Source organism: Diuraphis noxia, unplaced genomic scaffold (assembly GCF_037042655.1).
Source record: "Diuraphis noxia isolate RWA-SAM2 unplaced genomic scaffold, SU_Dnox_SAM2 contig0004, whole genome shotgun sequence".
Lineage (NCBI taxonomy): Eukaryota > Metazoa > Arthropoda > Insecta > Hemiptera > Aphididae > Diuraphis > Diuraphis noxia.
Genome location: NW_028301714.1, coordinates 53,600,369 through 53,888,726, shown reverse-complemented (window position 1 = coordinate 53,888,726; position 288,358 = coordinate 53,600,369). Strand labels below are relative to the sequence as shown.

The window sequence follows — 288,358 nt, the reverse complement described above, 5'->3', positions numbered from 1 at the left end:
GTATCACATTTAGATATGAGAATTTTATAAAAATATTTAATATCATGATATATTTTATAATATGTTTATATTGTACAGACAACTGCATATTACGCGCAGTCAATATCACAGCCACCGAACTATAGTGCCTGGGGACTTACTTATAAAATAATATTATGTCAACTTTCGTGTCATCGTCATTCACAGTTACAACATTTTACGCGCAAACATAAATTATTCATAAATAAAAATAATATTCCATACCTCGGTCGAAACCAATATTATATTATAATTATAATTATTATTTATTATGTGTGCTCGAGGGACGTGTTTCCGATCGATTCTTCGGAGTGATTTACATCATCCGGCACGAGCGTGTGCAATCAGTGATTACATGCAATTTATCGAGTTTAAAATAAGTAATAACGATCGAGATACTTATACGTCAGCATGGAACCGATGAATCAATATTAAACCCATAAGCCATAATAATGCGCGTATTTAGCACACTGCGAAACAGTTTTTTTTTGTTTTTCACTACAACACCCTAATATAATACAGTTGCAACTAGCCCGCTTCCAGTTTCGTATGCATATACCTACCTTTTAAACAGTAATTACGACCGATTTATTATTTATTATCTTTTGGTATTAAATCAGTAATAGGTATAAAGTGTGATTTTATTGTTCAAGATCCATACTCATCATCCGATATTTGAGATTATCAAGAAAATTTGATGTGTTTGGTTAGTTTGAAGTGATTGTGTTTAGAAATATTTATTTAAAAAAAATCGTAAGTGATAACTTGGTTAGTTGGTTTCATAAATAGTTTTTAAAATCACTGTGCTTTTGAATATGAGTTAAAATTATAATTAATTATAAATTTAAGTAGATTATACTCTCAGCTTAAACGGCAGTTGGGAACAATTTTTCGATCTCTTTTCTAGTTGAAACTAACATTTTTGAAATTTTTTTGCAAAAATGTAGCTTAGCATCGGTAAGCTATCTAGATTAGTTTTGAAATCCACTCGGAAACCTTTCCATCACAAAATTCAAAAACAAATAAAATATGTATGAAAAAGGCTAGCTGGTGTCAAGATAGTCTAAGTATCTATACTACAAAACAACACAAATGATGAACGGAAATTTGAAGTACAATAAATTTACGAGTGGGGGTGATAGGTCAGGCACCTGTGACCTGTCATTCAAGCAAAATTTGATAGCAAATTTAAATGGTAAACCGAAGTGCAGAATTACAATAGAATGCTACATGTCTAATATATGAATCAGACATGAGTGGTTATTATACTATTCTCTAATTCCTACCACATTTATACTTTAATTTAAATATTTAGGTAACCGCCAATTCGGGAATAGATATGCATCATATAAACGTCTTTTTCATTCACATAGACTTATAATGTAGGTACATAATATGAGTTATTATTAAATACAATTTAACACATTAAATTAGCTCTAATGGTAACTAACGTTGCATATTATACATAAACTGTAATTTTGTTGTTTTTAATGTTAGTGTATTTTTTTTTTGTGTTATTAATTATTATTTTATTCCCGCCTAATATAATCAGCTCTGAATACAGTTTAGATGTTTAACAAAATAAAAACGTGTCGACCGAGATAATTATGAATGTTACTTTTAAAATAATCGTCTTGTATAACGATGCAAAAATAGTAGGAAAGTGATTATTACATTATATAGTCTTGGCCGCGATTATCCCGCAAACAATCATCGTATATGTATTTGCTTGAAAAACCAACCGGCAAACTAAACCGTCCGAAACTCTGAAATATAAATTTATAAGTTATAACTTATAACATTAAAGTAAGACTGCACATGTGTGTAATGTGTACATTATATATCAATAGAAACGAATGTAAAAATGTGCAACGAATATAATGATGGAAGATACTCGAACTATTATTTACTCCGACTAATAATTGTATTATACCACGGTAATGTACTCGTGAAATAAGTCCAACGGACATCTGATTTAATATAATATATTTTATTACCGACAGAACATACACCAAATAAATTCTATAAAAGCAATGATAATGACACTGTAGGGCACTAGCATGGAGTATTTAATAATTAAGTATACAGAGATATCTCCATATTTGTGATTTATAGCCATTAATTTAGACATTAAAATTAAAATATCTTCTCGCGTTGATTATTCCATGTTGTAAACTTATATACCTGCGTATCGAGTATGTGAAAGACACTTAAACACTTTGAATTTTTCAACGGTTCCGAGTCGACAGATGGTATTCTATCAAGTTCACAATAATAGGTAGGTATATATACATGTTTTATACTCACATGGTCACATTTATTGTTATACGGGTGCATATATTATTACAATGATGTTATGCATTTTCGGTTATCTTCATTAACAGTTTCCTCCGCCACAGTAGCGGTTACTCGTGTATGTATATATATTATAGGTGTGTATACGTACGGTATGTATGTACTATGTTAGTGAATGTACCTAATCCGTTGCGTATTGTAGAAGCTGCATGGTCTGTGGGTTAATAACTAAATATTTGAAGTGTCAAATTAACATAATGATAATGATATAATACATTACTGCCGTTTGAGACTGACTGAGTACGAAAAGTGTGAATATATAAAACATAAATCTGCCGCCGCGCGTTGCCCCCCCAAGTAGTTGAACGGTAGCGCGCATTAGTCTCGATAATCGAATCAAAACTTAAACAACGAATAACCTAACGCATTTGGCGTCGGGTAGGTCTGCGTGCGTTTCATATATTTTTACCATCAATATTCAGTGAACTTAATCCTAATCCGGATTACCGTCGTATCAATATAATATAGGTACATGAACAAAACTATAATATATGTGGAATAATCCAGCCGATTTTATCGAGTGTTTATATTATTTTTTACTGTTGCGTGTTATTTAGGAGCCTACAGAAGCTATATCGCGCAGTAGGTACACATAGTTTTTACCTTCTGCAGCTGATTGGTAGAAAAAAAAATTAAATCTGTCAAATATTAAAATCTGTTCGAAACGAAACATCCCAATAGAAAATACCAAAAAAGTTAACTTTTTTTTATGTAGTAGGTATACTCTAAAAACTCTTGTGAAGGATAATGTAATGAGGGAGGAAATAAAAAAGTTCTTTAAGTGTGCTGGAATATCTTAGGTATATTATAGTTGTTGGAAAGAGCGAACAGTGCCGTGATTACTCTACTTGGCGAATTTTATTTTTGTTTTATTTTATTGGTATATTTTTATATATAATATATAAATGTAATAATATAACATTCTTACTTGTAAATCAAAATAACACTATATAATAATATATATATATATATATGAGTGTATAATATAAATGTTAATGTAGCTATAGTAAACACTAATAAATATCATTAAGCCTCAATCCAGTTAATCCAGTAGGTATGTAATGTATATGCATTATACACATTTAGGCTTAATTTTAATAAAACTTTAAATAACATATGAGAAAAAAAATCAATTTCAATTTAACTCAAATGTGCCTCCTACTTAACTGCCCCTTTGGTAAGCACCCATGTCGCCAACCTCTAGTTATACGGCACTGAGACCGAATATAATTGAGCCAATCATATCAACTTACTACATATTGGTGTTGATATCTGTATCAACAAGATTGCATTGAAAAGTTGAATTTAATGATACTTAATGCTTATATCGGCTATAACTACGAGGCGAGAACACGTATAAGTATTTACATAGAATCTGTTACTTCGTTATGCCATATACCGTAATACCATGTATGGTATTATTGTTTAAACTAAGTTTTCGACAAATTAAAAGGGTAGGTATGCTACGATATAGGAATGTATATGAAACCTGCAAATCAAAACTTCAACGATTCATGTATTTATAATTATTTTCATTATCCATCTTACAAGTTACAATATAATATTATTATTATTATAACGACAGTTGCAGATGTTTCGAATAAGGTGCTATAACCACATAAGCATAACAAGTTTCAAAAAAAAAAAAAAAAAAACAATAATAGTATATAACGACTGTGTGCGGTGGGAGGCAATTCGAATAAATATAGATAATATCGATTGTGTATATTATTTTATAGGTTGATACATTACCACTTAACCTATCATTGGCTCGTACATTTGACTGATGATATCTATCAATTTGTATTTTTTCATTATTATATATTCTATGTCTTAATGGTCGCACTACACGAAGGTCGTTGATCTTTAGGTGGACTGCTATGTCATAATATATTGTTGTTATTATATAGCATATTGGATCAATAGGTAATCATAATTTCCCTCACAGAAATATACATTATTCATATTGTCGTTTAATTAATCGGTCGACTGGTGTGTTTAACCTTGGACAATGATCCAATTTAAAATAATATATTATATTATATGAAATATAAGATATGTATTACGTATATTATAGTATCTATCTTATTGTACCCTATATTTAATAGTTCTAGATTAAGGAGTTAGAACTTAGGAAAAACTGTTATGTTCCTACAAGATAAATACTAAATTAAATCTATTTAATCTGCTAAATGTTCTGTAACTGTAAAAATATTTTAAATATACAGTTATTTCTTAAATTCAAGTTTTATTTTAATCTCTAAAAATTGTAAGATACGCTAAAAGGTATTTATTATGCTCTAACTGTTATCCGTCCAAAAAACATTTATAATACAACCATTTTTAAATTATTAACACGAAACATATATTTTTTTATGTTTTCCAGTTTAGTTCGATATTACGTCTAATATTTGAAACAATGCCGGTCTATTATGTCGAATAACTATATTACTATATGTCTATATACAAACTACGAAATAATAAAGAAAATACATTATAATGTATTTTATTATTATTATTAATATTATTGAGTATAGGAAAACCATTTGTGGCTAAAAACCAAAATTAACAAACCTAATATTTTTTAATTCTTAAATATAGGAAACGATTTAACTCATTTACTTCATTCAATTGACAGTTCTAATATTCCTAAGTACTAAATATTTGTTTTTTATGATGGTGAAATCTTCACCTTTTTTATTTTTGTTTTTTAAGTTAAAATATGATGTTTGTGTGAGATTTTTTATACATCCTTTATTATATATTATTAAACAATTACAAGGTAAAAGTTCTTGTTTTTGTTTCTTTGTGTGTATTGTGTATTGCAGCGTGTAGTGCATTTATAATTATAAATAATATAATATTATGTATAATATGCATCGAGAATGTTGAAAAAAATATCATACGCGTTTATCTGTTGCTTAAAACACTTCAATGTCTCACTCACCGGTTATTAATGAGCTTCGGCGCTATGCATATATTTCATTATATATATTATGCACGTACGTGTATATTATACTTCACATATATGTGTTTATATATACATGTATATTGATCGTAAAAGGAAATTGTAAATATGTGTAATTACATCAGAACATAGCGATATCTAATCGGCGACAGAGAACGGATCGGTTAATCTTGATTAAATAAAAATATATATGTTGGTATATACTATATGTGCATATTATTATAGGTACGTCGTATCTTAATATTAGTATAAATTAAACGAAAACAAACTGGCGACACTCAGCAATATTACTCCTTTTAAAATTCTATAATATAAGAACGTTAGTCTGCAAAATATGTTATCATAATATTATATGCTTTCGAGGTCAATCGTAGATGTCAATATATAATATCCAACATTCATATAATATAATATTATTATTATTAATAACTACTAACCAGCTATACTTACGAGAACGTAATATGTTCATACTATGGAAAAGTGAATTTTCATCGCGAATTCGCGATATAGTAAATGAAATTTTTTTCATCGCCGGCCACCAAAAATTAATAACTTATTAATTATATAAGTAATAATATATAATGTATAAATGTAAAGTAGGGTAGTTAAAACGTTTTTAAATATGACAATATAAAATAAAAAGTTTTAAAAAATAGTTTAAATAAGAATATTTTGATAAAAAACTTTTGACGATAAATTTAAGTCCCGTCAACTCTGATAAATAAGAAAAATTAAGATACTATTCGTGCTTTTCATGCAATTTCATGGTACAATTAATGGTGGGAGGGGGATACTTTAATTAATTCTAATTTCTTCTATACATAGTATAATACGTTTAGTACTTGTCGTTTGACATATTCGCTGGAGGTATTATTGCATTTGTAACTTTAGGATAGGTAATGTGTTGCATTATTTAATTTCTACCGTCGATAAATATATATATATATATATCATAGTTGTTTAATCTCTGTTTGTTTGGTTTAACCTTCTTCAGTGATTTCCATTTGATAACACCATACATTTAAATACATTTTATACGTAACACATTATAATGTAATAATATAATATGTGTGTGCGTGTATTTAATAATAAGTTATAATTAATCATTGCATATTTTAACTGGCGTAGAAATATACATATTATGCTGTTGATGCGAGGTAAAATATGTTAATTCTCACATGTATATTCAAATGATTTGTAAATTAATTGCTTTATATATATCTAAAGATAGACTTCCAATGATGACCCGGCCATTTTTCCACATATATATACAAAATGGTTCATGACGTATGATATCGCCCCATCATTATTAATTTATCGTGAATAAATTCAATTTCTGATTTTAGAAACTTAAAAGTATAGGTACTTGACTATAATAAGAATTAAATTTAAATGATCTGATTAATAATCTTTTGCGATTACTTAATATATTGTTCGTTATACCTATAGATCCTATGGGCTTGATGTTTACAACAGATCAAGTAATGTGTTAAGCTAATATTTTTAATAGAAATAAATATATAATATATTTTTTTAATATTGTGACACAATATAGAAATTAATGCGTTTGTTTTCTTGTTGCAAGACCAGCTGCTGTATTGCTTAGTGGGTACTTACTACTTACTAGTTACTATTTATAAAATATGAATCACGCGTTACTGATCATTTGATTTAAAAATTTTGTTTTAGTATTTTATCAATATTTACCTCATCATGATTACGAGATATTATGTTATATTTAAAAGTATATGATAAATCCGACTTGGCATGGTCAGTGACGTAACTTTATTTTAATATTATAATCCTAGTATCCAACTATAAATATTATTATTTTTTTTTTACATTTCACGTTCCTGATATATAGGTTATATACGTGCATCGTGAACTTACTCGTATAATATACGTATAAATGTATTACCCATACGTACAGACCGTACGGTTTCATTAAAATAATCGTTTCCATTTGATTATAAATTATAATCAATAAATTATGTAGCCGCAAGTACAATATAAATGCATACAGCTTTAAAAAAAAAAAAATGGTTATTTTTGACGATTTCCAATTTCCAATTTCCGTATTATGAAATCCTTAACCATCATTATAATTTACTGTTTGAATAGTCAGACCAACATTTTCGATGAATATATTATACAAGTACCGACGTAATTTAAAAAAAAAACAGGACCGTTATACGTAATTTTAACTACGCTGATCCATTTTGATTGATTGTACCAATTGTAAATATTATACCGTATAACGTATAGGTACCACTTAATATCACACCATTTATAATATATTTGAACTTTTTGTAACTACAAGTGTCTATAAGTGGTTTTTAAATTTTCTGATGTCTACAGTTGGACAATACAAGTCATATGATATTTTATTTAGCATGTTTAATTACATATTATATTATAAATTTATGATACAGTTGAACATTGGAAACGTTCGTACACACATCTATCGTACAAATGTCGTTTGGTATGGAAAACCGTTTTTAAATGTATTTTTGTCATTCACGCAATCTTCGACTTGTATTGTATTATTTAGACTTGCGAAAATAAATGTTATCACCTAAGTATAACCGAATAAAGAATTTGCAAGATCTAAATTTTGTAAGCTCCTAATATAAGCTCTGTTGCTGGTTAAAACCCAATACCATCGTATGAACTTACTATATTCATTCTATATCGTAGTACCATTTACCTGACTACCGCAAGAGATTTTTTAGTACATTTTATCAATATTAAATTATCGCAACTTTTAAGCGCGAAGTGGTAGGAGCATAGAGTGTTTTTATTTTTTTTAAACCTATCGATTAGTAGTTTCATAAATAATATCGTCATAAATCATTCCGTGGAAAACAGAACAAAAAAATTACTTGTGTGCTGGCCACTCCATATAATATTTTCATCATTACGGGACTGCGGAAATCGAACGAAACATTAATTGCAACGATTAGTCATCTATCTATGCGGGTGTGGTGTATTATTATTTGTTATGAAACTCTGTGTGGGTTTTAGTGGATCAACGATAGATCGTGGTGAATAAGAACCAGAAATCATAGAGAGAGAGGAACTTATAATATATTACATATATATATATATATATATGTATATAAGTAATAATTGAGTGATGGGACTACGTGACCGGTTTTTTGGCGCCAAACACAGCTGAATTGGCGGGAACGCGTGTCACCATCACCATCGCTACCACGTGTACGTGTAGAGTCGCAGACTTATAGTTGAACAGTTAGTGGTTTCACAACACACTCTTTAGACACGATACACATTTATGTATATATTTTAATAGTTCAAATCGTGTACTGTGTATGTTTAGATTTTCTTGAGAAATGTTTGTCGATAGATTTGTTCGGGAATTTGAACATGAAATTTGAAACTTTAAGTTGGGACTTTTTGGGTAAAACATAATTTTATTTTCGCAGTCACGTTGTAACTGATATCCTAAGATTTTTTCTGACATTTCCACTTGCTATGAAATTGTAATAATGATAACCTACTTTCAAACTTCTCAAAACGTCTTTGTCCCGTTGGCCATTCAATATCGGATATTGCACATTGCGGCAGGTGTGTATGAGTCGTCATCATATCACACATTGGTATAAGAAATATTAAGTGAAATATGACTGACTTAACCTAAATTGTATGTAACAGTGTATTGAATTCGTAATCCAAAATAATATATAAATCCTTCTTAAGCACCGATGGTAATAAATATTGTGTATGTGTGATGTGCGTATACAATATCACATTGATGTCTATACGCGTATAACGTAAAAACTTAAGTCGTAAACACACAAATATTGTCAACAATGTGTTTGTTGAAAAATCAATCTTTCAGATAATGGCGTTACCTATAGACATGTAGGTAATTGAAAACATATATCATAATGTATTTCTATCTACGTATCATAGAAACATCTGTCAGTCTCTGCAATATCTAAAATATCGTAATACTGACCTCGTTTATTTCATATTTTATCGTTATTATTGACGAATAATGTTTAAAAGTATGGCACATTATATCACCTATACCTATACGATCGAAGGTATTTAAATACTTTCATAGTTTAACATAATGTTTAAAACAGTTCAAAATTTCTAGGAAATTTGTTATATTTATACCACAATTCTGTCCCTATATAGATACGTATATAATATATTAATATCAACGATCAATATCAGTGGTGATGCAAAATAAAATCATACAATACATAAATATCACAAATAACTATCATATATTCAACATTTTAATTATACGAGTAGATATAGAAAATTCGTATAAACAAGTCTATTGTAGCAGATTGTTCGAAATAAGAGCTGTAAAAAGTGCTGGATATTAAACTTAACACGAGGTAACGAATTTTCTAAACCAATAATAAAAAATGAAAAATAGCTATATAATTATGACGGTTTAGTGTTTGACCGCCAAATCAGTCGTACTTGAAAAAAAAGTTATCATTATTTAATTAATTGTGTAAATATATCTACTAAAATGTTTACAATATTGTTACAACAAAAACATTACCAATAATACATAGGGAAAAAATATCTTCTATATTATAGTTGTCTGATTGGTCTTATCGAGAAAAGAATCAATTGTATTATTTTGTCGAAAAAAACACTAATATCGCGTCGCCGCGGGAATTTGTCATACCGATATATAATATTATAGTACGCGTAATCAACGTTTATAAAATAAAAAAAACATAAAATATTAAATAGGTATTGCACGTTCAATTGTCGATTCGGTAGCTATATTATATACTTTGATAACTGGACGTATACGAGTATTTACAATATACATAGATAATATTATTATTGCTAATCGCGATGATTTACTGCACCATGAATATATACAATATTATGCATTCATATGTTTTTCGCGTACGGTGTAGCCATTTTATATGTGTTTAATCGTGATAATCAGGAATTCATATTGCATAGGTATGCAAATTGCATCGCTGCACTTGAGATTAGGGTCATCGTCACTATGGCACCGTGTAATCCGCATAAAAAAACCAGTTGAACGTATTTTAACTCAACAACGTGCATATACCTCGTGCACCACGGCGTCGTCGTAGGTATAATATGAAATATTTAATATAAACTGAACCTATATAATACTTTATAGTGTGTATATATATATATATATATATTTACCCTTTTTATAGGTTTATACTCTTATTCGTACGTGTTGTATACGTATGCATAATAATAATACGATCATTATCGTCTACAAGCGTTCTAAAAGTTTGCAGATTTAAACCGTTCGTTTTTTGTATGTTTAAATATTATTTGTAAATTTCTCAATTCACGATTCTGGGATTTCACGACAACGATGCTCAGCAGAGGTGTGCACAACAATAAATTTAGACGACCCTGCAACAGAGTATTATTATTATATATACAGTGGAATAATTATTATTGTCAGTTCTCTACGAATAATAATTGAATAATAATATATTATAATACAGACACATAGGGACAACCGAAATCTATATAATTTACTGACGGAGCAGCGGACATACATAATGCGACATTTTGTTTTTTTCATTACGACGAAAAAACCATTTTAACTGTTGATCCAATACCTATAGCGAATACGAAAATAAAACACGTCTGTGGCCAAAACCACGTTGGTGGTATTATATATAAGTATAGGTACATGTATAATATATTATTATACATTATTATATACATATATATATATATTATAGCACGGTTGTAATAATAATAATATCTATATAATATAATGATATTGTAAAAAAAAAAAACTATGTAAAAAAATAATGATTATCATTTATCAATGTTTATAGGTTTGATGATTCATATACACCGTGGCGGCGGCGGATGCGTTTTCTAGTCGACGTTGTTGTTATAATGTTATAGTACATTATATACTGCAGTATATACCTACTCGCGCCTCGACGACGACCACGACGCCGGAGGAATAAATGTATTTTTTATTCAAATGGCTGTTAAAAATTAATTAAGTCCGAGCGGATTTATAACGATTCGGTATTAAATAAGAATTAAATACGTCCAGTCCAATGTCATTGGCGCACATAATGTGTGTGCTGCAGTACGGTTTTTGTATATATTTAGATATAGATATAGATACGTTCATATACTCTATAATATAATATATATCTGGTACGGTTAATAGGTATAAAACTACACGCAGGTACCTCCTATATATTATATCGTTATTAACCTCGACGCTCCTCTCGATATAAATTGGTCAATATAATATGTTCGCGGTATTATAGCCCCCCCCCCCCGTACGCGGTCAAATGATGCACATATACACTCTATTCGTATAATATATAGTTATAGTATATACGTATTACGTATATGTATATTATTATTATCATTGTGCATATACATACCTATATTATAAATGAATATACTCATATATAGTGGCGTAGAGTTATTGTTGCAATTGTTTACGGTCAATTACAACTCCATTATAATATGCTCGTTTCAGCCACGCGTGTGGTTCGACGATAATATTAAAATATAATTTCTGCTGTCGTTAAAAAACGGTGACTGCCAATATGATATAAAATATACTTATAATATGTCACGGGCGCGCATCTTGTATGCTATTATTATAACGTTAACGTACGTGTACACCGATAAAACTTCACGAAAAAAGGTACACTCGCCATCGCTGTGTCCTTCATTGTTAATATATTATATAATATAATAATATATAAATTTTATGGTAGGATACCTGCATGCGTTGATTTTTTTTTTCAAGCATGAAGTATACATTTTATGTAGATCAGTTTTGTTTTGAAAAAAAAATTTTTAATTTATATTTAGATTAGGCTATTGCGGTTTTTATAACATAAATACACTATACATAGGTGGATATTCCGGCTTCACCCGTCTGCAATTTTTTTTTTTAGCATATCATATATATATATAGTATATTTACGTTTTATAGGTGTATCTCGGTTTGAGTGCAGTATACCTCGGTTCATGGACAAATCGGCGTCTGCAGTGTGTACATAACTTTGTGAAATAATTCGACCTAGATTGACAGCTGCAAGTTGTGGGTTGGATTTAGCACTTGTTAAATTGTTTAACATTATATTGGCTTAAACTATATACTATTAAGTACTGCCTAAACTTTTCTGATATATCTAAAAACAATCTCTGAGATTTTTCGTCAAATTCAATTAATTAGTTTTTAAATGTATAAGCTATATAATACACACATACATTTGGTTTTGAGATATAACTATTTTTTTTTTTTTTTGATTTAATGCCATAAGAGTGACAATTTGATGCATGTTTGTACACCTGATTTACCGGAGCATCCAATACCAGGGCAACAGTTAATTACCAAAAACAATTTCAATTTTCACCAAGAATCTCAAGATACCTGTTTTACCACCTCTTTAAAAAGTAAATACCTATCAGAAATACCTTTCTTAATGCACATGTACATCATTAGAGAAACCGCACTATTCCAAGTTTCAAGTTAATACGTTTTGTAGTTTTTGAGATGTAGCGATGAATAAGTGTTTGATTGAGCGAGTGTGAGTGTGAGTGAGTGAAATTTGGCTTATAAATAATACCTATACAGATAATATCAAATTATATTTTTCACTTCATATTCTGATGTAGACTGACATTTTTCTGCAATTTCCTTTGTTTGTGTTAATATTATAAAGTAAGTATCGAACCAAAATGTAAATAATTTATAATCATTTAATGTTTAGATAATAATATATTATAGTGGTGTGACACGACACGAAATAACTAATATTAATACCATGTTTTATCATTTAAAATTCAAATTTAAAAAAAAAAAAATCTTTACAAAACTGTACTGTTATAAGTATATTGTACATAACATAACTTCAAACAACGAAATCATCAATGATAATGTCTCACATTAAAATAATATCACTGCGTGACCCCGTATGGGCTGTATGTAGGTATACATATTATCATATTATATTTATCGGGGTCATCGTGATCTCGGCCGTATCTCTCTTTTTTTTTTTTATACATGTCGTATACTTAGCAAATCATTTTTTTTTTTTTTTTAATTTCGCGATAATGTCTAATTGACATTAATCAGCAACTCTTTTCACAGACGTTCCACAGCGGCGTCGGCAACTCAATCACTATACAATATTTCAATACATAATATATTATAACATATTAATATTATAACACTTCTCCCACGTAAGTTATTTGAGGTCGCCACTGCTGTATTTAAACCGTGATAATAATACCATGATAATAATAATATCCGTGGCGCCTGCAGTGCAGTAGGATAATGTGTTAGTATATGATTGCCGGGGCACGAGGTCGTTGGTATGAAATTCCAACGTGTTTCCCGTGCAAATACTGTGTATAAATGTATAATATGGTATAATATTATGCATTTATCCTATCAATTACCGATACTTAAATCAGATGTTTCCTCGTTCGCGGCCTTTGCAAAAACAACCGCGGCCTATGCAGAGACAGATAAAAATATTCTATTCTATTGTTCGAGGTGCAGCTGTATTACGGGTTAGTCGCGATGACCGTCGATGCTTTTGTTCAAATATTATTTGCTCGTAAATTAACAATCTTGGCTTCCTAGTAATTCCACGAGCGTGCGTCAGAAATTAAATAATATTTGCACACGTGATTAGTGTAAAACTGCAGTAAAAGAATTAATAATAATAAAGTCTCGTGCAGGGTCGTTTTACAAAGTATAAAGCCCGCGTATAACTTTTTCGGGTTAATAAAAATAATTTTAACTCTTTCAGGAGTATTTTTATAACCCCACTCGTAAGAAAAAATGTTTTCATTGTACCCTGGATATATAAGTATAGAAATATTGATTTAGGATATAAGATTTGTATGGTTACAAATTCTTTATAAAACAATTATTACTATATAATATATTTGACTGTATTCGTTTTATTTTAAATCATTTTTGACGAAAATTTCGAATTCTGCGAGTTACAAGGATGACGACGAGACGATAGGCGCAATATGCATGGGGCTATTCGGGGCTACAGAATCCACTGAATCTTTCGTCGACCTCTCATGGTGCAGTTTACTTCCTTTTAAAATATTTTACCCAAAGTTATAGTTTTCAATGTTTATATTATAATTAATCTAGGCTTCATATATCAGCAGTGCAATGTTTATTTACAATTATTAATGTATTAACATAATACATATACCTTTTTTTATCACAAAACTATTTATAGATCAAACATTTTAACTTATCTTTTGTGTATTGTCAAATATAAATTGCTTTTTCTGGAAAATGTCCTCTTTCCCTTTAATTAAGGAATTTTCGGAAAAGATTTTTCTAGTCCTCTATAGCTCCCACAGATAAGTATATCAAACTTCGACCATGATATGAGGCTCACTTATATCGTATTATAACCGTTAGGCTTCGTATTATTTCACGCTATCATCAAATCTATTTATCTATATAATCCATTATGCATCGATAATAAGTAGATTTTCCGTTGACACAAATGTGCGGCTGTGGATTTTAGTTACATATAAGTTATAATGTTATACTAAAATATATTAGGTATGTCACATACATATATACGATTCTGTACGTTTTCTCTGCGCGTAATAAACGTTTCACAATATTATGTGAACATGTCGGTATATACATCATCGTCGAATAATCGATGGACTAGCATCAGCAGCGATCGAACACACACACACACACACACACACACACACACACTCTCACACACATGGGGTTTACCGGTGTCCCCTCGATCTGCGTCGTATATGTCTCGTAAATAATGTTTCCATCGCCCGTTTGTGATAATAAAACGATATTTATGCAAAATTACACGTATACGACTGGCGTGCGCGCCACGTGATGAAGTGCCCGGACTGAGCCGGTTGGAACAATATGGTCGGGAAAATATGAGTATCAGATAGTTACCAGCTATATTATATTATTATATATACAACATAGGTATAGCTCGACGACCACTACGACTGCGCTCAGCTGGAAGTAAGTACAAACACACACACACGTATATAATATATATATTATAACAACACTTTTTACGCACACCATCGCCGTCGTCGCCGCACACCGATACAATAATGGAACAATGGCGATGGAATTTGCATTTTATTATTCAAGCACGCGCGCGCTAGCCTCCCGCAGAAGGATATAGACGCGGACCGTAAAATTGTGTTGAAAAATCCAGATGGTCGTTCTTGAGCGCCGGAGATTTTTTCTATGCATTTGCGATGTATATAATATATATATAAACGCATACGTGTGTGTACACAAATATAATATATATAGGTATCGTCGACGGAGAAAACGGTGTCCGGCTGTCAAACGTTTCGAAAATTATTGGAACAACGTTTTTTTTTTCTGTTTTGTTTTCGTATTTTATTTTATTCGTTTCGTTTTATACACACACACACACACACACACACACACACACACACACACACACACACACACACTAAAACAGTGCATATACCTATAATAAAATAACACACTAGAGGTAAATATGTTGCCTAAAGCAACACGGTCGTATTGCTTAAGTGTCAGTCGGTGGGGCCGGCCGCGAGCATATTATATAAATGCCGACTCGAAAATATAATATAATACTCGATCCCCCCCGAAAAAACTTGTTTTTATGCGTCCTCGTCGTTGACTTCTAGCCAGGGCCCCGACGAAAATACCGGCTCGGTTCATATACGTATATCGGGACGGGGGAAATATGTGCCGGAGAAGCCTCGGGCAAAATTAAATACGGTCCGGCTATATTATTGTAAACGCGCACGCGTACGTCAATGTAATATATACATACATTATACAATATATATGTATATGTATTATATGATATTCAGTGAAATACGGCAGAAAACAGACAGTGTTTCACATTCGGACTTGTATATTACGGCCGAACCTCTCCTCGTGTTATTATACATATCTACCGTACGTCTTATATATGCAATACTTATATTATAATAGTGTTATTGTGTGGAATTAATTTTTTAAAGTTATAGTATACCTACATACGAAAATCGATTCGTAAGCATTAGCGATAAATGTGTTTTTAAACGCACCAGAAAAACATCATCACAATGTAAACATTAATCTCTTCTATATGTATCCTCGGCGGCACGGCCCTCCGGCCATATATACTTACACACACACACATTCCACCGCTATGTCAATTCATGGCATTTCTGTAATTGCCTATAGGTATAAATGCATGTATATTTATAACATTATCGTGTTGTCTTGACCAACGAAACGTATCTATTAAAATCGTTTGTCTTCAATTCACGATACACATAATATACATGTGTATTGTGTATGCTAATATGCTATATTTTTTTTTGTTACTCTTGCATATTTTATTATAATAACTCTAATATATTATATGAATGTGATTTGACAAAATCCGACATCATGAAATAATGATGCTTAATGTAAGAAAATGTAGATCGACAACTGACAAACAATTCGTTTCATGCAAAATATGATATACACAACCATCAGAGATTTGCGAGTTGTGTGTTTCGCAAATGCATACCTAATCAACTACATAATACGTATATTATAACATCATAAACATATAACTATAAAACATGACTGTTATGGTAGAAATAGTCTTTCTGTTCGTCGTATAAATATGTGACATTGTCATTAGTTAGGTTCGCTCATTCGCTTATAAGTTATAATAAGTTATTATATAACATAACATTAATGTGGCATATATGATATATTAAAAGCTTAAGAAAAACATCGATTTATATTTTATAATACGTTTGATTTTAGGTTTATTATATGGGATGAAAACCATAAGCTGTAATAACATACAATTTAAAGGATTTTAAACACAAACAGATAAAAATGGATGTAAAAATATTATTTTTACGTGATAAATTCAATAAATTCAATAAATTATATTATTATATTTGCTTGCGTTTGTTATTTATGCTTGATTAATTCAATTTTTATTTTATTTTTGTAGTCACCATAAACATATACATATAATAGGTACAAAACAGTTGATGGTTGAATACCTAATAGGCCACTGCCGTAAATTCGCCGACATCAGAGCTAAGCTCAATATAAAAGACAACCAGGAAGAAGCCCTAAATCCACAGCCAATCGACGTAGAAAAATTAATTAATTATTTAACACTAACTAAACTATACCAACTAATTTAATCTAGATATATTTCAATCTATTTTTTTATACTATTATTATTGTTATGTATATATTATTTTTAATGCTTCATACTTGTGTAAAAAAATATTAATGTTTATAGCCAATAACCTTTGTTGTTGAGGCTCAATAAAAAATTTAAAAAAAAACAGTTGATATGATGTCTATGACATGTATTCATGTGTTTTGCAAATAAGATTTGAAAACTTGCGAAATCGTTTGCTGTATATATTTACGTCGTCCAACAGGGTAAATACGCCATAGTCAACAGTTTTTTGAAGAATCGGTTGCATTTATATATACAATAGTATATACTCACGCGTGTGTGTGTGTGTGTGTGTATGTGTGAGTACAGATTGGAAGAAAGATGTACTAGATTTTGCTGTGGTAGGTTTTAAGTTTTGTCGATTAGGCAGCAGTTTTTTTTTCCACAAGTATTGCGACATTATTATGCGCTGGAAAATATGTCGTACAGAAATCTGTCGGATACCTCACCGCCGATAAGTGTTATTCAATTCGGGACTTCTTGTCCGCTCCCACGAAATACACATGTCGCGCGCGGTCCTCTTCGGCCACCAGTCCGTCGCAGTCGTTCTACGGGACCGTACCAATGTGTATAGGCACGTACCGAGCTCGACGTGTCTCCCGCCGCCGCCGCCCGCACGGTAATAGTATTATACATACGTCTCATTTGAATTCCGGGTCCATTAATAAACGTCGACACCTAACCCGCCCCGGGGTAGGTATCGTAGCGGCGCGCGCGCGAGAGCACGCGATAAGAATCGAAATCTTTTACATTATAATAATATTATATTCTATTAATACGGGTAAATTAAAAAGTCTCCGTGAGTCAGCTCATAAACCAGTTCCGAGAGACTTTCGGCGGCCAACGTCAGGCATTCCTATAAAATAATGTGTGTATATACTATATTATATAGACACATATATTACGGGAACGGACGGACTGGTCAGAATGAGATAGTATGGTACACCTGTAGGAAAAAGAGAGGTGACTGAGAACGGAGAAAAAGACGACGCAGATAATACTGTATAATATTATACACGTGTACGTAAACGGGACGGGGCGAGACGTTTGTAGGTATACGTAATTAAAACGGCAATAAAACGTTTTCAAGTACACACGCGAGTGTACCTATAGATCCGACGCCTAATTTATCGATTGAGGTAAGATCTATACACATATAGCTACATAATATAACACTGCGCGCTTTACCCCTTTACCAACCCCCTCTCCAGCATCCACCACTTCGTCAACCGCCGATGCATTTATCGCCTTGAGCTCTGGCCCTCCGCCAACCTCGGACGCATAATCACACAATATTATGTGACTTCTGTGCGCGCCACGGGATTTGTGGCCGTAACCGCGTGTGGTTACGACCGTGCGAACGGTAATAATAAAACGGTGTCTACATTATTATTGTACCATCACTACCATCGTCATCGGCAGGTATGTACGCGGATGCGCACCTATATATATATTGTTGTGTAAGCTTCGCGCCGTTATCGTGATTCCGTTCGAGTTCGTATTATATTTTATTCGTTTGTTTTCTCGTAATTCGAAAAATCCAATTCCACCGCCGCGCCGCTAACGAACACGACTTTCGCGATCCGTGCAACGGGTAATAAACGATTATAGAAATATAAGTGTGCGCGTAGAAGCAGCGCATAACGTGCACAGGATTTACGCGGGAACCGGTGAAACCTATTCAATGCAGATTATTATAAAATGCATTTATCGATGATCGCGTACTCCGTAGTTGAACAATCTATTGTTATTAATCATTATTTTTCTGGGCACAATTATGTAGTTTTGGTAATAACTAATAATAACGCATAAATGTCTATAGCCAACATTATAATGTCCTATATAGCGTTAAGCAATATGCAGTCAATATCATCAATATAGCCATTAACCGCAGAAAATTTAGTCAATTATGTTATATAACTCCAATTATGTATTGACAACATATCTAATTTAGGCATATCCTTTAATGCTTATGTATATATTATATAAATGTCACTCCGTTATAGTCAGAGCCTCAGAGCACACCAACTTCGATTGTATCATTTATCGTTCCTGCAGTCAAGACTTATTATATATATATATATATATATATATATATTATATATATATAAAGTACAGGTGTGTCATGTTAGCTCATATTACATAGTTATTTGAATCGAGAACTATGCAGTACCTAAATAAGATTTTTTTCTAAAAATACAAAAATAACGGTTACGTTTATACTCCCCATATACCCGATTAATTCCAAATTCGTCTTCCGGTGGCAGCGGAATTATTATATATCCATCACTATCACGTATAAACAAATCAAAATAAAAATCTAACAAAATAGTTATCGACTCGGAAATAATTACACAAGTAGTATAGTATACAAACAAAATGATACCAAGAACTCTAATCTACCGTACCTACTTACGTATACGGTGTACTGGTTGATCAGAAATTCATAAATGCCTGTTACGAAGACTACAAGGATTTCATGAGAACGCTGTATCGATCAATAATCAATATATTGCGTTACCGTCACCGCATCACTGATGTAAATAATTATAAGTTATACCTAAGTAATAATGTCTCTAGCCAATAAAATTGTAGAGACAAACGTTAATATTGACAGTTTATCGTCAATGCCGATATACACATTATAACGGCATTATAGTGTCAATGTCATAACTCGCGCAGGGTTTACTGCAGGTAGCGTATAGTCACTAGTCAATAGTCATATACATAAATACACAAGCACATACGACCACACACGTAAATTATTATTCACTCATAAGTTATAAAAAATAATTTGTTTGGACCCGATCATGAAAACACTATTAAAATCATAAAGTTTCTTAAAATAACCAAATTGTATAACCTTATCTGACATTTGTATTTATTTTGTACTTTGTATTTTTTTTTTCTTTTCATCTTTCTCTCACTTCCAATGCTGTACTTCTATATTTTAACATTATACCTTTATAAATAATCTACTTTGTACTTAATATTCATAATGTTATCTAGCACCTAATTTAATGTTTACATTATACAATATGCCAATAACCTTAGCTGTTGCGGCTTTTATAAAAAAAAAAAAAATAATTTGTCTAATTTCGAAAATAATATGGTCATTGTTTGTCAAAATAATAATAATCGAATATTTAGAGGAATTCACAGAGTATAGTCAACTCCAAGAGCACATTTAAGGTCAATGTAGTAAAAATCAAATGTATCATATTATTATTGTCATTACAATTTCAACTTTTACTAATGTAATTAAATATTTGAATATGACAATATCCCACAAATTAATTTAATTAATTTTAATTTTTTACAACTAAACGTGTTATGACATTTTTAACTACATTATTTTTTTACAAGCACTTCAAAAACTTTTCATTTTTTTTAAACACTCGATAAATATTAACCTATAGTGTCTATAAGGTTATATGTTATAAATAAGCTTTGAAATCTAGTTTAATTCCCCTCGCTGAAAATAACCTTATGGGCGCCCTTGACCATATAGATATATATTATAATGCACATGTGTATTCTATTTATATTACACAGCTATTGCAAGGAACTAGGAATCTTTATTGAATCCTGCATAGAAAGGAGTCTTTGTATGATTCTTTTCATTACGATTTCGGTATAATGCTTAAAAACAATAATGTCGGTTTCATTTATTATCGATTTCAACCACTATAACTTCATAAGAAATAATGTCCATTGTTCAATATATAATTTTAATATTTTAATTTATAGGTGCATGACTCGATAACTAAACAAAACGATCAATCGTGAAAAATTCCCTACAGAGTAAGTATACTAAGTACTATCAAAATAGCTGTCTGTTTCTAAGATGTGTCTGAATAAGGGTTTTGATTCTAATACATTCTATAAGGTTCTAGATCTATATTATATATAGTTGTTTTTATAATATTGTGGTTCCAATTGCAGTCTCTGCAGGTTATGATTCACTGCACCTTGATTGCTGTATATCACTATTTACTATGATATATAATATGACGGGTGTAATGCTCTGGATTTTGAACTCAGATTCGTGTACCACTACGACGGTTATTTGGCCACCGACTACGAAATGGACTCATATACATAATGGAGTGGTTACCGGCAAACCAAATACATCGGTAGGCACTGCCATTCGAACGTCGCGTGACAATATACTATTAAAACGTAAAATATTATCGTATTATAATATGTGTGTACAATACGAACAATTTCAAATTCTTTTTGTCGTATGGCTAATAAATCGTCGGTGAATTTTGATTCGTTGACTGCTGTGACGTGCGCGCATTCGAATCTAACGCACAAGACACGGTATACAGTCGTGTATTCGCCATAGTATTATTGACACGATCATAATATTATCATACAGTAGGTTACGGTATACCTACGTCAACAAAATACAATATATCATATACCTTGCGTTTTGTTCTTTCGAAATGACTTATGCACGTAATATGAATACACCTAGTGCTTGATTTGGAAAAAAAAATAGAAGGGGGACTCAGCGGATGTTTGAGGAACAAGTGTTCCACACTAAATTAACCGTTACATTACCGTGAAGGCCAAAACCCCTCACACGTCCCTTCAACCTATAACCCCAAAAAAATAAAAATAAAGTTATTATACAAAAATATTATAAAAGAAAAAAAAAACACTTGTTCGTTAATTTTTTTTTTAAGACATTAAATGTTAAATGATTAATTAATAATTCTACAAAAAAAAACTTAAACTACATATTAAAGAAGGTCCATAAATGTTCATAATATGATTTATCTTCATTTTTAAAAAATCGTTTTGAACAGTTTACTTCATCTGAATTTCTTTTGACACTTTTAATCCAGCTCTCAACGTAATGATTTGGTTTGTACAACTGAATGGGGAGTTGGATGCAGTTAAGGAAAACCAATGAAGATATATGCCCTGTAGTGAAAGCATTTTTTTTTTTTATGTTACTATATTTTACAATTATATAAGAGTTTCATTTCTAATGAAGCAGCACACTTATTAAGTTCGCGCATGTTTTTGGGTAATTGATGATACAATACATATATTTTTTCTATGAATGTCTGGAAATACGATTATAGTACAATTTATAAAGATTTAATTCATAAAATGCATCTATGGCATAATCAAAGATATTATATTTAGAAGAGATATTAAATTTATAGAAGAGGAAAGCTAAAAAAAAATTAAAAAAGAATGGGGCCTCCGCCCCCAACGTCCCCACCACCAAATCAAGCACTGGATACACCACGTGACGATATGTATACATTTATTATCATAATATTATTATACGTACACAGTAAACTATTCAGTTACCAACCTGCTGTCAAACGACAACATTTTAATCGTACAACATGCGTTTTGCTGGTGCAAAATAATGATACACGATTTATGTATGCTATATATTATTATATTATAATAATAATATGTGAAAACCATAGTTTATGAAAAAAAAAATTAAATTGTTTGGTTTGGCCAATCTTAAGTCTCATACAGTTTTTCTGCACCATTAATATTATACTATAATCTGTATAAATTTGTAACCACTCATTTTAGAATTTTTACCATACAATTTCACGGGGAAAATCAATCGTCCTCTACGGAAAACGTTTCCCCGGCACCCGTAATCGCACCAAATTAATTTTTTGACTTTTTTCCTGCGCCATTAATTGCACCATGATTTGTAAAATTAATGGTGCAAAAAAAAACAAGAATATTGTGGTGTCAGGGAAACCTACTTTTTTGAGCATGTTTTTTTACTCAATATTTTTATGGAAGTTCCTAACGTTGATATTTTAGAACATACATATAAGTCAAAACTGTTGTAAATTCTAACAAATGTACGACGAGCTTGTTTGAAATAAAAATAATGTCATATAGGTACATTTATATATTATCACATCATTATGCTTAAGCGTATAACACTATTACGGTAATAATTATGCCATATCGATAGTTAATGCATACACATTACTAAGTTTCAATCAGTTTTAATAGAATTTTGTCCTTCGGTAATTTTTATTTTTATATAATATCATTCTTGATATTTCTTGCTCTCAGTTTACGTGACAGTTGTCGTTTTTCACGCGCTCAAATTGATTAAAAATTCAAAATGCCCCGCTGTTCAAACACTCGTTGACAGCGACGTGTAGAAAATAATAAAAAATAATGATCATAATAATAATAATAACAACACTAATAGTTCTAATTTGGTTTGCTGGTCGTGTCACGGCGAACAAGAATAACTGTTGTGGTCGTATAGTGTCTGAAATCATTGTCGCGACTACCGAAGATCATCTCCGCTGAAGTGTCTAGGTATATCTGGTATATACCAGCACGTATGGTGTCCATTGATGAGTATAGTCCGTGCCACCCACGGAGGAGAACACACACATACACGCACAATATTATAAATTTATTTAGCCACAGCCGCCAATCGAGTGTTTAACGAGCCGAGCACGTGCGCTCTTCCACGCTGTTTACGTCGCACTCTCCTACCGGTCATGAAAACCGACACGGTTGCAGCACGCGCCCATATACTCGATCAAGCACACACACACACGATCATATAATATACGATATTACGTCCGCGACACGTGTGCGTTTGTGCTATAATAAATATTATATTATATACCTATCGACAGAAAACGATAACAATTACTATATTATACCTATATAATACGTCCGTCAAGGGCCGATCAATTAACTCACCGCAGCGTATAATAGATCGGAAGTCGTGTGTATAATATAGAGACGAGTCGAATATAGACTTCGAAGAAAATAGAAATCGATCTTGGCAATTACGAATTCGTACCTTTTCGACATGTCGTGGTTACGGTGATAACTCGGTTACTGAATGTAGGAGTCTGTTCAAATGCCACTCAGACAATAATTATATAATTGCAGAAGACCGGCAACCGTCGCTACGTTTTCCAGATATACCTGTTGCACGTCTGCACGTGTTCCTATATAATATAATCATAATTTCCATCTCCAAAACACATAAATCCTTTCATAATACCTACAACTGTACAGTGGAAGGTTTTGAAAACTTCTAACTTCCTATCCAAACGGTATTCAAGAGATTTTCGACAACTGCAATCTGCAGGATGATGAATTCCAATCGGAGTTGCTGCAGGGTTTAAGTGCGTATATACACAGAGAACATTTAATGAGCCTCTATGGAGTATAGGTACAACCCATTATTCGAAAACGTAGTGCGGTCAGTTATTAAAAAAAAAAAAAAAAAAAAAAATGGAAAACCTATATAACTTGTCATCTATTCAATTCGTCAATAATAACGAGTTTACAAATAATTCATAGTTAAAAACCCATCAATGCAGAAAACGTTTAAAAATTACACAGGAGTCCAATCAGGTTAAAATAATGCCACCGTCATCTGTGTATGGCGGCACGTGGTAAATAAACATAATAATATGTTTTCTAATCTCTACTCCTGTGGCCTAAATTAAAGGCCACGTTTAAGGGTCAACCAATTAAACCAAATTAGGGTCGTTTTCCCAAATAGGATTGGACATATAATTTAAGTTTTCGTTTGACAAACTATCGTTTAAAATATATAGGAATAACGCATGCATCACCCACTATAAGCTAAATAAAATTAAGCGCATGTACCTACTAAAAAGTAAATATAGCTGGATACTGCGAGTTAAATTCTGTAGGTAGTAGTTTTTTTCGATCTATATCACGATACATTATTTAGTTAATTGCACAATAACGTTTCGATGACTGTTATATTTTTTTTTATATAGAACACCCTGTACATTGTTTTCATGATTATGCACACCGTATAAGCCTCAATAGGATTTACAGTTAATTATAATATTAATCTTCATATTGTCTTATAATACTATGTATTTTAACTATACGTTTTTATGGAGGAAAAATGTACATTAATATTCAACCTTCGTAATGATGATGCATTTAATGTCTCATCGGTCGTCGTGAGGTAAGGCCCTAAGCCCCTTAATCAATACAAGTACATTAAGTATTAATAATCGATCAACTGTTCAAAAAAGGAACTGGATTTTACTAATTACCACAGCAATCGCTCAGAGAACAAGTTTGGTAATTAAATACCTAAGTTCAGATTATCTAACTTAAAATTAAAATTGGTAGTAAATAATAAAAATTTTAAAATATTTAAAAATAGAAAAATGTAATTATTTCATTAGGCATTAAAATAAATTCTTATTATACTTACTGTTTAATTATATAAATAAAAATAATAATAATATACTATATATTATGTATACCAATATACCATTACACAAGTATTTTTATTTTTTTTTATTGTTACAGCATCAACAACAAGGTTATTAGCTTACAGTAATAATATTTTAAGTTATATTTGTCTGTATATTGTTATACAAGTTGGATAAGGAGCTGAGTGAGTTGAAATAAATGTCGATTCTTGTATTGTCTATCTATAAAGCTGTTTGAACTCCCTTAAGAAGGGCAACGTATTCGGCAGTGTATATGTGTACCCTAGTATTACTAACTAACTATCAACACAATTATATTATACTTAGATACCTATCTAATAATTTTAAATATCATATTCAGTTGTTGAATTAATGTAGAATACAGTTATATGGTTCACTACTAAAATACATTACTTCGCTCCACTCAGAATCTAAAATATATTAATTAATAATTTTTTATGTTTAATTAATTATTAAATATTTCTTATTATACTTAGAAATTGTATACATATTTTAACAAAGTATTCAATCTTACAGATAACATCCAGTCATAAAAATGTATAGCATATTATAGTAATTTATATAAGTTTAAGTATGAAATATAATAACAGGCTTAAAATTTTAATATGTTTCATAATAATACATTAAAAGAAAAAAAATATGAATGATTAATCATAATAATTCAACTATTGTAATTTTGAAATTATCGGTTGTTAAGTCTTGAATGTATATAATATATTATGAATGATCATAATATAAATTTGAATGTAACAAATAATATATTAATATGTTTAATAAAAATAATTTAAAAATAATTTTCATCAAAAGATTTCTAGATCTAATATTTTGGGTGGTCCTATCACTCTTATGTCACGCGATGACTAAAACAATGCCATATGGTCAAATAATAAATCTCGGTTTATAATTTACAATTTAAACGTAGTAGAAGAAAACTGGAGAGTGAAGACAAATTAACATCATATAATATAGGTAACTATACTTACAAACAATATTTACAAATACAATAATTATCGACGCTATAAAATATATATATATATATATATTTATAAATAATTATCATTTGCCGTAACATATTATAATTTTGTATACGTACAAAAAATATTGATTATAAAGTTGAACAATATTATACCATAAATTTATGAAAATTTATGATAGAAATAACATAAAATATTATATTATTTAAATTTAATGTCTTTGAAAGGTTGAAACATTCCAATTAATGAGGGTTAAAATACATATTTTTCATTAAAATAACTTCACTTAACAATATATTTTGTAATCATAATATAGATACCAATGTACTTAACATTTAAAGTTAAATTTAAAAATCTAATTGTATACAGAATGCAAAATGCTTGATAAAGTCAAAAAAGTTAATTTAGCAAATTTTTTTGTGTGGTTATAGATTTCTCAAAATCATTATTTTAAATATTAATTAATTTTCAATAGTACTAAGAATTTCCATATACTTTTTAAATTTGAATAGTTAAATAAAAATATGCTTATTAACAATATTATGGTATAGCTGGTACCTAATTGTTTTGAAACATTACTATAGATACCATTTAGTCCAATATAAATTATCAATCTCAATAACCATCTACCAATTGAGAAAAAAAATTATTATCTTCTAGCAGATAGATTCCAAGTAACCAAGTAGTTAATATAAACTGTGCAATGCAAATCGAAATCTAGAATTAAATAATAGCAAACCAAACGATACTTAAAACAAAAAAAAAAAAAAAAACAGGAAAAAAATTCTCAGCGGGCGAAAATTCCTCATAATATAAATCATGATTTCATGAATCATATACGAAAAACAATTAACATACTGTAATCTTGTTACTTTTTATTGTATTGTGCACTATGCATTGTACGCATAATATAATTGTATATATAATATATAGGTATTAAGCATTTGCATTGTGCAGCTATTATAACTAGCTATGAGTATATATATACATACCTGGTGAAGAAACGCTTACTTTAATTACGATTTAAAGACGTCGAGTCTGGTACGACTGCGATTCGACTTACGATAGTAATATTTTACGAGTACTTATTATTACCCGTAATCTACTACTATCGTATACCGTTGATAAAAATCGTGTCATTAATTTTGTCGGTCCTGCGGAGTGCGGAGCAAATATATATATATAATAATAATAATATATATAAACAGCTCCACAACGAGTCCGAAACAAAACATTATATACAGCATACACACATACACACATACACACACACGCACACGATAAACTATCAGATGAAGTAAATCGATTAAGGTTGAGCAACGTCCACCGATATTGAGAATAGTGAAAGAAAAATTGAAAAAAATTATTATTGTTTGTTCTAGACATATTATTGGTCATTAGATTTTCAATTTATTTTATCACTAAGACCTTGTAATATTGTTTTATTAAAAAAAAAATACATGTAATGTATAACCGTGTAGTACAATACATTTTTCAACTATTATATTGTTTTAACAGCGGTGGTCAACATTATTATATTTATTTTAAACTCACCAATTTTCTCGTACTTATCTACAGTAACCTATACTGTATTGTGGTTTACCCGCTATAACGTATAATATAAAGGTATAGTTAATTCATAAAATAACTACCAAATTTATGTGTAATGTGACAATTGGTAAAGTAAAAGTAAGTTATAGAGTATATTAGTACAGCTATTACCACTTAAAATATACCTATTGTATCTAGTCAGTTTATTTATTCATTATTTGAATAATACTTTTTAATATTGGTGTATTAAAAAAAAAAAATAGCCTAAGTATTAATCTTGAGAATGTATATCTATAGTGCTTTTCCAGCAACATTATAATAGGTAGGTAGTACAAATATTTAATATGTAATATGGCTTATTTTCAGGATGAAAGGCGTCTAATTATTTACTACATGATTGCATTTTTTTTTTTTTTTAAATTTTTTATATTCTACTAATAGAACGTTGCAATTGATTTAGTTATTTCTTTACTTGCAGACCGTTCTCAAATTCACAACTTTCAAAAATTATACCAGAAATATATGCGAATGGACACCTGCAACTTTTGACTCATAATCTATTGCGTAGAACGCACATATGGACAATAGGATAAATCAAAATCCTTTACTCAACGTAATCATTTTATCCGATTTATAACGTTTACGTCGAGCCCATTATATACCCGAGTGCTATCAAATCATACTGATCAATTATCATATTTTATTAATATATAAGTAATATTATTATAAATTAAAGTTTATAATGATATTCTGTTAGCAATGCTAACTTAGCATTTATAATGCGCACTACAACATAATATAATAATATATACTCATCTGTATAAAACGATTGCACCGTTAAACGTTAGCACGTGCAAAACAATAAAAGCGTACTACGTATATATTATTATATGCGTCAAAATGTCGAATGATTAAGTATTGGAAATCCATGGGTCGGACCGCATATTATATGCGAATCGACCCCGACGATCGAATATCCATCTTCCGATCGTATCTTCGCGGATATAGATGATCTCGGGACGTGTAATAAATCGCGTGTTAAACGGCAGCGTCCGATGACTACTATATATATTATTATATAATATAATATATTTTAATGTGCGATAGTGCGATACCACCCCGGAGGTGATGCTCTCCCCCCACCATCCAACCACACCTCACAGCCTCCGACCCGTATATGAACCGCCTCTGGGCGACGACGAGGAGCAGGTCACCGTCGTTGGGTGCAAATTCTTGAGCACGCGCCGTTTTCACTGGCATAGTCTCGCATATTACACGTAGAATATTATATTATTACAAATATATATATATATATATATATATATATATAGTCGTGACGAAGAAAGGATTTGCCGCGACGGCGGCGTGGGTGGCGCCCTCTTGCCGGCAATTTGTTCTGTGTAATATTGTATATTATTGTACACTTGGCGTACAGATAAACGTCGCGGATAAAACGGCTCATGAGGGGAGGGTGGTGGCGGGGCAACCGCTTACGGGGTTCGTGTCTGGGGGGGTCACGGAATCAATGGACACATCAATAATATTATTGTTTTCTCTTCCATTGTCTCTTTACACCGCGCCACAGCGTAAGAACGCGTGTATTGTAATACGTAATTATATATAAATATATAAGCTCAATATTAGCTATGTATATATAGGACATAAAGGTATATTATGTGTGTAAACCTTATATCAGTGTGGAGGCACGGATTACTCCGGCGGCATGACCCCCCGCAACGACTCGTTCACCGCGCGCCGTCATTTTCGCACGATTTTACCGTCTTCGCATCATCCTTTTCGTACACATATTACGTATAATAATATATATCTATGAATAGATTTATATATATATTTACATATATGATCTATCGACGTGGAATCGACACTACTCCGGGTGAATAAGGGGTGAAGGGTTATTGTAAGTTCAAACGGACCCTGGCCGCGCGAAACTCGATCCGACCGCAGTTTTTTGGTGTGGTACCTATTCAGAATATTATTGATAATATTACTAAGTTTTTTTGCATGGAAAATAATTGTCATGTTTGTGTTTGAAATTATTATAACTATAACATTATTTTTAAATAAATAATGATTTTATAAACATGCTCTCACCTTTATTTTCCCTTTAATAGTACATATTTTATTATTCTGCTTTTTAAAATTTTAAACTATTTAATATTATCTATAAAGATCATATTTTCGAATTCATATATTTTTTTTGTATCACATAAGAGTATCCTAGCTGTGGCGATATAAACTTCTATTTTTCAAATGAAAACCATCCTTTTTTACTCAAAAAGATTTAGCAGATTATTTTCTTGAAAATTTAGATGTACCTATCTTAAACAAAAATCTATTGAGAGTTTTCTGAGTTATCGAAAAATTTATAGTATAAGGATAATATTCTATAAAAAGCTAGTTGCACAAAAATGTAAGCTGTACCTATGTAATATTAGATTCAGTATATATTATACTTAAAACTTAAACAACTATTTTTACAAATTATTTATATTGATAGATTAATAGTAATATTAGTATACTTATTACTAAAATTTTTATATCGTTTAAGCTCACATATTTACTTAATCCATTACCATAGAGTATATACATACTATATATAGAATCTGCACAAAGTAATATAACTGAAAAATTACTCGTTCGAATTTTGATTTAGATAAATAAAAATTCTCAAAAACGATAAAGGGTGGTTTCTATTTGAAAAACAGAGTGGTAGAAAATATGATCTTCTGTAAATGTATTTAAGAATTCCAAAAATCAGAATTCGAATTTATGCATAATTTAAACAAATATAACTATAGATGAAACATATGCATTGGCGAAACTAGGGGTGACTTGGTCACTACAGTAGGCTAATATTCACATTTGAATATCTTAGCCCCCTTCCCAATAATATCCATTATTGAATTTAAATAATACACGAAAATTATATTTTGCCACTTGTAAAAGAAGAAATTAATATTTTAAAAACTAAAAGTTTTCAACTGAAATAGATAAGTAATAACGATAGTCTTTGATAAAATATATTGACGAAAAAATATCTTGGTATTTTTAGATTGGGACTGTGGAGTTCATAGTTTTATTTGGGGAGCTGTAGCTCCCGTAGAATTTTGATCCTAGTTACGCCACTGAACATATGTTTAAAAAATCACATTGTATATACTGTATATATTTTATATAGAAAATAATAGTTTTCATTATAAATTAATTGTTGTCAAGACAAGCGTTAATATAATCATTTTTATTTTACATATCTCGTGAGCCAAAAATATTTTATAATCATTAAAAAATAATTTTTAGTATCTATATACCTTCATTCAAAATTAATTTATATTTAATTATTTCAACTATTTACAATTCATTGTATTGATTGCAAATGGTATTGTAATTTATACAGAAATTCATCGTTTATTTTATTTTTTTTCCTATTTCAACATACCTATAACTCGCCTAAAATTGTATTTGTATAAGAAGGGTATTAGTAAAAAAAAATGTCATGTGAACATTTTTAATGTGTCTCTATGACTGTTATAATTTATAAGTTACATATTATATTGTATAACTATATTGGTTAGTATCAACAATTGTCTAATATCTTACCCTTGATCCGTCAAGTCAAAATCTACTCAAATTTCAACAACTAGACGTCACGTGTTCGGTGTTCATACATTTTAAATGTTCTATAATTGCCATTAATCAATCTCATTATTGTTATTATTACTGTCATTATTTTTGGTTTGAAACACAGACCAGTTGTATTGTAAGTCGTAACGAATCCTGAACATGATATAAATGTACAATCGATAGAATTAGAGGCGCACAGAAGACAGAACATACTTTAGTACTTTACAAAACACGAACACATATATGATATATAATATATTATATGGTTCAATATGTATAATAGAATATTATGTTTCCGATTCGACTAACCTTCACTCAATTAATGATAATAAAAAAAAAAATAACAATAATCATAATTCGCAATGATATTAATTCGATACTATTATATCTATACCTACGTTATTCTATATGATTTCCAAAGATTCAAAACAACGATACGTGTAATAGGTATATAGCCTATTATGGCCTGTAAATCTGATCGTTTAAAACAAGTACATAATATATTATTATTGTTCTATTCACTCTGCTATACCAATGATAAGTAGGTATGAGTGATGATCTTAAACAATAATCATTTCAAGTTTTTATATTCGAGTTACCACTGTACTATAATTATTAAAATGTACGAGTTGATAAAAGTCGATGTTTCTAACTTTCTTATCAAAGTTGGGCTTAATGATTGTGCAGTGTAATCTTCGATTTAGCCGTACACTTCGTTTTAAAAATTGTTTACAAAAATTAATGTTATGTATAAGTAGGTACTAGGTATATACTATATATTACATCACCCGTGTCCGTTTTCTATCGATTGGTGAGTATCAAAATATTATATTATGATGATACCCACGCGCAACGTCTTGAACACGTTTTCTACCCTAAAAAGTGTTTACACTGAAATTAACACGACGTAAGATTAATAGCTTTTTCCAGAAATCGACCAAAACGTTAATGGCTAAATGGCTTAATGTTATAATACATCATATAACATAAAAGTATCAAATTTTTATTTTTATTTCAGAAGTAAGCAGTGACGTACGCTGAAAAAAGTTTTGGAGGTTGTTTTTGAAAATCAATTATTGAAATAAGTAGAACATTTTTCTTTTGCAGCTTTAGCCGGTTTTTTCACAACCATAATGTAATATTATACCTATACCCGTCTATTAAAGTATAATACTATAATATGACAATAAATATTAAAATAGAATAAGTAAATAACCATACAAAAACCAAATATTTCGGGGGGTGTTTGAACACCCAAAACAACCCCCTGTGTACGTGATTGGAAACAATTAACAAATAATAAAAATAAATTATAATCATAATCATAACACTGACAAAAACCTAGATACAAATTTAGTATAGGTATGTTATTATCCATAATTTATATATTAACTGATATTCTTAACCATATACAAGGTTCATACAAGAAACAACCAAAAAATATTATTTGTTCGTCATTAACTCCTGATTAGTGATTCGTCGATCGTGATGGTTAGATTATCCATTTCATCGAGCCGGACTATAAAATCGTTCACGATTGTGTAAAAGACCAAAGCGGACCAGATTTTACTATAGGGACTTAACTTTATTTGAATGCTTCACAACCGACCTATTTATCTTAATCGACTGAACTTATACATAAATAATATTGCAGCCATCCGTCAGCCTTTCACGTTATTTAATGTGACACGGATGGTGGTAGAGCTGAATGATTTTTAAAATCGTATATTTGTATTGTTTCATAATACAATCAGGTATTTTTATTTCTATGCAGTTTTTAAACACTATATATGATTACATTGATTCTTTAACAGTATTATAATTTAGATCTATAAAGATTCCTCTTGAATTCACAAGGTTTACTAGATCAAGGACCACTTAACTCTATATTTTAGCAATCGATCAATAAACGTCGTGCAGCGCCTATAAATGTCGATGACTATCTATTTTCTGACCGATTATGCGCTGCACCGCCTAGTCCCGATAATTGTAAAGCAAATAAATCAAAACAAGACGTCTCTTCGTACATCATAACGTATTAAGAAAAGTTGTGTAATCTAAAATGTTTTGATATTCGATTCACACAAAAGCATATTTCGATTTCTATTTAATGCTAATAATTTTTACACTTTCCTCACACCTATAATTTTTTTAAATCCTGAAGTGATAAAATGTTATTGTTTCGCCAATATCTTATCTAAAATACCTATACTATTTCGTTGGATCTTGGATACTAAATCAGTGACTTCTAAAACAATTATTATCCAAATTGTCCCTCGCTTATTGTTGTGGGCCCTATAAAATATTAAATTAAATAAGTATTACTATTAAAATTTTAAAATTTTAAAAATCACAAATTCATTTCAACGGACCTTAATAGCCGGGTCTCTGTACCCAGGTTCAATAGTCCGCTCCTATATTTGGCCTAAATATTTTATACCTTTTTATAACTGTGTGTCTGTGTATGATACTATATGGTATTCATGATGACAATTTATATATTAAAACGGAATGTGGAGATTCGCAGTGATCATAAACGAAACCAGTTCTAAACAGCCAACGGAGGAGAACAATTGATTTGTCTAAAATGTGCAGAATTTAAATCAAAAATATTCATTACAAGACGGTAACGTAAAGGCTTCTATTGATTTTTTTTCAACCGCAAATAAAAACGATGAATCATAAATATGTTTTTGCGTGTCCTTGTAGTATGATAATATAATATTCGTGGTTTTATTTTGAAATTAAAATTTTGTTATTAGGTATTTTTGGTGTTATTTGAAGTAATAATTAATAATTACAAGTAATTTTATTTTTAAAGACGAGGTCTACTACCTTATATAGTGCCTACATGTACAATTTTAAGATTAAATAAATACACATATCATTAAAAAAAATAATATCTTAACGAGGTTTCTATTTTAACGTATAATTATATCATGCGTTGATTGCTAAAACAATTCAAAAAAGTTGTATCCACCCCTAAAACGTGTCTATGTAATATTGTCTATGACCTATATGTAGCATTTTTTAACGTGAGGTTATTGAGTTATGCTGCATACGAAATGCGTCTCACGACAACAATTCATTCCGAATCATGTCTCACGACAACAATTCTTTCCGAATCATGTTGTGGATATTTTGGGGGTAATACTAGTTGCATCCCTGTTGTTTTTTTAGCACCATATACTAGCTGCGTTCCGAATTTTTTTGAGTGCATACCAATTGCGTCTCATATATTATAGAAATTTAACAATATTTCCCATCTTGATATTATACGGACTTTATTATCGAATAATATTTACTACTACAGGTGGGTTAAAAATATTGTTTTTACTTTTTATATTACACTAGTATTAGATTTGTAATTGTAACTTTATATAAAAAAATATTCCAGTTGTTGTCTATTGCCTATTGGTAAACAGTATATTATTTGAGTATGTATTTTGTAATTCTAACTCTAGTAAAATTGTTACAGCATCGTAAAACATTTGAAAAATAACTTTTTTATGAATTCGAATCAACTAATTTGTTTCGATAGAAAATGTGCTATCATTTGTTTTAAACATTTCTATTTATTAATAATCGAGATTGTTCGTTTATTTAAGAGAATTTTACGTTCTTTTATACGTGTGGAATAGATCATAGAGAACAGTCAAAACTGCATATCGACATTAATTTTGTATGCAGTCTACAGAACATAGCTCACAAGAAAATTATAACGTAATCTTTTTATTAAATCGAAAATTTTAAGGTATTAAAATAATTAATAACCAATCATTTCGCTTTTAAACATTTTAAATATCACAGGTATAATGACGGGGACGCAATTCAAACGTTCTCAAGAAAACCCTGTGACGCAATTAGCTTTATACCTTTTTTTATAAGCAGAGCCGAACTTAGGGGGGGGGGGGGCTAGGGGGGCTGCAGCCCCGGGCCCCGATATTATTTGGGGCCCCGAGCCTCTGTTGATATTTAATTATTAAAGTGGCATTTTGAAATAATTGTATTATGGTATTATTGGTTACGTAGTTTCGTTAGTCACGTAGGTATCGTAATGGAATTTATAATAAATTATTTTCTAATTGATAACATAAGCTAATAAGTTTTAAGATAAAGTTGGTCAAAAGCACTTTATTACATTTCTTTATTTATATTCATATTTTTAATTTCATCGTTTCATTTTTATTAAAATTTATTAAGTAATTAAGGTACGTTTTCCTTACAGCGTCCGGACCTTGCGGTTAGTCGACACTAGACGCGGCATTCAAACGCTGCGTTAAAACGGTTTTACAAACAGCGTCTAAACGTCGCGACCATTCCAAATTTTTTACAAATATTCAATCGAAAATAACCAAAACCAAATTTATTGTCAACTTTTTTTCTAAATTGTTAAAAAACTTTTACAAATCAAAATCAGGAATTAAGAAGCGTCACCAATCAGTCGATCTTTATTGGACTGTTGGTCGATCGCAATAAAAGTGTAGTATACACGATACATTATATTATATGAACTTTATGTTCTAGTATAAAAAAATGCAAATAAATAAATATATGTCGAACTTCAGTTTTAAAATTAGGAATATATTATTATTATGGTATAATTGATTTATAATCTTAAATAAATTGAATATAACAAATCTATATAGCATAAAGACTACATTTATAATTTAAGTTGATTATTTAAAATTTAGATAATAATTAATTTTGGGGCCCCATTAAAAAATTTGACCCGGGCCCCAAAATTCCTAAATTGGGCTCTGTTTATAAGGGGCGAAATTTTTAATCAGCATTATTGGTTATAATGAGAAACTGTAATAATTGCACTTATTATCAAATTTAAATCCTTAATATACCATCAAACGTGACATTTCTCACTACAATATTATACAATAGGGTAATATAAAATTTTTTATTTCAAATTGCAATATTGCATACACGTCACCTTGACAAAAACATAATATATAAAATCGCGAGACTACTGCGTAAATATTATGTATAGGTACCTATGATATTGTTGTTTGTATAATCATCACCATCAGATTATTTAAGTGTCCAGCCAAGGTTTCCCCGTATTGATCTTATAGTAACCGACAACTAATTACTGTTTTGTTCATTGCTGCTGGTACAGGTGAATATATTATACAAGTACACAAAATATTTTTTTCGCATTCACATTACTCAATTAAAAATTCTGGGACAAAAATGAATGATTTTTAATGTATAAAAAAAAATACTTTCAAAAAAACTGTAAAAAAAAGTGCTGAGGCTAAATCAAAGCACACCTCTCGGTCCTCCCGCCAGTTGCATCAATAATGTTTATTCACTATCGGAGGCCAAAAAGTGGGCGTTCTACATATACTGTATTATGATGTATACACAATAATAATGTTATTAATGTTTTACTATTATGATAGATACTGCCAAGTTGATTTTCAACCGATGAAAACGTCCACTATATAGTGTTGGATAAAATATTGCGTGTGTTATCCTCAGGACACAATGAAAAAATAAAACAACAAATAAATCATAGCCACTTAGGTACATGTCCTGAACTTCCGGTGTATATATTATTATACATGCATAATACTATATAGTTATGTGTCGTCGTGTTCTATATAATATTATCTTGGTGTAAATTTAATCAGTTCATCTCAAAGAATTAATTACTCGAGAAGTTTGATTTTGAAGTGAAACAATATATTATAAAATCATAATAATATACATATTAAAATATAATCAAGCCGACAGATTTATATTTAACGAGTTTTTTGAAAAACTCATCTCGTGCATCATGAATAGTATAAGATATAACCACCAAACGTATATATTTTGGTAAACTCACCTCGGTGCGATGTTCAGCTAAGCGAACAATTCGCTTTAAACGCGTTGTCCTTGCCGGAAACAATAAATTTAAGATCTCTTCTGGGCATTTGTGTATATATATAATGTATTATGATACAACGTTTATGTATAATGACTAATAATATTATCATACGTTTATCACTATGAAATTGTAACAAAAACACCATAATCGGGCTACTTCGTGTTATTATTCCATATAATTGTAATAATGTGAGGTTATATGATTATGTACCTATCATATTATTTCAGTTATATTTAATGTATACACGATGTAGCGGCTGTAAAGACTGAGGGGTGCGTTTTCTGAACTACTACATGGTCATTCCTTGGATCGAGCTGTCCGTGACAAGTCCCAGTCGTGTTCTCTTATTAACTATATATAATATTATTAAGATATATTTTGTATCTATGTACCTATGCTATATCGCAACGTGATGGTCATGGGTTGCCGCTGATAAGCGTTCCCAAACTCGCGGGTGTGCGTGTTGTCGAAAACATCACTTGGTATTATTTTTTATTTTTTATTTTTATTACATCATCATTTCATCAATCACAAAGTTATTAGCTTGCAATTAAGATTTAAATTAAAATTATAATGTAAATATTAATAAGGTGTAAAATTATAATTATAAAGTGCATAGGATGATTTTTACAGTGATGGTCTAAGATTATATTAATAATTGTATAATTCAATCATTTTTAAAAAGTTAATTTTTTTCGGAGATTTCATATTCTTTTCTGAATTCTATGTATATTTGACAATGTATGAGAATATGTCTGTCTGTGACGATTGAGTTGGAAGAAGAGCATGTCGGAAGTTCGGTCTTTCTCATCAGATGTCCATGGGTAACTCTTGTGTGACCAATTCTTAATCTATTGAGTATGACCTCTTCTTTACATTTTAAATGATTGAGTTTGGACCAGGGTTGAACTGAGTATTTAATTTCCCTTAATTTGTTCATAGTTATTATATACGCGGCTATAATATGTACACGGGTGATATCTTAAAAATAAAACAATCACTTTGTGTATATAATAAACCCCATAATATACCGTGGCATGAGGATAATAACTTTAATGATAATAATTATGGTTGGTCCGCGCTCAAACCTCTACATCATCTCGGCGGAGATCAAGAGGTGTAAGGATTCCGATTTCGTCTCCTGTTGAATCACTCCCGTCACGTCTGTCCGTTAAAAGAGCATCACACGTTTATACAATTTATTAAGAAATGTTTGTCCTCCGCCCCGGCATAATCAGCATATATGTGGCTTGTGTTTGATAAAATATATGAATGCACAATTTACCGCGGCACATACGTATATCCCCCAAAAAAACAAATGTATTATTTTACGCGAGAACGGCAATATCGATTATAATAAATTGTTTTGTTAAATTGTTATTGCTTTTTGTATTTCTTCCAGTAATTTTTACTTACATCAAATATAGGTAAAACTCACAAGCCCATCTATAAAATTATCTATAATAATAAATAATAACGCACACAAAAATGTTGTCGCCGAGGTTTTAATCATAATATATATTAGGGCTATAATCATAAGCATTCATAACTAATAATATCCTTTTTTTTTTAAAGTGGATTTCATAATATTCAAAACAATTTACATGGATCAATGAACCATTTTTACATGTCAAAAGAATAAATAAATATCACGTAGTTTTTGCTTAAACAATTAAATAAAAATATAGCTATAATAATAAATTATATAAAATAATTCCAAAATAATTAAAAACAATCAAATGTCTATCGTGAATTAGTGAATATTTTTTTTCCTATTTCGTATTTATCCGTTTATCGGAGTAATTTATTAAACTATTTAAACGTATTGTAAGGTATTAGAAATTTAAAACAATTTCCCATAGAAACCAAGAAAATATTTTAATAATGTTCAACCCACTTACCATAAAAATATTCATTAATAAATGACACTATGTAGAATATTAAAGTAATTTTAGTTGCATAGTTATTAGTTAGTAATTTCATATTACCGTAAAATGTGGTTTTATTTAAAGGATCACCTTTACATTACCAATGGTGCTCAATGTTCATTATAAAGTTATTCTGAACTCAACATTATTAAATCCTATATTGATTAAAGGATCTAAAAATTCCAATATATTTTAAAATAAAATTCCTAAATCAAAATTTACACATAAATACATAATAGTGACATGAATAAATAATTATGTAAATATTAGAATTAAATCTACTTTTCTTGTCATAAAATTACATCACAATACTTCGTACATAATTCATAAATAAGTATTTAATTTCACGTATACTGTTTTGCTTTACATAGCGTTATACAAAGCCAACGTACACAATGTGAAAGATTTTATGTAAGCTGTTCAAATAGTTAGTATAAATTTAATGGTATCGAAAACTATGTTCGTGCTAATAGAATATGTCATGTGTATATGTAACTAAAGTTTAATAATAATGTTTTAATTAAAAATTAAACTTTAATCATTTTGGTGGATGTACAGTGTACACAAATATTAATTTGGTAGGTATTCAATATAAAATATTATATTTTATACACCATGTACAATGCAGATGTTTGATGTATGACGAAACCCAAAAGTTGCTATTAAATGAGTTGAGGAAATTAAAATACTTTCTGTTTAATATTAGTTTTTGGAAACTTTGAGGTGACCACAAGTTTAAATATTTACAACATTTTCGAAAAATTGCTCTACCCTTTTCATAACTATTTAGGAATCTATGCATATGTCTCCTCCACAAATTAAAAATACTAATATGAATATAGTTGTTATTCACAATAGTATTTACATTACTCATATTACTAACAATCCTAGATATTTATTAAAAATTATCACTTGTATTTATATTCAACTAAAAATATATTATTACGTAAACCATTATTCAAATATATTATCGTATAAATGTGTCAATTGTGTAAAATATTTGATATAAGTGCACACCTACTTTACAATACCACTTTTTTAAAAACTGGTCAAAATCCCATTGTTATTTTCCATAAGATATGTCAATTTAAACCCACAAGAAAATTTTTAGGTGGACATTAAATTTGTAAATTATATGTAATTATTGCTTTTTTCCTATATTTCATAGAATAAAAAATAGTTTACTGCTGTCTGTGGATACATTTTATTTTCAAAACTGTAAATGTGTTAAATATTTATATGGATACTGAAATTCGATTTGTTGTAAAAAAAATGTATTGATTCTAAATAATAAATGTACGATTTGTTAAACTAATTTTATTTATTTATATTAACTCACTTACTAATATTTTATGAGCATTTATATAATAATATACTATATAGTGTTTCAATTAATATACCAACACATAAAATAATGTGAAATGTATACATACCTAAAGTATGTAAGTTTTGTAAGTAGACATTTAAGGTAGTTTGTAAAATTAACATTTTATATGTGATTTTGAAAATTGAATTTCGTAACATAAGTTTACTATGCTATGCTGTGTACCATGATTTCCAAAAGGGTATTGTTCTTAGGTCACTTTATACTGAAACTTGTAAATCTTAAAATTGTGTACCTACAACAAATATGAAATGATTACAAGAGTTTCAAAGTTTGTTTACGCATCAGTTGTATTTATGTACTATAATATCATAAACTACTTCAAGGCGCGCAGTGACGTAATATCACTTTCCAAATCATAAAAAAATATTGCTATACCAACCGCGATGTCCGGTACTAAAGTGAAGTCTCGACAGCCCTATAATAATATACGCAAGTGTACATATTGAATAATTTTATCATATGTCTATTTATATTTTTAACATTGTTTTCGTTTGTTACTTTATAATATTGTATAACGCATCGTATTATTTCGTAGTATATAATATAGGCGCCTAATAAGAAATGAGTACATAATATTATAGTTAACGAGTACGCTTGATCCCCCTCATATTACGCATAATTATATTCGATGCCAAACGGCATCATAAGACAATATCCAAATACCAAAAATATTTTCACTAGGGCTTGGCCGAGTGTACAAATAATATATATATATATATATATGTTTTATATATTATATAAAAGATTATATGCACATGTATTTTAACGACAAAGAAGACGACCATAATATATTATAATAATATGACGCGCATGTGTGTGTGTGTGTATGTGTGCGTGTGTGTGTTTTGATATAGTATAGGTACCTATATATAATATAATATGTAGTGTCGTGCAGACGGAATGTGACGGCCGTTCTCGGCGGGAAACGGCCCCGGGGGCAAAATTATAATATATATATGTGTGTGTGTGTGTATTATAATTTTACGTCAAAAACGGTTTCGGGAGTGATATAATGAAAAAATGGCGAATAACATATTATACGGGCGTAGCCACATAGGTAAACGTCAACGACAGCGATAGACCATATATTGGCGCCATGTGCATGTTGCATGTATATTGCAGAAATGCCGTACGCGCGTTTGTAGTTTGTACCTACGTCTATTAATAGATACATAAACAACGTAAAATCTACATTCGCAGACATAAGACAAAAGCCAGACATTATAATGGTATATAATATTCATAATGGTATTTCAGATAGCAATAATTTGTAGACTTTTATTGTTATACCACGGACACGACACAATACCTACATCTACAACTGCACTCTAACAACATTATTGGGTACCTACATAATTAAATTCAAAAGTTTCTGCAGGACACAGTTCAGGTTTGTTGTTTGAAGTAAATTGTTTTATTATTAGATTATTCCATAGACTTTAAAATATCATCAAACACAAGATAGGTAGTTTTCAGTTAACCATAAACTTGATGCATAATGTTTTTTTTTCAATGATACCTAATCGATTTCAGAACAATTTAAATCATATTTTAAATATTTTTCTCGATTATTCACAATATTATTGGTATTATATAAATAGTTTTTCAATTTCCAAACAAACTCAAACCGAATCCAGTGAGAATATGAGATAATAGCAATATAATATATAAAGGCATACTATTTACCTCTATAATATTAATGCAAAATGAAATTTTCGGAATATCTTATAAATATAATAGTCTAGCTAAATTCAATAAATTTTCTTATATACATTCAAACAAAATAAGTCAAAATATTATTTATTAAGCATTGGGGCAAAGAAGATTGATATGAGCATAAAATATTCGAAATATGACGTAGGTTAGGTCTACTCATAAATTCTATCAGGCTGTGGATTTATTGAGAAATATTGTTGTAGACGAGGGAGGTTGAAAATCGTATGTACCAGATATAATTTAATACCCATTATATGTAATAAATTCAATGATTTAGTGCAGCCGTGCAGTGGTCGGAATTTAGTTTCTAAGGGGGTCTGGATGATTTGAAAATTATGTTTTGTTTTTAAGTTATTCTGCTGGTTTACACAGAAATAAAAACAGCATTAAAGGAAAATGTTTTTCAAGGTCTATTTATTTCAATCTTAGCCTAATTGCCAATCCTTTATCTATAGTGTATTCAAGTTTGATAAGTAGCATTGTTGACTGAAATTAGTTAATTTATAATAATATAATGTAGTAGTGTGTATATACAAATTTCTTTTCATTTTGTGTACTCGTGTTATATGTATACAGTTATTAATTAACCCAATATATATGTAGTTGTTGTTTGAATTAAGTACTGTATAGGTAATGCCGTATTGGACAGTTGTGCCTACTTTCAAATGCATATATTAGGTACACAATATATCTATATACTGAAAGTTTCTAAAATGTCAGTTGCTTACCACATTTATGCACTATACCGCACATATACTGTATGCAGCTTTTAAGATGACTGAATTCCCTTGGTAAAACTTGACTTAAATCGGTCACCGCAATATCAGTGCCGGCCAGCAGCAGCGCCACATCCTTAGGCGCATGCGATGACGACGGACCGGTCGACGGCGACGGCGGGGCGCACCTTGTACGAGTTTGCCCGCGCCCAGTGACGTCACATGCGCGTTCGTATCGTTATAATATTATTACTATTACTATTACTATTATTATTATTTTTATCGTACGCCGTCGCCGCGCGAGACGGGTCGGGACATCCGGTGTGCACGCAGGTGTCAGCCAGTCGGACTTTACCAGGCGCTTCCGGTCGGGTCCGGAGCGCCGGACACCGGTCATCGGGCGACCAAAGATGGCACACGGCCGGCAGTTTTCGAACCGGACCGATGCGCCAACCGGGGACCGACTTACGAGCAGTCAAGGGTGCACATTCGCGACCGGATGACGCGGTGTAGCATGCGAGAGGGGAAAAGAAATTACGTCGCTCTCGGGGTCGTCGTCGTCGGTCGTGTACTGCACATCGTAACATCGTATTCTAATAATATGATATGAAAATATTATGTTGGTATTATAAATATTTGGTAGTTTAATATAAAATATAAAGTACTGTTGTAATGAGTGTACTTTCCCTCGAAATAATACGATCCACCGATTAAGTTTTTTGTTGTTCAATCAAATTATCGATCGCGGACAAATGAACAAAATAATACTTTTGATATGTATAGGTATTTCTTTATGAGAAAACAAAATAATAAATATATTATTTAATAGGTCAACGAATGAACTACGGTGACTGCGATGAGGAGTAATCAACAGAAAATTATGTGACATCTGTCGAGATATAATAAAATTAACAATCGTCTTGTCATGATTTATTTTGTCCATGATTTCAAAATAGGATTCAATACATTGATATAATCTAAAACTATTCTTCATAAAAATGTGCACCTATATTATTTAAAATAACTTCGGTAAAAATTGTTATTCCTTGGTAGACCGCAATAACGTAATATGTTTACTGTACCAAATATAGCATAGGTTAGGTTAGGTACTCAGTTATACGCTCGTGCAATCGGGGCCAAGCGTATTATAATATTCATAAAACATTTTCGTGATTTTTTTATGAATGGTGGCCGTGCTTTTACGATCGACGGGCGCGAACGCACGTGACTACATAATATAATACTACCTATATATTATACATTATAATAGCTAGGTAGGTTGTAGGTATATTATACGTGCGAGGTAGGACGATTTTTTTCCTCACCCGATCGCAACACTCGATATCATATATATATATATATTATATAGTATAATATAATACTATACACGCTGCACGTTCTGACCGCACAGACGATTCGCGTTTTTCCGGTTATCTGGCGGAAATGACCGTTTTAATATTAAGTACATACAAGAGTAGCTGTAAGAAAGATGAACTGCGCAACATCCCAAATGTATGTATAGTATAACATTTTTGCAAAAATTGCGGTGAAAACTTCCATTGATAAGTTTTGAATCATATTATAAATATGAATACATATCATACAAGTAAATGCATTTATACTTGGTATATACTTACGTCAAACAGTTTAAAAAAAACTGTTTTAAATAAATATTTTTTACTTAAATAATCATATATTAGATTTTCTTATTTGCTTAGTTCATTATGAATTTATAAATAACTAAGTGAAACAAATTCTGCATTTATTTATTCTTGATTAAAATCGTTTTTGCAGTCTATATAAATTTGTCGCTAACACACATCTATGTGTTATAAATATTGTAATTTTGTAAATACCTACTAATTATTTATACACGTAGTGTAGATACTATATGTATCAATATGCATATATATATATATAAGTACATTATATTAGACGATATTATTATAATCAACAGGTGGTAATGGCGCACCGGAAGACAAGATTTGAATGTACGCATAATATAATAATATAATATACGTTTGGACGATCGGACGAATTCGGTTCTCGTTCGGACCGGTCGTTAAATCTATTTAATACCTATCGTATTTATATATCACGTATTATAATATTATTATTAACGTATAAACGCATGTTGCGCCCTCGTCTGTACAAGCAATGTTCACTTTATTTTATTTTTTTTATAATATGTTAAAGTGCCATAACCAAACATATTAAGTACGCGCGGAGACACACACGATCGCGTTTAATATACTCCCGCAGTATATTATAACATTACTATCGTTTTATACGTGTTCAACGAATCCTATATACGACGACCACCAACGACGGGTCCGAGATGCGTCGTTAGTGAAAATCTTCCCGATTTATACACAATGCATATAGGACATATAGGTACTCGCGTCCCGGAACGATCGTAATGACTGATTGTAAAATCTTTCACACGCGCCCTGTATTATAATATTGCGTATCAACAATATTGGGTTGAATATAATATGCCTATTGGATATGTTACCTATATCTTTTTATTTGGAATCACCGTTACCAAAGACTCTATAGGGCGATATTACTGCTCTTTATATAAATTATTATTAACCTTTGTCAAATGCGTATACAGGACTTGGTTTTTTCATACTAATTTTTAAACCATTATAATAATTGTTACTTATATACAAATGAAAGGCGTTTCATCGAAAAATCCAAAATACGTAATTAACATTTTTTGTAGGTAGCATATGATTTATATATTAATATATATTATAGCAATGCTGTAATTTCTATGTTTGTTAAGATAGGTTTATAGTTATTAAAAATACAATAAGTTTTATGTCATGATAAAATAGAAACATGTAATTGATTAGAAATTGGAAATTATCGCAAAAATGATGGAGTTCACAACAGAAACATTTGCGTTATTCGCAATGGAAAGTAAAATTTTATTAAAGTATTGATAAATGCTCTTGCTAAACGGCAGTATTGAAACAAAGCTTAAAGCATCTCAAATATACTCACATAGCTACAAAAATACGCTTTGGACGTCGAAGTTATAAACTAATTTGTTTGCATGGAGTATGGAGACATAAAAGTAATCTGAGGGCGTGGAGGGTGTGCAGTTGTACCCCATAATTATTGCCAAAAAAAAAATCACTATAGTACTGTTTTTTTTTCTTTGTATAAATTACTATTGTCTATTTAGTATTTACAATGTTTTATTAAGCTACAACATCTTAACTCTACTTCTAGTGATAATAATTGACGATAAATCGATAACTCTAGCGGTTATCTTCCGTTTTTTAGGTAGTGATTATTACTACATTGATGGCTATGGGTTAATAGGTAAATATAAAAATATCGATTCCTACTTTGAAAATTAAACTTAAATACTTCAAATGAAGTTTCCGGAGTTTTTCAATCCTCCTCGCAAATCATAGTGATTTTATTCTTTATAATAATATTAAACTCTTGTAAAAAAAATGAATAAGAATGAGCAAAAGGGGAGAGCGGGGGAAATCTTCTCTTTCCTCCATAAATTTGAAAACTAATTATATGATTTTGCATACTTACTCTAAAGACACAACTTTTGGCTACACCGGTGTCCGTAGGACTAGATCAGTCTTCCCAATCTCTGTCACCATCTGTGAACACGACTACGACTCAGGCCTCATAGGGTGTCGACATCCTAATTTTTGCTCAACATTTGTCCATCCCCTGCTGAATGCCACGGAGATGGTTCGCGATTGTATTTTTATAATATTATGATTTAACGGTACTTATTTGGGTTTTTAAAATTGATAGTCGTTCAACGTAATGTTTACAGGTGTAGGTGTGTGAGGGCACGTATTATAATTACAGTCTACACATATGATGGCTGTTTGAATATTTTGAACATTTAATGACGGGCTGTATACGCATGACGCGAACATATTTTAAATAAATACTCAGGAATTGACTTTCACGGATTTGTTGGACATTTTTCCTGAATGTGTGTAATGTTCTTTAAGAAGCCAAGTCTCGATAATCCTGTGCATTGGCCTTCGGCCAATATACCTGCACCGGAAGTTGTTAATTACCATTCATTATAATATTTTGATAGTAAGGATTGCAAAACATAACATAATAATATGAAAATCTAAACGGCATGATACCAAATGATTAGTGTTTATAATAATAATATTTACCTACATAGATATAGGCGCGGGAATATTTTATATAGGTACAAGGTACGTCTTCTTTGGCGTAAGAGATAGGTACGTTTGTTTCGAAACCATAGTTTAAGATTACAATCAACAAACTTTGAAATACATAATATTATATATTATTGTTTCTATATTATTACAACACAACTAGCAAAATTAGATTTAATTTGACTTTCATTTTCATAATTAAATTATGCATTTTGTATTGTTTAAAAAAACTTCAACGCTTTTAAATTTTAAGTTATCGTTTATTACTAGCATAGTATTTAATAATAATAGACTCGAGCATTTATAATATTTGATAATCGTTTCGGATTATTATGCTACCGTAAACGTATTATAATTTATAGGTAGTATGAGTTTCTTATTTATGGTGCACGATTTATAGATGAATATCGAATTTTATCTTTTATATATGTATAATATTATAATTATTACGAGGGGTACTGTTCAATATTTCTACATTAAATTTTAAACATTCATAATCAGATAAGACTATTTAAACACCCTAAAGTCACGATTTAATGGTGAATGATTGTTGTAACAATAATTATACGTACAAAAAAAAGCTAATGATTTCGAAATTAATTTTGTATCAAGATTTTTATCCACCAAATACGTCTTTTAAGATCATTTTAATAATGAGATGGAAGAGGTAAATTATTGATCGATTGCGTAGCGCTGTCGCACCATCAACAGTATAATCCATTTATCCACAAACAGCAGTGACCTATATATAAGTAATGTTCTCGACGGCGTGACACCGACGTACATTAATATTATATGTTATGCATCATCTGGATTCGAGATTTCGAATGCCGTTACATTATGCGTTGCGCTCATATTATTATTGTGATGAAAATATTAGTTTGCGTAAATAATAATTGTGATGATAATCATAATAAAGAGATAGAAAAAAGTGCATAGGATATATTGTGGGCTTAATCAGTTGTTACTGAATGAAAAATTATGGAGATTATATTATTAATGATTACATATATACATAAATAACATAATATATGTTGTGGAAGTCTGCAGGTTCATGGAAAGCGGCAACAAGTGTTGTAATAGCCACGATATAATAATATGTATATGCGTGTGTGTGAGCTCGATAGTTCACATATTATATTATGTACAAAACAAACCGTAATGAGCTATCGTTCCGTATATATCTCCTCCTAAGTCAGTATAGCCCACACGTATTACGCACGGGGGATGGATTGGTCGTTTAACAATCCTCTATTGCTCAAGACGTATTAACCTAACCTTTGCAATCGACACGTTATGTCGTCTGTCTGCTTGTATGGAAAATAATCTCACGTGGCCATGTGTGATATTATACGTTTCTATTTGTACTATGGATGTATGAATTGAATTGGAAAAAAAACTATACGCAAAAATGTACTAAAAATGTGATTGTGTAAAAAGTAGAAACATTCGAAGAGATAGGTACTATTTTACTCTCATGTAGAAATGGTCAATGGACCATGTAGAGAATATATTATTTTAGTATTATTATTTATCATGATATACTGATATTGTAAATCAGCAACGGATCATTATCCATGACCCATGTATAATATATTAGTATATATAATTAAATTATTTTGGTTATACTTCAAAATTTCTTTACTAAAAGCGCATAATATACTAATAACTAACCAGTAAAACCATATAATATTTTTAATAAGATAGCTGATATTACGATGTTATCAGTAATTGGAAATTTCCCCTTGAAACGTCCATATTATTCTTATATAGGTACTATGGAGGACAATATGTCCCCGAGGTTTTATTATTTTTAAGTGATGACGTAATGTAGATTCTGAAGCATTACCATATCAAATTAAGGTAAATCTTCGAATAGGCATATCATATTATATTACCTTTAGGTATATATTATTTTTGAAATTTCTTAATTTCAATTGTTCTACCTATATGATTAATCATTTTTTTTAAAATTAATATTGTTTAATTAATATTGTAAAAATACTTTCGAAGTATGAATTGATATGATGGAGTAAACAGAAACATTATTACTACTAAAAGGTTAGCCAAATTGTATTGTTTTATTTAATAAACCTTATCTTTTTGGTATTCATTTCTTAAATATCATTTTAAGATGACCATCAGGTTTTGTTTATTTTTAAACATACTAAATTATTATCTGTTTCTGTTAATTATATGACACTTTATTTTTTGGCTCATATTCTAAAATTGTAATTATTATGTCTTTCTAAAAATTATTTAAAATGACAGAAAATCAAAATATTTACTACGTGTGTGTGAAATTTCTATGAATAAAATTATTACATTCTAAAAAAGTGATTTATATGCGTCATACACTTTACACTTCACATACTATATGTATTTTCAACACCATATATTTAGCTCCCGATTTGCATCACTGTTTTAATGAATGTTTTTTAAATAACATGCAATTGTGAATATTTGTATAAAAATAATACAAGTGCATACATTTATAAATATAAATATACATTATATATGTATATTGTATATACTGTACATGATATATCATGTATATACATATACCTATAAGTATATGAAAGATAAATTGAATATTATGCAACACGTGTTTGCAGTTTCGTTACTATTATAATATACTTTGCATTAAGTTTATAAAACCGTATAAGACAGATTATATAAAAAAACTTGACATTTTAAAAGCATTAGTTTTATATTAGTCTGATTTTATTCATAAAATTTATATTAAAACTGAACCGACTTATTTTTCGTTATTATTTTATTAATAAATTTATTAAAGGAACATTTAAACTATTATCGCAAATATACCTAAAAACAACTTCTTTAATATGCTCTGAGTAACCCGTAACCCGTAAACAATTCAAAATTATGATATAATAATATTATACATACTATGACTTTTTCAATAGGCAACTTTATTAAATGCGTAGGTTGTAAAATAAAATATTATCACACATATAATCAAAACAGTTTATCAGATTTTCAGATAGTCTACCTAAAAAAAAACAAGTTCGTTCAGTAGTAATTCAAAAATTGAATAACTAAAATTCTAACAGAATTTCTTAACGATTTTAAAAACAATTATACGCCTCTATTTTAGACGATTAGACGAAACGAAGAATAATTTTTAAAAATATAGCCATATAGGTAGAGTTCAATTAATTGATTTATACAGGATGATTTTTTGAGCATGCTCGCCCCATTTTTATGCTTAAATTTTGCATATATTCAAATTCTGATTTTTGGAATATTTAAGTGTAGTTAAAGGCGATATTTTTGAGTACTTAGATTTTTCACAACTTTTAAGGAGTATCCCGTAGCGATACCAACTTTGGTTTTTCAAATGACAACCTATATGTTTTAAAGCAAAATGTGATTCAGATAATTTTTCTGAAAATTTTGACATATTGCAATCAAAATTCGAACGAAAATTTCCAGAGTTATTCTACTTGAAATACTAAGGAATAAGGATAAAAGTCTAATACTTAAATGCCTACGTTGTAAATGGATACGATAATTATAATTCGGTATACAATATAAAAATAAAATATTTGTTAAATAATCACTACTTATTACTAAATGGCCAAATATTGCATCTGACAATTTTCAAAACAAAAGAAAATATGAATAAAATAATATCCTTTTTATTTTATCCATTTTACCTATACCTTATAGGCAACGTTAATATTTGTATAGCATAGGTATACCTACTTATAATAAAATACCGATCAATAGTGTACAATAGCACAAATGCGAAATATGTACGTGTATCGTAGAGCTTAATAAAACCCTGCAAGACACACTCATTTAGCCATGAAGGGTTAAAAGCGAGTATGCCCTTATGATACATTATTATTTATATTATATACATTTACATCCGTCAATTCCTGAATGTACCTACAAAATTGCAGGCGTAAACATTGCCAGCTATCTCAAAATTCCATATTAATATAATAATAACACACTATGAAATGTACAATACCACTTATAATAATAATAATAATAGGTACATTAATACTTTTGACCTCCAATATAATAGGACTGCAGTGAACTGTTTACGAACATTTGGGTGTGCGAGAGAGAAAATCGTAGTCCATGTGGTGTTAATTTCCTACAATTTATACCGTATAATATTATAGTATTACCTATTTTATACCTGAATGCACGTTTATAATATACCCATAATACCTCCTCATATGTTATACCACCGCCGGACCACTTGCAGGTCAGATAAAAGCGCCGAGATAAGCAGCTAAAATAATATATAATATCGTTGCGACGAAGGAAGTCTTGTACCTATATAAATCGATGATCTTCCGCAGCGTGCGAGAGAGGCGTGCTAGAGTCGAAAATATCGTAATAATATAATATTATAATATATTTTTATTATTATTACGACAACAAAACAACACAACCAGTTTTCGTGGCGCGACCATATGGCCCGGGTTGACACACACATACACACACACACACATACTGAACCAGCGTGCATAATAAATACATCAATGGCGCCAGGCGAACGGTCGCGCGGTCGGCCGGTTCATTCATAAAAAGAAATGGGAAAAAACACATCATATTATTAAAACGACCGCGAGCGCGTGTATACAACGATGACTACGAAAATCCTCGGCTTCCCCCCCCCACCCCTTCCACCATGAAATTGTCTTGAGAAAAAAAAGCACCGGCTTTCACTCCTACGCGTGCTGGTTCCGTCGTCGTAGTGCGGACTTATCTTTGTGTTCTCTGTATATATATGACCTACACGCATGCTTTGTAAATGGCTTGCGATATTATAACACTATTATATAGGTATAGGTACGTCGCATATTATATCGCACACTATATATTTTATCATATTATACACACGCTCGGAGCGGCGGCGGCGTCATCGTGGTCGCAGTCGTCGTCGTCGTCGTCGTCGTCGTGGCCGGAAGGAAGGAAACCATTGAGCAAAATCAGCCTGGGAGTGTCTCGCGCGCGCGACCTGTGTCCCCCAGGCGACGCGCGTCCTCGGAGACCTATCTCCGGCCCACACGTCCTGCGGTGTAGTATCACATAATAATATATACTTATATGTTGTACTTAAACACGACACTATACGATAGGTATATAACTATTATAATAATATTATGTTGTGTCAAAAACAATATTATATTCTACGTATTACAGGGCACGCCTACGAATTAACCCATTTCACGAATATTATTATGTTTTCGTTTGCGACTTCTAAATGTCGGCTGCTGCTATATAAGTACGACATTATTATTATACGCATTATTTGCGGCCACCGGATCCGCGATGTGGACACACAACGCGCGCAAACAGCTGGCAGGATATGACGTAATGCGCGGCGCGGGTGACTATATATACATATATAATTGACTATAGTATTAAAATATCATCATCGTCGTCGTCGTCGTCATCATCATCGTCATCATTAACTCGTACATTATAATATGTACAATAAAATACATGGCTGAACTATCTATAAAATATATCACAGTGACACTGACTTCTGGCGGGTGAAACATTATTTTTTATTAGCGCAGCAGTAATTCCGGTAAAAAACTGATGTAATACAGCTGAAAAAAAAATAACAAGTAAGAACATTATTACAAAACCCTTATACGTTATAGTTACACAAGGGCTACGAGAAGAGATGATTAATGGTAACACGTTCGGACGTTAAGGGTGTTTATTGTTTAGAATAAAGTGGTTAAAAATAAATATTGCAAGGAAGAGAAAAGAAGTAAGAAACGTAATATGATAACAGTACTACACATGAATGAAGTAATAACTAATTTGGCACGCAAAGGTATTTTAGACTGATTTTACAAGTACATATGTCACAGGGAAGAATATTATTACGATCTGTTTGGATTATGGCTGGAATGGCTGGAATGGCTCCTATGTTCATATATTTCGTCGTCATATATGCTACAGTATAGATAGTATCTATTCCTATAAAAGTGGCTAATACAATACTTGGATAATATTATAGTACTTGGGTGAATGGGTACATAAGGTACCCGTTGGAATCCGTTGGTTCCATACGTTCTAGTATTCTATACCAATAGTAAGAGTTATCGTATGCCATCCAAAATATTATGTAGATACAAAGAAAATTAATTAGGAAGAACTTAAATTAAATCTAAACATAATATCTTGTCAATCATATAGTCAATATAACTGACAGTTATCAAAAAACAATGTATTATTGTCAAATTGACACAATAAAATCTTATTGGTTCCATATTAACAAGAAAATTGTCAAATCGACAATGATCATTGATTGATTTAACATTATCGAAAAGTGCAACAATTTACAATCGCACTGTCAAATTGGTTAAAGAATCTTGTTAAATCTATATTAATAAGATTATTGTCAACTCACATATTTTTTTTATCAATATATGATTGTGGTTTCTTTTTTGTGTAGAAATCATTTAGTACCGGGGCGGCATGGCGAGCATAAGGAGGTATTGTTGCAGTGCCATAAACAACTAGGTGAATTGTACATCATATTTCGCACATGTCAGTATAAAATACATATATTTAGTTCCTACTTATGCTAGAATCCTATTTTTTGCGTTCTTATCGTCGTCTTCGTCATCCGTAATAATGCACATTACACAAAATCATTATTTCATCACGACAGTTTGATGATGGGATAAAATATTTGTGCTCCACCTACTGCAACGAATCACACGATTCTCCACTGCCAATGTTCAACATTCTTATAAGGATCAGTTAAAAATAAATTCATCACAATCATCATTTATAAAAAATAATACTATTGATTATAAATAACTGTTATACTTACTGTATTATATAAGGTGGTTTTGCTTTTAGTTTTTAAAGAAGTTAAGAGTTTTAATTATAGTTATCTTAGTTTAAAATGTATACAACTGTTGTTTATAACAGATAATTTAATTCATACCAATTTATAAAGAATTATTTAAAATTAATAATCGGTGTCAATAATGCGTCAACCTGCCAGCCTCCTGATTGGTGAATTGTAATGAATTCGAAAGTATTTTCAGCCTATAGCCTATTTCTAAAGAGTATCTATGGACACCGGTACTCAAACGAAAATTAAAAAAATTTGAAATTACCTATATGTTAAAATGTTTTGTAATAATTTTATTTCCCCTAATCTATTAATATTTTACTCATTATTAAAAAATGACTTTTTAAATTCAAACTAATTAACATTATTTAATAATATTTAATAATTATAAATATAATACCATATCATCTAGATTTAATACGTTTAAATTAACGTCTTAAGTTATGCTACTGCTAAGTGTTAACTATATACTATAACATAACTATAATACCATAATACATTATATTTATACACTCATCATATAGGCCAGGGGTGGTGAACCTACTGCATGCGTGCCAAAAGTGGCAAGTTTCTAAAATTTCAATGTCACACAAAAAATTAAAATTGTGAAAGATTTTGCCTCTAAAAATTTTAAAGAAACAAACTATGAACATTTTAAAAATTATAATATTTCTATGTAAAATGTATTATGTTCTATTATTTAGTGTTAACAATCTTCAGGCACGTGAAAAACTGTCAAACTTTTGATTGCGACAATTTGGCACTTTAGACCTAAAAAAGGTTGGCCACCCCTGATATATAGGTGTCATAGCGTGAGGTAACAATTACAGCTATTAGTTTATCTAGTGCCTGCCCCCAAACTTTATTAGACAACAAATAAATTTAACTAAAGATAATATTCCAGATGCTGACTACCTCATAATTTTATTCCAAATAACACCCCTTAATATACCTATATAGCAATAATTGCTATTGAATAATATCAGTTAAGAAAACCATCGTTTTTTGTAAGCAAATATCTATGCATTTCTTATCCATTATTTTAGACTATAAGCTCAAGTTACCTTCTGATCATGGTTGAAGACATAGCCAGTGCCGTGTTTAAGTGCAAAATGTCACCTAGGAGGTACACATATTTTACCGCCTCATAACTCTCACCTCCTAACCAAAAAATGTAAAAAAAATTAGTATATACAAACGCCGCCTATTAAATATTTTCAAATTTTACCGCCGGGGACAAATACCCTCCTTGCCCCTCGTTAAACACGCCTCTGGACATATTACATCCCCTTCACACTTCAAACATCATTATTTAACTAACGATAAGCATTTATTTTAGTTAGAGATTTCTACTCTTATTTTTATATCGATTTCAGGTTAAACTATTAAAACTGAAAACAATTAGTATTAATAACAGTGTCAGCGTTGAACTCCTTACTTATATAAAAACTAAAATAAAGAATAGTTGAAGAAGAAAAAGTAATATATTCCAATATTATTTATTCCACCAGTGAGAGAAGAGACAAGACAGGATAGGAGGCGCCTGTTCGTGGACGATTCTCGGGCAGACGCGATGCACCTGTGCACCGGCCGAGATCGTTGGCCTAGAGAGTCACGTGGGCGATTTCCAATACGCGTGCTAATAGTACCTACATATAATAATATGTTATATTATGTAGGTGATATCGCATTAAAGAAACGACCGCCATCGATGTCGTGTATATCACTATATCATTAGGTTCATTCGGAGACTACGACCTATACGTATAGTAGTAAAAGTAATAGACCAATCGCCGGCCGAATGTGCACGTGTATTAAAAATTATGAATGAACTAAAAGCGAAACGTTGGATTTTTTCTCTTTTTAAAACCGGTTAGTATATTTGGATTAGCCGTCATAAGCATAACTTCATATATATTAATACATTTTCAGGTATAGCATATTATAGTATCAAAAGGCTTATATTATATTGTACATAGTTTTACACAAATATCATATTATATATGATTTTAAATGTACTAGTGATAACGGTGATGCTGCGATTTCCAAACGTATCTGTTCTCTCCCTGATGTTCGACTTGTGTGAATGGTGGTAGGTAGAAGGTATAAATCTACGTATAGTTATTAAATTCAACAGTCATCTATTATATTATAATGATAACGTTAATACTCGTATTTGTATCGTGTTGAAATGTAAACACGTGGCCGATAGGTTTTCCTGATAAATGACGAATTTTCACTCACAGTCCTTATGCTGTTTTCAATGAATGGATTGCAAAATAATTTTTAAAACAAAATGTGCGTAACGATAAAATCGAAAATCTCTTTAGATATTTACAACCAATCTTACGCGAAATGTCTTTATGTGTGTACCTGCTGCACGTGAAGTTAACGCGGTTAATATATTGTAATATTGCATTGCTGTGTCTTCAAGCCGTCCCGACCGCACCCGGTCCACTATAATATAGTATTCTGACGCAAAATACGTAGGAAGACTGTTGAAACGTCCATAAAATGCGTCTACGCGCCATATGCTTATAATAGTCCGATGTATATATACACAACGATAATTTACAACCGACTTTCAATACCGGCGGGTACTTCCTACTATATAAATCGAACGGTTGTTTTAAGAGAGAAAACGCTCTCCGACAAGACGTTATATTACAATAAACGAGTCATTAGCGTCAATTCACACTTGCCTAATAGTATAAATTTGTATACCTATATATAGTATTTATTTTGTTTCATTTGAATCAGTTATTGGTTTTTAACGAACACTGTCATACAGCACGCACCATGGTCCGTGTTGTATTCTATATATACCATATACAATATACATGTCTATCGCTCAATTGGATATATGGACGATGGTGATGTATTATTATTTCTGTAATAATAATATTATGTCGAATGAACCGAAAAATGTTCGGACTACATCATATGGCGCCTAATGGGTGTGCGTGCGTACGTGTAGGATTGTCCCGTTGACCATTGTCTTGGCTGGTGGTAACGCGCATTTAATATATAGGTACTTTCATAATACACACCCCGTACAGCTCATAATAATAATAATATTGTTATTATCTAGATGAACGTAATTGTCCATTGTGCTATCGTTCGTGGTGTACCTACAACTCACAAGATCCGAAGACCGTCGGTTATTCGTTTTGGATCGAAAACCTGCCGAGGTCCAAAACTTTATTCGAAATAAATATATTCCTATATATATATATATATATATACATATAATAATCCGATATATTATAATAAATTGCCGTTCGTCCGGGCTGCAGTGCAGTGTACTATACGCGACCAGATGTGTGCGACTATTATAATATTGAAATATACCTATATTTATACATATTATATGATGTATGTATGTATATATGCACATAGGTTTTATACATACTTTGTATACCTATATATATATATTATGTATATATTACATTTTATATTATAATACGGTCGGAAAGGCGAGGCTGCTGCGTTCCATTATTAATTTTAACGAAATGCTAAGCGACCGGGATATATTATGTATACAATATTTTATTCCGAAGCCTCTGGCAGCCAACCGTGTTCGCGGAGAAAACGCGGCATTAACAATTTTCCGCCGCGGTGGAAATTATCATTATTTTATTATTTTAGTTTTTAATTTTATTTTATCGTTATCGGCGTGGTGAATCGACGCGCACACGTACACATATTATGTATATACCTACCTAATATATGTGTACGGTCTGAATAATAATTAATTTAACACACACCCGCGTATTATATACCTATATGCACGACGCCGGATCGGGTTACAGTGCGCGGTATCTGGAGGGCACACGATCAATTTGCAGGATCCGATCGGGGAGATGATCGGTAGATATACATCCGGAGAAATGCACCGTCACTAAATATACAGTGTGCGGTCGGCGGATATTATATGCATAAACGTTGGTGCAAGAACGTTCAAACGTCGCGAGCAATAATAATAATAAAAAAAAATTGCTTATATATTATAAACGTGTACAATATAATATATATTGTAATATGCATGCGTATATATATGAATATACGGGACCTATATATCCTACCGATAGTCTTGCGTCGTTTTCGATACATCAAAGATAGATTGTTGTTGGATTTTACCATCATATATTATAAAGTAGTAATAATAATCATAATTATTACTATAATAATATTTCGATATGAGCCGAGATTAGAAAATAATATGATATGGTTTTGAGCTTAACAGCATATGTGTTTTAAAATAATAATATAATTCAGATCTTAGATACTTGATATGCTGTAGGTAAGGCGTATTTAGGTACGACGAACTATGGTGTTCGGTGTAGTATAAGTACCGACCGTGTTGGCTCCGTATGAACAACTTATGTGTTTACGCCTTACACATAATATACCTGACGCGTTTAAATAACTTTTTTATGTTAAATCAATCATTATTATAATATTAAAAATTTTAAACGAATATTTAAGTCACGGTTGTATGCAAATTTGTTCGTATAGTGTAATGTGGTCCATTGAAGATCAGGTTTCAACTGCTGTGTATATTTTATCTACACAATTTTATTGGTTTCAATAATTTTCCAATGACAGTTAATATAAATAGGAATCTATTTAACTATATTTTTTTTCCATTAAAAATCAGGTTTGAACTGCTGTGTATTTTATCTACAAACTTTTATTGGTTTCAATAATTTTCCAATGACAGTATGAATAGGAGTCTATTTAATTATAAAGTATAAACTACATAATATAAATTTCAGTCACAACTCTGATCCGTTCAATTAACTCAAATAATTGTAAGTAAAATCCCATTTTTCATAATTCAATATTGTAAATTGTCTATAACTTAAATCATTATAAAAATTATTTGGAATTTATATAGCTGACGTACTACACAAAAAATAACCGAATTCCTACTTCTTACTCTAGGTGGAAATCTCTCCGTTACTTACTTGGTAAACATTCTAAGCATAAAAACAAAGATATACCTACTCCTTTTAAAAATTCCATTGCTGCCTATCTGGTCATAAGGAATCCAACTATGGGGCGGGGGGCAGACAAAAAAACCAAACATATACAAAATTCAATCTTTCTAATCCATCACAACAATTTGTACAAGTAAAAAATGCTTCATTTTATACCTCAACTCCCACCCTCCAATGAGATGTCCTATAGTGGAAGTGACAAATAACGTCAATGGGTTGTATTTTGTGTATCTGTAAATATACAATATGGTGATTTACATCATCACAACATTTATCGCGTGTCATAATATTATAATTAGGAAATTGTGCCAAAAGATATTTGAAATTTTTTATTACTCATTCTAATCATTTTCTTAATCTGCACCTAATATACATATAACATTCCGCTTATTAAAACCATTTAATGTAGATCGGTGTCCGAAAAAACCCCATAGACGAGCCATGATAGACGTTATATTTTTTGTAGGTACATATAAGATATAAGTATATTATCATTTCATTAAATCCGCAAGATTGAACCCATCTCACATCGGCCACGATAGTAATAATAATAATATCCACCTAATAATGATAAACTCTCCGTCTCTGCGATTCGTGTTTCTCCCCATTACACTATATTATTATATACAGTACACGGCGGCAGCGACGTCAGCCATGGCCAGTATTATAGGTACATACTATTTCCTGTTGTCGCGTCCGGTCCGGAACCAGTTGGACCGCTTGTCCCGGTTCATTCATCGGTTGTCCCCACCGCCGTCGCGCCTCATTCAAGAGATTAAAACAAAATATTATTATGAGTGCACCGCCGAGTCGGGCACGCACATGCTGATTTTTTTTTGGTTAACGTTAATAAGCGCTTTGCCCGCGAATTTTATTTTTATTCCTCAGTATTTTTCCATTCCCCAAGGTCAACAGTTTACGCGCAAATGATGATTCACGCGCTGCTTTCAGCCGTGGACGAAGATCTAAGTTTGTAATAATCTATCATCATCATGAGTAGTCAAGTCTTCGGGGTCGCAGGTCGGGCGACTATTCTTATCCGGCTGTGACACGCGAGTACAAGACATTTCTTCTCAGAGTGTTAAAATATTATTTTTATAAATTATATTGATTATGTACTACGATTTCATAAGTTGTTGTAAACAGCCAACAGGTCACAATTTTTTCAAGTGTAGGCAATTTTGTCGAATATCGAATAGAAAAATCTTGGTATACTATAACTTTGATCTTATGCTAGCATCATATCTTAGCTTTTATTTGACAAAAAAATAGTAAATAATAAAAGTCTGTAAAAATAAATCATTTTATTTACGTTAAAAATTAACATATTGTAATTAACATTTAGTATTTAAAACAATTATAACGCTGTCATGAAGCCATTTGTAGATATGGATTAAGTTATTATGTATCGAGTTCACACATTTGATAATTAAATATAACATTCACAATAGATTTTGTTTTTTGTTTTATTAAATAAACTAATCTATTAAATATATTTATATTTTGTATAATATTTATTTTTTGTTCATAATCGGTGACTAATTTATAATTATATAGTTTTATTTTATAGATTTATTGATTAAATTAATCCAAATAAACTTACAACATTTACCTTTTTTGCCTTCAATTTTCATTTTTCAATTAATTCATGATTCTTCAAAAGTTTTTCTATAGTGGAAATTAATAAAACCACATTCATTTTTTATGAAGAATAGATATTCTTATTATGGTGACATTGGATGTTCGGACTCTTTCATGACTTTTGTCATTAATCGATGTTTGTCATTATATGTTGTGATTCAAAAAACATTAATCATAGATAGAAAAACACTTACTAAATTACTTAAGTTATCAGTTTTTACACATAGTGATTTTTTTTTAAATTTTTAGACATTTTAACTACCTATTTACCGGAAACATATCATATCTAATCGTAATAATATAAAAATAAAAGTTAATAGTTTAATACTATTATCATACCTATTTACATTCTAATTACTATAAAGTAAAGAAAATTAATTTTAAATACTGTTCGATTAAGAATATTTTAAAGTTAGATTTTCGAACAGTAAATCAAAGATATTTGATAGTTTGGTTCAACATTTTTTCATACCTATTTTGAATTTCGAACCGAACCGAAAATCCAGGGTTTGGGCCAGTTCGGTTCAAGATTCGAACAGTCTGACTCAAAAGTAGTTAAATATTTTTATTTTTGTAAAAACTAACGAAATGATATTTCGCGGTAAAATCTATTAAACTATTTTATATCTTTTAATTTAAAATCAAGTTTGATTTTTAGTGGATTTCTACCAAACAAAATAAATTGTCAATATTACTGTTTTGGTTGCGAGATGTTTTTCTACCACGTTTTTAATCCTATAAGCTGCAATAACAATGAATATTTAAATTAATATTGCATTATTGTTTTGAATAATTGATCGTTCATCAATAATTTATTTAAATTGATCTCGTGTGACTTAACCGTACTCAGTAGGTATACCTAACAATCTACTTATAATGTAAAATATGTAAATAAAATATGATTTGAATACAAATACTACAAATAGTGCAGTTTTTGCCTAAATAAACATAAGCAGTAATACTAACGCTAAAAACTAGATAATAAGTATTATTTATCAATGATACACATATACAATGTAAAAATGAAAAATTTGCAAGACAATAGCTTATTATATAATTGTATTTATTAAAAAGTATTAGATAGTAAGCTGTGTTGTTCGTAAATCTTTTTATAAATAATAATGTGCTTTAAAATAATATATCACAAACATTATGTACTTTCTATTGTATTGCATACAATAAAAGCTACCCATAGTAAATCAAAAATAAATGTCGAAAACAATTAATACGTACATGTACATTGTACACGTGTCACTTAGTAAAAATTAATATAGTTGTAATTTAACAATAATATAATACATTAAGTATGTTAAATTATAGATAATATGTTATGTAGAATGAACGCACACACAAAAAAAAAAAATTATAACATTTATTCACTCGATATTGATTGGATATCTATTATAAATACAGCCATTATATAGGTAAGCATTCCGTTGAGAAGTGACTTGACGCGATTATGATTGAACCATTAGGAGGTAGGTATACATCAAAATCGTGCAACTAAATTACATAACATAAACGTTATTTTGTTTCAGAATCTTGCCAGAGGGGAAAAAGAAATAAGCGTTTACTGATGAATAGAATAAAGGCAAAAGCTATAGCACTCAACTGCAGTTTTGAGAAATCATTAACTACACATAATATTTTGTAATTCGTTTCGCACTTAATTTTTCGTGAACGAGACATGAAAATTAAATGCTGCCAGTTATTGTCCTTGCTCTCGTCCTAATTTTACGCCTTCAATTTACAAACTTGTAAACACACCAATAATAATAATAATGATATAATATTATACTATGGAATCAATCTCGAATTAATAAATTATTCACATTTTACACAACAAAAAATAGTTTTAAATAGGTACAGATTAGTTTTACTTGTTCCTAATATTATTAATACCACACGATCATTTGAAACTATTTTTTTGTTGATACGGTTATAATTTTATGTACTGTATAATCCAGAATTAATTAAACCACTTGTAGTATTACCAGAGTATGCTTTGAAAATAATTCAGCATGACAAATCAGAAATGATATATTGTCGTTAAAACGCATACATATATATATATTATACACATAAGAATAATTATAAATAAACGGATCCATAAAATAATTTTAGTTATTTTATAAAAGAAACAATAATAATAAAATAAAATTGGAGAATAATAATTTATTGCACATATTAAACATTTTAAAATTAATCTAAAATCATTTATCAGGAATAAATGATATTGATCGCGAAATAAAAAAAAATCCTGAAATTATATTTAAAGGACCATTACACATTATCTCTTTTTTGATTCATTATAAATGGTTAGTGGTCTCCTCTGCTGTCGGTTTAAACGGAAAATAATGGTTAGTGATTGCTTATGCTAAGAACCTGCCTATCCATAGCATTAGCTATTTTATAAGTTTAGTAAATTTATTTCTTGAATATGGTTAAGTTCATATTTTGATTCTGATTTAACTGGTTTGAGAAAATTTTAAATGTCATAATCTTCTTAATATAATATATTATGTCATCATCTTGTAAGTCGTCTATGGGGAATTTTTTTTTTTAATTAATAAATTCAAGTTATTATGACCTAATCAAAAACTCTATAAATTTGGTTGTTATTGAGTCAAATTGAAATTGTATACTATTTTTAATTATATATCTGATGTTTATTGCTTACGTCAGTGAATCCCAATCCATTGGCCGGAGCCCACTTGTAGGCCACGTGCAATGTGGTACTGGGCTGCGGACGCTATCGAGAGTCTATGCCAAGAGTCAGAAAATTTTAATTCTAATTAACATCACGATTTTTATAGGATTTTGTACACGTATATATTTCTTTTATTGTCTTATGTGTGTGTATTTATATTTTATACCTGTATATTAAGTAAGTGGACCTTAATGTTTTTTTTAAATTTACATTATTGGTGGTCTGCACAATTAAAAAGGTTAGGAATTACTGGTTTATTTAATAGCATACTGATTGGTAGCTGACGATTACAAATATATATTTAAGTTCGAGCTTTTTGTTAATTTAGGTACTTAAAGTCAACATGAAATTCACGTCATACAGCTAGATTCGACAACGCCCAAAGGCCGAGAACTCGAGCGATACAATAATCAAAAAATCTCGACATACTGACATTGACATCAGACAAATCGAGAATTCAAGAGTTATTATGATAAAATCACTTAAATTATAATATGTACCTATTTAAGTAAAATATAATTTATTATATTATATACCTACTTCACTTGTTTGGCTGTACAATACAACTCAATGTGTCTTGAAATTGTTCTAAACACAATGCGTCTTAACGATTCAAGTTAGAAGATGAATAATATTTTAAAGATTGTATGATTTAATGAATCATGATGTTAACTTCAGCTGCATGGACCATTAGTAATGTACAATTTTAACTAAACTATTTTTTTCCCTTTTAAATAATTAGGTTTATGATAGACGATGAGTATTTTGCATTATTCGAGCTCCTCTGTGACTTTTCGTTGGTAAGTGTTTGACTGTTTAACTCTGCAGTCTTCACAAATAGATGGACATTAGATAACCATGTGTTTTTTCTGATGTGTCTGATTCTTATAGTCTACCATTAAAGCTTTTTAATTCAAGGTCGGTTGTATTACAACTTTATTGGACACTATTTTTAACAACAATTTATTGTTATCATTCGATTTTCTACATATTATGTATTGATTATAATTAATACACATTTGTCTCAAAATTAAAATTAATTTTCACGATCTGTTACTAGAGATACTAGATACCTATGTCCTATACATTATAAAATTGTATGTATTTGCACCGTACAGTAACAGGATCTTCGTGTTTATCAAAATATTTCTAGATTTATAACGTCAGGATTAATACATTACATAGCATATACACACAATAAGCACACATCTATATCGCAAGACGTATACTCTGTGTGCAAGAAACGATTAATTTGTACGTACTTTTACAGGTTGTGTGAATCGGTCGAAATCATTAAAAAAAAAAACCCATTGGTGTTTAGATAACCCGTTTTAGTCACGTAAACGGCTTCTCGTGTTGATTGGAATAGAAAACCGTTTTAATATTAATATTATTATTATTTGTCCCTCCCTGTTGTACACCTCTTGCGCGTGTTACGTGTTGTTTTAATTGCATTCCCGGGGGTCGCCTCGTGATAAAGCTATTAAACCGTTTCGGTGGCATCCAGCGCGGGAGCTTCCGTAATGTTTTTATTTTTCTTCTCCTTGCCGATATGATTCTTTATTATTTTCATTAATATCGAATATAAAATAAAAAAATGTTTAATTACCACACACTATAATGATAGACTAGCGCATATTATACTCTCATCGCGAGTTCACAGTGAATACGCACGCTGTATAACACCATATACACGATAAAAATAATAATATTATATAATACGCACATATTAGTATATACGCGAGTGTATAGAGATAATATACGTCAGTATAATATTACGATATTTAATTATTAATTATTTAATAACCGATAATCGATGGATGGAAATTAAGCCAGCCACGCGGCGGCGTGACCAACAAATGGGATACGGACCGAGGCGTGCAATACAATATTATTATTATTATTATTATATTATATTAAAATTAAAATTATTATACACATGCCGGTTGGTAGATTGACCCCGCCGAAGACCGACACTGAAATTGCGAGTCATCAACCGCGGCTGCGGAGAGATTTTAAACACATTAGAAAAACTCCCGGTCGACGTTTGTTATATATTATAGACAGGTACGTCGTACGTGTGTACGTATACTGTTATTAGGAGGCATACGGCCTATATTATTATTAACACGTTATGATTTCGGTTATTTATCATTTAATTTAAACAACGCATTACGATAACCACGCGTCATGGTAGGTACGCAAGGCGTAATAGCTGCTGGGGATATGCCCGCTGCACTACCTACTGCAGTTATTAAAAATGTAAGTGAATTGGATCCAGATCATAAGATCTGTGGTAATAGCGCATAATGTGTGTGGTGCATATTATAGGAAAAAAAGTTTCACTGATCACTATTATATTACATTATTATTTATTATTTATTATTTAGTGATAATATGCACGTACGCATTATATTTTTTATTTAGGTAGCGGCTATTATTTAAGGGGCAAGGACGCAATCTCTATTACTTGGATGAGTGTTGGAAAATTGCCATGTAACAAAAGGAATAACTTCTCATACAATTGACAATATCGTTTTTGTCACATCTGCATACCGGTTAGAAAATTTGCTTTTTCCGCACAAACGATCAATGCATTTGTGCACCCAGTGGTTGGAAAAGTGGAAATCCTCCACCCCTTAACGGCGGGAAAAGTTGTTGTCCAAATAAAATCAATGTTCGATAATGTATCATTACGTTTTGTGTGTAGTACTGTTATGTCAAATACATTAGCTGGTACGTGGGTGGATTGCACATGTGCTATTCTCTGAAACAATTCGGCGAATCTAGATATCGAGAACGTCAAAAACAGTTCAATATAGTTTACCGTATTATAAGTCTTAAAGCCTTAAGAAATATTAATTAACTTTAAGTAAGTCGCCGTATATTTTCTTCCGATATTCTCTTGACAATTTGACATACTATATATTAAATGGTAAATATGTAATATATAGTGTACAAAATACGCAATACATCTACAACAGATGTCAGATATATACATTATATTTTACAGTAAATACACCTTCCAATCTCCTTAATGAGTGTTGTCTACAAGAAACTTCAGCATCGGCAACTGATATGGTCATTAGCCCTTTATAGGGGGTATTACAATTGGTTGAGAAACATGTGGATGTGAAACGGATATTGTCACTAAAAACGAACCCGGGCGGTCACCCATCTGGAACCTAGTGACATCCGACATACTTGACTACCGCACACATAACAGTGACTTTTAAGTAATTTAAAGATATTTTATTATACTTTTCAGATAATATTGTGTATGTTCCGGTAAATGATGTTAGGTATATCGGAAATTAACGTTATTCGCCGGTTATTTACGTTATTTACCTACGAATTTGGGAATTATCGTTATTTTCTAGTGAATAACGTTAATAACCATATGATTTGGGAAATGTTGATTTGATTATAAAATAATGGCCAACGAGCAATGATAAAGTGATTGCTAAACTAATTGTGGTACTAATTGGGTATAGATCAATAATACTTTACCTGCCACAAATAAAGTGGACACTGAACCTATATACAGTACTATAAATATTATAACATCGATGGAGCCTTGGAGGTTACATTTTAAAATATCATACCTATCGAAAATTTATATAGATTATTACCTTAGTATGTGTACAACTTTCATCGTATTTACCATTTATTTAAAATGGCTATCGATTCACAGACTGCAGTTCACACAATTTTCAACGAAAAAATGAAAAATATTCTTATGAACAAACAAGATGACAATAACCCATTTTTGTCTTATAAACACTACAATGATAATATTGAACAAGTTAAAAAATCAAAACGTGTTTAAAAACTGTCGGTGAAGCTAAAGCAATGAAAAACTATCGTGTAGTACGTAAGTACGATATTTTAAAAATAAATGGAAAAGAACGCCTTATTAGACTAGTTGATGAAAAAAATTTTGTATTGTATCACGTTAAATTAACGAATTGTTTGATATTCTTCACGGAACACATTCTGCTATCGGCCACGGAGGACGAAATCGTATGATGGCAGAACTGGAAAATAAATACGAGTATTGCAATATAACAAACGAAACAGTAATTGTTTATTTAAAATTATGTGTTCAGTGCCAGAAAAAAAGTATCGCACCCAATGAGAAGATTAGTATTCAAACCAATTTTAGAGTCAACTTTCAACTCACGGGCACAAGTTGACCTTATAGACATGCAATCTCAACATTATGATTTATGATAACTATCGTTTCATAATGAATTACCGAGATCATCTGACTAAATACGTAATATTAAAACCCTTAAAATCAAAACTCGCTAAAGAAATCGTTTATTATCTTATCGATATTTTTACGTTATTTGTGGCACCTGCAATATTGCAATCCGATAATGGAAGAGAATTCGTTAAATCGGTGATTAATGAACTTCATATAATAAAGTCAAAATCGTTCACGGAAAGCCTAGACATAGTCAAAGTCAAGGGTCTGTTGAACGAGTCAATAGAGACGTTGCTAACTGCTAACTAAATGCTAGCTGCTTGGATGGCTGCTTTAATGTTTATTGTTTACATATTTGGCATAAATAGAACGCTATATGAGGCGATGTTTGGCTGCACGGCTAGAATTGGTTTAATGTCATTTAATCTTCCAAATGATGAAATAAAAGAGGTCCTTACGGAAGAAGATTTAGAACAAATTACCAATGAACCAATCACCAAAAAAGACGAAATTGGAAATGAAATTATAGAAATCGCAGGAAAAATTCAGAACTTGGTACTTAAATATTTTTTAATTATTTAACAATAAATTTCCGAATTATAAATATAACACAAATAAAACTAAAATAAAAATATTTAAAAATTATTTTTATAACGTTAAATTATTTTAAATATTTTTTTAGATGATCGTCAATAAAATATTTGTATTGCTCGTAAAAATTAAAAAAAATTAGAAAAACAAGGAGAGAAAATGATGAAACTTTCCTTAGAAAGTTTCTCAGCTTGAAATAGTCACAAGCACAACTTTACGCAGTACGTGTACTATACTGGACGTTGATAGAGCTCGTGGTTCTCCACGATATATACTGGCAGTTGTCACCCAAGTTGAACATGACTTATACAAACTCTGTATTCTAAAAGTTAATTCTTAATGAAAAAAATATATTATTAAAATTAAAAATGTTTTAATTATTTTATAAGTATGGAACATGGTTTTCTTAAATACTATTACACATGCCAAGAAATAGCGGCTTGCGAAGAAAATCTATTAGACATGGACAATGTGATAAAATTAGCAGGTGGTATACAGTTGAAACTGAGGGAAGCAGCTAGTAATAGTTCGGTTGCGGGCCCTCAAGGGTACCAGTGTTGCCATTGTAAGACTGGTTGTAATAATAAGCGTTGTGTCTACCATGGGGCTGAAAAATTATGTAAAATAGTAAATGTCATGGGAATACAACTTGTAAAAACCAAATAAAAAATAATAATGCATTTTTTCTATTTTTAAAAATACCTAGGTCCTACATCATTTTTCAAATTGTAGTAGGTATTTGAGTTTTACGTGCATAACTGGTCTATAACAACAATTACCAGTGTATTTTTGGTAAATAACGTTAATAACCGACGAATAACGTTAATTTCCATCTAACATCATTTACTGTAACATATATAATATATTGTATACCTTTTTTTTCGTGGTATCAAGGACCGGAGTGGAGACTTCTGTTAGCATTACTTCCGCTAGCCGCTAGGTAGTATATACCTAGAAATTATAGATTCAATTCGCAAAATTCCTAAATACTTTTTTTCCATATTATTAATATACTATCAAAAGAAAAATCTAATATCTAATTTTTTACCCAGTTATGTATAAAACCCCTTGGTATTTATACTTTATAAATTATATTAGTACTAAATATAGGTAGGTAGTACTGTTGATAAGTTTTCAACTCATAGTATAAGAGACAGGAGGATAAAAGTTGAAGTTAAGTAAATACAATATTGTGTCACTTACTGTATTTTTTTTTCTAAATTGGTTCTGTTTATTAGCTGTTTTTTAGAAAATTAATGTACTTACCTTGTGTTTTCTTATTTTGATGATAAATTAGGATTTACGGTTTTATTCATTGAGAAATTCAATTAAAAATAAATTTATCTTTCTATAGATAGAAAATACTATATTTTATGCTTTGGTTTGTAGTAAGAAAAAAAACAACAAATTCTGTTTACAGTTCTTATAATTAAAATTGTTAGTTTTGATTAATAGAATTAACTAATAGTTCCTGTACTTATGACTTCGAAAAAAAGAAAAAGAAATCAAAATGATTAAAGACGTTAACATAAAGAAATTATTTTAATCAAATCAAAAAGAACCAAGAATATCTGATCCTGTTTCTAAAATATTTAAATCAGGATTCCGATGAATTTTTGGTTTCAGTCCTTGATTCATATATAGGTACCTACGTGCATTTAAACAATAAACTTATTTAACATGACCAATAATTATTTGTAATTTTGCTGTAGAAGTGTTACGAGAGATATGGATTAATTCAAATCTGGTAGTTGTTCTTAAATAATTGAAAAAAAAAACTACAATTATTTCATATTGTAATAATAATAAATAATTAGGCAAAAATGTTAACAAATTATATATTTGTACTTGACTTCTACGGTAAAAAATGCATAATTTTGGGTCGCTTCCTAAGTGTTAAAATTAAAACATGCTTAAACATTAACATACCGACCCACGTTGTTGGTAACCCTCGTGATTATTAGCGGTTTCAATGACCCCAAAGTCAAAATATATGTGAGGGGTCAGTACGATATAATGTTGGCAGGTATCAAATTATTAGTAATAAGTTATTACTAATAACTAATAAATAATAACTTTGTTATTGACTCGCTTGTGTCGTTTCATTCGCACGATTCAGATGCATAAAATAAATAATCATATATGATATATACGTTTTAATTTTAAAAGAATATACCTACCGGCTGTGATAACTAATAAGTGCATAATTAAAATATACATTTATTTATTGAAATTGATTGAATGTTACATATCTAAAATATATTAAGATTTATAATACGTTAATCGAAATTTTAATTGAAATTCAAATCCAATTACTATTAAAACATACTTCTGTTCGATATCGTAATAAATTGTATACCAGACTACATTTTTATTTTACGTTGATATTTTAATAATGATCAATAAATAAAATGTATTTCGTAACACTGAATTTTTAATGGTTTGGTTCGTATTTGATCGAGTAAATCGTATAATAGTGATTCTAGAATGAAAACAAATTTAATATATTCATTTTATTTTATTATTTTTCAAAGTTTTGCATACCATAGCTACTATACTATTAAAAGACGCGCAATAGTATTTATCAATTGAATTCGAAATATATTTTTCATTTATGTATATATTATATCATTCTATCTATAATTTACAAATTAATGTGAACATACTTATAAGTTACGTGTAAATAAATATTACAACTGATAAGTAATAAGTAATAAAAATAATAATTTTATATTGGTTACCTACCTATATAAACAAAATGAAAAAACTTTCGAACTATATCAGTAGCGATTTATGCACAACAATTTGACGATCTTTGATGAAATTTGTAGTGTAAAAATTATGTCGACATTATTTGAATGTTTAATGTTATTAGAATTTGTTTAAAATATAACACGAGCATAAGTAGATAGTAGGTATATAGTAAGTACTTACACGCTATACATTATTGAATTACCTATTTATAATTTTAACTGGTGAAGTTGGCATAAAAGTATAAAAATTATTTTTCGGTATTATGGCTTATGAGTTATTATATATTATTATATATATATTATTATTATATTATATTATTTCTTTTATGCAAAAAAAAGTGTTAACTCATTAACTGGAGTCAAACAATTATTATTTAATACTCTGAGGGAAGATTTTTAAAAGTGACTTCTATTAAACGCACCCTTTACCTACTTATACAATCTAAATATTGTTCCATCATGAGGTATTGTTCGAATATTCCGATTAAGGCTCTAACTCTATTATGATCCACAGAAACGCTATGGTATTATTTTATATTTATACATGTTTAATCTTAAATTGTAAAACAATTTAAACAATTTAATAACAGAAATATTTTAAAGGGTCTTTGCAATATACGCAACTTGTACATGCACTTTTTCAAAATTAAAATAGTTTGATTTCAAAAAATTTCGAGTTAGTTTATTTATAAATTCAATTTTTCTTTTAATAATTCCATTTATCTTCCAAAATTATTATCGACATGTGCATTGTCATTTACACAATAATATAAAAGAAAAACATAATATAACCGTTATAATATACTTAAGTTAATACTAATAAGTAATAATTAATAAACTAATAACTGTCAACTGACAGATATCGATGACTGTAATATTAACAATAATTTATTCTTTTTTTTCGTACAGAAAAATATTGTTTAAATCCATTTAAATCAGACAGTTTTTCTACGATTATTTAGGTAATTTATCATGGTGTACTAATTAAACCCATTTTTAAAAATTATTTTGTGAGAAGTTCTTTAAGCTTAAAACTGCATCATCTTTAAATGCATCCTGTAATATAATAGCAATTTTTTGTATATTGTACACATTTGAATATCTTAATATATATATTAATAATTTAGCGTTGTGAATTTATATTTCATAAAAGTATTTTTTTTTCAGATTTAATAGCGTTACCGAACGATGATGTGGTTTAATGTTAAGTGTACGACATTGTATTTGAGGAAGAGAGGGAGATAAGTATTGATTTCTATATTCTATGTATTGGTATTTAATATTATAAGTTTACACGCCCAAATATCAAAATAAAGATAATCTCACTTTATAATCATTGTATTTTAAAATGCATGATATTCAAATTAGATGCGTATTACTTAACTATCGGTTATACGATCCGTCGTATTGTCATTATATCCAAACTAAGGCCAGTTCAAACATAGTCAACAAAAAAACCACTCATTCACGTTACTGAATCTGTGCTGGTATATCGTATTATTTACCTACATTTAATTTCTAATTATCAATATATTTGACTTTTGACTAGTTATAAGCATAATATCTCTCGACTGATAGATTGAATAGAAAAGAAACCCACTTTGCTCGATGACACTTAAACACGACATGACCTCACATTGTGATTACAAAATAAATTATTTTTCATGGGGATTACCTTCGGGAGAGATGTTCATTTACGATACTTTGAATTGATATTCTAACCATCAATTGTGAAAATCTAATATTATAATTACTTATTACATTTTCTATTAAACCTGCTAACTTGGTCAGTATGTAATGCCTAAGATTCTAAATTTATGCAGTGTGTATACCTAATGGCTAATATACGTGGAATATTTTAACTGTATGGTCTTTATAATGATATAAGCATAACGCGTGTCCTGATTTAGATGACTAGGAACTGTTAAAAATGAAATTTCACAGTTAGTAAAGTACCTTGTCAGTGTCAAGGAGTAAAGTTTAATACATTTTTAATATGTCAATTTATTTTTATTATCAAAAAAGTGTATAATGTTATAATAATATAACATAGGTAGTATACAAAATAATATGTAAAATCAATTTAATGAAAAAAACATTTTCAAGAAACTTTAAAATATTGAGACTTGAGGAGCGTGTTATACTTATCCGAATATGATAAAAAAAAAAATCATCTGTTCTGAAATAAAAGGTAAGTAGTAGGTACATTCTTCCACATATTATCCTCTCATACTTGTAAACTTCTAATCCATCCTACGTTTCTATAATTCTCTAATTTTACCTATATATCTGTTGAATGTTTTATATAATATAATATAATATTATAAAATATCGTTGCTTATGCATCGTAGTACTACAGGTTAAATTTCAATTTTGTTTACTTTAGGGGCTTGTTTATCACACCTCTGATGACTTTAATAATTGTTTGCATCTCATAATATTATTACACCATATTTTATTGACGAATTGTCATTTAATCAGGTTGATTTCGCTAGTATACCGCGCTGGAATGATCGCACACATACATATTTAAAAAAATAAATGTTATAAATTAGGTATATTTTAAAAATATCCATATCTTTGGCATCTTTTACTTCAAATTGTAGGTTCCAACCTGCCTCTCTCCCATCCACCGAATTACTCGTATGCGACACACTAATTTGAAGACTAATAATAGAGCTGCAGTTGTAGGTAGATAGGTAGATACGGTGACATCGTATTTAATTTGTACGTATTATTAAAACTATTTGTCAGTACTTTTGCTTTAACTTTTAATGTTATACTCATAAGATACGAATTTGTATAAAAGTATATTCGTTTGAGTGATTCGCACAATAAGTAGCTACGTTAAATTATACTATCAACACATTTTATATATAATATATATTTAAATCATTTAATGTATTATGTATATTGTATACTTAAAAAATAAAACGAATTTTGCTTTGATATCAAAGCAAGTATTAGTAATAGTAATAATATAAACGATCAATGATATTATATATTATAATATGTTATTATCGTGTTGTGACAATTTGACCTTTAAACTATCGTTGTAGTATCATGTAAAATACATCGTGTTGACTACAAACCTGCAAGCTTTTATATTGCAAATATATTGCACATAAAATAATAATACGACAGTCAATATATAAGTACCTAATTTAGCAAGTACTGAAATACTGCATGGTTACATTATTATATAGGAAACAAAAACGAAAAATTATGTATTAACAAATTCCCACTCGTAAATACGAAACATGTAAACCACGGGGTAGGTACTATATTAAATATAATACACTGTTGTCACTATTACATCTTAATTACAACTATTTAATATTATTTATCTGGTATATTATGTGTAATGTTTATGTCTACAATGTAGATGACTGTTTTCAGTTTGTTTTAAGTATTAACCGTCCTCTAGGTTTCCATACATTATTATAATAATATTATATTACTATATAGGTACTAGGTACATAAAAATGTTATTTATGTACTGTTTGTAAGTCTTGTGTAAGTTTTAGTTGAGTGGAGTAAAAAATCACATAACATAATATTAAAGCAATATGCTTATTATCTATTGGGTCTACCTATTAACCAGTAATATTTCAAAAAAATATTTTGAACTTCAGAATATAAGATTAAGATATTATCAGAGGTGGTCAAATGGAGGGGGTGAGTAGATCCCTTTTTTCAATATTTACAATAATTTATACATAGATATAAAATAGTAAACTTAAATTATATGTTTAAAGATCAAAAATACCTATAACATATGTTAATAAATCAGCCACGCCCCATCATACAAATAGTCATACACCATGAAAAAATCATTTGACCGCTAATGGATGTGTTGCTATTATTCAAAAAGAGTAATAATGTACCAAATAATGCAGCAAGATTATTTAAAAAAAAGTTGTAATGTAATACAATCATCGAATACTAAAATAGTTCAAACTAGATTTTTATGTTGTTTCCAGAACAATAATTAGTGTAGGTACTAGGTACCATGTATATTTGCAAAATAAATTCAGTTTTTATTTTTTGACATACTATATTAAAAATTTGTTATAGAAATCTGCTTGACCTATTATGGACATTTAAATAATATCAACGAGTGTAGTGATTGTACGTAAGCATAATAGATAAGGCTGTATTGAATTTTTTTAAAACTACATTATAACATAAATAATTATCAGTTTGATCTATAATCTTAGATTCATAGGTTAGGCGAAAATTTACAGTTTGATCAAGTTTAACTTAAGAAATTGAATATTTCAAAAACTATAAATAATTATAAAACTGACTTACTTATGTAATTTTAAGTCCTTAAAAATTATCATATTTCATTATAAAATTATATTTTTATGAATTTTTATCATTACCATTTATAAGTTTCTTTCTTTTTTGAATGAGAGCATACAGTTTGTTTTTATACTCTTAGAAAAATATTTTTGAAGTATTTTAATGTCTTGAAAATTTAATTTGAAGGTCAAAAGGGTGGTAAATCAAATATAAATATTTAAAGTTCTGATGTGCGGAGTTAGTACAGCGGTACAGGAATTTTCCGCAAAATATTCATCCACTCCTTCATTCATATTTTAAACTTTAAATACTTATAAGTTATAACTAATTTACTACTCATAAGAAATTCAATTATAATTTTCAACATAACATTGAAATACTTCGAAAAATATTAAATTATACAGATTATGAAATTAAAAATGTAGGTTGTCAATTGTAATTACTCAATAGTCATTCTTAAAAGTCAAAAAGTTAAAAAATAATAATAATTATAAAAAAAAGTAAAAACTCTAATATACTGTTTTTTTTTTTTTTTAAATCTTGTTTTTAATGAATTCAGAAAAGATAACAATATTTTCAAGTATGTTCTAAGTTTTTGAACTAATGATCTTTGTTAAAAATAACACCATGTATAGACATTTTAAATCATATAGGACTTTGCATGCTCGTGGGTATTGCGCTCTTATTCAATTGTTTTCAGCCATGTACATTAATAATTATAGCATAATATATTATCTAGCTAAAAAAAATCATATTCACAGATTAAAAAATTAAAAATACGACATGCTATCGTATGTATACATTTATTAATATAGGGGTATTAACTATTGGGTAATATCTCAAACAACAATGCCTGACCCCCGGAGGCCTATTCCCAGAGAAATAGAAAACACATGTTCGATTGAAAGTCTATGGAACTACACGTTACTCGGGTATTATTTTTGACTTTTACAAACATATTAATTCTCAAACCGTTTTCGTCTAACTATTCGACTTCACATACCTACATAATATATCATAATATATCATAATATTTCATAATATTTAAACGCGTTATTTTATTATAACAACATAATATTGTTATTTATTGATTATTATATTTTCGTGCTCTGCGACAATTCGTTATTATGGCGGTCGTTATGTGAATCTGCGTCGTATTATATTTTAATAACGTACTTTCAATAGTATACCTACAACCACAGTTGCTTAAAACCCATAACAGTAATCGTGTTATGGCGCATAATATGCTAAAATACTTAGAAATTCAAACGGAAATCGATTACATTTCGTGACGACATCCGCTCCTCTTTTGCCGCGTTCGTCTCGTACAAGTCACGCGCCGGTCTGCCAGCGAATAAAACTTTTAATATTATTACCTTACCATCAACGTTGTTATACAAACCAGCGATCGATCGATCAATCGTCGGACCAAATAGTGCGGAGCGCGTGACGCGAGTTTCCGGTGGAAATTTCAATTTGTCGGACGGCCTCCTCGCGATGGCACCCGATAAACGACCGGCGGTCATATCGCTCGTCCGCTGTGCCTATTATATATCCGTTTGAATATATACATATATGTATATGTATGTATATAGCGTCGGTTGTTAAATAATATAATAATAATAATGGGTTGTGTCACGGACCGCGGCGGCACTGCAGTTGTTGTTCTCCTCTGCAGTCCTCGGTCGTCTGTTTTACCACGGTCGCCTTCACCACTACGACCGTGGTATATGTACCGCCGCGGTTCGCCGTCGTCGTATATACCTAGTATTACATATATATATGCATATTACTATACACAGATCGAGATCTAAAGATACGCTGCAGTCCTGCCGGGAACGACCGACGTCTCCGAGGTCAAAAGGTGCGCGCAGTCTCCGAGAAGAAGAATATAACACTGCCATCGCCACTCCTCCTCTCCCGCCGTGCTCACCATCACCACCGCACAAGTTATATTATATTATTATGTATTATAATATTATATGGGTACCGTTCGCACGCCACCGCATTAGTTATGCGCCTCCCCAGCATCCGTCCTCCCCTGCAGCAGTCTCCCGGTGGACCACGGGGGCCTCAGGACGCGCACATATGTTCCCCGTGTACCTGCATTGGGTATAATATATAGAAACAACAATAACATGGCATATATATACCACGTTAGAGAGACGCTCGTTTTCGTATCTATATAGCAGCTGGTGCGATGACGTGACGCGGGAAATGCATTCGCGCAACAATTAATGCGATATAAAATATATTGTTTATATTATAGATACATATTAATATATTATTACACGTATGTATAATAGAATAATTATCGTGAATATGCCCACACGCGTGCAACAGGTGTACGGCCTGTACGGGAGAAAACCGACGAAAACATAGTGATATTATGGTGGGACCTCGTTGTCAAGGCCGCACACCTCCTTATAATAATATTTCCAAAGATTGATATAGATAGTTACGCGTATTTTGATGCAGCAATATTCTGCTATTATACTTAATAAATATTATTTCAACGTGTTGTCGTGACCTGATTTATGAATTAATATTTTCAAGGGAGGGAGTTAATACTATTATGTGATCGAAGAACACGGAAAAACTGAAACATATGATTTATTGAAATGCTAATTAGAAATTTGTATACTTAACATAAGATCTAAATCATCTAATTAGAAAGGGACGCTGTGATTATTACAGAAATGTAAAATCTGGTGGAGTTGGATAAAAGTACTGTATTTAGTATTTACTACCAAAAACTAAACGGACTCTGGTTGTTTTCCATCACTTCGATGTATAAGTTACTACCTAATCTATAACAGTGGTTCCCAAAGTGTGTTCCTCAAAATCTAAGGGTTTCGTACTTTCGTGTAACAATCTCAAAGATTCCGTAAGATTTATGAGAGTATTTTTTATTTAAATAAATACAATTTCGAAATGAAAATTTTTTTTTTAAAACCATTGTGATAAATAAATTAATAATCATGAACAATTCATTTAAATGTGTTTAAACTATTGGTTTTTCAATAAATAATTGAAGAATTGTGTTTGTGTTGGAATTAGAAACATTTAGGTTTTAATACAAAAACTATTAAGAACAAGAAAAGAGATGATGTGTGGCAAATAAAACTAGTACCTACTTATTGGCATCCTAAACCTAAAAATGACCTTTGACAATGAAACCACGGAGTACTCCATTCACCCTTGCTTATTTTGCCCACTAAAGAACTTCCACAGTATTACACTGCACCCGCTACAGCTGTCAACTGCTTTTCAATATTAGCGCATCATCCCAAATTATCACGTCAAATTCAGTGGCGTGTCCAGAACTTTTTTTGTGGATGGGCCACAAAAATTAAGTTCAGAATGGTTTTACCCCCTCCTCATACTTTCATTGAGCATCGGACTTACACTAGTCTAGTACTTATATAAAAATGTGGGTGGGCACTGGGCACATGCCCACTGGGTCCACCCCCTAAACACGGCACTGGTCATATTACAAATGGAAATAAAAAAACGCACAACATACAACCTTAAAAGGACTAGAAAATTTGAGTTCAAGGGAAATGATTTTTCAAGTTCAAAGAGCTTTAGTGCATTTTTTCAATTTGAGCATAAAAGCTTAAAAACCGATCAAACGTGAATTTTATAATTTATATTCATAACTCATAAGTTTCCATTTTGAATTCATCATTTGTTGCACGTTGGATTGTTGCAGTTGTCCGGCAATATTGTTAAAATAATGAGCAATAGCAGATTAGCAGCTCTGTTGTGTTGATTAGTTGAAGTATTCTGATGAGGCTGACATTGCTGACGCATAACGTATAAGTGCATAACGCACCGATATTTTGGCATCCCGTGTTTCACTCTTCAGTATAATTAGACCCAAACCAGATTTTTTTTTTGACATGCATTTTGTCGATAAATTTTCATTAGTTATACCTACAATTGTTACCTCTATTACCAACACGGTTATATTAATATTATACATAACGAATCGGAATACGTAGATTTGAGTTTGTAGAGTGGCAGAGTGCAGACGGCTCCCCGCGAGGTTTGTATGAAATACGATATGCGATCGAGTGGTGGCGCGAATAAGATAAAATATACCAATCACTCATGCACATATCAATAGGAAATTTAACAAGTTTTATAATATAGTGATAGTATTATGGTCATAATGGGATTTGAATTCGTACAATCGTGGACATTATATTTATTTAATCATTATAAATTTTAAATGTATACGCAGTGACACAACCAATTGGAGGGGGGTTATACCCTGCAGTAAAATTACTAGAAATACGCGGGTATACACGCGTATACCCACGTATACCTTTAAAAATGTATTATTGAATTACCAATTGTCTTATAGTTGTAATCGTTAGAAAAAATGTATAAGATCAATTTTTTACCGCATACATGGCAAACAGAACGAAATTATGTGATAAAAAGTAAGTTCTAACTCCAATACTCCATCTTATCCTATGGCATGGCGTAAATATGTCTGATAACCTTTTTTGGGGAGGGGGGGTAGATAAATCAATTTAAATATAAATACGCGGTGGTATACCCCCCGACCCACCATAAGTTAATTTTATGTTTGGTGAGAAATTTTTTTTTTTGAGGGAGAGAGGATTAAGCTCTCCACCCCTCTCCCCTCAATATACGTCTATATGCTGAGCCCTAGAAAAAAATTACGAATACATCACTGGTTGTGACCCCTCCCAACATGTTTTTAAAAGTCAAATATTTCAAAGTGAAGACCTTATTTTTGTTAGTTTTTTTTATACGTATAACTTCTCCCGAATATAAATCCTAGTTGATTTATTTTTTATAGCTACTTTATCTAAGTAAATTTTATAATATTTTTATTAAAATTAGACTGTTATAAGTGATAATTGATTAGGCGTTAAAAGAGTTATATATACCTAGTACCGTACAAGCACAGTATAGTCGTATATATAATATTATATAGTCAACTGAACAGGTCATTAATTATTTTGGACTATGTAGACATATTATAAAGTTAAGTATTGTTTGTCAAGTGCTAAGTAGAGCGCTGGGCCATGTACAGTCGAGATGCAAGCTTTGAGTACCCGGATGATGGAAGAGTTTTGATATGAAGCTGTATAGGTTGATAAGATTGTTGGGATTATGTCGCATTTCGTTGTAGAGCCTGGCAAGTCTAGATATAATAATAATGAGGCAATGAATAGAATAAATAGATTTCATCTATTCAGTGACTATAATTCGTATGGTTTTCTGTAAGGTCTACGTGTAATAAATTGTTGATGGCATCATGACATGACAAGAAGTTTTAGCAACCATGAGTATATAAATGGTTCGTATTTACTAATAAGACAGAAAATGGCAAATACCGTACGGCTAGATTGCCAGATTGATTGTGGGTATACTTGTATGATATATTTTATATAATATTAAACCAGTGCAGAGTTATAACGTGAAAACAATAATTCATGCAATATCTATATTCAATGCCAGTTTGTATTATTAATTTATCTATATTTAATATAATGTATAATAAACATTTAGCGAGGTGTACAATTTATCAGCAGCAGACGTCTCCAGAAAAGTAATAATATCATAAAAATAATAGTAGAATATTACATTAAAGTGGTGAGCATTGGTGTGTTAATACTTTTTAAGGTTCTATTCCATCACACTTTTCAATTTTCAGCAACTTACGTAAAGTTAACTCAGAGATGAATGAAAATTCGGAACGAATAAAATCTTTTTATATCGCCTTACCTGTGTAAACGCGTAGTGTATATTTCTATAATAATAGTGAAAATATAGGTGTATATTTTATGCAATGATAACTGACCAAATTATTATAAATAGTAATATCATACTATAAAACGAATATATATTTACAAGTATTACGCTGCACGAATTATACTACGGTCAAAAATAAGCTTATTAGGTAGAAATGTGGAATCCCGCGTGCAATTGATCTCTAACGTCTAATTTGGCCCGTCAAACCACATTATAATATATTATAATACATTAATACCTATGCAAATTGACTTGCACATGGACATAACAATGTGTTCGGGTGCTCATATAATATATCATTTAATTATATATATTATAATATGTGATGCACGCAACACATATTATTATGTATATTATATTATCTACCGTGTACGCTCCGAAAGTCTGAATTTTCTATAGAAACCATCTACCATCATTGCTGACAAATTACCGGCATTAACACACAGTTATATTTATAGTTTATATATACCTAAGTACCCAAGACTACTGTGCAACATTTTCGGTACTATATCATTATGCTTCTGATCTATTATAATATAAATGAATATACTATAAGAATGTTTTCAGTATTTCTTTTTGATTTCATGAGCCAATATATACAGAGTGATTCACTAAAAGTGCATAACTATTTTTTCTATAAAACATTTACCAAAAATATATTCAAATTATTCAATTTACAATCTATGCAATGGTATAATAAGTAAGTGTGATGACAAAATAACATTAACTACAGAAAAGGAAGGCTCCCAGCAGTGCCTCCTAACAAGAAATTAGGGTTTTAATATTTTAGTATTTTCTTTTAGTTAATATAATATTTAAGAATATATTTGCAATTAATTAGATTTTCTATACCATTAAGAAGTGTCCTGTATCGAGGACATTTATGACATGTATTAATTTATTCAATGGAGAGTCGATTTTATTTCACGAAAATTTTTAATTGATGACTTTTTTGAAAATATTAAGGTATCTAAATTCTTAATCGCAATTTAAGTGGGCATAATTGGTGAATCACACTGTTTAAGTATACCTAATACCTATGTTATATTATTCCTTTTTTTTTCATTTTACTTGCCATGTCTTGACATTTCCTTTTTTTTTTTTATTATTAGAATTCTTGTTTCGATTATTCATTTATATGGTTTCCAGAAGTAATTATTCGTCTTGACAACACTGTAATTATAAAATACAAGACGCGTATTATTATATATTATTACACGTACGAACCTGTTCTTGGTTTTATTAATGTGGAGGGAAAAAACCACACAATAACAACATAATATGTATATTGTATACAGTATACCAGTGTACCTATACTTTATACCTATACAAGCTATAGTACCTATGGGCTATGGATCACACATCTGATAAAAATATAGAACGACGACCATGGATGTTGGATTCAGAAATGTACTTAACTTCTTTTCTGTGACTTTTAACTTGATAGTTATTTAATAAATTGTGGACGGTTTTGAATTTAACCAAAAACCTAATTAAAATTAGATTGGTAATCACTGTAGGCCTGATCATATATTTAGTGGGAGAGAGGGGACTAGACCATTTGACCACAGGCTCCATTTCAGGAAAATTTCTAGTGGACCCCCACTAGATGGACTTTTTTTTTAATTAGATAATAATGCCATAAGCATTAGGATTACTTCGATTACATTGTTACCCATTAGCCTACCTCTAAACTTTTCTGAAATCTCTAAAAATCTATTAATATCATACCTAATCATATGCTGTTTACATTTATTATCATAGCTAAAATAAATAACAATACCTATTTGAGAAATATAAACTTATTTTTCTAAAATCTGGGATATATAGACTTAATTAAACATAATAGTGTTGAATTATGTGTTCTATCTACTTATATATATATATATATATATATATATATATATATATATATATATATATAGTATACCTTACCTATATTATGAAATAATTTCAACATTAAAAATAGTTAAATTAGTTTTATGATAGTTTCTTGTTATGCTATAATGTTTTTTTTAGTATAAAATTATAACCATTATTAGAACAGCGACGTTACCGTAACTCCAATATAGTCCAATGCAACACATATGGGGATAAACCTCACGAAATGTCCTAAGAGAATCAATTAAATATAAAATTGTATAGCGAATAGTATCCTATTAGTTTAAAAGATGTATAATTGTGTTTTAGTATCTTATTACTGTTCCCTATCACAAACTCACTTTTTAGGAAGATTTATCAAAATATTTGATAGTTTATATTTTTAAAATACATATTCAATTTATATAATTTATACCAATTAATATTGTGATTTAAGATGATCAAATAAACAAAAAAAATATAAAGTATCATTTTACCCTGGTTTAGACTAATGTCCAAAGTTCTAGAAAAAAGGCAATATCATGAGTTTGAATAGAAGTTTGGTCAAATTTGCTAAAAATTTTTAAATATCTGCGACTATATTTTATTATATCATGACGTCATTATGATTCAGAGGCCACATTAAATTCATTTTCTTCTGTTACCAACAAATTTAGGGACAACTCTAGTCTCTGTCCTCTGTCACTGTAACATAATAGACAAATGGGGGATGTTGTGTTTTGTCTATAATATGATAATATGTAAAGGGAAACATATAATATTACGACTGATTTAAGAATTTACAAATACATTTTGGTTATCTGACTTATGTAATTAATACGTTGTATAACAACGTGTATTTGTATATTAATAAATAATAATTAATAATTATAGTCATTACTCATTTTCGATTTGATCATAAACGCTTTTCGTAATTTATAATGTATAATTAAAGTATTTACTTAGTTCGCAACAATAATGCCACGTTACATAACCAATTACAGGCACTAAATATTTAATGAAACAAAAGTGAACTATATTAATGGTCCCTTAAACATGATAAGTATAGGTCTATTAAATTACTGTAATCAATTTTATATGCAGCTAGGAATAAAGTTAGTGAAGTAAATTTTTTAAGTTAACCTTTAATAAATCTTTAAAGTCCTTGTAATCATTATAATAAATAATCTCGCTGTTAAAAGATAGAATAGGCATTAGGCAGTAAATACCTACTAATGATTTTAGATACCTATTGGTATGGCGGGGAGTCTGATATAATTATTAATAGGTATCTAATTGATATTATACAGTCTGCGCAGATATTGTATGCCATAAAATTGCAGCAGGTTAATAGTGGCATACACAGTAAAATAGAAAAAAACAAAACAAAAACTCGACTCTTCCATCACAGGTGGATTATCGAAATTGTTTTTAAAAACATAAACACTTTTTTATTGTCTTTTTACGGTGACTGGGTGAGTATATTTTGGACAACGACAATAAGCCAATAACACTTTATATTAAAAGGTGTTAGTAAATAATAAGGACACTATGTCCTTATTGATTTGTTTATTTGTTGTAATAATTAATAATTACGGGCTATGATGCCACGTAGATTTTAGCAACGCCGATATATTGCTCCGATTACGCGACCGGAACGCATCGGCCCGAAAACATTGTGGTACCGATAACAGCGATAACACATAAACGTTATCAAAGCATCTAAAACTATTATCAGTTGTAAATTAAAAAGTTATTGCTTGCAGTAAATTAATAATAATATGCTAAATAGTAAATAGTTATGCAGACATACAGTTTCTTAATTGTTATTTAATGTCTCTAACGCAATTGTCGGTCGGCGTACAATACGCACTATACGGTTTAAGTTATCGGAAGAGTTTAAAACTTAGATTATAATTCTATATAGATTTATAGATATGTCTGATCGTGTAATGAAATAGAAAACGTACTCACATTGAACTTTGGAGAGATTTACAACTTGTGATAATGGAAGTCGACGACGAACACGTTTACGAATTCTCGACGGTAAAAGGTCAGTGGTCATTAAACGAATCGCCCACCGTCACGGTACATCTAAAAATGTCATTTTGTGACGAGGCGGCTGACGATCAGGAACGGATGGCGTTACAGGTAACTGCGATCGTGGACACTGTCGGTGATTGTGTAGCGTACGAGGGATTTGTTACCGGTGACAAGGCTGCTGACCAGACCCAACGTTCGAGAGTCCGTAATGACGACGATAAGTCGTCAGCCGTTCGCGTCTGGTTAAGGGACGCACGAGCGGCTCTAGTTGGCATTAGCGACAAGCCGATGACAGAGGAATACGAATACCATTTGCGACGGGAAGATAATGACCGACTGCTGACATTGGCATGGAAAATCAAACTCAAACCATTCGGCTTGTCGACACTTGGTTTGGTTCAGTTGACGAAGGTGAATTCGAGCTCAACTGCTACAGTGTCATTGGCGTGCACTTCGTTCATCACACCACTGATTAGCATGCTGGCTGCCGAGAGGAAGCATCAACAACTGTTAGATCACGTGGCCGCGGACCGTGAACAACACCAGTTAGAAGACAATCGACGGCTACTGAACCAAATGCAATTGATGGCTGACAGCCGACAGATAGAGGACCAACAGCTAATGGCACGATTCATAGAGGTGTTGAATGCTAAGAAGCGGCGGATATCCGAATTGCAACAAAAGTTGGCTGAGTTGAAGCTAGAACAGAACATGCAGCAGCCGGTGGCCATTGCTGTTGAACAAGAAAAAGTGATAGTTCGACAACGGCGGGGACGTGGAACCTGTCGTGGTCGACCCGGGCCGATAAAAAAAATCAGACGATCCACAACTCATGGTGAGAATATGAAAAAATCGCATTCCTCTCCATTCCAAGACAACTATACTGCTCTACCATGCGTCAGTAGTGTTAATTCTCCTGGGTTGGAGAAAGAGGACAAATTAATTTGTGACAATATTTCTAATAATGTAGTAGTAGATCCTGAGAAGTCCCCAATGTCCACTTCAATACCAGTTTCTCCTACAATACCAGTTTCCCCTATCTTGCCAGTATTTAGTACAAATGAGGATGTACCAGTCGATCCCAGGTACTTTGCTGACACTCAAATAGATTCACCTAATAGTTCACCAACGTGGTTGCAACAGCCATTGCATGTTTCACCATCTCCTCTGTTGCAGTCTACAATAAACCAACACGGTGAACACCAACTACCAATAAAAAAATCTGTGCTCGATGACTTATGGTCTGGAATTGTATAACTAGTAGTTCTAACAAATTGCATTACAATCTACCTTTTTTTTTTTTATTTACAAGTGTTTTTTAGTTTTAAGACATTTTCATGTTTGTGTCATTGTTATTGCATAATGCATACTACAGTTACCTATTCCTTAGGTATAAGTTTATATATTATTATATAAAAACTGTATAAGTAATTTATGTTTGAATATCAATACTTTTAAACAGAATAGTATTATTTGTGAGAAGGTTACCATAAACTGTGTATTCATTTTTATGATTTATTTAACAAACTATGTTTTGTTTAAAATATATTTTTGTACTAGTATTGGTAAATGTATTAATCATCAATTGCTGTGAACAAATTTTAATGTAAATTAAACTCTTCAGTTTGATATTATTTTTAAATTTTAATATGATAAATTAATTATTTATGAATATTTTATAAATGTTAAAGTTACAAAATAAACTTATTTTATTTTCTAATGTAAACAATAATAGGTAATTAAAGTAAATGCATATATATATATATATTATAATTACAATGTTATTAAATATATTGATATAAAATTATATTATGTTACTGTTCAGATATTTACACACAACTAGGAAAATACATAAATTAATAGATTTCTTACAAGCCAATTAGTACGACAGAGTTAAAAAAATTATTCAATAGCATTCTTGACATTAAGAAGGCTTTCTCACAAACTTATACCATAATTCAGTGTGAAACACTAGGATTTAATTAATAATACATTTATATAAACAAATCATAAAATAATTCTAATTAAAATGTATATAAGTAACCTGAAATATTATTTTTAACATTTAAAATATTCAAATCAATGTATATAGTATACATATAATGCAAAAAAATCTATATTCCAGATAAATATAGTAATTTTTGATTTTGTAAGTAATGACAAAGATTTATTTTGTATACAATTTTAGACCGTTATTTTAATTACTTTTGAATGAAAGAGTTCAAAAACAGTACATATTTTAAATAATTGAATTTTTCAAAAAATGACTGTAAAGTTGCCTACATAAACCCCTTTAAAATCTTACTAGTCCTATAGTTTGTATTCTGTAATACTCAATAATTAATAATTTATTACATGTCAGACATGTTCATATCGACAACTAGCGTTCTGGGGAGACAACTCTCGAACTATTTATTTGTGACAAATATAATAATTATAATAAGCAGTATTTTGGCGCTATCCTCATGCTAATCTTTATTCTCTTCTTATTTCAAAACTTCAAGTACTCAATATTACATGGATAGAAGTAATATTTACGTAATATATTGTGTATAATAAATACCTACTGAAAAATTACCAAAAATAATATATTATGTAGGTACTTTTTAAAGTTTCTTACATGCCTACATATTATATTATTTTAATTAAACGATATTTGTTCTTGTTGGTATTTGTATAAATGACTGATGACTATCAAAGCTAATTATTTATATGGTAAACAAATTTTTTAAATATTAAAACATCCACCAAATAGGCTTTCCTAACTGCTGGTTGTCTGTAGACTAATACAGTCCAGAAAGCCCTTAGCCAAGTTAGGTAAGTATCTTTAGATTATTCAACACCCACCATACTTCATGGAAGCTTGCAAATAACTTTAAATAAACTTTAGTATACTGAATAGAGTATATTCTTTCATTAGAATGTGTAGTATAGTGACAGACAGACAGTTGAAATTTGAAATAAATAATTGAAATCGTCAAAATTGTCTTTCACCTCTGACGCATGAATTGTGTGCTAATTGTTTATATATAATTATTAATTTTATTTCTATTCCAAGTTGAATAGAATTTGTAAATTAGTAATTACACAAAATGGTATTTAGGTACCTACTTTCATCAATAAATTACAGACTGTCATTGTCCATTGACTATTACAAGAAGAGTGTCCTCGTACTCAACTTATCGGGGTTGGTAAATTGAGTCCCAAATGACCCTAACTCGGTAAATTGAGTCCCGGGGAAAAATAGGTAGTAGGTAAGTTGAGTCCCAGATAAAATAAGGTAGTAGGTCATTTGAGTCCCAGGGAAAAACGATTTATATGCATTTAAAATTTAAAAATGTGCACTATACAATTTTTATTTGTGATTTGTGGACATTCATTGACAGCATGTATATGATTTTGAAAATAGCAACATGCACTTTTATTGCATAAAAAATAATTATATAATTAATAAAAATGCATGTTGCTATATTCAAAATCATATACATGCTGTCAATGAATGTCCACAAATCACAAATAAAAATTGTATAGTGCACATTTTTAAATTTTAAATGCATATATATCGTTTTTCCCTGGAACTCAAATTGCCTACTGCCTTATTTTTTCCGGGACTCAACTTACCTACTACCTATTTTTCCCCGGGACTCAATTTACCGCTTTCAAAATGTACCAAACTTATCTCGTACTCAATTTACCTACCCCCATTTATCCACCAACACCTTCTCAAGTTAGGAAAACCCATGATCAGAGGTATAAGTTGTACCTCTGACCATGGGTTTTCCTAACTGAGAAGGTGTTGGCGGATAAACGTACCTACTAAATAATATATATATATGTATTATAATTAATGATATACATGTATAACTTATACCTAAGTAATATCAATATGTGAAAACATTTTAAAAACCAAAACGTCCACGCATGCCGTTATTGCATCGAAACAATAAAAAAATTATAAATAAATGTACGTAAATATTATTATCATATCGCAGTTGTCACAGTCGATGGTTGTCAGAGGTTTTCGAAATATTCATGTTTGTCGTCGGCGGGTACCAATTCAAAAACGCTGTCGTCGTAGCCCTGTATCCCGTGGCTTCGGAGAGTGCTTTTGAAATTTTTACACAGTTCGTTGTATTTCTGCGTTATAGCCGCCAGGTCGTTCCATATCTGTTCGATCAGTCGGTTTTTCTTATCCAGCAAAGCCTGAAAAGTGATAACACATTATTTTTTATGACTATAAGTTCAAACAACTCGTATAATAACATTGAATGAGAAAATTTAAAAAAACGTAGGTATATATACTACTGACGTTTTTCTTTTTCTTAATTATGGTTCAGAAATTTAAAAGAGATAATTAAAAAAAACGGCTTAATTATTGGAAGGTATTATCATTTATTTTATAGTCTACTATTTATATTTTAGTATATGTATTTTCATTAAAATTTTGGACACCCCATGAAGAATCACCCAAAATACACCATTAAATATGATAGTTTGTAGATTAAAATTAACAAATATTGTAAAAAAATGTTTCAGTATACGTCATGACAACGCGTGTGCAGTGCAGGTGAATAGAAATATATTATTTTTTTTTTTTAAACCCAGAAAATTTTCATCATAGGTACATATAGGTAATATCTGAACTATGGCATGCTTAAAGTTCTCTCTTATTACTCCCCACCCTGCATACTGCGTTATTTTAAACAATAATTTAAAGAGCAGTTTACCTCTGTTTTTGCATTCATTGCCATCGCAATTGAAGTGTCCGCCGACGTGGCTCCAGTTAGACGGGCTATCTGTGCCTCTTTTTCCTCGACAGTTTCTTCCGATCGCTTCAATCGACGTTCGACTGCCAACAACTTTTTGCCGTGCTCCATCTGCAGATGCATCAATTTTTCAGAATACTCATCTTTCGCATTATCTAAATCGGTTTGCATCTAAACGTAGTCGAATATTTCATAATTATACATTCAAGTCATAAATAGCCTTTTGGTGCCTCAAAATCTGAAAATTACCCACTTTTTCCGAAATCATTTTCAGCTCATCGTAATTCACTTGGAGGTCCTTGTACTTATCGATCGAATGTTTCAACCGCTTAGTAAGAACCTGTGTAAATAATATAACACGAACGAAAAATAATCTGTTGTTTTCCAACTGAAATGATGTTTTTCTAAAATCTAAAATATATAGTTTATATAGGTATTTGTTTATTGTTTAGGTATATCTTTAGTCGGAGATATAGCAATAGATACTGCAGGTTGCTTACAAATTTATCATTACACTAATGTAAAGTTTTTGACACAAAAATAACTTGTCGTACATTCGTACATATACATAAACTTATATATTTTTAGTTATTAAAAAAAAGGTTTAGTACTATAGACATACTCATTACATATTAGGTAATAATCATACGGTAAAGATAAAATTAAAATATAGTATTATTAGTACTTTTGTTGGTTTTTAGGATTAAGAATATTTACTGTTATCAATGATTGAATTAAAATCATGTTTTTCTATATATATATATATACACACTGCGATTGTATGCATTAAACATGGCAAAAGCTGTACACTTAAAATCTAATATCAACATTCAACATGAGTAATTTTATAGTAATTAGCAAGAAATAAAATCAAAATCTCGACATATACTTACCAAATATACCTACACATAAAAAAATGTATTTGATTTGATTTTATGGAACTATAGAACAGCTATGATTAGTCTCAATTCATAAACTCTGGACAATTAGGTGAAATAATCAATTTTCATAACTAATTTTAAATTAAAATAACCAATATTATAATTCTTATCTTGTCAGTTGAATTCCATAAAAAAATATAGGTAATTTTTTATAAAAATCAAGAAAAAGTAATTGATATTATGATTTAGAGTTAGTTAAAAATGTTGTAATTTCTTATTTGTATATTAAATATGTTTTATATTCGGCTTTTTATGCTTGATTATAGTTATTTATTTTTAATTTTTAATATTCTGCATCAGGATTCTTTACATTAAGATAACCTGTCCTATTTTTTAATATAGTTACTACACAAATAGTAGAATGTATATAGTCGTAAATGGTATTGGCATCATTTCAGACGAGGGGCTTTATGTAAATAAATAAAAAAAATGGGATTAGTTCTTTTTTCAAATTTCCTTCACAATTTATTTTATAGAAAACCCCAAATATTGTATAATATTATAATTGTGATTAGTGATAATATTTTACAATCACTGCATATTATATACACAATTAATAAATAAGTAATATTATAAATAGTATAAATACTACAATATATTTTGAAAAATGTGTAAACTTATCACAATATACACAATATTTAGATAATATTAAGGCAGTATAGGCACCATAAACGGCATAAACAGTATAAGCTTACCGTTAATCGTTGTTTGTCCTTTAAGTAATTACACATTTTTTGCGTCAATTCCTCAACGGTAGTTTGAGCTTCTTTCAACGGTCCTTTTAACGATTCATTTTCTTTCGTTACTTCTTTCAGGTCCATTTCCGCTCTCTGCTGGTCTTCTTTTAATTCTAATAATTTTTCCTACAAGTCCACAGTCATCAATATATTTTGTCAGCTATTCAATAGAATATAACTTATAATAAGATATATTATATAAGTGCATGAAACTATTGAACCTTCAAACTGCCAATTAACGTCAAATTGTTGACAGTTATGTCATTGTAATGTTCTTTCAAGTTGTTGAACGCGTTGTTGTGGTCTTCTATGATTTCTGCTATGCGCTTGTTCTTCCTCGCCTCAGTCTCAGCCACTTCCACTTTGTTCTTCAAGTCCATACGATTCCTTAAGCCTTCCATACGTTTCTGGTACTTGCCTTCGATAACTTGACAGTCAGAAATAAATCTATCTTTTAGTTCTCGCATAACTCTGGCATGCTCCTACATATATAAAACGGAAACAAACTTAATTTTTTATGTCAATTGACGCAGTTTAAATAGATTATAAATTATTATTAGTTACCAATCGAATATTGTTAATTTCCTCTATGTGTCGTAAATTAATCTCGACGATTTCTTGTTTGAGTGCGTCGTTTTCTTTAATTAATTCTTCTTCTTCGTTTATATGTTCGTCATTAGCAATTTTCAACGAAACCATATTTTCAGCCTATTCATCTATACACTTATAGCACCTATATAAACGCGAAATAACATAAGACAAAAACAACCTACTTGTACTTCTGATAGATGCACATGCTGCTCATACATCAAAAGTTTTAACTTTTGTTTGTAAATTTTGATTTCTTCCTGGTGCTTTTCCTCTATATCTTCAATTTCTCTGTCTTTGTTCCTATTATAAACAATGTATATACATTCAACTTCAGTATCTTTTCCAGCGGGAAAAGAAAACTATTTGGTATATCTAGAACGTAAAAATTGAAAATTCCTAGTAGCTTTAAAAAAAAGGCGGGAAAAGGTTGCCGGAAAGTAAAATTAATTTTTACGAGCGTTTGAAGTTAGACATTGGATAAATTCCATCCGTAAGTTATTCTCATACAACGATTTTTTTTTTTTTAATCGTTATTTAAGAAAAAATATTATTCTAAGTAGGTACTTGACATTTTCAAAATATTTTGATTATTATAATATTCAATATTTAATAAAAGGTTGTTCATAAATAGTTATATAAATAGCATTTGAGAAATATTAAAGATCTATATTATATACAGGATTTTTTTTTTTCATATGTATTTTAAGTTCAAATTTTGACAACATTAATCAAAATTTCAAAAATGTTCAAATTATTTTGTAGTTTAAAAACAATAAAATGTTTAATTTTCATAATTAAAAATTGAAAATTAAAAAAACGGAATCTCACAAACAGTGTAATCTGTAATTAGATAATCTAAAAAATATAAAAGCACAGTTATTTTTCATAGTCATTTTAAGTTCAAATTTGGAAAAAATTACATAATATTAAAACCAATAAAAAGAATTTTAATTATTTTATTGTAATTTAAAAATATTATTCATGGTACTTTGAGGGTTATTCAAAGTAAATTGTTGTTTTTTATACACACAATGACTATTTCAAAATGGCAAAAATTAAATTACAACCTATTGTAGTAGGTACAATGCAGTATCTGCAGGCTTCTAGTAACTGACCTATAATAACTGCAAGGTATTTATAATTTTGGAATTATTCACTTGCCTCAATGACGCTCTGTTTTCCTCCAACTCATGTCTCGTGATTTCCCAAAACGTTAACACTTTATCTCTTTCAAGTTGAAAAAAGTTCCTTTCTTCTCTCTCGCGTTCCAACTCTTTTTTCATTCTAGCTGCGAATCCTTCTAGCTGTTCTCTGGACATTTCAGCCATGGAAACACCATCCACAATCCCGGCACTTGTACGGCCGCCTTTGCTTCCTTTTGATTTCTTTTTTGGTGCCTTAAAATTATAAATTATAGATAAACACGGTTAAATAATAATAAACACGTGTTCTCAAAAAGTCATGTACTTACCATTTTTTTTTTTTTTAAATTGTAGTTTAAATAACACGTATTAATTTATAGCAAACGAATTAGGGTCTATCCATGAACGGAATCCTTATACGAATCCTTTATAAATTTAAATGTTGTTTATACATGGACCCCGTTCAAGAATAGGCCCCTTGGCCATTATAAGACTATAATATGTTTTATCATTAGATGTCCGTATACCATGTTACTACGACAACAAAACAGTTAATACGTCACAAGTTTCTTCAAATGCTCACAACATTATTGTAATCATTTAACAATCACAATAATATAATATATATAGGTACCTAGGTATAAATAAATCACAGTTTCTAAAATAAAACAGTTTATTTGTTTAGTCATTCTTGTTATGAGTAAATAAAATTAAGAAAATTAAACTACTAACTGTAGAAAAAAAAATACTAAAATCAACAAACATTTTAAAAAACATCAAAAATAACATCAACTTAATTTAAAACAACAATTAACACTAAAAAGTTATACGGCGTGTTCATGCGAGTATCAAATAAGCGTTTTGTATATTTGTGCAGTTATATTAAAGTATTGACGTTGATTAAGTTTTATGAAGCTCGTAAACAGATAGGTAACCGGATAGAAATTTTTCTATTCTCATTCTTTGAACAAAATCCAACAGTAACATCTAGAAATTAAAATACATCAAATAATAAATGCATGTTCCATAATCCAGATTGAACTTTGATATTTAATTTAATTTACCTTTTTTTCTTCCGTGTTCACATTTAGACACTCGGCGAGTACGACGTATGTAAAAGAGTTCAAAGAATTAGGAGCCACTTTTTTTAAAAGCGAAATCCTTTGAAGTCCCAGGTCGTATGGAATGTGAAGATATATATGCCTTGCGCCTGTCCAATCCTTCCAGGATTCAATCATTACCTAAACATAAAATACAAGCATTATTAATTAATAATTTATGTAATATTTGATTAATACGAATTTCTATATTATATCTGTGTATGATAGTGTGATATATATTATTATAAAATAGAAATTAGTTCATTGTTGTGCAAACTAATAAAAGTACCTTCAATAAATACCTAACTCAATAATCAACAGTATAAAAATGTATTATAGTTACTAGTAGTATGTATTTGTATGTTCACAGCCAGCTTTTACGCGGTAAAAAAAATTGTTCAAGCCGAAATGTTCCACTCCTAGAACACCGATTTACCGCGTAACACAATACGGTGATTACACAAAATTGTCTGTCTATTTGCCCCTTGCACAAAAATATTCACCGCATCAACTATTTTTGATTAGATTTTCAGTTTTTTTTTTAATTTTTATGAAAAAAGTTTATTAAATAATTTGTGTTCTTTACTTGAAATATTATTTTTATAAAAATTAGTGATATTTGATTGAAAAATTAAAAAAAACTGAAAATCTAATAAAAAAATAGTTGATACGGTAAATATTTTTGTGCATGCCGCAAATAGATGGACAATTTTATGTAATCACCGTATTGTGTTATGCGGTAAGTCGGTGTTCTCGGAGCCGAACATTTCCACATGAACAATTTTTTTTACCGCGTAAAAGCTGGCTGTGAACATACAAATACATATACTACTGTTGCAACCTATTTCTGAATAATCATTGTATACCTATAACACAAAATATTATAAAAATGTTTTCACTTTTAGTTTTCTACCAATTAAATTTATGTTAAAACTGTAATTAATTTTAAGCAGGCCGATTATTTTCTTTCATGAAGGATTGATGAAAGCCATTAAATAATGTTTCATGTAATTATGAGCGCTGTACATTATAATGCCTAATAATTCTTAACATATCTTAGTCTTAAAAACTATTTGTTTCTTATTAGTTAAGACTGGTGATATTAAATTTTTTATAAAAATGCACAATGCTACAATAACAACTTGATTGTATATTCAACAAAAAGTGTTAATGAAAAATTAAATTTTGTCTCATGACCACTAAATAAGTGAAAAAAATTCAAAGATGTAAACAGCACTCCTTTCGTTAAATAAAATAATAATGAATCACATTTTTATATCTAAACGTTACAACAAAACTGCATAAGGTATATGGTATATCACTGTTATGTTATTGCAAAATGCCCATGATATTTAAGGACCATGCGCCTATTAAAATAAAAAAATAATAATACTGTTTTAATGACCACCATAATGGATATTGGATGACTGAAATAATCCACACGTCTTTTGTATATAATTTGGCATTGATTTTTAAACAAATCATCCAAGTAATGTAGGTGCTAATGTATATTTAAACCATGATGGATTTACGCAATAAAAAAGTGTTCCGATAGTCATTGTCCAGTTTTTATACACATTTCATTATTAACTATCTACCTACAAGTTACAACATACAGTTAAATACAATATGTGCATTTCAATGCTAACCTCCACTAAACTAGTGTCGAGAAGTTTGAATCCGGATACTATGTAAGAGATGCTGGTTGAAGTCGTTACGAACGGCCCGTTTCCATCTTCACACTCAATACTTTTGATTTCTCGATAAACACCTGTAATATGCATATAATTATAATTTATAAAATATTTTTTCTATTAATTATTAAGTATTTCTATCCTATGCAATTATTGTAATTCACTGAAACGCGCGTCCACCGAAAGACTGCCGCAGTGAGGTTTAAACTTAATACACTTAGTGTGAAAATCGTCGATGAAAAAACAACTCTTCTAAGATAAGATTATGGTGGCGGGTACCCAGTGTATGTAATAAAAATAAATATATGCAGGCTGTATAATTGACTTGCCTCTAGAGTTTATATTTACATTTTTTTTTTTATCTCGTACAAGCGACACATAGAATAAAAATGACAAGACCGTGAGAATGTGTGAATACTGAATACGTTCTTCTGCTCCGCGAAGATTTAAAGATATATGTTTGTTGAGATAAAATAAACTATACAACAATACGTTCTTTGAAATCAACTGGACACATACAAATATTATATGTAAACATTTATTGTGATTGACTATAAAAACGACTCATAAGTCCAAAAAGTACCTAACCTTCATCTAAACACGATAAAACCTATAATATATGTAGTTAGTATAAAATAATATAATTATATGTTACATTGCTACGCTGCACGTATAAACGGGGTTTAAATATAAATTTGGTAATTTTTGATTAAATTTCTTGTAGAAAAACTGTTATTTGTAGTTTTATTTACAAAATTATTTGATTTATTTTTTAAAAAATGTTATCTTAAATTATTAGTAAAAATGTTAAATGAGAAATCAATTTGAGATGTTTTTTGGTTTTATGAAAACTATTAATTTTGACTTATTCTTTTTACCCAATCATTAAAGTAAACAGTAAGCACACTGATTTTTGGGATTTTATGTAGTTAATTTAATTTTCTATTATATTATATAGTACCTAGGTATAAACTTATTTCTATTAATTATATACATATACTCGTATATTTATAATATAATATAGTTAACATAATTAATATATATATATTTTTTATCTTAGAATTTATTAGCGTTTAATTTTTATATTCACAACTCCTCTCACCTTGATGTAATTTAAAATGCTCATTTACTTCGTTTTGATCTTGTAGCACCGACATTAACGAATTTCGATCCTCAGTAAAATGAATGATTGGATAGACAACTGAAAATAAAACGAAATGCTTGAAAAACATGTGGGTCAAAATATTAAAAAAAAAAAATTAGTATTACATACTATAATTACATATTAATATAACATTATAATACTGCAATATACATAGTATACTAACCATTTTTTTCCTTGCATTTCAACGCAGTCCCTTTTGTCAAATTGTCTTTTAATACTTCGGAAACGTCTTGTAGACGTTTTTCTGTAACTTGGGAACCATCTCTAACCGTTGCCGTTATGAAGGAAAACAGAATCAATGGCCTTCGGCAGTTTTCATTTCTTGATTCTGTATTATATAATTATATACAAGTAAATAATATAATATTACTGTAAATGCAAATTTTTTCATACTACGTGAAAGCGATAATTGTAAATCACTAATGGATATATTTTTGATTAAAAATAGATAATCTTTAAATTTAGTTTAAAATAAAATATCTCAGTAATAATCATTCAAAGAAAACAATTTAAAATAACGCCAAGTGCCGCCGAATAGAAAAGAGTATTATCAAAATTATTTAAAATGTTGAACCAACTGTTTTATTTTAACATTAATAGTGATCCTAAATAATATAACTGTCCCCCATAACTTAAACATATTGATAAGGTTAGTAAATTCAGTTGTTTTATTCAACATTTTAGTTGATATAAATTGAAAACGAAAGCGATACGTTGTATACGTTATACGTATATACGAGTAGTACAAACTACTAACTACAAATATTATATGAATTATGAATATACACTTAATTTTTATTTATTACACATAAAGAATTGATTTTTTAACATAGGATCCTCTAACTTAATCTTGAGGAATTATTTGAAATTCTAATCTTCTTTTATGTTAGATAAGATAAACAGGAAAAGCATCCATTTATTTAAAAAAAGAATTATTTACAAAGCAGCTTTTGTATCTAAAAGATCTTCCACTCTCTATCAGTTATTAATTGAATAGTTCAAATTAAAAGCTTAAAATATCCGCCCGTATATATTATAAATGCAGGTATACCCTATTTTAATTTTATGTTCCACTATATTTATACGTCATTCTCGATTTTCATTTATGATTATATTATTATATTATAACAGTTATTTATTGAAAAATATACCAGTAGGTATCAGTATAGTACTAATATAAAATATGTATGATTTATAATATTAATTTAATTTTATGTAAAACTTATAGTTATTATGGTTGTATATGTATACTGTATAGTATGTCATCTTTACCAACAGCTAGCATTATATTTTGAGTTACAAACTGAATAAAATAGTTTTTTATACGTTTCACTAATAACTTTTTTACATGTAGTTCGTAAAACTGTACAGTGTATAGGATAAACTAATTGAACTAATAAATATAATTCATGTATTGATTGGGAAATGGTCCTGTTTGTTAGTTATAACAATATTTTAATAGTGCGTGGTTAGAAACAATTTATTATACCAATAAAATTAATTAATTTTGTGTAACTCCTTTTAATTTTTATTAATCTGATAAATTGATAGTGACCCAATTAGTATTTAGTATTTACTATATATTTAATATTTATCGAGTCAATAAACATTGTGCAACAAATTTGAAGTATATTGACATATTCTAATTATTTACTTTATATTTATAATTTTTCATTCCATCATATGAACGACATTCGATGATAATTTTGGTAACTAAGTGGTTATACGTATTGCGTATTCCATCTATGTATAAAAATGCCATCTGGATTATCTCGGAGTAAATGCCTACCATTTATTTTTTGTTAAGCTATAATATATAAGAAAAATAACTTATTACTATAATAAATATTAATAATAACAAATAGGTATATATATTGTTATATCAATTAAATTAAATTCTGTAATATCTGTACTCAAAACAAAAATTTATTTGGAACAATAATTGCATTTATTTACTCGTACAAAAGAAAAAAAGAGTGGGTTGACTGAATCATTGTGGGAAATAAAAATTCTTAATAATTTGAGCGAAATTTTAATATAAGGATTGTAAACATTTACTTCTTGTTACGGTTAATAAAATATGTGATGATGATAACAAGTAAGAAAATAATTATTTTCATTATATTATAAATTTATAATGTATATAAAAAAAAATTCAAAAAAAATTTGTAGATAATCATTAATTTTGAAATTTGAAGCTATAAATACCTTTATACTTTACATTTTAAATAGTTCATTTTTAAACTCTAAATCATTTCATAAAAAAACTACTGATACTTTATAATTGTCAATTGTATACACTTAAAATCATTTTATGTTTATTTTAATATGTTGAGTAATTATTATGGGTTTTAATACTTGACATTCAAACACAATATCTACGGTTACTATAGATGCTCTTAACATTTGCAATATGGATATTATATTCGTATAAGCAATTTTGAAAATATTATCTAATTTATTATGTTTACGTAAAAGTTACAACTATACATACGTAGATATGATATAGTAAATAACTTAATAAGTAGTAACTAGTAAGTACTTACAAAATATTACAGTACACCGAGTCTGAAGTCTGAACTATTTTTAAATGCGTTGGTTTATATTTCTTTCAGTTTTTCGTATAATATCTACATTATGATAATATTAGTATCTAAGATTTCGTTTTTTGGGTAATTATTTGGGTGTTTAACTTTTATTTTGTACTTGTAATAGCACCTAGCGTGCTGAAACATTTTAGTAACAATAAGCGAAAAAAAACTTTTATTTTGATTCATTAAAATATAATTTAAATTTAAAAGTTGATCTAGTCAGAAACAAAAATCACAAACGTAAGGAAACTTGATAAAAATGTCCACGAAATATATTTTCGAGGTAAAATATTGTCCAAAATATGTTTTTTGTACAAAGTTAATAAAAATCCAAAATTGGAAAAATATACATATGAAATAGATTATTAACTAAAAATGTATCTACAACAATGGCTCATATTTTAAAAATAAACAATTATTATCTGTTTGTTAATATAGTTTAAAGTAGTTTTTAACATTTTAACTAAAAACTTTATTATGATTTATGACATTTAAAATACATTTAAAATACTGGTTTTCAAAAATTAAAAAATTCTATAATTAAATGATATTACTTCCTTGAAATTTATTAAGGTCAATGATGGACATTTAAAAAAAATGCCCATACTCCTTCATTATTTTTATACATTACACATAACTTTTCTTACAAGTCAACATACGTATTTAATTTTTTGCTGTATGTTGTCCAATTTCTCTTTGACCTAATTCGACTAATTAATATAAATTAACAAACTACCCAATTTTCTCTTTCATTTTGTATTTTGATACTTTTATTTTATTTATTTTGTTGTTTTTTTCGGCACTTTTTACATAGGATAATTTTTGTATGTTAATTTTGCAAAATCCATGGTACAGACTTTCGCATAATATATAATCCAGCCATAATCGCTTACAAAACTATGTACATACTTACCATACTATCAAATATAACTTGAGTTTAACTAATGTTGGTATCTCGATAATGCCACATCCATATGTTAAAATTTATTGCTTATAAAATATAATGTAGGTACGCTTGCAATTTTCATAAATATATTCAAATTCTTTCCTTACGCACCACGCTCGGTTTCTTCGTAAGTATGATAATAGCATAATTGTGTTACCTATTATAAATTTATATTATAATGTAACTAAATTGGAATTATAAGTATACATATATAGGTGTTATTTTATAACAGCAAACATCGCGCGCAAATACTAGAAAGTTTTATACGCCTCTACATGTAACAAGCCGAAGCCAGATTATTTGAATTCCGATTATATTATACGCGCATTCACCAGTAAAACAAATTCCGCCGATTGTTTTCTACTCCGTTTCACTTAAAAAAAAAAAAATAAATATAACATTAATGATAATTAGGGTTGGTGTTCGCCCGGCCACAGTAAGTTGCGTGTCGGTCGGCAGATCACGAACGGCCCGTAAACACGACGCACGGCCCGGTTTTATAATAGTTAGGTATACCGTTTACGTGTCCAGCGATGGGGTCTTTATTGCCGGCGAATTTCAGCAGTGTCTATGGTATATTATTTATTATACACACATTACATATTGACTTGAAACTATACGCGTATTGCCACAAAACTGATGGCCTTCGACTTGACCTCAGCTGTGGATATTGAATACGTTTTATTGGTGTAAACGCACCTAAAATATAATAGCCGTAATGTTTTCCTGCTACCACCGTCGTCATAATATTATACGTTGTCAGCTACCCCGAGTTCTTAATAATCACCTTCTGTACGACATACAATATATTAATTACACATTATACCTTTATATAATATTAATTATATAAACTCAAACGCTATGAAATTGCGACCAAATTAACTCTTTACCGGTTATTAGTATATAATATATTGAAAAACTATACACATCCACGACTGCTGCACGCCATACATCATATTTTGTATTCTGTGTATCATTATAACATGATGTTGATAGTCGAAAATAATAAAAATGATAAAAATTTTAATGCGAAATAATATAAATATTGAATATATATCATTATATTAAATTATTATTCGCGAGTTTATGTTAGTAGGTATAATAAATCACTGCGTGGTATAATAATAATTATACACCTACGACGTGGTTTTAAATTAGATTACTAACATATTATATTGTATGTATATATGATATAAGGCATAAGCTATATAGATAGTTACATTGGTAACACATATACATGTAGACGTATAGTTATTAGACATAGGTCATTATTGTACAACACTACAACGATTGCGGATAATAGCTATGATGTGGTGGTTGTTAAAATATATCAAAGTGCTAACATTAACGAGAGACGTATGACTAGAAGTTTGAACTTATAAACTTGAATAATTTTAAATATGACATTTTATTATACACACATTATTGTTAACGATATACTGCAGCTATATACATCATATAAGCCAATACAAATAGATATAAAAATAAATTAAATTTATGTTTGACTGCTCAGAATAATTGATATAATAAGTTATAACATCGTATAAGATATCATTTTGAAACGCTTATTATATTAATAAATAACAAATACAGTTGAAATACCTTGACTTTTATTAAAATGAAATATTGGTTAATATTCTCAGAAAAACTCCCATGATTTACGTATATTGTATATATATATATTTGTCTACTAACTGTAAATATAGGTAGTTTTAATGAAAAACCGGATACATTGATAAATGATCAATTTTTTAAAACACTATAATTTTATATTAAATATTAATATATGAGGCGTTGCGTTTTCGCAAAATCAGATACAGTCGAATAATAATGGTAATAAAATTATGTAAGAACTAGAATAATTAACGTGCTCAATACCTATATCGTAAAAAATACAAGGCATTTTCAAATATAATGTACATACATAAATCTTATTTTAATTGTAATGTGTAATGTACTTATGTGTATAACATTACATTATAATTTACTTTACTTTACTATACCCTTCTATAACAATAATAATGTTATGTAATAAGTACAAAAATATTAAATTAAGTTTTATAATTAAATACTCAAATACTCTTTAAATTTTGGTTACGACAAAAAAATGGTCAGGGCTCCCTCAAATTTCAATTTAACCGATTTTATACTGTATTAAATTGAAAATATTAAATTTGATAAATACAATATATTGGATAAAGTACCTAGGTATATTATAAAACATGTTAGTATTCTAGTATATATATCAATATAGAGATAATTGATCTATTCAGTTATTTACATAATATAGATACTAGATAAATAGGAACCTAATATAGTGCTTATGTTAATATTTCTCATAGTTGTTACGCTATTTTAGAATTATACTTAATGTTTGTTATATATATTGTATAATAAAAACCAAGTATTTCAGTATCTACATGTAATTTATATGAATTATTTGAAGCATACATTTTTGATTTTTGTATTTGTTGAATAACGAGCATAGGATTTTATTATATTATAGTATATAAATACATATGTAGTACTGTAGTAAACACTTGAAGTACAATATACAAAACTGTAAAACTCATCGATACGTTTTAAATAGTATCGAGGATGAGGATGACATTGTTTATTGTGTTCGAGCAATCATGCGTGTTTCATAATCCTCCATATAAAAAGAGTTAAATTAAATCGTTTATTCTATTGATGGTTTTAAAATGATTGTTTTTATTTTCGAGGACTGACACACGTTATTTTTTTTTTTAGTTTCTAAGCAATAAAAATAAGCTTCAGGTGTATTGTGAATTTGTCATAGTCAAATTATATTTATGTATAGGTAGATAATAAGTATTATCATTAACTATATTACTATACTCACGGGAGATTATGTTTAGTTTGAAAGTAGAATGAGATCCGTCCTCCATTTATCATATTACACACCACGCGTTTCCGCCGGTTGCACCGCAGTCTCAATACCTTGTGTCTATTCAGTAATATCGTACAATATGATGGTCTCTTTTATAGCAGACATCAAACGCCGTTAAAAAACAAATTTTTCAAAGTAAAAAAAAAAAAAAAACGATTTCTCGTAGCGCGATAGGATAATATTATTATTGTGAACGCTTAAGCTGAGGTGTTAGACCGTCGTCGGCCCCAATAGAAAACATTCATGACGGGATAACAATATATTATTAGCACGTATAGCAATGTATTATTATTACTGTCGGACAATATTTACACGGTGTGGCTCTTCGCCGGCGATCGAACGGCGAAGGAATGATTTTTGTCGGATACTCGCGGGCCGAGAGCCGCCGCGTGGTACCCGCCCACATTTATCAGGTGCGCCGCTCAACGAACGACTGTTGTTGTTATTATTATTATTATTATCATTATTGTGGTGGTAATCCGTTTGTGGCCGAAAATCCGCACAGACCAAAATTATTATCGATGGCATTCGGCACGAACGACGAACCGCAGTCGCACTCGCACAATCTATCGATCGATCGTTTGTGTTATTTATTATACGCGTCATATGGTACCTCCATCGGGTCCACAAATCTGAAGATTATCTCTGACATATTATACATACACTACTGCTATGATAATATTGTTATAGTAGTATGGATACGCGTAGTGTTTAACATTTATGTATTATATTGTTTTTTTTCTAATCTGATTAGTGATTTCGGACGAACCCTAAGCGTCTATACATTTTAAATGTAAAATATAGATATTCCATAAGACTATACCTGATATAGATACGCGATAGGTCTCGTAGTTTTGGAACCATTATAATCAATTTTTATACAGGTTTAAATCCGATACACTGCACCTTTATCAGTGGCGGCTTTAGAGGCAGAGCTGAAGCTTATTAACTTTTTTATGTTTTTAATTTACTTAGACATCAGATGTCGCAAGTAGAATATAAGCGTATCGATTGTAGACTATATTATATACTGAAAAAAAAATAATAGGTTAATTTGTTTTTACCCCCAATGTTACTATACTTTTTGTTGTCAACACAGCATCCACCGTAAACAAATTCTTGACCCACCACCGATATTATTATTACAATAAAATATTATATGTTATATGTGATATAACATGATAAATAATAATATATTATTTTATAGTAAGCATAAAATAAAGCTATAAATTGGTTACCCTATATACTTTATAGTTTAGTATTATAATTCATAATATTATGGACTATAGTACGATGGTACTTTAATATGCGTATTTACTATTTATGATATATCACACATAAGTACCTATATAGGTACTTGTTTAAAATGTAATGCAAATAATAAGTGTACCTACCTATTGGCTATTATACTTATGTTATTGCCACTAAATAAATTATTATGAAACCGTTCATGTTTAGATCTGCAAATTTAATCATAAATCACCGATGTAGCTAGATGGGAACCTAAACGATATTCCAGCCACAAAATCATACGATAGGTACACTAGCTATTTGAGTATGGTATACATAATGTCATATATTTGTTCAAATATGAATATTTTATCACATGTTTATAACTATTTTTGTGACGAATGACGTTCGTGCGGTATACATGAGTTGAAGAAATAAAATATAATAAAATCTCACGTGAACACATTATAATAATGAACTAGTCGGGATACGATATGTACGAATGTGTACGAATGATGATGCACATTTCATTATTGTATTATTCGAAGTAAAGGTACGTTTAAGCGATTTATAAAACAAATTGTATCTAACTATATAATATTTGTATTGCTTCTTTTCAGCGTACGCCTACGGTAGACGCGTGCGGTAGTACATTTCCTTGCGAGTCTGTATTGTGCAGAGTTAACAAAGAGAGTGTCTACGCTTGTCGCTTCACTGTTTACTATTTAATTTAAATTTGTATATATAGCTAGGATATATGTATAGTCGCATAGGTACCAAATATATATCGAGGTACGCACAACGCTACAACCTATGACAATGGAGAATTATAATTTATAACTAAGCAAAACGCACGGATAGGACAAATAGACGTAAGTTCTAACAATAATAAATAATAATAGTGTTTCGAATTTTATCTCCAACCAAATATAACATGCGGATACCCAGCTTATGAAATAGGTAGGTATGTAATAATATCTTTATTTTTATTATATGTATTTTTAGTAGATTTGATTTTAAATCCTATGTACACTGTATGTACTATATAAGACTATTTATGTGCCTATAAAATGTCGTGGCCGTTTCTCGTCGGTAAAGCAAACCTGCATATTAGTGCAATAATAAAATATCTACGCGATTATTATTACTTATTACAATACTCAGATGTCAAAAGATTTCCTTGAGAACATTATAACATTTATTATTTATAACACATTATTACGAATACTGTTAAAGTTTAATATAAATACAAATGATACAATAATATTATATATGAACATGTTACTACTGAATCGCAAATACTAATAGAGTAATAGAACTATTATTATATTAGGTAGGTATATAGTATAATATGTTTTAATACTTAGTTATTAGTTACCTACCCACTCGATCACTTGGTGAAGGTACACAGTACGCGTCCGATAATCGTGATCCGATCTTAAATATTAGAAGCATAAAATCCTTTGTAGATACGTTTGCCGGCAGCAGATAACTAGTTTTTTTTTTTTTTTAAATGTATAAAGCGGGAAAACAACTCAACTTTGTTATATATAACTATATACATAAGTACAATCGCACACCCTCGACCAATGTACCCACGTTGCAGAAGCTAGTCATTCAGTGTGAAATTAGGTATATTATATGTATATTGTATACCTATATATTTTATAATATAAGTTATTATTATAGTGTGTTAGGTTGATACCGGAAAGCCTGAATTACGTACTATAAAAATAAAAATTATATTAGGTATATGGAATTCCAAATAAACTTCATATTAATATGATATTTTAACTGAATTACCGAAAAAGTATTTTTATAATGAATATAAATGACTTAATTGATTTGTACTTCAACAACTATTTTATGTTTACTAAAACCTGATATAATACTATAATATCACTGATCAAATTACAGACTTCAACAGTGCAATATTTTGCAACTATAATATGTAGAGATTTCAAATTGATTCTTTGAAAAATACTTTATTATTATTATTATGAATACGTCTATACAATCTACAGTATGTATAATAGATAGTTAAAAAACCAAAAAATGTTTCGGAAGATTTTCATGACATTATGATAATATGCGCATGCAGCAATTATATAGAATACCTATGTAAAAATTTTAAAAATTAATATTACACTAGACCTTCAAAAGTCCCATAATATATCGTACATTTGTACGTACCTATGTGACTACCATTTCAAATTTAAGGTTTTAGACTTTTTACTTTTTAGACATCCTGTATTCCTATATCCTATGTAATGTAATATTATGACGTAAGTATATAATTATAAAATATAATGTTATTATATATTTGTAACTACTGACTTGTAGTGTAGTATCGTGATTTTTTTAAAATTATCCACAAATCAGACCTAGTTAATATTATGCTCAGGATATTATTATTCTATTGATGATTGATACATAGCCAGAAGGTAAGTATGAATCACTTTTATGTTTTCGTACCATTTAATTTTATGTTGTTACAACAATAACCAAACATGTATATTACTTAACCTAGAATTTAGAAAACTATCTCGATATAATATTATAGCGTTGAAATCATTTTAAAAAAAAATACCGATATTGCAGGATATACACGCTGCGTTATGTTGGACCTGGTTAGATAATACTAAGTGAGATATAGGCCCTATATTATAGGGGTTATGAGTATTGAGTATGAAATATTTCAAACTTGTAACTTACACTCTACTTGAAATATTGAAAAATACCTATTAATATTTTAAAGTTTATATTTTTTGTATGATTCATAAAATCATCACTTCTTGATAGTCAGACTGATTTCATATCAGATTATAGTGATTATCAATATTTAATTCCCAATCAGGATATAAAGGAGATTATATGTGTTTGAAAATTTTATGAAATTTATAAATGTGAAAAAATTTCAGTATTCTAGGTATACATTTTTTTTTTTTTTTTCTGAAGTATTAATTTTACATATAATTATTGTTATTCCTAGATGGCTAAATGGTACCATCATTTGACGAAACGAACCATTTCCATGGAAAAAACCAAGTTTTGATATAAATAGTCGAAAACAAGGCCTAATATAATAATTTGTTGACCTAAACAACCTGACAATAAAAATATAATCAAAATAATTCCCAATTAGATTAATATCAATATTTCCCTATATACCGTCATGGTACATACATAAAGTCTTTAAGTAGCTTAATTTTTTTTTTCTGTTAATCTGTTTAAAACATCATAAATGTATATTATAAATAAGCATTTAATGCAAATATCAATTTGAAAAATGAAGTACCTATACGTCTTTGGGTAATTGGGTAAGCCAATGTTGCTGTTTATTCACATATATCGTTCGATAATTACATTTTAGGAACTTTTTTCTCTACTTCTGAATAGCTAAAATTCGGGGCGGGGAGGAGCTGCGTTTTCGTTAGCATTTCTTTTTTCACGCACCATCGTTTATTACAAATTACAACAATAAAACTGTGTTAACAACCACAAATGGGTTGTAACTATAGTAGATACGTAGTCTCGCCTTGCCAACCCTTAAAATAACTTTTAAAAACCTAAACATGCGGATTTTATCCGGTCTAAATACCATTCTCAGAAGAAATTTCTGTTAAAGGATTGAATCCCACACGCATATTATATCCTCATGCAAAAATGTAGTATTGTAGTGTTATTATTACTAAACATATAAAAATTAAAAAATGTATATCAAGTATGATTTATGGCAGTATGTTACCATTGTACCTAATCCTGCAACTATTTACAACTCACGTTTTAAAAACTAAAAATACGTACATAAGTCATGTATTTACCGGATTTGAATTAATTTTGGCAAGATCACCGGTTATTATGTATATTATTTCAATTCAAAATTTAAAAATCAAATGTACCACGCATGATCGATTGCAGTTGTGATAAAATAATTTATTATACATATATAATATATAGTCTATAAGCAAAATGTGTACACATTATAAATAATTATTATAATTATTAACATCGTCGGATCTCGCAACAATATATTATTTTAATATGCAATGCATATCGAGCGATGTATATGAGCGAATCTGGATATCAGAAGTGCGTATATTATATTATTATTGCGATCTAAGTTTATATATATAGCGGCGACAATAATATTTAGTGTATTATATTATTATATAATGCGTGAGCGTTGCTATGCGTGAATATTAAGATCTGGTAGGATTGGCCGCCCAATAGGGCGAGTCGCGATGTGTAAATTATAATTGATAATGATTTCCGATTAGATTCGCATTGAAATACGTTCCAGCTAGGGATTAGAAAAACTGTACTTTACATATTATACATAATTTTTTTTTTTTACAACAATAATTATTATAATATAAGGCGTAATATAATGTACGTAATAACACGAGAGTACTATTGTTTCTTGTCGTGTGTACAAGAGCGCATACAAACGTTTATAGAAAACACGATTCTGTGTTCACACTGTACAAACAGACACGCTGACACATACGTTAAGTAAATTCCATATAGGTGGGCTCAGCCACTTGTAAAATATATCGACCGACTCGTAAAATCGTAACACATATATTATTATAATATGCGGTTGGACTCGGTGTATTGAAATCCCATATAATATAACATACGGTTATGGTTACGCCGGTGTGCCTATAACTACGTTGTTGTGAAACCGCGACGTATCCCCTTGTTGTGTGAAACATATATTATATTGTGAAGTCTCAGTGCCGATATTTTACGATAACGATCATTCAAATAATTGTTGAGATAGACGAGTGCTCCCCGATTTATATCGATCACCGCTATGAGTTGTACATAATTTGCAGTTCAAGGTGACCAAAGACACGAAGTCGATTTAATAATGTTCAATTTATGAGTTCTCAATAATACATGTACATTTATTATAATTAAATTAGTCGATACAATATAATATTATAGTTGTTTTTATTCTTATGCATTATATACTTTACATTTCGGTTAGACTAAAATAAGTAAATTTATATTATATTATTTAAATTAAACTCTACTTTAGTCTTTAAGGCATTATTACAAAATATTATACCTACCTGTATGTGTAATTTTCGGAATTGATAAATTGGGTGTCAATGACTATAACTCGGTAAATTGAGTCCCAGAAAAGACAGGGTAGTAGGTAAGTTGGGTCTCAGAAAAATAAGATTTTAGGTTGTGCCGGGGCGGCTACTAATTAAAAAAAAAATTCTTATATTATATTATTATATATTATAAAACATTTAAAAATATTACAAATACAAATTAATAAAAAAAAATTAAAATTAATTTAATTATTATTATCATAAAGGGGAGCAAATTACCAAAGACACCAGTAATGTTATAATCCGATTTGTGTTTATTAAATTAATCTAAATTAAGTTTTTAACGAGTACCAACATTATAAATATATAAAGTATAATAGTATAAAGTTAACGAATATAATATGTTGTATATAAAATATTATAATAATGACATTTATTTTATTTTTTTATTAATTTGTATTCGTAATATTTTTAATTAATATAAATTAAGCGTATAATAGTATTGGGCGGAAGCAATGTTGTGGGTAAGCAATGCTGACAGAAGTTCCTTCTTTGGTTCTCGATAACACGAAAAAAAATAGCATATAATAGTATAATCTTATGAAATTTAGTTTTTAGATTTTTAATTATTAGATGGGATTTACAATCCTTTTCTTTCGCGGGACCCAACTTACCCACTTTCTATTTTTTCCCAGGACTGGCAGGACTCAATTTACTGCCTAAAAAATTCACCAAACTTATCTCGGACCCATTTTACCTAGCCCCGTAATTTTAATGCGTGTAGATAGGTACCACCTATACCTACGGTATACACGCGAATGTTGTGTGGCGATTGGTGAGCATGTTATTTCATGGATTACACTTTCTGGGCCGGTGCAATATAGCTCAATAGATATGTATGAAAATACGCCACAATTGTCTACACTGGAATCTGAACACGAAATCGTCCCGGGGGCTTAAAAAAAAAACCCGTTAAATTTACGACGCTATAAAAAACAAAAACGTTTGTAGTTTCCGGCTACAGTATAAAAGGAATCGTGTAGTACGTGATGAAAAAAAAACCCCGAACTTATAAACATAGTGCTTGGTACCCCATAGTTAGGTTATACCCATATAAATGAAGTTTGTACTTATTACATAGTTTGGTATATGTATAATTATATTATGTACATTGTTATACTACATCAGGTGACATATTGAATACAAATCACCCGGCGGCTGGTTTTCGGTACAAATCCAATCGGGATGTGTGTCGGTGTGTAATTTTCCACTTTACATACATACATTCTGTACCCACTGCTATAATATTTCCCTGACAAACGTTTCGGACTTAACGCGTCCAAAATTAAACGAACAGACCGCGGCGGCGCATACAGATGACGGATGATCATCGGCTAGAATACAAAATGCATTGAGCTGTAGTATAAGCTTATACAAGTACCTATATATATCGATATTCGTATGTGCGATACGTATGTGTAAAGACGTTAACATTTATTGTTTTAGCGTATCGCCTTAGCCCAGACACCATAACAGAAACGGATCAGGAATAATATGTGAGTATATATGTACCTATATAACAAGTATTCCGTCGTTTCCTTAATATATTCTTCACCCTTTTTTTTTTTTTATCACAAATCCTTTGTCCATTGTTTTATTTTCTCGTCGTACATCACTTGTAATATTCACGTGTATCACCTGTATCGGCTGTATCCTATTTTACGGTCGACCAATAACACAACATATTATTTCATTCGGAATCCAACTGACAGCGCTCGTCGATAATCCCTCGATAATACACATCAATAAGTATGTAAATATATAATATTATGATATAATGTCATCGACGCGATAATGCACTCGGGTATGTTTTATCATCACTGTGCTCACGTTTTACAATATGCAACATGCTACATGCATACGATAAATACCGCAAAAGCACGCTTTTCAGACAAACCCGTGCAGATGAGTGTGCAGTACCTAGACTTAATTTATGTTTTTTGAAAACAATAACATTTTGAAATGCGTTTTTATCAAATGTTGCGTGGTTAGACATAAATTTAACATACCATTTGTATATGAGTACTTAATATGTTTACTTGTTTATAGTAAATTTTCGACATAGTTATTGTATTTACTATTTGCCATTTATTAAATCGGAGAAAATAAACATTTATTTTTCGTGTTAATTATAATATTATAATAAAGAATCCAACCATATGTAATTTTCAAAAGTATATGGGAATATACATTGACTTGCAAACATGGTTTGTATTAGATGGCGTGAGACCACATTTCTGCGATACATGTATATAGGTTTACTTTGAAAATATTACCTTCACGAGTATCTAGATTTCGACCATCTGCACACGAATAATATTGTAACTTTATGAATAGATAATCACACACTATTATTGTGTATGTGAGCTGTTTATAGTGCATCAGACTTTTACAGACGTTTTGCAAGTGTGGATAAATGTTAAAATAAGTATCTAGTAAATTCGTCATCATCATTGTTATTATATCGAAAGCATATATTATATAAACATTTTACGTAAATATTACAATATATAGGTAAAGGTAATACCATTAAAATATTCATACTTCATAGTACATAGATGACACATAGTACCTACTATTACTTAAGTAATACCTAAGTGTTCGCGGTACCTATTCATGCTATTGAAGTGCCGACATTTCTTCGAATGTAATTTATTTTAATTCATTCGGCGGTGTTTGTTGAATCGTGCCGTGTCCAATGTCGTCAATACATAATAATATTTTACACAACAACAAATAGGTACACCGACTTGCAGTGGCATTTCAGTGTGGCGTGCATGCTTTGGAACCGTAAATATATTTTCATATTATATAATAATGTGTAATTTAATTTTAATACCTACACTTAATAACAATTGTCAATTAACAATATTATTATTTATTACAATAAACGCTGAGGTTTGATTTTCTCGGGTTGTTAGTTGTTACTTGTTACTTGTTACAGACTATGTTCAGGATAATGTAGAAAATATGGATCAGAAAAGAAGACTTCACACCATTATATTACATATGAATATTGCTCCTTACCTTTTCTCAGGCAATTCTGATCAGGGGAATATAATATTAAATAAAAATATAAAATATTATAAAAGTGAGTGAACTAGCCGAAGAATCGAGGCTTTTGAATTATGTCCAAAATGAATATAACATAATATGTAATATATATATAAATATATTATATATATTTAAACGTGTATATACTATATATTATGTATTCATGTATAAATGTGTAGTATTGATAATGAGACCAAATAATTGTGTCCGTCTCGATTTATGACACACAGCAGTTATCTACAGACATCGATCAAGGAGACTCGGGCCAGACTCCATGTAGTAGTTACGACGTTACGAGACAAGCTTAGCTTGAAAGAACTTACTTATGAATGTTACTCTTTATCTATTAATATAATTATTATAATATATCTGTCAACTAACAATTTATTGAAGTTACGTATTTACGAATTTATACGATCGTAGTAGGTATCTATATATTTGCCTTACTACTGTCGTACTACTTCGGTTATTTTATATTTATGAGTTCAACGACTCTCCCTTGACATCACTTATTTACCAAGACACAATACATTACATTAATAAGCCTGGAAAGGAGTTGGTTTAATTTACGCTCAATACGCCATCACTAACAAAATTGAAGATTGGGTATTTATACTAACAATTTTAAAATTATTATTATTATATTATTGTTTTAATTTATACTACACGATGATCAATTCTCATGAAGAGTGAATTATCTGATATTAATAGTGAATGATATTGAAGGGTACAAAATATCCAAGGAATTAAAAAATTAATAACTGAATAATATATTACTATATAAAACATCCAAAAATATTATCAACATGTTAGGTATTTCATAGCGCATTGCTATATTATATCAGTCTTAACTTTTTTTTTAAATATTATATTTTTATTTTTACTTTATCTATCCTTTCATTCGGAGCTTTATCCTCGGACTTGTTGCCCTCGACTTTTTACCATAATGTTTAAAGACGTATTGTAATAATTGCTACTTTGGACTACAATAAAGATTAGAAATCGTTTGAAATTGATGTCTGGCATCACGTGTAGTGCATTTAGCGACGCGTTTTGTTGTAATATCGATCACTCACGCCAGCATATGGATAAATCGTTTGAAAAGTATATATAGAAACACAGTGAGCCACACCTCGCAATAGACGGTGGGTCACATCTCGATCGTCTTTCATTATATCACATGATGATCCTTTCAGCGGGTAGAAATGACTATTCGAACATTTCGCTCTAGTCATATTATAGACATCAAAACATTCAGAACTGTGTATGCAATGTCGGTCACCTAATACTCTTGGGATTGAATTATGCAACATTTTTATTACAACATTAACTTTCGACTGTATCAACTATTAAATATAAATATATTATACTGTAATTCATTATTGAACTTCTTTTCCTAATCACTATAACATATTGTATACATTAATATTATAATTTATATAAAAATAACGCCAAGGAATGAATATTCCAGAGTATACTTATTACTTATATTATAATTTATAATAATATTGTCTCTGAATAGTTTGCAGATACTAGACAACCTTATGGTGTGTTGGTGTGTAATTGTTATTTGGTGTAAGTTTGGTGAAGTGCACATTAGAGTAATTTTTCGCTTCTCACAAGAAAATCAAAGCAGTGACTACCACGTTTTACTCAAACTATAGTTGGATTGGCCGATTACTTAGGTAATTTTATACGATCATAATAAATTATTACAGTGTGTTTGTTCGGTACGCGTACGACATCCAATAAGGATAGGAAAATAAAAAAAAAGCAATTAAAAATATATTATCAAAATAATATTTGATCACCTTCCCGTTGTCGTAATATGAATTCTGGTTAAGCTATTATAGTGACGACGTAGTGTGCCTGTCATATTATATTATATACGTACTGTTGCTCGTGATTTATGTGATTTTTCTTGTCAATGTTTTTTGGATTTCGAAAAAACGCTGCCGCTGATGTTCTCTCGTCTGTAAATTATATCAGTTAGTGATTAGGCGAATATAATATGTATAGGTATAACTCACAGCCCACAGGGTTACATCGCTCTAGGGTTCGTTTGTAATTTGTTGGTTTTAATTAAACGTAAATCAAACACACGAGATCTCTAGTCACTGTACAGTGTACAGCATATACACATTAATAGGTATATTGTATGAATACGTAGTTTGTTTTAATTATAAAAATCGACTGTACTATACTGCAGTAATAGATACCTATACAGCACGTATACGTGTGCCAGGTAAAATATTCCATATAAACACAATATTTATATATGATTGAGAGAGAGAGAGAGTGAGAGAGAGAGAGGCAAGGGAAATAGTTGAATTTATTGAGAAAAAAAAAGTATGGTATAGGTACGAACAATTTCCAACAAGTCGCCGATGTGCGCAGAGGTATATGTTAAGTGCTAGACAAACTATTACATATACGACTTATATATTTATAATTATGTTCGTCTGCTAGTGAAATTCTGACATACCTACGCCTCGTGAGTATATAATATATTATATTTTATTATTATATACACATCTTCGGGACAATTAATTTCGATCAATACCTTCAATACCCTAATCGGATTTTGTAATCAATTTGCGACCACAGTGTTTTTTTTTTCCAGGACGTCACTTTCTTTTAGTACCATCTTTATACGCTTTACGACATTCATAATATAGGAATAGGAGGTATAGTACACGTTCGTTTGTTTATTAATACCTAATTATAATCATGTGTGCAACGAAGATGATTGTGCGCTCATTATTGCTATTGCCTATTGGCTATTATTATTATTATTATTATTTGTTCGCTCGCCCTGTTGAATTCATTAAAATATTTTTAAATACTTATATTATACGACTGGATTCAGATTTTGGATTCCCGGAGAAAAACTATTTTTGAGGCTCCTATCATTAAAAGAATAAAAAATATCCAATACTTCTATATTATATAAATATATATTTTAAGGAAAATAAATTGAGCGTTATCGACCTAAAACGTGTTTATTTCGAGTTTAAAATTGGTACGCCGCTGTTTATACAATAAAAATTTCATTATAATATATTTTCATTAAACCTTCATTATTTTACGATGTAAAATAAATTCACTTTTTGTTCGCTGGATTCCTCAATGTCTTTATATCTATTGTAGCGGCTCACAAACTCTGGAACTTTGGTATGCGTACCACTAATAGTGGACAGTGGTACGCCAATGACTACATAATAGTGGTACGTGGAAGGCCACATATAGTAGTAGATAACGAAAAAAAATATATTAGATTCTGAGCTTAGCGATCTCATTGAAAATTTGTTATTTAAGTAAATCATGGTACACCAAATGGAGAATTAAACTGAATCAGACCAAGTCAATTCATACCACCTTCACCTTGAAACGTGGAATCTGTCCTCCAGTTTCATTGGATAATATTAATATACTTATACCTGCATCCGATACAGTTAAATACTTAGGCCTTATCTTAGACAAAAGACTGACCTGGAATCCACACATCAGATCCAAAAGATTAATTTTAAACTCTCGTTCTCGTATGCTCAAAACTATGCTTTCAAAAAATAAATACACAAGCTTAAAAAATAAACTGCTAATTTACAAAACATTTTTAAAACCAATCTGGACTTACGGTCTACAACTCTGGGACGCGGCACGCGGCCAAGAAATCGAATCTAAACAAAATACAATCTTATCAGAATATCACTCTACGTCAACTCACTAACGCTCCGCCATACATTTCAAATATAATACTCCACAACGATCTAAATATTAAATCAATAGAAGAGGAATCTGTATTATTTTACAAGCGATTCTTCTCACATCTGGCAAACCATAATAACCCACTAATCAATAACTTAAATAAATTAACACTTCCTGATAATCCTCGCCAGTGGCGTATTTTGGGGGGGTGTCCTCCACGTCTTGACACCCCCGACATTTAAAAAAAAGTCCTAATATATTGCACATTAGTGTTGTCACTTATTTTATAGTATACTATTTTTATCAAATGTAAAACTTCTTGTCAATTCCTAACATATTAATTTGTTAAAAAATTAATTCAACGTCTTTTTACATTAGTAAATAGAACTAAAAATTTTGTTTGTGAGGTTCAATAAATGTTGACACCCCCCGAGAAATCACCCAAAATACGCCACTGCTCCTCGCCGTCGACTGAAAAGGAGATGGTGCAGAGATCTCTTACAATAATCACTCCAAATTTTTTTTGTATTATATCGTAGCATCCGGATGCCCTTCAAACATCTGTTGCTCTGAACAAATTCCCTTAAATCCCTCCATCGGCTCCATCAATTCCGGCTCTGAACGTTTACATTTAACACAATTTCCGGAACCTAAACTTATATCATTATATCAATATAGCTTTCTCTACGGAGAGTATATAGTCTCCGGCAGTCCGGCTGCCTGAGAATATCGTAAACTGTATTGTTATTATGTGAACTTTCAAAACTTTGTACATATCACATATGTAATAAAATTATTGGAATGTATTAATTGATGACGTAGCTATCGAAGGACCTAAATGTGCAAACAGTCTCGACAGTGTATTCGAAATCAACAGACAAGAAAATTTGTGTCGTCTATAGATGTCATATCTTCCCAAGGCCGTATTGGGCATATTCGGTCCACCGTGTTTTCTGTACTTTATCAGCCCATTTACAAACTTATAGTAACAACAACCTACAACAATTTGACATAATCTGTACAAATCCAACATTTAGTCGGCGTTTCTTCAATTTTTTTTATAAGTCTTAACATTCTTAACATATTTTTGGTTGTAGACCCTCCTCGTGACTTATAATACGACCCAAAACTGTCGCAGTCCACCGAGTTTTGCTTGGTAACACGCCGGGCCAATTCTAAATGTCTGGAGAATAATTTTACGAGTCTAAAGTCCACAATGTGATGTCATGACTAAAAAGTGGGTTAGAAGAATTCAAGACAATTGCAGAACGTGTACTTGGATCAGTATAATATTTCGTTAAATAATGTGAGAATTATATTGAAACCATAGAACTAAAGATGTTAACACGTTGATTTTTTACTATGCACGTGATATTACGAAAATAACATGGTGTACATACTAATACAAACTATAATAATATTATAATAGTATATTAAAAATCGTCGAAATTGGATCTCAGATAGCTGAAATTCGTTAACTATGCTACACGCACGTGCTGCAGATTGTTGTTGTAGTATTACTCAGTACTCCATATAGTAATAACTAATATTATATAATATATATACCTATATACTTTTATGATATATATTTTATATTATATTTATACTATTATGTATTTGTATGATATTGTATACGATTGCGAACCTGTTTTTTCAAACTGTTTTCGCTCGATAAAATATTGTTTCAGCACCTATAGTATAATAATAATATATAGTAAGACAATTAGACAAGTACGTCATTATATTAATATTATTTTTTTACCCACAATAATCCGCATTCCAGATTACCTATTCCTCGTGAGTGCAATGATAACACATAGACGATAATAAATTGTAGGAATTAGGTATATCATTAAAATAAAAACCACGAAAAATCTGACCACTAAATTATTTATGTTATAGGCACTTTACGATTAAACAAAATTCGACCGAATGTGATATCGAAGGGTGAAAACTCATGGTTTTAGATTTTATCTAAGTCATAAAAATATTTTTTTTTTTGAATCTTTTAGAGAACTATATTGTACTCGCAAATTAAATTTGGTTTCTTTTAAGGATATTAAACTTAAAATTACTATTATATAGAACCATAGTTATAACAATGATTATAAAACTCATTGTTTTATGGTTACCTATTAATTTTAAGATAAAATTTAAAGGAGTCTTATAAAATAAATTATTTTAAAGTAATTATGAACAAAATTGAATCTTCATTGAATTCTAATAAACAAATTTTAGTTTAAGAAAGTATAATAATTGTAGTAATATCACTGTTAACTACATAAGATGTAGAATTTGTGATAGTACTCTAAACATGCAGTGAAAAAAATAAATATTAGTGTGTGATACAACAAAATAAGATAGTTTTTTAATAATTTCAACGTTAAAGTATTGTGTAAGTGATTATTAAAATTAATTTATATTTATACTCTAACTACTTAAATTTATTATTCTTTTAGCCTTAAGTTTAGATGACCAATTGTCAGGAAAACTTTATAAATAATAAAAAAAAAAAAACTTAAATTTATTGTGCCACTGTGATATAGACAGCTTATTCCAAATAAAGAAAAATAAAACAAAAAATTTTAAAAAGAAATATATATTATACTATTATAGTTAAAAACTTACTAATAATCATGGATTAGGTTTTAGTGACAAGTTGACAAAATAAAATTATTATATATTATATTAAAAATGTCATAAATTAGGTACCCTTATTTTAAATAATTAAAGATGATTTCTTCATAATTCTTCATAATTTTATTGTATTAAATAAATAATCATAATAATTAAATCTAAAGCCTAATGATTTATTTAATACTATATTGCCAATTACTATACTAATATCAAACACATAGGAAATCAATAGTATTAATAAGTCCAGTTTTTAGGTCATCATTGTTATTTAATTATTTTCAATACTTAATACAAAAAACAAATGTAGTATATAATTTACATCACAACTTCCTAAAATAAAAATATATAATATTATGTAAAAAAATATAAACATTTTTAATGGTAATAACAATTTAATGGAATTTGAATGATATTGGTATAAGTAGTGTTCTTTATATTTCTATTATATAATTTAATTGAACTTCACTTAATTCAATATCTTCAATAAATTAACTAATAACAAAAATAATACTTTGTGTATGCTAAAATAATTATTTAAAAAATACTATAAATTTTAATTTAGTTTAAAATTAATAAAAATCATTTAATTTGAACAATAAAGAATTTAAGTGTAGAAAAGTTTCAAAACATATTATAAAATAGTGAATATTCTTAAATAAAACTTTTATAGAATCAATTACTACTTTTCAATACTTCAAGTACATTTGAGATAATAATATATTTATTTATTTCACTCTTGTTGTAAATAATGTTTAGACTTTAAAAAAATAACTAATATCATAAACTAAAACTTTTTTACTTGTTTATGGATTCATATTCTACTGATGTTCAATCCATAACTATTTGGGTCTTTTATTTTTATATTTCCAATTAAAGGTTCTAGGTATGAACTTATATCCTAACTTAATGTTTAAAAAAATTGGTTTTATTTAAGGTCTTATCCAAGAATGCAACATTTTATAGATAGCAATGGCATATGTTTATAACATAATAGGTAAAGGTTATGAGTAATGGAAGTTTACATTATATTCCTTTAATATTTTTATCTTTGCTGATTCTATTATACTAACTTTTAAATATGAGTGACTACAATATTATGCTAAGCTACTATAATATTTTTATACAGGTTTCCCTATAAAATTTGTCTGTAATTATTGATTTAACTATTTTCTTCTTAATTATAACATTTTAAACTCTTTAGTTAGTCAATCAGACTAGAGATTTATCAGCTACTGATGAAACCTGACTGTTCGGATATTTAAGCACATTCTCCAAACCATGAAATAAACCGCGCACTGATGTGGTTTGGTAATGACATTTTTATCGGTTGTTGACAAAACAATAGGTTGATTGAGCATTAAATAATTTATAGACAATGCTAATAAACAGTTAAAATGTCAATAAATACCTATTATGGTACAAATTTAAAAGTAATCCTTCAGACATTATAAAATATAAGTTATTTTTTGTTCCATTATTTGGTAGAGAGCAGTTTAGCACCCACAACATTATTAACATAAATTATAAATTATTATGTATATAATATAATAATATATTATAGAGGCTATTGAATATCAAAAAGTTGAAGTTGGTATTTTTATCACTATTTAGTATTTAGTTAAGTGTCCTCTAAATATTTATAAGTAGTCATCATTTAAAACTATTTTTATTCTAGAAGTTAATGGAAATACTGATTGCGAACATAGACTTGAACCACTATAATCATCAGTGTTTAAAGAAAATACCATGGCACCTCCTAAACCTAAAGATGCAGCGAATTCTGCTTTGTACGCCAAACTATTTTCATCATCAAAAGATATCCAGTCATTTTTATGATATGAATATGGCGTGTAGGTGTCTTGGTTAAAAATAGTAGAAGCATCTTGGCGTGATTTAAACTCACACGTTTCTGAAAAAGTTACAAAACCATCCTTGCCAATACCAGGACCAGAAGAAGGTGAACCAAAACCATTATTGGCTTCATTTATTAATCTAAAAAAGAAAAATGATATTAAAATAGTTACAGTTTATTAAAATCATAAAAACTTACTTAAAAGAATGTCCATATGTAGGCATACCAAGCAATATCTTTTCTTTAGGCATACCCTTTGAGATCCAATATTGAATGGAAGAATTAATATTTAAATACTGGAAGTATCCAGAATCATTTCGCGAAGAAAACAAAGGGGAATTGGGACCAGTTAATGGTAAATACCATTGGTATGAATGATAATCATACGCCATAACATTAATAAAGTCAACGAAACTTAAAAAAAAAAAGTATATCATTAGAAAAATGTTTAAGATAATAAAATATTAAAAAAGGCATTATTTACCTTACTAAAGAATACATTTCATAAGAATTATCAATTATATTTAATGGAGCGGCAACAGCTGCAGTTAAAAGAGAGTCAGGTAGATGGTAACGTAAGGTTTCTAATAACTTAGCAAACCCATATTTTTCTTCTAGATTTAATAAAGGCCATGATGGAAATTCCCAGTCTATATCAATACCATCTAGGTAAAATTCTCTGACAACTGATACAACATTATTGACAAATCTAAAAAAAAAATATTTAAATATAATCAATAACTAATCAAAGATTAACAATACATTTAAAAATCGTTCTATTCTATTAAAAATTTAAAACCATTGTAGATAACTATTTAACAACTATTAATATTAAAATTAAATTATGGCAATTTAGTTGAAATAATAAGGAGTTCATGTTAGTTATAATAATTCACTTTAGGACAAATTTTACTTTTATATATTTATTTATTAAACACACTAAGCATAGTTAATTAGTTCTACAGTTAATGAGTAATGACTAGTTATGTATAGTAAAATATGTACTTGTCTAAATTATCTTTATTTGCAACAACGCCAGGAAACCCTTCATTTGAATGTGAACCATTTGAGAAATGCATTATAGACAGTAATACCTTTAATTTTGGGTTTTTTTTACGTAACTTCACAACTTGTCTTAAAATCTGAAATTATAAAATTTGATTTTGATTTAATCGCTAACAGATAATCTGATCTTATATTTATAAAATACAATGAAAAAAATATAAATTTACTGATTTTTTACCATGTTCCAATAATAGTAAATATCATATGATATAGTACAGTTGATTATTTGAATTCAAGTTGATCCCAATTAATTCAAAAATCATATCAACACAACTTATTATAGTAGTGCATACCCATCTGTCATTATAATATAATATTTATCTACAGTCACAAAGATGACTTTTTTTTTTAATATTGAACAACCCATATTATTTAAGTGATAAAGAACATGGTCACAAGGTCAGTAATTCAGACAATATTATAAACTAAATAATAATAGTAAAAAGTATTAATATTATATTATACCACGACATAATTGTTGACTAAATCTGACAAAATCTATTGTGAGTTTTAAGTATTATAATAATGATAATAGGGGGTGTAGTGGCTGAACGGATTAAGGCATCAGTTGCGACGTGCACTGTAGCCGGTTCGAATCCTGGTCATGGGCAGCATCGATTTCTGGGCAGTTCATGCTATCTAGAAGGGGAGGCCGCCGCCTCCTACCCAGGCATGGCAGAAACCTACAGGTGCCCATTCAAAATTCTGCCAAAACATCTACAAGTGCCAAAACCAACAGTTCCCTCCCCGACAGTTCCACAGGCTAGTGACCCTTGTTGTCAAAGCCTTAACCCCCAATAAAAAAAAAATAAAAAATAATGATTACCTGCATATCAAATGAGCTCTTGAAGTAAACACTGTTATTTTGAACTTGTGCAAAAGCTACAATTAAATGAGTACATAAAGAAGCGTTAATTTGAGCAGGGTGAAGAGATTTATTTGTATTATCAGTTGGTATAGAATAATAACAGGCCAAATTATATGTTTTATCAATTCGTTTGCTGAGAATAATTTGTTCTTTAGCAGTCCAGTTGGTTTTAAAATTTGATTTTGCAGCAACAGCAAATGTATGAGCACGATAAGCAGCAATATCCGAATCTGGAATGTATTCGACAAAATTTGTTAAAGAAATTAAAAAATGTGTATACAAACACCAACATTTTATCTAGAAATTAATTACTTGTATATTTCTGGGGACCAAAAAGAACAAAGTCCATTGGTGTATTTTGATCATTGGTGTCTTCAAATTTTATCCAAGATACATAAAACATCAGAACCACAACAAATACCATAAGAGCAGCTAACCCAATTAATACCATGGAATGTATGATTGGCTGAACATATTTCCTACAAATATTAAAATAAAAAATAAATACTGTAACATTTTATTGATGAAAACTTTACTTTTTTCCGTTCAACAGTTCATACTGCGGTTCTGAATGTCCATGAGCCATTTTTTCGCACAATGTACTAAAAGTGTACTAGAAACGAGTACAACTCCCGATTGTTTACTATAATAACAAAACCTCGAATGATCAGGCAAATAGACAAACAAGCGTTTATTTATTGTCAGTCAATGTAAAGCAGAACATTAGAAACATTCGAACTAGTAAAATACATAGTAATTTTTCAAAGGCGGAGACTTCCTTAGCCACTACTCCAATTGATCGAATGCTACGAGAGTTAATAATTATTACAGATTAAAAATTATAATACCTGCATTACTTGCAATATTTAAACAATTAAATCATAATCATGTCATGACGACACTTCGACAGATGGCATAATATCGTCTTTGAATATTGAATAACTTTATAAGTTCTGACTTCTTAGTTATTAAGCTCTATTTGGTAGTTGGTAATTGGTATTTACAATAAATTTACGTTTTAATTTTTATCAACTATAGTGATTAATGATTACCGAATGATATTATGGAATTTACGACATTATTTTGATCATAGGTTGATAACGACTAGCGTAATATCATGGAACAGCCTGCAATATGGTAATATAATTCCAGCCATAATAGACCTTATACCACGACTTCGACCTCGTAACCACGATGATCATGACAATAAAAAGTGGTAAACCATGACATACTCTGACTGATAGTAACTTGTTCTGTGCTGATAGTAAGATTTTAAATAAATAATAAGCAAGATTTTAAGTGATAAAACTGATAACGAGTAACGACAGTCGATTTAATTTAATATTTGAATCGGTTTGTGAATTACGAATTGCAGATTGCGGATTCGAGCCTTTAATACACGTCATACTGGTTTAATTCATGATAGGTGCAATACATTTTTGTTATATTTTATAACAAATTTGGAGGTTATTGTTGTTTACTACCTATATCGTTGTTTAATACACAATAAAAAACATGTTAAATCACAGAAAATAGTTCAATAGTTACTAGTTAGAGTACAAAGTGCTTTTATGCTTCATCGATATGAATACCATGTACGGAAATGGTATGAAACAATTGGAAGAGCGGCATGTGCCCACTAAAGTCTTAAAAATGGAATGGTCAAACAAAATGGATCTGTTAGCTATAGCCAAGGAACACGGTAAACAAAAATGCACAATAATAATTTGGTGGTTAGGTAAATATCTAATTTTTATTTGATTGGTTAGTTGTATATGTATTATTTCAGGCGAAGTATCTTTACATCGTCTTACATGGCAACGAGTTTGGTCCTTAGCTGCTCCAAAAGATAAAACATTGGTGACTGCATTGGCTTGGAGACCCGATGGAAAACAACTGGCTGTAGCGTATGATTCATGTGAGTTGTATTATAATTTAGATGCTCTATGATTGCACAAAACAGACTAGTTTATATGTGTTTATTTTAGGTGATTTATTATTGGTGGACGTTGAAAATAAAGACATCGCTTTCAGCAAAACTACTGAGAGTAAAGTTACTTCTTTAGTGTGGGTACAGCAAGAAAAACCTCAGAAAAAAGACACAATAGATTCTGTACTGATAAAGGTTTTTAGAATTTGGTTATTTAATTAGTATCAGGGTTTGAAAAATTATACATTTGAGGGGAAATGTTTATTATTTAATATTTATACATTTGATTCAAAACATAAAAGCTATTTTCTACATATTATAATAAAATAAAATCTTGGCTTTAGCTCCTTACACATGATACCAATGATGATACCTATAGATAAATTGTATGTCTAGTTGTATTGATATTGCATAATAGTATAGGTATTAATAAGTATTAAGTAAGTACATAATTTCACCGAAAATTGAATCTCTCCAACTCTAAAGTAGAAATGTATTTAATGATACCTACATTTATTAAAAAATTCCAATAACAAAAAAATCTCCCAAAACATGTTTTATATTTTAAATAAAATTAATTTTGTTTTATTTCAATTTTCATACAATATTTGTTCTAACAAAAAATAAATAAATACATAAAATTGATCCTGATTTATTATCAGGTTGTATTAATTTTTGTATGTATATTAATTCATATGTAATTTGATTTAGATGAATGGTCTTGATTATCTCCCAAAACTCCAAAGCTTGGTTCTTCGTGATGCCCCTGAAGAGGAGAATAAGATACCAAAAGTCCAAGACACATTGAATTTATTGTTAGTTGGCATGGAAAATAGCGAAGTACAAATATTAGCATTGGGTATATTTTTGTGCGGATCCATTAAATTGGCTGAGGTGTTTAAAAAAGAATGCACAGTATTAAACATACACATGCCAGTAGATTTTAGTTACTTATATGTAGCTATTCAGTATTACTATGGTAGTATAGAAATAGTGACGATTAAACTACAAGAGTGTGACACATGCTGGGATGATGTTTATGATTTGGCGTTTAAACACGATCAGTTGCTGTCATCGTTAGATTATTTAGATCAAACGATGAAAAACATACTTGAAACGTGGGAGCATGTATCGTTGATGGAAATGGAACTGAAACTGAGCTCTTATTGTCCAGAAGACCCAGAAATGGTATCTACTGATCTATTGGAATTGCTAATTTATGGTATATTAACAGAACGCATGGACCAATTCCTAAAAAGAGATTTAACTGATAAGGGCATCAAGAAAATCGGTCTGTCGATCGAGTCGAGTCACACCAACGTTCAGAAACTAGTGGTGAAACAGCTGTCGGAAGTGACCAACCAGATTCTGTTCCAGCTAGTGGAGATATCCGGGATGTCGCTGAAAAAGTACGAATGTCTGGGACTGACAGAGCACAGTGTGAAGAAAGCTTTACGGTCTGTCAATGGGTTCTTGATGAAGTGCAACGAGGTGCAAATCGTCATTGAAGAGTCGCTGACTCGGTACAAACTGTTCTTCAAGTGGCTTTACGGCATGATGATCAAACTCAACGACGAGAACTCGGTGCACGACCCGTCGCTGTCGGACACGTCGCAACAGGAACTCAACATGCTGGCCGAGTACATCAACGGGCTAGGAGAGACCGGGGCCAAGGCCAAAGACTATAAACTGGACCGGGTGGGCCAGTACTTCCTGGACGGTGACTTGGAGTGCCCGTACGACACGCGCAGCCAATGGTGGTCACTGCTCCAGGACAACCCGTGCCTGGAGGAGAACGAACTGATCGTGACAGCATCCCGGAGCCATTCACTGACCCAACAGTTCGCCGAGCTCAAAGCGGACCTAATGGACATATTCGCGCAGCGCAAGACGTTCTTCGACAAAACTTTCGTTATGTACGACAACGTGCCGCTGGAAGCAACGTCAGGGCTGTCACATGGCTCCACTCGGGTGGACATGGTGGACCTGCCCAATCACAAGCTGCTTGTGTGTTGTGTTAGAGATCTAGGAGCCCACGACTTTGGGTTCTACGAGCTGATGGCGTACGGCGACACGCAAGAGGTGACGCAACGCAGCACCACCGTGTTCTACTCGTGCGACGGTACCAAGCAGAACTTGCACGATGTGCAGTTTTATTCACCCGACTACCTGTCTGTGCTGACGGAGACGGTCGACCGGGCGTCCAACCGATTCTCGCTGTTCGTGCAGCTGTCCACCAGCTGCGTGCGCAGCCACTGTTCGACGGACGGACTGTCCACGTGCCGGATAGGCCAGCCAAATGCCGTCAGCAGCAGCAACAGTAGCGAAAGCTGTCACACGCTGACCGATTACACGTGCCGAATGGTAGAAAACATGGCTGCTTCCAGTTTCGCGGTCAGTGGCGTCCGGAAAGTGGCAGTGCTGTTGTCACACAGTCGGCACAAGGTCCGACTGTTTGAGATGGAAGTGGACGACGAAGAGGACGAGGATGACGACAGTGCGATGGACATCACAAGGGATTCCAATTTGGCAGACGAGACTGCATGACGCCCTCTCCCAACCCTTTATTATCTAATAAAACACTCACCGACAAACTCGAATTACTCTTGCTCAAGACGCTCAAGCACTATGTTTTCGTCGTTGTTGTTACTCGTTGTGATGATATTAAGTCGTATAATAGTAATGATTATTATTTTACTATCGTTAATAATGATGATGATGTTTATATCGTTACCAGAGTTTGACGTACTCGTATAATATATTTAATGTACCTATACTCACATTATGCTGGCGAGATGTGCACGTCAGAATTACGTATACAATATAATATTATATTTTGTATATTTTTAGACCACAATAATATTAAATTATAATCGATTCGATTTTTCGTCCTACAAGAATCTAATAATATTGTATATTATTGTATATGTATCCCGTTCTCAACAGACTGTGATATACTTCACTCTTAAAGATACAATTTTTTTAATATTTTTGTTTTATTTGTTTATGAACAACATACATTTCTTATACAGTTAGATTTTTCTTATTTTTATTTTTTGATATATTTATATACATTCACTATATAAAGACGGAGAAAAATGAAGAAAAAACAAACGGAATAGTCATTTTCCGATAAGGAACTGCCTTTTTATACCGATGAACTGTGTTATTGCATCCACTGTTACGCTTTCGTCTCTCCGTTGTTTTTTACTTGAGATGCTTCTTTTTCCAGCGTTGGGTTGTCTATGCCGTGTTGAAACATATTGTCTTTCATTATGTTAGTTTTTCTGTACATCTGTCTGTCCAACGACACGTCTTCGTCCGAATAATCTTCTGAAATCATTCGCCACACGTTTTACGTAATATTATGTTTATCTTAGCATCATAGTCAGACTAGTGGATAAAAAAAATACAATGCATTAATTCAAAAAGTCAACAAGCTTACCTCTGAAGTGTAACGTTCTGTTACTATTCTTATATGCCGTTAGGTAAAACAAATACAGCAACAGTAACAGCAACACCAACACGCTCAAGACAGCGGCCAATCGTATGCTGTTGACCTAAAGATCGGTTGTACAAATCGTTATTATAATTAATATTGGATGTTTCATGTTTGTTTTTCAAGTAGGTTAGGTTTGCGTAAATTTTCGAATTTTACAAAAACTTCGTATAGAATTAAAAATATGAAAAAACAAAACAAAATTAATATTTAGGAGTGTATTGTAATGATTGGATACAAATGGCCACAATTTTTTTATATAAAGAATAATCTAATTAAAAACTCATACCAGCTGATAACCAAAATATTTTTAACTTATTTGAGACTGTAGTCTGTACACATTTCGCAAAATTGAAATTTTCTCTTTTAGATTCTGAGCGGAGTGATGAATGTATTGATTTTACCATGATGTGTGTTTTTATTTTGTTTTTTGTGTCTGTCATCATTACGTTTTGGGGCAGTAAAAGTGCTTCAATTTTTGACTTCAATACCTTATTCGATCATAAAGTGAATCTAGTTGGTACTTTGGGGGTCAAAATGAAAAAAATTCTTAATATTTTACTAAATAATCGGGATAAACAAACTAAAAATTAAGGGAAAACGGGACATTTTACTCGCAATCAATTTTCGACAAAATCAATTTTGGTTTTTGATGTTACTTTAAAACAAATGACCATAGATACATAACATTTATTCAAAACTAATCTAATCAAAATTGATTTTGTTTAAAATTGATTGCGCGTAAAATTTTCCGTTTTCCCTTAATTTTTAGTTTGTTTATCTCGATTATTTAGAAAAATATTAAGAATTTTATATAAACTGTATATTACACTAACATAAACATTTGGTGAAAATTTCAAGTATTTACAGTGATTAGTTTTTGTATTACAACCATATAAAAAAATCGATTTGATCGAAAACTGGTTTTGCGTAAAAATTCCCGTTTTTCTATCATTTTGTTGTTGTTTTTCTCGATTTTTTTGAAAACTGTTGGAAAATTTTGACTTTTGACCTCTATAATTTACCAAGGATATTCACTTTTACATCGGAAATCACCCCCAAAGTTTGAAATTGATGCAATATTTCGACTAGTTAGGCTGTACAGTCATAAAAAAAAAAAAAAAAAGAAACACACATCATTGTAAAATCAATACACTTCGTTCAGAATCTAACTAATACGTAAAAATCACGAAAATTCACAAATTAATTTAAGCTAGAAATTCATAAAAAATGTTCTTTTTATATCTAAGATTTGAAAATTTAATACAAGATTCCTTAACAGGCTTAACAAGTTTTTCAATCTTTATCACAAAAAAAATGTCCGCCGGAAATTCAAATTAAATTTTTATGAGCATTTGAAATTTAAATTTTTACAACATTAGAATTTCACTGGATTTCACATTTAGCAATTTTCTTATTTTGGTGTAACTCTAAAACAAATGACCGGAGATACTTGAAATTTTCACTGAATGTTTATAGAGGCATTTTATATATTTGATATAATTTTCAAAATATTTAGATTTGTTTTAAGCTGTTTACTGACATTTTAATTTTTCAACTTTTTTCTATAAATATCGATAAAAATTTATTTGTTGGGTAGAAAAGCTTGAAAATTTAATACAAGACTTCTAACACATTGTAACAATAGCAGTTGAAAAATATTAAAAATACATAGGCACGATTTTTTTTTATAAGCATTCAAAGTTTGAATTTTGACAACATAAAAATTTTTCTTTTTAAATCTAAGATTTGAAAATTTTTAATAATCTATAATATATCCTAGACAGATAAACTGTTTCCGCTCAGAATCGTTTTTCGTATACAATGATGTAATATCATTGGATTCAAATTTTATTCCATCCATTACAGTAACCCACTTGTAACCTACTGTACAGCAGAGTGACATCCACTTTCCCACTTTTTTTTAGTTTGAGTTTGGCCAACGTAAAAATTTATTAAATTCCAATTTTTAAGTTTACCTGTACTTATTATATTTTCTTAATTGTTTTAACGTTATAGGTTCAAAAATAACACTTTTTACAGCTATATATAGTAGTTATAATTACAATAGTCATGTACCTATACATATAGTAGGTATATGTATTGTATAAAGTACTAAAATAGTGTTGGTAGTAAATGAAATAAAAGAAGAGAATAGACTACGCCTATGTATAGAAACAAATTGATTTCGATAAAATATTTCAAAAACTTTCAAACTGCGATCTAGAAAGCTACGAGACGGAACAATACGTAGCTAATTAATTTGTTTGTGCTACTATATCTTCATGTGTATCTTAATTCTTTCATCGTTACTCGACACTCGTTAAGTACATAAACTACAAAACATTACACTTACTGACAGTACACACATTAATCGTGTTGACCACAAATCAATGTGCTGTGTAATTAAAAATGCATTAATGATTATCATAGATGCAAATAGGCCGTTTTGTGTTTTGATGATTGGCAAAAGTTTCCTACTTGTAATATTTTCTAACAATTATGTATGCTTTTAGTGCATAGGTTCTAAGTGGGTAATTATTACATTTTGAATCAAGCGAGGTGCTACTCGTATATGGCACTTTCGTAATAATTGCAGCCTAGGTTTTTGTTTGCTCCGTCGAAATCCTTATTTTATAAACGTTCATAAAAAATCATGGTATGTAATAATGCCATATAGGTAACCATCATAAATGTATGTGATATATACATTTTTTTTTTCAATGTAATACATAATATTTTAATAGACGCCGGTAGATAAAATAGAAAATGTGATGTTAACGATTTAGTATACGATGGTGTATTACGGGCTACAGCGTTATTTGGATAATAATTCAAATATCTGTATAATATCTATGGTTTTGTTTAAGTAATTACCGTGTAGTCATTTTCCCAGAGGTCTTTCCAATCCTTTTTTATTTCCAGCTGTACCGACCTCGCCGACAGCGATATGTTTCCGAGATGTTTACACACGCACGTGTATATACCGCTTTCTTGAGGTGTTACTTGCTGAAATAGTACGAACACAACCGTTAGTCTGATGTAAATAATTGAAAATAACACAGTGTTTTTGATTTATTGTAATATATAGCTATGCAAGCCATATAGTACATTAACTGTTATATTTCGGTGAATATAGTAGCGAGTAGATTGGTTTCTCCCAAGTTTAGAATAAGCTCATTAAATTACTATTATTATACCTAATATATTCTGCAGTGTCATATCTACAGTTTTTCATTATGGCGGGGAGGTTCGTTTTTATTTCAAATCTCAGTACAAAGGGCCCCCCTCTGCGCGTCGCATTAATCAACATCCTGACTTTTGTTGTACCTTACACCAATTATTAATTTTTATTCATTATTAAAATTGAAATTTATTATACCTAAATACATAAAAAAAGATTCAAGGCCCATACTGCATATGATCCACCTATCACCTCCCTCTAAAGTACATTCTAAAATATTATGCTATATTTAAGATGCTATAGCATAACTATATAGGTATATAGTTGTGTCACATATTCGAGTACCTCCGACACTCCGTAACAGAAACGGTGAAACTAATAAAGCTTAAAAGAATATAATGTTTAAAGATTAATGAGTAGGTATTGATACTCTCGTTGTAACTATATATATAAATAAAATCGTCAAATTTAATCGCGTCTAACTCGTTTTTGTGCGTCAGTCAAGGTAAATTTAGACTAATTCAATAAAAAAAATTGTTGTGGCTGTGTAGACTAGATCTGCTTAAAAATGTGTTAAATTGTTTAGAAATTTTGAAATACTTAGTGCCTAACATGTCAAGGAATGCCTTCAGAAGACAGTGCCAATAAACGTATTTTTTTGGAACAGTTTAACATACAATAATATTTGAATACTTTTCTATCTACCTACAAAAGCAAACATGAATGTTTTTTATATTTAAAATATCAATAAACTGGTATGCATACGGTTTTGCATCCTTCACGTACCTACAGAGTTTTTAAATAAATTTGAAATTTTGTAACTTTTTTGTGGTTTTTTAAATTGTCTATCTAAAATAAAAAAAATATTCATTATCAGGAACTGATGAATATATTGGTATTAACTGATAAATTATTTTAAGAACCTAATTAGTAGGGCCCGGATTTATATGCAACGAAAATCTATAAAATATGCAGTTGCATATCATAAATATGCAGTTGCATATCATAAATATGCAGTTGCATATCATAAATATGCAAAAAATATGCAAAATTATTTTTTTTACAAATTAACAAACTATAAGGTTTTGAGTAAAAAATTTACACAATCTAAATATATTATGTATACAAATTTATCTAATTAGTAATTAGAAATCAGAATAATTATGAAGGTTTCACAGCTCTCTGCTAGATGTTATTATTACAGTTGTATACAATTAAACATACACCGTGAAATTTCAAGATCGACAATATTAAAGTCCTCTAGCTAGACCAGAGCTGGTACCTACTGCAACACTGGATTTTAATAGGCCCCCTAAAATCGTATAAAGAAAACTTTTTCTATTCCAGCGAATAGATTAAGCATAGTACAATTCGTACAAATTAAATTTATTAATATTAAAATGATAAAAAAAAAAAAATCAAGTTTACAAAAATCATTTCTGTGTGATCTCAAGTTGTTTTGAATAATCTAATTAAAAATTGATTGTTTCAATCATTTTACCTATTTTAAATGTGGGATGACGAAATATATAGGTACTAGTAAACGATCCCTCGGTCATCAATCTACAGTTCTTTCAAGATGGGTACGATCGACAATATTTTAATGAAACTATCCTTATTTCTTGCATACTAACGTACTTAGGATATATGTTCCTAAAATAGTATTACATGAATGGACCGTAAAATCGAATAAGTCTAAATTTCTATTGTTTTCAGGAATCAAAAAAAAAAACCTATCATTTCTGTATTGTCTATAGCTATAATAGATTTTTAATTTTTTTATAGATAAGTACCTATCTAATTTAAAATTATAAAATTGTACTATATTTTAAACATGTAAATTACTGAAGATGTAATAAGAAAAAATACAAAGGTTAAAATGTTTGATGATAAAAACTGCGTAGAACATCTTTTTAATTAAAATCATAATCAAAAATTGTCTAAATTGACATATTATGTAGATATGTAGGTACCTATTATACCTACCTACCTATTCCCTTTTAACCATAGGTTTCGTATATACCTCAATATGGTAATACAATAAAATAAATAAATAATTATATTAATTATAGCACTACCGAAGTACCGACCTTGATGTAAAGCGTGCCGGTGAGGACTTCGTATTTGAACTTGTCGCTGTTGGGCGCGGTGCCGGGCCCAATGATCTGGTCGGGTTTCATCCACCAGAACTGAAACCTGTGGTGTTCATCGTTGCTGGGACACTGGAGCACGGCCGTATCGCCCGCCGACACTTCAATGATGGCGTGTTGGAGCGGTTGCTGATCTTTTTGGTTGTCACCGCTGCCGCCGCGGTTCGGCATTCCGTCTCCGACAGACGCTGGCCTGCCGGCGCAACGGCCCACGATCAATGCGGCCACCGCGAAAAACGTGCGCAGACACGCTACGGCTCTGGACGCTAGCATTGCGCTATCGTTGCCGATGTTATGTCTGTCTGCAGTGGTCAGGTAGGTACCTAAACTATATAGGTATCGACTTGAGCTGCAGCGACGGCGTTGACCTGCGGAAAAACGCGTCGGCGGTTATAGTCTATGATGACGACGCGTATAGTGTATAATAAAATACGGTCGTATACGAACACAAATATGATTTATGATATATTATATAAATATAAATAATATTATCAAGTAATTCAGTATGGGCGAACCACGAAAATCTCCGATTTATAATTTACAGATCGCAGCTATCGTTTGCCCGTATAATTTAGATCTCCTTAACGTAGCGCCGTCGCGGTTTTCCTAGAACGGTCGCTGCACTATACCGTGCACTCGGTTCACGCGAAATTCGAACCGCGGTCGTGGTACGCACACCGCTGAAACCGAAACGCTACTGTTCCTTGGTCCGATAGAAGCGACAGCCACCGCTGGCCCGCTGCATCAGCGTCACAATAAATAGCCAATAGACACGCGCGACGGCTACGTTCAAAAATAACTATTTTTTGTTTTATACGCTTGCACAGCAGTAGCCGAACAGCAGAAATCGTCGGAGAGCAAAACAATATTATTATTATATTATTTACGTCAGTATAATAGCGTATGTATATATTATTATTATGTGTATATGTAGTATATTATGTACGATGATGGTTATGGCGGCGGTGTGTAGAGGTAAGATACGCTTATAGACTCGCGTTGACACCCAGCCAATTACGACGTTTTGTTTTGACACCACACGGCGGCGGTGGCGATGGAAAACGAATCTGAAAAAAACTTGTCGCCGGGCGGTCCAATAATATTATATTCGAATATACAATAATAATATTATTTACTAGCGCTGCATCTGCTACAGTCGCCGCGAACAGAGACGTATTGTAGGCCGTGTCGTATTCTGTCTGATGACTTTACCTGACCGCCTGCAACTGTATAGCCTGCTAGTGCAGCGGTAAAGGACGGTAATGTCTATCATTACTGGTTCATTAGCTATTTGGGATAACGCAACCTTGTGTCGTTATGATCATTGAAATCGAAATTCAATTTAAAATTCAACTTTATACATAATTATAATATCCTATCTGCTGTATGGGTACACATATAGCTAAGTACGTCCAGGGGAAAAGAGATTTTTTCAATTTTCTCATTTATGACGTATAAATCAACATTTTTTTTATTACTTTTTGATATCTCAGTTTCGACGCATGTGTTATAAAATCTCGAAGAGGAGATATAATAATATATGTTGTATTACTATCGTTTATTTCGTCGACGATATCTCACGCGTTGCTCTTGTATCGTGTATTAATGCAATATTTTATTCGTCTCTTTATTCGACAAGTCGTATGCCTAATAAATAGACCGGGTCAAAGTCGTACAGATACCATCATGTCATATTCTTCGCACGAATTTGGCACCGATTTTTTCATCGATATTATATCGTTATAAGTACTAAGTAGGTACACATCAATGCGGAAAAACTATCACGACTCACTGAAGTTAATGATATTTTATGATAGTCAGCAATATATTATGTATAGGTACTATATTACTTAAAAGTTATAGAAGATATATGCATATAGCTTACAAAGTGATGACTGACTAAGTAACCTGACTAAGCGTTCGATGTTCGGTTACATCAGTATAATGTAATAAATATAGTATTAATATCCAGGTCTTGCCAGATAAAATTTTGAGCCCCTGTGCTAAATTTTTTTGAGAGCTTTATACAATTTTATTTATTAAAAAATAAATATTTCTATCAAAATTGCAAAAATTACAAATTCATTTCAAAGAGACCCTAGAATAATTAGGCGCCCCAGGTCCAACATTTCCCTTTGTGAGGGCCATGTGGATAACTAGTTGATGGTTATGACAGTTCTAAATATCGATTTTAATATAATTACTGTAGTAAATGTTATTGAATAATTTTTTAAATAAATGTAGGTATGTATATGTTTTTTTTTTAAATTATAATATAAGATGAGATAATCCTCTAAATACCAGATATTTTTGGTCGCTGAAATGTTTTTCTCTACTTAGAGCTTTCGCTATCTAGAGATGTCTGTTAGGAGAAATGTCACTGTATATAATATAAAAGGAGTAAGAATGTCAGCAGCTACCATGGTAGTCAACATTTATATTTTTTCACGTTATAACTTATAGCTAATACAAGTTATACGAAAAGACAATGATGGGCATGTATATAGTATACCTACTCACCACTCGGTGTTGATTATTTTTTATTTTTTATTTAAAATGATTGATGCAATAAAATATCGCGATTTTGTCACAAAATAAAAAAACAAGGGTTAAACTAATCTAACTGATATGTAACATAACTAAATATATAAATATATATTTATATACGTAGAGAAAGTAATTTATTTGGTTTTTTGGATTCAATTATTTAAATACACTGATAGTATAGTATATTATGCTGCTATAGTATTACCCAAGGTTAATTAAGTTAAAAGATAAAAATATGTCACTTGTACCTAATATTAAAAGACTAGACGCCAGGCCCGTAGCCACGGGGGAACAAAAAGGGACATTGCCCCCCCCTAAACCCAGCCATTGCCCCCCTAATAAATATTTAAAAAAAGTTTTAGGTAGGTATGTATTTTATTGCTTATAACCTTTTCATCGGTAATAATGTTATGAATATTATAATTATCTACGTAAACTTTAATTTAATTTTAATTTTTACTATTTAGTATTATTCGTTTTGTATTTTTAAAATAAATGTTTCATTGTAAATTCCTAAAATAATCTATTATAAATGGATATTACTATATTAAATGGAAAATTATAGTTGTGTTAATTTAATGAGATGTCAATGTAAAATTAATGTAAATTAAAAATTGCATTAATATTGTTTTATATATAATGTCTCCCCAAAAATGTGCTTTGCCAGTTTGCCCCTCCTGAAAATGTGGTCTGGCTACGGGCCTGCTAGACGCGTATAGTCGACTTGTATTTTAGTATTTTGTATGGTATATAGAATTATTTACGAGTGTTATTTAAACTTAGAATAATGAAAAATTAGGTATTAATTTAATATCACAGGTGTGTAAAGAATACGTCTTGTTAATATTGTTTTGTTGTGAGTCCATAACGTCTGTATATTATTTAGAATAATATTTAGATGTTTAAATTGTTTACAATATTGCTACGTTAATAATTAGTGATAACTAAAAAAAGCAAAAAGAAATTAAAAATACCATTCATATATTTATATTTGTAATTCAAAAAATGAATGAAATGAATTTTATAAAATTCATAATTTTTATAAGGTTTTGTTTGTATATTGTAAGTTTTTAAGTTATTTTTAATAATTATTGATAAATTTAATTAAAACATTAATCCAATAGCTATTTTGTTATTGTCATTAAAAAATGCCACCAAAATTATTGAGTCCATGTCAAGCTCTTCACTCAAATTTATATTCTGTCGTTGCCTCAACGTATAAATTATTAGTAATAATAATAATAATAATATTATTTATTAACACCAGTAAAATTAAATAATTTTTAGAATATTATAGCTATGGGTTAAGTATGACGACATTTAATTCATTTAGCTAAAACATTAGAAATTTTCGTATAAGTAATGTGAAATTTCAAACCAGTAGGTATAATCTACCTATATATCACTGCTTAAACTGATGGGGGGTAAGTATAGCTTTTGCATGATTAGCATTACTATGCGAATGACATGTGGTTTTGAAGGTTTGAAAATGATTTCTATTGAATAATTGAACACATGGTGCGATTTAATTAAATAGATGAGCTACTGTATTTGATAATACTTGAGTAATTATTTTTTATATTTTATTTTATATCATCCAAAATCTGTATGTCTCAACTATATAATAAACATTGGTCTTTATAAATAAAATATGAACGTAAATTATACTACATAAACAAGCTATCTATGAATAAATAAACTACTAATTCTGTTAGTCCTCAATTTGTTTCTTTTAGGGGGGGGGGGTCGATTTTCTGTTTTCAATCCATTATTAATTATTATTTATAAATAAAAAGTAAAGAAGCAAAATAAACGCCATAATAGGATTAATACTTTTATAACTTTTCCAAAATACCATTATACATATTATCTACAATAAAATCTAAATATTCATAATGTCTTAACCTTATTATGGCTTAAGTTAAACTAAGATAACCAATAGTTGACTAATCAAAACATATTAAATTAAAAGGTGATTTTAAGCTGATTTTTAACAACAAAGATTCATCAACAATCAGAATTATAAAATTATTTATTAATTATTGTACACCTTATATAGTTGTATCAGATGCGCTTTGTATATGATTGGTTTATGAAGAACAACATAATAGGCACGTCGTGTAAATTTATACCAATATTAACATAAGAACATTTTAATTTGTCATAATTATATATTTAATTATAATTGGTCGAGATAAAATTTCAAGTTAGATTCTGTTATTCTGAACGGAGCGATGAATATATTGGTTTTAAAATTATGTCTAACGTCAAATTTAAAAGGAGTAAAACTAACTTCAATCTTCGCGTTGATGCGTTGATGACGGGTTATAGATTACTTCAAGTAGATAAATTAATCCTGTTGGTACTTAGACGAAAATAAAATAATCAAGATTTGTGAAACACTAAAGGTAAATACGAAAAGTTAGAAATGGTTATGCTTCATTAGTTTTAAATCGAATATGTTTATTATAAAAATCTAATTTTTATAGCTATTATACATTGTCTACATTAGACCTTTTTTGGCACTCCCGCGGGTGGCTTATAAAATTAAAATGATATCGCCGCTACATCAGTGTCTTCGTTTTTCTTGCATATAACGTAGGTATAATTCGATTGGATTTTAGGAAGTAGGAACTGATAAATTTACAAGACCAACCCTTACATGAATAACATTTATTTTTTGATACATGTTAGACTCTCATCTAATAAAAAATTACCCTTATTTTTCAAACCTAAACATTTTTCGAATTATTTTTATTTTTGCCACTCTATTTTAATGATAGTTTCACAATGGAAATACTATATACATATTTTAGTATCCACCTTAGATAAGATTTTTTTATTATTATTACAATAATTACCAGCCGAGTGTCAAGTTTCAAGATTCTACATTAATTACTTTGCTCGTATTTGAGGATGTAAAACATAGATTTACCTTAATAGGCACTAAATCATATAATTAATATATACAATAGATGTATACATATATAATGCATATTATTATAGCTAGTGACATAACCAGTGGAAGGGTTTTGGGTGGTTGTTATACCCTGAAAAGTTTTTAAAAGTCAAATATTTCAAAGTGAGAACCTTTTGTCTTGTTAATTTATTTTTAATATGAATAATCCCTCCCGAAGTCTTAATTACGCCACTGATTATAGTCATCACCATATATATACTACATAAACTATTTTAAGTTTTTGAACATGAAATTCAAAACCCAAAATCAAAACATTAATTTTAATATTTTTAGTAAATTTTAAAGAATTTGTCAAACACTGCCACTTATATAAATTTATTCCAGTTGAACATTTTAACGTCAACAATAATAATATAGTTATGTTACATAACTTATGTTTCTTATATATATTAATACCTAACCTAACCATACGAGGGTAATTGGTATATTGTGCAGTCCTATGTACATCTTGACATACCTAAATAAATTTTAATGTTTCATATTCATCAATTTTCTACATTGACATGATATACATTTTTGATTACTTTTTAATTTTTATAGAATAATGAATCAATAGTTTGATCGTCATAATTTAAATTTATAACTATAATATAGAACACCATAATGAATGACATGTTTTATCCGATATCCTCTTCGACTCCATTTATCTATAATCCAAACCTTGTTGCAATACAATTTTTAACATGCTCAATGCTCATAGTAAAAATCAAAATATTTATTTTTTTTATTTTTTCTATTATATTATACGTAATAATGGGTCACCAAATTAAAATCATATAACCATTATGATAAAAATTTGATTTTTCTTTTGAAAATTACGGTGCTTTGTTATTGTTATAGTCGGTCCATGGACTATAGTTATTAAACACGTTTAAAATGTATATGAAATATATTTAAAAACCAAAACAGAGGTAATAATGAATGTCTTATGACATTGCAAATATCATCCCACCTGAATATCTATGTATATTTAATATTAAGTATAATATATACGTACGATGTGAGTACAAATAGTACAATCTTAGCTCCCGACACCAGCGTACATAGATTTCTGTGCGTAGTTATATGAAAAGTCGGAGATACGAATCATTGTCACTACGATGATGACCACGACCCGTTCTGGATTATAAAGTGACGCTAAAACGCCGATCGTCCAACGGTCGAGTGTCTTGTTACGAAATGTGCAGCAATCATAAACATATTAAATTATATTATACTGCATTTATAAGATAATAATATTGTTGTGGTGCGATTAATTGCTGATACATATATATGTATATATTATTGTACATCTTACTCGCATTATAATTATATGTATAAAGTATATGACATATTATTATTATAATAATGCTTAATCGGGACCACTGACAATTAAAAATTTAGCATGATATAATGAAGTGTATTATATTATATTATTAGTATTGCATTTGATTCGTAGTTGATAAAATCTACAGTCTTGTAAAATTAAATATATTAGTCCTAAGTATTAACTTAATTATTTTTAAGTATGCCACATGCACTAATATTAATATATGCATAATATAAAATATAGGTTTATTGTAATAATTCACGCTGTTGCAGTGTTCCCTGTTTTTATTGCTAACATTTTTTGGATGTATACATTATAATATTATTATACTCGTATACATGTTATATCTTGTAATATGTATACATTATTATACATATATGCCCATTCGTCGACAAATCGTTTTTCTACTAAAAATTAAAATTAAATCTCGTTACGATTTATAGATATACTTGTTTAGAAATATTTATGACGTTGTCACCTGTGACCTGTCGCCATTATCAGTAATATTTAATAAATAATAATATATAAACTAAACTTATTTTAAATGTTTAACTTCATACAGGTGGTGTATATTAAATAATTTTTACCGGGGAGTGGTTTTTATTTTATACTTCATTTATTTGTAACTACAACACATAAAAAAGTGTACATTTATTTTTAATAATAATTTTTTGTTCATTTTATAAAATCAAATCTACTCTGAGCTTTCAATGTGATAATTCATTTATGACTTCTGAGATAATTTGTAATATTTGATAATACAACAACATAGTAATCATTGATATACTCGTATGTTAGAATTTACCAATATTTTCATAATATAAATAACTTAAGCCAGAACTACAAGTAGTCAATGATCAAAATAATAATTTGACATATATAGGCTTTTATCGATTTTATCCAGTTTATACCCTCAATCAAAATCGACTTCACAACCCATAAATACTATAATATATATATATTATATTAAGTAAATATATAAATAAAATATTAGATGAAACTTAAACTTACCTATAAATTATAATCTATTTAATATAATAATCGTGCTCTGCGTAGAGACAATTTTTCATCAAGCAAAACTAGTCCATCGCCCCTGCTGAATGTACCATCGATATGCCTGCTGCGTAATGAAGCATGTACACATTCATGTACACAACTGGCCGCCCAATACTATTTTTATTATGAATATAGTACCCATAGGAATAAATTGGTTTTTTAGGTATGATTTTATAATAGATGTTTTGTGTTTAACAATCAAGTTATTATGAAATAGAAGGAATGAAAACTACGATTTCAGCGAATAAACTGAATTATTATTGCGTTTATTGTTATGCTTTAAAACTTGAATAATAACTATATTGTCTACTCTCAACTGATGTTATAAATTTGCATGTTTAGACTGTTTAGTTATTGGTATTTTGTACCTTCTTCAATGGTGGCTTGAATATTTTTATAATATCACGATTCACGAGGCAAATTCAATGAAGTTTAAGACATAGAGTAGGTAATAGTTCATATTTTACGTTAACGATCACTACTTTTCCTAAATTTATTTTACAAACTTTTGGTAGTTTTACCTACATTTTAGACATTAGTCATGAATCATGATTAGTTTGAAATATATAAATTACATTATTAAACATTGACTCCTAATGACTCTATATTTTTGAAAGTTAAAAACTCAAATAGATTACAGATATTTAATAATATTGTGTAGTCAAATAGATATTAGTCACATGAGTGGTTTAACTTAAATAATTCAGACGTCGCAAAAAACTCGGTTGGATTGGTTCGACGAGTTACCAAGTAAAATCCAGTGGGTTGAGTTTAAATCATGAGAAACTACTGATTGAAATTATGTTAAGAGTTAAAAGTTAAAATTTGAAGAAATGAAAACTAAATATTGAATATACGCATAGACCATCAGTATTTTTTCCATGAATAACTATCAAACAATGGTTTCTAGACTTCAAAAATTGTTTTCCAAATCATCTGGACTCCTTTAGAAATTAATTACCGACTCTTGGATAAGACTATAATACCTCATAATTTATAATTTATCGTGTAAATTTATGATATATATAATATGTCAGTATTTTATTTATATATTATGTATTTATGTCGTTTGTATTAAAATATTGAATTGTGGTTTACTGCAACAGTTTCCAGTTCGACGGAAAATGTTTTGTTTTTTATTATAGAGAAAATATTAATGTTAGACTATTATTATGAAATACATATAATAATTTGGAGACAAAGGTACCGCTGGTTCTTATAGAAAAAAAGAAATTTTTTTTATTGATAAAGCAATAACTGATAATAACATAGATTTAAGACTAATTATCTAGCATTTATGCCGATACAGGCTTCACCTGACTGCTGACTGCATATAAATTATACATATATAAATGTATTATTTCTAAAAAGGAGTGACGGGAGGGGATATTGATAATGCCATAATGTATAATATACTATTATATATATATTATACGTATATTATAGTATACGTCATTATTATATGAACTTGAACTGGTATATCATAATACATAATGATGCATATAGGTACGCACTATATTGCTTACCTACGTACAACAATAAAGACAATTTTCATTTCCTTGAAATTGAAACAATAATTACAATTGGGGTTTATAAAGTGAAAACCTTATACAGTCCACTTGTTAACGAATCCTGTGATAATATATATAGGTATAATAATAGTGTAGGTATGTTAAGTCTTTATACAGTGAGATGTGTACCAACGGTGCGAGACGTTGATCTGTAAGTAGACACCTATAAAATATATTTAGGTATATAGGTACCTATTAATGTAGACAATGGGATAGACTGACAATATACTATAACAACATTGACAGTGCGTGTCGTTCGACGTTTTGGCATTGGCGAATCATTCGAGTAGAACACCCTGGTAATTTCTTCCTAGTGAATTCGACACCGACGGTTATATTCATCATTATATCTCAATGTTTGGCGTCTATAGTAAGTAAGCTGAAGTGTTGGTATTCAACCTTGCAGTGGCGCATTAGTTAGTTAAAAAATATATATTATATTGTACAGCCACGTGAGTTAAGATTCGAACAATTGATGACAAAATATCAGATAATGGTCGGAGGTTGGTGAGTAGGTAGGAAGGGAAGTAGAAAAAAGTTGTTCGTTTTTTATTTACCAACAACTATCATTAGTATCAGATTTAATTAAATAACTATATGTATATAGTATATACATGTATAATATAAATAAATTTAATAAAAATTGTAAGTATCCACGTCGATGATATGACTTATTCTGTTTAATGTGGTAAAATAATTTATAAAATATAATTAATTTGAGAAGCCGTGAAGGGATACGTAGGCAATATTTCCTTTACACTCAGATCAATGTATGATAATATAGAGACATCTATATGATTACAAATAAAAGTAAGCGCTTAAATTAATTTTTGTAAATATCCACTGTGACTTATACTTATTTTGATTGTTAGTTTAAGAGGTATAAGAGGAAAATATTACAAAAAGAAAACATTTAATTTGGTAATAAATTATATTTAGGTAACATGGTTATATTATTGTATCATTTATCAGTTGAATCCTGATTAATAAATTCAATTTCAACAAAGTAATACATTAAAAATGCCTTCAAACACTACTTCAATTTTAAAAATATGATGAAAAATACTTAATAATAATATAACAAATTGATGACAACTACAAAACAGAACGCGTGCCAGATAGAACATTTTTGACCATACGACCTCAAAGAAGCGCGTCTAGCGTGGCCTTTCATGGCTTATACAATTACTGAATTACCTATACGCCTAATAAATTTCTACTATGCCCGTTTTTTTTGAGTCTTATTTATATTTTTTGAGCCAAAATAACCACGATTTTGAGTACTAAAATATTGTAGTGGTATTGTAGGAAGATGAATAGTTAATAAGATAATAAATTTAATTCGTATATTACCAGGCCCGAATACGGGGGGGGGGGGGGGTGATTTAGGGGTTATGAACACAACACACACTTCCAAGAAATTATTTCATCTCTGTTAAATTTGTGAGATCACATCATATACTTTAGTCCATTACCCTTTTTAATTTGCACCAAAAGTGTATGATACGATACGAAAAATACATTTGGAATATTATGGGATGTTGCTTAATATTTTCGTCTTCGTCTTCTTCTAATTATTATTATTGTATAAAAATACTAATTTCAGGTCCTATGACTTTAAACTGAACTCTGTGAAATCTGACAACTTGGCTATGATTTTTTTTTTAAGTGACAAAAGTGAGCAACAGGCAACAGGTGTGCATCTTTATGCATCATGCATGCATAAATTAACATTAATCTTAAAATCAATACTAAGTCTTACCTGATCATTTTTTTTTTTGGCAATCTATAATATAGACGAAGTCCATTGGATATTATAAGTAGCAGGGTAAATAGTTTCGATAATGTTTCCGTCCAATAGGCATTGTATTTCTGTACTCGCTACAGCGGTTAGAGGAAAAGATATTGTCTGACCCTGAAGAGCTTAGGAATGGCGTTGTCCTTTAAAAGAATGGATGCTGTGCTATGATGATTGTGACAGTGAGATTGGAAAACAAAGCTGTATATTGTTCGGGTATCATATGTATTCATATTGATGTCTGTGTTGTTTTTTCAATGGAAGATATTTGACCAATGGAAATCATACCTTTTTCTGCAAAATTTATTGCGATTTATTTCAAACAAAAAATCCAGTCAGGCCCGAATTATGATAAACAAAACACCATTATAACTTAGTTAATTTCCAGAAGTATGTTTAACTTTGATTACCAAGGCACAATGAAACTGAATATTCTTCATTTCTTCCAAACATATAAACAATATAGTACTATAACTTACTATTGTAATTATATGTATATGTAATATGTGTAGGGAAAGTACCAACCTTTCAGTTTGATTAGATCAAGCAAAAATGATCTTATTTGATTATTGTTTAAAAATAATTGATAATATATTGGTGAACCTTTCTATTGCTGTACTGGGCGATGGCGCGTTGTAAGGTTTTTAAAGCTATAATAAGGACCAAGTTTTATAACTTATAAGTTAATTATATTCAAGTTTCTTGAAAACATTCTATTATAATTATGTATTTTTGAGATGTGAAATTTACCGGAGAGATCAATATGCGGTTGGGATCTCTCGGGGACACAATATTATACGAATTCGCCTTCGCCGAAAAAAGCGTGCGCCTAGTTCTTCAAGGTTGAGTAATGAGTATTAATGAGTTTTAAGAAAAGTAACTATTAATAATTTTTAATGTTTTTAAATTAAAAAAAAAATATAATTTATTTGTTTTTCCAATAATTGTTTTCTTAATTGAGGTGAAAATACCTCCAAAACAATTTGTCGCACATAATATAGTTAGAGGTAAGTAGGTACTTAATGGTTTAATATTTTCAATAGTATTATTGCTGTTTTAATTGTCAGAAACATAACATATTAACATATATTAAACATTAATAATATATATTATAGTATAGATCAATTCACCTTATACGTTTTTACATGACTTGAGTTCATATCGGTGTAAGCCAGGTTTGTTTAAGTCTTTGAAAAAAAAAATATTTTTGTACATACGTTATAAGATTACAAAAATCAGCAAACCTATTATAGATGAAATTATATATATATATATATATATAAAAAAAATGATATTCGTAGTATAATTATTTTTTTTTTAAATTAATTTAACCCATCACATTATATTTAGGTTGAAAAACACATTTCAAAAATGTATTAGAACCTTTACATCTAAAATGTCTAATTTTTTTTTATATTTTATGATTATACATTCAAAGATTTACTTAATACAATATAAAATTATATAGGTACCCAATTTTAACAAAAATTAATATTAATCGTTTTTATCAAATTCTATTTATTTTTTATTTGTATGCAGGTAAGAGGTTAATTAAAACATTTTGATGACTAATTATTCTGATCACTGTGTAATAGATTTTAAATACATTGTGACAACAAATTAATATCTATTACGTCACATGTGCGACAGTCACTACAATAACACCATACTATTATTACCACTAATAATTAATGTTTTTCATTAAAATTGTACGTCGAAATAGCAGGAAAAGTCCCGTTGTTAAATGATATAATTTTGATTCAAAAATGATTCTCAAAAACAAAATAATGAATGAACCAATTAATATTGAATTTTGTCTCAATTAATCTTTACAAAAATATTTTTGTGACTATTCAAATGACCACGACATTTCAAGTTTAATAATGTCTGACATATTTTACGCATAAATGTAAATCAACATTCTTATATTTTCTATAGTTAATTTATTTTTACATAAAATGCATGTACCTATCTAATATCTATATTACTATCTACTTATTTTTATTTACCTATATACCTACTTATTTATTAATGTATTGTTATAATATAATTGAATATATATTATGTAACTATAGGCAGAGGCGCAAACTATAATTCAAATTATGGGGGGGGGGGGGCAAAACAAAAGTATTCAATACCCATTACCCACCTATTAAAAAAAAAATTTCACTGTGCTCACTTACATATAAATAATAATATTAAAATGTATCAAATAAAAATATAATATAATATAAGTGTATTGATATATGCTTATTGTAATGTCTGAAAATTGACCATCGAGTATCAATTAATTGACCACCTACCTACCAAATAAAGGGGTCACTGGGGCAGTTGCCCCCCTGCACCCCTAGATTTGCACCACTGGCTATAGGGCATATGGCTAGGTATAATATAAGACTTTATACATTACTATATATTTCAAAGTACCATCAACCTAGCAATATTATACATATACGTCCTATATCCTATAAAAACTTTCCTTTAATTTTTAGTAGATAATTTATTTCTACAAATAATGCATATTATTATTATAGAAATAAGTGCGTCTACACTCACAGTAGAAATACTAATAAATAATAATATACCAACCCAGCACCCATGCGGGCATTTTTATTTAAATTATTTCATGAATGACCTTACTTAATTTTTTTTTACAAGAAACTGCATATAATAGTTATCGGTACCTACTAAGAAATGTTTTTATTTCAAAGAATTGAGAAGACATATGTATTGGCAGTTATTGTACCATTTGTACTTTGTACCTATAGTACCTACATAATTTTACCTTTAAAAAGATTTCAAGATGGTTTTATAGGTAACGTGTAACAACAAGAATATTGCGATTTGTGATATTTTAACCATATAGATCAGATATGTTGAACCATAACACATGTCACTCAGTGTCAGTGCCACGAGTACGCTCTTTTAGAGACACACTTAACTTGTTTTTTATCATTCAAGATATATAGGATGTAAATACTTTTAAGTATAAAAAGAGCCAAAAGGTTATACAATTATATGACAATCAGGGAAAATAAAATCAACCAACTTTTTCACTGCTCGGGACCCCTTAGTTGCGTCCAGTAAAAAAGGGATTCATGAACTACGTTCCACTATATATTGGTTAGGTAGTAGAATTTTTATTTCATACTCAGGGGTTCTCTGAGGTATATTTATTATTATTCATTAGGGAACTTGGGCTCTGATATTATGATGTTTGATAATAATACAAACTAATTAAAATAATTTAGCCAAAAATTATATTTCAAAAAAATCACTTTTCCTCCATCAATATTATAGACAGAGAATAGTTCAAGCGACAAACGCGTGCGAGTCAATTCACAAAAAATTTAATCGTTTTTTTAATAGTTCCCATCTAAATATTTATACATTTTTAGATGCTTTAAAGATAATTCAAACCGATAGTGTACCTAATGTTAATAAGAAGCTCGCTAATTTCTATACCTACGTCAACATAGGAGACGACACTGATACAACATTTTATTTGTTGAAAGTCAGATGAAAAAATTAAATGAAAATAAAATAACAAGGTTAGATTTTAAAAAAAGCTTACCTACCTAATGTTTGACTGACATTTTGATTAAAAACATTATTATTATCATTATTATTTATTTATTGTATTATGGACTACCTATATTGATTTTGATTAGTTCTAAGTGATTTAACGTTTATTTACTTCTTTATTACATTTGAAACATTATTACATTTTATGTCTACCTGCACTCTGCAATCTTGTTTAAGTGATGTTATTAAATGAATAATTAGTATTTTTTTTTTTATTTAAAATTGTTATTAACCATTTATTACCTGATATAATAAAAAAAGTGAAAATAAATTTATCAGGTTCTAAATGCGATGATCCAAATTTAGTTATGAGACGTTCCTCAAAATTTGGAGGATTCATGTATCGTCACAGGTGTTAGGTCTCTAGTTACATTGTTTGGTGGAAAACTTTTTCATCAGGTAACCTTTTTTGGGAACCTACGTATTAGAATAGAAGTATAATGAGTTAAGAATTATAATGGTGAAATCAGAATTCAGAATTTGTCGATATAGGTCCATAGATATATCTATTTTAATATTTTATAGAACCACAATAGAACTAACTAGGTCTAAAGGTAAGTCACGAGTCACCATTTCACTTACAGATATGTTATCAACAGCTGTGTTTTTCATATCACGTGTAATGTTTATTGATAATAGTCAAACGCATGCTGATAAAATCATAATGCAATTAATGAACTAAGTTTAATCTATACTGGCTATTCTACGACTCTGCGTGCTAACTGCTAAGTGCTAAACAAGTTTTGGAAATTAAATTTCTTTGGGATTTCTTGTTTTTATTATTATCTATTTATTATAAGGAAGATATAAATATATAACAAATAGGCATTATACTAGGTAATTAGAATTTAAATCACTGACTTCAAATTTTAAATTTCACTAACTCGATTCGATCTGAACCCTGATAAAAATCTATTATTCAAGAAATGTTTTATTACGATGACAAAGATTTAATATTTACAACATCGTGGAAATCGTTGTCTGTTAATTCAAAATTTGACGAATCTTTAAAAAGTCTATGGAAAAAAAAGGAAGATGAAGGGCTATTCAGGTACAAATATAAAGAAGAAAATGTAATCATTTTGCCTGGAAAGTATGGGTTTCTCGCAGTTGTAAGTTTATTAGATTTTCTTTACCTATCAGAGATCGGCAATTATTCTTTTCATTGGAATCTGGATGATTAAAATAATAAAATAAACAAGGTATAGACAAATAAATTCTGATAAAAAGTAATAGCAGGTATCTAATGTTTTTTTTTTTGTATTAAAATTTTAAAAATTTACTATTTTATTTGTTACATACATTTATTAACAGGTTTCACAATGAGTTCATAATTTGCCGACCTTTGCACTATACTATAAATACAATTGTAATTTCTCATACTTATTAATTACTAAGTTCTAATAAATTATTATTTCATTAAATATTGTTATTATAGTTGAACATTGATAGAGGTACCAAACGTCGTAAGCCAAACATATTTTCCAGTGTGTTAGAACCATTTAATGACGATTTGTTCAATTTTACAAAAGTTAATGTAGGAGAATATTTATTCAAATTTAGTCATGCATCAAGTATTTCTTCTAGTAAGTTAATAGATAATATATATCGTTATTCAATTAACTAATACTTTATTTCAGAAATGCAACCAAATATTTTTTGAGGGGGGTTCTAGTATATTTGGTTTTGAATGTGTTGTTAAATTTATAATTTGTTATAAATTATAATAAATATAATATAACTAATATTTATTTATTAATTACTATTTTTATTTGCATATACATTAATGTCAAATAAAATTTATCACTTGATATGAATATATTCATATATGATCCAGAATCCCTCGGGTTGTGTAAGTGCCTGTGTTCTGTTTTGATGTTCTTTAGACATGATATAGTCTTCAGATTACCATTACAATATTTCCTGATGTGTTAATTCTGTATATTTATGAATGTACTATATTTTATCCATAAAGTTTTAATAGGAATTTGTGAGTGTTAAACCGCACAAATACCTGTTATAAAAGATCTTTAATTAGAATTTTAGGCATTGTTTAAGGGAATAATAATTATTTCAATTATTAGCCAATATATTAAAAATAAAGTACATAGATTAACAAAAGGCATTAGCTGTAAAAAGCAGTTAATTAATTTTAATTAAAAAGGTGTTAAAGTTATAATTTTCACATAATTATTCAAGATTTAGAAATGTGATTCTAATATAGTTATTATTTCATAAATATTCTATGAAATCATCAATGCAATCATGGAATATTTGGAAGTCATATGAATTATGTTCCTTAAATCAAGAAAAAATAAACAATTTTATATGAAAGATCATTTTTTTTTTAAACTTAATAGGGATATAATAAAAATAGTATTACAACTAAATATTAAGATAACAGTTCTTTAATTACTTTTCACTATACATTTTGTGATTTATTTAGGTACAGATGATACCTTGGCAATAAATACAAGTCCTTTAGGAGACTTTCATTCTTTAATTTTACCAAAACTCAATAGTAAATTACCGCAAGTTATTGATGAATATAGTTTGAATATTGCTATTCAATTGTTACTTCTAAGTGCATCTCCGTAAGTTACCATTCTTATTATCTTATAAGTTATAACAAATGTGTTAAACTATTATACACCCTATTAATTTTTAGGACAATACGTGTTGGGTTCAATAGTTTATGTGCCTTTGCTTCAGTGAATCATCTTCATTTACACTTGTATTATTTACAATATAAAATGTACCTTGAGTATTGTGTAAGTGAAAAAAAAATCTTAAATAAATATTAAATATGTAAATAATATATAATATAAATATTCAGTAAAATGTTTGTAAAACAAAAATAATAAATTTATTAAAATAAATTGCATTATAAGCATCCAGTTAATTTCTGTGAATCTTAAATTATTTAATAGTTTCTTAGTATTATATTTTCAAAATTAAACTGACTTAAAAGAATGTACCCTAATTTATAATTTATGGAATATTTTAACCACTGAATAATACATGACATTTACATGTTATTTAATATTTTTCAGGATATAGAACAATTCAGTGGCCCTTGTCATGTAATTATTGATTATCCTTCCAAAGGATTTGTATTTGTACTGAAAAGCAGCGATATGCTGTCCAATTTTGTCAAGTAAACTCAATATTGTAGTCCTTGTATTAAAGTTGATTAATTATTATTTTTAATTAATTCTAGTATTTTTATGTATTTTAGGACAGTTTATATCATGATTAATTACCTTCAGAAAAAAAATATCCCTCATAATGTTTTCATTACTCGAGCACTAGTTAAAGATTTAAATGTCAGTGATTTTAAAAATTCAAGAAATTGTGTGAGAGTTTTTATTTGGCCAAGAATTTCATCAGGTGATTTTATATACATAAGGCACTTATTTGTATATTATTACTTATTATCTACAAATCTTAAAATAATTATTATCCTGAATAAACTGTTAAATTATCATAGTTGAGGTTATTATTAAATAAATAATTCTTATACATTATATCCTTAGTTTTTCTTAGTTAAACTATTAATTTAATATTTTAGATTCATTTTTAACCCCTGTGCTAGAATTCAAAGGTTAAGAAGACATTTTTTTACAGTTATATTTTGTAATTTTTACCTAAGGTATGTTTCTCATTATTTTTAAAATCTCCATTGTTTTAAATATTATATATATATATAATAAATAGCATATTAGTATATACCATACTGCTATATATTATAAGTGCCATGTTTAATATAAAAATAAGTAACTTTTTTTATTGTTAAAGTATATCATTTATTTTTTTTTTAGTTATTTTACTTCAAAACTGTTTTAACATAATATTAAATGTTAGGTATCACAAGTTTGATTCTGTCATTCTGTACCGGTTCATGCAAAAGTAGTCCACTAGACAAAATCAAATTTTTCCACCCTTAAAATAGTTTAACTTAAAATAAATATAGGTCACTGTTCTAAAAATGCCACCCCTACTAAAGTGTTGCTATAGGCATGTCTAGCTCATCTATACCTTAGCCGACCCTGAATACATATTTATTTTTAATATTAAATAATTAATAATTAAAAACTTTATTTTTTTAAGGGTGTAATGAATTTTAAAACTTAAAACCTATAGTATTTTCATATGAATACTTTTTTATTTTTTTTATTTATGTAAAATATTAATATGTTAACAATAATATTATATACCTATTTTCTAGGGGATAAACGTATGGATAAATTTTCTCCAGCAACTTGTGAATTGTTTGGCCACTTAGTATTTAAAGGTAATTTAAAACATGATTATAAGTTTAGTAATCGTTTTGAGGGTTAGTAGTTGTTAAATTTCTGTTGTATCTAAATTGTTAAAATATTACTTGTTTAATTATATTTAAGTCTTGTATTATGACCATTGACCAATGACCATTACACATAGGGTTAAATGTAACTTAATCATAAAAAACAAAAGTTATGTTGTAGGAAATAATTTATATTAATAAAGTTTTATTATAATCAACATTAATATATTGTGTTATGGAACCAATTTCTATGATTATACTTTAATAGTATTATTCTGTATCCAAATTAACATATTGAACATTTATGAATGGTTTCATCTAAAACCCTTTACAGAAAATCATTTACTTTAATTACAATTACTAGAATGACAAAAATTCAGTGGCGTATTTATGAGTGGGGAGGGGATGGGTGGGTGGGGGGTTCCACCTCTCCCCCCAAAGGCCAAATTGAAGATGTCAAATTTTAAACATATTATCAATAATATAATAATTTGGTATAATATAATATAATAGTTAGTTTATTTTATAAAGCATAATGAAAAAAATAACCTATTTAAAAATAAATATAAATATTGTTAATAATTAAATTGTAATCAAATAATAATAATAACAATCGACCGCACGTCAATGTCGGCACCACACACTTTATATTATGGTATATAAAAAATCTGATGATAATATAATTTGTGAGAACACAATTTACTCTATATTTGAGCATCGGGGGCTCCTAACAAAAAGGTATAATATAATATTATTATGTAATTTTTTTTTATCCGGATTTTTTAATAAATAGTTATAGTTATAGTTATAGTTTTAACCTGTATTTTATTTCTTTAAGATTAAGGACTAATCACTAATAGGTATAATAAAGATTAAAGAGCATTTTATACTAATTTATAAAATTATTTCACTATTATGGCACTCCCAAAAATAAGTTTGTAAATACGCCACTGCAAAAATCTTATGGTTATTTTATGTATACTAACATATAAGTTATGACACTTAGTAATATTTTGTTTCAGATAAATCTGAATTTTCTGAAGTCTCAGAAAATAGTGTTACCAAAATTCTTACAGATGTTACAGAATCTTCATTTTTATTAATTGAAAATGACATAAAAAATTTGTACTTAACAACATGAAGTAAGTTAAAAATAAAAGTTTTGTTGAATAACCAATTTGTTTTACATTTTGTTAAAATCATGTTTATTATAATAATACCTGTAAAACGGTTTTCAGTAAAATTAAGGGATACATTTTCCCTACTTACTAGGTATGTTTACAATTTTATACCCATAGCAACCACTGAATGTAGTCATTACTTGCATTATCAGTGAACTAGTCTTTTAATAATGTTGTGATTTGATTAATGCTATAAAACTATAAAACATTAAACATGGAGCTTTATAGAGTAGATTACACATTGTTAGGCATGGTTTCTTCTAATTGCATGAAGGTTTTGCCGATTTCTCAAAGTGATGCAGCTGAAAAGAAGACACAAAAAGTAACGTGCTATCATAACAAAATATAATTGTGTTTTACTATTAATTTTAACATTAAATGTAGATTATTGTTGGTGATCAAGAAGGTATTGTACAAATGTTTCAAATTCGAAAAGGGAAAATTAACATGTTATTCAAAACACTGCCTGTAGAAAAAATAACTGAAGTTTGTTTAGGAGGAGCTCTTGGTATCTAATAAATTTATTATTCTAATTAAATTTCATGTTAATTAATCAAGATAATTAATACCTTCAAAGGTACTGTTCAAGATAAAATATTTTTATCAATGGGGACATCAGTTCGTGGCTATACTAAAAAGGGCAGAATGTTTCTTAGTTTTGATACTGGATTATTGGAATCAATTAAATGCATGTGAGTATTATATGTGAATTCTGAAAATAATTGATGTATAATTTGTTTGTCGTGATACAATTAATTATTAGTAAATGGTTTTATATTTAATATATTATAAATTATAGGTGTTATGTAAAATATTAAGTTTTACGTAAACTGACTTACCTATTATGAAACAAAATACTGTTATAATTCAATAAAGTAAAAAAAAAAATGTATTTACAATTATCATGTTGTACCTTCATTGTGTTTTAGTAATCCGTTCACAATAACCCCAAATTTTAAATTTTCGTGCATACAATTTAAAAAAAATACTATCTTATTATTAAAAATATTCATTTACATTTCTCTTGAAATTGAGGGGTAATAGTAAATGTCTGGGGATATTTAAATTGTAATTTTCTGAGGTTGTAAATTGGCTAAAATTGTATTGAAAATATATTTATTAGTTGCACTAGTATTGATATACAATGACTATATCAATTTGTGTGTAGTTAGCCATCATAAACATAGCTTAAAAAAATACTTTGTTCGAACCATTTACAATTACCCTGCTTGAATGCTTGAGGCTACTCCTCTTTGGGACTTTTCAAATTAATCATTATCATAATTACTAACTGTAATGAATTTAATATTTGTAAAAATATTTTTATCAGGTATGTGACTGGAAATGAACTTTTGGTATCAGGAAAACATATATTTAGTCACTTTAATGATTGCAAAGACATAAGTACTTATTTATGTCCAGAATTAATAAATAGCATTTTAACATTAGATGTAATAAAGGTATTGTAATAATCTATAAACTATCATTTTAACTTTTATACATTTATTGTTATCTAAGGATGTATATATTTATTTAGATGCAAGGTATAATGCCTATTCTAGCTTGTGCAGATTTATGTATTAGAATACTTGAGGGTTCAACTGTAAAAGAAACATTTTATTTATCATCAGAGCCAACTATTTTACATTTAATGAAAAACAATGGAGGTTCATATGGAAATGAAGTTTTAGTGGGACTGCAAAGTGGTCATATTGTACTTCTTAAAATAGAAAAGTATATTTTAATTTTAAATACTGATAATATTATACTAGTTTTAAAACTTGAAGTTGAAGACATTTATAATTTACATATTAGAAATGCTTCTACGACTATACTTTGGGAAATGGTAACTCAATCAAAGCAAGGAGCAATTACATGTATTGATTGTTATGAATTTAATGGAGAGGATCATCTTTTAATCGGTCGTCAAAGTGGTTCGGTTGAAGTTTATTCATTAGACTCACATTCTGTCCCTATTGAAAAATATAAATATGTAATTTTAATTGATTTTATAATTTTTGACCACTGTCAATCTGTTGTGTATAAATGTTAACATTATTTTAGAGTTGCTCAGAGAGTATAACTTCAATTCAAGGTGGAGCTATAAGATGTTTTGGTATTCCAGAAATTGTTGTCACAACTTTTACAGGTTAAGTTAAATTATTCATTCTACATATTATTATATTATTTAAAGAATGATTATTGTATAATTTTTTCAGGTTGGCTTTTTGGATTAAGTTTCGTTGATCAACATATTGATAAAGAAATTGTATTGGAATCATCAAACATAATTTTGAACGATGAAAAACAAAAAATATTAGATATAAGGTAAACATATTGTCACCGATATATAGTTTAGTTATAAGTATTAATTATTTAATGCATGTACATTTATTAGAATTTTGTATTTTATTTTGTTACTTTCATTGAAACTAGAAAAATATTTAGTTATCATTTAATTCAAATTGAATCTAATCAAGAATGTTGTAGGACTGAAGTAAGTGATCTGGAAAGACAAGTTGCTATAGAAAGAAACAAATATTTGGAATTTACCCAAAAAAGTTCAAGACCTTCTGTTTTACCTTATTTAGCTGTTAAGAACTCTGTGAGAATGATATTATTATTTTTTTATTAAAGTAAAGTTAATAAAGTATATAAATAAAAAATGTTTCACTTTTTTTACAGATGTTTTTGGATTCAGAAAAATTAATTTATCATTTAATCATTGAACTTGAAGCTACTATTGATAATGTTTTATTGCAATGCAATTGTTCAATTAATTTGATTGATATTGAAAACAATAATAATGCTGTAGTGAGCAAAAGTAAATGTAAAGAAGAGGTATAATAGTTTATATTATTATTTATTTATTCAATAATATTTAATTTTGTTATTATTTTCATTTGCATCATTTAACCTATTTAATCAAAACAAGTATAATTTTAGATTTTAAACAAATTTAATAAGAGCTCAAACTAAATAAATTTTTGAGTCCTTGAAGTAGATTGCCAGCTATTCTCTAGAGTCAGGTTGACACTATAGAGGTGAAGCTGACTAGGCCGAACCTCAAAATTTATTTGTGAAATACTCAAATAGGTACCTCATTTGTAGTATATTTTCATGTATTTTTTAGATTCTGAACGAAGTGATGAATGTATTGATTTTACAATGATGTGTGTTTTTTTTTTTTGTGTCGGTGTACAGCATAACTAGTCGAAATAATGCTTCAATTTCAAACTTTGGGGGTGGTTTCCGATGTAAAAGTGAATATCGTTGGTGCATTAATACAGGTCAAAAGTAAACATTTTCCAGTAGTTTTCAAAGAAATCGAGAAATACAAAAAAAAAAATGACAGAAAAACGGGAATTTTTACGCAAAACCAGTTTTCGACCAAATCGATTTTTTTATATGGTTGTAATTCAAAAACTAATCACTGTAAATACTTGAAATTTTCACCAAATGTTTATGTTAGTGTTATCTATATACAGTTTAATTTTCACAAATTTTTGACTTTTTTTGAGTTATTTGTAGACCATTGAAATTTTCAATTTTTTTTAAGTCCCGGTAAAAAAATGTTGGACGACCAAAAAAACTTGAAAATTTAATACAAGGTTCCTTATGAGTTGTTCTTATGGTAGCTAAAAAAAATTAAAAATCGTAAGTCACAATTTTTTTATAAGCGTTTATAGTTCAAATTTTTACGAAATCTGTCGAAAACGCGAAAATTTGCAAGTAATTTTGAAGTTGAAAAATCATAAAAATGTTTGTGTTTATAACTAAGGATTAAAAATATAACACTAAGTTTTCTATTAGTTTTCCTTCAAGTAGAGAAAACTCGAAACATCATTATAGGAAAAATTTTAAGTGCGTTTGAATTTTAAATTTTTACGAAATAGCGTAACGAATAACGATAACGATTTATCCTCAAACGATTTTAAATATTTGTAATTATTCAAAAAGTATAAGTCGTAGATACTTGGAAACTTCACCTATCATATTTTTACAATAGCAGTTGAAAAATAAATGAAATATGTATGAATAATTTTTTTTTAAAAGCATTCAAATTTTGAATTTTTACAAAATACATAAAAATCACGAAAATCCGCAAATTATTTTAAACTAGAAATGCATAAAGTATTTTTCTTTTATATCTAAGATTTGAAAATTTAATACAAGGCTCCTAACATATTTTTACAATAGCAGTTGAAAAATAAAAGAAATATATAGTCACAAATTTTTTTATAAGCATTTACAATTCAAATTTTGACTAAATACATCAAAATTACGGCAATGTTCAAATTATCTTAGATAGAAATTCATGAAAGTTTTTCTTTTTAAAACTAAGATTTGACAAACGTTAATAATCTATAATATATCCTATAAAAAAAAAATAGACAGATAAACCGTCTCCGTTCAAAGTTTTTCGTATACAATGATACCTATCATTGCATTCAAATTTAACCTACCCTAGTCAGAGGTCCACCCCACCCCCAATGTACAGCAGAGTGATATCCACTTACCCGCTTTTTTTTTTTTTTGAATGATAAAATATTATATTCAAAATATCAAATACATTGTATTTTATACTGAAAACAATGTTAAACGTTAAACATTTTTCCATGAATATAATATGATACAATGATAATTTAATACTACCATATAAAACGTTCAATTTAACCCATATTTTCAGTTAATACTATTAAAAATAAATACAGTTTTTGTTATATTTTATATTCATATTAAAATATTTTTGTTTTTTTTTTACAGGATAATAATAAATTATTGATTACTTACAGATGTCAGTTAAATACTACAAAATTAGAATTAAAAATGTGGTCTCATGAGGGTGATCATGGAATTTTAACTCTATACATTACACCCTTACTACAACCTAAATGTTGTCAAGTTTGTAAATTTCCTATCAAGCCACTTTTATATCATCAAAGAACTAAAAAAAATATAGTGTAAGTTGTACAATATATAATAATAATTACCCATGTTTGTAATTAGAAAATTTAGTATTTTAAGCCTTTCTTTTATAAGAAGGTATGGTTTAGATTATAATTAATAATTTTTTAAGTTAAATATTAAAAATAGTGATAAAATATGATTTTTTTAATACTAATACCATTAAAATACTTTTAAAAAATATTTTTTTTTAGATATCAGCCTCAGAGTTTTATGACATTGTGTGGTGGGTTTAGTCTTTCTGAAGCTCATTTGTGGATTTCAAACTGTTTGCCAGGGCTCCCCGAGAAACCAGCTTCTCAAGAGAGTTTGGAGTATTCTTTTGAATCAATAATATTAGATACAGTTTTATTGTGTGAATATAGGTAGTTTATTTAATCATGTTTAGATGCCATTAACCTAGATAAAATAATTTTACTTTTATGTTATTATTTCAGTCGGGGATCTATAAACATAAAGACTGACAATATTACTGCAATTTCAATCCTCAAGGACAACTTCAGTAGAGATGCTACTAGGAAAAATATTAAATTGGACATGACTTATGGTTTGTGTATTATATCACCTAGCATAATTTATAGTTCATTGAAAACACATGCTTATTGTATACAGAAATATCAGAAGGTAGTTTAACATTGATGATTGATGCGATTGTTTCTAAATTGAAAACTGACATAAAAAATGACAAAACATTGAAGCTTATTAATGCTATAAAACAACTATCTGTCAATCCTAATACAAATGGAGAATCACTTACAAAAGAGTATTTACTAATGGTTTCAAATGAAGACAAATTGAAACAAGAAGTACTTCAGAGACCATCACGCATGCAGCGTTTACAAGGTGTGATAATTAAATGAAATTACTTTTTAAATTAAAATTTTTTTAGCTATCTATTATTTATTTTACTTTTGATGTTTTAGCTATTATGTTGGCATTGTTTGATGATTGGCACAAATTGAGAGGGTTAAATGTGAAACCTAACTCACGAGAAGATTTACAAGAAGCTCTACAGACAAGCAATACATTGGACTCATTAATCAGCATGTTTGAACTTTAAATATTTTTTATATCTAATTAATTTAATAAAGTAATAGATACATAAATCATATATTTTGCATTACTCTCTCTCTTTATATCTATATCTATCTTTATATATGTTACGGTAAATGATGTAAAACATGCAAATTACGTAATTAACCGGTAATTATCGTAAATATATATACAAAATGGAGATTTTCGATTTTCACCAAATAAATTGGTAAATGTTATGTATAATACTACAATTTGTCAATAACACAACTTTGTTAGACGTGTGTTATAACTAACGTGTATTTGTGAACTCAATAATAACTGAATTACGTTCACTGTGGAGTGACGTTAAAATCGTCCACGGAAATCCTCAGCATAGCCAATGTCAAGGTTCTAAACAGAGATATAAAAGATATGCTTGCCACTTGGATGGCACAAAATAATACAAAGGACTGGCCAAATGCTTAAAATGTATTCAATTTCAAAAAAATCGCGCTTTCCATTGAGGTACTAATTTATATTATAATTAACTTAACCTATTTATACTATAATCAAGTTTTAATTTTTTTTCTATACATGTTAGTTTGTATACCTATAATTTTTCACATAATATTATGTATTATTATTACTATACATAAAAGTATTGGTAGATCACCGTATGAAGCGATGTCCAGCAAGAGTATAGGATTAGCCTCAATTGGTATTCCAACATATGATGTTGAAAGTTTGTGTCAGAGGAGGACATTGAATCAATTCTACTACGAACACTCAAAATTGTGATGAAGACACTGAAAGTCTAAGCGATGGATACTGTGAAAATTATACAAAAGATGAAGCAAAACTTGGTTTGTTTTTATATAATTTTTTTCATTAAATTAAGTTAAAATCATTTAAAATGTTTTAGTTAATTAACAACAAATCAAAATAACGAACGAACGAAAAAAATCAGTCTCATGTTTGCAAAACAAGCAGAAAAGATGTTAAGTCATCATCATCTCGATTTGATCCACTCGAAATAGGTTCAACCGTTGAAGAATCGATACCTGCAGATGTAGATCGTGCTCCGCGTAATTTATTAGCAGTCGTTAGTCGTTATACATGTCGAAAATTATCTTTACAAATTAGGAGAGTATCCACATATAAATTATTCAAATATTTACAAAAAATGAATGTTATACTTTAATATAGGTACTGAACATGGACACCTAAAATGGCTAAAATATAAATACACAAGATCTGAGCTAGTACCCTGTAAAGAAAAACTTCTCGACATACCTAAATCTATCAAAGAAAAAAGCTTACTCTTCGAGAGGCAGCTGATTTGAGCAGTATTTCGGTTTACAAGGGTACCAACGATGTCACTGCAAAACTAAATGTAAAAATAATAAATGTGCTTGTTGTTCTTCAAGCAAACTTTGTAATTCAAAATCTCATAGATCATTACCATGTGAAAATAAGAAGTTAATAATATATGATATAAATACAATAATAACCACTTGTATAACTTTTTATCGTAAATTCTCGGTAATTAACGTAAAAATCTACTCATACGAGTATAAATTAAAAATGAATATTAACGATATTTACCGGTAAATTACGTAAATTATTATTTTTTTGTCATTTACCGTAACATATATATTCATATTTAACCCTTGCAACTTTATAATACTGAAGTATTATTGATGTAAACTGTAACCAATTAAAACATTTACCAATTTGAACAATATTGAATTCACGTCAAGTTTTAAGCATTAACTGTTGAATTTATTACCAGTTTTTTTTTTTGCATCAAAACTTTATACAAAACATAGGTTAACATCATATTTATGCACATACACAGGACGTGTGTCTTATTATATTAAATATAATAATTATTATTATACACTACGTATATAAGTGTTGGAAATGATTTATTGATTTGGTTAGTTACTCTGGTTCTTGTTTTTGTAGACCACCCATAAACTTGAGCAAAAAAACAAAACAAAATCCATGATTCCTATTTAAATTGAACATCGAAAATTGTGCGCTTACCTATCACTCCCACTGACTTGAAATTTAAAACCAAAACTATGCGTCGTTGGCTTATTGCATATCTATAGGTAGGTATATCATATTATACGACTGTACCTATTACTACTTATATAATACATTTACTTATAATCTGGCACGTCACGCGTGTGATAAAGCCGCAGTGTGTACGCACAAAAATATATATAAGTAATCTTATTAGGCTACCTACTAATATGTTTATATGCATATTATGTTATATACTTATATATATAGTATACAGCATCTTAATTTATGCCGAAAATATTTAAGTACACTTAGGTACCTATACACAATAGCCAATATAGCTGTGTATCAACATATTATATATTGTACAATATATTTATATGCATGCATTTAACCGATTATCTAAATATATAATATCATCGTGGGAGTAAATTATATTTATATATAATGCATGAATACCTATTTTTTTTATTTATCGTACGTGGTAATTCTAACCTATTTAATGCATATTTTAAGTGGATAAATAAATCCTTGACATCATGCTATGCATTGTATTCTAAGAAACATTTTGAGATTAGTAAAAAATAATATAATATAATATCTTGATAAACGGTAGGTATAATTTGTTTTTCTATTATTGCTACAATCGTTTGATTTCACACGTATTATACTTCGATTTTCAACAATGTGTTGGTGTACAGATAAACACAAAGAAGATATGCTACCCATACTTATACTGTTGATTTTAGAAATTAAAAATAACAATTGAGGTAGAAATTTAATAGAAAATAGAAAAAAATTTGGAAAATTAACAGAATGAGACCAAGAGCGTAAATTCGAAGAATTTAATGTTACTAAAAGAGGATACTTAATGTATTTTTGTATAGGCACCTAAAGAAATAATTGGTAGTTAAAAAAGAAACAATAGAGATGCTGGATAATATAGAATACTTACCTAGGTACTTATTTTGATATTGTATAATAAATAATACCATAATAGTACCATCAAACAAAAATAATTTTGCCACTGAGCGCGCTCTTATCCATACGCTGGTTAAACGTTTTTAACGATTGGTAGCCACGCTGTGAAATCGAATTGTTGGGCGTTTATTATTACTGCTACTAACTCCGAGTAAAAAGTTCATGACAAAGTGTAGCTACGCTGCTCGGTATAACCAACATCCGATCGCCGTCTTAAATTAAAAAGAGATGAAATTCTTTTTTCTAACATAATAGCTGTAAGTCATATTTGAGTAGTAGTATAGTTCACATAGAATTACATGGTTTAATATAAACTATAAATTATCAATTAAATAAAGAAATATTTCCCGTAAAAAGACGAATAGCTTAATCCCTTTTTTCATACACATGTTTAGATTTTTACCTGTTCTGTAGCAAATAACAATCTTTCTTTTTGGATTCTTAAGTTGGAAAAAAAGCTTCAAGGGGGTCTATTCACATATCGTTCTGATAACGGCCATCGCATACAATAATATATATTATTCAGCAGTTATTTAGATGGGCGATGAGAGAGAGAGAGGGGAAGATATAGAAAATATTAAAAATAATCAACAACAATTCATCACGTGCTAGACCTAGTCACTTCAATCATGATTAACCTCGCTGAATATTAATGTATTTTTTTTTTGTTCGACAGCAACACAGGGTTGGACCTTAACAATGGATCGTTATTCTGAATACCAAAGTATTATAATATGTATAATGTGTGTACTATATAAAGTATATGTATACATTGTACGTGTATACCTATAATAATATCTTGCGGCTCAAAGGATTCACCTAATACGCGTTTTTAATCAGATGAATTATTATATAATATTTTATTTTTACACGAAATTAAACGTTAGTATTGTCCACCGGGAAGAAGATTGATGGTGCGATGTTATTATTTAATATTTTGTATCGTTTCATAATAACAATGCAATATTCTCGTTGAAAAAAATGTATATCATGCAATAGGGTGCGTGACGCTGACTCGAACTTGGCAGGACTCTAATAAAAACAAAACCGATTGTGTTAAAATATAAACAAGAATATTTATATAAATAATAATCTATTTGACAGTACCTACCTAGCTTACGATATTTTTGGCCTTCTTTATCAGAATCCACAATGCTGGTAGATATGAAATGAATGGTCCTTTCAAGATGGCCACGGAATAGTATAGGACCATATAAGACCATAATTTACAAAGATGCTATTATTTTTCAAAACGGATTGCACAATTAATCGACGCGATTGTAAAAAAAAGTGATGCATATTCGAATTGCCATTACATATCCAGTTGCACCACTAAATAAAACTGATTATCCAAAACTGACACACACACACACACACACACACACAATATTTATTATTATTTATTAAATACTTAGAAATAGGGTAAGGTTAAAAGGATAAAAGATTTCGATTATGCGATTATGCGATAAGGGAATAACGGCACTGATTAGTTATTAGTTTTAAAGTTTTAAACATTTACCTATTAGGTATCTAATCTCTTAAAAGACATGATATACTACTTTTACTGTTTCTATTTTGAGTGGTAATCCAACAAATACGTTTTATATAATCGTACAATAGTAGGTACCTATTTATTATAGCCAGTATATAGTCATAGTAATGTTTTTTTCAAAACTTTATTTCAAAAATATTTAGTAAAAGAAATGTTATAGGTAGTATTTTATTATGTAGAAGGTGAAGTGCCTAGATATCCGAACACTCTGAGATCGTTCAACATGCATTAATAATAGTATAGTTTGTAGTTTTTCATTTTATAACTATAATATATCATTCTGATTGCTCTCCTGCAGCTAAAGTAACTTTTATTTTATTTTACGGCAATACTTTTTTTCAAAAAACCTTTGAATTTTTTTTTTACGTAAGAGAAATGTTTAAAACTTGAAAAAAAATTCTTCTTCAATATACGTCTCTGACAAAAATATAAAACAAAATAATTATAATTTCTGTACTTAATTAAAAAACATCCGTAAAAATAAAAAATATATATATATATATTAAATATAATATATTTGTATATCTAGTGCTTTACGAGAGTGGATAAAACTTTTTTCTGGTCTGAGACTGGCACTAGGTGTCTTTCGGAGTAGCCAAGTATTATACAGTATTTACAATATCGCTGGTGAAACCATTCACGAAATAAACAATCTGCACCTCTTTACAGAAGAGTTGAAAGATCGCAAATCATAACTAAAGAAAAAAACGTTCAACCTCTGTGCAGGGCTTACTCATACCCAATTAACATTGAACTTAGCTATTTTTGTAAGCATCAAACCCCTCCCATTATTTTCAAAAACTTCTTTAAAAGCATACTTGATAACTACAAAGACTTCCAGGAAGTATACACTGATGGATCGAAATCTCAATAAGGTGTCGGATTCTCGATAATTTTCCCAAATAAGAATATATTACGCAAATTACCCAATATTTGCTCCATATTCACAGCCGAAGCATTAGCTATCCGCTCAGCAATCGAGATTATAATACATGAAGCTCATAATGAGTTCATAATTTTCAGTGATTCACTGAGGACGGTAAAAATTATACTAAACCATTTCAACATTGCTTCTAAAATTCAGAATGCGCTCAATAAAGCTTCCCTTTTGGGTATACCTACGTACGTATCATCATCATTTGGATTCCCAAAAATTCGAGTATACTAGGAAATGAAACTGCAGACGAACAAACCTCATTAGCCGTTAACGATAACGAAACCGTTTTAATAAACCAAATGTTTTACGACGACACGAAAAATCTCATAAACGCATTTACAAAAAATAAATGGTTATGTATCTGGAATACGCAAAATACCAAACTAAATGAAATCAAAAGAGGAACCTATCGTCGGGTAAATCCAAAGCTTAACCGAAAAGAAGATACAGTAGGTACTCAACAGACTTCGCATTGAACACACCAAAATCACGCATGGATTCCTGATGGCCAGAGAGGAGGAGTCTTCCATATTTGTCAAACCTGCGGAACTATGTTATCAGTCAAACACATATAATTGCCGACTGTTTATTGTACAACCAAGAACGAGTTGAGCACAGGATATCATAAAACCTGAACTCCGCACTCGGTCCCAATCTTAAAAATAACTCAGATTTATTGAATTTTTTAAAACACTTCAAATTTTACAATCATATATAAAAAAATGAACATCCCATTTTATTTATAACTCATCTTTGTAAATATCGTTGTAAACACTTATTCATTCATATATTTTAACTTTCTGTAACTAATGGCCTTTGCTGTCGCTGTTTTTTTGTGATCAATAAAAAAAAAAAAAACAATTTCTGGTATAAAAGGAATAAAACGTAATTTTTTTTTATACTATTCATTCGAATATACTTGTACATGATAACTAAAATTAATATTTATTATCCTATATAAGATACATTCCAACATATTTATACTAACCATTTATTATTTGTATATAATTTATATTTATTAAAACATTTCGAGTTTTAACTTCGTTTATCAATTATGTATGCAACTTCTATTGTTTTGTTCGTTTAGAATAAAATAGACTTAAAATTAAAAAGTTAATAAAATAATTTTTGTTTTGTCATAAATCTGAATAGTTTTTTTTTAAATTATAAAGTTATATTAATATGCAATGACATGGAATGTGCTTACATATTATATTCATTTGACGACTGTGCATAAATAATAATATATAAGTGAAACCGATTTATTAATTATATAATGAAAATTATTACAGTTATATATAGGTAATTTATTAGATGAATTTACTATATTAATTAATAATTATCGATCAATAGAGAAAATAAACAGTATAGTCTATTGTGTTAATATTTCAAGAGAGCTTAATATATTTTAATTAAACCAATTTTATTTGCTAGTAGAGTTTACCCTTTTATTAAATGATTTGGAACAATCATAAAAATGTGATATCAAATAAAGACGTTAGGTTTAGAGCTTCAATTAATATTAATTTATATTTAGAGTTTTTGTTTTTTTATTGATATTTACATAAAACATCGGTTGCTCATTTACTTAAAATTAGTTTACAAAGTCGTGATTACATTGTAATACTAAGGAAAATGTATATTATCATTTGAGCCATAATTTTATCAAATAATATTAAATTTTTTTTTTAAATGAAATTTATAATCTTACAAAATACAATAAATTTATCTCATGGCACAATGAGTAAATGTGATACAATAGACAATAGACATAAAAGGTGTTAAAAAAAATAATATTTTAATTATCTTTGCTCATTTTTTAAAATTTCTTTTGAGACAGCTTTCCAAAAAAACATTACACTCGTTTTCTTACTTCAAATGTTGTGTACAGCTATCGTACAGGATGCTTGAAAGTACTTTTAAATAAGCATTATTAATAAAATGTATATACATTTAAATATATAATTTAATAAAATAAGCTTTGAAATATTTAATAAGTCAAATTTAACGTACAAATTACTACTTAGTTCATTGTTAACTAAATGTAAATGCTCATAAATATAATGGCTTTAGAGGCCAATACATAGCAAGTCGAGTAGGTAGTAAATTTTATAATTGTATTCTCTAAGTCGTAAATACTTAACAAAAGAGAATCAAATGCAATGAAAACCTTCTATGTATTACTATAAATTATTAAATGATCAATTAAACTATTGAATATAATTAATATTATATCTAATAAAAGATTACAAAGTACAAATATTTTCTCCAAAGTCAGTCAAAAGGAATGTATGAATAGTGAAACACCCTTTTATGTTAAATGTTTAGAGAATGAATTCGGTCTATTATCTTCAGTACTTGAATATTTTTTTGGATAACTGAAATAGTGTCATCTAAAATAATTTAATATTTTAATGAGTACTTTGATATTCACATTAGAATTGAACTTTTAATGATTAGCTAATTAGACAATTAGTTATAAGTTTATATGATCAACGTAGCGTGGTGGAGAAACATTTTGAGGGATAACCTCTTTTGCAAAACATGGATATTTTTAAGTTATAACTAATTAAATATTCATTCAAAATTTCATTTTTATGTATCAAAATATTATGAAAAATATTTTGCTTGAAAATGTGAAATTAAAAATGTAGGGATGTAAGATGTTTTAATTTAACGAAGTAAAAACTTACGAAACCATAACGATCGAATATATCTAGTTAAAAATGTTGTTTTGCAATGACATCTAATTGCTTATTAATCACAATTAATTTTTTTAATTGAAAATGATAATAAATTAAATTAAACTAAACATTTTGTTTACCAAACAAAAATAATGTAATATTGAATTTTTAAGTGAAAAATGTACTTTGTACATTAACACCATGAGTAAATAATTATAGTGTATTATTATATTTGTATACCTATGAAATAAAAAGAGTTATGTCAATTCATTTAAAATAATAAATTCGATTAAAAATTACTCAAAATTATAACCTCAGTTAGTGTAACCTAACCTTCAAAACTATTAATTTACAAGTACGACACTACAGAGAATACCATTTTTCGAATTTATCTCTGCGACTCTGCTCAAATTGTATATGATATATTATAACCGCGTGATAAATTATTGACGTACACTTAATTGATACAGTGATTAATTGACAGCTGGAAGAATAGACAGGGATGAATATTGACGTAGGTATATTAACATTACAATACACTTTACAGTTTATGTTCACATTAATAATTTAAAATACATCAAATATTTGATAGTTCAAGTTTGAAGAATATAATTCTTAAAACTAATTATAAATATGTTAGACAACTGAAGAAGTCACATAAACAAAGATTACAATTTTAATTAATTGATTTCGCTTTAATTTTTATAATACCCACTACCTAGGTGTTATTTTAAAAACAATACATTTTATTTTTTATTTTAATCAACGTTTATTACAAGCAAATTATTTAAAGTTACTGTTTTTAGAAGACGTGACGTAATTATAAATTAAATACAATTGAGACAGATATATATATATATATTTATTATTATAAAAATAAAAACAGTTCACGGCTTCTATGGCTATTGGTCACAACGTTGCATTACATAATCTAGATAATATTAATCAGGTATTATACAGATTACAAAATAATTGATAATAATAAATAAATAACATTTTTGTTTTAAGAGTTTATAAAATAAGTTAGGTAAAATAAAATATAGAAACAAATATAAATATAAAGAATATATGCGGATATATCATACTAGTGTTTTACGTCAATTATTGATAACTCAGATAAGTAATAATAATGTTTCCCATTTATTTATGACACATTATGGATAATTTTGTTCTAAATATTGTAAAGCTCGGTACATGTTTCTATCGTGTATCACTAAGAGTTGATTTACGCATTAGTAAAATAATATAATTAATAAACATAAAAAGCATATTTTACAAGTCACGACGATCAACATGGATTTAATACAACTTAACAAAAAAATTTTAATTAATGAATCAAATTGTAAAAGTTTTGTTTGTGGTTCTTTCACATGATTTATTTTCTCGTACGTTCACAGATTCAAAATACATAACGTCTGTAGATGCTGAGTGATCATTCAGTCAGCATAATATAATATGAGACAATACTTACATACCACCGAATTAACTTTATTTTAGATTATTCGAATAGTGAAGGATTGTAAATTCCTTCAAAATCTAAAATTTTGTATCCATATTAAATTATTTTCCGATGTTTTTAAAAATTGCTAGCTTTATATATTGCATATTTTGTTAATTTTGATTGAGTTTAATAAAAATCGGTGGTTACATTAAAGTGATTGTATGATTAAACGTATTAATTTTTTATAATTGATTACCAGTACTGATAAATATTAATCATTACATTTTTTTTAAATGTATAATTTTTTATGTGGGAATATTTTATAAATTTTTGCTGAATATAAACATCATAAACAAATGTTTTAAGTACTTTTAACAGAATATAAATCCGGACTCTAATTATTATACAATAGTATAGAATTATTAAAAACTCAACAGCAAAAAGCATAATATTCAAAATGTTATGCTTAATTCACGTTTTAAATTTATGCAGTGTAGTCATAATGTTTGTATTTAATACTTGTCTTATTAATAACTGCTGAAGTCTGCTAAAATTTCTGTTTTTATTGTATTCTGTCTTAGAAGTTTAATGTTTTATATCTATATAAACCAAGAAATGCGTGTACATTGTAGGTATTAAAAATATATTGAAATATTAAAAAAAAAATTTTTGCGCATGAACAGATTAATGGCTTAAAATAAAGCTAAAATTAAACAATACTAGTTTTCCAGTGTATGGAGTTTTTATTATGATAAAACTATTTGTTTTATTTTTTTCCACAGTTATGTAATAATATTTTTGGATGCATACTGCTTTTCATTTATTATGATTGGTACGCATTATTAATTAAAATTAAAATGCTATTGTAAAAGTTAAGGACTAAGAGTTAGAGTTAATTTGAAAAAAAAAACAATTAAATCACATTTAATTTTATTTAATTGGAAGTAATACAGTGTAAAAATTATATCTAAATATTTAGATAAAAGTATAATAATAATTTTAGAATGTAATACTATTGATTATGTTATTGATGAATATTTATTTTGAATTATTTTATCTTATCGCTCATAACGTTTAATTTAAAGCATAATATCAATCCTCGGATCGTCCGATGCATAAATGTATGATAATACTATTATATCAAGATTATATTGCTTATATCATAAATTATAGCAAGAGTTTAAATTTGTAATCACATTTCATCAAAATTATGAAGCATTTGAAAATTAGTTTAACATTTTTTGATTGATACTCTATAAGTGATATTATGTGAAACTTCGGGGAAGATTTTAGGTAAACAGAAAAATTGTTAAATTTTATAAATCTAGTTAGGTACATTCAAACTAAACTTGATATTTGATCAAATGACGCTAAATACATCAACATATCATCGTACACAGATATAAAAAAAAAACAGATAAAACAAAATACAACATACATATGGAAAAGACAGACAAATAAACTGAACCAAATTAAAAACTATAAAAAAAATGGAAAAGAAACTCAAACATAAAGTATTGCAAACGAAAAAAAAATTGAATTGAGCCAGAATTGGACTCACAAGAATGACACTATGGCACATGGATATTTGATGGCAAAAAACGACCCATCAATATGTCAAGCATGTAGCACCACAATTACAATCAAACACACCATGAAGAATGCAAATTACATGAAAAACTAAGAGAAGAACTAAACATATATAAGACATGACATCGGAACAAGTCTTGGTCCAAATCCAGATAACGAAGTAAGCACCATACATTTTTTCAAAGCAACGCAAATTCTCCAATTACTATAAGATTTTAAAATTAACAATTTTTATATACTTTTATATATATATATATATATATCTGTTTCTAGTATATAATGCTAATGGCCACAGATGTCGAAGCAGAAGTTACTAATGGTTTCAAGATTAATAATAATAAAAAATAAAAAAATAAATTTAGTAAATATGTCTAACAGTTTCGTCAGGTTTATACAATTATTAAGGGATGAGTGACAGGAGAATTTGTAATACGATTTGAGACTTAAAACTTTTTTTAAATAAGTATAAAAGCCACTCGCATGTTTCGCTTAGTAATGGCTGTCATCATCATGTTATTGAATATCATGTATTTGCATACTGTTTAAAGAGAACAATCGTGTTGTGGTTTTATAAATAATTATGAAAATTGTGAATTCCATTAAATATGTTCAGATTTAATAATAATATTGTCAAGAAACAATACATATATAATGTTTTAAAACGTATAAAATATATAAATAGGTATAGATAACACCGAATATTTTTAGAATCAGCATAAAGTATACTAAGCTGTAAAAAAAAATGAACAAGATTTGATTGATTTATGTGAAGAAAATAAAAATATTGTGATCCAAATTTTATTCGAAGAAGATAACTATAATGTATACATTTATTATGTATAACTATTAGTGATTAGTAATTCTATGCTTGTCGTTGATCTATGAATATTTTTATTTTTATTTTATACATTTTGTCTATAAAGTCATAAAGGTGCAATATCTTATAAGTACGTAAAAAGCTTTAACAGAAATATCGCATATTTCCATGGTGATATGTGATAATTTTGATTTGAATTATTATAAAATATTTATTTATAAATATATAATATAATTATTATTAAAGTAATTTACATATTTTTAAAACACATTCATGTATCTCCTGAAAAATGTATAAGCGTTTCTAGTAATTTATTTAAATAGGTAGTATTTTTTAATTATTTTTAAAAATAACTACCAATTCACTTTGAAACCAAATTGATGCATTTTGCAATCGACGTGATTTGGCTGTTATTATTTTAAAAGAAATTTTAATAAAGCATATAAATATAGTACTACGTTGCCACACACGTTTTTGTATTGGTAGGTACTTGAGATACTTCAGTACTTATACGTTCTTTACAGATGAAATTATTTCTACGCTTCTTTATACGATATTTAAAGGTTCTATAGTTCCATCGAAAGTCTACACACGCATATTTCCATCACAATACACGTCTACAATATATTATATTATACTGTACCGTCCGTATTTAATATTATTATGTCGGAATAGATATTATATTTTTTGTAGATCCGACTCGACGATATTATTGTATTCAATGCGATTTGGCGGCATTACTAAATACTTATAAATCCAAACTTCTACTTCTTAGATAATATAAAATGTAGGCACTAGGTAATAATGCACCTAATGCAAATAATAATAGGTTCACAAAACGAAATATCTTTGTAAATACCTACTGAGTTATAATACAACTAGTTTGTTTAATTTTTTTAGTTCTACTAAAAATAAGCGGTTTGTTAGAATTAAATAATAATATACATATGTGTTGAAATTACTTAACATGCTAGTCTATAATAATCGTCACGGTGGCAAAACAGTTTCAAAAAACCACCTGATGTATTTTGTCTTAGGTATCAAAGTTCTATCTCAATTTTTGTTAAAAAAAAAAAAAAAAAATGATAATAAGATATGAAATATGTATATTATTGTTATCTATTTATGATTAAATTTTCAAAATATTTTGACTTTTTATAAGCTATTTATACACAATTGAAATTTTCAATTTTTATTAATTTTTTTTTTGAAATTTCTACAAAAAAATTTGGCAGTCTAAAAATCTTTAAAATTTAATACAAGGTTTATTATAAGTTGTACTTACTGTTGTATAAAAAAAAATCGTTTGTTACAATTTTTGCTTATAAGCATTTAAAGTTCAAATGCTTACGAATCACATCTAAATCACGAAAATTTGCATGGAATTATGAAGTTAAAAATTCATAAAATTTTTGTGATTTATACCTAAGGTTAAAAACCAACACAAGGTTCTCCATAACTTTTTCTTCTAATAACTATAAAAAAAAAACTCCAGAGTCAATATAGAAAACATTTTATGAGCATATAAAAATATATTATAATTTAAATATAGGTAATATATAATATATCCTAGACTGACAAATCATCTCTGTTCAGAATCATTTTTCGTATATAATGATACCTGTCAGTGCATTCAAATTTAACATATCCATTTAACCTACTATACAGCAGAGCGATACCCACTCGCTCACTTTTTTATTTTGTTTCTATGCCTTCAAAAAGTGGTGAATCTACCATCTTAGCACGAAACGAAAAATGAAACGAGCTTTCAAACAAGTAAATAATAAATGGAAAGCAACGAATCGATAAATTACATGAATTTGAGCCTGAATACCAACGATTAATAAGAATTTAAGCAGAACGAATAAAATTTACATTATTTCGATGAAATACATTTTGGCGTGATACAATGTTAATTACGATACAGATAATGTATGTGTCATTGTAGCGCACAAAAATTCAACAATGAAACACCAGGAATGTGTTGTGCAAATGACAAAATTAAACTCTCGACTTTGCATCCACCACCTGAACCTCTGTTATCATTACTCTTTGATAACTCAGCAGATTTAAAGCACCTTATACCAAAACATTTGAAAGTATAATTTCGTGATTCAAACTATGGGAAATGAGACATAATTTGAGGCAAATAAAATATATACCATGAACAATATATGTCAACTTTCAAAAGCAGTTGACTTTCGAAAGACAATGATGTGCCACCTACAAAATCCATGAAAAAAATTCTACGCGAGTCTGTTACATATAAATCGATCGACAGCGTCACGAATACGAAAGATAATTTAAATTTTAAACTATCAAATTGAATATTTTAATTTATTGAATCTTTCTTATGCTGCGTCACAAATTGTCTCTAAAAATCGGTGCATCAATAATTATTTTGTAAAATATTAATCTACCGATATTATGCAATTTTTAACGTCATTGAAGTGATAATTCTGAATGGTATGTCAAAAGTAGAAGATGTGTTGATTCCACGAATTCCCATTATTCCAAACCACTACAGTTCATGTCGCATACCATTCACAAGATACAAGGCCAATCGCTTCAAGTACGTGGATATAGAAAATACATGGTCAATTTAATGTTTAGTGTTTACGAGTGAGACAGCCAAAATATGTATTTGTCTATATGCAAAAGACAGAAAGACAAGATATTATATTATTGTGAATGTGTGGACTGTTGTGGCGTGGTGGTTGTATTCAATCACGATATGCGTTCTGAGTGCAAGTATCAGCCAGTGTCATGGATGGACGACTATTGACCGCCTGGGTTTTACTTTTTTAGTGACAAATCCTCGTTACACAAATACGTGTTCTAACCAACCGTACTTCCCACTCCCTGCAGTAATAGACCGACTAACATACAAACAGCTAATGGCCACAGCTGCCGGGCTTAAGATTAATAATAAAAACTTTTTATATTGTATATCCATCATCACATAAATACAATTTTAGATTCTGAGCGGAGCGATGAATGTATTGATTTTACCATGATGTGTGTTTTTATTTTGTTTTATTTTTTTTTGTGTCTGTCGTCACGTTTTGGGGCAGTAAAAGTGCTTCAATTTTTGACTTTAGTACCTCGTTCGATCAGAAAGTGAATCTAGTTGGTACTTTGGGGGTCAAAATGAAAAAAAAATTCTTAATATTTTTGTAAATAATCAGGATAAAAATTAAGGAAAAACGGGAAATTTTACGCACAATCAGTTTTCGACAAAATCGATTTTGGTTTTTGATGTAACTTTAAAACAAATGACCATAGATACATGAAATTTTCACCGAATGTTTTTATATAACTATATTCTATCCACCATGCATATTCGTACATTTTATTTTGCATATATTATTTAAAAGAAATGTTATTACTTTGTTATTAAAATACGTTAATTTATTTTATGTGCCATGCCTATGCAGGCTAAAAACATTTAATACATATTATTTTATTATTTATAGTTAGAAGGGTACTCTGGATATTTAATCATCATAATTCACAGATACTCGTGGCAGGGGGAGTTAGATATCTGGAAACATTTGGCACTTATAGTGGTCTCCTCGATCATAGCTTAGCGTTTCAACGCGTGTAGGCGACCTGCTCGTACCGATTCTCACCTTTGTCATCTCAGATTATACTTCTCGAAGTACCACCTACTGCAGCCAGACAAGTTGCACTATACATATATACTACAGCATATATGTGTTGCAGATATACACGTTCGTGTCAATAATAATATTGCTTATAAAACGTCGCGAGCCCAAGTACATAATTATTTTATTGCATTCATATACATATAATGTGAGTACTATTATACGACAGGATGTTCGTCGCCGTGAATCGTACCACCGTTCCGGAAGAAACGAGAATATCGAAGAATAACGACGCCATCATCTTCGATGGAAATAAAATTGGAAACGGTCGGCGGCGGCATCGGAGGCGAAGTAATTGCGACAATACGGTGGTTGGAGTGGTGGTGGGGAGTGGGGGGGGGGGCGGGCGGGAGAGACGAGGAAAATATAAAATATAAATGATGGCAACATAATATAATATCTGCCCGTCTGCCCGCCGCTTTCGTTGCGTTTGTATATGCACGTATATATACAATTGCGGCTCGTCGTCGTCCGTAAGCTCGCGTATATTATTATATTGTTGTGCCGGCTGTTATCGATCGAGCGAGAAAAGCTCGAGAGCGCGTGCGGACGGTATTGCGCGCGCGGACGGTATTCCGCTCCGCCGCCACCGCCGCCGTGCCACCTCGTGCGCCGGTCCCGCTGCGATAGCATAACACTAGCTGGTATACGCACACTACTACAACGACTACAACTAATACCATCACAGCCACCACCGCCACCACCGGCCCCACCAGTACTATACTTGCGCTATACTACCACCATCGGCACCACCGCCACTGCTACACTGTCGTACGGTCGTGCAGTGTGTCGCGAGGGTTGCGCCGGACTCTGTGCGGGTATGTCTGGAGGCTCTCATGGAGGCTACGAGCTCGTCGTCGTCTTCGTCGTCGTCGGTACCGCTTAGCCCTCCGTCGGTCAGCACCATCAGGTAAGGTCCCGGCGAACCGCACGCCGACGTCTGTATAATGTTATACGACGGTCGGTCTTTCGTATAATATCGTGTACCCCCGCTCTCAATAGTAATAAATTGTTGTGTAGTGTGTACACGCACATATATTTAAGTACCCATTAATAATACTATGATGATGTTTTATGTCATGACGTGTGATGAGCCTGAAACGAGAGGCGTGCAACGGTGCAATTTACGAGTCGCGGTCGACAGTGAAGTACCGTTTGAATCCCATACGTCGTGCTATTATGATACAATAAATATTTTTTCTTTATAATAATCCGGTGTTTAAACACACTACAAATCGTAATTCCGAGAGCAAAAAGTGATCGGTTTCCACACATTTTCCTAGTGTTTAGGCTTATTCACGTCCTATCTGAGAATACAATATTATATTCTCTGGATATGAAGTTTGATGTGCCAAGAATAGTCATACGAAGAGGGGTTGTAAAATGTTAACAGTGATATTGCAGACGGTCATTATTAATGGAAGTTAAATAATAAATAATTATTTCGAATGTAAAATATAAGGAGGGTACTTGTGAACCAAATTCGAAGAGAGAGGGGGTACCGAATTTAGGTACCCTAGTACCATACGCCTCTGAGTTTGTGTGTATTTTACTGTGTAATAGTTATGGAATAAAAAAATTTTTGTTCGAACAATGGTTTAACTTTTAACCCTTCACGCACGTATGTATATAATGTGCAATACAGCCGAGTCGCGATAACTCGAAGTTGAAGGGAGATAAAAATTCGCTTCGAGATAATAATATGTATTATTTGAGATATCTAACTTATTAATAGGGGAAGAATTTTCTAGGGGAATAAAAAAAAATTGTCCAGTTTTTCGAGTTATTGAGGTTCGAGTTATCGCGACTCGACCTATATTGGCTATTACCAATATTTATTATCAGTAGAACAATATTAATCATCAATGAAATGTGTTATATTATTATACAATAATATTATATTATATAGGAAATCCAGTCTCCAGCTAGATGTAATATAGGTATCGCGTGATGGGGAGGGTTCTATTTAATTTGTTTATATTACACGAAATAAATTGTCTTCCGCTCTCTGTCGATATCATAATGCACACGATATTAACTTGTCTTCTCTATATTTGTTATTATTATAGCATCAAGAAAGAACCCACATCCTTACCATCAAGTCCCACGGGCAAGCTGATCGATTCGGTGATCATAAGGAATCCAGGTAAACCACACAGAAAATGATGATGATAATAATACTGAATAATACCCAATAGTAGTAATAATAATAGTAATAAGTAATACTAATAATGAGACTAGGTATACCTATGTACATGGAGACCGAGGTGGTTCTATACATTATTATTATATGGAAAATGATTATTGACTTTGTCTTCACCGTCAGAACCGTATGTGTACATTATGTATACTTTTACCTATAGGTGTATACCTATAATGTGCAAAACGGCGAAACGCAATATCATTCGCTTACCTAAACGCCGTAAATACTATATATGCAACTATACAAGTATAATCTCTGTACGTATATACCAGTATACTATATATGCACATGATTTGAATTACACGTTAACGCTTGCGCGAGTTAGATTGATGATAGGTCGTATATAGACGGTGCCTACGTATATATATACATATTGCGCGATATTACTCGCACGTATTATAATAATAACAATATAATATAATCATTTCTGGTTTTTTCTTGCGCGGCTTTTTTTCTTCTCTTTAGTCGTGTGTAATTTTAACCCCTCCTCCTCTACCACTTTATAACCGAGCGATTCTGCACCTATTTTGGCGTTTGTTCATCTCGCGCGCAGCCGGTAATCACTGGGCTCCGGCGGCGGCAGATCATCAAGTACGCATTATCCGCACAGCCACGGGCGAATCGTACAATAAATTTTGGCAAGGTGAACGCACTTTGCCGCAGCAGCGTCTGTCATCGTCGTCGTACAGTCATCATCATCGTCGCCATCACAATAATATCGTCGTAATAATAATAAGTTATTATTAAAAACATACATACGCCTCCCTCGTGCATTAGGTATAAACTCGTGGCCGACAATAATGTTATACATATTATTATTATACAATAATTGTTACTTGCGCCCGATGGAATGTATTTTACAAACGTGTATGTATATTTTAATGTAATAATTATACTATTTTAGTGTGAAGTTGTGCAAGTCCTCTGCACGGACGTACGCCCTGTACTGCACCAACAGTCGTGCATTCGTGCCGATTGTCTGCGGATTGTCCCCTGTTGGGCGTATACGTATAGAGATTTTACTGATTTTAGTTTGCGTAAATATAGTTCGGAAAATTTATACAGTACAAAAATCTAGTAAGATTATTTGAGAAATCATTGACATATATTTTTCACTCGTCCACCCGTCTCTTCCGTAACACCTATTCAGATGAATGAACACGCGCGGAAACGTCGTCTCCCTGCAGGTCTCTGCGTTGTTCTGCCGCCACACTGATTGTTGCCCACGCGATAATGAGTCCATGTTTGGTGCCCTGCGAGTATTTCCAACACACATGCCATAAAGTGAAGCAGACTGCATAGTATGCTTAGATGCTCTTTGTGAGGCCTGCAGACGTAGTATGACTTTTTTTCGAATTTAAATTTACTTTTTGCGAGATTGACCACTGAAACAAAAATTCGCACCTCACTCATATTTTATGATGTACCTGCATAACATTACAATGACGCGTCCATATAACAATACAAATAAATATATAAATATATACATATGCATTATGCATATATACTCGACTCTAATGCATAATTATATCTATATGAACAGTAATTTAAATGTTTGTAAGACGCAATATTGAAGTTTCTGAAAGATTTGATGTAAATATTGATGAACTTGAATTATCCGATGTACCAACAAATTTAAAAAAAAATAAAATGAAAAACTTTTGAAAATATAGCAAGTTAATACTTTTATATAGTCATCTACTGTTGGAACAGAATGAACAGATAGAGTTTTGGAGAAGCCTTTTGCGTACAATGAAGTAGTTGACACTCACACTAAAATTTTAGAATTAAATAATAGATTTTCGCGTGAAAGTTAAAGTTTAAAAAAATTCTATTGATCATTCTCCAAAACTAAATACCATTGATTTTGATCAGTATTATCAATTATTAAAAGCAAACATTTTGGCATCAAAAAATTGTTTATCAAAAGAAACTTGGGAACTTAACATGAGCTTATAAAAGTTGGAGATAAATTAGTATTACCTTAATGTAAACAATCTTTTTCAGATATGCGAAGGATTAAAATATCGCTTGATTCATCTTTAGAGAAAAATCTTTTTGATACCCTGCAGTCTTTATTTAACATTAAAAAATACATACTAAAAGATTTAAATAAAGAAAAAATATTCATGGATTTGCTAAGAAAACATAGATAATTATGATTATTAAAAACATTTTACTATCATCATTATTTTTATAAACTCAATATTTAGTAATTAATTAATTTAATGTGTTTAAATGATAAATAACAATATTGCAATTGATTCAAAAATAAATAATTTTTATATTATCATCCTATTAATTATTACTTAAGCTATATCCCCCTGCGTTTTACACCTTTAAATACACCCTTGATAACGCTGCAGGCTGTTTTAAATGTCAAAAGTTACAAGTCTGAAATTCATTACATATATATAACTTATATTGCAGCGTAAAATCAATACGTTTACGTGTGGTACCTATTGAGGTGCAAGTACCTACATAATAATATATATGAGTATAAACCGATTATAAACCGATTATAAGATGTGTTGCAGTATTAATATCATGATAATATTAACCCGTTTGCTAAGTATTTCGCACGTCAAAATAGTTTGGTTATTCGGTTCTAAACGCGCTTAATAACAGCTAGGAAATGATTAAGATTCACTTGATAATGTGGCAAATCGTTCACAATTTTAAAATGTTCATAACTTACTTCAAAATTATACATCAAAGAAAGATTATGGGGTTATATTATTATAATACTATTCTATAATAGTACATAATATGCCATATTATTATGTTTTAATATTATTATAAGAAATTATCACATGGGATGATTTTGAATTGAATACATCTATTTTCACCATGTTTATAGTACCTACTACTTGACATTTTTAACCGTGCGCAAGCGCAAGTGCAATTTTATAAATTATCAAATTCATATTTTTTCTAGTCGATGAATATGTTAAATTATGTTTATCGTATACAGACTCTAGTATATTTAAGTAGGTATCTATTATATATGATAATTTTTACACGATCTTAATCTTTTTTTAATAAAAGTATTTTAATATAATTACTTTATAATTTATATCATTAGTTATGAGAAAGTTCATTTCACTTAAAAAAAAAAATATATGTAAATATAATTTTCAGATATCTCAATAATTATGAATTGTAAACTATAAAGTCAATAATACAAATAATAACTTTTGTTGATTACATTTTTTTTTTAAATTATAATCTCGCCTTAATTGCTTTGTACCTAATTAAAATATTAAATAATTTAAAAAAATAAAATAAATCTAGTTAATTGACGGAGAAATATTATAAATTTTGCAACAACAAAAATGTATAGCAAACTTCATGAATAAAACATATTTTGTATTCAATTTGATCAATAATTTATATTTCATAATATGAATTTTATAAACGAACATTAGTTGTATAATAGAAAATTCAATTTTCTAAATTTGTTTTGTTAGTTTTATATTATTAGGTATCTATTTTAAATTTTATAACAAACAAAAATGTGTGTATAAAAACAATTCTTTTTTAACTTTAAAAATAACTGAAATCGTTAAATTTGTTAACAAAGGTTGAAAATAATAAATTATTTTTCAGTAATTAAGATAGTTTATGTGGCTTTTGCTTGTCTAAGTGAATATATAACATAATTCCGGGTACGAATACGTCGCGGTAAAATATTGGTTATTTAATATTCTAATTAAATGATAATTTATACAAGAAAATGTAGGCACCTAGTGAAAACAAATTAGTAAGTATTTTATGAAAACAATCATTTCGAGTTTCCGGACGGATAACTAGAGTTTTCGCATTGTAAAACATAATACAATAGGGCCGCAAACAGTTTCACGGTTGTTAATATAATACTAAAATTCGGTAATGAATTAGTTTGTACTCGTAGGTAGGTACATTTCATATGCATATTTGATATTATCCACTGATGCTTACAGAGTACCAGTACCAAAAATACACACACAGGTATGATTAGACAATTTTTATTCTTCATTGATTATGAAGTTGTAGCCAACGTGGGAGAGATTCTGTTTAAAGCCAAGTTATTGTATGTACACGACTTTAAATAATTATGATTTTAGAGGTGTGGTGAATCAAATGCATTGTTTCGGAAATTGTATATATTATTGTATCTGACGTGGATCATAATGATTATATATTTTTAAACGTTTGTTTTATTCGAAATACCTTCATGCGTATAAATGATTGAAATTTTCAAAAAAAAAAATATTTAGTAAGCTTTAAGTTATGATTGAAAATTGTGTGCGTTTTTCCGTACATATCTATTATACATGGTAAAAATAGTACCCGCAAAGTCGTGTGATATTATGTAACTAGCAACTCGTTTTTGTTACCTTTACATTGTTACAATTGGCGTAGTTAAATATGGTAAGTGTAATCATACATTTCAATTTATTTTATAAATCACGCACAGATATCAAATATAAATACTATATCGATGTGATTTTGTATACTTTTATCGTTTAAATAACAGGATGAGACTCTAACATGCAAATAAAATGTAATTTTTAAGTAATATATTTTTTATGTTCGATCGCTTGAACATTTCGTATTTCCGTATTGAAATAAAATAATGGAAACATTCAACTCAAAAATTAAAATTCCCATTCTCGTAATAATATACGATTGCGCTATGTAATATTTATTAAATTGAATTTTCGGAATTCAATGGTTTCATTTAGCAAACTAACAATATCATTTTTACGTATAATATAATTTAATATGCCAGTTGATTTAATATTAATAATGTTATTTTTGTAGTATTCACAATTCAATTATTAGTTGGATACACTTTATTATATTCTTCATTATATAAAGAAATCATGAAAATGTAAATAGGTAGGTAATATTTAAATATATTTATTTAGGTAATTTTAATTCAAAAATATTATATATAAGTATACTCCTGAGTCCTGAAACCTCACTTTTTTTGTATATAATATATTTTTTTAAATACATAAAATTATCTTATAATTTATGCATTTTTTAATGAACGATCAAATGATTTTGTATGTATACAAAATTACAAAAATATGTAATAGGTACAAAATCAATATTTAATAAAATAATACCAATAAGATTATAGATTATTAATATGATTTATAATGTTTATACCTAATCAGAATTATAACAACGTCAAATGTCAATATAAATTTTGCATTACCTCTACCATTTCCATTAATATTTATGCATCACCGAATTCACGTAATCATTTCAAGCAGGCTTATCTCATTATTAGCACTTATTTGGGTTCCTACTATTAAATTTTCTCTTAACATATAATCTATTGTGGAAAATGTATGCACATAAATTACAAACATTATCTTAAAATTATTTTAAATGGAAATTAAAAGTAATATACCTTTGTGACTCGTATAATTTGGGGATGAAACACCTTAAGTAAAATTCAATTTTAATTAGTACAGTTAAATAATTTTAATAACTCATACAATTGATTAATTTGATTATATTAGTTAATTTATATAAGATTTAGGGCACATATATAGGTGCTGTTTGTATATATCACTGCTGAAAAATGTACTTATTAAAATTTTATTTAAATAACACTAAAAATTGAAGAGTAGTATAATATATCTGTATAGACTGTTGGACTGTATGCATTTTTATCGCTGTTGGATTTGGGCATCTAATCCATATATGACATATAATATGTGTAATTGGATAAAAAGTGTCTTAAATTTTGAATTTTTATCAACATTTAAATTACTTTATCTAACTAAATATATCGATCGTGCTGTAAAGAGAAAAAAATGTTCGTTATTCAAATAAATAACCACAATGAAGAAGAGTACTTACATGGTTATTTATAATTCTAAGATTATTTTGTAAGTTTATAATTAAAAATAATTAAAAATAATTAAAAATAATTGATATATAATATGTATATGTATATTTAGGCAGCAGTTTGTTGTACATATTTTCAACACCTCGCACGATAAATAAATAATTTACTTTCACTCTCAGCATACTTAATAAAAAAAAATATATATATATAATAATTATAATTAAATAGTGTTTTATATTGATGCAAAAATAAAATGAAAGTTCTTTATAAGATCACATACCTATTTATTTGCAATTCAGAACAAATATTATTACATTAATGGTCGAAGAAATTTTGTAAATAACATTGAAAGTGAATGCGAGTAATTATGTACTAACAGAGTTGAGGGGTTGAATAGTATTGACGAGCTACGTAGTTTGTACCTATACGTATAACATGTTATTTGAATGAGATTTAAAAATTGCCGAGAAACTAATGTAATGGGTTGTAATGAAAGTTTTATTAATTTAATTTCTATGTCAAATATCTAGTATTTAATATTTATAATGTACTAGCTGTATAACACGACTTCAACCAGGAAAAATGAACAAACATAAAAAAATGGCGCTATTTTGCTACATGTTTTTGTGTACCAATCTCATTTTACGATTAAATCAGCATCAGAGTACCTAGCTTTAAGAGCTATTTCAACTGAAATATGGGATTCACCTATAGAGCATTGGATATAGGCATATAGCATTTAGTATACGTATTTTCAAAAATGTTTTTAATAACTCTAAACTTTTCTGATATATTTAAGAACAGTTTCTGAAACTTTCGTCAAAATTGTTTGAGTAGTTTTTGGGTCCATAAGTTACAAACATTAGGACAACATTATTAAAAAATCCCATAGTAACAAATGGTGAATTGACTATAGTCTGTCTCTATATAAATTAATTTTTAAAATTTTTTCTTCAGCAACTTATGGTGGCCCTATATATTATTCGATTTCGAGATCAAAAATGAAATTCATGTTCAAGCCGTCTAATAGCTTCCTATAGAATAAAGCGTTTAAAAAATAAGATGAAAACACCCTCCAAGCCTGAGTCTCAAGAAATATCTTTAATTAAAGTCGGTTCTGCAGTATTGAAGTATTCTGTAGTTTTTTAGATGATCTGTTAGTAAGAAAACTCATTTCAAAGTAATATAATCATGCAGAAATATATTATATGTTATATATATATATATACATTTTATTACGGATAAAATTAAAACAGTAATTCTAATTAATCTTAAACACTTTTCAGGTGAGTGCAAGTATTATAAAGTATAAAATATATTGAAGATATTTATATTGGCGATTTGATAATATTAGTATTTCAAGAATATTTATAAATCTGTTGGTACTTTGCTAAGATAGAGAAAAGGTCTTATTGACCGTTTCCGATGTTTTACGGTTGGTGTATTGAAGATATTAATGAAAAGCTTAGATTCATTATAACTCATATGAGATGTAATGTTGGAAAATTAGAACTATTAAATGAAATCAATTTCCAGTTGATAGGTGAAAGGTGGCTAATGTTCTTTGAAATATGAACGTATTTTAACCTTTAATATTGTAATAAATAAATATAATGGTGTTAAGTACATTTCCCCTCACTATAAAATGTCAGTATATCTATAGACTTCTGTCTACGAATTTTCACAATATATTTATTATTACTTTATAGTTTCTTTGGTGTAAATACAATTCATTTAATTATAATTAAATTTAATTTAAAGAAATATTATTTTTCAAAATGCTTATCAATAGATAATATTATGCTATTGTTTTATATAAATACAAATATACAATAAAAAATTTGTGCGTATATTTCAATTTATTTTACAAATAAAAAAATATTAATTATATGATAGAAACTAAAATCAATTTTTATTTTATCTTTTTTCTAAAATTATTAAACAAACGTAACCTAAATATCAAATGTATCAAATGCATAAAAATAAAATATCCAGTTACCGTATTGTTCTTAATTTTGTTTTTCAAAGCTGTACATATTGTACTATTATTTTTAGTTTTTTATAAACTTAGGTTATAGAACGTCTGATATATACACGTATAATATCTGTCGCTGCTTTCATTCCATAATTACCAATATCATTGTCAATTTTTTACAAATAAAACCCAACAATAATATATTTAGTGGCTTCGCGAGGCACGGTGGTACGTACGCTCAATCTGCGGAAATTCACTGAGCGTACCAGCCGCAGTTGCTAGCTCCCGATGGGTGACCACCCGGGATTTTTACCAACATATCCTTCCCAAACATACACAAATACGTGTTACAGCCTATCAACTTCAGAACCTACAAACAAATACACAAAAAAATAACTCCTACCGTACCACCCCACACCCAATGGCCTATATTGCCGCGAGTTCCCTCCAATAAAATAAATAACACCTTTATTTTTTAAGGCTTTAATACGAGTTTAAAGCCTTAAAGGTATTATTATTGTTAAATTTATTGGTTGTTAAATTAGTTAAACGTTCTTGGTACTTTATAGTATATCGCAGTCAATTGTAATCAACTGCTCATAACATTGTTATTCAACGTGTATATGGTAGGTATAACGTTTTAATATAGTATGATGTCAACATAATACATTTGATGAGATAAAAATATATTAACTACCTATTTTGGTTCTTTCTGTCAACACTTCTTTGAGACCGTAGACGAAATGTTTAGGTTTCTTGTTATTTGTTATTTTATCTTACAGAGTTAACCTAGTGCTATTCAGAATCATTTTTTTAGTTTACATAAGTTTTCATGGGCTTTATTAATGTTGTTTACTGATACGAATTCTATGATACACTTCTGTACATATTTTTTAGACTTTAATACTTTTAGAGCTTAGAAATTAATAACAAATGATTATTGAACAATATTATCGATACGTTAATAAATTATCTATTTCAATAAACCATACTCAGATATTCAGCGTTTAGATCGGTTGGGGCAAAAAATGTATAAATAACTTATATGAGTATAAAAAAATAAATTTAAAACATATTAATCATATATATATATATATATATATTGTTCAGTAGCGTATATAGAAATAATTTTTGGGGTGGGCTATAATATATATAGCGACTAACAATAATTATCTAGCACCTAGAGACTACAATATAGTTAACAGTTAAGACTGTAATTTCGGGAGGGGCTGCAGCCCACTAGGCCCCCCCCTTATATACGCCACTGATATTGTTGTTAAACATTGAAATCCGACACGAGATTTGGATTGGAAATCTCGGTGTGCGCCAGCTCCGTCAATCATACTTTCGATTTTCTGGACCGAGTTAATGATAATAACTATAGTATATAGACCTGGAATTTATAGAAGGTAAAATCGATAAAATATGCACATATATTTTATAAAAATCTAAAAATAGTATATTTAATTATATGCAAACAAATATATTCAAAATTTAAAAAAAAATATTATTTGTTATTTATTTGTAACATAAAACTGAAATAATAATATTAAATATTATTTTTATTTATCTAGCAATGATATTATTACGATTTGGTGAAAAACTGGTAGTACAAAAATATATATATACATCGTCAAAGAAGTCAGGCCAAGCATAAATGATCGCAATTCATTATCAAATAGTTAGACTAATTGGCTTTTTGCTAGTTTAAAAATATTTTTTTTAAAACAAACTACCTAAATTAAATAATTGAATTAAAAATACAATCATTATTAGTAGTAGTATAACAAAAAACATTTTTTTTTTTTTAGCAATTAATATCAAATAAACAAAAATAAATTTTACGAAATATGGAAAAATAAATTGTTCAATTTCGTTTTTCATCTCGTTATTGTTTATAGATCTCTATTTTGATGTTTAATAAATCGACAGCATATAGAAAAATATGTAACTTCTACAACATCTGAGCCGTGAGTGATATGTGATACAATACAATATTACAATACAATAGTACTTATCAAATTTCTATTATTATTATTTAATATCTTTTTTACCTAAGCTACCTCCATTAGTTTAAATATCACTACAATACTATAGTTTTACTCAGTTTTAGCCAATCAATCATAATATTATTATTGTTATACTCTCAGTCCATACGAATATAGTGCAATTAAAAATTTGTATAATATTTCCGTATTTTTTTGAGCAATACATACAAATCTGAATCTTAGTAAAATACTTATTATACGCAATGCATAGATGAAACTCGTGCTTCGTTTTGAAAATCCGAGACGACGATATCATCACCAATATACAGACTGCGAATTGCAGCCGTTCAAAATATATTGAAAATATGGCAATAACTTTCAGACATTAGACTTTTTTCAAATATCTTCTTAGTTCGCATTTAGCATCGGATGCACAATGAACACGTTCTTCGCTCTGTAACCGTTGCAATATTTTATGAGATAAGTTTATAGCGTAAGCTAGGGGTACCTTAATGTAATTAAAAAAAAAAAAAAAAAAAAAAAAAAAATGAAGTAAGCGCACTTGTGTGGCGTAGGTTGTTATTATAATTTTTAACCATCACTTCAAAATACTTAATTATAAGCATTTTGTTATGGGATATCGTAGTAAAAATCGATTGTAGGAGCAGTGGCGCTGGGACCATGTACATCGTCAGCGGTCGTTATTGGCTCATCGTCGACTTTCTGACTGTTACACCGTTCCGCCGTAATCCAATACCACTACATTGAGCTGGACTAGATCGTTCACTGCCGAATGATATTTGACACATGATACGATCGCTTATAAATATGTAGTAGCTCACAGCCAAAATCTATAAAGATCCACGGCGGTCATTGGCCCAGAGTAGGCTAGTAGGGATCCGTTTTTATTTGGAAGTGTCACAGCGAGCCCAGTGTTGCAGCTATACCCACGTCAAACGACGTCTTGACTATTTCCGTTCTCTCGAACTTTGGTTCGTGGTTCGTCGACCGTCGTGTTTTGTATCAGAGGTAATGATTAGGTTATAGGTACTACCGCAGTAAGGCCTAATATCCTTTTTTGCGAACGACTATAATCGTCGGATTAATGGCGGTCGGCAATTCCTTCCTACCAATATCATTGTCATTTTAGTATTTACATAGTTATGCAATGGAAAAGTATTTCAAAATGTTATAGAAGTTTGTTATCAATACAACCACGCTTTTAGATTTATATGATATATGTCATTACCTACATTTGTTTCGTAGTTTGTTGTCTTTTTCGTGCTTTTGTACAGTTTGTTGTTGAAATTATTATTTTTTAATGATTACATTTGCATAGTTATCAGATGTCGGATAAGCATTAGATACTAACCAGTAACCTATTCTATAATATACTATAAAAAGTTGAATACCTATTGTTAAATGATAGTTCAAATACTACATGATGAAGAAGAGCAAACATATTATGTATATAATTTATAATATATTTTATAGTAGTTCATATAGGTATATTAATAATATTAAACATTCTAATATAATATTTCTATCCTAAAAAAGATGATCGCGCTTTTCAGAATGTTATATTTAATAGGTAGTTATGAAAATGTGTTCGTTATTTTAATGAGTTTATAAAATTCTGACAGACTTAAAAAATATTTGGTCTGTAATTTTACTAATAGGATAAAAGTTATTTTATAAATTTTATTTCCATATTAAAAGTTTACGTCTGATGGATGTTTTTTAAAAATGTTTGTGTTACACTGTCATTTATAAAAAACAGATAAATTGATTACAACTATGTATATAATTAGTTAGTGATGGTATATATTATGTAGTATAATACAATAAAACTAATCCAATTCACTAATTACATAACACTAAATTCTTTAACGAATAATTAATAAAACATAATTTATAACATAAGATCTTTTGTTCATTTGTCACTTTTGATTTGTACAAAACATCAATTTGAATGAAAAGTTACTAAATACCTGACTCGTTTCAGCTATAATAACATTATTTAACACACCCATTTAAAATAGTAATGTTACAATACATAATAATATAAACACGGCACTTTTTACCTGGATATTCGTGAGTATTTGCTGGAAGAAATGAGTGGACGGTATCACAAATATTTTCTTTCGGAACCAAAACTGGTTTATTAGTTAAGTTTAAAAAATATCATACCGGTATACGAGTTTGTTTTCCAGACAACCGGTTTACGGAATAACCATTAATAAAAAAACATAATTTATTTCATTTTCATTATTTTAATTCGTCTTGAACTCTTTTGACCCTTTTTCATTGGTCGTTTTTCGGAGGTACTTATTTCGTGACTGTCTATACGGCGTTATTTCGCTGCGCATACCATATATATGCCTCGATGACTATTGTACAATACTTACCTGGCTATCTAGGTTCCTATAATAATATCGATACTGCTGCTCTACTAATATGGCTTGGAAAGTGCAGTGGGCGCGCATATAGAAGGTTTAAAAAAAGATGACTTAACACTAGCGCATAAAAAATATTTTCGAGATTTCCGTACAGCTATAGTATGCACCGTTATGCGTTTATACTGTAGTATAAATATCTGAGCTGACAAATGTATATAGGTGTGGTATAGATTCCGTGGAGAAACGTTTTGCTATATAATACATCGTTTTTATATAATTATTACGATTATTACAAATACGAGAAAAATCAACGATAAACTAAAATGTGTTGTGTTGTAAGAAAATTGCTGAACGGAATGAAAAATAAAATACATACAATCGTTATCCTTTTAAATTTTACCGGGAGTCTACACGGAAATATAAGCTCTTTAAAAATACAATTCAAATTATTCTGATTATATTATATACTCGTACACCAGTATAGTGCACCCGTACGACGATCGATACTCCACATACTGTAGCGAGTATTTTGCATTGGAAGATGCCTATATATTATGTGAACTTATTGGCACTTGCCGACTTAACACTGCTTGTCGTTGGGCATAGGTACGTATGGCGTGTTTTATACTCATATATAGCCATATGCAATATGCATATATTTAATATAATATATTGATATATTAACTATGCGCGGTCTATGCGTTTATAACGAATAAGCAGTTTACACCATGACTACACTTTAATATATTATTTTAACTATTTATAGCTGCGAGGTGAAATGACCAATAACTCCGTGCGACTAGTCGTTAGATAATCATAATTCGTATATATTAGAACATTCTTCGGAGTACCACCGCGGGGAGAGATGACCGGGTGGGGCGGTGATGTGTTTAATACCTAACCTATACCTTACATCGTTACTGCATCGCATCACTGAAAGCATCTAATCGTACACACTAAAACTAAACGTGTCTCGTAATATATCGGATATCAATATATTATTATCGTCTTTAATTTTTTTTGTTTTGATATCAAATATGCTCAACACCGTCCGACGTTTATCTAGGCTAAAAATATGACAACATCGACTCATCACTCGTACCTATACTTACGTATATGTTAACGTTTTTATAAATGTTAAAAATCCAAGACATGCACTTTTGTACCTACCTATATATACTGCATGACGCCACCGTGCCGTGCTGTATTTTTTCGGTCGACGCTATTGTTTTTGATCTGCATGCATTCCAAACAAAAGATCCATTGATTTGGTATAGACTTAAATAATTGACGTTTGAGTAGAATAGATTTTTTTTTACAAATTAGTCGAACTTGTTCGTGTCGGATATAATTTTACGTCAACAGTCGTGGCGCTGAGGCTAATTTTGGATAACCTGTGTAGTGTGTACGGTGTATTCATTATCCATCTATAGACTAAACTGCAATATAGAGGTTCATGACTGCAGTCACGCGTAACCTACGTAGACGTATACCTATGTTTTATATTATTTACACGTTAAAGTCATATTATAAGGCAAACCGTTTTGGGTAATGTACATGTACAATGTATAACTCAGCTGTAGCCTACCCGTGCATTGAGTACATCAATATTTTACAGTATATATATTCATAGCCATACCATATAGGTTGGTTTAGATATAGTATACTAAATGCATTAATTGTCAATGCAATGGATGTGTATTATATTATATGCGCGTACCCATACGTTTCAATTATTCAAATTTGTATGTACTATTTGTTTCGTTTAAAGTTTAATATTAATATACCTACTGCTGTATTTTGAAAAGTATCAAAATACTGCACAGCTTCATATCTCGTTTTATTAAAAATTTTATTTTATTAAAAAATAAAAATACTCACTACTTATAATTATATAACATATAAACAGCTTTTAAAAGCCCGTGTTTAAATTTATAATGTTTATCCTAATTTAACTTTGATGTACTTTACGAATTAAACATAAGAAATTATATTATGAAGGATTTTTATGAGTCACCGTGGTTACATCAAGTAATTAAATATAAAAACGCGTTATTATCGCATAATATACTTCATGCCAAAAGTATTTCACTGGAAATATACGTATTCTTAATAATTATAAACAAATAAGTACTATCAACTCCCTTGAAAGGTTCTTTCGAATGACACCCGTTCATTCCGGCCGAAGTAGGTATTTATTTTAATATATATGTATATATAATTTTTTTATTTTATGTCATCCAACTACATTCCCGGAGAAACAACATAATATACAAAAACGATAAATGTTTAAATGGACATCTAGATTTTTTTTTCTTGTATTTCGATGTAATACATTTTGGAAAATTTATTACGTTATTATCGATATTTTAGATTTTATTTAGAATTTAAATTAAAAAATGTCATCTTATTTTACGATATTCGGTTGACAGCGATTCTCGTTTTAAATGTTTTAATAAAACTATCTCTCTAATATAGACACATCGTATAATATATATATATATATTTAAACATAAATTATTATGAAACCTCTAGCCTATAGGAAATTTCTTTGTCGGAAATAATATTTTAAATCGTTAAAGATTTATTGATTTTTAAACACTTAGTCCATTTCTATAAACAATTTTTTTATTAATTATTATAATTACAAATTTCTAAATGTATACATTACTCTCTAGTATCTGCAGTCTGCAGTACACGCTTTTTCACACATTTCATATAATATAATTTATGAACTTGGTATGCTCTGCATGTTATTATTAGTTAAGAGCCAATAAACTGCGTAGAAAAACTGGTTTTCCGGTATAGACAATATGTTGTATTATCGGTAGCATTTGCACGTAACATTCGCATTTTGCAAGTTTGGTATAAGATAACGTTAAGCATTATGGCTATTTAACACTTTATTACATTACTTACAGATGAACAATCAACACAATATTAAGTCCGATATTTTTGTACATGTTTCGCCAAAAGTTTAAAGATCTATAATAATGTAAATGTAAATAGTAAACGTGTCACAATATTTAATTTTTAATTTTTAATATGAATCAAACTTAACAAAAATGTATGAATTTCTCAATATTGATACGTCATGAGACAAACACTGCGAGTTAATTAAATATGTACAACGTCCAAGAAAATACAATCATTTATACAATTATGTAACGATGATGTATTTGAAATGATTGTGAGATGCTGGTACATAAAACTGTATAATTTATCTGTTATTGACACAAACGAATCGTCCTATGATCTTTTAGAATCTTATTAGGATAATAGTTAATGATATTAAAATGTGGTCATAAAGTTTACGAAATAAAATTTAAAAGCCTGTTTTGTATAATTGGCAATATTGTGTGAATTAAATATATTATAAAATATGCTTCTTCAATACGAAATTATTTAAATATTTTATTTATCAGCGATCAATACTCGAAAGTGATGATATATAGACTGGCGTTGTAACTCTATTCAATACTATAACATAAAAAATGACTGTCAGATAAAACAAATGAAAAATATAAATCTTTTAAATAAATCACTAACGTAAATATGACGGAAACAGTGAACGAAAATTAATATATTTTATCTATTATAATATTGTAACAAAAAAATATCTTTTTTTAATGAGAATAGAAAATATAGAAACTAAACATGGAATTTAAAAATAACAATGAATTTAAACAACAACATTTTAAAATTAAAATAAAATAAAACAATAGCTAGGGCGTCACTTGCAATATCTCTTAGACGTAAATATTAATGATTGAAATATTTTTGAAAGTGCAAGATACAAAAAAAAAAACATTTTATTAATAAAATGTACTTGTCATTAAAAAAAAAAAAATGCATCTTCTTTATTATATTTGATTTCCCACAAAAAAGGATAAAAATACACTTTGATGCTTATATCGACTGAACAATTTTCATTGTATTAAACTATTAGGAATTTATCATTGCAGATACAGCATTAGCAATTGTAAATATGTTCAGCAGTACACATTTTAATAATAATTAAACATTAAGGCGATTGTATGGCTAATATTTATTAGCATAGCGTTGGCTCGGTGTTTCACTAAAAAGTAAAGTGTCCGCAAACTATAAATTACCGTCGTTTAATATATTGTTCTTCGCAACTCGTATTTTTGGAAACCATTTGAAAGAGAATTTTTCGAAACTACGGTCCATAAGTCGTGTTGTCACAATTTCCTTCTTTTTTTTTTTAACAATTGCAGCTTTCTACATTATACTTTAGCAAGCACTCGCGCAGTGTACTTTAACCCAAATTGATTTATATGAAAGTCTCGAGAGCCAAAAATACCGAATTTCTAAAAGTGTTTTTTTTTCCATCCACGATTATACATTTCTACTTTATGGTGACAACGGCGTAGGATCTGTAACAATAAGTAATAACATGCGTTATTACGTCGTTTCGTCGAATGGAACAACTAAAATAATAATATCGCTGAAATATGTATAAAAACGCATTGAAGAAATAATACAAGAAAAGTGCAAAATCGGAATATTTGTATTGCGAGGCAAAAACCGTGAAGCCGAATCAAAATAAATTCTGATTAAAGTGTAGTTTCGGCACCATCTAATACTTTCCTGGAGTGCATGTGAAAATGATTTCACACGTCATCGTTATAACGCGAACTATGCAGATTTCAGACAAAAAATCATTTTTTTAAATTTATGATAATTTTTATCACGTTATCTGATTGGTTCAACGGTATATAAGTAGTGATAACTAGTTTAACACATATTACTTGAATTGGAATGATTCTACTTTCTGGTGCCAAATTTTTCTCGCAGAAATCGCTGTCGAGTCGAACTTATCACGGTCACCAAAGTCATTACTCAACTATCAAGGTATAGTGTATATAATAGCTGGTTTTCTTGAATCCACATTGCGTGCAAAAATGTATAAAGATCGCCGTGGTTTAAGCATTACACCAATGCCTATCATCGTACCCCGTATCGGGCATAACGGAATACCTCGTGACACACCCTCGAGCGGATAACTACGATATTGACTGTCACTCAGCCACTCAATCGTAGGAAAATCTCAATTGTCACCTACTGTTGTCTTCGTGAAATCTACACGCCGCCACTGTTCGATGATTGATATCGTAATATTAAATTAAGCCATTCTCGCTTCGCTGTCCGCGAGTGCTAATAATCATAGTCGTAGTATAGTGTTGTGTACAACCATGGACAAACATTCCAAGAAAGCGAGTCTTGTACGAATATTATTTGTGAGTCCCACCATCACGTCCGACCGTCCGTTTCCGAATAAGATTACGCGCCGGGCATCGCATCAAGATTCAAGCGGCGAGGTGCGCATAATTTCATCGTTCAACAATATTAATCACAATAGTGACTGACTGTTGTTTAAAATTAATTGTAGATACGTTTAACTTGTGTGTGTGAGAGTATAGGTAGTATAATAACATTTCTCGGTAAAATACAGCCAACAGGCGCCGACGTCTAACGAATAAGATAATTTTTAGTACCTAGCTATATATATATATTTGACGTATACAATATAACAAAAACTATAAACTATCATTGTGAATTATTATTTTTGTTTCATATAATATAATAGATTTGCATTTTGCAATATTGTATTATAGGTATATATTATAGCCAGTAGTGGTGTTATTTGGTAGGGCGCGTACAGCATAATATTAAGCGTAACGTTACATTCGTCATAAAAACGAAGCGGTTAAATTTTTAATATTTATTATTTATTACTTTATGGATTACACGCTTAACGTCAAAAATTCGACTATGTATAAACGTGGAAACTTTGGCCGCAGTTTCTGCATAGAAACTAAAAGCGCAATATAGGTACCTACCTATAAACGATACTAACGATAAACAAATACTATATTTTACCCCTGCAGTAGATGTTCGCCATGCAAATTATAAGAACGTATAGTCATAACTAGATTAAATAATTATTATTAATTACATAATGCAATACATTATATTAAATCGAATTATTTGTGAAAAAGTTAGCACATTGAAAAATAATATTAAAATACATTTTTAACAATTTACCTATAAAATTTGATACTAGAATATAGTTTAATTTTTTTGAATTACAGAAGCGTTGACTGTTGGTATACGTAAGTAAACAATATGGGTACACTTTGGAAGTTATTACTTAGTTAATGAATGTATCAAATTAGTTTAAGAAATCATATATGAATAACTTGTAAGAGGTAGTTATTCTACGCCCAAAAATTCTCCCTGCGCCTCTCCCGAAAGAGCCCTAGGTAGTATGTATGTCTCGTAGCTTTTTCGAAAAATGATAAGAGCTCCGTAGGAAGAGCGCACCCGATCAATCCACGCGGTTCTGCACCGACATTCGGCCTGTGCGCCCCGAGTGGATCGGCGAACTTGGAAACCGGAAAACCGGAAGAACACTCGGAGACGGAGCGAAAGGGTATTCGTCTCTCTGCACACGCTTGTCGTAGCATATTTTATCATTCGGATATGTAGGTACGACGACGAGCAGAGAGCGCACTTTGAGCGAATCATGCGGTGGTGGAGGCTCCGCGGGGCACTCCCACTGAACCCCGAGCGCCGCTTATGTGAACGTGCACCGCCGCCGTGTACTACCGTCACCGCCGCCGCCACCTGCATAGCTGCCGCCACCACTTCATCTGACAACCTGCGACCGCGGCAGCGTCGTCGTCGTCGGTCACTGAACTATCAACAGCACTCGCACGCACCAACGCACGCACGTACACGCTTACACGGCGGCCGGATCGTAGTCGTGTAATAGTGTTTGTTGTAATAGTATTAGTAGTAGTGTAGTAGTATCTCTGTATCTAGTAGTATTAGTATTAGTATTATTATTATTATTAGTAGTAGTAGTAGTAGTTGTTGTTGTTGTTGTAGTAGTAGTAGTAGTCGTCGTAGTCGTCGTATAGTCGTAGTAGCTTACCTGCCGCGGTCGTCGTCGTCGTCTTCTGCGTGCGTACCATCGCCGGCCGGCCGACGTGTCCGTGTGAGACATCTGTGCTCCAGTGCAGTCATCGTGGGTACGCGCACGTGCACAGAACGCATACATAATAAATATATATTATTATTATTATTACTACGATAGTAATATCATATGTGTATGTCATATTTCTAAAAAGAGCCGAGTCGGGCGCGCGTTAAATCGGTCTGCATTATTCTATACTGTATGTACGCGCGTTTTTCTTTATGACAATTTTCCTATCGCCTGGGAGTTAGAGAGATTAGTTTTGAAATTCGCGCGTGATCTATCTTCGTGCTATCCATCAGAAAAATGCGTCTCGCCGATTCGCACCCCGAAAATCACACCGCGGTATAACGGCGGTGGCCGCGATGCACCACCACCTGCCCGAGCAGCACCACCATCGACATGTTCCACCGTCGCAGTGCCGTCACTTGACGACCGCCGACCCTCGTCGGACACCGGTCGCACTCGAACCACCACCGCCACCGCCACCGCCGTCGTTACAAACATCTATTGGAGTCGTCGTCGTCTGTTTTCGTGAACGCGCTACGACATAATATCTCACAACACGAGTATATATATAAACACATATAATCGTCACAACATGGACGTGTTCAAGCTCGATCAGTCGTTAGCGGCGGGACTGGGCGGCGCACCGTCGGCCGACAAGTTGACGGCCGACGTGTCGTTTGGCGCCGGCACCACGGACGAGTTCAACCTTAGCTTTTTTGATGACACGACCACGGACACGGCCGGCTCGGAGAGCCATGACCTGCCGTCCCAGGGATTCGGCGACGAGCCCTGCACCGCTGTGGCCATGGACACGGCCACGTCATCGCCCGCGGCCGCTTTCCGCGACGTCCGCGTCACATCTCCTTGCACCAGTTCCACGTACCGGCAGCCCACCACGTACGCTGGCCACGTGGCCGCCTCTCAACCACCTCCCCCGCCGCCGACGGCTGTCGCCACCAACTCGACGCCATCCTCGTCCACCACCGCACCAGGTCAGTGTTCGAACCGAGCGCGATTTGCTATTTCCCCGATCGACCCCTATGCCACACGTTATGACTGCTAAATTATTATTCGTCCCAATAAAATTAGTACCTAGGTATAGTAGTTTTTAGTTAGTACAGCTACCATGACACACGAGTTATTTATTTTTATATTTCACCGTGTTACAGAGCAATGTACACAACACAAAGATTATTTTACACGTGCCCCTTTTGGTAACAGATGAATGGTAACATGTACCTATGATTTTTCAGTATATATGACAATTTTTATTTAGTCATTTTAGACTTACGGATAGAATTTTAGACTTCACTTGAATATCCATGATTTGAAATATTATTGTCTTTGTATACGGGGACTATTAAGGTATTATCATATTATCCATCATATCATACGTCGTCGTATATTAACCGATTTTATAAGAAATTATCTCAATTTTCAACATTGTGTATGAGATTCATCACAATGTCTATACATTAGAACGTAAACGTGGAATTTATGGTTAGCAAAGTCTTTAGTAGGTTGAATAACCTGTAGCAACTATGGCAAAATATCTAGTGAATAAGCGTTGAGTCAATAATCGAGTAATTTAGTGTTGATGATTTCATTGTTAAAATCAATTATTATTGTCGTGCCATTCGACCATTCATAAACATTATTAATAGTATTTAATTATATGGAAAAAAATTATTATTCCTATTACACGCATTTTATCCTGGCATGAACGAAAGTGAACGATTTCACAGGGTAGCAAGTTTAAGTGCAAATATTATTCACCATATAACTAATATTGTTCTATACCACAGCGTTTCTTAAACTTTTTTATCCGTGGAACCCTTTTTGATGTTCACTTTTATCGTGAAACCCTCACTTCTTTTTAGCTTTTTAGTTTTTTTTAGGATTATTTGCAAATAAATTATAATATTAAGTAGAAGTATAGATTATTGAATTTATAGAATTAGCTGATAGATTATTCATTATTATTTAATATACAAGTATTATTTTCCATAATGGATGTTTTAAAGTAATTTTCTTGAATATTTAATAAAAATTACTTAAGCTTCGCGGAACCCCAAGGTTCCGCGGAACACAGTTTAAGAAACGCTGTTCTATACAACATTGAAGTCAACCGTCGTAGCAAATTACAAAGTTTTGAGTAAATTGTTTAGTCCACTTTTTTCTTTCAATTCGGGATCTGCTTATCTATCAACGGGCCCGGATGTTTCAGTTTTATAGTATCCTCGGGGCTCGGGTTCTCACGCCATTTGGTCTACGTTTAATTTCGACCCTACAGTAGGTATTACAACTTATACCTATTTACGAACGGACTACGTGCGCTTACATCCGATGACCGTGTGCGATACGTTTTGATATATCTATCTATACGTGCAATATATGGGTAAAATTAATAATAATTATGTGCTTAAATTATACCGTATTCATACGATTTACGAGGAAATAATTATTTAGGCATAATAGATCATTTGGTATTGATATATTATTATGTAATATATGTAACTTTCATCTACCTATATACAGTGAAAGTATACGAAAATAATCATTATTTTAAAACTAGTATATTACCTATGTAGCCCGTAGGATGTGAATTTATTTTAATAAAATATTATAGGAGCATATATTATAGTATAATATACCTAATAAATGTGTGTGTGTCTGTGTGTGTCTGTGTGTGTCTATATATATAACATTATAATTGCATAGTCCCATTACGTTAAAATATTCTTGTTGTTTTTTTATTAAACCTGTACCTACGCTTTTGATTTGCATCTGACACAAGCGTTATTTTGATTGAATACACTTTGGTTTATGTTTATTTTATTATATACATTAAAAAATAAATTGTTTTATCCAATGGCATGTGGTGCGTATACACTACACAGACTACACTAATAATTGTTATTAAATAAAATTAGTATATTCATATTATTTACGTGTTTTTTGACATCAATACCATATTTTAAATTTTTTGTATGTTAATTATAGTTAATTGTTTATTCTGTAGTCATGTACTATTATATTCGATTTAATTTTTTGGGTTGATTGCATAGGCGTAATTTTAGTTTTAAATTTAGGAGGCTATTATAATTGATATGTATGTACCTACTATGTGTATGCTTCCGGGGATATGGCCCGGTGTGCCATTATTTTATAGCACAGTAGGCCGGTAATAACTTATGTTTTGGGCCACTAGAAAAGATGTCTATAATTTTATATTTCCTTTTTTAGAACTTTATAATATTATTTTATTGTATTTGACGTGTATACAGCGGCGGCCGTTGCACGCTACAGCCTATCTATAATAGGCAAAATACACATACAGTCCTACTATATTATCATGAGAATCAAAAACAATAAAAAATATTTTGTCTCTTCAAATGTTGTCAATTATCGTCCTATCAGGGATTATACGCCATGGATAGTAACGTATCTATAAATAAATACAAAACATTGCAAATGTGTGTGTACTGCGCAATAAGGTGGCAACAATTTTAAAAACATTATTGGTGAGTCTTTTGACGGTGCCGCGAATATGCGAAGAAATTTCATTGGACTTCTTGCGTATAGAAGAAAATGAAATAAAAACTGTATTTAGAAATGGTATTATGCTCACATCTTAAATTTGTGCATTTGTGATAAAAGAATAAATATTTGGCAACAATAACAAAACAATTAGGAATTGGCCAGAATAAACTAAGAATCAAAAAATTTGTGAATGTCGATGGTGATCTAGTAAGGAAAAAACATTAAAATGGGTCTTCAGTGGTGATATCCTGTTGATCTTAGTGCTCTACACTTTGTTACCATATCAAGTCAATTATATCCAAAGTCTTCATCAAAGGTTTATATTCTCATACTAATTTATACATGTTTTTAGCAAAATTTGTGTTGATGTTGTAGGTACCATATATAACAGTGTTCACTACTATTCAGATATTATGTAACAATCATTAACACATAATATATTATTTTGTACAAACAACAATAAGGTCCTTAGGTCCATAAAGCTTATATAATTCAGTAATCACAGTTTGAGTAAAAATATTTTTATTAAATAATTCATATTTATTTATTTATTTATTTTTTTTTTGGGGGGGGGGGGGGGGGATTAGAGTAATAATTTGATCGCTAATTAACTTGGAACAGTGGTCTGGGTCCTTCCCAGTCCATCTCTGGATATAAGGTAGAAAGAGATAAACCTCCCTTCACCAAAAAATTTAAAAAATGCTATATTTTATTTTTTATTTATTTTCTATACAATATACATAATTCATAATCACAATGATAATCTATGATTATATTTGGCAAAATTATTTGACACATCTTCAACACATAAATCATTTGAAATCTGCCTTTTTATGTTATGAATAATAGATAAATTTGTAAATTTTTCTTAACTCATTGAATTCTGAAAGTTTCATCAACTTGATGAACGATAAAACTCAAGTCCTTTTTATGTATTGATTAATTTCAAATTGACGATAAAAATGTACATTTAATTATAATAAAATAGGTTTATTTACCTATACTATCGACAAATATGAAATCATAGTATACAAAAATTAGAATTTATAAACGAAAAAACAACTCTCCTACCTCGAGCATATTCGTCTTCGAGCTTATGTATTTTATGCGACATTGAAGTTCAAGCAGTAAATGTTCAAGCCGATTTGTTCATCAGACCTTGTTAAAGATGCGTCAGTTGAAACTTTTCATCAAGCACTTTCCGGAATTCATCGTAATTAGTTCATATATATAATAGTTATATACAAAGAGGATTAAAAGTTTTCATTAAAAAGACTCCACAAGAAGTTGCACGAAACGTCGTTGGAACTTTTGTAAGACTTCATCGACCACATAAAATGCAACGTACGGTATTACAACAAAAATCGATTATTTTTCCCTCTCTAAAAACAATTTTCAACCAGAAATCATCGTCGGTGATAGAAAAAAAAACAATTTTATTACGATCGGAATCTATCGCGGAAAATAAGTACGAAAATACAAGGTCACGTAATATAGCAGGTAAACTAATATGTGTAGATTATATATGTATATATAAGTGTATATATAATATATATATACACACAAAACATACCTATACATATATGAAAAATGGATATTATATATATATATATATATATATATAAACATAGGTAAACCGATCGTATATGATTATCTCGTGCCTGCGCATATAAGTAGGTACATGCATGTATCGATTATGCGGTTATTTTTTTCCATGCACATTCAGCCATCCTCTATACCTATTATATTCTGTTGATCGATCATCGGCTTGCGATTGGTCAACGTTGTTGATGTTGAAGATCATTCACTTTGCTCGTGTACCGTTACCATGACTAACGCATATGAATACGTACATTCACACACACACACTTATATATATATATTTTAGTTATGCGCCAAGAGAGCACTATCCGCACCTATTCCATTGGTTACCAAAACCGTTCACTGTTGGTCTTGTGCCAAACAATTTTTAGCTTGCGTAATTTAATAACATACCTACCTACCTGGTTTTTTTTTGTTTATTATTTTTTTTTTATCCTAGCCTACTGGGTAAATTTCTTTCAGACATAATATGAAATGTAGGGATATATTATTATTTATTATACAGTGTTGAGTGTATACTATATAAACCCCTCAATTTTTCTCAATTATAATAAGTACATATTTCGTATCTATATTTCTATGCATATTATATACATAAGTAAATCAATTCAAATGTAAGGATATAGCGGATACCATCAGAATCATTTTGTTAAATAAATATCGCGTACATAAGCATACAAAAGCTGAAAAACATATTATATTATAATATAAAATTATTAGATATGTACTGTATGGGCATGTATATTATACAGGTAGGTATATATAGTATACCAATTCCTACATAACGGTTTAGAATTCATCCGAATTCAATTCGTCTAATAATATTATTGCACGTGTGTGTATACTCGTACTATATATTTATACGAATATAATATATTAATTTTCCATTCCAAACACGAGCACGCCTAAAACGCTGTGTGTATATACGTGACTGCTATATTAATGTATAAAATAAATAAATATATAAATATTATAAACGCTGCGTTATTAATTTGAGGATAAAATAAAATTTAAATGAATATCGCGAATTTTTGTATTAAAATGATACATAATAATATATCATAAATTATTAAAATTATTGTTCGATTTTGATTTTATACCTAGGTAATACTCTTAACAGTGCCATATATGAACAACAAAAATTGTAACTATGAAATATGAATGCATTTCAAATTATTTTGTATCATGGGATTTAGGGATTAAAAAGAAATTGAACCATATGCACCTTGCTGCAGTTCTCTATGTATTCAACCACATATACATTACATTTATTAATCTATAGTAGGTAGGTAAAGTCAATATAATGTATGACGCATAATATGTTTATTATAATATGATGTTCAATATATTATTTTGCTGTACTGTACGCAAAAAATATCATATCAAACGGGAACAACAATAATAATAATAATAATAGTATACCATCGGCGCAAGTCTGAACAAAAGTATTTAATTTTTCAACAGAGCCAAATGCGTTCTATCTATATCTATACATATCTACCGTGCACCGCGCCGGTCGCTAGCTCACCGCTTACAAATCAATATCAAATACATAATAACGCCATCCATGATGCTAACAATAATAATAATAATAATAATATATTCTATACACTGCAGCATTGCAGTAGTGATAATAATATCGTATACACATTATACGCACTATTTGAACTTATATAATATATTATGTTTCTTTAATTTTAAATTATTACATTAATATATGGTCGTATGTGATTATATAAAATTTATAATGAGCGTTTCTGATTATAATTTTGCTGGAGATCAGCTGTGACACTGTATAATAAAATATGTAATAAATAAATATAAATTCAGGATGATTCACTAAGGAACATTCTTAGTTCTCCTCCTTATATCCTTTTGAAAGATATATCGCATGTATTTGTTCGAATTCGGATTTTCGGAATTTTTAAGTAAACACTAAACACCTATACTAAAAACCATATTTCTTTATATTTGATTTTTGTTTTTAATATAAAAAGTTCCTAATACAGTTGAATACAAATTTATTTTTTTCAAAACACAATCATAACTTTTACTTCAGTAAATTGCTTTTTATTTTAAGCAACTATTTTATGTATCTAAATCAAAATTTAGAAGAGTAACTCGAACAAATCACAAAATGTTTTAATATATTAATATTAATTGCTTTAATTATATTTGAATTATCAAAGCTCTCATGTGCTTTGAACTTTGACTTTATCATACTCTATTATCCTTAATAACTAAAACTTAACAACGTATCGGCGAGGCTCGTTCAAATACCGATTTAAATACACAACAATTAAAAAAAAACTACCTGCTAAACAATTTTTTTTTTTTTTTGGGGGGGGGGGGTGAAGTTTCGACAACAATGGCCATTAGCCTGTGGAACTGTAGGGGAGGAAAGTTTAGGTTTGGTACACGTGGATATTTTTTTGGCAGAATTTCGAATGGGCACCCTTAGGTTTCTGCTGCCATGCCTGAATGGGCGGCGGCCTCTCTTTCCAGACAGCGCGGCGTGAACTGCACGGAAGGTTATGCCGCTCATGACCGGGATTCGAAGTGGTGACGGTGTACACCGCAACCGACACCTTAATCGGCCCGGCCACTACACCCCCGCTAAACAATTTATAGTAAAAAAAAAATTTAATTTGAACAAAATATTTATATCACTATAGGATTATAAATTAAACAATTAATAAAATATTCATAAATATTGGTGCCCAACGCATTTTCATAAAAATTTAACAAGGTCCTAATCTATCGAAGTCTTTCAACAAGTTTTGCATTTTTAGTGTTTTTACATTTTTTTATTTTGGAGAAAAGAGAATAATAAAATGTTTTAAAAGTCCCTCGTGGCACCTATATATTGGAAACAGATGATATTTCGCAGCGTAAACTTCGAAATGTTACTTATTTTTCAATTTTTCCCTGTTTTTTTTTTTTTTTTTTTTTGTCTTATGGAAACTAATATAAAGTAAGCAGTAAAAAGAAAGAATATTATATACTTTTTACAAAACCTCGAGTTTTTTTATACATAATATGATAATGTAATATATCCAAACTTTTCATAAAAATATTTTTTGGTAAAACAAATGGTTTTCAATGATTTTATTCTTGTCAATAATAATTAATAAGTCGATATAAAATATTTGGATGTACGAATTTCACCAGATGTTATGAGTAATTACTAATCACATTTTTACAGGTAATTTTGATTCAATCACAATTGATCGGCATTATACATGCATAAAAAAAATATTTGTTTCACAAAAATGATTTAAATAAATAGTCAATTGCATTAACTAGTGATTACTAAATTAATAGCTGTAATGACTATACAATTATTACATGTAGGTACTATACCTATGTAGAATTGAAAAATATATTTTTCCGTTCAAAGATTTTATAATATAAATATTTAATGTCAGTTCTCACGTAATGTTTGGCGTTTGCTAATCTATAAACAATATTATAATAACTGCAATTAAGTTATAACATACCTATATATTATTCCGGATTATGAATAAGTTGTAAAGGGTTTTAAATATTTTGTGCTCCGAAAAGTTAAACAAAGTAAAACTAACAATCATAATTAAACATAGTTTTGCAAGTAGTAGAATTCTCTGAAACGACCGAAGAAAAGCTCACGTAATTTGGGCGGTGTTAATTTAAGCTTTGCGGAAAAGACGGTATTAGAGATCTATACAAAGAGCTGGTATTATTCAACTATTTATTACATTTTAACAATGAACGTTCATTAATTCAAAAAGTTTTTTTTGCCTCTTTAGTCTGGAGAAGTTAATATACATTTATTCTTATATTTTATATCACCTTTTTTCGTTTACCTATCTTTATTATATAATTTTGAAAGTTCAAAACCCTTATCAATTTTAAATTATCAAAATGAAAATATGAAATCTAAATTCGAAAATCTGAAACACATTTTTTTATGAACATTTCGATGTATCAAATATTGAAAACAAAAGAGTTTACATAAATTTACATTATAATGCTCGTCTTTGCTTTAAAGTTTTTAAATTATGACATTATTAATAATATTTTAGACCAACGTCCAAACATCAATATGACAATATATTTGGAAAAGTATTCAAATTGTGAAATTAAGAATATTTTCAATTAATAAAAATTAATTTTTAAAATTATCACCAGTAATACTGCCTTGCAATTGTATAATAATAATTACTTGTTGTAACTTAAAAGACGTGTTGACAACACTTATCTCAGATTTTGTAACTACTGGACATCAAAAAAATTTTAAATTCTATCACAGACTTCCGTGTGGTTGATTGTATCTCTTATAAACTTTAAGAAACATATAGTTTTCCTAAACTATGAGGTAGCAGGTAGTATTTATTTTCCTCTTAATGTGACGATATTTTAGTGTTTCTGAAAGTTATTTTGTGTATAAATTTGGGCTTGGATAATAATAGAGTGGTCGAAAGTCATGAATCATGATGGAGTTCGCTACCACAACATAATATAATGAAAGTTTGCTACGATTATCGCTACTGTTATGCAAATGAGCAAATGTAAAGCACTTCATTATATGCTACCTTTTTTTAATCAAAAAATTATCATCCATGTTTATAGGCCTTGTAGATTAGAAACTTGTTAATGAAAAATTTAAAACGAATCTGTTAAATGTACCAATTTTCACGAAAACTCAATTTGCACGAGTTGCAGATAGTCATAGCAGTGATGTACATTCAGTATTTTGTTAGGATGTATGTAATCATTATAATTTGAAATGATTCTATTATTTATTTTAATTCATGATAGAGAGACAACAAGTTTTATTTAGAAAAATACAAAGCGGACTGCCTGTTTAACACGTTTCTTATAGTGACACGGTATAGTTGTATTTAATGAATAAGGAAACGCTAGCTAAATTTAACGTTCAGATTTGCGAGTAGCAATATTTGTGTTACCAATTTGCAGTGGAAAATCGTAGTGTCACTATTTATAAATGTAGTTACTATGTTCTGAAATAAAGCAGTCATAAGCTGTTTTGTTCTATAGTAAGTAGTTTACTAGATAGATACTGTGTAGTGTATTAGTGTGTATAGCGTCGACACAAAAAACACTTTTCTGTTATAACCACTGATATTTTATTATTATGCATAAAATATTATATATTATCGAGGGTTATATATTTTTGGTAGACGAGTCGATAATAGTTATAAATAGTCCTTCGCCATAATTTCGTAACACCTACACTCATATTATATTGAATAATACTTTTTAAACCTCATAAATTTTTAATCGTTTCGTCGGTTTTGTATTATGCGTTAATGCGTTATACTCTTTATAGTAATATAAACTTAAGACGACAATTAAAAGCGTATTTTTTTGTCTAATACAATGCTTGTGAACGCAAAAAATGATAATATTATTTGAAAATTACCATAATATATTATATTATATACAAAATTCTAAATCGATTAAAACTAAAAAAATTTAAAAGCCCGTAAAATCCTGTAAAAGTCATCGTCAATATCTTACATGATATATACGAAAAAATAGATGGAATTACTATTATAATAACATTACTTTGCCATGGATTCGAAATATAAACGCGACAAGAAAACTTTATCAATATTGAATTTGTCCTTACTCCCTATACAGTACACAATGTTCATATTATAGTTTATATATATTAGATATTAGATAGGTACACAATATGTCAGGGCTAACGGTTATATAGATAGAACGCACGCGACATATTGTAATATTCGCGTTATGCCCAATATTCAAACACTCGCACTGGTAGTAAAAATTCTAAAACCTGCAGTACTTATACAGTTACGTTACACAAATTAAAATATATTAAAGCATATCTAATAAATAATAATTATCGTTTTTTTTTTAAATGATGCATTATACAATATTATAATATAATATATTATAATTAATTATTATAATACTATAATATAAATACGTGAACAACACAATTATTGAATTTTAACAAATAATAATATTTTTGTATTTAAGCATATAAGTAGATACCTATATACATTTGATAATTATAATACAATTTAAAATCAAGGTATAAGTAACATTATCAGAAAGCATCATTCACAGTTCACAGATTGAGGAGGTTATATCTTTATGGGACTTGTTTATAAATTATGTACCTATATATAGTGGCGATACACTGAGACAGTTTTATAAGAATGTCAGCATTCACTATAGTCGTTCATATGTGTTTAGGATTCTATCGAAATTGGTTTAATATTGTTTAGTCAAACACTCGTATACCTACCGGAGAGTAATTATGTTCGCACCTATATCACGTTGTATTATAAAATGAGTCAAATAAATAATTAGGTATCATTAAGTGAAATTTTTCAAGCTGGGTTCTAGTATTATAAAATACTATATAAAAACGTACTGTTTTATTGAAAACAAATATAATAATCATCAGATTAGGCGTTAAGTTACGAAAATTAACGACATTTAATAACCTGTGAGCAAAATCGATATTACTACTATCTATAAATGATAACGAGTAACATATTGCGATACCTATGATTTTACTCATTACAGTGAATAAATCAACGGCGTTTCCAACGTCATTTGAATTCAAATCATTAAAATGGTGAGAATTATTAGATATTTGACTCGATCGATAAAACAATTTTTTGTTCTTCGGGTCGTTTACAGACGATATAAAAATGGCTAAAAGGGTGTTTTCAATAATTATTTTACCACCCATATTATATATGTATTATAATGTATATAAAATATTTTAAAGTGTAATATGTATATTACTTAGAGTACTTTACAGTAAAATTCACTCGCGTATGGGTATGTAGTCTGTATAATAATATTCTATTTACTTTCTTTCCGGGAAAAGGAAACGAGCTGGTTGTGTATTTTTTTTTTACTTAATTTCCTCTATGCTGTCCATTGTCAGAACTTTAAGTATTTTATCCCGAACAGGCATTGAGTGAATATTGTACGTCTACAATTTTCTCGCACCCACAAAATAATAAGGTAATATTGTTTGGGCCTCACACGAAAATGTTGAGCTGGGCTCATAATTTTATTGAATAATAAATAATAACTAAAGATAATTTTAAATCATGATGTATAGTTACTGTTACAATTTGCATTATTTGCAAGCAAATTTTAATTACGCTTCCCCAGACATTTTTCTATAGGGGAAGGAGGCAAGATCAATTTAAAAAATAAATGAAGATGTTTTTATACATTTTATGCTTACACTTTAAAAGTAATCTATTTGTACTAAATTGGCACATTACAGACAATGCTTTGGAAAACAAATTTAATTATTATTTCAAACTTACTAATATAATGTAGGTACTGTTAGTGATTATATAATTTTGCGATTTTTATAATTAACGTTTTATTTTACGAAATATGAGTACATAACAATTACCAAATATTTCAAATGGGAAATTACGATGGACCACCACGTATGTAGTTTACCGCACAGGTCTCAGACATATTTTTTTAACGGCAAACTAATTTATTACGCCAGTGCAATTAATAGGTTACGCAATACCACAGCAAAACTATAACTTATATGTTATTTTAATATATATTGTGACCGACGCAACTGCTGCACTTCCGTTTTTAGGAGAAACGGACGAAACCCAGTATAATAATTTAAACAATTTTACCAGCTTTTATCGATCAGACGTAGTTACGATTTATTTTGTTTCTTGTACCAAACTACAGGATGTGCACAATATTATTTTTCATTTGTATATTATTGAGAAATATTTTATAAAAGTAAAATATTATTTAATGACAAGATTAGTGTGTACAAATAATTACTTTAATGTATTTTATGACCGGCCTCCGCTGTAACTCCATAGTATTACTTACCAACTGCAGTCATAGATCGCCTTTGAATACCATAGTAGCCGTAAACTAACCAATTGCGTGTATTTCGGTATTCTCATATTATATAATGGTACATATAGAATATAGTATTATTTACTAGTGGTAAACCAAACCAGCGGCGTTCGCACTATCTGATATCTCTAAGAAGAATTTTTGAAAATTTCATCAAAATTGATCGATCGGTTTTTGAGTCTGAAAACTACTCGACGAATCTCGTTGAAAGTTTTAAAGATCATTGCCTTTTGTTATACATTTGAATAAAAAACAATAAATTTAATATTGATTTCTATAATATAAATAAAATCCTGCAGGAGCGCTTGACAATGCAATGCTTTTTTTTAAATTGTATTTCTGTAACCAATGTTGACCCTATATCCAAAACGGTATATAAATCCACGTGTAAACCAGATAGAAACCTATAGGTTGAAAAGAAAAAAAGCTACAAGTCTCAAGGAATCTATTGATATTACTTTTATTGAAACGGCCCATTAGTTCCTGAGATTAACGCGATCAAACATAATAATATACAAATCATTCAGCTTATTAAATTAAAAATAGTCAATATTTATACGTACCTATATAAGTATTTGAAAGTAAAATTATTTAACATCTTGCAGAATCTTCAGAACGGGATTAACAAAACATCTAGTTGTCCAAGTTTAGTGCTATATATAAGATGTTGGTGGTTTAAAATCATGCATATATTATTTTACTTTGTTTCCTCAACTTGCTACAAACTCATTAATATAATACATAATACTCACATTTATAATGGTGTTTGAATAACGTATGTTCGTTAACTTTTAAACTTGTATTTTATGTTTCAGCGTTTATTTAACTTTGACGTGTACTTTGTAGATACGTATCTTATACCTGTGAGTACGTTACCTAATAAATCTCAATGTTTCAAACCCGAACGAGGAACGGTCATATTTTTATTTTACCTTATACGAGTGACGCGAGATAACAAATCCATATTATGAGGATCGCGGAGAAATAAATAATAATATAATTTAATAGTCAAAATTTTTTATTGGCATACTTCCACAAACACATATTATTTACGTTTGGCAAATATTACTATGAATATTGTTTAAGGGGTTGGAGCTTCCCCCGAAATCTTACAGACGTTTAAACGGGTGTTGACCAGTTGCCCTCAACCAAATATACCAGTTGCCCCCAACCGAATGTACCATTTGCCCTCACATGTTAATATATACACGAATACAATATATAGCATGTAAAATAGGGGAGGTGAATATACAAATAATAAATAAATTATGACAAAAGTTCATAATAAATAATTTAATTATAATACTAATTACTAACTCAATGTGATAATTTGTCAAAAAAAATAAAAAACAACTATAAAATGATACCTTTGTAAGTATTTAATTGTAACAGTGTTAATGCTGAGTGAACTTCAGAAATAGATTTTGGTAGTGGTAGAAGTGTTTTTCTTCTCGCACGATAAATGCTTCTGCGAATGGACTTTATACATCGTTTTATGTTATATCACTTATATCCACGACGTTTGATTGAACTTCTTCACGTATTAGTTTTAATGAGCGTTTGGAAATTTCATCCACAGCTTTGCACCAAGCAGGCTATTATTATTTAAAAAAATTTTAATTTTATCCATCTTATTTGTATAGTACTCGTATATTATATTTAATACAATATTATATGTAATTCCAATCATATGAATTTGATTCAATTATTTTATACTATTTTACTTTATTTTCATAAATAATTTTATATTTTATTTATTATTTGTATATTCACCTCCCCTATTTTACGGGTTATATATTGTAATCGTGTATATATTAACATGTGAGGGCAACTGGTACATTTAGTTGAGGGCAACTGGTGCATTTTTCTCTAGGTAGTTTGAGGGGAATTGGTATAAAAAAGGTACTTTTTGGGGGCAACTGGTACATGCCCGTTTAAACAAACTCTTGACCCTAACATAAATAGATGTTATTTAACCGATGACGATTAGTCTACTGCAGTAGATGGAGTAACTCAGACGACATTTCCGATATTTCACAGTATCATTGCACAAAAATTGACGAGTTACTCAGTCATCAGTCATCATCACATTACAGTTTTCTACAGTAACATTATTTTAATTGTCGGCGATGAGGATGACTACGGAGAGAGTAAAATATAGAAATACGAGTAGTACCGCAAATATTAAAATCGTGCCTGTATAATATACAGGGCGGCGGACGTTCAGCCGCAAAGATAATACTTTTATATTAAAATAATAATAATAATAATTATTATTATTATTATAATAATAATATACATAGCCTACGTACGTATATTATATTATTATTATAGCATCGGTTCAGTCGCGCGCGTCTTGCATACTCGCCGTGTACGCATATTATATTGCAGCAGTGCGCACGGTGCGTGCGTTTAACTTCCTATACAATATATAATGTGTACCTCTATATAGATACGTACTATAGTCGTGTACGTGCATGTGTACGGTGTACAGAGGTAAATAATAATATAATACTACGACGTGTGTGTGTGTGTGTGTGTGTACGCACAGGAAGGACGGAAAAACGCGTGGCGAGACGGAGACGGGACGAGAGAGAGAGGCGATTAATAATTATTTATCGTCGTCGGAACTGGTTTTTGTGTTTTAAGTTTTGGTACGGACAAGCCCCGGCAGCGCGCGTGTGCGGGAGAAGTGAGGCTGCGGGTAGAGAAAAAAAAAATTATAAAAAAGAGTTGGCAAACTGGTTATGCCGCGCGCGCACACACCATCGTACACCACAGCCCGAATACACACGCACACCGTCTTTCGCGTTCGTACCTATATATACGTGTATAGTACATGGGTGTGCGTGTGTGTGTTTCTGAAAGCACTCAAGGTTATTGAACTGTCCGGCGACGGAATCCTTTGCCGCTCGTATTGCCTCCACACTCTCCATCGTTGTATATAATAGTATAATATGTGTGAGTGTGCGTAAATGTAATATAATAATATATTTATATCTTTTATATTGTTGTGTCTCGCTGTTTCTTTTTGATTTATTTATTTTTTTTTTTTTTGTTGTTTCGTTTTTTTTTCTACTTTTTTGTCATCCGTGTATTTTAAGAGTAAAAAAATAACACAAATTCCAATTATTATGTTTCGTGTGTCTCCAATATTTTCCGTTTTTACGGAGACGCTGTATTTTATTAGATTATTATACAATATTACATTTTGATATTTATAATATGTATATATATATATCATTTCTTATTTTTCAAACTTTTATTTTATTATTTTATTGGTACGAATAGTTAGTACGTACGTTATGCGTACGTTCATTAGGTACGCATCGTATCTCGATGTGTAAAAATTATGTAGCTAATTATGTCCATGCAGCCATAGCTGGATCGTGCGTAATTTATTGTCATCTGGACATCTGGTCATCTTTCGATTTTCAACTCAGGCGATTGGGACATTACGATTTCGTTGAAAAAAATACTTTTGCTTTTCTGGTCGAGTCGTTAAACTCGTGATGTCAATATAATATTAGGCACCTATCCTTTTTTAATTCGTATGTATTTATAGAAGAACATTCTAAACAGTTCATCATTATTGTATCTGACCAAAATTATAATTTAAGAATATTAAAATTTAGTTTTTTACTAAATAATTATATCGCTCGATTATTTTGATATATTTCAAGTCTTATGATGTATTTACTTAAAATATGTTATGATATGTAAATATACAGCGAGTGCAACAGAAAAAAACTAAAAAATGAAACTGTATTTAATCCCATGGCGTGGGATTTCAATAACCGTTTTAAGTACTCTATTATTTAATAATTTGATAATATAGAATTAGGCTTTGTCCTAACTCCTAAATTTCCCGTGATCTTTTGATTCTTTCAAAATATACTTCATACAGTTATCAGGACTATTATGATAACTCCACAATTTCAATGGGTATACTTTAAAAATAAACTCATAAATCATATATTATTCATATTTATTGAATATTTTCACCAAACAATGTGGTCGTACAAATATAGAAATATAGTAAATCTATACAAGCCGAGGGGAGACACAATAATAAAATAGCTGAATCCTCGGGATGGGCATCTTTACAAACAGACAAAAAGAGACTCAATAAAAACAAATATCGTATATAACGTCCAAATACAAGAAGTAAACTTAAACATATATATTTATATGTCATATAATGTGTATACAACCAACGGCCATTAGTGTTGAATATATACTTGGATTTTATGCGATGGTTTTTCCATTCCTCTTTTTCTTCTTCTTTAACAACAACGAAAGCCATGGCATATTTGAAATTCGACGTTGGCATCGCGTCGTTTAAACGCCATACTACCGCCGACCGTGTGTCCACACAAAGTCGAAATATCTACACGCAGTAAGGCGTGGTATTATTGTGTATATAATATTATAATATGTTCAAGCGCGTGCTTAGAGAGAATATATTTGTCTTGTCGCATAATGATCGATGGCGGTATCTGTCAATCTCGGACAAGGGTGATTGAATAAGATTTCTATGATGGTCTTCTGAATAGAAGTGATTTCCGATTTTTTTCGGAGATATTTCAAGTATAATGGTTTTTTTCTGAAGTATAGAAACTGAAATTCAAATGAAGTCGTACCAAATTTGACCACAATCTTACCCGTTAACACTATTTAAATTCGAAACAATATTAAATCAAAAAATTGTATCAAAGTTTCTGTCCTAATCAAAATCTTTTTTTCTAAATTCTATAAGTGCCGTACTTTCCGTTCAAAATTGTTGTGGTCTGTAGCACATGCAAGATTTTAACCGTGGAAGGATTCTTGTCGAAGACTGGTCAGTGGTCACGTGTTAAGACAAAACCCGATAGGGGTTTCAACAATGAACAGGGCGCTTAAAATTACATGCAGGTGAGTGGTTGTACTCAGCGATACGCCGCTGGATACAAGTGTAGGTATCTCAGTTGATTACAATACATAATATGTTTATGTATTATATTATCATATGAATGATTCGGTGATGGTATCTTATATAGAAGCGCTTGCATGTAAACGAAAATTAATAAGACGTGGGGTCGTATAGTCGTATATAGTCGATTACCAATAATATTATACTTGTAAGGTATAATAAGCGTATATGTACCTATGCAGTGTGATGTGTATGGATATAGTATGCGTGTAATACAAGGCGACGACGATACAGGTGATAATATAATATTATTCGAACATACGATCGGAGTACCGGTTATGCTTGCGTACCTAAATATTATATATATATTTATGAACATAGATAGTATAGCCTAGCCCACCTATATATTATAATAATATCTATAGCTGCCGAGTATTAAACTGCATTTATACCGGAGACTGTAAAAAACATCCGTCAAGTCTGCCCCAGAGTAGGTACTAGGTACATTATATTATTATACTGTTGCAGTGATTTTTTGGAAAACATTATATATATAATAGAAGTATACTATAGTTATGCTACTTGCTTTTTATTTCGGTATTCGAACTGCGAACACTATCTAGTATTTAGGTACCTGCCGATTGCGTGAGTCCTAAACATTACGCTATGATATACCTACCCGCAGTGGTATATATATTATATAAATGGCATTTTATTTTAACGTCTAAACGTGCGCGCGACCGTACATAGTAATTTGTTTCGTTCTTTGGTCGTTTTAATTTTATCATAGTACATACAAAATCGTTTATACGCGGTATCACTCGGTAAAAAGTTTTTGTTTTATTGTTTGTATAATAATATTATCATATACTAACGACTTGTTTAAAAATTGAGCTCGTCATGATTATCCCGTTTTTATAATATTATCGTATCCAAGTTTTCCTCCATAATCTAAGCTGAAAGTTTCTCGACACCGGCAGTTTTTCATAAAAATTAAGAATTAGATACGATTCCTTCAAGTAAATTTAGAGTTTGAAATCGTCTTTTATATTTTTAAAACACAAGATACACAAATTTGAAAAAAAATTCATTTTCGACTGGTATTTGGTAAAAAGAAGTTGGGTTTATGAGTGAATTCTTTATATTGCAAATTAAATTATTTAACTTTTAATTTTTTTTTCATGACTAGCATTAAAACAAGACTTTTCCTGGAGAAAAATTAACAAATATAAAATGTAGTGTCGTATCTCAGTTTTTATATATTTCAGTTTACGGGCAAATCGGTGTCAATGTACAAAGCTTTGTGAAATAAACTCGATCTATTTGGACAACCTCAAGTCATGGATTGCAGATATTGACAAACTTAATAATGTACGAATGTACCGCAACAATATGCGCACCGAAAACTATAAATTAATATAATATAATTAATATAAATAAAAAACTAAATTCTATGTTCTATACTATTGTATTAATTGCAATGCCATACCTAATATATACTAAATATTAATTATTATTTTATCACTATTCATTGTTTATTTAAGATCACTATTAGTTTGATTTGTAAGTTTAATAGGTTCTATTGGGCCTTGGTTATAATATAAATAATAATATTGAGTCTTAAGTAATATAATAGGGTCATTTGATTTTGTCTAAATTTTCATTATGCTGCAGGCTGATGAAATTTATCAGTACGACATTACCCACTATTCACACGACACACAATATTATATCGTTAGTAATATAATAATGTATAATTTTCGTAATAATTTAATAGTTTTATAATAAATATAAATATAATATGCTATAGGGGTCCAAATATCTTGTTTTATATTAGGTATCATATAAATAATTGATATTAGTTTTGTTCAAAAGATTTCAACACAGAATTCAATCGCAATAGAACTCGCTTCGTTATATCTTAATCATTAAGTGTAGCATAGCGGTTTTTCGCATTTTCTCATGAATGTATTTAATATTATAATGTACAGAACAACTAAATTTAATGTTAAATTGTAAAAACTGAAATTGTTTTTTTTTTCATGAATGTCAAAATTAAAATATATTATATGATATAAGTACCAATGCGCTTTTGGTTTAAATTTGTTACATGGCGATTGCGTGTGCTGTATATATACTATACGAATGAGTTGATAATAATCGTTTTTCATCGTAATGTATAATAAAATAACGTGTAATCGTGATGTTCTCTCTATAGACATAGCAATAGACCGCGCAGATATACACGACTGTCTACTGCTATTATAATTATATCATATTATATTATATACATGCGGTTATATAGGTATATAAACGTATTCGCTGGACCTGCAGCAGATAGTTCTCTTTTTATATTATATTATTATTACTATTATATTTTTACTCCTCGCTCTCGGTTACCATTATAATATAATGCGCGTGTACCTATATGTATACCTATACATCACATCAATGTTATAGTACACCTACCATGTTATTATTATGACGGGGCACAGAGCACACCCACCACTACCACCGCCTTGGCATTCAAATCTCAACACGTGCGTCACTCTCGCATTATAATAATATCGCGTACAGATGTAAGTACGTACGGGAAACATTTGTAACGATCATATTTTTTCCACTTTGTGTATTGTCATTGCACGGCTTCCAGGATATTGTTAAAGTTCACTTCTTACCCGCGCGAATATCAGCCGTTTTCTACTTGGCGTCAGTGTATTGTAAGCGCGATTTGCCAGACATTCAGTGCAATATATTGTATTTAAATATTATCCCCTGTATAATAATAATAATACATTCCACGATATACAACTAAGAAATTTTGATGAATTTGATGTTCGTTCATAGAAAATCAACGGTTTTTTAAAATCTATATTTTTACGTTCCTAAAAGATGGGTTCTTTACTTATTAGATATTTCACTTCGCCATTATTTTAATCGTATTATTCTTGGGAACATTTAGTTTTCATCTCATTTCCTTTCGCATATTATAATAATGTATAGTTAACGATGGGTAATAAGATTATTACTCACTGATCTTATTAAAATGTATTTATTCACGAATATACTATATATATTTATATATTCTACTACATAGTCTACCTATATACCAATAATGTATGATACTATAATATTATAACGGTTGCGATTATAATAACTAATTAAGTACCTAATACCTACCTATACCTAAACACCATCTGCTGTTGGAGTTAAAATCAATTTGATAAACTGATGAAGTATATTAAACGTGCGTTGACCCCGCTTGATAAAATATCGTTATGATCTTTGTATGTTTATGGTATTCGTGTTGATGGACATTAAATAATTTTGGACATTCAATTGCAGTACCTTCATAGTGAAATCCAAATACAGTCATATAACGAGTACAATCAGTACATAGTATACCTATATAAGTACCAACTGAGTACTGAGTACCTACAGTATTCACTTGTCTGTAAGGATATTTAAATCACCGATGTTTACTTACGGACATTATAATAATTAATAAGATATGTCATATATGTATACCACCTACTCATAATATATTGTAAGAATAAATCCTTTCTGACATTTATTTTATTATTATTATTATTATTATTAGTCACACTGGCCAATAGTTAATACGTATACACGATTTGTATTTTAAATGACAATATCGATATAATGAGTAATCGATAACATATAGATGATAATCATAGTCATAGTTCTCCGTGCATAAGTTAAATTTGTTCGTTTTCTTTTTATATTTACCATTCACAGTATAAATGTATAATAAACTATAAAGTGCGTATATATAGATGAAAAATCAAGAAATACTCGTCGAGTTGTTTTTGCTGCAATGATTGAAATAAAATGGCTAGATACATGATTTATTTTTGGTGGGTGAAAAAAATATTTAATGTATTAGAAGGGGTTGGTGTTGTATATGTATGGCAGGTGCACTGCAATGTCTACATGTATATCGTGAGGGTGCCATGAAATGTAGGGCGTGACAGTTCTGGTGACCTAGTTTCTTAAATTCCCTGCCAAGACCCCACCTATATACGTTCGTATATATATATATTTGTATATTATATACAGTGCTGGGTAGCGGATCGATGACGGTAGTTTTTGGCAAAACGATACTACCGTTTTCCTCTGAGTGCTGAAAATATAATGTTCGCTATACATATACTTATGTACAATTTAAAAGCTTCGGAAGCGTGTTATAGGCACTAAATATATAATATTATGTATTATGCGTATGCCTAAATTTATTAAAACACGAAAATTAAAAACGATATATTTTACAAGAAATGGAAAGTAAGTATCATTTTAAAAAGTTTCTAAACTCAAATAAATTTCATTAGGTTGTAATTTATATTTACAAAAATTAACTAAATTAGTGTGTACAATGTTTGTTTAAAGCTTTAAAGTTTGTATGATATATACATTTTTCTTCATTTTTATTTTTTACTAATATTGAATCTTATCGAGCTAGGTACCTTAAAGCATTATTTTAAATATGTCAAAATTATGTAAATAAATCTATTCAAACAACAAATGTAAAAATATTACTAAATTTATTTTATATTTAAAATTATAAACACTCCTAATATACATATATATTATATTAAATTATATAATTTTTGGAGTAAGTATCTCTGTATCCACAATCAAAACGTCACACATTATTTTTAATATTTTTGGGTTAAATAAACTGAAAATAAGAATGATGAGTTTTGTGTGGGACACCTATTTAGTAATCTGGTGTATAGTTCATTTGAATGATTAATATTTATCAATATTTTTCAAAAATCAAACAATAAAATCTCACGAAATATTCAACATTAAAATACTCGTTTTGTTTATATTGTACCCACTACCCAGGGACGTATCCAGGGTGAAAGCCTAGGGGCCCAGCGCAACCTCCAATTTTTTGCTCTAGATCCGTGCCTGATTGCATACCTTTATAATAACGCAAGTTATAAAAGTATAATGTTAATACTTAAGTATATGTATAGATACCGTATATGAAAATAAATTTATTGAAACATCTCCATTTACAATGTAGTCGATGCCTCATACTACATGTTCTGTGTGTAAAACAATTTTTGACAACGATGGCCAACCAGTCAACTAATAAGAAATTATTTCTCTGTGTATTATTTTTAATACTTTTATTCTAACATTGTAAAAGCATTGAATATGTTGACATAATTAATTAAACAATAAAAAAACAACAATATTTTTTCCACTTTTTTAATAAAATCTCAAAGTAATATTATAATATTCTACATTGATTTTTAATCTCTGTCAATATACGTTTTGTTTACAGATCAACACTTTGCGGCAGCCGATTCAAACACTACGCCTGCCAAATCGTTCGTACCGTGTCGTGTGTGCGGCGACAAAGCGTCTGGTTATCACTATGGCGTCACGTCGTGCGAGGGATGCAAGGTATGTAACAGCTCTGATGCTACACAATAACTTTTATTGCAATATAATATTTAATACGATGTGTATAATTTAATGATATAATTATACACGTTTTGATTGTATGTTTATGATATTTAAATGATTAAGTCATTATTAAGTATTTGATACAAATGGCTCAGAACAAAATTATTAAATATAACCTTAGGGAGGGGGGATATAAGCAAGAATAATAGAATGCGAGTGTCATAAGAAGATCTAATACAGAACAAAACGATTATACCATAACGATGTGGTCATACAATAATCAAACTACAAAATGTACACATGGACACCTTATGGCAAAGACAGATCCACCCCTATGCCCAACATACAACGAAAACTACTCCTTCAAACATATTATCATCGTCCACTGCCCAAACTTCAATGAAACACTTTGACATCCCTGACAACCGGTATGAAGCAATTGGTCATTTTCCAACTTCCATAATATAATCTTATAACTAAAAAATATCGATTTGTATAATAAAATGTAAATTGTAAAAATGTAAAATTTTTGTAAAATGCTAATAACCTGTACAGTTGATGTTTAATAAATAATAAAAAAAAAATAATAATTAAACTAAATATTAATTGCACTATAAGTTTTCGTTTACGTTCATCTTTACCATAGGTAAAATAAATACAATAATAATAAAATAAAATACAGGGCGTTCTTTTAAGTGGGTACACTAATTATCTCGAAAAGTATTTACTTTTTTCAAAATATTTTTTTACATTGTTTCAAGTTGTTAAAAACCAATCCTTATCATTTTGAGTTATAAGTATTTAAAGTTTAGATTGGCAGAGTGGAGTGGTACGGGGTTACCCCGCAAAATGTTTGTCCACTACTCCGCTTGTCTAAACTTTAAATACATATAACTCAAAAACTACTAGCTCTAAATTCGATTTTTATGAATCAAAATACTTACAAAAATATTCTGCTTTGGAATATGAAATTAAAACTCTACGTTGTCATTCAAAAAGGTAAAAAACTTTAAAAAATGATAAGGATAAAAAATATTTAAAAATATAATTTTTTTAATGAAAACGTTGGTTTTTAACTACTTGAAACCATGTAAAAAAATATTTTGAAAAAAGTAAATACTTTTCGAGATAATTAGTGTGTCCACTTAAAAGAATTACTCTGTATATCATATACTTTTCTCATCGATAGCTATCCTTCTAAAGGTCAAATTAAAATTTTAGATTCTCAGCAAAATAAAATTATGATGAAATCTTCAAAATCGCAAATAATTGCAAATAATTTTATAGCTTATAAACAATTTTCTTTTTATACTTATGAATTAAAAATGTAATACAAGATTCCTTATAAGTGTTTCTATCTTTAAGAAAAAAAAGAGTGAACGTCAAATAAATTTTTTATAAGCGTTTGAAATGCAAATATTTTTAACATTGAATTTTCATCATCATTTTTGTGTAATTTATTGACATTTTCAATTTTCAATGTTTTTCAAATGTCGGTACCCATTAACCCACCTTCTTTAAACACAATTTTGTGAAATTAATACTATATTATATTGGAATTGAAGAAGAAAGAATTTTTATTTTACTACGACTCAAAATAATAAAATTAATATATTATTTTATATGATACTTAAAACTCTGATATTATTAATTTATGTAAATCTTTTGAAAGTTGAACTACTCGTTTCCATTAAAAATTCAAATATGGCAATGTAAGTTTTAAAGTTTTGGCAGAAGGTGGTTATAAACTTATAGTTAGTGGGTCGGTATTTGTGAAAACAACCATTATGAGACATACTGTAAATGTATAGTTTGTGGAAAAATGAGTTTAAGGTTTTAAACGTGTACTAGTATAATACGCGATATTTGCATAAAACGCATTTTAGATTGCAAAGCTCTACTCAGAAACTTTTTTGATTTTACCATTGATTTTAATTTCATATAAAAAAATGAACTACCTAATACCTACGTGTTATTTATACATCCATTACCTTTGTTGAAGTAAGCTATCTGTATCAGACACGAGAATCCAATACTCGGTGTAAATATGTATCTATAACCTGCCCAGTTTCTCCCTTTTTTTTATTGGCCTCACGACAGCGTCAGTACCCCCTCTATTCTAGTAAATACTAGAGACGGAGTCTCAAGTTTAAATTGATTTCCTGGGTACCCAATACCCATATATCGTTCCCAATAGTCAGAAGTATTTTTTTATTTAAGTAAAAATCGCCTATCTTTTATGGACCATACACGACGTTCCTAGTTGAACTACAAAATTTAGTTTCCCTTAAATTTTTTCGTAGACACTTCAAAATATAATACTGTCTAAGACTTTGAATTTTGAATGGCTAATTATTGAATTGCATTCATAAATACAAGAAATGATTTTAAAAAAATGTAAGTTCAACCGTATTTTTTAATAGAAAATAGGAGAAAATAATATTTAATAATCATATAGTACCTATTTTATTTAATGATCGATGCAATCAGCCTGTCTGAAAAAGTGTAGGAGTAAGTATAGTAATTTGTAGTTTGTAGTAATTTAGAAAACCAACATCAACCTTCTAATCAAATATTAGCATAATATATTTCAGATAATAAAACCGTGTCTGATGGTTATTGGGTGAAATAATAATACATATAAGCAGACACTTCTATGCTTTCCATATATACAGACATATGTGTATTATATATTTATATGCACGTACTGATGTCAGATTTTTCTACGGCGGTCTGAAAATATTATTATTATTATATTATTTACCTATTCAGATTATCGACTTAACTTTAATACGCATTGCGGGTTTACTGTATCTCTGTACAGTTCACAATGAAACATGTCTAATAGTCTTAATATTAAGTGTGGCTAATTAATTTGGTCGGACCACAGTAATTAATGAGAACCGTTCGGGCAGTACGTTGTCTGCACGTGCGCGTTATATAATTCATCTGCAGTATACACAGTACCAATATTGAAAGAGACTTAGACACACAATATACTATACACCATTCATACACGTGAAGTTCATGATATAATATTATAAAATTAATATAATATACATCTACATGTTACTCGAAGGCATAAATATAATTATATGTTTATTATATGTATCATATTGGTATGCACCGTCTTAATACGGACGCAAATTGTTGTCTTTCCGCTTTGATGTAGGTATATGTATATAATATGTCTTGTATTTTTTTTTTTTTTATTCTTAATAATCTATCAAATACACTGACGTGTGGAAAAACTAAATTATAAAGTAGAAAAGAAATTACCCGGATCATTTCGTTTTTTTGTCCAGTCCATTATTACACACGATTGTAAAACTGTATTGTAATTATTATTTCACGGTAATAAATACTGTGTCCGTTGGTTGCACAATGAGAAAAAAAAACAATAACGATCATAAATTTGGTTGAAATTGTAAAATTTTAAAATAAAATTACATAATATACTTATTGTTATTGTTTATTTTCTTGTTTTATTTGCAAGTGTATATATATATGTATTATTATTATATCATTTATCCGACGTTGAAGATGGAAAAGAAATGTAAACAGGCTGATAATGCGGTACCGTTGGACTATCCGGTTCCTTGACCTTCGACGGTTTTTTCTGTCATTAAAACATTCATATAACGGCAATGCATAAGAACAATTTTTCTTTTCACTATTTTGCCAGTAAATCGCATACCAAAAGATCCTGATTTTGTTCAACGCGGCACGGTGCATTGAGATAAGTTCAGGGGATTCCTTCAAGATCTTTTTCTTTACTTTTTTCCATCTTAAAAAAATGTGTGTTATGCTTTTGTAATAAATTATATTAAATAATAAAAATAATAAATTTAATAATTAAATCTGTTGTATTGGTACTTCAGTACTTGCAGTTAGTGTACTCAAAACTGTTTAAGAGAACGCTACGTATACTAACATTTTATATTATGTAATAAAATTTAAAACACTTTCACGCTGAATGCATACAGATTTGTATTTGTCGTATACAAAAAATTTTCACAGATTTAACATTAAACAACGACTAGCTTATGCCAATAACTGTAATAATAATAAATTCTGGATCTAAAGGAAATAGACATGGAATAATCTAAATATATTTATACTATTTCGCTGTATAGAATTAATATGTCGAGAGAAAATATTCTACACCCGCATGGCACCTATTCATTTTTAGAACGTAATACGCATTATTTTAACTATCTAATAAATAATTATGTTCGTTTTTATTGAACGCTCAGTGAAAACTTAAGACTTACCACGAAAATTTTTTTTTTTTTTTAAATAGGTTATATCTAAAAAGTATCTGGTCGGGTAGCACTGCTGAGTGTTTGTCCATAAACGCTACCACCTATTATTAAATTCTTGTATTAAACTTAATTATTATACTAATTATATTGTATAGATTGTAAATAAAATGTTTAGTAAAAAAAACACTTTTTATAGTTATTGTTGTAAATTACTGTGATGGAGCAATTTTATTTCAATTTCTTTACTTATAGTACCTATGTATACTAAATAGTAGGGTAAAGGAAGGTATATTCGTGATAAATTAACTAGATGTGTAATTACAAAGTCAATTTCAGTAATTTTACTTAATAACTTTAATTGTTTGATGAACATAGAGTAAAGTTACTAGAATCTATGCAGTTTTGGGATTTTAAGTCCTTTGATAAGTTTTTATAAAAGCTCAAAAGTCATTGAGAAAAGTTAGGTAATTTTGTGATATGATATTTAATTTCGTGATAGCGGTTAGGTAATTTCGTGAGTACACAATAATTTAAATTTTTCATTCAAATTGTTCTTTAATAATTAAGTATAACATCTGGTATAATATAACAAAATATGTCAACACTTTTTTGAATTCATAACTATTCAATCAGACTTTAAGTTCATAAAATATAAATATAATCAGGCTTATAACTTAACAAAATTATAATAAAATGTTCATTACTTTATATTTATATATATAAAAAAATTTTCTTTTAACATAGGTATAGCTTAGAAAATAAAATAACAGACCTACACACCTAATATTGATATATATATAGGTACATAACTTTATATAAAAAAAAACCAAAAAACTCTTTATATAATAACTAAATTTTTCATTCAAATTTTTCTTTAATAATTAAGTATAACATCTGGTATAATATAACATAAAATATCAACACTTTTTTGAATTCATAACTATTCAATCAGACTTTAAGTTCATAAAATATAAATATAGTCAGGTTATTAACAAAATTATAATAAAACTTTCATTAGGTACTTTATATTTATATATATAAAGCTTAGAAAATAAAATAACAGACCTACAAAAAACTCTTAATATAATAACTATAATATTAACCATATTTATTTGTTTTACTTATTTTTCTAAATCATATTCTTGTTGACAACATGTATCACACATAAATACTTAATCAATGTCCTCATATGTTTGACAACTCTCATGATATCCCTTTTTGGCCTATTAGGGTTAGGTGTGGTTGGCTCTACAGAAGGAATAGTTAACAATGTTTGTATAGCAGTAATACTGTGTGGTTGAATTTCTCTACTTTGAATATCCCTGTTTGTCAATTGAGATGGAGCTATTGCTTCTGGAGGAATGGCATTTTTATTTAATGGGCAAATGCCACTTTTTTTAAATGCATTTTCTATATTTTTTTTAGAAAAGCTTTTAATGAATGCTGGATTCAATATTGTATGAAAAGTTGTCCGATTTGGTTTATCTCCAGGATTTTCCCTCATAAAGTCATTTAAGCTAGTGGCCCAGTTTGACTTAAGTGGTTTGTATACTCCTACATCTAGTGGCTGTAATAAATGACTAGTATGAGCTGAAAATGTAAATAAATATATTTCATTTTTGACATTATACTTTAAGATCTAAAAACCACAAAGTATTTTTAAATAATTAATAAAGTATATGTATGTAATAAAATAGGATTAAGATAAATTAAAAAAATAATTTTGTAATGTAATGTAATTTCGTGATAATCATAATTTCGTGATAGTAGGTAATTTCGTGATAGGCTTAACTGCAAAAATATTTGCAGATTCGTATAGAGAAACAGATTATCTTCATTTAATTATATAGGTATATCGTGATTAAAACAATTTTTAATGTCATTATATTTATTAAAAGAAACATGATTAAAAATGTAAATTCATTTGAGGTGAAAACGTTAAGAAAATGTGTATCTGCGATAAGCAATCATAAGTTAAAGGAAGTCAATAAAAAAACAAAAGTTTTACCATTAAATCAAGCATGTTTTCTAGTTTAATATTTAATAAAAATTATTTACTTACCTTAAACACAAGTCTGGAAATAAAAATGTTGGTCAAGTACTCCAAAACAAATGTGCAGAACGCACGTAAAATAATGATAAAGAATGTACAAACTGATAGTAAACAATCAACGTATCATACGCACCCAACGACTCTTTGTCAAACGACAGTAGTACCCAGGGTACCATTTGACGTAATTTCGATGTTTTTGACTAATAGGTATGTCCGTTACAAATGCCGAAAGAAATATCACGAAATTACATATATCACGAACATACCTTCCTTTACCCTAAATCGAATACTATTTTATATTATAATATATACCTACTAATTTTACTATCGTAAATTTTTGTGGGTAATAGGTACCTAGTCAACAGGTATCCATCCCTACATTAAGCTTATGATATTTAAATGTCATTATTGCTATAATTGTGAATTGTGAAATAGTATTTTTAAGCATAATAGCTTAACATAACATGACATTAGTATAAACCTGATGAGCAGTATTATGCTAAACAGTTCCCACCCGACCCTAGATTTTTTTTCTGGTAAAAAAAAAAAATGTATTGATGCAAAAAAAAAGTACAATATATTTTTATTTCTCATCAAATAAAAAATTTAGTGTTGAAGATGTTAAGATAATTATAATAGTATAGGTACGCATTTCAATATAATTATAAAAAAATTACCTTTAGGTACCTATGTAATAATTAATATTATGTGCCAATTAAAGTGGATTAAATTCGTTATAGGTATAAAAAATTATGAATGATTCTGTCACTAAATAATTGATATTTTTTTGAAAAAATGTGTACCTATTTGTTGCAACAAAATATTTAATCTCCAGTATGTTTCATACTAACATGTTTATTATAGATGTATATTCGTTCTATTTTGGTAACGTGTTTTGTACTGATGGTTTAACACAATAATTATTAAAATTTAAGGAGCCATTGGGAGTGAGGCGCAATGCCCCCTTCGGGTTAGTGATAACTGGATAAATTCATATGCCCTCCTTAAGAAAATCCTATATACGCCTCTGGATAAATTAAAATATATTAATTTGAAAAATATTTGTTACAGGGGTTCTTCAGACGGAGTATACAAAAACAAATCGAATATCGGTGTCTGAGGGACGGCAAATGTTTGGTGATCAGATTAAACAGAAATCGATGTCAGTACTGCCGATTCAAAAAATGTCTTACGGTTGGCATGTCCAGGGATTGTAAGTAAATTTTTTCATAGTATATTGTGCTGTCGTACAACATAAAACAAATACGCTGGTAGAATATAATAAACATAGGCAGGGTTAGGAAAGTTACCCAATTTATTGTAACTGGTTATAAGACACGAGTTACTCTAAAACTGTATAACTATAGTAACAAGATACTAGATATTTTTATGTTGTGTAACTGGATAAAAGTTGCAGTTATGTAACTAAGTTACATTTAAAGTTAAAAAGTTACATTTATAAGTAGAATATGCTTGTAATGATTTATTTATTATAATTAACACATTGGTCAATTGTTTATAATAGTAAAAGTCATAAAATCAGTAGTCAGTTTAAAATAGGTGCATGCAACATAGAAAGTAAAACATACAATTGTAAAATAAACAAAATAAAAATATTGAACATTTTAATAATGTATTAATAATCGTTTTCTATTGTAATGAATACAATTTATTTCCTTTGAGAAAAATTAATTTTTCAAAATTTTGGTCGGATAAATTTCCTCTAGTAGGGCAATGAACAAACCCGGCAAATGAAAATAGCATTTCTACTGGAGCAGAAGAACAGAGATTTGTGTTAAATTTTACAAATAATTTTTTTATTGGAACATAATTATTTAAAACTTATAATGACTTATTTTAATATATTTTCCATGGAGAGTTCGTTACTCATGTGGTTCGGCGTTTAAAAAAAAAAACTAGCCCGGAATCCCAATTCCAATACCAATTATGATCAGTTATCAACAATACGTCAACGCCGAACACCAGTACATCACCCAATATCATGTTCCAAAACAGCCGATTACAGGCTTGATAAGGCCTGCCTATAATACACGATTACTACTAAAGATAGTATTAATCGTGCTATAATAAATAATATAATACTTAATAAGTAGTTAATATTATTGTACTTTTGTACATAATATATTAATATTATGTACTGCAGTCTGCAATGTAACTTTGATATCAAGTTACAGGAAAATGAGTAACTAGTTACAAGTTACAAGTTAAATTGTAAATGAGTAACTTGTTACAAGTTACAAATTACAAAAGTAACCGGGTTACGTAACTTTGATACATGTAACTGATTACTGCCCATCCCTGAACATAGGGCTGTTTAGAGAAATAACGTTAAGAAAAATATTACAAAACTAATTTAGAGATTTCTGAATTCATTGATATATGAACATACTCACCATCAAGTTTTGAAAGCAAACTATTTATTTCATATTTTTATGTAATGTTAAATAAATGATATTTAAAAACAACACTGGTTTTTATCAAGAGCGAAAATGTGTCTGCTCTGTAACGTTTTAATGGATTGAATATGCACAGAAATGTTTATAATTTTCTTTATATCAAAGTAAATTGAGTAATCATTTTAAAAGCAAGCGTTTAATAATAATGTGACTAGAGCATAAAAGAAAACGGTTTATTCTTGTAGAAAAATACATTAAAATATGTTATTATTTTTACTAATGATTCACTAGGCCGAATTGAATGTATTTTTCATTTATGTACAATTTTACGATGCCATTTTATTCTTATAATAACTTCAGGTGTGTGTTATATTATTGTTCATAATTAAATAGTGTTTTAACTTTTAAGTAATGTACTTACGTTTTGGAATTCAACAATCGTATTTTTTCGAACCTTTCGACGTTTACTCCAATAATATTTACCCAGTTATAAAAATAATACATTAAAAAATTGTAATTTTTATATTCAACAATTACCAGCTTATCGTAACTATTCTGCCTATAATATGATTACTTAATTATTATAGCCAATCATAATCTAAATCATAAAACTGAGCAATTCTTAATAATAGTATAACATGACATCCACGACCATCTTATAAAAATTTAAAATTAATGTAGGTAAGACTTAAACATAATATTGTCTTAATAAATAATAGTGTAATTTATTATAAAATATTTTGGGGGTGTGACACTTCATCGAGGGGACTCCGTTGACTATCCTCTCCCCCTTCTCCAGAAACCAACATATTAAATACATAACATACCGGCTTAGTCAACACGCCCGCGGCCTATATGGCTTGTTACAAACACTTTTGACACCGGATTCGAGTTCAGTGGCCGAACGTCCACATTCAATACGAATCTACATATTTTAGACTCGCTGCACCGGTCGTCCAAATGGCTCGAAAGCACCTACAGCCACGTATACCTTTTATTGCAAGTAGCAATAGTATATTGTATACACATTCATGCTAAATGCCATGTGATTCCGGTTACAAATTATAATAAATAAAAGTAGACATAGGTGTATCGATGTATGTAAGCTGTATATGTATCTACGTCTTCATTGTTATAGTTATTAATTTTAAACACTGTTTATACTAACTTGTACTAGCGTATTACTCGAATCCATCCAGGAAATAATCAACAAATTAAAAATACGGAAATCAGTGACCATTATTGTATTTTGGGTTGATTTCATTCCCTTATAAACAAGACAGTTTATCTGTTAACAGCTTACATACAGGGGGTTGGTGGTCACAACTCAACCCCCGAAAATGTCTTCCTTCATGAAACTATATTTCTAGTATTCCTCTACTAAATATCAGTATGACGTATGTAATTTCGGGAAAATAATTATTGGAATAACCCCTCCGAAAAAAATCTTGCGTCTATTATGAATATTATAATGTATAATCTGGCACATGGATTTGTTGACAAATACAAATCTGAAAGAGATGATACGGAGACCATGTATGATGGATTAAAATTGCAGCACTTGGCATAATTCAGTTCAAGTGTTATATTTAACTTCACGAGAAAATTTTTTTAAGTATAACTCCAGTCATAAAAAAATCTAAAGAGCACAAATTTATAACATCGTCACGTAAATAATACCATAGAATTTTTTTTTTAAAGCCGTTATAAGAATAGGATACTAGAATCCTATTTGGTCATTCAATTTTCTAGACAGGAGTCGGATCAATAAGATTATACTTAAGACCTGCTCGATGATGTGATCTATAAATCTAAAAAACCATTTGACGTTTGGATGAGTTGTTACATGCAGAACCAACTTATCCAAACTTCATATAGTTTTTTATGTTCGTGTGTTTGTTTTTTGCGCTATTTAATAGGTTTGAGTCTGATGTAGGTATATACCTATTTTATGATAAAAATCATGACAGTTAGCTATTATATAAGAGGTATTCTCGATTTTGTAATATTAACAGTATACGCAAGTAATAACATACAGACGTGATAAAAAAAATCTCTGGTCTTAACTAATATTTTATTTATTATTTTTTTATTATATTTTGAACATATTATTATTATTATAACGGAAAAAATATAATTTTCTACTATGCTATGGATCTACTATACTTGTAGTTTTAAAAAGTAAAAACATTGAACTCTTCGTACATTTCTTTTATCAAATAATATAATATTATAAATAGATATCTTTCTTTGTTTCACTATTGAAAGCCCTATCCTCATTTTTTGAATAAATAATGAAATATTATGTTATTGTTTTTTATCTCTTAAAAAAAATATAAACCCGAATCTGAGAAGAAAATAGTTCTACTAAATATTTTGAAATATATGAAAAAAGAGGGCCATTTTTATTAAATATAATTAATTTTTATGTCAACCCATCATAAATTATAAGGGATCATTTCAACTTGACTTTCAAATATATTGTTAATGAATTCCCAGATTTATTACCCATATTATTTGATTTATATTGATTATTATGTAACAAAAATTAAAAGACATAAAGATATTTTTAACTACAAATTTTAAAAAGAATAAATTAAACATAGGTACTATACATTAATACATAGAATAAAAATCCAAGTAAATATTATATGTCTATCACTATCGATTATCATGCCTTTGTGCGTGACAAACTGACAACGTTAAAAATCCTAAAACGCCTGATATTTTTCGTATTCCAGAATATAATTTGCGCCTAATTAAATTTTTATTAGCAAACATATTGGCATAATATTTATCAAGAAAATAACTCATTCAGTAATAGCTTACACTATTATATTATGATTATTAAACCCATAATTTCACTGATCATGTACGATAATACAGCTATTAATAATTATAATAAATTATAGCCGATGGCCGTTATAGTACATAACAATTTATTGCTGCAGATTCGAAAAAATGCTAGGAAGAAGACATAATCATATATCTGAATAGGCATAATCTGAAAATGAGCGTTATTCGAGAATTTTATTCATCTTTTAGAAAAATTATGAAGGGTATGTTGAAAATTTAAGTGTGATAAATTATAATATATTTGCAAGTGCCTACCTACTCGGTTCACTTCTACGACACCACCACCCCTTTTACAAAATAAACCAATACTATAAATTCAGATTAAAGCATAAAAAAATGCACATGAACGCATGCGACAGTAACATATTATTATGACATATATCTTGCACTGCGCTGTATCATCATCTTGGCGATTATTGTGTCTTTCGTTTGATCAACCGTATCGTATAAACGTGTTCGAGTAGTAAAAGTTTATATAATATACGTATGTTATATTATCACCGTCGATGACAACACTGCAGAGGCGTACACACAAGTAATCGTAACAGAAAATATGCACAAAAAAATATAATATACCTTTACAGAGAATATAATATAGTATACAAATATATGTATTGTAGTATATTAGATATATATTATTGTCAACGCTTACATATATATATATATACACGCTTCTATATAACACGTTGTCATCTCTTTGCAGAAATTCAATATCCTTTATTGTACATAATATTATTATTATTATTTTATTACATATGATTCGTTCGTTCATTCCAAAAGAACCTTTTTTTCGTAACCAGATTGGCAGTATGTACAGTTATCGAGATATAGTACGTCCACTATTATAAATAGCACCACGCTCTGTAAATAATTATATATATATTCATTATATTCGGTACTATGTGCATTATTCTCCTGTGGTTTTCGTTCTCCAATCGATATAGTAAATCAAATGAATACGTTATGTTAAGGAGACTATCTTAACATAACGTATTCATCTGATTTAATATATGCACGATAATACACCATACATAATTTTATTATTATTAATCATCTACTCATTAGTATATTGTTGCTATCATAAACATTGTTATGATAATCATTAATATTATATTATTGTAAATACATTCGTGACGCTTGCGTAGAAGTGAATCTACATAATATAGCTCAGAAAGTCATCTTTTACTAAAAATGATTAGTAGTATACAGAATGATTCACCAAATTTATATCGTCTTGATTCCCAATAATGAAATTATTCAAACTCTGATTTTAGCCCAAAGACCTATATGTTTTCAAATACTTGGATTTTTATTTTATTTAAAGAGTGACTGTCATAATATGGCGGTGCAAACATCTTTTTTCAAATGAAAAATTTAGTTTAAATGGTTAAGCACGTGATTTTTATGTGTAAATAAGGATGCATCTAAATCGAAATTCAAAGTGATAATTTCTGAATTATTGAATTTTATACACTTATACAGTTATAAATTACATCTTTCATAACACTATACCATTCTGCTGGCTACTACACAAATTTGTTTCACGTAAATTGTAAAAACTATAAACGGTTAACTCAAAATGAAGTGTATATGCCAGTTATAGAGGATCTGGCAATGACATTAATTGTTTATATTGTTATTAATATCTATTTTTTGACTGGTAAATATGTTCCTTATCCAACAACAGTATAGGCAATATGTAGACATTAAAGCACATTGTGTGCCGTATACGTCCAGGAGAAATCACGGGAAACCCATAGTATGATATTTATTAATATTACTATAATGAGTCGTATTTATTGTAAGAAATAATAATTCATATCATAACCATGGCGTCGTAAAATGCTTAAAACTATAAAAAAAAATAATAATAAAAACCTTTGATTTTTTTACACCTAATAAAAAAATGCCATACAACACATTATACATATAATAATATATAACCTAACTTAGATCATAGGAATATCTATAATTTAATAATTAATAATTATGCAAGTTGGCATGTTACATAATATTCTAAGTAGGTACACAAAACAAAATTTAATACTCGTGCCAGCCGTACTTTGTCTATATAGAAACTAGAAAGATATTAATTCATTTATAACTGTTACGTTTTACTTTATATATGAGATGTGATTAATGTAAGCACATAAATATTTTGTATACTTGATATTTTGAATAGTTTTTAACTCTACAACAATCATTTACCTAACATCGCAAAACAATTTTTTTTAAATTTCTTACTTATTTAAATAACACTATACCTATATATTTTTAATTTCATATTCCAAGACGGAATATTTTTTGAAGTACTTCAATATACATTATAAAAATCGAATTCCGAACTCGTAGTTAATTAGTTGTGAGTACCTATACCTATTTAATGTTTAGATGAGCAGATTATTGGACCATCATCATTTACTATATCATTTATAAACTTATCATGATGTGTGCGTATCGATTTTTCAGCCGTTCGATACGGGAGAGTGCCGAAGAGATCTCGTGAGCAACTCGAGTCGGAGTCGAAGACCGTGTCGGCCGCAGATTCGATGGCGGCGGCGGCCGTTCAAGTGACCACCACGACGGCGACCACGACGACAGTCGCTGCGAACGCTGCCACGGCCGTAGCCACTGCGGTGGCCATAGGGATCGGCGGCAGTGCACCGGCCACGGTTGACCCTATCATGACTGGCACCGGGCCGGCCGCAGTGATAGAGACCAACGGTGGCAGCGTGTCCATATCGTACGACGTGATCGCGGCCATATCGCAGGCACACCTGACCAACTGCGATTACACGGACGAGCTGACCAGGACACTGCTCCGGAAACCCGTCGCCTCTCCTGTAATGATTTCTCACAATACATAATTATTATTATTCGTCTATTATAATAATGTTCTATTTCAACGGTGGTTAGACAATAACTGTAGGTGCATAGGTGATGCATCTGTAGTGGAATTTGAAATGGTGGCTCATAGACCCAGGGACTCATCAAAGACTTCCCTCCCTCAAAAAAAAAAAAAAAAAAATATATATATAATAACAATAATGATAAAGCTTTAAAGAGTGGGTATTTATCATTCTAAGTTAATATTCGAATTAGTCTGTTTTCACAAATAGTATAGATATACATTACATTATAGGTATTATAGGGTTAAGAGTATTTTTAACAATGTTTCCTACCAGTGGTTAGGTAATTTTCTGATGGTTAAAGTATAAGCTTACGGATTATAATATTTTTAATGATACCTTAATAAGTTTTGTTTTTAAAAGGACGCCACACCCGCATGTGTTGTCTTCGTCGTACAAGTGCGTAGCATACCAAATTTTACGCTCAGCAAATCTCGTTTATCTCCTTCAATTTAAAATTTAGAGTGAATTGACTTATTAAAAAAATTAAAGGCAAGATTATTACCGAGGGTATCTCGTGGGTTTTACTTATTATATTTTAATTTTAAACCGAGTTATGAGTATTTTTAGATATAAAAATAATTTACAATTTTAAAATACTCATAATTCGGTTTAAAATTAAAATATAATAAAAAGCCAAAGAGATGCCCTCGGTAATGATCTTGCCTTTAATTTTTATAATAGGTCAATTCACTGTAAATTTTAAATTAACGGACATAAACGTGATCTGCTGAGCGTAAAATTTGCTATGCTACGCACTTGTACGACGGAGACAACACATGCGGATGTGGCGTCCTCTTAAATTCTTTATGTATATTTTTTCGGCCCGAGGCCTGAGCTGAAAAATCCGAGGTTAGGGCGGGGGAGATAAAGTATAATATTGTAAAATATCAAATTTCACAAATTTTCAGTGATCAATGATAACTAAACGAGATTACGTCCAGAAATGTTTGTCATAAAATTCACTGCTTTATTTTTTCGAACCAACTCTGAGAGCACAAAATTAATCTGTATTCAAATATTTTCAACTTTATTATAGGGACATTTGGAACGCTATATAAGCTCCTAATAGTGAACATACAATTAAACTTATTGAAAAAAAAAAAATAAGAACAAACATCATTATAATTTATTGTAAAGCCTGCAATATAGTTTCGTTGATCTTGTGAAAGTAGTAGCCCTTCTTCTTCCGACCAATATATAACATTCTGAAGTTGTTCCGAATAATGAAGTATGGTTTCTTTTTATCATCCGTTCCGACGTCTTATACCTCCCAGAAATAATGGCTATCCTTAGGATTATAACATTCTAACATGAGTATACGTAATACGTTAAGATGGATTATTATTGGAATGTAGACGTGTTCTTAAAGGCTGAACGACCACGTGTGAAAGTATAATCACATCTGTGCCGTGTCATCGCGTGTTTTGTTATTTTTCGCAATGGGTTTACGCATTTACGCACTTTTGAATTTTTCTTGTCCACATTTCAATTATAATGATGTTCAAATAGTACCAAATTACATAATGATGTATTGCATTGATCTACGCGAATAGATTTTAATTTTCAATAATTATCAAAGCGTATATTTGTTTTAGATTTTTGAAAGTGAAGGTTATATTCATTTTGAATATAAATTGGTTGAATAAAAGAAGTTAAAATAATTTATCATGTTTTTTCAAATATTTTTTGATGCGTAGTATATGTTAATAAATTCAATATCCTTAAATCGAGTCTTTATGCAGGTATAAGTTTAAAACAAAAAAAATAGATTTCATGGAGTAACGACAATTTTTTATTACATTTTATACTTTTATTTACTAATATAATATCATAAAATAAATATTATTATTAAAATTATTTGAGATTAAAACCGTTATTGTTTACTTTTCCTTATTAAATAGTTTCATAAGTGTTTTTCCAAATAAAATTATGTTCATATAAAGCGATAATTGTAAAATATTAAATTCAATTAAAATCTTCTGCCTATTATGTAGCAATTCATAATTTTAAATAAGCAGAATTCGTAAAATGTTGAATTCAGAATTGAAGACAACGATGAGCTCATGCACTATATGAAGGTTACATGAAAAGATGTGATTATTTTAATTAAAAATCGTGGAACATTATCTTTTTTCTGTGTCCTCGTGTTGTAGTATGTAATTAAATTAGTGAAGAATTTTTTTGTTGAGATAAAAGGGAAAATATTATATAATGTTAAATAAATACTGTCATAATAACTGTTTTATGCCGCATCGTTAAGGCCTTTAATGAAAATAAATAGAACCTATTTACGTTGTACAATTTTAATAATGAATATTCTGTTAGCATTGTATTATTTAAACGTTTTTATGAATTTCCTTTCTAACATGGATTGTTTCTATTTTTTTCCAATCAAATTTATTATAACACGAATATTCTGTTATATTTTATGCGAGAAACGAAATGTTATAAAGTAATAATAAATTGTAGGTAGGTACGCCTACACTGGCTACACTACAAAATGTACTCCATGACGTTTTTTAATAATTATTGTTATGTTACGTATACCTACATGACGGCTGCTGTACGTATCAACTAATTATTTCGTATTTGTTTTGCATGTGAAGCCCGCTCAGGGATGTTCCAGCCCAGAGGTGGCGTCGTCGACGGCGGACAACGAGGAACAGCAAAAAATATGGCTGTGGCAACAATTAGCCGCGCACATCACGCCCACTGTGCAAAGGGTAGTGGAGTTCGCAAAAAGAGTGCCGGGTAAGAAAATATGATTTTCCGTGTAGTATATTATGTGTGTGTCTCATCAAAGATTTTATTTGGGATTCTCATCTTAGCGACTCACACCTTCAACTCGCTTTTTGCACCTATACGGCGCGACTGCGTGTATTAAAATTAATGGTCGTGTTCTCGCTGGTTAGATACAACGCGGCTGAAAAGAGATTCAACTTTCGTGAAACTTATTTTGTAGTCGATTGAAAGCAATTTATTGGGAGCATATTACTTATACACCTGAATACGGAGTCTAGATAAGAACAACTGTCAAATGTAATTAACTAACACTGTCTAAAAAAAATGTTGTTTTAATTTTATTTATAGTTGAAAACATATTATTTTGTCAGTTCGTTCTTTTATACTAAGAGATATATTGTCTCTGTTTATCAAATGATCACTTTATTAAAATTCTGTTTTATGCCAATTTAAAATTGTGACATCTGGGTCAATATTATTTGAGTTTAAATACCTATTAGTTATTACCAAATTTTAAGCAGAGAATATGTTTTTACTATTTAAGTAAAATAATATCCAAAAAAAAAATTTCAGTTAGTTGTAACGACATCTTAAGTTTATAAAAGTCCATATATTTAAAATTTAATTTTTAAATATTGATATTCTCTGAAATATATTCTGCGTTGGAATATAATGAATTTAAAATTGTATGTTGTCATTCTAAAAATTATAACAATAAGAATAATTAAAAATATTGTTTTCTAATAATTTAAAATTTTCTAAGAAAAAGAAATGTCAAAGAATGTTAACACACGTGATGAAATAAGTGTTTGCCTTTTAAAGAATCACTTATAATATATTTTATATCTCCGAACTCGTTCCAGTAGACATATTGATCAATCTGTGTTTGACTATTTCGTTATAGGTTTCGTAGATCTCAGCCAAGACGATCAACTGATTCTCATTAAAGTGGGATTTTTCGAACTATGGCTGTGTTACGTGTCCAGGTTGGCCACAGATCTTTCGCTCACCTTCTACGACGGCACGTTCATCACTCGACAGCAGCTGGAACTCATTTACGACGTATGTATTTTATTCGAAATTTTGATATTATGTAAAACCACCGATCAAATTCACTAATACATTTATATCTCCCAAATATTTTCCCATACATGATATCCTACTACATATTCTGATCTTGAGGAGATCTCATAGTACCTTTAAGTAAGTATTTAAGGGTATTTAAAATATTTTTAGAAGATACTTAAATTCATAATTGAAATATATTTTGAAAGTATTTTTAACAAGTTTATAGGTACCTACACATTCAATAAGATATCTCAAATATATTTAGTAGAGTTAAATAATGTAGGTATAATTATATAAAAGTGTTAAGTCTTCGATGATGAAATTGTGTGCACAGCCTACTCGTAAAATGTTTTCGATTTCATTTTTCAACTAATATACTATAGATATATAGACATATAGATGGTAGAATACGATTTGAGGGTTTATCAAATGGTAGTGACCAAGCCTAACCTGGCTGTACTGACAAATACATTTCTACATAAAATGCATAAATTATGCATTTTATATTATGCAGCATAATATTATAATTTTCGATCGTATCCATTTTTGCAAAGTATGTATAGTACATTGTCGATTAAATAAATCTATATGCCAAAGCAAGGGATATGAGTTTATGATTATTGAGTGATTAGTGTGGAAGCATAAAATCTGTTAGGAAGCACTAGCTCTTGCATACATCTTCATACAGAACATACTACAATAAATAAATTGTCGATTTTCGTTTGAAATGCTTTTATGACAATTTAGTATTTATCATCTGCAACAAGACTATAGTGACAAACTGACAACCCACCCTCCACATAAGATGACTACAAACATAAATATATACTTATTGGCAATATAGTTAACGTGACTAAATATCTGATTAATTTGTGTTGCCAATAAATTCTAAAACTGTCCTACAGAATACTACCGACTGAGATTTTTCAGAATAAATTGTAATTTTTTTTTATAAATAATCGTATTTACAATCTGTAATATAATAAAACAATAAGTAAATTTGAAATTATTTTTACAAGGTTTGGAGGCTTGAGTGAAGGGTGCGTCCATTGGCACTACTTCAAACTGGTTTTTTATTTATTTTTTTTTATTTAGCGAAGTAAATAACGAGGCCAATTTCGTTTTAATTGACGATGAGGGTTATCCGGGAGAGTCTTAGGGGAGAGGTTTGAAATTAGCGGGTTTGGATGATTATTTGTTTTAGAATGAAACTAAATTGTAATTTTAAAAATAAAAACTCACCCATGTACTTTAATAAAACAAAAGTTGTGCTATTAAAAACAATTCACATTTCATTATACTATTCTGTATACTAAAGACTAAGTTATACTTTAGCTGTTCTTCGAACTTTTACATTTAAACTTAATTCAAAGTTAAAATAAGGTACTATGATTAAGAGGCATTTGAATATATTTCAACCAGCTTGAATTTACGCATCAGAAACCGTGAGGAAATAATAGAATTATTGTAAGGCTGATGGGTTGAGAGACACAAACTTAAAAAAAAAAAAAAAAATGTTTGTGCTACAGTACAATTTTGGGGCTTATGCCAAAATATCTGACATTAGATTGAAGAAAATCACGGTATATTTTTCACTTAAATCTAATCATAAACATTCCCATACACAATTCAATTTGAAAATGTGATGTATTTTAACATAACAACAAAATTAAATGGTTAATTTGACAAAAAATACGCTCATTCAGAAAAGCATCGGAATTTGTCCTACAGACATTCGAAAATAAGCAACAGTACCTACTACTACGCTTGAGTGTACGAGTACCCTGTAGGCTATAATGGTGTTAGTGATTCGTATTGCTTGGTTTAAAATATTTATGTTGATCTGCTTGAAAATGTCAAGTTCATTACGATTTATCAAAATAATTTCAGAGAAATATAATATATTATGTACCTACGCACAAACTCTTGTCTTCTTTGAACACTGATTATCGGACTCTATTCTATATCGGCCTGATTAATACGTTGAATGGAATAGCAATTGCATTTCAGGACATCAATTACAAATATGTGATAACCGTCTACAGACGTAAAAAATACTAAATAGACAGTATCAATGATTTTATGTTTTAATTTTTCAGCGAAATCTGTGACATATAAACAAAAAAAAAATTTTAGTTTGGAAACCGAATACACCTTAGCAGTCAGCTTATTTCGGGTTTTAATTTCCAAAACTATTCAAACACAAATGATCGAAATAATGTTATCAGATCGACGGGGTTGCTTACTTATATTATATACATAAAATCATATATAGCGTAAATCATTACATCAGCAAATGTGGAAACATAAAGGAAATTCATATCATTACAACACTAATTTAAAATATTTATTAACATTTTTCTGACCTATCGTTTTTGTTATTGCTAAACTAAGTCAATAGTAAATACAAAAACAGGATTTTCTAATATAAAACAGAAATCATATAAACTATTATCATTCATGCGCCATTTTTCAAAAGCAGTTATCTTTATTTTTGTTGAGATCTTTGACTGAAATGATTGAAACAGTAACGTCTCATTATTATTAAAATTTACTAAAGTCTAAAATAATTGCAATATCCACAGGTGGATTTCGCCACTGACGTATTCCAGTTGGTGACATCTTTCAATAGTTTATCGCTGACGGATACCGAAGTTGGTCTATTTGCCGCCATCGTGCTGCTGACGCCGGACAGGCCTGGCGTATCGGACGTAAAAACCGTACAGCACAGTCAGGACCGGATCGTTGAAGCGTTCAAGCTACAAGTGAGTCGTTGTCATTGTCCCCTGGTCGTCTTCGGAAAAACAATGGTGGAGAAAATGTCATAAGTTTCCTTCATTATTCAACTCACGTGACCTTATTTTTAGTCCTTAATCCGGTCAGTGTGCCTAGATATCGTATAGGCGTTGAATAAAAAGACATTAATTCTTAACATTATTATAGGAGACATTTTTTTCAAAATCAACTTTTCTTTCATACGACTTTGATAATATATATCCATAATATCATATTTAAAGTGGCAGCTGAATTTCATCAACTTTAAATTGATTAAAAAGTTGTAGTGAAAAATAACTAAGTAATACACACCCACCAAAAAATATGTAAAACTAAAAATGTTTTTTCTCTTCTGTAAAATATGAGAAAACTCTTAAGTAACTTGGTGTCCAGGATACACAAAGAACTTTTTTAATCTGAACCAGGAATACACGATTTATCTCTAGAATACTACAGGTGGCCACTGTTGGAATTATGCACTAACTAGCGATGTCTCAATAGTCAATACCTGCAATTTTATCTCAGTGTTTCTTAAATTACACACATATTATAGACCACGGGGTATAATATATATGCAAATATGATTTATTGATTTTACCTTTGCCCTCCTACGAGAACAATTATGGAAGTAGCGAAAAGCGCAAGCATTAAATATATTACTAGCAGGTCGAATCACCAATCATTTATAGATCAATATTCAATAGTGTCTGTCACGATGCAAAAAAAAATTACAATGTATTGATTTGAGTATCAGACTGTCATCAAGTACGTATTATAATATACGACCGTGATTAATAATTAATATACTATAGGTAGCTTAGACGACCCGTGATGCTAAAATGTTCGCACCGTCAATAATTCGTTTAAGGAAAGATGAACAAAATATCGAGCTAGTATTAATATTTTAAATTAATATGAGCATTTATCACAAAAAATTAATACAAGTATTAATCACCTAGAATAATCACCATAATAAGTCTGAGTACAATATTATAGTTATGTATACGATAAACCTTCGACCTAATATTTATAAACATTAACAATATTGGTAGATACTATAGTTTCATTACCTAGTTGAAATAAATTCAGCAATTTGACAATTTTACTATCCTATTATCTTTGAATTACATTTATTTTGTTTTCCTGTGTAGTGGAAATACATTAGTTTATTCAATCAAAGAGCTAAGCGAGAAAATACAAATTTGTCATACTAAGAAAATTTCAGCCCTCTCCCTCGCTAATTGTACCCGATTTTCACTTATGATTAAGTCTCAGGTGGGTCATGTTCAGCCATAAGGACATACCGAACAACACTCTACGTGTTACTCTGTTGTATTGCATTGAAAGTAAATAACACGATGACATTATTTAACGGAAATTTACTTGACACTTATATTAACTTTTATCGTAGACCACTGTACCAACCACCATCCCAAAGTTAAAGAAGCTTTGATTAAGATATATATTATACCTATATTATTATTTTTGCAAATTTTTAGCTAAGCAAAGGCCACGGAGGAGATAAGAATTTAGCTCAAACGGTATTGTCGAAACTGCCCGAACTACGAACCATTGGTGCCCGACACGTTTCGTATCTCGAGTGGTTCAGGTTAAATTGGCATATGCTGAAGTTGCCGCCGTTATTCGCCGAAATATTCGACATACCCAAGTGCGAAGAGGACTTGCATCAAGGCTGAATTATTATCTTTCTATTTTATTGTTACAGGTTTTTTTTTATATATACTTATAAAGTTTCGTTTCGTTTTTTTTTTTTTTTTATTATTATTTGAAACGAATCGAATACTTCCTAAACGAACAAAACGTGTTTACAATCAAAAGCAGAAAAAAATATATTGATAATAATAATTTTTTAACAATATCTTCGTAAAGATAATCTTGAAATTTACTATGAATATTGTTAAGGCGCTTTAGCAGGCCATTGTTGAAACATGCTTGCACCTTCCAAATATTCGTCCGGTCGGCGCGGGAGTACAACATATACAAAATATCGACGTTATGTCAATCAAACATATAATATAATATATACCTATATATTATTATATTACACTATTGAGCAATAAAATACAAAAAAAAAATCACTGTATCGTCTAATATTAGAATAATTCTATGTAAAACGAAATACACATTTTATAAATATTATATAGAATAATATATATATATACAATATACATATATATATAGAATATAATAAAACATTATGACATAGGGTACATGTACAACGAAAAACAATCTTGTATGATAAGTATGTTCTTTTTAGTTATTGTATAGTTATAGAAATTCAATGACGATCAAAATTTCATCTTACACATAATAACGAAAATACGCGTTCTCGTTTCTTGTTAGGACTCTTGCAATAATATTAATCATTTTCATATCATGCATTTTTTTTTTTTTTTTATCACATACCTAATGTGTTCATGGCTTAGTGGAGTGCGGATATAATATCATCATTTTCATATAATATAATAGTATTATGATATAATTGGTTTTATTAAATAATATTATATATTTAATTTCTATGTGTACACACACACTCATGTATTATGTATTGTACATCATAATAGAGCTCCATTTATCTTTCTATATATTACGTACCTAAGATGTATTTGGCCTGAAAAAGGTTTTTTTTTTTGTCTTTGTACTGTGTTCATCATTGACAATCTTGAGTTCATTTAAAAAGACAAAAAAATCTAAGCAATATTTTGTAATATTTAATTACTGTATGGTAAAAAAAAATTAAAACCAAACCAATTTCATTTTTTTATTTATGGAAAGTTATTAATATTATTATTTTTTTATTATTATTATTATTATTATTATTATTATTGTATAATGATTTGATTTTCTTCGTACATTTTCTTTTTTTTTATAATTTCACTAGTCAACTGAAGCAATTTGGTCCAGTAACTGAGCAAACAAAAACGCTTTTATGTGATATATATTTTTTTTAGTTGAATTTTGTGTTATTTTATCTTTTTACATTCCATAGGTACTTTTTATATTTTATTTGTAGGCAATAAGTTTTAAAATTATACTACATTTTCGCAATCTATTTATTATAGCTCTTACGCTGTTATTGTTATTGTTGTTGTTAATCATTTTTTATTAGTTTTTACAAGTTAACTAACAGTGTACAACCGTTGTGTAATATGAAAAGTGCAATTTAAATGGAAACCACTGTATGACCCGGTTAGAAAACCCGGTTTTCTGTCAATATTTCAGTTTCTTTTTCTCTACCTCTCACTGTATAAATACAAACACACAAACATGTATAACAAATCATAAAAGTATAAAACAGACACACACACAAACACAGACACACACACACACTTCATACATAGGTCTCTACATGCTACAATTCTACACTTATGTATTCACAGGGTAGATTAGTTGTTTCAAATCATTTATGTTAAAGACAAATTTACAAAAGTGTTTAGAATTCATTTTTTTTGGATAATATTATATATCATATCTTTAAGATTTTTTTTTAGAGTAATTTTTGAACACCAAGGTAGTAAATCGAATATGTATTATAAGAAAATAATTTTAAATTTAAATTAAAAATGTTATAAGAGACAATCACAGATATACTGAAATGGACTCACCTTTACCTTTTGCAATAATTAGGATAATGTTATATATTTTTTTTTAGCTCGTAATATAATTCAATATCGGACAAAAGCGAATAAATTTACTTTTGTTTTTATTTATGCTGTTTGTATAAAGTTTTCTTGATTCGTTATATTATAGTCTATAATTTTTTTTTCTACTAATTTGTTTTGTTATTAATAATTGCATTTTAATTAATATAATATACAATCGTTAAAAATTTTTAGACAAATTTTTATTCTATTTGTTTTAGAAAATAGGTCATGATTTGAGTAGATGTGGTCCTCTATTTATATTTCAATATGATTAATTAGCAAATTCTATCGCTGATAGAGAAATGTTGTGCATTAGATAAATGTCTTTTTTCTACTTTTTTATTGAACGGAATTCAACTAGTGTTATTTTGAGTACTTAGCGTTTATTAGAATTTTTTATATATATAATATATTAAAAACCGAAATATTAACATATAACAATAACATGTTTACCTCGTTTGAAAAAATTAAATTTATAAATTGGCATATTGTAATATGTAGCTGAAAATGTCGATAATCGGAAAAACAGTAAATACAAACATATTGTAATTATTGTAATATTAAAAAATACTTTATATATATATATATAAATATGTAGCATATAGATTATTTGATTATTGTTTAGATTGTTGTATAAAACACCACTTTTATTAGATCTTATTATTATTTTTTATTTAAATTTTATTGTTTTGTTCTAAAAAATTTGAATTTACATCCAGAATAGTTAAATCTTGTCAAAATAATACGTAGGCGCGTAGTAGTGATTCTGCGTAAAGCTTACATAATATTTTACTTACTACCTATTATTTATTGTATAGTATTTAAGTATGATATTTTCTTATGTTTTTTTTTTCGAGTTCGGTATCTACCATAAATTATTAAATTTTAAATTATATGTCGTTGATGTTTATAGATAAATAGACTAATACTTATTATAATTACTTTTATATATTATTATAAATGTAATTTATAAATTATTATAATAACAACGAAGTCGTAGCTATAAATATTATTATACTTTGACAATGAAATTGCGTATAGGTTCGTATTTATTGTTTATCAGTATGTATATGATTATACGCGTATGTAACTACGTATTTTGCTTGTTATACTGTATTATTATGTTCGATTTTTATTATTTTTTTTATTGATATATTTTATTTAGAATAGGAACCCATTAGTACAGAAAATAAACCGATGATCGAAAAACTTCTTAAAAACGTGTTATTCCGTTACCTTGTGTTCTTTGTTTTTTCAAACAATTAAAAGCTGGTTACATCATTAGAGGACAGTATAAAACTACGTATATCACAAACGACTATAACAGTTGCATTTTTTGTCAGTTTTAATTGTTGCCTTGTGTTTAAATTTAAATTTTTTAAATAATGAGCAAGTATCAATCATGTATCACACTGTAGGAACGCAGTATCAAATCGAAGCAGACCTATTATATAAAATAGAATCTTACTTTCGTGAACCTTACGAACAATTTTTCGGATATGCCATATACGTGATACGTTATTCCGAGTCCGATTTGTACAGAGCCGCATCAATATTTGTGTCGAAATAAAAAAGTTAAGTAGGAGGCATACCTATATTTTTTCCAAACAAATAAGCTAGGTATAAAAAATAAAAAAAACGAAAATAATATTGTATAAATTCATTATTGAATTATTACAGTTTAATTGTACTTATATTGTGATTCCAAAATTGTAAAATAATATTCAAACATGAAAATAAATGAAAAGTCACATTTTTTATAGCCAAAATAATTATTTAATTTATATAAAATTCGGACATTAATTTTACGTCCATATAACATCTGTTAAAACTATTCTTAATTATTACCAGTCTTTTCAACTTTTATTTTTTTACGTCGGTAAACCTGTTCACGATATTAATGGCACTTTAATTTTCGAAAATAGGTTTCTACTTAATTACGATTATTTCTGCCTAATATTATGATTTTTTAACACCACTCAGCTTAAATGTTAGAAGCTACCGCACTCGCCCTCGGGTGCAACATTTTCTAGAGCCGGCTCGATTTCTATATAGTATAATGCCATTTGTACCTATTTATTATTATAGTATATAGAATGCACTTTAGAAGGACTATTATGCATGGAAATGATATTCATTAATACTGTATTCATATTGATATAAAATCAAATAATGATAGCTAATCATAAATAAACGCATAAGGATTACGTTGAATAACTTACTGTATTTATTATAACGCATTTGGAATTATAGGTTTTTAGAATCACATCCTTATCTTCCAAAACACAGCCACGCATACCCAGTAAAATCGATATATTATTTTTCTAATTTAAAATTTTATCTCTCATTATATATTTTAACGTAAGATGTAATATTTTCTACGAATTTTTATCTATAAATCAATATGATATGTATCAAATATCGATTATTGGTAAGGCTCGTTATTAAAAAATATCATACAGATGTAAAGAAATAATATTATAATTCCATTTGAATTTATTGTTTATTATAATATATTAATATAATTTTTTGTGCTTGTAGCTGTGTATCATGGTTATCAACGATGGACTGTACCGATCAAATAAACTTGTTTTAAACGAATTCGCTATACAATACAGACACACAATAATCTCAGTGACATAAATTAGTTAATATTTTTAATGAATCACATTAAACATTAACAAATTATGCCTTTGGGAAAAGATTTAATTATGGCGATGAAAGTATGAAAACTGTATGCAATGATTTACGCAATAGTACAATACGCAAAGCTGAAATTTTAATGCGTATCGAGCGAAATATATTCTAAAAAAATACGCAATACGCAATAAGTATTATAATTTGTAATATCCACTCGTTTTGTGGCTATAAATTTGTTAACATTATCGACCAAAACTATGGCACGTTCGTTTTTTACATACTGTTAGATAAGTCATGTATTTATAATATACACGGGCCTAAGATGCACGTAATTCTGTTTTATCACAGGTAGGATGAAAATCAAGGTTATATGGTAATATTATACTACTTGTTGAAAGAGGCGTTGACAATAGTTACGAGAACGATAACATTTTTTAAATATAAACCAGCGCAAGCATAAAAGAATTTGTGATTTTTTTTTAATTTTAAATACCGAGACATAATGATCCATAAATATACTTTTTAGATGTCTACCTACCAATAATGTATTGATGTGCGTTATCGAAAAACAATAATAATGGCACATTTTAAGCGGGTAAATATTTATATCAAAAAAGTATTATTCTTTTATTGTTTCTCTTACGCGCATAATCGTCTAGTGTTTTTAATTTAATGTTTAAAGTGATTTCATTTTTATCAATAAAAATTGAATTCATTTTTAATTGAAAGAAATAAGTTTTACTTTAGAAAATACAGACTACTCTATTCACTAATTGTCATGTAAATTTAAATACATTTTCTATAAATGACATCTGAAATTCAAAGTTCAAATTCTGAGTCAATCGCGATCTATTACAGCTAAAAGCCAAAAGGTAGATGGGTACGTTTTACAATCTATACTTCAGTATAATAAATAAAAATGGTTTTTTTTTTTTTTAATATGTCAAAAAAAATTGCGTTGGGCGATCATACATTTTATATAGGTTCTTACTTAACGCCGAACTTTTTCATACCATTAGGGAATTTTTGATAAGGTTGAACCCCCTTCCCCCCATAACGACCAAAATAATTATGTGGAGTTTACTTTTCACGCCCACGGCCATATGTTCTACAATGTTTGAATCCACAATCCACACGATTTCAGACATCACAGGAATAAAGTACTGTTATTTAAATGGTCTTAAAAAATTGCATGCACCACAATCCCACGATGGTTGATTTAAACGATAACTTCCGACTACAACCAAGCGCAATACAAATGGCACACTGATGTAACTGTGTTCGTAAAAGTGTAACACCAATGTATTATAGAAAGATTTCGTACACCATAGTCCGTTTAAAATTGCTTAGGTATTCTATTTTGTATAAGTTGTCGAGTTATACGCACTAGTCGTACGTAGTACGTTTTAATATAACTTCTGTAAATTGCAGTTACACGAAATTATTGTATAACACGCAATAAGCTGAGTTTTTTTTTAGTTTGATACCTAATCGGGATGCCATGAAAAAAATAACGTCATCAATTTAGTTTAGAATGTATAATAATTATGATTATGGTAAAGCGTGCCACACACGAATCGTATAGTAATAATATTAACAATAGCAAATATTCATTACGAATATATAATATATTTATATAATATACCATATACGTGCACTAAGCACTTTATAAATGGTTTTTGCGGACGAAGTGAACAAATGTTTACATTTTCCGGGCATTATTATTTACTGTATTGGCCAATTTTAGTGATGGCCAATGTAGTTATACATTATATTACTGTACTATAAAAGACCATATAATATAGATGGCTGATAAGACGTTACCTCCATTTGACATTATGGACATTGGACAGTATCGAATGTCGTCTTAATGTGCGGTTTGTGGCCGGTTGGAATGCATAACACGTCTTGTCGTCTTCTAAAGTTAATAGTATAAATCATACTTAATATTATACTAAAATCCAAAATAAACCCTATAAGGTACCGTCCACTACCTGGTACATAAACATGAACAGCATAAAAACAAATGCATTAAATGTTTTATTTTGTATCATAATCTGATTGTGCCAATATATATAGAGATAGTATTATCACGAGGGTTCTAATAAAGTTTTTTACTCATTTCTTTAACCTGCAGCAAGTCAAGCGTCGTGTACGAATTTAAATATTTTAGAAATTATAATAACTTCGTACCGTGTGCATCATGCCATTTCACTATCGACCTGTCATTTACATGCATGGTGATTTTCTCAACATGTTTATAGTAAATAATTATATTTTATATTTGGACGGAGCTCGGTTTTAGTAGGTAGTTTTTCTAGTTTTAATACCACCAAAAAATACAATATGAAATTGTAAAGGTGATTTTTGACGTTTACCAATGCATGATATACAGAACAAAATATTATGCTGAATAAATCGACGAAAAATTTCAAAGTTCCGTTCCAAGAATTCTCAGCTATTTTAAAAACAAAACAAAATAAATCGGAGCGTGTGGATGCGAAACTTCCATATCTTTATTGCATCGCGCATGGGTACAATAACAGCGATAAAGCAATTCACTCAGCGCTCTAACAGCCCTTCATAACCCACTACCGTCAAACGAAATCACGCAACATATCCAAAAGATACTGAAATCAACCTCAAAAAAAATCGAACTTATGTGGGTACCATCCCACATGGGAATAACTGGCAAATAAATAGCTGACAAAGCAGCAAACCTCGCTACCAGAATTGTCCCCCACCCTACAATTTCCGACCTACCGATCAACGACATACATTCATCAATCAAACTTAAAATATATTCTAAATGGCAACATTTTTGGGATACCGTTCCCCTCACCAATAAACTCAAGACAACAAAAAGGGATACAAAGAAATGAAACTCACCTTATCACCTTAACAGGCGACAAGAAGTCGCAATCACTAGATGTAAAATCGGGCACACATTCTCTACTCATTCCTACCTCATCAACAAAAGTCCCCCACCAACCTGTGATGAATGCCACGCTAACCTCACTGTCCAACAAATAATTTTACATTGCTCAAAATACCGCCACATACGAAACCACCTGGGAAACCACAGAATATTGAAGAAGCCCTTAATCAAAAAAATATCAATAAAATTATCTTATTTTTAACTAATACTAACCTTATTATTAATTTTTAACATTGTATAAATCCTGCTCCGTATTTTTAAGTCCCTAAAATTTGTAAAATTGTAATTAACCTTTTTTTTTTCTTTCTTCTGTACTAACTTTACTTATCAGTTACACTGCAGTAAACCTACTCCAGGCTAATGACCGGCGATGTCGAAGCCTTATTTCTAATAAATAAAAGAAAGTATAAATGAATCAAACCATTATCTTTATAAGTACATTTTCGTGTAGTATACATCATTGTCCATAGATTCAGTGTCAGCATGTATACATATATATAAAACCAACTCCTATGTGAAATAATAACAAATATCGTTATTTAACCTATTTAACCATATGCTGAACTGAACTTTTACACACACGATATTTTATATTATACAGGATATATCAGTATAATATGTCACTCGATACTTATAAGTTTTGCATATTATCATTTTATTTATACTCTCAATTTATATAGTAGTCCAAACTAGAAATCCATTTTTTACACTGTTAAGTGACGAGTTTAATACCGAAAACACATAGGTAGAAATTTTTACACATCTCATGAATTTAAAAAAAAAACCATACCTATTTTTATATTTTTGAACATATTTTAGACATATTTAATATTTTTAAAGAGAAATTACTTAGGTATTTATTTTTCTATAAATTTGTTCTATGTAGGTAGTAAAATGCCAAAATATTTTATAATGCCATGATTATGGCCTGACGATATACGCCAAGATAACACATTATTACATTATTATATATCATGGTAATTTTTTAATAAAACATAATAATAAATGTATACCTAATACTTAAAGCAATATACTATATATCTACTAATTTATCTCTATTTCACTTATAAAAAAATAATTATAGAGCTTGAAAGTTGTAGAAACTGCAAATATTTCAACATACGCTCTCTCGATTTAAAGCAGACCAAACTAGAAATTCATTATATTTTTAATGAATAATTTAAAACATTTAAAATTTAAAAATGCGTTATTTGCATATTTCTACAATTTTTCACAAAAAAAATCATACTTAATATTTGCAAGAAAAAAATTGTTGCATTACTTTTTTAAATTAGTTGGTATAAAACTTTGAAAGTATTGAAATATATACAGATAATTAAATATTAATACTAGGTATTTACCTATAATATATTTTTAATTCAATAATTAACATCACTATTGGCAAGTAGTTTTTCACACATCAGTTCATTCGTTTTATTTTTCATTAATTTTATAGAACAATTTTAATATTATATAGTAATAAGTTATATAATATACCAATATTAAGAAGATATCAATTATATAATCAATAAGTTTGATGACCCTGTATGTCAGTAACACTTAATAATTTAAAAAAAAAAAGAGGATGTCAGTGTAAAATATATGTTAACATAGACAAAACGCATTTACGCAGAACCTTTTTTTCTATGTAATCTATCTTAGAGTAAAATCACCCTTACAAAAAAAATAGAGAATAATATTTTTGAGGGAATGACACATCGATTTGTCTAAATATTATCTCAAAATAATTTAAACATCATTTAAATTTACAACATTTTTTTCGTTTATTTTGAAAGATGAATACAATACAAAGTCATATAATAATAAAATATAATATCGATATGTCATTCCCTCAAAGATATTATTATCTATCTTTTTTGTCATGGGTAATTTTACTTACTAAGATAACTTAAAAACATAGAAAAAATGAATCTGCGTAAATGCGTAAATGCGTTTTATCTATGTTTAGCGTGGACCAGAGACAGAATACAAATAGTGCGCTACCATCCTTTTAACAAAATAAATATTTAAAAAATGTATACTTTTTTAGGAATTGAAAAAAAATGTTCCCAATTAAATATTTTTATTAGTCCAATACACAGAATATTTTTAATTTTACTGTTGCATATTTGTATGCATGTTTTGACTATTATTATACTCTTCCTATGTATAACTAATCAGTTATAATTATTAATTTTTTTCGCATAGTTTAGATTTGTACGTTAATATTTTCATGCGTACAAATTTCATTGAATTTCATTTCTATAGTTCTATTACTTCCGATTTCCAGTCATGAGTATTAAGAATACATAATTTAATACATTAAGCCTCCGTGATCCACCCTGTATTTAGTATCTATACTTTTTTATATTAAATTCATTAACACGTAAAATGTATAAACAACGTAAATTTTTAATTTGGAATTTATTCGGTGAATATAACTGTTGAAACTTGCAGATAAATATTTTGAGGCATAAAATGTTAATTTGGTTCAAAAACTATTTTAACTACCTAAATGCATTTTTCTTATCTCTTTTTCTTGTCAGGGCTTAATACATGTGTATGATGCATAGCGTGTGTTATACTTAGATCAGCATACTAATAGGATATACTCTGTATAATTCTTATCTGAGCCCATTTACAAATTCGCAATTAGACAAATCGTAGCAAAGATATAAGCTATTAAAGGTATTGCATGACACTTTATATACAATATACATGCCATAAATTTCAAGGTTACAAAATTATTTTACGTTTTTATTTTTATTGAACGCCCATGAATTACCGCATGAGTTCATTTATCAATACCTACGTCGCATCTTTTCTTGGACATTTTTTTGGACATTATTTATTGCGTTCAGAACACAATCGAGTTTTGACGATTTCAAAATGTATTTCACCATAATAAAGTAAAGCAAATTAAATAAGACAATGGTATAACACAAAAATAAAAATCATTTATGTATATTATATATATTTTTTTTATAATTATTATTAAAATTGCAATCAGTATCATTTAAAATAAGACCAGACGATCCATTTGATATTTAATCAAACAACCATTTAATATTTTAATATCTATAAAAAATGTAAAATCATGTACATGTCATGCAATATTTAATGAAACCGGAAAAATTCAAACGCACATAAAATGTATCACGCTATACCCGACTATACCTCAGTGGCGTACACATGGGAGGATTTGGGTGATCAGAGTTTCAAATCCTCTCCCCCTCTTTTAGTATTTTCTAACTTTATATAATAGGTATAGATATATTAAAGTAAATTAAATTTAAAAAATATTTTAATACATATATTATACATTAATATTTATAAATTACTGAAAATTAAAAATAAACTTCATTGAAAATATCTGTGTACATCACTATTATACCTACTAAAATTATTTTTTACTTATCTCATCATTCAAATAGGATACTATTCAGTATCATTCAAATCAAATTATCTTTCCAATCGGTTTTTGTTCCAAAATTCTTTATTTATCATTAAACAACGACATAAGGAACTTTAATCATTTCAAGGATTTTAGAGCTACAAAATTGAAAAAATAAATAAATACTTACAGGTAATGAAAATCAACATCAGGAGAATTTATTGAAACATCTTTAAAAAAAAAATCAGTTTTTAAAGCTTGCTGTAAAAAAAGATAACAACATAAATAGGTACATGAATAAAAAATGAGAGAAAAATGATTCTGAGTGAAGACAGTTTGTTGTCTGCCTACTCTGCCTGTATTACGTTAGGTATAGAAATCGTTCTATATAGATAACATTTACAATCAACAACAATCGCCTTCGTATGGTATTATCGATATCGAAGCATTTTAACACTCCAAAAAGTGGCGATAGGCACAAATGTAAGAAAATAAACAAAAGACATAATTATAAAATTTAATGTAAAATAAATACATTTATCACTCCGCTTAAGATCTATGAGTCCACAAATATCCGTCACAATAAAATATTATGATTTGAAAGTGATTTAAACTCTAAAGTACCTACTGCTTATACTTCAGAGGATATTTTATGTAATATATTCTGGTAGCACTTCGGTAAAATTCTCTACTAAAGGAAAATAGATATAGCTTGTAGGTGAAACCAATAAGAGTTATATTACCATGTTAAAATAGAAACATGTTTCAATACAAAATATTAGGTGGCGGTACAGTCACATCAGAATGCAAGTTAATTTTCCAGGGCAGTGTTCGTATTTAATTAACTACAACAACACAACATGTCTATATAAGTTATATTATTATTTACATATTTATTATTCGCATTTCAATAAAATTATCATATACATATTAATTGTATAATTTTAGTAAGCTCTAGACAATATTATTAAATTAAATACTCTGGTATTCAATGCATTTACCTTAACATTTGAGTTACTAATATCTATGAAACTTTATATAGCTTTGTAGCAATAGCTTTATAAGTTTTGGCAGATGGCAACCAGGTATAATGTACAAATATATATATAATATATATATATATATTATATATATATATATATATATATATATATATCAGAGTATCAGAGGTAACTATGTTATGCAATAAGATAGCTATATATTCGACCTTATGAGAGGTGGACTTATATAGAGTAAATACTAATAATGAAAAGGGTAGGTAAATATGAAATTTTAGAATGGGCATAAATAAAACGGTGAGAGTAATAGCGAGAGTAAGTCTTTATATTTCACGTTTAAATATGGAAGAGTACTATCTAGAACACTAACCATCGTGAACGACGAACGTTCATGGTGCAGCATATAATGAATAGGTATAAGCGAATTATTTGGAGTTTGGACGGGTACATTTGTTATATTCCTTTATTACTACTGTTTTTATTTGTTGTTATATTATTATAGTAGTCTAGAGTACTGACAAGGGTATTAGGTCTTAACGATCAGATTTAAATATATTATGTATTGAATAGTGAGTGTTGTCGAAGTGGCTTGAAGTAAATAAGGGTGGTTTTACGTAAATTATACAATAATATTCAAAATCCTGCAAATGTTTAAGTCGAAACATATATATATTACAACATTTATTTAGTCTTTTGAAATGTTATCGATTTTTTACACTTTGAACTTATGGCATTATAGCAAGTAATTAATATATATTTTTTAAACATTTATGTTATATGATATAAAAAATTTTTTTTATGATATGTGATAAAATATACACAACACATAAATATAGTTTGAGTGACGGTCGTCAGGAGAAACACTTTTTTAAATCGCTAAATTGTTAAATATATATTTATTTATATTATTTTTAGGACTTAAAATTAGTGTAGCACCTTATAAAAAGAAAAAGGATTTTGAAGAACAGCATGAGAATTTAATTTTTTAACAATATAATTTTACAATTTAAGGGATAATCAATATGATAATGTATATTTATGTACTTAATATTTAAGATACATTTATTCATTAAAATATATATAGTGCACTTACTGTAATAACAGTTTTAAAGATGGTATTGAATTTTTGCATGTAATGTGTGTACTTAGATAAGACGACAAGACGTACATAATATTAATTTAAATTAAATGATTATGATAAATTAAATAAGTTAAGATCGTTAAGAAGTTAAGTTTAATATCCCAAGTATAAATAACTACAATCTCACTTAAAATATAAGATCATGGTTATAGGGCAAGAGACGCCATTTTAAATAAAATTAAATATAGGGATGCTAGGAAAAATATTGTATAAATTTAAAATTACGATCAAAAATGTTAGGATGACATCTGATGGAATCATCCTCCAATTCGTTGCCAGCGGCCAGCACCGGATGGCCATACTGACGACTGTCGCTGAATATTTTAATACCGGTAAAGCTTTTTACAACTATATAATGATGACATCAATCTATTGGTTGTTTGTTCCGATGAAAATTCTACAATTCTGAAGGTACCTGAAAACGCATATAGGTTGTATATTATGTTATATATATATATATATATATATATATCGGTCATTCGTAACATTATTTGATAATCCTTCAATAATCCCGTATTATATATATTTATATACCGCGTATATAGAGCGCAGTTGGTATACATATATTTATTATTTGTTATTTATTTATGATATTTGTTCATCGGTTTTATCGACTCATTATTTTAGTGATACAACATAAAATGCGTACACTTATCGAGGTATTATCTCATCTATATGTATAACATACCTATCGGATTAAGTTCATTGATAAACTTTTATTATAAATAAAATACATATGTCATATGCATAATATATAATTAAATTGTATTACCTGCAACTCTCTAAATGTCGATGAGGAACAATAACGTGTATTTTTTTACACACAATACTATATTATAATACAACATGGTTCACCAAGCATACTCACCTTAATTTCTTCATAAAATCATGAATGTATTCAGATTTTGAGACACTAAATATCCAAATATCCTAATAAATACCATATTAATCCTTGAGATTTTCTACAATATACAAAAAGTGTCACGCAGTGGTTTAAATTTATATTTAAAGTAGAACGCTCCCCCCTCTCAAAATTCCAACGAGTAGTTGGTATTTTATTTATCCTGTCTTGTGTACTAAAGACAATACCACGGAGCATTATCATAATGGATTTGGGAAATCTGAGGGCTATGGTGATTTGAATATTTTACTGATTAATATTAATCCATCATCATTAATAATTTGTAAGTACGGTCCAAGTACAATAAATACATATCCGATATTACTTCTATTTTAAAGGTATGTGAAACAATTTTCAAGGACTATTATTATAATTATAAACATATTTTAATAATTCAGTAACTGCTCGTTACTATATATAGTATTAATATATATATTTTTCCTCTAGATAATTTACGCTAAAAAAGATTTTTTGTTAAAAAATTGTTTCAATTTTATATCTCCACAGCATACTCCTTAAGTAGTACAAATAAATTTAAGAATTACAAAAATTCGGTTTTTGAGGTATCTATATTTAAAAATTCCAAAACTCAGAATTTTAATTGATACGTTATGAAAGAAAAACATTGGGTTGACTATATTTAGTGAATCATCCTATATTAAAATAGGATGTCTTGCCAAGGTTTTTCATTACATCTCTCTAACTCTCTCAATCTCTCTAATTCTATCCTCTGTGGCTCTGTGTGCACGGATTATTAAGCAAAAACAAGTTCCTGAAGGACTGTAATAAATTATGAGAAATTGATTTTTTAGGTACACTACCGATATTTATAAATATTGATGAGAACAACTGTTTCCATCATTTTGAAACTTTTATTTCTAAAAAGAACAAAATGGTTTTTTGAAAACTTGTATTAGGTTGTTTAAAGTAAAAGAAGATAGTACAAACTAATAAAAAATGTATATTAGGTGATAAACTTAATATTATAACATAATGCTTCGATAGATGCCCTCTAAAATATTATTCCTTCAATTAATAAGTATAAAAAAATATCTTTTATCATACAAAGTATATGTGGGACTTGGCACTAATAACCTCCGGTGAAAAAAAGCGTTGAAACTGAAAGGTTACAAATTCTTTTTAATAAAGTTATTGGGTGACTTCTTTACTAATTGTTTTGTATACTTACGTTATCCGTCTGATATATTATATATTATATATAGATACTTATAATGTCTACTGATATAGATTATATAGTTTGACTTCTTTTGAGAATATTTTTAAGATACTTCGTTAGTTGCATCGTTTCGCTCATAACATGAGTTATACATATATAACGATTTATTCTACTGTATAGTCTATATGACTATATAGTGGTAGAGGGGAATGGTAAACTCCTACGAAAGATAGCGTTAACTCCTATAAAAGATAATGTTAACTCCTACAAAAAATTAATTTCACTCGTATTACTGAAAGAAATATCAGTCTTACAATATATTATAATACATTAAACAAAAATTGTTTGAAAAATATAATACAAATGTTAATAAAACAATAGCCATAATAATTTACGTTTGAAACAAAAATTAAATTAATCTATTTTAGTGGCATACTTTGGAGATAAACTCTAAACGTAAAATTTCTCCTTGTATATATTTATTTTTTTGATTATTTATTATTATTATTATTATTTATTATTTCGAAATTGTTTTTGTCTGTCTGCGTTGTGTTGTATGACTGTTTCTAATTTTAATGTAGGTATGTTTCGGTTTGCACATCTTTCAAAACTTTCATGAATAAATGGAGATTTGGATGATGATGATAAAAACTACTATTAAATCTTGAATAAAATGATTCACATGATGCATTAGTAGTATCATTAGAAGACCACAATTTTGGAGGAAATAATGAAAACGAAAAAATATAATTTTCAGATTATATATTCAGTCACAATATTGTTGGACTTTATCGTCAGATGGCATATTTTATAACAAATCAGATACAAAGCAATCTTCAATATTTCAATATTTCAAAGTTATAATAATTTTTAGTTTTTTGAGCTTTGCAACTTCAAAATCGTGAATTTAAATAATATATTTTTTAAAGGAAAAAATGTCTATGTAGGAGATTACAGTATCTTTGATTTTCAGGTAAAAATTTTAAAAGGTTATTCGTGTAGGAGTTTACATTTGGCCATGGTAGATACTATTACTATATACCAATAATATAACATTTATACTCTTGTTTACCTCATTTATCACATAAATACTAAATACATTAATAATAATTTATTTGTCATTATCGCGATGTACGCCTGAATGGCTGCATTTCATCGTTGTACGAATCATTTAATTTATTTATATTTATTGCTGCTGTGTTTGTTCTCGTTACATATTCCCATTTTCCGAGTGGATTTTCTTGTTTTATTGTATGATCATATATTCAACGAAACTTTTTAATTCCATTAGAAGTCAAAAAAGGTACCCTAGAGAAATTTACTACGACACATATATTTAAACACATTTTAATAATTTATTTTTAATTTAACTTTTATTTCAAATGAATGTGAACAGCTAAAAACGGGAAAAAATGCGTTGGCATATTTATAGTAAAAAATATAAGATATAATAAAAATGTATAATATTGCGTTTCATCAGTCTTCAGCTTTCTAAAAATAGAGCAGGTATATACGATTTTCATTTAATAATTTTAATCCCTTAGTTTTGAATTGCTTTTATCCATACTTTCCCGATCTATATTATGTACATAGTAAATTATACATTTAATGAGTTAGGAGTGGCTTACAAGTCCGAAGGTCAAGTTGAATAAAAAGTTCGTCGATGGTCAAGTAGTAGAAGTGGTATGCACGTGAGCGATTGCGTTCATAATAATTCCATGAAATTATTTTTAAATACAAAAATAATCATACAATATTTCATTTTTTGTTAGAAATAAATAAGCTATATCAAACTTTTTTTAAGGCTAATCACATTTGTATGGCAAATCGTACATATTATAATATATTTAGTTTATAATTATTATTTTTAAATGAAAATATGATAATTTTTGTTTATTTCCTAAGCTCATTTTAAACTAGGTCTGCCGACGGAATGTCAAGCACACAAAAATAATTAAGAATTAATTTAATCTACAACAGAACGACCCATTTAACAGGGTTAAATGAAACACAGTTCTGATGATGGATATATAAAAACTGAAAAACCCTTCTTAATAGCATAATACATTTTATCAACCGAGAAATAATGTCATGGAAGTATGATGAGTATAGGAGTATGGAAACATTTGTAACATACGTACATTTCCCCAGACCCACCCATATCAAGTTTTCCAAATTTTTCTACGCCAATATTTAGCACATCATTTGCACGAATTTGTACGACCTTTCCCGGAATTTGTACGGCACCGGTTTACCCGGAAAATTCAATTTTCTACGGGTGGGGCTGGGGAAATGTACGTTTGTAACATGTATGAAAAATATGGATAGAAAATTGAATCGTCTTTAAATATTTATTATTTTTCATTTTTAAATTATTTTCTAAAAATCTACAACGAACTGTTTAAAATTGTTACCGATTCACCCTCCTAAAAAAACAACACTGTTCTTATAAATTATATTTTACACTGATACTTCATGTATAACTCAAAAATAAAATATACCTATTGGCTATAATATAATACACTTAACCGTTCAAGACAAACATAAAATCACTTGACCTTTCAAACACATGGACACGGCCTTCAAAAAAATCGTTTTTGGACAAGTAACCCTCAGAATTAATTTAATTTAATTACAAATACATACATATTACCTATGTAATATAATATATTAACTTATAAGGTATTATATTTTTTATGATTTTAAAAAATACACGGTCGATAATAATTGTAAGTAAATTATGATTATCCACTTAAGTCATATTCGACATACCTAATATATTGTTACCTACTTCTTAATAAACATTAAATTATTTATCAAGCCATTTTTAATCAATTCCGTTAATTACATTTTATCGGCATAGATACGCACCGTACATATCACACAACACAGGTCAAATGAATAATATTAAATGAGCGACAAATGTACTCTATATTTGTATTACAGTTTTGCACAATAAATCAGTTGCAGTATTTCAGTAAATCATACACCTGAAACTTCAATGGGACAACTTCACATTTTATCGTAAAAATGTGTTAACCGCAATTTATGGAAAAATTGAAGTAGTTAATCGTTTTGCGATGCTCAAGATAACGGACATTCGGTCACACTTACAATAATTCTTACAACTAGGTTACATAATAAAATATGAAATTAATTTTAAGTGCAAAAATATACTATTCATATAATTAGGTATCTACATTCAATTCTTACATCACATTCTTAGTTACAAATACTTGATGTATTTATAATTAGTCAAATAAGTTTTATCATCCGATTATTTTAAAATATTTAAATTATTAATATGTTGACATAATATCTTACAAACATATTTAGTTAAACATATACCTAATCGTATGTACAATAATATTGTATGATATAACTATATTACTATAAGATTATACCAATGACTATTTTTGTATAAAACATATTTTAGTTTTAAGTGAAGAACATTTAACTTTTAGTTTATCCGATTATCTTCCTCTGCGGACCTGGAAATAAGAACAAGAACAATGCCTTCAGGCTGCTAGCAGCTAGTGTGTTGGTTGAGAATTATATTTAATTTTACATTGTGTATACAACATCCAGAATCCTTGATATTAATGTCATTATTCATTATACTAAAAATATAATGTCAAGAACAAATATATTTATTCAAGAAACTCTGTAATATATCAATCTATAATAATACAAAGAATTTGCCTATCTAAACCTCAGAAATGAGGTTTATTAGACGATAATATTAAATGAAAAATGAAAAAACAAATTCTAAACTCATATATTTTAAATTATGACCACTAATTATTACAAACCACATTTACATATAAGTATCAAAAATAAAAAAAAAAATAAACATTTACTTCTATCGCCATACTCGTACTATGAGCAGTCTTTATTTCCAAAGTTATTTTATAATTTATTTATATTGTTATACCTTATCAGTAATTAATTTTTTTATCAGTAAAACCATATTATAACTCAATAATTTTAATAGCATCGCATATATAGTATTTTTATTGTTACGATATTGTATTATTATCATACATTATTTTTATTTTAGAACTTAATTCAAATCATCAAAATAGCACGTGCCGTAAGACCGTGTTGAACAAAGTCGCCATAGCTTCAATTATTCTAAATATTTCGCAAAGATTATTGTACGTCATATAAAAAGTAATAATATTTAAAATCACAAAAAGTTTCGAGTTTAAAAGAAGTTTATATTTTTCTTCAATTACAACTTAATAATTAAAATAGAGGAAAATTGTAATAATATTTTATTTAAATATCCAATTTTTTACAAAATTCAAAATCCAAATGTCTGTAAATGAAAATGATGCATACTTATTTTTGAAAATTTTATAATCCTGTAATAAAAACTTATAATTTGACAAATCTTGCATTAAAATGCCAAACATTTTTATTCACAACAAAAATTATAGTACTTATAAAAATTGAAAAAAACTTACAAGTTTCATACAACAATAACTTACATATAGACACAATAAGAAACAAAATATATGTGGTAAATGAATAGTTCAACTTAAGTCGAAAATTTTTGAAAATTGCATGGTGGATAGAATATACTCATATAAACATTCGGTGAAAATTTCATGTATCTATGGTCATTTGTTTTTAAATTACATCAAAAACCAAAATCGATTTTGTCGAAAAACGAGTGTGCGTAAAATTTTCCGTTTTTCCCTTAACTTTTAGTTTGTTTTTCTCGATTATTTAGAAAAGTATTAAAAAATTTTCTCATTTTACCCCTCTAAGTACCAACTAGATTCATTTTCTGATCAAACGAGGACTGAAGTCAAAAATCGAAGCACTTTTACTGCCCCAAAAAGTGATGACGGACACAGAAAAAAAAACACACACACACCATTGTAAAATCAATACATTCATCGCTCCCCTCAGAATCTAAAACAACATACATAATTGTAAAACCAATACATAAAATCTAATAAATGTACAAATAAATTACTCAAATTCTTATGAAAATAACCATTTATTTAAAGATAATATATTTAGAAACAGAATATAATAACGATCATATAAGTCATGCATTTTTTTATCTTTAATATTTAGGTTTGATCCTTTTATTTCAGTTTTGTTAACGAGTTATAGTTTTATCAGTTATCTTGGTTTATTTGTATGTTGTATAAATTCGTTTCAAAATTGGTAGTTAAGTTTGCTCTATAGTTATAATATTCAATTCAATATTACAACGCTAGCGTATCCAATTCCAGTTGCTTTATGATGTAAGGGTGACTTTAAATGATTTTTGAAACTTCGAATGAGACAACTTTGCTAGATAAGGAATTTACAACATTTCAAATAGCATTAATCGATTGTGTGCGACTGGTAATGTGTTTTTAATGTTTGAAGTTTTGTGAACGAGCAGCATCCCTATAAATTAAATTTAAAATTATATTTTAGTCATATTATAATTCACCATAATCATTTCTGTTTTTCGTATATTATATTTTTATTTTAAATTGGGTATAGGCAGAATATTAAGTAGGTAATAAAAGGCTACGCCATAACATTTGCACAATTAAGCGCAATAATTCGTTTCAACAGTGCACCCGTCTGTACACTGCACTGCTTGATGACTGCATATCACGTTATAAAGTTGCAACTTGAGTCGGTCGAGAACACGAATACCCATAAAAGTTCGTTTAAACGGTTCATAAACCTTAAAACCTATATAAAATGCGATAGCTGATAGTGTAACACCTATTATAGACGTCATGATACAACATACAAACGAGGTCTAATTCAAAATACACTATTTAGTAACCACAACTAGTAACATGCGATTTCATACTTATACAATGTTTAAATGTTATAATATTTCAATTGTAATCAATTTATTTAAAATATAACAATGATAGAGTGATAAAAATAACTTATTTTTTGATGTGTAAATAAACAAAACTCCTCTTGACTAATCAAATAATCCATCGTTCTAAAGATGTAAATAATCAAAAATTTTATACCTACCTACTATAAGAATTATAGGTACTTTAAAGTTAACTGTCACCAGTCTTGTAAGGACTGTGTATTCAAATAAACCGGTAAACAGGTATTAAATATATACTTTTTTTCATTAATTTATGTCAGTTTTTATGTGGTTAAAAAGTTTCATAGTTCATTCCTACATATTAACATATTAAATATCTAAATAAGCGTTTTATTTATAACATACTAAATAATACATCTAGTGACAACTTACAATTATTTTATTTGAATGATTTGTCTTAACACCAATTAAATAGTTTTTCGAATTTGAAAAAAAAGTATTCAGAAAACATATTTGGAAACATTACAAGGTTACCGAACACCTTAAAGTGTTATGCATTTTTACATTGTTGCATTTATGTTTTTATTTATTGATCTTAAGCACTAATCAGCATTAGATTTTGAATTATGTTAGTTTTTATATATAGCAATAATATTGACAATAATTGGTATTAACGGTAACGATATGTGCAACATGCAATCGTTTTTAACTATAGTTTTTTTTCTCAAAAAATTAACGTTATTTAAAAAAAAGTTATCCATTATTTTAGATTTTTATACAATATTATACTATAGCATCTAAACATTCTAAACTCAAGATCACATTTCTTTTTACCAATGTCAAAAGATCCATAACATCATGTCCATTCATCACTGTTAGCAAGCATTTCCTTGCAAAGGACCTACTTGTAATAATATTTTTATACACTTGCACACAGAGCACAAAAAAAAGACGTCACTTATGTAACTTCAATAATTTTTAAATCTCTCTAGTTTCTACTGTGTACAATGGTTTATATAATAATTAGATAGGTATAGTTAAAGTTATAAATATTATCAGGTACTCGTGTTTGTGTGAAAATGTCATTTTTTATATCAAAAAAAAAATAATAATAATAATAACAGTTAGTTAAGACAGTTAAGTAATATTTTAAAGTAGTTCGTAATAAAAAAAAATCAACATTGTTGAATACCCCTGGATAAAAATATTGAATTGAAAATTATTTGATATCACATTATTTATTGTGAAACAATTTGTAACGACAAAAAAAATTAAAAAGCTCCATGTTCTATACACATATGACACCTAAACGATGCTCTCGTGGTACCTACTTAGTGTATAAGACTTATATATTTTTCGACTGGTCGATGTCTTTTAATTACGATGGTATGAAAAAAAAATTACCTGTATGTAAATCGTGAGTACCTACGCCACTTTAAAAAGTCATCGAAATACGCTACTGTTGAACTTAAATCATTTAGTTTTATACATCATTTGTGTGTGTAGATGTCTTCTGTGTAATATGTGAGTATACTGAAACTAGTACAAATTTATACATATGTACTTAATGTATTCGTGTGTACTGTATTTGTGCTACATATTCCATACGGATTACAAGTACACATAAAGCTTGTTGATATGTATATATTTTTTTTATGTACCACATTTCTACTCGTTACAACCATCAATTTGTAAGACGTTTGATTTATTGTTAGACTTGAAAATAATAATGGTCTAGTCCATTCATCTATACAAATACAACGACATAATATATTTAATATTAATATATAATGGTTATGTATTAAATGTATATATACAATATATTATATTATTTATGTAGTTATACCTACTATTGTTATGTCCGTTTTAAATACCTATATGTAGAACATCGGAAACACTATACATAGTATGTTATATGTGCTTTGTAAAATGCCATGCCATCGAATATATATCTAAAATTATGATTTGCGCGTTGTTAACACACCCTTGAATATATATACAAGTATATGAATATGTTATGAACCGATAATAAAATGTTTTGAATTATAGGACAGTTTAGTAGCTATCGTGTGCAGGGCTATCGCAAGTGTCGGTAAATACATTTATACAGGTACCAATCTAATATACAGTTATAGTTATATTACCTGCGTCCTGCACAAATACCGAATCGACGTATTTTATATGGTAGGTAGTATGCGGTAAATGCATTCATACTCTGAAATTTTAAAAATACGACCACTTGTCTTTTATTGACAAACTCATGAAAATACGGTGTAGGTCAGTTTGTATAATAATAACAATAATAATTGTATATCATTTACAAGTCTTACGTATTCAATATGTTATACATATGTATACACTTGTAGATAAGTATAAAATACTAAAACTTTATGGCGTGTGAAGTGTGAGCATATTATTCAATACATGCATATAAGGACGTCAGAAAAATATTATCATCGTATTATGGGGCGTTATCAATCTATTATTGCGTATTAAATTTAAAACCATTCTTATTTCACGCGTAGACGGTATTATATTTAGTTGGTACTGCAGTATAGTTAAAAAGTGCACCTCTAACAACACTTGTGTATTATACCAACTCTCTGAACTTGATAGCTAAATATTTTTATGCTAATAAATGGAAAAAACAGATTATATAGTAATTTTAACATTTTCTTAATCTATAAAAAAAATACCTCACAGTATGTTATTACATGCCAACACTTACGTTTTACGATAAACCTATAACAATCAGTATTTTTATCTATAATACCTATACAAAAATTAAGTGATAAAATTATTTGTATTTTTAATTTACTCTATACGGCCTAACTTATAAAAATGTTAAATAAGTTAATGGGTTCATCAAACAGGAGGCGAAACATCTTTTATTCATTAAATTTCATTAAATGTGTATTGTGTTATAAGATAATTAGATTGATTTAAAGTGTTTAAACTATAAATATCTTTATACAAAAAATTTAAATGCATTCGAAAAGATTAATTTAAGATAATCAGAGTATCAAAGGATAAAAATGAATTGTTAAGAAACGACAAAATAATTATAATTTAAAAGTAATCAGAGAAATCCATCTCAATTTTTTTAGTAAACTAAACTGGATATGAAATTAATTATTGAAGGTTCAATAATTTTTATCTATTGTTATATTATTTTATACATATCTGTATAGGCGCATAGCAAATGTTTTATATATTAATGTATTCTTAACAACTTTACCACTTTTGTGCCTTATGCCCTGAAAATTTGTGGTTTTTCTTTTTTAATAATTTAATAATTATTTTATTAACATTTCAAATTTTTACTTAATAATCCAAAAATATAATACAACTAGTATTGTTGAAAAAATAGTAATTTTTAGAGACTTATATGGCATTTTATCCAATCCTATATAATATAATATACCTATGTCCTATATAGTATACATATAATAATAATATATTGTTCAAAGCTTCGTAAGCCTGTTTAAGTGCTACTGTGAACGACGTGATATGTACCTATTTATGTAACATATACAGTTTTTTATCCTATTAAAATATTGAATCAAATTATAGCGTTGAAACTGTACAAATCATCAACAATCGGGAATCATGTATTAGTATGATAAGGGTTGGATATTTAAACGCATCCGTTGGCACATTATTAAATCCAGCTTTGATTATTGGATCCTCACTAGGACATCAGTTTTCATCAGGTCATCAGACGTTATAGATACAACATTATTAAAATACTATGAGCGTCCTTAAAATATAACGCGTTCTGACAGACTCCTTCACACTATTGTATATATAGGTACATAATAAAATATTATGCATATTAAAATTATAATTTATAATCACATAACACATGTCTATACTGTATACACAATAATATTAACGGTCCAGGCCTGTCATCTAACGTCTTCGTTATTACAATGTCATATTCATCGACGTATTTGGTCATTAGAATAATGTATCTAGTCATTCGCATTTTCAGATTGTTGTATCGATTCGAACAATGTTTACTATTTCTACGGGCGAATGGGTTTGACATGGTAGCTAGTACCTATGATATTGTTTTTTTTTTCTAATGCCGTTAAATATAGGCGATGAGCAATCAAAGCCAAAAGTAATATCTTTAAAAAATTAATATGTCGGAGTTGTATTGTACAGTGTAAACTCTTAACATGAAAAAATCGAATTTCTCCTTTATATGAAAAAAGTGACGCCTTTTAAGGGGTTCGAGATAGGCAATTATAGAACAATTTAATATTAAAGAATTTAAAACGTGTTTTATCTTTCAATGAATCATTTATACAACATTATGGAATCGTAAAAGTGGTTTCACGGTGATGCCCCATAATGTATCACTATGTATTACTTAACTGTTATGTTCACTTTTCAAAAATTTTCCCTGTTTACATTTATTATGTAAGCTGTGAGTCAATTACCTTACAAACTCCAAATAATTTTTTTTTTAAGACATATACAATGTACACAACAAACACAATTACTATATGTGAAGTAGGAAATAAACATATAATTGTGGTTGCGTGATTTAGAACCCACTCATTAGAGGCACTTAGCCAATTGTTTTTTTTAGTAGTTAGAGTAAGTAGGTACGTTAGACATATAGTTATAAGAACAATACAATAATAATCAATTAAATTAAATTTTAAGCCAATGCCATTTGTTGCTATATGTCGTAAAATGTTGATACACACATTAATTTAAAATTTTGAATAGGTAAAAGCTTAAAAAGATATAATATTCAAAATTTGGAAATGGTAACAACATTTCAGTAAGTGTATAAGTAGTGTATCAGTAAGTGTAATAGATCATTCTTATAAAGTTATAAAAAATTTTTTATCTAGACATATATAATATTAAAATAATATTTGATACAATTTATTTCTATAGTTCATCATTAATCTTAATAAAAAATATATATAATTGTTCAATAGCTAATAAATATTATTTGTATATTTCTTCAAAATAATCAGTTCGACTTTATTCAAATGATAAAATTAACTATCTACAAACTTATTTTACCACTTATTTTGATCCACTTGTCCACTTTGATCATTACACAACAGTATGATATGCTCTGCACATTCTGAAGCATCCCTTGGGGCTTGGGGATCAATTTGGTTGTTATATACATTATACACTATGATATATCGTCGAAAAAACATATACTCGTATATAACACAAAACGGAATAATGAACTCCAATACATAAAAATCGTTTATGACTATTGGTCACACATAATTTTATTTATTATTTTAGATATTTATCATAATTTATTACAGCTCTTATAATATTTCTAAGTAGGTACCTACTGCCGATTTTTTTTTCTTGTATTGTTTGCGCAAATGAGTAATTCCCGAGACGGCCACACTGGATATACTATATTATACCTTTATGTATGTAACTATATATATATAATACAGTACACAGGTATGGTATCTATTTCAATTTACATTTTAAGTACATAGTACTTTTGACCGTAATATGTTTCATTTAGAACAAAAATGTATTTATGTAAATAGTAAATGTAACTAGTTTAGGTATAATTAAATAAACAAATTGAAATAATAATAATAATCAAAACATAGTATTATATATCATTAAAATACCTATATTATATAATAGGTATTACTGTATGGTCCATTTTCAAACTATCAAAACACAATTTAAAACCTTAAAAAAATTGAGTTGTATAATAAAATGTAATATTGTGAATATGTAATACTTGTTAAAGCTAATTACCTATGTAGTTGATGCTTAACTAATAAAGAAAACAAATATTACTATATATTATTTTAAATTTATAAACTTTTGTTGTTTATTGAATATCCAATAATACAATTTATATCCAAGCACCTATTAATGTTATTATATTGACTCATTTGAATATCATAATCATAAACAATAATTACAAAAATATAAGCTTATGTTATGAGCTCTTACTATGAAATACATTTTTAATGTTTTTTAAAATACATGTTATTCAAATAAATTTAAAATTCATTTATGCAATGCAATATATTATAACCTTTCTATTATATATATTTTGAAACCATATATTACGTTAAAATATTAAAACATACTTAACTTTGATGATTACAACATCCTTAGTAAAATATACACTTTTAAGTAAATACCTATCCGATGACATATTGATATGAGATTTTATAGTATTTAAACACATTAGTATAACGTTCTAAGGGAAACTTAATATTCAATGTAATATATTATACAAAATACGTTATACATACCTATATGAACATATGACATATACTTTCTGTGTATATATATCCTATGTATAAAAGTTTAGTTTACCTACTTATGGATAGATTAGGAATTAATAAATTATGCTCTGTTTAATATAAAAATTATAGTCTATATTGATTTAAATTTAAATTTTATTATAATAGTCAATAGGAATTATAATATAGTGTCTATAGTCTGTACTATAATAGACGTACATGTACTCATTATACTCAATTATATATTATTAATTTTTTTTTTCTATAATATGGCATCCATATATCACTCCTATATATGACAGGAGGAGTAATAGACACGATACCTTTTAAAATTGTATTATCAGTACCCACTAAAATATCTCGTACAATATTATGAATGTGTGATAATAGAAAATAATTATCCGAACAAGTAAATACCAGCCTTAGGCAATAGTTTTAAACTATATAGATATTATGTACACAGATAGGTACCATACATTTTCTGAGAAAAAAACAATTTATATTGCACATATAAATTAGGTATTATCGGTACCTACCTATAATATAATACAACTATCCGGTGAATAACGTTATGTAATAGTAATTGAAACTAAGGGAAACGATGAACGATGACCACAAGAATGATTATGGAACATTGATTGTTGAGCCTTCCCCTTTTAAGATCGGTTAAAATAGAAATAAAATAATTTGTTCAAACCAGTAAATATACAAACCGGTTTTCCGATAATATTTATGTTTACAATCCAAGACCCATACATTATAATAATTGTATAGGTTATAAAATATAATGTAAGTCTTATACCATCTAGATAACCAAATCTGAGAAATATCGAGTTGGCTAGGTTTTCAAGATATCAACTAAAAAAAGAGGAAATAACGTAAACGCCATCGTCCGAGCACAAAACTCGTCGAAGTTCGGTGATCTACAAGCATAAGTTTGAGTTTAAAAACGGTTTTTCTTAACACTTGAAATTAATGAGCTTTTGGCACAAAAACACGGTTGGTAAACTCAATTTACATTTTATATAATACGATTACGTAACATGATATTACAAAAACATTTTTCCATGTCAAAGAAATGATTTTCCTATCGTGAACTTAGGTAAACGGAAAACTGGTACCTACGGTCTTTATAAATTCGGAATACTGGCACGATCCACAATAGTCAAGGTTTCCCAATCTTAGATTTTAGAATAAGTTATGGTATGAATGTATGATTTACGCTTTAGCATTTTTACCCCTTAATAAAGTAATAGATGGAATGGTTTATTTATATACAACAACACCTATACAATTGTTACCATTACTAAATTATTTTGACGAAACTCATGTTAGTGGGAAGTCTGGGAGCCCAATATTTTCCCCCAACTTTTGGAATGTGCATAAAATTACTTTAAGTAATTACAACAGCACAATTAATAATCCATCACTTTGGTTAGTAGTTAAATTTATTCAACAAGACGAAGCGACAACGCAAATTGAAAGAACACCCAATACAAATAATACCTTAATGCCTAAAAGTTCGAAAAACAAAATAGTTTACAAGACAAACTACATAATGAATGTGAGAGTTATTTGAATAAAGAGATTAATATAAGACAATTTTTAAATAATATAGCTAAGTGTACGAAATAGTTGTTTATTATTGATCATAATATATTATATATTGTATTTATTGTATATTTATTTTAATTATCAACTATTTTGTATGAACTTATTTGCGTGATTTGTTCATTTTTATTTCTAACATTATTTTTTTGCTTTCAACGTATTATTTAAATTTAACTTGTTTACAAAGGTTAGGTTAGGTATCAAAACTATAAATAAACATTGTACATTTGTAAATATTTTAGGACCCCTGAAAATTAAATTTTGAAGAGTACCAGTATATTCCGCGTTTTTGATTTATTTTGTTATAAATTCTATGGACCGTACCAATATCCCGAGCATCGTGAACCTCTACTAAACCGACAATATAATCATTAATCATTATAATCATCTTATTTTGCTGTGCAGGTATTACATTTTAGGTGCCTGTATGATTTAACTTTTTATTTAAATGAGTTGCTGTTCAAAATATATATGAAAGCGTTGGAGCTTAAAAACTTTGTAGGTACTATATAAGTCAAAGGTATAAAGTATATTAAGTCTTAATATACCTATTATGAAGGTAGGATTATAATGAAAAAAAAAATCACCGTGTAAAATATTGCTGCCTTAGCAGAATGTTTCATATCAAAATGAAATAATAAATTAGATATATAAACATAATAATAATATGATATACCCATACCAATATGGTGATACGTATTTAATATTAATATTGTATAGGTATATGGATGCGGCTTCAACAATAATAAAATATAAAGCCACGACACTAGTGACACTGTACATACGATGTATGATAATATTACTATAAACCTTTATATATTGAATAAACCACGACGACAGCCTGCAACATTGGCGGTGGTATATTTAGTATAAACATACACGATATTATGCTTCGAAACATGGAAGGGGGGTACAGGATCCGTTATGACAATAATATGGTACGATTATTATATCCTGTGGTAGCCAATATAAGTTAGGTTACGATGGTGGTAGTCGTCTGCGGAGCTTATTTACACTGATCTGAGCTAGTGGAACGGGGTGAATTCCAATCCAATCTCGTTACATAAATGTTTGAACGTGACCAACGACAGATATAATAATATGTATAGGTCCATATTTACATAAATCATAATAATATACACATTTTGTGTATTATTTTTTTTTATTCTCATACTGAAGTGAAGAATATTATATTATGTAGTCACAATTGATTTTAGATGATTGTTTTTGTTTATATTTTTACTGAGTGAACGCTTTTTAGAGTAAAACTGGTAAAAGTAGTACCTATTCAGAAGTCAAAACCTGCACGTCCGAGGAGTCTAGTCTGGGAATATAACAATATTCACACAATGCAAAGACTTAGATATTCGATTTTCTCTATACTATCACGAAATATTACCGACACCTGTCAAAAAATAAGTCAACCATCAGCCATATAGTACTTTGGAAGAAGGAGATAATTTGAAAATTTTGAAATTCACTATGTACCTAGGTGTATATTTTATACATTTAGGCTCGCTTTGAGTAGCAGTTGATCTATCGTTTTGGATGGATATCTACTTTACATGTATATGTCGCATCCACTTAGTGTAATCGTATTTTTCATGAAATGGATATCCATTTCATGAACTACGATCATATCGTGTAAGTCAAATTTTAGTTCATGAAATGGGCATATATTTTATCCATTTCATGAAATGAAAACTCTTATTTTACACTTTGTGTAATATTTTAAATTAATTACATCAATAGATAACTTTTTGTGAAATTGAAATCTTTAAATTTAAAAAAATTCTAAAATCTCTAAATTCAGCCACAGTTAAAATAATGTAATTGCAGTTATTGTCAATCAGAACAAACATAAACTTCACCAACTCGGAACTCAATATGGTTTAGTAAAAGGGTGGTACAATTCAGCAAGTTTGAAACCCGCGACATTTAATTTTTTTTTACACTACTGAAGTTTATAATGATAAAGAACTCACATTACGTGAAACAGTTTCTCATATTTCTGGGGGACAAGGTTTTTTTAAGTTGTACTTGTAAACGCCAATGTGAATCAAAACGATGTGCTTGTTTTAAAGCTTCTGTAAAGTGTAACAGTCGTTGCCATAACACTAATATTTGTAAAAATAAGTAATAATTTATTATTTATATAAATAATATTATTATTATGATTATTATAATTATTTATATTTATATAATTTATAATTTATTTTTATTTTTATTATTATTATAAATAATTATAACAATGTAATAGATTAAAAAGTAAACTTAATTTAAACTGATTTTATTTTTTCATAACAAATCAGAGTTTATTAATATAATATTTAGTATTTAAAGATTTCGATTTCAAGAAAAGTTATAATATAAAGGTAATTATATTATTATATAGTTGCTATATTATAATAATCTGATTGTATTTTTTCATAACAAATAAGAGTTTAATATAATATGTAGTATTTAAAGATTTCAATTTCACGAAAAATTAGCTATTATTGATGTAATTAATTTAAAATATTACACAAAGTGTAAAATAAGAGTTTTCATTTCATGAAATGGATAAAATTAATATCCATTTCATAAACTAAAATTTGACTTACATGATATGATCGTAGTTCATGAAATGGATATCCATTTCATGAAAAATACGATTACACTAAGTGGATGCGACACATATATTGCATTAATATTAAGCACGTCTATAATGGTCGGTCAGGTTCAGGTACCTATCCGAATATTCGAGTAGGTTAGGTGTGAATTATTTCAAAACATCCAAATTTATCTATATCCACTGACCACTAATAATAATTAAAGTTAATGATTGAAATGATCTGATAATAAACCGATATAAGTATCATAATATATAGGTAATTGTATATACATATATCAGCACGTAACTAGTTATTTATATTTAATATTTAAAAATAAAAACATACAGATAAGAACTGAGAAAAATATTTAATATATAACATATAAGAACAAAGAATAGAAGAAATATTTTTGTAAATAAAGTACTCATCTGCGAAAAGTAATTAAATTACAAGAAGGAGGAGCTCTCGTTATAAAAGCGCCTATAACCAAATTTTGATTGTTCCTTGTATTACTTGTGGTTTGAATAGAAATATAAAATAAGATAGCATTAATTTCACGAACGGAAAAATATAGCTATCTACTTTTATCAGCTTATGGAGTAAACCACCGAAGGGATGAAGTTTTTATGAAAAGTCATGTGTGTTGTGAATATTACTCGTATAATATAATACAACTGTTTATTATTATCATCTCTTAAGAAACATTGACAATAATATAATTTTATACAATTGTACTTAGTTCTCCATAATGTAATACAACGATATTAATTATCTGGTAATATTCAGTAGAACGAGCATAAATAAAATAAACACCTCTGTTATTATTGAGCATTTGAGCCATGTTTTTGTAAAATATATTCAGTGTGTTGTTCGATCGGGGCAAGCCGCGATATCGATCGCCTATGAAAAGGAAAACACAACAGTGGCTATTTATAATTTAAATTAACCATGTATCTAATTAGTTATGTATCTATTACATTTACAATAAACATGGGGTCTGGATCACAACCAAGTTTAAAAATAATGTGTTTTTTTTTTTTAGTCGAAATATAGGTACAATCTTTATCATTAGACAAAATAAGCATAAATGCTATAAGAAAGATAAAAATACGAGTGTGAACAAAAAGAAAAACGTGAGTATAGAAGCCACCCAATGATGACACTTAATTGTTGATTTTTAGAATATATAAAAAGAATTTATTTACTTACAAGTCTGCATGTTTTTTTGTTTTTTTTTAAATTTTAAATTTTATATTTAACCATTTACGTTTACGTCTAGGGCTGCCTGGGACTGTGAAAGAGGAAAGATTTCAAATTAAAAGGATTGAGTGAGAAGTGACGGTCGTGGAACCTTTTATAAAAGTGTTTGGCTTCTTCGTGCAGGATTGCTTTTAATTTTAAGTCTGTGTAGAGAGTATATAGTTTAATATTTATGGGGTAGCATTTTTTTTTCTTCGTGTGCAATGTTTTGGAAAGATTGAATTTTATTTAAGTTCATTTTTTTACGCTTCCCGTAGTTCGATATCATATTTCCAGATTGGTTTCAGTAATGTTATGTAAATGAGGAGTTTGATATTAGGAGAGGTGTGTTATTAGAGAAAAAAGGTTTGAGGATACAAAAACGGTTTTCAATGATAGTCTTTTTTTCTCTAATATGGTGGGATCATGATAACCTTTTATCTAGCGTAAGACCAAAGTATTTTACTGTAATAGAAAAAGATGGAATTGAAGCACCGTATAATTCTCAGGGGAAGGAGCTGGTCTCAGTGTAAGTAAAGTGTGAAATGTGAATAGACTTACTATGGTTTATTTTAAATCTCAATTTGGTATACTAACTCTCCAAAAATATAATATTTTCAACAATAATTTTTAAAATTGCTAATAAATTGATCAACTTTGGCTAATATACATACCATATATACGTATTATAGCTTTATGTATACACAAACAGAAAAGTATTACAATCATAGACTAACTAGCATTGTGGTTAAAATCCTAATCCTATCATAAAAAAAAACTATCATGGGTTCGATGCGTAAAACAATTAATAATCAAGAATTAAAAATGTTTATAAAATATTAATATTGTGGATGCAGTGGCGTAAGTTGGCCCAAATTTTGGAAGTTGCAAAAGTTTTCAAAATATTTCAGATCCATGAGAAGCTTTGCCCCCCCTCCCACAAAACCACCAACATTTTTTTTTACCAATTTGCAGAATATTTACCTAAATTAATTAAATATAATATATTGAAAAAAAATGTATATTATATTTTATTTATGAACTACAATAAATATTAAATACATTCAAAGATAAAATTATTGATCTCTAATTTGAGCCCATGAGAAACCAAAGTGGTTTTTATCAGCTCGGAAGTGTTTTTCCATCTGTATAATCTGTTTTAAAAAATCCAAGAAAAACAACTAGACAAAACTTTTTTGTAACACATCTACATGGTAGGATATGGTAGGGCTTAAGAAGTAGTGAATATTGTAGAACTGCAGACAATATACTATTTAAATTATAAATAATTTAAAAAAACAAAATAATATTATTGAGAATAACTAAAAATAGACAATAATATGCCAGCTATGGCGTGAAATCCGATTATTCGAATACGTACAATACTGTTCTCATGGGTTAGCATCTTCACAGCGGAAACTCAAGCCATCAAAGAAGCATTATTATTCGCAAAGTCAACTTCTGCAAATAAAATTCTTATAATCAGTGACTTCCTAAGCGCCCTTCTAGCCATCGAAGCACCTAACCCCTCTAATGAGATAATTTACCAAATTATAATATCATTTCCTCGACCCAAAAATTGATTGAATTCGTGTAGGTTCCCTCTCACACAGACATCCCAGGAAACGAAAAAGCGGATACACTGGCAAATGAGGCAATCACCTCAACCTCGTCTTCATCCATTACTACTCTTTAATACCAAAAAATAAAAGAAAATCATAAACACACACTTTAGCAATATGTGGCAAACATCCTGGGATGAAATACCAAAATTTTCATAACAGATTAAAATCAATAAAAAAAAGCGGGTAAGTCATGAGTGTCGGTTATAACAGTAGGATACAAGTGGGTTACTGTAATGGATGGAATTAAATTTGAATCCAATTATATTATATCATTGTAAACGAAAAACGATTCTGAGCGCAAACGGTTTATCTGTCTAAGATATATTATAGATTATTAAAAATTTTCAAATCTTAGATTTAAAAAAAATTTTTTTATGAATTTCTAGCTCAAAATAATTTGCGAATTTTCGTGATTTTTACGTATTTTGTCAAAATTTGAACTTTAAATGCTTATAAAAGAAAATCGTGTCTATGAATTTTTAATATTTTTTAACTACTATTGTTACAATGTGTCAGCAGTCTTATATTAAATTTTCAAGCTTTTCTTCCCAACAAATACATTTTTATCGATATTCATAGAAAAAAAAACTAAAAAAGTTGAAAAATTAAAATGTCAGTAAACAGCTCAAAACAAATCTAAATATTTTGAAAATTTTATCAAATATATAAAATGCCTATATAAACATTCAGTGAAAATTTCAAGTATCTGCGGCCATTTGTTTTAGAGCTACACCAAAATAAGAAAATCGCTAAATGTGAAATCCGGTGAAATTTAAATGTTGTAAAAATTTAAATTTCAAATGCTCATAAAAATTTAATTTGAATTTCCGGCAGACATTTTTTTTGTGATAAAGATTTAAAAACTTGTACGGAATCTTGTATTAAATTTTCAAATCTTATACATAAAAAAAAATTTTTTTTATGAATTTCTAGCTTAAAATAATTTGCGAGATTTACTAGATTCACTTTCTGATCTAACGAAGTACTGAAGTCAAAAATCGAAGCATTTTTAATGCCCCAAAAAGTGATGACAGACACAAAAAAATTAAAATTAAAAAATTAAAACACACATCATGGTAAAATCAATACATTCATCGCTCCGCTCAGAATCTAAAAAGTTACCCAATGGCATTCCCAGCCTAATATCTCTAGACGTTCCAAAACCATCAACACAAGAACAAGAATCGGTCATACCAACCTCACCCATATACATATCATAAAACATGAAGAATATCCTCTCTGTATTCAATGCAACGAATCACTATCGATTATGTCAACGCAAGAAACATCCTCAACCAACCTTCTTCAATGGAGGAAGCGCTAAGAGAACACAATATTCACTTAATACACAGATTCTTCAAATACATTGGCATTGACACCAAAATCTAATACTGTACAAAATCTCATTACTAACAAAACTGTATTGTAAATATTATATAAAACTGTAAAATACTAAATATACTAACACATAATCATGTAATTCCCAACTATAACTTTATTGTACTTAATAATGTAAACCTACCACAGGCTAATGACCTTGTTGTTGAAGCCTTATTATCAATAAAAAAAAATATATATATAAAAAAAAAATTGTTATTGCGTAATGAAATAAGTTAAATAAATATACAAAAACTAGTGCAAATTGCTAAATCTAATTTACAAATCCTTCTTTATCCTTAAGGTTTTAACACAGAGTAATTATGATACCAATTCATTTTGCAGCAGAATATACATTCCCAAAATGAAATAAAGTTTACGAGTTTTGAATAAATTATAAATATCCATTAAAACCGATTATTTCTGAAAGAGACAAATAAAGCAAAACACTTTTGAATGCATAGTTATTAGTTGATGAGTTTCCCTAATTGCCATGTTCAGCAATAGAGTTGGTGTATTTTGGAAATGTTGTGTTGTTGCGTTTTCTAAATTTCAACTATTGGATAGTCTAAAAACACTAGAAACACACATTTTATTTTTATTCCTTATAATTCTTTAAACTCCCACGCCCTGCACCCACACCAATAATACAAAATACGATGCGCGTTCCTGACAAACAAGAAATACCTCTGCCATCATAATGTGAGCATCACTATAATATATAAGTATGAAAACATTAAATTAAATTTATACGCCGAGGCACATCAATCCTAAGCGATTGAATCCTATCTTTTTTCGAGTCCACCGCAAGACGAAAGAAAAGGCACAAATTGTCTGGTATAATGGCTGTGGTGACATAGACCGACGCGGGTAGGGGATCCGATCATTAATATTGTTTTGCCATGATAATAAAACAGCCACCGTCACCGCCGTCTTCTCACAAATGTACGACGGGACGGTGCCTCCTCAGCCCTCATCGTCGTCCCGTTAAACTACGACGCATATTATTAAATTGCTCGTTTGCGCATAATATTATTATTATTCGTAGTGATCGACCGCCGTCGCTGCCACTACCGACAACAGACCAGAGATGTGTACCCCAGTTAAATAAATCGAACTATATATATATATGCATATTATGATATAACAACTGTGTACATACGTATAATGTATAATTGTAGCAATTATTGTTGTGAGTACTTTAACGCGTGCCCAGAATTAATAACTAAATAGTTGCATAACAGTCATTAAATGTGATGTTTTGACTGTGGTGCCATGACTCATGAGGTCCTTATCGGGGACCTAAGTTAAGGTACTTTTACTTTTATCCGTGTTATCCAACAATTATTAAACGACCAATTTTCAAAATAAACATACCTACCTAGATTAATATCGCCACGATATTTTTCGGTCTACAGATGAATCTCGTGAAATGATATAATTTAAATCACCTACCGACCTACCATGACCGCGATACATTGTTATGACATAATAATATTTTCAATTTCTCCCTTCAGATGCAAGGGCCAAGGACACGCGTCCGTCTACAATGTTAATAATAACAACAACATGGTATAATATACATATACATTATGCATACGGAAACAAATCGGTTGCATTCATAGGAATTTATTATCATATTATTTATCATTAACATCTGCATCAGCGTTTACGAAAAATAAAAATATTATTATTTTAAGCTGTGTCTGCCCTGTGGTCTTTATAAAATCAATTTTTGTCACGTACCGATTATAGGATTATACTGATTATATAGTGCAGCCTCAGTCAAACCGCTAACTAAGCGTAACTAAAATATAACGCGTTTGTAAGATGGTAGGGGTTGGTTGTAGGGCTGATTACAAACACAAGGCCTAAATCTCACAATACATGCAATATACCTTACTCTTACTATATTCTGGACGATCTGATATCAATCACCATTAACTTACTCGCAATGATGTCCCAGTCTTCAATTTTTTTCTGATTTCGAGGTTTAGGAGCCTAATGAGTAACTGATTCAGCTATATTCTACATATCATATAAGATTGGAATATGATATCTAAATAATCTAATGTTGTATAAAAAATAAATTAATCAACTTTTATAATTTTTATAATGTTTAGAAAACACGTTATGGATGTATAATAGGATTTATGTTGTAAACAGTCAATTATTTCCGAGATTTATATATATAAATGTTCAGACAGTTAGATAGATACTCAGATTCATCTCTTTTTTTGCAGTAAACGATGTTGATACAAGTGATTATAGACAGATAAATTATTATAGACCTGTGTAAAGAAACACCAATAATATCCACAAACAACATTTTACCTACATTTTGTACTGTAATTATAAATCAATAACTATTACTGTTAATAATAACAATAACTACTAGTAATATATTTCTTTTCTAATAATATTTTTAACTGTATTGCAATTAGTTTAAAGTGGATATAATATGATAATTAATAATAATAATAATAATCAATAGGTTAAAAAAAGGCTAATGAATTATGATCCAACCGCCACTTACCCGCGGATCGCTCATCTGCAACCTCGAGATTGCACACACGTCTCAAGATTTTGTCTTTAGCTTAATAATATACCTAATAGCCCTTTTTCAATAAGTAACGATCTGTCGACCTAGTTGCTAAGTGAGCGCAAATTACCCAAATAAAGTTATTTTTATGCAACGTTGCCATACTGCCTCATTGGATACACTATAGATATCTATTGTCTAGATGTAGTTAGACAAAATTACCGTTTAATCAAGGCTGGACAAATTTACAAATAATTTACTTGTTATATTAAATTCAAAGCTTGAGTCTCAAAGATAATTTTCTTTCTTTTTAATTTATATTAGTTACAAGTAATAAAGGTAATTAAAATTAATTAAAACTCGGTATAAACTATGTTAATTTAATTTTAACTGAATATTCTACACCTATGATAAAACACAATTTGTAAATCAACTTAAGTATAAAAACGAAAATACATATTAAAAATATAACATATTATAAAAGGCTATTGAAAAAAAAAAAGGAGTCATCCAATATTTGACCATAATATACCTACTAACAAAGTTATTAATTATTATTTGGGTTAATTTTTGTTATTTTAATTTTTTAAGGGATCAACAATATCAAAGATATTATGACAAATTTAAATGTTAACTCGATATGTTAACAGTAACTTTTCAGAAAAAAAATAACTTGTTATGTTGTTGTGTAGCATAGTTAAAATATAATTTTACTATTTAACTATAGAGTTAAGGCTTATGACGCAGATTTGTTTGTAATCAAAGTTCACACTACTTATATCATTGCTGTACTTTATTGATATGAGCAACATTTATTTTGTATTGTTATAAGTACTAGGTATACCTAATGATAAATATAAGTATGAAAAATTCAACGGACCTAGAACTTTGTAATTAATTCAAGCGAACATCGTTTTATATATTATCAATGAATGAACGGACAAGTTTGATGGTAGTACCTACACAAATAAAAATTATTATACTTGTATATTAATAAACTGTGATCTTAGCAAACATTTATTTAAATTTTAAGTAAACAAACTGATAATCATATTATATTAAAGATAATCCAGACTCCGATTTTTTAATGAAAATTGTATTAAAGGAATTATTTATCAACAATCAGTATGCAATCGTGTGTATTTATCGTATCCATTGTTATGCAACCAACATACGCAATAGTGTTCCCAAAAAGGTAAATTATACACAATCTTACTTCTATTTTGTGTTATTATTATAAATAGACATATCATTTTTTAAACTGAATCCAAGTACCTATCCAACGTTCAGTATTTTGTGTAAGAAAATTTCTGGTTGAGCGTGATAACCACAGGATGTCATAATTTTATTTTAAGTTGACATTTATACACTTATATCTCATGATAGCCATTTTATCATTTAATGTTTAATATTACTATAATATTCGTATGAAAGTCCTGTTTTTGTGACACGTAGGCACTGAGTACATAATTTATTTTCTGAAAAATGTTCAACTTAATATGTTTACAGTTATAGCCTTATAGTCTTATAGAAACTGCAATTCTGTAATCCCTTATTATAATTTTAAACGAGTTTATTTTTTACATATTCCTACTATAATCTTTCGTAGGATAAAAATCAGTTCCCTGATGAATTTTGTAATTATTATCAAAACAATTGACAACAAAACGCGAGTTTATCAGTATAAGTACTTGCTGAGTACCTATTTAAAACTATTTCCCATAATTAGTTAAGTCAACGAGAATGTAAACATAACTATCTGAATGGTATTATTATTTGTTTTTTTTTCAAATTGTATATCCATGAAATCGTTTTTTTCTGTAATCCTTCAATCCTTGTGATTTATTATCTTCTACTCCGTAAACTGTAGTCCACATAATTGTGTTAGCTATTAAAATATATATACCTAACATATAACCTTCATACAATTATAATATTTGCCAACTATTTGAATATAGATAATTATATTGAATAATCATTGACCTGGATATTATATGTAACATATAATGTTTGACTATACCATGTTTTATTTAACAATGTTTAGTCTATCCGAAAATTAAATACACAAAATCAAAATATTAATTACTTATCGCATTATTTGGATCAAAGTGCAAATTAATTGTTGTTTATTCAAAACCATAGTATTGTATGTATAGTTATTAATATTATCAAATATTCGATTCAAATCTTGCTATGTATGCTCAGTTTTACATCGTGGTATAATTAATGTCCAATGTAGATAGGTCATAGGTATATAACATAATATCATCATTCATCATGTACTATATATATTAAAAATTAAAAACATTTAACAAGTCTATTATTATCAATTAATAATGTAAATAACATGTAACTTTAAGGCTGAATAACTGTAATTTTAATTTGAAATTAACCATGAATGCATGATAGTTAAAACTTAAAATATAATATTATAATATACTAGCTATAATACCCGTGCACTTCTTTGTCCGTTAAAAATACCAACTCTAATATGATTCAAACTTTGAGTTTAATTCGTTGTTAAATACCTGGTGCAGCTAGGTATTATATTATATAAACTTCCCGTTACAAATTTCCTAAGATTCGCCCTATCTTAATCTCCATTAAAGATTTTTAACACATTCATTTAAAAATACAGGACCAAAATTACATTAAATTGTAATAATTTCTCGCATTATCAGCATAGTTAAAGTGAAACAAATTTTAAAACTGTATAACTAATAGGAACCCTATAATTGACAAAAATACATTTATATTATTTATTATTATTATATTGGAAATTAAAATTACTATAAACAGTTGTTTAAAAGAATGACAATATAAGAACGACAGAGATAACTATAGGTACATCCGTTATATGCTAGAAAGAAACGGATGCCTTCGGCTCCAAGGGCATGATTCATTCTTATAATATAGGTCATTGGGCTCAATGGTACATGTGTATGGAATTATAGTACAAATATAAAAATATATATATCATTTTTTGGATGATTTGGTCTTCCAATACTATCTGATATTCGAACAAGACTACAGCTTAGACTTGAGAAGTAAATTAGATTACAAGAATAAAACGATTTACGTCCGAATCAATTCCACCTCCTCCTTGGCCCCTAGCCAAAATAATAGGTGGTCTAACAAATTTTAAAAATATACAACTATTACTTTTTTTTTTAAATTTTAAACATATTTTAAAGGCAATCAATTTCAGATTAATAAATTACTGAAAATATATATTCGCTTTTACTTAAATCGTACAGTTGAATATATTATATGAAAATTCAACTACGTATTTCGTATTTATACAAATCATTTCAGGCAAACAGCCCGAACTTGAATAACTGCCATTTATCAGGTTAGAAGTATTATTGTACTTATATATTTTTTTTTATAAATTACATTAATCAATACATCATTATTATACCCATGAATGTAATGAGATTTTTTATTGTCACGGGCTGTGAATCCTACCAATTTATTGTAATGTACCTCTGACTATTTATACATTGTGTTTTTAATAGTTTGTGGGATACTAATAAATTGGGTAGGGGGCTAAACCCCATTAGCCCCCTGCGATTTACGCTTATGAGTATAGTATACTAGGACTAGGTACTATAAATATCTACGCGGGCTTCAAACTCGGTTCATACCATGTTGGGCTTGATCAGGACTGAGTCACAAGACAAATATTTGGAGTGGACATGGTTGAATCGCCGTACTTGGCTTTGGGCCTGGTTGGTCAAAAATGAAACGTATATTGTAAACTTAACATTTGCGTTTTAACAACAATTATGTTATTGTTACAAAATTATTTAAATGAATTGCGTGGTGCAAGGTACCGAAGACAGCACAAATAAGGAGATTTATGGGACAATAGAGGAAACATAACCACTAACTTTCCCTCCTAGGCAATAGCCACTGTGTGGCAGTTACTGCAACTGTGAAATATTATGTTTAACCAGTTACTGTCGTCGTTAAATTATGTTATATATATTATATTCAGTTCTGCAGTTCTGCTGTTAACCAATGACTGCCACTGCATCGCGAGTTCCAGGTCTAAGTTATGGTTAACCGTTAACCATCTGATATTTAACTTAAGCCGCGATAGTGTAATGGTTTAGTAGCCGACGAACAAGGTTATTATACAGAATTCGGCGGTCTCAGCCCAGAGAAAGCCTGACTTCTTGCATAGGTATCCGTTTTTATTCAGACGATTCTTAAAGTGGGCTTATCCACATGAAACGACATCGTGTCCATTTATGATACACCGAATATTACTTGGTTCGACTATCGTCGTTGAATCGATTACGATGCCTCGATGGTACCGTCGGATTTTCGTCGCAGTCTGGACCAATGTTCGGTTTCTCAAACGACTGTCTACATAACCGTCGGCCTTGGTAATCGGTGATTCCTCCATTCTCGTTGGGGGACTTCTCAGTCTCGTGATGCTCCATTGATATATCCACGTGCTCGCTTTATTTAACACGCAGCAGTTTGAAATTCTTTGCATTTCAACTTCGTGTACCTACGTCACTGTGTCACTCACGCCAGCTTTATCGATAATCGATTCAAAATTATGGTTCCGTTTACTATCATATTATTATTACCTATTATGCCGTTTTTCCGTCTAACGTTTAGGGTCATCATTTATCAGATTTCTATTTAACTGTTTTTTTTTTTTGCAATTCAACTGATTTATTAAGAAAAGCTGACTTAATGATCTTTTATTACTTAGGGAAACATTTTTATAAGTAATTTCACGCAACTATCACAAAATTAATAAGACATATACATAATCAGACGTGCAAAAATATAATCTATAATTATTATTACAGTGTAACTTAACTATATTTTACTCTATGTGTTATTCATAATTATAATTTATAATATATAATTATTCTTTATTGTGTTTCATTTATCACCGACCATCTAGAAATATAATCTTAAAATATGCATACGCGCCACTCCAATGATGATGTGTTTGAGTGTTTCCCTCGCCAGTATGACGCGCATGAACTTAATCAATGAAAAATTGAAAACTAAAAACACACGCGTACGATATGTATTTTTCCTCTGGCTGGAGTGAATCTAAAAATATACACGGCCGAGATGTCTATAACAGGCTGCAGGTATCAGCGTTTTAAATATGAAACGTGTTCAATTAAACGTATATTAAAATGTATACATTTTGATATGATTTATTTATTATTTTACAAATAGTATAACCTTTTTAGTATTTACATGTTATATGTTTATTTATTATATAGTCATGCAACGAGAACATGATGCAAAATATACAGTAAGTGTTTGTTATTACTAATTACTATATTTTAAATTTAGTATTGTTATTATTACACAATTACCTCAATTACCATTTTAAGTTTTTTTTTTTTTTTTTAATAGTTTCAACTACCTCGTAATTTTGTCGTAGTTTGGAATTTATAAATGTTATTATTTAGTCGAAGTCGTATTTTTGAATTTCCAAAAACATCAAAAACCTCGTTAGTAAGCATTTAGTAGTTTCACAAACAAATTTAAAGTTCAACAAACAATGAATGTGAAGTAAAATTTGTTATATCTTGTAGTTTAATACATTTTATTTTTTGTACAGCACAAATATTACATATTATATAATTAACATAACGTGCTATAGAGCTATTTTGTGTACGAGAATGATTGGATAAATGATATGATTCATTAGAAAAAAAAGCTTCGAATCTATAATTTAGTTAACGTAGGTCCAAATTCTGTTATGAAAACCTAATACGCAATGATAAAGCGTATGATATACAACACATAGATTTATTCAAAAAAACGGCTTTTTTATAAAAAATTTTAATAAAATTGATTGTATTCTTTTAATTTATTTTTCAGCAAATGATTGTATATGTATAATATTTTATGAACATCACTGAATAGCAAAATATAATATGACATAGAGCCAAATGTTTTTCTTAATATCTAATTCAAGTA

General features: G+C 29.1%; 9 protein-coding genes, 1 long non-coding RNA gene and 1 pseudogene across 13 annotated transcripts; 6 read left to right on the top strand and 5 right to left on the bottom strand.

Moving 5' to 3' along the window:
• The first annotated feature begins 69,041 nt into the window (after positions 1-69,041).
• LOC149056194 (uncharacterized) lies at positions 69,042-69,578 on the top strand (annotated as a pseudogene).
• Positions 69,579-85,338: 15,760 nt separating this feature from the next.
• Positions 85,339-87,449, top strand: LOC149056193 (uncharacterized). Its single transcript, XM_089226173.1, has one exon. It carries the CDS (start codon positions 85,607-85,609, stop codon positions 86,897-86,899), a length of 1,293 nt encoding a protein of 430 aa, XP_089082299.1. The 5' UTR covers positions 85,339-85,606; the 3' UTR covers positions 86,900-87,449.
• Positions 87,450-89,107: 1,658 nt separating this feature from the next.
• Positions 89,108-94,343, bottom strand: LOC107170560 (Growth arrest specific protein 8). Its single transcript, XM_015520709.2, has 9 exons — positions 94,149-94,343; positions 93,839-94,074; positions 92,860-92,977; positions 92,651-92,794; positions 92,308-92,568; positions 92,045-92,212; positions 90,662-90,748; positions 90,370-90,579; positions 89,108-89,845 (listed from the first exon to the last, which is right to left on the bottom strand). Exons 1-9 carry the CDS (start codon positions 94,149-94,151, stop codon positions 89,654-89,656), a joined length of 1,419 nt encoding a protein of 472 aa, XP_015376195.2. The 5' UTR covers positions 94,152-94,343; the 3' UTR covers positions 89,108-89,653.
• Positions 94,344-94,474: 131 nt separating this feature from the next.
• On the bottom strand, positions 94,475-104,585 carry LOC107170562 (uncharacterized). The gene is made up of 6 exons (XM_015520713.2): positions 104,179-104,585; positions 97,942-98,106; positions 97,716-97,814; positions 96,569-96,690; positions 94,884-95,060; positions 94,475-94,806 (listed from the first exon to the last, which is right to left on the bottom strand). Exons 1-6 carry the CDS (start codon positions 104,222-104,224, stop codon positions 94,720-94,722), a joined length of 696 nt encoding a protein of 231 aa, XP_015376199.1. The 5' UTR covers positions 104,225-104,585; the 3' UTR covers positions 94,475-94,719.
• Positions 104,586-120,992: 16,407 nt separating this feature from the next.
• LOC107170561 (chitinase-3-like protein 2) lies at positions 120,993-124,821 on the bottom strand. Its single transcript, XM_089225227.1, has 8 exons — positions 124,618-124,821; positions 124,306-124,412; positions 124,082-124,248; positions 123,728-123,999; positions 122,842-122,978; positions 122,321-122,545; positions 122,035-122,250; positions 120,993-121,976 (listed from the first exon to the last, which is right to left on the bottom strand). The coding sequence occupies exons 2-8, from the start codon at positions 124,353-124,355 to the stop codon at positions 121,622-121,624; spliced, it is 1,422 nt and encodes a 473-aa protein (XP_089081353.1). The 5' UTR covers positions 124,356-124,412; positions 124,618-124,821; the 3' UTR covers positions 120,993-121,621.
• A 243-nt stretch (positions 124,822-125,064) lies between these two features.
• On the top strand, positions 125,065-128,734 carry APC4 (anaphase-promoting complex subunit 4). The gene is made up of 4 exons (XM_015508284.2): positions 125,065-125,471; positions 125,559-125,687; positions 125,758-125,894; positions 126,411-128,734. Exons 1-4 carry the CDS (start codon positions 125,354-125,356, stop codon positions 128,244-128,246), a joined length of 2,220 nt encoding a protein of 739 aa, XP_015363770.2. The 5' UTR covers positions 125,065-125,353; the 3' UTR covers positions 128,247-128,734.
• LOC107161739 (uncharacterized) lies at positions 128,677-141,223 on the bottom strand. 2 transcript variants are annotated; one of them, XM_089225229.1, is made up of 5 exons: positions 141,057-141,223; positions 134,473-134,900; positions 132,076-132,207; positions 129,145-129,259; positions 128,677-129,029 (listed from the first exon to the last, which is right to left on the bottom strand). In XM_089225229.1, exons 2-5 carry the CDS (start codon positions 134,803-134,805, stop codon positions 128,881-128,883), a joined length of 729 nt encoding a protein of 242 aa, XP_089081355.1. In that variant the 5' UTR covers positions 134,806-134,900; positions 141,057-141,223; the 3' UTR covers positions 128,677-128,880. The 2 variants fall into 2 exon arrangements, with proteins under 2 accessions (XP_089081355.1, XP_089081354.1); XM_089225228.1 differs by having other exon boundaries at positions 128,677-129,032; positions 141,057-141,220.
• An 8,808-nt stretch (positions 141,224-150,031) lies between these two features.
• LOC107161738 (GDP-D-glucose phosphorylase 1) lies at positions 150,032-155,064 on the top strand. Of its 2 annotated transcripts, none has more exons than XM_089226615.1 (9): positions 150,032-150,215; positions 150,303-150,490; positions 150,817-150,964; positions 151,825-151,972; positions 152,047-152,149; positions 152,432-152,535; positions 152,617-152,768; positions 153,607-153,672; positions 154,707-154,861. In XM_089226615.1, exons 2-9 carry the CDS (start codon positions 150,305-150,307, stop codon positions 154,823-154,825), a joined length of 1,026 nt encoding a protein of 341 aa, XP_089082741.1. In that variant the 5' UTR covers positions 150,032-150,215; positions 150,303-150,304; the 3' UTR covers positions 154,826-154,861. The 2 variants fall into 2 exon arrangements, with proteins under 2 accessions (XP_089082741.1, XP_089082740.1); XM_089226614.1 differs by adding an exon at positions 154,923-155,064 and having other exon boundaries at positions 150,033-150,490; positions 154,707-154,826.
• LOC107171562 (BBSome complex member BBS7-like) lies at positions 155,048-160,944 on the top strand. Its single transcript, XM_089226613.1, has 15 exons — positions 155,048-155,187; positions 155,250-155,373; positions 155,443-155,557; positions 156,196-156,325; positions 156,403-156,599; positions 156,681-156,858; positions 156,930-157,014; positions 157,085-157,193; positions 157,356-157,470; positions 157,551-157,706; positions 159,633-159,829; positions 160,028-160,198; positions 160,271-160,380; positions 160,446-160,676; positions 160,757-160,944. The coding sequence occupies exons 1-15, from the start codon at positions 155,080-155,082 to the stop codon at positions 160,891-160,893; spliced, it is 2,163 nt and encodes a 720-aa protein (XP_089082739.1). The 5' UTR covers positions 155,048-155,079; the 3' UTR covers positions 160,894-160,944.
• A 16,347-nt stretch (positions 160,945-177,291) lies between these two features.
• On the top strand, positions 177,292-247,353 carry Eip78C (Ecdysone-induced protein 78C). 2 transcript variants are annotated; one of them, XM_089225493.1, is made up of 9 exons: positions 177,292-177,458; positions 178,618-178,694; positions 221,256-221,377; positions 228,770-228,911; positions 235,441-235,814; positions 238,490-238,634; positions 239,530-239,687; positions 242,279-242,458; positions 243,968-247,353. In XM_089225493.1, the coding sequence occupies exons 1-9, from the start codon at positions 177,385-177,387 to the stop codon at positions 244,163-244,165; spliced, it is 1,470 nt and encodes a 489-aa protein (XP_089081619.1). In that variant the 5' UTR covers positions 177,292-177,384; the 3' UTR covers positions 244,166-247,353. The 2 variants fall into 2 exon arrangements, with proteins under 2 accessions (XP_089081619.1, XP_089081618.1); XM_089225492.1 differs by lacking the exons at positions 177,292-177,458; positions 178,618-178,694 and adding an exon at positions 197,822-198,968.
• On the bottom strand, positions 226,175-227,970 carry LOC149056192 (uncharacterized). Its single transcript, XR_016191361.1, has 2 exons — positions 227,708-227,970; positions 226,175-227,235 (listed from the first exon to the last, which is right to left on the bottom strand). It is a non-coding gene; the product is annotated as an uncharacterized LOC149056192 (long non-coding RNA).
• Positions 247,354-288,358: the final 41,005 nt, after the last annotated feature.

Bases quoted from the DNA above. Each gene is read 5' to 3' on its own strand.
- APC4 (XM_015508284.2), top strand. From the start codon at position 125,354: ATGAATACCATGTACGGAAATGGTATGAAACAATTGGAAGAGCGGCAT. The intron at 125,472-125,558 runs GTAAACAAAAAT...GTATTATTTCAG, and splicing joins AGCTATAGCCAAGGAACACG to GCGAAGTATCTTTACATCGT. The intron at 125,895-126,410 runs GTTTTTAGAATT...AATTTGATTTAG, and splicing joins TAGATTCTGTACTGATAAAG to ATGAATGGTCTTGATTATCT.
- LOC107171562 (XM_089226613.1), top strand. From the start codon at position 155,080: ATGGAGCTTTATAGAGTAGATTACACATTGTTAGGCATGGTTTCTTCT. The intron at 157,015-157,084 runs GTTAAGTTAAAT...TAATTTTTTCAG, and splicing joins TGTTGTCACAACTTTTACAG to GTTGGCTTTTTGGATTAAGT. The intron at 157,707-159,632 runs GTATAATAGTTT...TTTTTTTTACAG, and splicing joins AAAGTAAATGTAAAGAAGAG to GATAATAATAAATTATTGAT.
- LOC107170560 (XM_015520709.2), bottom strand. The intron at 90,580-90,661 runs GTGGGTAATTTT...GACTACGTTTAG, and splicing joins TGAAAATGATTTCGGAAAAA to ATGCAAACCGATTTAGATAA. The intron at 89,846-90,369 runs GTAAACTGCTCT...ATCACTTTTCAG, and splicing joins CAATGAATGCAAAAACAGAG to GCTTTGCTGGATAAGAAAAA.
- LOC107161738 (XM_089226614.1), top strand. From the start codon at position 150,305: ATGTTTTATTACGATGACAAAGATTTAATATTTACAACATCGTGGAAA. The intron at 152,536-152,616 runs GTAAACTCAATA...TATGTATTTTAG, and splicing joins ATGCTGTCCAATTTTGTCAA to GACAGTTTATATCATGATTA. The intron at 152,769-153,606 runs GTGATTTTATAT...CCTATTTTCTAG, and splicing joins TTGGCCAAGAATTTCATCAG to GGGATAAACGTATGGATAAA.
- LOC107161739 (XM_089225228.1), bottom strand. From the start codon at position 134,805: ATGCTAGCGTCCAGAGCCGTAGCGTGTCTGCGCACGTTTTTCGCGGTG. The intron at 132,208-134,472 runs GTCGGTACTTCG...GTACTATTTCAG, and splicing joins CCGGCACGCTTTACATCAAG to CAAGTAACACCTCAAGAAAG. The intron at 129,033-129,144 runs GTAAGCTTGTTG...GAATGATTTCAG, and splicing joins CAGAACGTTACACTTCAGAG to AAGATTATTCGGACGAAGAC.
- Eip78C (XM_089225492.1), top strand. From the start codon at position 198,569: ATGGACGTGTTCAAGCTCGATCAGTCGTTAGCGGCGGGACTGGGCGGC. The intron at 228,912-235,440 runs GTAAGTAAATTT...TCGATTTTTCAG, and splicing joins GGTTGGCATGTCCAGGGATT to CCGTTCGATACGGGAGAGTG. The intron at 239,688-242,278 runs GTATGTATTTTA...CAATATCCACAG, and splicing joins AGCTGGAACTCATTTACGAC to GTGGATTTCGCCACTGACGT.
- LOC149056193 (XM_089226173.1), top strand. From the start codon at position 85,607: ATGGAAGTCGACGACGAACACGTTTACGAATTCTCGACGGTAAAAGGT.
- LOC107170562 (XM_015520713.2), bottom strand. From the start codon at position 104,224: ATGGAGGACGGATCTCATTCTACTTTCAAACTAAACATAATCTCCC. The intron at 97,815-97,941 runs GTTAGTATACTA...TTTTATTTTCAG, and splicing joins GAAATGCAAGGAAAAAAATG to TTGTCTATCCAATCATTCAT. The intron at 95,061-96,568 runs GTTAGCATTGAA...TTTTATGTTTAG, and splicing joins TCGACACTAGTTTAGTGGAG to GTAATGATTGAATCCTGGAA.
- LOC107170561 (XM_089225227.1), bottom strand. From the start codon at position 124,355: ATGGCTCATGGACATTCAGAACCGCAGTATGAACTGTTGAACGGAAAA. The intron at 124,000-124,081 runs GTAATTAATTTC...AATACATTCCAG, and splicing joins TGGTCCCCAGAAATATACAA to ATTCGGATATTGCTGCTTAT. The intron at 122,979-123,727 runs GTAATCATTATT...TTATAATTTCAG, and splicing joins AGAGCTCATTTGATATGCAG to ATTTTAAGACAAGTTGTGAA.